General features: G+C 44.8%; 15 protein-coding genes and 1 pseudogene across 27 annotated transcripts in view; 8 read left to right on the forward strand and 8 right to left on the reverse strand.

Moving 5' to 3' along the window:
• The first annotated feature begins 1,278 nt into the window (after nt 1–1,278).
• On the forward strand, nt 1,279–25,868 carry LOC120051397 (gamma-tubulin complex component 3 homolog). The gene is made up of 21 exons (XM_038998239.1): nt 1,279–1,495; nt 2,672–2,779; nt 3,262–3,329; nt 3,460–3,534; nt 5,582–5,802; nt 6,441–6,595; nt 7,361–7,473; nt 9,473–9,667; nt 9,803–9,935; nt 10,039–10,205; nt 13,731–13,841; nt 13,945–14,053; nt 14,709–14,898; nt 15,018–15,153; nt 16,597–16,665; nt 17,136–17,271; nt 17,413–17,501; nt 17,801–17,932; nt 18,406–18,546; nt 22,372–22,488; nt 23,746–25,868. Exons 1-21 carry the CDS (start codon nt 1,420–1,422, stop codon nt 23,905–23,907), a joined length of 2,703 nt encoding a protein of 900 aa, XP_038854167.1. The 5' UTR covers nt 1,279–1,419; the 3' UTR covers nt 23,908–25,868.
• A 28,877-nt stretch (nt 25,869–54,745) lies between these two features.
• Nucleotides 54,746–84,953, forward strand: LOC120050823 (guanine nucleotide exchange factor DBS-like). The gene is made up of 26 exons (XM_038997353.1): nt 54,746–54,827; nt 56,926–57,040; nt 61,930–62,020; nt 69,665–69,784; nt 69,900–70,016; nt 70,209–70,358; nt 70,621–70,745; nt 71,551–71,665; nt 71,837–71,956; nt 72,744–72,935; nt 73,789–73,980; nt 74,243–74,402; nt 75,059–75,203; nt 78,938–79,004; nt 79,164–79,279; nt 79,507–79,669; nt 79,794–80,012; nt 80,160–80,381; nt 80,619–80,790; nt 80,917–80,989; nt 81,089–81,189; nt 81,446–81,538; nt 82,025–82,099; nt 84,209–84,318; nt 84,448–84,673; nt 84,874–84,953. The coding sequence occupies exons 1-26, from the start codon at nt 54,752–54,754 to the stop codon at nt 84,951–84,953; spliced, it is 3,435 nt and encodes a 1,144-aa protein (XP_038853281.1). The 5' UTR covers nt 54,746–54,751.
• A 2,548-nt stretch (nt 84,954–87,501) lies between these two features.
• LOC120051399 (calcium-binding protein 39-like) lies at nt 87,502–110,871 on the forward strand. The gene is made up of 9 exons (XM_038998241.1): nt 87,502–87,712; nt 104,641–104,766; nt 105,922–106,086; nt 106,183–106,301; nt 106,408–106,576; nt 106,831–106,890; nt 107,626–107,691; nt 107,812–107,955; nt 108,122–110,871. The coding sequence occupies exons 2-9, from the start codon at nt 104,665–104,667 to the stop codon at nt 108,299–108,301; spliced, it is 1,005 nt and encodes a 334-aa protein (XP_038854169.1). The 5' UTR covers nt 87,502–87,712; nt 104,641–104,664; the 3' UTR covers nt 108,302–110,871.
• Nucleotides 110,813–119,798, reverse strand: LOC120051398 (cytidine and dCMP deaminase domain-containing protein 1-like). Its single transcript, XM_038998240.1, has 10 exons — nt 119,564–119,798; nt 118,385–118,488; nt 116,488–116,665; nt 114,465–114,827; nt 114,025–114,252; nt 113,481–113,530; nt 113,136–113,305; nt 112,422–112,611; nt 112,114–112,171; nt 110,813–111,566 (listed from the first exon to the last, which is right to left on the reverse strand). The coding sequence occupies exons 1-10, from the start codon at nt 119,685–119,687 to the stop codon at nt 111,466–111,468; spliced, it is 1,566 nt and encodes a 521-aa protein (XP_038854168.1). The 5' UTR covers nt 119,688–119,798; the 3' UTR covers nt 110,813–111,465.
• Nucleotides 119,799–120,375: 577 nt separating this feature from the next.
• Nucleotides 120,376–129,125, reverse strand: LOC120051400 (RCC1 and BTB domain-containing protein 1). Of its 3 annotated transcripts, XM_038998242.1 has the most exons (13): nt 128,543–129,125; nt 128,426–128,455; nt 127,529–127,763; nt 127,195–127,345; nt 126,882–127,048; nt 126,060–126,218; nt 125,811–125,918; nt 125,506–125,648; nt 123,172–123,362; nt 122,845–122,971; nt 122,512–122,663; nt 122,250–122,380; nt 120,376–121,735 (listed from the first exon to the last, which is right to left on the reverse strand). In XM_038998242.1, the coding sequence occupies exons 2-13, from the start codon at nt 128,440–128,442 to the stop codon at nt 121,595–121,597; spliced, it is 1,722 nt and encodes a 573-aa protein (XP_038854170.1). In that variant the 5' UTR covers nt 128,443–128,455; nt 128,543–129,125; the 3' UTR covers nt 120,376–121,594. The 3 variants fall into 3 exon arrangements, with proteins under 3 accessions (XP_038854170.1, XP_038854172.1, XP_038854171.1); XM_038998244.1 differs by lacking the exon at nt 128,426–128,455 and having other exon boundaries at nt 128,543–129,121; XM_038998243.1 differs by lacking the exon at nt 128,426–128,455 and having other exon boundaries at nt 128,511–129,121.
• LOC120051403 lies at nt 128,938–131,282 on the forward strand (annotated as a pseudogene).
• LOC120051402 (emopamil-binding protein-like) lies at nt 131,092–134,791 on the reverse strand. The gene is made up of 4 exons (XM_038998245.1): nt 134,244–134,791; nt 134,082–134,151; nt 133,602–133,740; nt 131,092–131,621 (listed from the first exon to the last, which is right to left on the reverse strand). Exons 1-4 carry the CDS (start codon nt 134,430–134,432, stop codon nt 131,384–131,386), a joined length of 636 nt encoding a protein of 211 aa, XP_038854173.1. The 5' UTR covers nt 134,433–134,791; the 3' UTR covers nt 131,092–131,383.
• Nucleotides 134,792–136,115: 1,324 nt separating this feature from the next.
• On the reverse strand, nt 136,116–150,546 carry LOC120051404 (importin subunit alpha-4-like). 2 transcript variants are annotated; one of them, XM_038998247.1, is made up of 16 exons: nt 150,333–150,546; nt 147,943–147,987; nt 146,099–146,188; nt 145,932–145,961; nt 145,689–145,837; nt 143,775–143,860; nt 143,358–143,444; nt 143,111–143,280; nt 142,324–142,368; nt 142,093–142,224; nt 139,545–139,673; nt 139,213–139,317; nt 139,022–139,093; nt 138,711–138,873; nt 138,489–138,583; nt 136,116–138,179 (listed from the first exon to the last, which is right to left on the reverse strand). In XM_038998247.1, the coding sequence occupies exons 1-16, from the start codon at nt 150,399–150,401 to the stop codon at nt 138,081–138,083; spliced, it is 1,566 nt and encodes a 521-aa protein (XP_038854175.1). In that variant the 5' UTR covers nt 150,402–150,546; the 3' UTR covers nt 136,116–138,080. The 2 variants fall into 2 exon arrangements, with proteins under 2 accessions (XP_038854175.1, XP_038854174.1); XM_038998246.1 differs by having other exon boundaries at nt 143,358–143,450.
• Nucleotides 138,085–153,624, forward strand: LOC120051405 (putative potassium channel regulatory protein). Its single transcript, XM_038998248.1, has 3 exons — nt 138,085–139,723; nt 151,615–152,282; nt 152,806–153,624. The coding sequence occupies exons 2-3, from the start codon at nt 151,705–151,707 to the stop codon at nt 153,059–153,061; spliced, it is 834 nt and encodes a 277-aa protein (XP_038854176.1). The 5' UTR covers nt 138,085–139,723; nt 151,615–151,704; the 3' UTR covers nt 153,062–153,624.
• Nucleotides 153,625–170,001: 16,377 nt separating this feature from the next.
• On the reverse strand, nt 170,002–186,851 carry LOC120050824 (guanylate cyclase soluble subunit beta-2-like). Its single transcript, XM_038997354.1, has 16 exons — nt 186,690–186,851; nt 178,554–178,627; nt 178,372–178,466; nt 177,788–177,948; nt 177,579–177,678; nt 177,307–177,509; nt 176,979–177,087; nt 176,777–176,880; nt 176,457–176,673; nt 176,163–176,359; nt 175,957–176,080; nt 175,638–175,786; nt 175,347–175,493; nt 175,089–175,243; nt 174,803–174,990; nt 170,002–170,027 (listed from the first exon to the last, which is right to left on the reverse strand). The coding sequence occupies exons 1-16, from the start codon at nt 186,849–186,851 to the stop codon at nt 170,002–170,004; spliced, it is 2,211 nt and encodes a 736-aa protein (XP_038853282.1).
• Nucleotides 186,852–187,736: 885 nt separating this feature from the next.
• Nucleotides 187,737–211,976, forward strand: LOC120051406 (probable ubiquitin carboxyl-terminal hydrolase FAF-X). The gene is made up of 42 exons (XM_038998249.1): nt 187,737–187,920; nt 190,997–191,254; nt 191,792–192,047; nt 192,159–192,271; nt 192,365–192,583; nt 192,713–192,828; nt 192,900–193,151; nt 193,538–193,676; nt 193,920–194,072; nt 194,289–194,600; nt 194,795–194,931; nt 195,066–195,290; nt 195,448–195,561; nt 195,756–195,984; nt 196,189–196,496; nt 196,639–196,879; nt 197,059–197,208; nt 197,290–197,410; nt 197,577–197,707; nt 197,817–198,095; nt 198,326–198,451; nt 198,562–198,720; nt 198,854–199,020; nt 199,300–199,408; nt 199,633–199,779; nt 199,919–200,065; nt 200,193–200,400; nt 200,650–200,870; nt 201,130–201,326; nt 201,473–201,646; nt 202,539–202,680; nt 202,786–202,989; nt 203,176–203,622; nt 203,769–204,037; nt 204,181–204,406; nt 207,753–207,882; nt 207,968–208,153; nt 208,386–208,606; nt 208,683–208,928; nt 209,094–209,306; nt 209,423–209,524; nt 209,607–211,976. Exons 2-42 carry the CDS (start codon nt 191,156–191,158, stop codon nt 209,766–209,768), a joined length of 7,797 nt encoding a protein of 2,598 aa, XP_038854177.1. The 5' UTR covers nt 187,737–187,920; nt 190,997–191,155; the 3' UTR covers nt 209,769–211,976.
• Nucleotides 211,977–214,975: 2,999 nt separating this feature from the next.
• Nucleotides 214,976–233,893, forward strand: LOC120051407 (ATP-dependent RNA helicase DDX3X-like). 8 transcript variants are annotated; one of them, XM_038998250.1, is made up of 18 exons: nt 214,976–215,277; nt 220,144–220,195; nt 220,905–220,955; nt 221,512–221,559; nt 222,593–222,917; nt 223,052–223,159; nt 223,339–223,438; nt 223,672–223,807; nt 223,933–224,129; nt 224,465–224,625; nt 227,215–227,359; nt 227,599–227,743; nt 228,737–228,787; nt 229,633–229,814; nt 230,045–230,162; nt 230,272–230,425; nt 230,530–230,702; nt 230,851–233,893. In XM_038998250.1, the coding sequence occupies exons 1-18, from the start codon at nt 215,233–215,235 to the stop codon at nt 230,934–230,936; spliced, it is 2,277 nt and encodes a 758-aa protein (XP_038854178.1). In that variant the 5' UTR covers nt 214,976–215,232; the 3' UTR covers nt 230,937–233,893. The 8 variants fall into 8 exon arrangements, with proteins under 8 accessions (XP_038854178.1, XP_038854180.1, XP_038854179.1 ...); XM_038998252.1 differs by having other exon boundaries at nt 230,530–230,660; XM_038998251.1 differs by having other exon boundaries at nt 221,515–221,559.
• Nucleotides 233,894–233,945: 52 nt separating this feature from the next.
• Nucleotides 233,946–243,914, reverse strand: LOC120051409 (dTDP-D-glucose 4,6-dehydratase-like). Of its 3 annotated transcripts, none has more exons than XM_038998258.1 (12): nt 243,517–243,914; nt 243,286–243,352; nt 242,551–242,619; nt 236,300–236,390; nt 236,028–236,170; nt 235,731–235,829; nt 235,564–235,623; nt 235,317–235,360; nt 235,033–235,198; nt 234,633–234,700; nt 234,384–234,481; nt 233,946–234,274 (listed from the first exon to the last, which is right to left on the reverse strand). In XM_038998258.1, the coding sequence occupies exons 1-12, from the start codon at nt 243,561–243,563 to the stop codon at nt 234,087–234,089; spliced, it is 1,140 nt and encodes a 379-aa protein (XP_038854186.1). In that variant the 5' UTR covers nt 243,564–243,914; the 3' UTR covers nt 233,946–234,086. The 3 variants fall into 3 exon arrangements, with proteins under 3 accessions (XP_038854186.1, XP_038854187.1, XP_038854188.1); XM_038998259.1 differs by having other exon boundaries at nt 234,633–234,688; nt 243,517–243,913; XM_038998260.1 differs by lacking the exon at nt 242,551–242,619.
• Nucleotides 243,915–244,091: 177 nt separating this feature from the next.
• On the forward strand, nt 244,092–249,658 carry LOC120050519 (integral membrane protein GPR180-like). Its single transcript, XM_038997110.1, has 9 exons — nt 244,092–244,315; nt 244,949–245,098; nt 245,382–245,582; nt 245,849–246,029; nt 246,197–246,246; nt 246,353–246,510; nt 246,776–246,967; nt 247,081–247,158; nt 248,844–249,658. The coding sequence occupies exons 1-9, from the start codon at nt 244,177–244,179 to the stop codon at nt 248,994–248,996; spliced, it is 1,302 nt and encodes a 433-aa protein (XP_038853038.1). The 5' UTR covers nt 244,092–244,176; the 3' UTR covers nt 248,997–249,658.
• Nucleotides 249,659–254,752: 5,094 nt separating this feature from the next.
• Nucleotides 254,753–256,855, reverse strand: LOC120050825 (sodium/myo-inositol cotransporter-like). The gene has a single exon (XM_038997355.1). The coding sequence runs from the start codon at nt 256,853–256,855 to the stop codon at nt 254,753–254,755; it is 2,103 nt and encodes a 700-aa protein (XP_038853283.1).
• Nucleotides 256,856–269,355: 12,500 nt separating this feature from the next.
• LOC120051410 (prostaglandin F2 receptor negative regulator-like) overlaps nt 269,356–284,837 on the reverse strand; it is a 64,913-nt gene continuing 49,431 nt past the window's right edge. The window contains exons 10-11 of the mRNA XM_038998261.1: nt 271,970–272,275; nt 269,356–271,869 (exon numbers count right to left, since the gene is read on the reverse strand). Of these exons, the coding sequence (XP_038854189.1) occupies nt 271,706–271,869; nt 271,970–272,275 (470 nt within the window). The 3' untranslated portion in view covers nt 269,356–271,705. The remainder of the gene's footprint in view (nt 271,870–271,969; nt 272,276–284,837) is intronic.

A 284,837-nucleotide genomic window follows, 5' to 3' on the forward strand; every position in this document is an offset into this window, starting at 1 on the left:
GAGTGTCATTTCCCCAAATTTGAAACCCTTTCTCAAGGTTTCAAAGACCGCTCTGATGAGGATAGGCTAACCGTCCTTTTGGGGGAGGACGCAGAGAGGTGTGGGCTGGCAGCGCACTACATTGCTGCCTGTCATATAATGAGGGACAGTGTCATGCCAATAAAGCTAATTGAATTGAATTGAGAGAGAGCGACTTGAATCAGTTATAGAACCTATTGCCCTTTATGGTTGTGAGGTCTGGGGTCCGCTTTCCAACCAATAATTCACTAAATGGGACAAACACCAAATTGAGACTCTACATGCAGAATTCTGCAAAAATATCCTCAGTGTACAACATAAAACACCACATAATGCATGCAGAGCAGAATTAGGCCGATACCCACTAATTATCAAAATCCAGAAAAGAGCCGTTATTTCTACAACCACCTAAAAGGAAGCGATTCCCAAACCTTCCATAACAAAGCCATCACCTACAGAGAGATGACCCTGGAGAAGAGTCCCCTAAGCAAGCTGGTCCTGGGGCTCTGTTCACAAACACAGACCCCACAGAGCCCCAGCACAGTGACACAATTAGACCCAACCAAATCATGAGAAAACAAAAATATAATTACTTAACACATTGGAAAGAATTAACAAAAAAACAGCAAACTAGAATGCTAGTTTGGCCCTAAACAGAGAGTACACAGTGGCAGAATACCTGACCACTGTGACTGACCCAAACATAAGGAAAGCTTTGACTATGCACATACTCAGTGAGCATAGCCTTGCTATTGAGAAAGGCCGCCGTAGGCAGACTTGGCTCTCAAGAGAAGACAGGCTATGTGCACACTGCCCACAAAATGAGGTGGAACCTGAGCTGCACTTCCTAACCTCCTGCCCAATGTATGACCATATTAGAGACACAAAGCCATTGAAAGAGAGAAAGAGAAAGAGAGAGAGAGAGGTCCACTACTTGGGTCATGAAATGCTTGCCTTGTACCCCAAGTCTGGGAACTGTCCACTCTCCTGGTTCTGAAATGCAAATATGAAAAATAACTGTCTTTCGATACGGCTGTACTTCATTGCAATTAATTCCAATAAAATAATTTTAAATCAACATTGAAAATGTATTTCAAAATGAACAGTCAACTAGCTATCTACTTAGCTTAAAATTTGACCACCATAAGCATGTGGCGAAGGCTAGGAACAACTGAGATGGGAACCTTTAGCGCCATTGCCTTGTTTTGGAGGGTAATATTTTCATTTATTTTCCCCATCTCTTCTTGCTAGCAACGCCTCCAGTCAGGACGCTTTCGGCGGGTTCCGTTAAAATGGCTGTTACTGAGAGTGGAAACCCAAAGCAAGAACAATCGTAGTGGGTACAACTGCATCCAGTAGTATCGCTGGTGTCTGATAAGGAAAATAAAAGACTGCAACGCAATGGCTGCCCTAGATCAAAAGTCCCCCAACGTCCTCCTTCAAAGTCTCTGCTGCAGGATCACTGGGAAGAGCGAAGGTAGCTATGATGCTAGCTAGTTAGATTGTCCAGGCGCGGTTATGTGCAGCTAGCCTGGTCTGTTGCTAGCTAGCTAACATTAACAGTGATGCTGATATAACAGTTGGATACCAACGTTCAGCGCGCCATCTAGCTACAGTAGCTAACTACGTTTTTAGTTAAGTCAAGTTTGTGTAACAGCCAATGCTAGTTAGCTTAGGCTAGCTAGTAACTGTACACCTAGCCAGCCAAGTCACAGATGGTAGGCTATGTATGGACCCCAGCTAGCTAGCCATCTAGTTAACTAACGTTAGCTCGACCCTTATTTGTATTTAGGTGATGGCTACATCCAAGGCTTTAGCTAGCTAGCTAACTACCAAAAGTGTGTCATAGCTAGATATAGGTAGCTGCAGATACGGTTGACAACAGTACAACCACGCCTTGTTCAAGTAAGTTAGCCAGGCTGCCAGAAAGTGTGCCTAATAAATCTGACTTTGATACCAATTCTTGATATACAGTCTGAAACAAAGCACTGCACAATCGTGGACATTTTCCTTACAAGCCAGAATGTTGAATACAATTACGTTTGAACTTACTATACCGGTTGTCTGTGCAGTTAGTCTATCAGCTGCTCGAAATATGAGACAAAATATTCACCCGAAAGTATTGTTTACCCGACTTTTTAGAGCGCAGGTACTGAAGTTACATTTTTTTATCACCTGGCACATGCTCAAAACCATGTAAACACCGGTTAGTATGCATGTACTTACCGTCTTGTGCACGTGCCTTTGATCATGAGCAAACACATCTTGATTGCCACACACACAGACCCGCGCTTTGAAGTCATTTAATAATACTTACCTGTGGATATTTTGTCTCAAGTACCAAAACCATAGACAATCGGCAGTAAGTTCAAATATATATATTTGAAACATTGGTGACAGACAAGGGACATTTCGGGTATTTTTCTATGTAAATGTAGTGGTATTGCCTGCACAATTGAAGGCATGTTTCGCCACGTTTTGTGACTAACGGAAAGTGTAAGATTGGGAGCTAGCTACTGATTGAGGGGAAACGTTATGCATCTGTAAGATTTGAACCAGTCTGAAAGATTCATTCACTAGTAGTGCCATATGGTTTAGGAAAAGCCGATATTCCGTGCTCAATACTTCAACTCAACCCTATTTCACATTTCAGCTGAAGTAGCCCACCAGTTCCAGTATGCTGTGAGAGTCGTCGGGAGTAACTATGCTCCCACCATTGAGAGGGATGAGTTCCTAGTGTCAGAGAAGATCAAAAAAGAACGTGAGTGACCTATGACCTATTATTAGAGACAATAATGTGAGTGACCTAAACTGGACAGGTTTGCTGAGTGAATCCTCTTTGAGGGTCCATCTCGACAGTCGAAAGTGGCATCTGCACATCACTGGTTTGCACTTTCTCTGTTACCTTTGCAAACATGCATCCTTTGTTAATGTGGTCTTTTTGTTGTTGTTTTCCCAGTAGAGATTTTCTGTCTCGTGTTAAAGGTACATTTGACAATAAAGAAATTCGGTTGTTAAGAGTCTCCATTAAAGTAAATCTCAATACATTTTGTTTGTAGTCGGAATAAGGCCACTAATGACCATCTTATCGATCGCTAAGCATAGTAAAGTTTTTAAAAAACAGCACTTACCCTTGTTCGGAGTGGAGTTGAGCCCCTTTTAATCAACTTGTGTTTTTGAAATTGGTCTATGTCTGTTTATTTAGGGGTCTGATTCTGTTTGTCTTGTCCTTTGGTTCTCCAGTGCTGAAGCAGAGGAGAGAGAGTGACGCAGCCCTGTTCTCTGAGCTCCACAGAAAGCTGCAGACTCAGGTCAGTCTTCTGTTCCAAATACCCTGGTGCATATGCATACTTGTATTGGCTTTGAAAGGAGAACCAATTGAGAATCTGTGTGTTTTGCTTTCCATTAAGAGAATCTGTGTGTTTTGCTTTCCATTAACAGGGGGTGCTGAAACACAGGTGGTCCGTCTTATACCTGCTGCTCAGTCTCTGTGAGGACCCCAGGAAACCGTCCAGGGTGGGTATACTTGTAATTACACACACACACACACACACACACACACACACACACACACACACACACACACACACACACACACTAACCATAGCTATATATAGAGTACAAGTCAAAAGTTTGGACACAGCTACTTATTCCAGGGTTTTTGTTTATTTTTACTATTTTCTACATTGTAGAATAATAGTGAAGACATCAGAACTATGAAATAACACACATGGCTTCATGTAGTATTCAAAAAAGTGTTAAACAAATCAAAATATATTTTCGATTTTCGATTCTGCAAAATAGCCACCATTTGCTTTGATGACCGCTTTGTACTCTTGGCATTCTCTCAACCAGCTTCACCTGGAATGCTTTTCCAACAGTTTTGTTGGAGTTCCCACATATGCTGAGCACTTGTTGGCTGCTTTTCCTTCAATCTGCGGTCCAACTCATCCAAAACCATCTCAATTGGGTAGAGATTGAGTGATTGTGGAGGCTAGGTCATCTGATGCAGCACTCCATCACTCTCCTTCTTGTTCAAATAGCCCTTACACAGCGTGGTGGTGTGTTGGGTCATTGTCCTGTTGAAAAATAAATGATAGTCCCACTAAGTACAAACCAGATACGATGGCGTATCACTGCATAATGCTGTGGTAGCCATGCTGGTTAAGTGTGCCTAGCCAGAAGAGGACTGGCCACCCCTCATAGCCTGGTTCCTCTCTAGGTTTCTTCCTAGGTTTTGGCCTTTCTAGGGAGTTTTTCCTAGCCACCGTGCTTCTACACCTGCATTGCTTGCTGTTTGGGGTTTTAGGCTGGGTTTCTGTACAGCACTTCGAGATATTAGCTGATGTATGAAGGGCTATATAAAATAAACTTGATTTGATTTGACAGTGTCACCAGCAAAGCACCCCCACACCATCACACCACCTCCTCCATGCTTCACGGTGGGAACCACACATTCGGAGATCGTCCGTTCACCTACTCTCACATAGAAACGGCGGTTGTAACCCAACATCTCCAATTTGGACTCATCAGACCAAAGGACAGATTTCCACCGGGCTAATGTCCATTGCTCGTGTTTCTTGGCCCAAGCAAGTCTCTTCTTCTTTTTGGTCTCCTTTAGTAGTGGCTTCTTTGCAGCAATTTGACCATGAAGGCCTGAATCACGCTAAACAGTTGTTGAGATCTGTCTGTTACTTGAACTCTGTGAAGCATATATTTGGGCTGCAATTTTTGAGGCTGGTAACTCTAATGAGCTTATCATCTGCAGCAGAGGTAACTCAGGGTCTTCCTTTCCTATGGTGGTCCTCATGAGAGCCAGTTTCATCATAGCGCTTGATGGTTTTTGCGACTGCACTTGAAGAAACTTTCAAAGTTCTTGGAATTTTCCGTATTGACTGACCTTCATGTCTTAAAGTAATGACGGACTGTCGTTTCTCTTTGCTTATTTGAGCTGTTCTTGCCATAATATGGACTTGGTCTTTTACCAAATAGGGCTATTTTCTATATACCACCCCTACCTTGTCACAACACAACTGATTGTCTCAAACTCATTAAGAAGGAAAAAAATTCCACAAATGAACTTTTAACAAGGCACAGCTGTTGATTGAAATACATTCCAGGTGACTACCTCATGAAGCTGGTTGAGAGATGCCAAGAGTGTGCAAAGCTGTCATCAAGGCAAAGGGTGGCTACTTTGAAGAATCTCAAATATAAAATATATTTTGATTAATTTAACACTTTTTTTGGTTACTACATGATTCCATATGTGTTTTTTCATAGTTTCGATGTCTTCACTATTTTTCTACAATGTTGGAAATAGTAGAAATAAAGATAAACCTTTGTGTGTCCAAACTTTTGACTGGTACTGTCGATACAGAAAATGAAAGCAGTATAATCCTCCTGACTACATCATCACAAACAGTAATTCCATCGTGGCCATGTTAGTTCTGTAGAACTCCATTAATAGCAGAAATAGCTATTCTATTAAATGTTCCATATTTTTCCACATTTGATTATTTAATTGATACATCATTGATTTATTGATAGCATGTGTCATTCCCAGGTTGGCAGCTATGGGGCGCTGTTTGCCCAGGCCCTCCCCCGGGACGCCCACTCCACCCCGTTCTACTGCACTCGGCCCGGGAGCCTGCCCCTCAGCTACCCCGAGCGCTCGGGGCCCGGGGGCTCCCAGATCTCCACCAGCATGGGCACCAGTGGCATCAGCAGCCTGGGGGTGTACTCCCTCAACGGGCCCACACCCACCCCTCAGCCCCTGCTGGCCGGGTAAGACCAATTGATGGAACCCGGTTTGTCCGGTCAGCACCCAGGACTCCATAGTCAGTCGTACATGACTCTAGACTTTCTTCAGTCTTGTTCCTGTGGACTCACAGGGAGTGCATGCGTTTGTTGTAGCTCAGCACCGCAACTGCATAACCAATGAACCTTCAGAATATGAAGGTGTCTTAAATTAGTAGGACATGTTTAAAAAAATATTTTTCTTTGTAGCCATTTGTTGTAGCAGGATATTTCCATTCTGTTGTGAGCATCAATTATGCATGTCTTTCTCCACAACCCCACCAGCACTTGTGTATAATTAGTCTGGCTATACTCGTCTAGTGCCAGGGTAAGTATCTGATTAGTGGGTGGTTGAGTGGATCATCATCAACACTATAAAAGTCATTTGGAGCTGAGGCATCGCTACGGTGGTGTGACTCTAAAGCCATTCTCTGCTGTTGAAAGGCAAGAGTCCCTCATTAACAGGCTATTAATGGTAATGGTCCTACAAGACAGTTTGCATTAGGAGAACCAACATGTATAGGGGAAGAGTTATGCATGTCGAGGGGGAGATAAAATGTCTATAGTTACACGGATGTAAACATACAAAATGATCCATTAAACATTTCTGTGTGTGCACTCTCCAGACACCCACCCCAGACAGCAGGGCAGCAGCTGGGCTCTCGGCTGGCGTGGGCCCTCCCCAACACCTCCGCCCTGGCACCTACCTCACGGGCCCCGCTCGGCCCCCCACCCCTGTCCACCCGGGCTCCCAGGCCACGCCATGACGGGGACCTCACTGGTGAGTTGGGGGTGGGGACAGACATTGTTGGGATGTATAGGCCTACTTTTTGTGTATGAAACTACATGGCGTTGTTGGGACATGCTTCACGGTTGGAGGAAATTTTGTAACGTAGGCAGAAGTTGGGCAGGGGGCATGTAATGGTAAAAGAGACATTGTTCTCTGCACAGTGGCTCTGCAAACTGAATACTCAATATTAAACAGAAAGAGATTAGTTTGGAGGGAAATTTACCAAGTCTGCAATGAAATGTTCCTGTTCTGCAGTAAGAACCACCTCACATAATTGGCTCATTTCATAAACCGTTTTTGTTGCTCTCCCGGTATTTAATTTGTCTTGGTGTTCCTCTGACAGGGTTGGGGCCTGACTTTAATAGATATACAGAGAGATACAGCACCTACTCATTCCAGGGTTTTTCTTTATTTGTACTATTTTCTACGTTGTAGAATAATAGTGAAGACATCAAAAATATGAATAACACATATGGAATCATGTAGTGAGCAAAAAAGTGTTAAACAAATCAAAATATATGTTATATTTTTTTAACACTTTTTTGCTTACTACATGATTCCATATGTGTTCATTCATAGTTTTGACATATTCACTGTTATTCTACAATATAGAAAATAGTAAAAAATTAAGAAAAACAATTGAATGAGTAGATGTCCAAACTTTTTTAACTGGTACTGTAACATTTCTGGCTTTCGTTAATGTTGTCCTATTTCTTGTTGTTGTTTTTCTGAATCCCTCGTTCTTCTTCTCTCCAGCGGAGGTTGGTGAGGCTGCGCTGGTCCGAGACATCCTGTATGTCTTCCAGGGGATCGACGGCAAGTTCATTAAGATGAGCAACACAGACAACTGCTACAAGATCGACTCCAAGGTGACTTGAACATTCGTTCATACGTGAACAATGTCCATGCCAAGGTGTCTTTGGTATTTCAGTTTGTGCCCCTTGTTCCTGAAATATTTCCCTGACGAATGCAAAAACTGATGACCAACTTCATAAGCTATTTGACCTTTCACTGAGTGTACTAAACATTAGAAACACCTTCCTAATATTGAGTTGCACCCCATTTTTGCCCTCATAACAGCCTCAATTCATCAGGGCATAGACTACAAAGTGTCAAAAGCGTTCCACAGGGATGCTGGCCCATGTTGACTCCAATACTTCCCACAGTTGTCAAGTTGGCTGGATGTCCTTTGGTTGGTGGACCCTTCTTGATACACACGGGAAACTGTTGAGTGTGAAAAACCCAGCAGCGTTGCACTTCTTGACACACTCAAACTGGTGTGCCTGGCACCTACTACCATACCCCCCCACCCCCGTTCAAAGGCACTTAAGTCTTTTGTCTGGCGCATTCACCCTCTGAATGGCACACATACACAATCCATGTCTCAAGGCTTAAAAACCCTTCTTTAACCTGTCTCCTCCCCTTCATCTACACTGATTGAAGTGGATTTAACAAGTGATGGAAAGAGCAGGTATTCCTAATGTTTTGTACACTGCGTATATGTTAGAGTTAGTCAACATGTTGTGTTTAGATGCACCATGGCAGGGAGGCTAGCAGTTAAGAGCGTTGGGCCAGAAACCGAAAGTCTCTGGTTTGAATCCCCAAGCTGACTAGGTGAAAAATCTGTCTGTGTCCTTGAGCAAGGCACTTAACCCTAATTGCTCCTGTAAGTCTCTCTGGATAAGAGCGTCTTGCTAAATGACTAAATATGCTAAATATTTAATGTAGACAGCGTCGTACTTCCATCCATACTAGCTAGACCAGTTATTGACAGATTACCCTGTTTCATCGCTAGCTGACTCCCTGACATCATGGCTGTTGTAGAACCGGCCGACCGACAGCGTTTTTCAGATTCAGCTGTAGTGCTGCTGACATCAAGGCTGATGATCTGTTTCTAAAAGGGATAAAAAGCTCGACAGATCAATAGTTGGCTCTTTGGTTAGGAGCCACATCGATGGCGTCCCTCTATCATCCATCAAGTATTCATTACAACTTTCCTCCCTTCCTCCCTCCCTAATATTCCTACAAATTACAGTCGACCTGTTTCAGCTATACATCTTCTCAGCGTTATATATATATAGCCTGCTGTCAATGCGCTGGCCTAGGAGCACTGTATCGGACGAGAACACTGGAGCCAAATCTAGCCATCAAGGGTGTTTCCTGAGGTCTTTTTGAAGTCATCATTTACGCTATAAGCCCTATTCAATCTAACACGGTTTCCGGAATAATTAGAACAGAATACAGAAATGGAACGTTATTAGAGACCTGTTTTATTATTCTGTCTAAAGTAGAGAAGGTGAGTATCAACACCTCGTCCTCATAAGACGACTCCGTCAGCAGAGAGACACTGCAGACAGTTTGGGCTCCAGGCTTCTTGGTGAATGTCTTCAATCTGTGAAACAAGGGCCACGCTGACTACCATTTAAAAAAAGTGAAATTAATTCTGAACCAACTGGTGTGAAAGGGATGAACCTTGAATTGGAATGGTCCTCCAACTGGCAAAGGGCTCTGTAATAATACGGCTGATGTGTTCCTATTCATGATTCTGGGCTGAAGAGCAGAGCTGCTGTTCCTTTGGTGTTGCTGTAGTCATGGGGGGTTGTGGTGTACATGTGTGTAGTGACTGAATGGTAACCTGGCAGCAGGAGAGGCCCGTTTTCCGATTGTGAGTGTCTCGTGTCTGTGGGGAGCCATACAGGACAGATGGTACACACGGGGATAATTAACTACCAACCTGGCAACCCCTTCACAGATTAAATGGGTTACTTTGACAGATATTCACAGTATTCCCTGTATTTTGTGCCTGTGTGTGCCTGGGTGTGCCTGCGTGTGCATTCTCCTGTCGTAACTTCTCCAGTGTGTCCCTAGGTGGTGCTCTGTAAGTCTCTGAGGGACACCAGTAGCCGATTGGCTGAGCTGGGCTGGCTCCACAACAAGATCAGGAAGTACACTGACTCGCGCAGTCTGGACCGAGCCTTTGGCCTGGTGGGACAGAGCTTTTGTGCCTCCCTGCATCAGGAACTGAAGGAATACTACAGACTTCTGGCAGTTCTGCACTCACAGGTAAGACACACACCTTTCTCTACCTCTCAACACTGTACCGCCTTATTCATTATTCAAGTGAATGAACTTTGTTCTTAGCCCTTCAAGAGGAAAAACCCATGTAGGCTATAGGACATGTAAAGGTGTGTTTGACAGTTGCAGGTGGAGGATGACCAGGGAGTGAACCTGGGAGTGGAGTGCAGTCTGACCCTCAGACGTCTCCTAGTCTGGACCTACGACCCTAAAGTCCGCCTCAAAACCCTGGCTGCCCTCGTTGACTTCTGCCAAGGTAGAGCTGTGTGTGTGTGGCGCCTGCTGATTTGGTACCATCAAAGTATCCATTTAAATAGTGTGTGTGGTTCAAGTGTGTGGTTGAAATGTTGTGTGTGTAGGGAGGAAGGGAGGTGAACTGGCGTCAGCGGTCCATGCCTATGGGAAGACAGGGGACCCTCAGATGAGAGCTCTGGTGCAGCACATCCTCAGCCTGGTGTCACATCCCATCCTCAACTTCCTCTACCGCTGGATCTACGATGGAGAGCTGGAGGACACTTACCATGAGGTGACGCGCACACACACCATATATTTAATATACACACCATATATATTATACACACACCATATATATATACATATATATATATATATATATACATACATTTGAAGTCGAAAGTTTACATGCGCTTAGGTTGGAGGCATTAATACTCGTTTTTCAACCACTCCACAAATTTCTTGTTAACCAACTATAGTTTTGGCACGTCGGTTAGGACATCTACTTTGTTCATGACACAAGTAATACTTCCAACAATTGTTTACAGACAGATTATTTCACTTATAATTCACTGCATCACAATTCCAGTGGGTCAGAAGTTTACATACACTAAGTTGACTGTGCCTTTAAACAGCTTGGAAAACATCAGAAAATGTCATGGCTTTAAAGGCTTCTGATAGGCTAATTGACATCATTTGAGTCAATTGGAGGTGTACATGTGGATGTATTTCAAGGCCTACCTTCAAACTCAGTGCCTCTTTGCTTGACATCATGGGAAAATCAAAAGAAATCAGCCAAGACCTCAGAAAACAAATTGTAGACCTCCACAAGTCTGGTTCATCCTTGGGAGCAATTTCCAAACGCCTGAAGGTACCACATTCATCTGTACAAACAATAGTACGCAACTATAAACACCATGGGACCACACAGCCGTCATACCGCTCAGGAAGGAGACGTGTTCTGTCTCCTAGAGATGAACGCACTTTGGTGCGAAAAGTGCAAATCAATCCCAGAACAACAGCAAACGACCTTGTGAAGATGCTGGAGGAAACAGGTACAAAAGTATCTATATCCACAGTAAAACGAGTCCTATATCAACATAACCTGAAAGGCTGCTCAGCAAGGAAGAAGCCACTGCTCCAAAACCGCCATAAAAAAGCTAGACTATGGTTTGCAACTGCACATGGGGACAAAGATTGTACTTTTTGGAGAAATGTCCTCTGGTCTGGTGAAACAAAAATATAACTGTTATGCCATAATGACCATCATTATGTTTGGAGGAAAAAGGGGGGAGGCTTGCAACACCATCTCAACCGTGAAGCACGGGGGTGGCAGCATCATGTTGTGGGGTTGCTTTGCTGCAGGAGGGACTGGTGTACTTCACAAAATAAATGGCATCATGAGGGAGGAAAATGATGTGGATATATTGAAGCAACATCGCAAGGCATCAGTCAGGAAGTTAAAGCTTGGTCGCAAATGGGTCTTCCAAATGGACAATGACCCCAAGCAAACTTCCAAAGTTGTGGCAAAATGGCCTAAGGAAGTCAAGGTATTGGAGTGGCCATCACAAAGCCCTGACCTCAATCCTATAGAAAATTTGTGGGCAGAACTGAAAAAGCGTGTGCCAGCAAGGAGGCCTACAAACCTGACTCAGTTACACCAGCTCTGTCAGGAGTAATGTGCCAAAATTCACCCAACTTATTGTGGGAAGCTTGTGGAAGGCTACCTGAAACGTTTGACCCAAGTTAAACAATTTAAAGGCAATGCTACCAAATACTGATATTGAGTATATGTAAACTTCTGACTCACTGGGAATGTGATGAAAGAAATAAATTCTGAAATAAATAATTCTCTCTACTATTATTCTGACATTTCACATTCTTAAAATAAAGTGCTGATCCTAACTGACCTAAGACAGGGAATTTTTACTAGGATTAAATGTCAGGAATTGTGAAAAACTCAGTTTAAATGTATTTCGCTAAGGTGTGTGTAAACTTCCGAATTCAACTGTGTGTGTGTGTGTGTATATGTATGTATATATATATATATATCACACACACACACATGCACATTTTTTGTCCATGACAATAACATGAAATTGATCATAAATAGAGTGTAGACATTGTTAATATTGTAAATGATTATTGTAGCTGGAAACGGCTGATTTTTAATGGAATATCTACATAGGCGTACAGAGGCCCATTATCAGCAACCATCACTCCTGTGTTCCAATGGCACGTTGTGTTAGAAAATCCAAGTTTATCATTTTAAAAGCTAATTGATCATTAGAAAACCCTTTTGCAATTATGTTAGCACAGCTGAAAACTGTTGTTCTGATTTAAAGAAGCAATAAAACTGGCCTTCTTTAGACTAGTTGAGTATCTGGAGCATCAGCATTTGTGGGTTCGATTACAGGCTACAAAACACCAGTCTCAACGTCAACAGTGAAGAGCTGACTCCGGGATGCTGGCCTTCTAGGCAGAGTTGCAAAGAAAAAGCCACATCTCAGACTGGCCAATACATTTTTTTTATTAAGATTGGCAAAAGAACACAGACACTGGACAGAGGAACTCTGCCTAGAAGGCCAGCATCCCGGAGTCGCCTCTTCATTGTTGACGTTGAGACTGGTGTTTTGCGGGTACTATTTAATGAAGCTGCCAGTTGAGGACTTGTAAGGCATCTGTTTCTTAAACTAGGGTGGCCTTGATGACAGCTTTTACATTTATTTTTACTGCTCTAATTACGTTGGTAACCAGTTTAAAATAGCAATAAGGCACAGCTAAGGGGCTGTGTCCAGGCATGCTGCAATGCGTTGTGCGTAAGAACAGCCCGTAGCTATGGTATTTTGGTCATATACCACACCCCATTTTGCCTTATTGCTTAAATATAATACACACACACTTCCATTAGTTTGTCAAGGTCAGAGTCCGGATGGTAGTAGCTGAGCTCAGGCTGAAGTGGACTCAGACAGACGTCAGACAGGTTAATCTCTGAGCTGAGATGGAGGGAAAGGGGAGGGGTACGGCGGCCTTCCAAATGAGGATGGATGAGAGGACGGTAATGGGGAACTGAGTGATGGCCCTCTCTTCTCTCTCTCCTCCCATCTCTGTCCTTGCTCTCCATCCATCTCCCTGTCTCCACAACTACAGGACAGTAGAAGGCCGTGAATCTAGTCCTAATGCACCTGCTGCTGAATCGCCCTCTCAGACTCCGTCTACCTGAGACTAAGTGCTGATTGGGCGAGCACAGAGCACAGGAGAGTTGTAGCGGCTTTCAAGACCAACTGCCGAGCTATTCTCAGAAGGGAACGCTTCAAAGGGCACACTGTATTTAAGCCCCCTGTATTGACCCTCTCTGTAGCAAGCATAAGTGATAGTTATGGAGCTGTTCCTTCCCAGCAGAGGGGAATGAGGGGATGGCTCTGAAGCTTACAGGCACCTCTGTCAGCCCAGGGGGCGGCTGGGAGGTGGCGTTAGACTGTAAACACTCATTATGACAAGAAGAGCCGAAATGAAAATAAAACTTGATATATACTTTTTGTTTACTAAAAGGCTTTTCAATCCCCCTTGTTGTACCCCCTAGGAGAGAAGTCTTCACCGTGTAACGCTGATGTCTATTTATCGGCATCCATTTTGGTTTTCAAGTTGAACCACTGGCTCAGTGACGATTAAGATCATGATTGAGAGATGGAACCACCATTCACTTTCTTTCCATTACTGTAATAAGTATCCATTGTTGGAGTAATCTCCTGTGTTCGGATATAGTTGAGTCCTGTCTTTTAAGGTCTGATTGTGATGGGGATTCCTCTCCCTGCAGTTCTTTGTGGCGTCTGACCCCACGGTGAAGACAGACAGACTGTGGCACGACAAGTACTCACTGAGGAAGTCCATGATACCCACCTTCATCACCATGGACCAGGCCCGCAAGGTAGACACACACACGAACACCAATTATCCTCAACGTAAAAAATACAAACTTTGCATTCACATGTCACTTTTGCTCGCTCTCTCTTTCTCTTCTGTCTCTGTAGGTTCTGCTCATTGGAAAGTCCATTAACTTCCTGCATCAGGTGTGCCATGACAGAACCTCACCAGGGAAAATCACCCCGGCCTCCAAGTCTACAGACTCCCCCAAAGATGGTACGCTCTCTGACCTCTCTCCCCCACCCCAACACACTGTGAAAGGGGCTAGCTTAATACCACACTGGCATTTGGTGTTTGGTACACATTTCTACATAATATACCTCCAGAGAGTGTGTATTGAGCAGGCAGTGTCTTTCGACAGAGTAGAGAAGCCTTGGTCTTGCCATAGTAGTGTTTGTAGCTAGTGAGAGCAGAGCTGCATTGATCTGTTTGGCATCAGAACTGGTTGTACTGTTATGGTACTTACGGTCGTATCGACTGGGTTTAGTCTCACTCCTCTCTCCGTCGCTGATCAATGGTTTTACAGTTCCTTCCTTAGCCTCGTCCTTGAGGGGAATGACTGCACACTGACTGGCGTTGGAAGGGGAGGGGTTGTATTTTTACCCTGTCTGTCCCAAATGCCACCCTATTCCCTTTTCTAGTGCACTACTTTTGACCATAACCTTCAGGGTTAAAGGTAGTGCATTATGAAGCCCCCGGTCAAAGGTAGTGCATTATGAAGCGAATAGGGTGCTATTTTGGATGCAGACTCTATCTTGAATTATAGATACAGAGTTCAGCAAGCTGTCTGAGAGATGAGTTTAATATGCATCATGTAGTGCCAACTCCAGTACCCACATAATGACCACAGATAATAACTCTCTCTCTGTAGCTGCAGAGCTGTTATCAGACCTGGAGGGGGCGTTCCAGGGGAAGATAGATGCAGCCTACTTTGAAACCAGCAAGTACCTGCTGAATGTCCTCAACCAGAACTATCTGCTGCTGGAGCACCTGCAGGCCATGAGACGATACCTGCTGCTGGGCCAGGGAGACTTCATACGCCACCTCATGGACCTGCTAAAGTTAGTACACACACACACACACACACAGGTGTACAGACAGAGGGGTACGCACAAATACACACACCCACCCACCCCATCCTGTACGTCATATATATTGACCTTAGTGTTTGTCCCTTCAGACCAGAGCTGGCCCGCCCAGCCACCACTCTGTACCAGCACAACCTGACAGGCATCCTGGAGACAGCCGTGAGGGCCACCAACGCCCAGTATGACAACGCTGAGATCCTCAAGAGACTGGACGTACGCCTGCTGGAGGTAGGCTACAGCTCATACCATTACTACTATCACAGGCTACAGCTCATACCATAACTACTATCACAGGCTACAGCTCATACCATAACTACTATCACAGGTTACAGCGCATTCCATTACTACTATCACAGGCTACAGCTCATACCATAACTACTATCACAGGCTACAGCGCATACCATTACTACTATCATAGGCTACAGCTCATACCATTACTACTATCACAGGCTACAGCTCATACCATAACTACTATCACAGGCTACAGCGCATACCATTACTACTATCATAGGCTACAGCTCATACCATTACTACTATCACAGGCTACAGCTCATACCTTTACTACTATCACAGGCTACAGCGCATACCATTACTACTATCACAGGCTACAGCTCATACCATAACTACTGTCATAGGCTACAGCTCATACCATAACTACTATCATAGGCTACAGCTCATACCATAACTACTATCACAGGCTACAGCTCATACCATTACTACTATCACAGGCTACAGCTCATACCTTTACTACTATCATAGACTACAGCTCATACCATAACTACTATCACAGGCTACAGCTCATACCATTACTACTATCATAGACTACAGCTCATACCATAACTACTATCACAGGCTACAGCTCATACCATAACTACTATCATAGGCTACAGCTCATACCATTACTACTATCATAGACTACAGCTCATACCATAACTACTATCACAGGCTACAGCTCATACCATAACTACTATCATAGGCTACAGCTCATACCATTACTACTATCACAGGCTACAGCTCATACCTTTACTACTATCATAGACTACAGCTCATACCATAACTACTATCACAGGCTACAGCTCATACCATTACTACTATCATAGACTACAGCTCATACCATAACTACTATCACAGGCTACAGCTCATACCATTACTACTATCATAGACTACAGCTCATACCATAACTACTGTCATGGGCTACAGCTCATACCATAACTACTATCATAGGCTACAGCTCATACCATAACTACTGTCATAGGCTACAGCTCATACCATAACTACTGTCATGGGCTACAGCTCATACCATTACTACTGTCATAGGCTACAGCTCATACCATAACTACTATCATAGACTACAGCTCATACCATTACTACTGTCATAGGCTACAGCTCATACCATTACTACCGTCATAAGCTACAGCTCATACCATTACTACTATCACAGGCTTTATCTCAGTGGGCTAACACGGTATTGAGTCACGGTTTTGAAACACAACCTGGTAACCCGTGGCTCAAGACTGTTAGCCCTCTGAGCTGAAGCCTAGATGGTTGATGTCTGGATGCTGGATGTACACGTGTCAGTGTTACCTATTGGATTTCAAACTGTCAACTTTGCACCATGTTATCCCTCTGACCTACAGCCTGGTCATCAACCCATCTGTGCTCCTTCTGTAGGTGTCTCCCGGGGATACGGGCTGGGATGTCTTCAGTTTAGACTACCACGTAGAGGGTCCTATCGCCACGGTAACCACAGCACTTTACATACATACACATACCATCCTATCTGGTGTTGCCTTGTCTCGCTCCACACACACACACACACACACACACACACACACACACCCTCGCAAACAATCCAATAAGCTTCTCCTCTTCTCTCTTCATTCATCCATAAAAGCCCACTGGAGCATCAGAATGTTGTTTCTTTCTGCTCTGTTATACATGTTCATTCACAGGCCACCAGTCAACCATGTTAGATGAAGTCAAGTGCTGGCTGGTTTTGTGTTGTTCTGTGAGGTGGCGAGAGAACGTGTAAATGCTGTGCTACCCTGTGACAGGTGTTCACGCAGTCTCTCTCTTCACTCTGTCTCCTTTGTCTTTCTCTGTCTAATTTGTGTGTGTGTCTCTCTCTCTCTCTCTCATTTCTCTCTCTCTGTCTCCTTTGTCTCTCTCTTCTTGCTTTCTGTTTCTCTCGCTGGTTCTGGCTGTGGCAGGTGTTCACACGGGAGTGCATGAGCCACTACCTGCGGGTGTTCAACTTCCTGTGGCGAGCCAAGCGTATGGAGTACATCCTCACTGACATCTGGAAGGGACAGATGTGCAACGCCAAGCTGCTTAAGAGCATGCCAGGTGAGGACGGACACACACACACACACACACACACACACACACACAACCATGTAGTTCCCTCTCACCTCCAGCAGAGGGAGTCGTGTACCGAAGAGCTGTAGATAAGGCAGCCAGGGTAACATGTTAGATGTTATGTTACAGAGCTGTCTGGCGTGCTGCACCAGTGCCACATCCTGGCCAATGAGATGGTCCACTTCATCCACCAGATGCAGTACTACATCACCTTCGAGGTCAGGGGCCGTACTTTTCATTCATTTATCTAGAGACCACTGGGCTCACCTAGCCTCTCCCTCTCACTCCTCTCACACTCGCCCCCCTCCCTTGTCTGTCTGGGTCTCTGGCTGTCTGGGTCTGTGGCTGTCTGGGTCTCTGGCTGTGTGTGTGTGTGTGTGTGTGTGTGTGTGTGTGTGTGTGTGTGTGTGTGTGTGTGTGTGTGTGTGTGTGTGTGTGTGTGTGTGTGTGTGTGTGTGTGTGTGTGTGTGTGTGTGTGTGTGTGTGTGTGTGTGTGTGTGTGTGTGTGTGTGTACAGGTGCTAGAGTGTTGTTGGGATGAGCTGTGGAACAAGGTAGAGAAGGCCCAGGATCTAGACCACATCATCGCTGCCCACGAAGGATTCTTAGACTCTGTCATCTCCCGCTGCCTACTGGACACCAACAGCAGGGTGAGACACACACACGTATGCTCATTTATCTATTTTCCCCAGAGTCAGATGAACTTGTGGATAAACTTTCATGTCTTTGTGTCCAGTATGAAGGAAGTTGAAGGTAGTTTCGTGACCCAATGCTAACTAGTCTTACCGCAATGACTGCAAGTCTATGGGTATCTACTAGCATGCTAGCAGATACCCATAGACTTAGTCATTGTGCTAACGCTAGTTAGCAATTGCGCTAGCGGTAGTTAGCAACTTCCTTCAAAGTGCACGCAGAGACTTAACAAATGGTATCAGCGAGTTCATCTGACTCTGGGGAAGTAGATAAAGTGCCTCATTGCCAAAATCTCTAAGTATCCCTTTAAGAATTTTCCTGTAACCAGCTATTTCATCTGCGACCCTGTACATGTGACTAATAAACTCTAATCTAATCTAAAATGTTTTTCTCTCCTTCTCCCCCCTCTCTCCCGCTATCCTCACTCCAGTCCTTGTTGAACCAGCTAAGGGCTATCTTTGACCAGATCATAGAGTTCCAGAGTGCCCAGGACTCTCTGTACCGCTCTGCCCTGGAGGAACTCACCCTGCGGCTGCAGTACGAGGAGCGGAAGAAGCAGAGGGATTCTGAGGTAGAAGGATCAGGGCTTGAAGTGGACTGAAATGGGTGCCAGCACTTAAGGCTGTTACGGTGACCGTATTACCGCCACACCGGCGGTCACGAGTCATGAAGGCAGTCAAATTCCACATGACTGTTTAGTCAGGGTAATTAGGCTTCTCCAAGCTCTGATGCTGCTGCTGTTCATTAGTAACCTACCAGACTTGCTAACTGCCTGGTACTTAGCACTCTATTGTCCCTCTAATCACTCTGAAATTAATGCAAATGTATTCAAATCTAATCAAACACTTCATGAGAGCTCATGTTGCGTAACATTTCTATAGGCTATGCAATTGCGTGAGAAACAGAGTGATGGCTTCTATTAAAAAGAGGAGGATCCCATCAGCTTTCTATTGGCTAGGCCTACTATATTTAATTTTTTTTAAACTTTCCTAATATTAAGCACATAGCTTATATTTACAACAGGAGTATAGCCTACCTGGCTGGCATGAAAATAAACGCGTCCTCCATTTTTGCTATTTAATTGCATCATTCGGTTGCATCAGCCTCATTGCGTAAAAAAGTTTTTTTTGATGCGAGTGGTTGTATTAATTTGGGATCTATCGCATCCCACAACTGTCCCAGACTGTTTGGAATATTTATTTCTCACACAAAATATAGAATATGTCAACTTTTGTACTATGGGGGATAGTAGATTGACATAGGCTAGTGCTTTTGCTGTTCCTTAGGCCTACTCATCTTGTTGGCTGATGAAAAGTCAATGTGGACAGTTCTTCCAATATCTTCAATATGCACCTCGTAATTAGATAAGGATGGGCGCAGTTGCGTCCCCGATGTGTCTGTCTTCACTTGTAGCCTGTGAGAAAGACTAGATCACGTGACAGAGAGCCATGTGTATTAGAGGAGCTTTTTTTAGGGGCATTACGGCCACACAAAGGGGATGCCGCCGGGAAATTCGAGTCATTATCAAGTGCTTGTCAAATTGTGAATGAGAGACTGATGAAGTGTGTACAGCCTGCACAAAAAAACAAAGCAGAGCTCATGCCTTTCAAGCAACTTTTCTCAAATCATCATTAGTCACATCATGCAGCCTTAGAATATATAAAAAAATCAAAACATACAGCCCAACATTTGTATCACAACTAAAGGTACATAAATAACTCTAAATTAAGGAGTACCTGTTTCTTTGTTCACTGCTCAACACAGAATAGCAGCATGTGGGCACTCCCTCAAATCGTTTGGAGAAAGTATCATTAACATTTTATTCAGCTTTGTTCAATTGTATTCTTCATACTATAAAATAATGCCACGGAATTCTAAGCAAATCTTGTCTGCTAAACTAGTGTAGCCCACAGCCATTTGGCATAGCCAGATCAGGACCTATCATAAGGACAACTCAGAGTATGCTATTCTGTTCTTCTGAAATAGACTACATTTTCTTCATATCATGTTTCTTTAGACCTGTCTAAAATAAATAATGGATTTATTGTGAAAGTGTGGGCTATATTACATTACATTAGACTTTTTGAAATGTAGACGTTCCAAAGGTCTGCGTCAGTGTGGAAGCCAGGAGATACTAAATGTGTTAATGTTCATTAACGGTCAATTACTGTGATACTGGCAGTTATTTGCTTGACAATCACCGGCTTATGAAGTTTCGTGACCGCCACAGCCCTAGCTGCACTGTTTATATTTAGGTTCCGGTACTCTGCAATATTTTAAAGCCAATATTCTATAAGAGGTGCCGGTACTCAAGCAGTAGAACATTTGAGGTGTTGGTATTCAGTACCGGTGTGTACTGGCCCAATTCAACTACTTATAATAACTTTTAATTATAGAGCGCAATTGGAGGGCCATGTAGAGTCTTCACATAGTCCCATGTCCTGTTTGTTCTAAGTCGTCTGGAACCCAGCCAGGGGCCAACTCAAGTTCCCTCCTTAATGGCCATTGTCCATGCTGGTGTTGTTGTCATTTTATTGATTTAACAGGCCCTGAGCATCAGACTATTAAACTCTAAGTGTTAGAAAAACAAACACAGCCTCTGCGTTTGCCAAGTTTCTCTTTTAATAGCTTGTAAATAAGACTGAGGTCCAAGGTAAGAGGGTTTGGGGTGACAGAAGCTGTTGGTCAGTGATGGGGGATATTGGATTTTATATTAACTTTAAATATTGGCCGTTGAGTGTGTTTACATGAATGAGAAGTATGTGAGTAGAGAAGACATTGAAGGTCATGTCTCTATGGGGGAAATGCTGGGGTCATAGAGCGGGAATCTGTAACAGTTTAGTATGGGTGTTAGTTACTCATTTACTGAAGTGAAGAGATGGCACTGGTTACTCTTTCAAATCAAATTTTATTAGTCACATGCGCCGAATAGAAAAGGTGTAGACCTTACAGTGAAATGCTTACTTACGAGCCCTTAACCAACAATGCAGTTTAAAAAAATACAGATAAGAATAAGAAATAAAAGTAACAAGTAATTTAAAGAGCAGCCGTAAAATAACGAGACTATATACAGGGGGGTACTGGTACAGAGTCAATGTGCGGGGGCACCGGTTAGTTGAGGTAATATGTACATGTAGGTAGAGTTATTAAAGTGACTATGCATAGATGATAGCAACAGGGAGTAGCAGCGGTGTAAAAGAGGGGGGCAATGCAAATAGTCTGGGTAGCCATTTGATTAGATGTTCAGGAGTCTTATGGCTTGGGGGTAGAAGCTGTTTAGAAGCCTCTAAAGGACCTAGACTTTGCGCTCCGGTACCGCTTGCCGTCTGGTAGCAGAGAGAACAGTCTATGACTAGGGTGGCTGGAGAATTTTTAGGGCCTTCCTCTGACACCGCCTGGTATAGAGGTCCTGGATGGCAGGAAGCTTGGCCCCAGTGATGTACTGGGCCGTACGCCCTACCCTCTGTAGTGCCTTGCGGTCGGAGGCCAAGCAGTTGCCATACCAGGCAGTGATGCAACCAGTCAGGATGCTCTCGATGGTGCAGCTGTAGAACCTTTTGAGGATCTGAGGACCCATGCCAAATCTTTTCAGTCTCCTGAGGGGGAATAGGTTTTGTCGTGCCCTCTTCACGACTGTCTTGGTGTGCTTGGACCATGTTAGTTTGTTGGTGATGTGGACACCAAGGAACTTGAAGCTCTCAACCTGCTCCACTACAGCCCCGTCGATGAGAAAGGGGGCGTGCTCGGTCCTCCTTTTCCTGTGGTCCACAATCATCTCCTTTGTCTTGATCACATTGAGGGAGAGGTTGTTGTCCTGGCACCACACGGCCAGGTCTCTGACCTCTTCCCTATAGGCTGTCTCGTCGTTGTCGGTGATCAGGCCTACCCCTGTTGTGTCATCGGCAAACTTAATGATGGTGTTGGAGTCGTGCCTGGCCGTGCAGTCATGAGTGAACAGGGAGTACAGGAGGGGACTGAGCACGCACCCCTGAGGGGCCCCTGTGTTGAGGATCAGCGTGGCGGATGTGTTGTTACCTACCCTTACCACCTGGGGGCAGCCCGTCAGAAAGTCCAGGATCCAGTTGCAGAGGGTGGTGTTTAGTCTCAGGGTCCTTAGCTTATTGATGAGCTTTGATGGCACTATGGTGTTGAACGCTGAGCTGTAGTCAATGAATAGCATTCTCACGTAGGTGTTCCTTTTGTCCAGGTGGGAAAGGGCAGTGTGGAGTGCAATAGAGATTGCATCGTCTGTGGATCTGTTTGGGCGGTATGCAAATTGGAGTGGGTCTAAGGTTTCTGGTACCACACTTTGATACCACACTGATGCTGCAGCAACAAAGTTCCTTCTGAAACTTGACACCTCTAATGTTGCCTGTCTGTGTGTGTGTGTTTTCAGGGTGAGTGGGGCGTGACGGCTGAACAGGAGGCAGAGGAGAACAGGAGGATCCAAGAGTTCCAGGAGACCATACCAAAAATGCGCTCTCAGCTGCGGATACTAACACACTTCTACCAGGTATGGGTCTTACTCTCTTCTCACTGCTACAGTGGCTTAAACTAGGACAGTCTGATTGTCTGTGGTAGTGTTCAGTGGATAGGACCGTCTGGTTGTCTGTGGTAGTGTTCAGTGGATAGGACCGTCTGGTTGTCTGTGGTAGTGTACAGTGGATAGGACCTTCTGGTTGTCTGTGGTAGTGTTCAGTGGATAGGACCGTCTGGTTGTCTGTGGTAGTGTACAGTGCATAGGACCGTCTGGTTGTCTGTGGTAGTGTACAGTTGTTAGGACCGTCTGGTTGTCTGTGGTAGTGTTCAGTGGATAGGACCGTCTGGTTGTCTGTGGTAGTGTACAGTGCATAGGACCGTCTGGTTGTCTGTGGTAGTGTACAGTTGTTAGGACCGTCTGGTTGTCTGTGGTAGTGTTCAGTGGATAGGACCGTCTGGTTGTCTGTGGTAGTGTTCAGTGTATAGGACCGTCTGGTTGTCTGTGGTAGTGTTCAGTGTATAGGACCGTCTGGTTGTCTGTGGTAGTGTTCAGTGGATAGGACCGTCTGCTTGTCTGTGGTAGTGTACAGTGGATAGGACCGTCTGCTTGTCTGTGGTAGTGTACAGTGGATAGGACCGTCTGGTGTCTGTGGTAGTGTACAGTTGTTAGGACCGTCTGGTTGTCTGTGGTAGTGTTCAGTGGATAGGACCGTCTGGTTGTCTGTGGTAGTGTTCAGTGGATAGGACCGTCTGGTTGTCTGTGGTAGTGTACAGTGGATAGGACCGTCTGGTTGTCTGTGGTAGTGTACAGTGGATAGGACCGTCTGGTTGTCTGTGGTAGTGTACAGTTGTTAGGACCGTCTGGTTGTCTGTGGTAGTGTTCAGTGGATAGGACCGTCTGGTTGTCTGTGGTAGTGTTCAGTGGATAGGACCGTCTGGTTGTCTGTGGTAGTGTACAGTGGATAGGACCGTCTGCTTGTCTGTGGTAGTGTACAGTGGATAGGACCGTCTGGTTGTCTGTGGTAGTGTTCAGTGGATAGGACCGCCTGGTTGTCTGTGGTAGTGTTCAGTGGATAGGACCGTCTAGTTGTCTGTGGTAGTGTTCAGTGGATAGGACCGTCTGGTTGTCTGTGGTAGTGTTCAGTGGATAGGACCGTCTGGTTGTCTGTGGTAGTGTTCAGTGGATAGGACAGTCTGGTTGTCTGTGGTAGTGTTCAGATGATAGGACCGTCTGGTTGTCTGTGGTAGTGTTCAGTGTATAATATCTGTGGTTGGTTGTGCTCCTTCTCAGGGCATAGTGCAGCAGTTCCTGGTGCTGATAATGACTAGTCCAGACGAGAGCCTGCGCTTCCTCAGCTTCAGACTGGACTTCAACGAGCACTACCGGGCCAGAGACCCCCGTCTGAGGGCCTCACTGGGGGCCACCAGGGGCCGGCGGCCCTCCAACATCTGACCTTACGCACACCACTATGTCACAACATAGGGACAGAGAGCCACACGGAATCTGCCTTGATAGTATTTATATATGACATGAAGATGACATCAAAGTAGGGCTAGATGGAATCTGTTGTGATGACATCACAAAAGAGCCAGACAGAATCTGTTGCGATGACATCATAATAGAGCCAGGTGGAGATAATGCCGCATTCAAAACAACTATGAACTCTGAAATCTCCGACTTCAGTGCGTTCAAAACAACTGGGAACTCGGTAAAACACAAGCTCCAACTGGGAAAAATTGTTTTGAACGGTCATCCAACTCGGAATTCCAAGTCGGGAACTCGGTCGGGCCTCTTTCCAGAGCTCCGACTTTCCGACCTGAAGATCACTGACGTCATGATTTGACCTAGTTTTTTTCTGAATTTCCAGTTGTCTTGAATGATGTAGTGGTGACTTCACAGATTCCATTTGGCCCTGCATTTTAACACCTCAAGACAAATAGGGCTAACTCGGATTAATTTCACTATGACATAAACAAACAGAACATTTTGAAACCCTGCCTCCTCCCCCAATGTCATTGGCAAATGACTCACACAAACAAACACACACGCTCAATTCACCATACACACACACATCCACGTTTCCCACTCTTTCACAGTCCCCTCTTGGGAGATGTGGTTTTAGAAACCTATCATTTTAGTACTCTGCCTCCAGCATCCAGCTGTGTTCACCCTCACCTCTTTGAGGTGTCTGATAGGCTACCATCACCGTGTGAATTTCATATTGTACATTTGATAATGAACAGAATGTCTTGATTTGATTGGTTTGTTTACATGTTCTGTGAATATTTTGTTTTGTTTTTCTTACTGACGTTTTTCATACCAGTGTCTTAAAGTCTGCGGTGTGTTTTATAACTGTTAATAAACACTGTTATAGCTGTTTAACAACTGTATTATGGAACCAACACAGCAGGCTCCCACCCACCTCTCTAACGAGATTCAAGAATAATGCCCACAGCCCCTAAGGCTAAAAGACGGACAGACGTTAGGATTTTATTCATGTTTTGTATTATTTAACTGGGTTTCTCTTGATTCTCCTTGCAGACTATGGCCGCTGTTCTGCATGTGAATCTGTCATGTTGAACCAGCTCAATTCCTTAATTGTACAAGACAGATTTGTCAAACGTGTTGCACCCAACTTATGCCACTTTTCTCTCCTGACCACTCAGACAAACCTGGGAAAATACTTTTGTCATACTGCGACATTAAACCATGAAGAAGCTACAAGTGGAATGGTGACTGTATGGTGACATAACTAGCCTTTCAAAACCCTCCTATGATGGAGTATACTGTAGTATTCGGGCGCATCTCAATAGTCAGAGGTGGCTTCCTCGCCTCCCTTCCCTTTTCACTGATCTGAAAGCGACATGGAAGATGCTTACCAGGACTTGCTTTCATTCACCTGTCTGCAGAGCAGATGAAGGAAAGGAGGCAATGAAGCTATTGGTTGCGTCCTAAATGGCACCATACATAATAGGGTGCCATTTGAGATGCACCCAGAGTTAGAGATGCACCCTTTAGTGCACAGGTGTCAAACTCATTCCACGGGGGGCGAGTGTCTGCGGGTTTTCGCTCCTCCCTTGTACTTGATTGATGAATTAACATCACTAATTAGTTAGGAACTCCCCACACCTGGTTGTCTAGGGCTTTATTGAAAGGAAAAACCAAAAACCTGCAGACACTAGGCCCTCCGTGGAATGAGTTTGACACCCCTGCTTTAGTGTTTTAACCCCTCCAAGCAGGCTCCCCTGTCTTTCTTTCCAATCACAAGTTATCATCAGGGCGTGCCAAGAGAAGATGCTACCAGAAGACCTCTGTAAATCCTGTTCATTGTATAGCACAGATGTATAGAAATGACATGCCATGGACACAAACATCCTGTCATCTCTTTAATAATAAAGTCAAGTTTTTTAACAGTTTGTACTTCGTTTTTTTGTCAGCATCAGGGGTGCATTCTAAGTAGACTATAAGAGGGCCTTTGTCTAAAAAAAAGTATTTTCTAATTAATTTAATACATCACGCTCCCGGTGAGTTTTTTTTCTTGCTGGACGCATTGAGTTGAGGCCTAATTAGTTTGAAGGATGCATGTGACCTGGCCATTGTGCTGGAGTTCGAGAACGCAGCAGAACGCATGTGAAGTTATACAGTGGAAATCCACGATATAGCAGGTAAGTTTACTTAAATCGTTAACATCTAAGGGATTTGAGTAAACTTGGAAAGTAGTCGACATAAACGGGGCAGAATTCAGATAATGTTTTCTATGTAGGTAGAACTTGACTCAGACTTGTCAATGTCAATTCCCGCTTGTTTGAATCTAGTAAGTAAATCATGTTTAGACAACTGTCATGGTTAGAAAACAAACACTATTACAGATAACTGGAGTATACAGTAGTAGTTGTAGCTACACTTGTACTAGCTAGACACTTCCAACAAGGGCTGTCTTGAGATATTTGAGGTAGAATGAGTTTGAGTATTTAACCACGTGGTGGCAGTGTAGCTCAATACATGCGAGATAATGACGTTTAATACTGATTCATTGATCATGTTGATCTGTGAAACCGTGGATTCACTTTTCTATCCACAATATGATACGTAGTCAGCTCTCATGCATTTTGCTGTGTGTTGGAGTAGAATAGACAGTCACAGAGCAGCTTTATTAAGTAGAATATATTTGGTAGGAGAGGTGTCACAATGTCAGTGGATGTCTCACTACAGCCTGGCTTTATTTGGACAGTCACAAGACCCATGACACTTTCCCCCCCCCCCATTGAGATGAATGGTGTCCTTGTTCTTTACACTACATTTACATTACATTTAAGTCATTTAGCAGACGCTCTTATCCAGAGCGACTTACAAATTGGAACCTTTATTTAACTAGGCAAGTCAGTTAAGAACAAATTCTTATTTTCAATAACTGCCTAGGAACAGTGGGTTAACTGCCTTGTTCAGGGGCAGAACGACAGATTTGTACCTTGTCAGCTCGGGGATTTGAACTTGCAACCTTTCGGTTACTAGTCCAACGCTCTAACCACTAGGCTACATTTACATTTAAGTCATTTAGCAGACGCTCTTATCCAGAGCGACTTACAAGTTGGTGCATTCACCTTATGATATCCAGTGGAACAACCACTTTACAATAGTGCATCTAACTCTTTTAATGGGGGGGGGGGTTAGAAGGATTACTTTATCCTATCCTAGGTATTCCTTAAAGAGGTGGTGTTTCAGGTGTTTCCGGAAGGTGGTGATTGACTCCGCTGACCTGGCGTCGTGGGGGAGTTAGTTCCACCATTGGGGTGCCAGAGCAGCGAACAGTTTTGACTGGGCTGAGCGGGAGCTGTACTTCCTCAGAGGTAGGGAGGCGAGCGGGCCAGAGGTGGATGAACGCAGTGCCCTTGTTTGGGTGTAGGGCCTGATCAGAGCCTGAAGGTACGGAGGTGCCGTTCCCCTCACAGCTCCGTAGGCAAGCACCATGGTCTTGTAGCGGATGCGAGCTTCAACTGGAAGCCAGTGGAGAGAGCGGAGGAGCGGGGTGACGTGAGAGAACTTGGGAAGGTTGAACACCAGACGGGCTGTGGCGTTCTGGATGAGTTGTAGGGGTTTAATGGCACAGGCAGGGAGCCCAGCCAACAGCGAGTTGCAGTAGTCCAGACGGGAGATGACAAGTGCCTGGATTAGGACCTGCGCCGCTTCCTGTGTGAGGCAGGGTCGTACTCTGCGAATGTTGTAGAGCATGAACCTACAGGAACGGGTCTACCCTGCCGCCCCTCACTTTGTTTCATTAGTATCCCTGTTTGTTGTCTGTGTTCTGGTGCCTGTGTGTCTGTTGCTGGTGGTAAACTTAATTAGCTGATCTCGGGATCAGTATATTTAATAAAATGCTTTATAGCTCTGATCCATAGATGCATCGTCTGATCCACTACAGTCACTGGCAGGCAGAGTGGAGGAGGGGGTGAAAGACCATTAATTATGACATGAATCAAACTCTCCTGCTGGTGTAGCCAGCAGCCACATCACACAGCCAGAGAGAATGCAAGTGTGTGTGGTCCCTGAAGCAGCCTTGCATGTCACAAGGGCACTACTTCCCAGCTCAGTAGCCTGTAGGTGCAGGCTATAAATGAAGTGCACAATTACAGTGCATCATGTACTGAAGTACACCGCAGTGCTTCACATTTGATGTGTGAAGTGTAACTGCTAGCGATTAAGACTGTTGGGCCACAAACCGAAAGGTTGCTGGTTCGAATCCCCTAGATGACTAGGTGAACATATCTGCCGATGTGCCATTGAGCAAGGCACTTAACCCTAATTGCTCCTGTAAGTCACTCTGGATAAGAGCGCCTGCTAAATAAAACAGAAATAACTAGGTCATTGTTGCTGTTCTTCAAATGTGATGTTCTGGCCTGCAGCAGCCATCTTGAAGCAGAGAGGTTTGTTTACACTCAGATCAACCTTAGCTTTTACCACACTTTGGTTTTTATCCTCTGTTGATGATATATACTAGCTATACAGGAGACTTTTAGTGGTGTTCTTGTACAGTTTACACCCGACCTGTGAATTCTGGCTGAATATGAGATGTTAGGTGTGTCAAAGTCCCTGAGGGAATGGATCTGTGTCTCTGTATTACTTTCTGGAAGGTCCCTACTGACCCTGTGATGAACCTGCGGGCGTGATCATCTGGCAGATGATAAAGTGTAGGACAATGATGCATAGTGAACTAGGTGAGAGTGACCACATGAAACTCATGGTTAATACATGAGGGGTGCAGCCTCATGCCTTCAGCATCACACACAGCTGCCTAGCGAAACAATGAGGGATTGCATGAATGATTATCAATTAAGTAATAGTCCCTTTTTCATGTACAGTATTAGAGGTGAATCTCCATATTATCTTCTTAAGTTCCCATTTGCAGCTCATAATGACTTGATTCTTAACTGTAAGAGCTGTGTTCTAATAATTCTAATCTCCTTGATTTGTGACTGGTTGCAAATGAATGTTTTCCCACTTTGTCGCGGGGCTGCAGAGAGGGATTCTGTGCATCACAATCAATGACCCATGGCTTCTAATTAGCATAGAGAGTGAAAATGACCTAAAGTCATTGTATTATTTGTCCTTACTGCACGATGTTGACCTAGTTTACAGTAGCAGTGTAATCAGAGGGGCTCCATCGTCTAAAAGAGCCGTTTATGAATTCAGGCTGTAACGCTTTCTGGTATTGTCTGACTAAGTGTTTGGGCAGAGCAAGGATGAAAGTGTTTTCGTAATCCAGCCCGCGAGACATTTAAAAAATATATATATCTTTTTTTACACTTTTTTTTATTCCCAATTTCATGGTATTCAGTTGGTAGTTAGTCTTGTCCCATTGCTGCAACTCCCGTACGGACTCGGGAGAGGCGAAGGTCAAGAGCCGCGCGTCCTCCGAAACACAACCCAGCCAAGCCGCACTGCTTCTTGACACAATGCCCGCTTAACCCGGAAGCCAACCGCACCAATGTGTCGGAGGATACACCGGGCAACCGTGTCAGCGTGCATGTGCCCGGCCCGGCCCGCCACAGGAGTTGCTGTGCAGTGCCTTAAACCGCTGCGCCACTCGGGAGGCCCCCGCAAATTGATTTTAACAAACAATTGGTCCCTCCGTTGAATTTCAAAATCCCGATGTGGCCCTCGAGCCAAAAAGATTGCGATTTGGGCGTGACAGACCCACTTAAAGGGATAGTTCACCCACATTTCCAAACAATAGATCATCTTAAGGGAAATTGAGGCAAGCAAAAAATTCTAATATCTGGGGTATTGACTTACACTGGCGTTTGCTAAAAAATCTAAACAGTTTGGAGACAGTGGCCAGGTACACAATGGATTGGATTGCTGTCTTACCTTGTCCATGGACTAGCTTTGGGAGAACTATCCCTTTCAAATGAGTATTTCACACCAAAATCAAAGCTTGTCAGAAGTTTACATACCTCAAAATTGGTCGAAAAATTCAGCTGAATTTATATTCCAGGCAGATGGAGATACATTGTGCAGACAAGGCACTTTCTAACTTCCTATCATGGGGAAATGACCTCAGTCAGTCATAGACCATACATTTCTATTACAACTCTGAACATTTTCCATAATTAAATAAATGCCTGGTGTACAGTAGCTGCCATTCCCTCTGCCTGAGTCTGTCTGTCTCTAGAGTGTTGGCTCTGTTGTGTGATAATGAAGTGTTTCCCCAGACAGACCGAGAGAGTCGCACATAGAGCCTGCTTGTGAAAGATAGGCATCAGAGATCCATTGACTACCCAGTGACATTGTACTGGGTGATTGGCTCTGTAAATCACAGTTGTGATAAGAGGGGGGTGGAGAATACACATCTTGTGTGGAGGGATACCCAGTTTATTTATGCCTGCAGATCATGCTATCAGATGTGGTAGGCCAAGGCAATAGAGTTGACTGAGGAAAGAGAGAGTCCTGATGTTGAGAAGTCTCTGAATCTGGAACTAATGTGTCCTTTATTGTCACAGCCTTGGTTTGGTGCTGCTGTGGAGGAAGTTGACAATGCATTGTTCAGTGTGCTCACATCGTAAACTGTCTGTGTGTGTGTGTGTGTGCGCGTGCGTGCGTGGTCCCTGAGCATGCACAGATTACACTTGGCTGGCTGTTGGTATAATTAGCGCAGCAGAAGGAGATTGGTGGTCTTAAACAGCAGCCAGCGCTGTGCCCCCTCCATCCCCCATCCCGGGTCCCACCCCTCTCTTCCTCTGCTGTCAACCGGACGTACCACCACTAAGATGTGTTCCCCAGTCACACACACAGTCACAGACAGACTGGCTGAGGAGTGGAGGAATCAGAGGCACTGGTTTGCACAGTGCGGCTTGGTTTGACTCATTTAGACTTGATTTGGAGAGACTGGAATACACACACACACTGAGCGTAGCTTAGTGTGACCTGGCTCGACTTGGGGACTCCGGAACCCTCACCCACGAAGCTGCATACACACACACTCTCTCCCTCACACACTCTGTCATGTCTCTGGCGGAGTTTGTGCGTCAGGGACAGCTGCAGGAGGCTTCATCACATCTGTTGTCCAGACTGGGTCAGGTCCTACACAGACTGTCTGTCATTGTCCTCTCCCACGGAGCTACAGACAACCTCAGCTATAGCTACAGACGCAAGAGCACCTACTGGGACCGCCGGGACACAGGTTAGGAGGCTGTGTATGTGTGTGTGCTTCGAACCCTGGGTGTGCTTCTGTGGGGTGTTCTTTTGCGGACTGTATGTGTGCGTGCATAAGTCTGTGTGTGAAACACTGTTGTCAGCCTGTGTTTACAGAAAGCTACCGTCAGTTTGAAATGGCTCCTACAGGAATCTCCCTGCAGCTACTTGGGTGGTTTAATGACGTGCAGTACTTGCCCTCGAGAGTTCATTGCCTCACTTGACCCTGATATCTAGCTGATGAAGATGGCGCCGACGGAGATGGCAGCATCGCGACTTCCTCTTAAAAAACTTTGCAGTATTTTTTTTTTACATTATTAGCTCAGGAAATGTTTTGTATCATTACATACACCCGGGAAGAACTATTTGGTATTAGAGTGACGATAACTCACCAGAACTACCAGCATTACGACCAGGATTATGGCTTCCCTGGAGCAGATCCTTTGTTCACTCTCCCCAGAGCAATTTAACTTATTCCGGAGGCCGACCCAAAACATCGCCGGCGGAGGAGAGGCATTTGAGGCGGCCTGCTGGTTCAACTTAGGAGGCGCGCACACCACCCACCGCTTCCGAGTATATTACTCACTAATGTTCAGTCTTTGGATAACAAAGTTGATGAGCTTAGAGCAAGGATTCTTTATCAGAGAGACTTCGGGGCCTGTAACATACTTTGTTTCACAGACACATGGCTCTCTCGGGATACTCTGTCGGAGTCAGTAAAGCCAGCAGGATTCTCAGTACATCGCGCAGACAGGAATAAATATCTCTCTGGCAAGTAGAAGGGCGGGGGGGGGGGGGTGTTTCATAATTCACAACTCATGGTGTAATTCTAGGAACATACAGGAACTCAAGTCATTTTGTTCACCCGACCTAGAATACCTCACAATTAAATGCTGACCATTTTATCTCCCAAGAGAATTCTCCTCCGTAATTGCCACGGCCGTTTACATCGCACCTCAAGCCGAAACCTCGACGGCCCTCAAAGATCTTCACTGGACTTTATGCAAACTGAAAACCACATATCCTGAGGCTGCATTTATTGTAGCTGAGGATTTTAACAAAGCAAATCTGAGGACTAGGCTGTCAAAATTCTACCAACATATTGACTGTGTTACTCGCGTTACTAAGACTCTCGACCATTGCTATTCAAATTTCTGGGATGCTTACAAGGCCCTACCCCGCCCTCCTTTTGGCAAATCTGACCACGATTCCATCTTGCTCTTCCCATCCTATAGGCAGAAACTCAAACAGGAAGTGCTCGTGCTTCGTACTATTCAATGCTGGTCTGACCAATTGGAATCCACGCTTCAGGATTGTTTTGATCACGTGGACTGGGATATGTTCCGGGAAGCGTGCGGAAATAATCTAGGCGCATACACGGATACAGTGACTGAGTTCATAAGGAAGTGTATAGGAGATGTAGTACCCACTGTACTATGTACTGTAGCTATTAAAACCTACCCTAACCAGAAACCGTGGATAGATGGTAACATTTGCGCGAAACTGAAAGCGCGAACCACCACATTTAACAATAGCAAGGCGACTGGTAATATGGCAGAATATAAACAGTGTAGTTATTCACTCCGCAGGGCAATCAAAGAAGCTAAACATCAGAATGGAGAAAGTGGAGGTGCAATTCAACGGCTCTGACATGAGACGTATGTGGCAGGAGTACAGACAATCACGGACTACAAAAGGAAAACCAGCCCCGTTGCCGAGACCGACGTCTTGCTTCCAGACAGGCTAAACACATTCTTTGCACGCTTTGAGGATAACGCAGTGCCACCGACTCGGCCAGCTACTAAGTACTATGGGCTCTCCTTCTCCGTGGACGACGTGAGTAAAACATCTAAACGTGTTAACCCTCGCAAGGCTGCCGGTCCAGATGGCATCCCTAGCCGTGTCCTCAGAGCATGCTCAGACCAGCTGGCTGGTGTGTTTACAGGCATATTCAATCTCTCCCTATCCCAGTCTGCTGTCCCCACATGCTTCAAGATGGCCACCATTGTTCCTGTACCCAAGAAGGCAGAGGTAACTGAACGTAATGACTAGCGCCCCGTAGCACTCACCTCTGTCATCATGAAGTGCTTTGAGAGACTAGTCAAGGACCATATCACCTCCACCCTACCTGATACCCTAGACCCACTCCAATTTGCTTACCGCCCCAATAGGTCCACAGATGATGCAATCGCCATTACACTGCACACTGCCCTAACCCATCTGGACAAGAGGAATACCTATGTAAGAATGCTGTTCATTAACTATAGCTCAGCATTCAACACCATAGTACCCTCCAAGCTCATCATTAAGCTTGAGGCCCTGGGTCTGAACCCTGCCCTGTGCAACTGTGTCCTGGACTTCCTGACGGGCCGCCCCCAGGTGGTGAAGGTAGGAAACATCACCTCCACTCCGCTGATCCTCAACACTGGGGCCCCACAAGGGTGCGTTCTCAGCCCCCTCCTGTACTCCCTGTTCACCTATGACTGCGTGGCCAAGCACGCCTCTAACTCAATCATGAAGTTTGCAGAAGACACAACAGTAGTAGGCTTGATTACCAATAACGACGAGACAGCCTATAGGGAGGAGGTGAGGGCACTCGGAGTGTGGTGTCAGGAAAACAACCTCTCAGTCAACGTCAACAAAACAAAGGAGATTATCGTGGACTTCAGGAAACAGCAAAGGGAGCACCCCCCTATCCACATCAACGGGACCTCTTTCTATTCTGGTTAGAGCCAGTTTGCGATGTTCTGTGAAGGGAGTAGTACACAGCGTTGTACGAGATCTCCAGTTTCTTGGCAATTTCTCACATGGAATAGCCTTCATTTTTCAGAACAAGAATAGACTGATGAATTTCAGAAGGAAGTTCTTTGTTTCTGGCCATTTGAGCCTGTAATCGAACCCACAAATGCTGATGCTCCAGATACTCAACTAGTCTAAAGAAGGCCAGTTTATTGCTTCTTTAATCAGAACAACAGTTTTCAGCTGTGCTAACATAATTGCAAAATTATGAACTTGGATTAGCTGACACAACGTGCCATTGGAACACAGGAGAGATGGTTGCTGATAATGGGCCTATTGTAGCCGTTTCCAGCTACAATTGTAATTTACAACATTAACAATGTCTACACTGTATTTCTGATCAATTTTATGTTATTTTAATGGACACAAAATTAGCTTTTCTTTAAAAAACAAAGACATTTCTAAGTGACCCTAAACTTTTGAACGGTAGTGTACATATGGGGCGGCAGGCGGCAGCCCGACAGGATGCCTTCTAGTGGTTAGAGTGTTGGACTAGTAACCGAAAGGTTGCAAGATCGAATCCCCGAGCTGACAAGGTACAAATCTGTCGTTCTGCCCCTGAACAAGGCAGTTAACCCACTGTTCCTAGGCTGTCATTAAAAATAAGAATTTGTTCTTAACTGACTTGCCTAGTTAAATAAAGGAAAAATAAATAAAAAATATAACATATGAGATGAGTAATGCAAGATATATAAGCATTATTAAGTGAATGAGATACCGTAGAATAGTATAGAAAACAGTATATACATATGAGATGAGTAATGCCAGATATGTAAACATTATTCAAGTGACTAGTGTTCCATTACTTAAAGTGGCCAGTGATTCCTAGTCTATGCCTGGTGATGGCTGTTTAACAGTCTGATGGCCTTGAGATAGAAGCTGTTTTTCAGTCTCTCGGTCCCAGCTTTTATGCACCTGTACTGACCTCGCCTTCTGGATGATAGCGGGGTGAACAGGCAGTAGCTCGGGTGGTTGTTGTCCTTGATGATCTTTTTGGCATTCCTGTGACATCGGGTGCTGTAGGTGTCCTGGAGGGTAGTTTAGCCCCCGGTAATGCATTGGGCAGACCTCACCACCCTCTGGAGAGCCTTGCGGTTGTGGGTGGTGCAGTTGCCGTACTAGGCGGTGACACAGCCCGACAGGATGCCTTCAATGCAACAGTTTTCAGCTGTGCAAACATAATTGCAAAAGGGTTTTCTAATAATCAATTAACGTTTTAAAATGATAAACTTGGATTAGCTAATACACAACACAACGTGCCATTGGAACACAGGAGTGATGGTTGCTGATAATGGGCCTCTGTACGCCTATGTAGATATTCCATTAAAAATCTGCCGTTTCCAGCTACAATAGTCATTTACAACATTAACAATGTCTGAATGGTAGTTTATATTCAGTTATTTTTCTATGCTATTCTACTGTATCCGCTCAGTGTCCGTTCCACTCTGACATCGCTCGTCCATATGTATATAGTCTTAATTCATTCCTACTTAGATGTGTGTGTATTGGGAATATGTTGTGTAATTTGTTAGATATTACTTGTTAGATATTACCGAACTGTCGGAGCTAGAAGCACAAGCATTTTGCTACACCCGCAATAACATCTGCTAATCACGTGTATGTGACCAATAAAATGTGATTTGATTTAATGGATAACCTCTCTGGAACCACCGTGTGAAGAGCTGAAACAGTTGTAGAGGGCAACATGCTGAGAGTATTTCCTATAGTGTTGTAGTTACAACTACTGGCCTCCATTCACAAGTTTTGTACACTAGATAGTCTCTGTTGTGTGATTGGGCCAGGATGGCAGCTGGCCATTTCTGCTGCTGGAATAAGAAGAGAAGAGACAGAGCTGCAGGAGCACTCAGGTCAATGGCCCGAGGTCAGTGGTTCTGCTGCTGGTCTGAGACAGCTGTAGGAGCACTCAGATCAGTGGTTCTGCTGCTGGTCTGAGACAGAGCTGTAGGAGCACTCAGATCAGTGGTTCTGCTGCTGGTCTGAGACAGAGCTGTAGGAGCACTCAGGTCAGTGGTTCTGCTGCTGGTCTGAGACAGAGCTGTAGGAGCACTCAGATCAGTGGTTCTGCTGCTGGTCTGAGACAGAGCTGTAGGAGCACTCAGGTCAGTGGTTCTGCTGCTGGTCTGAGACAGAGCTGTAGGAGCACTCAGGTCAGTGGTTCTGCTGCTGGTCTGAGACAGAGCTGTAGGAGCATTCAGGTCAGTGGCCCGAGGTCAGTGGTTCTGTGAGTGGCAGTGGAATATTACCATTTGGTTTGTTTCAGGTTAGTAATGTTCAAGTGTTAACGTCACGTTGGAAGACTCTGATTCGTTGTGTTTGTGTTCTATGATTCAGGTAGCTCTGTTGGTTGGGACAGGGGTTCTTGTAAAAGCGCCAGTGTGGGTTGGTTTCCTGTAGGTGCTGGTACTGTGTTTTGTTTCAGCCTCCCTGTCAGAATACTCTTTATTGTGAGTAGCTGAGTAAGAGATGTCTACAATGTGACTGAAACCTTACAGGAGTCTTGTTGTGTGGTTACGGTGGAGAGGTCTGTTTCTGTTGCACTGTAGCTGAGTAAGGCAGTCAGGTAAATCCAGCTCAATGGCAGAAGTGAAACCGTGTGTGTGTGTGTGTGTGTGTGTGTGTGTGTGTGTGTGTGTGTGTGTGTGTGTGTGTGTGTGTGTGTGTGTGTGTGTGTGTGTGTGTGTGTGTGTGTGTGTGTGTGTGTGTGTGTGTGTGTGTGTGTGTGTGTGTGTGGAGGCATAGCTCTAAGGTTAAAAAAAGCTCAGGACACACAAGGCGAAGTGGAGAGAAAGACCGACAAAGCGTTGAGAGCTACTCATTTTTACTGCAGCTGTTTGGAAGGAGAGAGGGGATGAGGGAGGGAGGGAGGGAGGGGATGAGGGAGGGAGGGAGGGACATCATAATATAGAGGTGTGAAGAGAGGGATGACAGAGCAGCACTGGTTCATATCTCTGTGACAGGTGGTGATGAGGACGGGAGAGAGTGATGAGAATATGAAGGAAAAAGAGAAGATGGGAGAGAGGGATGAGATGGAGGTGCGTTTGCAGTCCAGCGGACACGGAGGAGGAGGAGGATGTGTCCACATCTCTCTGGAGGAAGTAAAGAGCTTCTACCGGTTCTCACAGAGCTGTCAGCGGCTGCATAGTGAGTATGTGTGTGTCATGCGTAGCTAGCTCTTACTCTCACTGCTTTGAGTCAGTGGTGAAAGTGTGTTTGTGTGTTCATCGTGCACCTCTGTGTACTGTACTGTGTGTGTATTACCCAGGGTTGTATGTTTACAGTGTTAAAGGGTCTGTTCAGCCACCCACCAGAGTGTAATAACATACAGTACATAACCTTGTAATGCTTGGTGGTTTCTCATCATGGCACTAATAAGCACTGACTTCAACATCAGCCTATTGGTCAACTCTGAAATATTGCATTACTGGATGAGGCTGATCTGAATGTTTTATGTGCCAGGATGCAGGACCTGTATGGTGTGTTTGAGACGTTCATCTCCTTTTCACTGTAGTCAGTTTTATTGCACAAGGCAAGCTGTGTCAGGAAATCCCTATTGTGTTCACTGGTAATTGTTACATGGTTATATCCTTATTTGCTCAGGGTGTTGCTGAATATGCGTAGGAAAGGATAATGGGAGTCAGTGCTAATGCAAATCCCAGCTGAGCTATACTATTAGAGTGCATATTTGCCTGAATATTTTGACATAAAACATTCACCCTGCCTTGGACTACAAAGTCTGTTAAACTGAAAAAAATACAAGAGTTACTTTTAGCCTCATTGATGTGCACCTCAGGGACTGATTGCTGTGTCATGCTGTCAGGGAATGGACGCTATTTAAAGGTTTAGTTCAGCCCGAAACCAAAAGTTTGTCAGATGTTCTTATATCTCTGAAGCCGTCTGAAGTTGAGCTTCAGAGATTGTTTTCCACACGCCGTCTACTGGGTAGAACTCGCTAAAGAGAGAATTCTGCAGGCGCCCGTCCTAAACAAACAGGAAAGATGGGCACCATGTTATTGGATGGCATTAGACGGTGCCAATATTTCCACATCATTTCAGTCTTTGTATGCCACTCACATTTCTGCATTAATTTCCCATTGACATCAATCAGTGGTGGTCGGAGCCGTTTAAGATGAGGGAGGTCAATTCATTTTTTTATGAGTATGACCTTATTTCCATTACAGCATGTTGGATGACTGTCATTCATATTCCATTCACCCAGTTCAATGTAACATTGATAGGTTTAGGTTACTACATGATACTCTAATGTCCCTATACCCATCATGAGGTTGTTACAACCTAGCCTATGAATGAAAGTTTACAACAGGTGCACAGGTCAAGATGATACGTTTTTGTAATCAAGGTGACAGACAGTAACACATTCATAATCGCCTTGTACACTCTTGCCTGCATCTAGCTGATCTAGGGCATAATCCTTAGTTCAACAGTTGCAAACAAGAGTTTCTATTGGACAAATTCGGGTATGTTTATCCCCATTTCATTCCGTTTCCTTCCGTTTTGGGAAACGTTTTTCAACAGAATCGGCGGAATGAATACACTCCTAATCACACTCAAACACAGTTCACTTTCATAGCAGCCACATACAAACAGCATGATCACTTTGCTTGTTGTAATTACTTCTCGCATCTACGTGCTGTCCTCCTCTCACCTTTAACCTTCGCTTGTGGACTTTAGTGCACAACACATCAGCTGTCTGTGACCAGGCAAAAAAAAACTTTACAAGCCAAAGCTTCATATCATAACCACTACGCACAGCCTACATAGTTGTCACCATTTTATCTAACGTCATAGTCAACATAGCTAATAGAACTATCACATTAGTAAACCCGCTACAATCATGCAGTACAGTGTACAGTCAGCAAGTACTTTCAGTTACACCAGCAGGCCCTGGTGGCAATAAATTAATTAAACCAAGGGCTTACCTTGACTTGGAAGAGTTCCAGTGTTGGATAGCCATAGCCAACTAGCTAACATAGAAGCCTTCTCAATTTGAACCGGGTGTTTGAATAGGCGAATCTAGCTAGCTAGCTAAGTAAGTGAAAGTGAAAAATATATAGCTAGCTCTCTCTCCCTCTCTCTATTGCTTCTCCTTCATTTTTGAAGAAATGTAATTGTTCAAACTGTTCAACTATTGTTGTTCTCTCTATGTCAACTACTCACCATATTTTATGCACTGCAGTGCTAGCTAGCTGTAGCTTATGCTTTCAGTACTATATTCGTTCTCTGATCCTTTGATTGGGTGGACAAAATGTCAGTTCATGCTGCAAGAGCTCTGAGAGGTTGGAGGACATTCTCTGGAAGTCGTCATAATTACTGTATAAGTCTATGGAAGGGGGTGAGAACCATGAGCCTCCTAGGTTATGTATTGAAGTCAATGTATCCAGAGGAGGACAGAAGCTAGCTGTCCTCCGGCTACACCATGGTGCTACCATACAGAGTGCTGTTGAGGCTACTGTAGACCTTCATTGCAAAGCAGTATGTTTTAATCAATTATTTGGTGACACATATTTGGATACATTTAGTATAGTTTTATTTAAAAAGTATAGGTTTTTTAATGTTTCACTTTTTATTTTTATGAAATTCACTGAGGATGGAGGGTCTTCCCCTTTTCTCCTCTGAGGAGCCTCCACTGACATCCATGCATGATTTAGTTAAAAGTCAGAGTTTCAAGTGTGGATCTAATGGTAGGATTCAGCCCTAACAACACACTATGGGCCGGTTTCCCAGACAGATTAAAGCTAGGCCTGGATTAGAAATCATTCTCAATGGAATCTTCAGGACCAGTATTTATCTGTGTCCAGAAAACTGTCCCGATACATTTTCTGCCACTTTTGTTCTGTTACACCTCAATCCCATGACCATGATTCCTAGTCATTCATATTTCAGTTTCCTTTTCATCCCATAGAACACCCTCTCTATCTGTCAGTGTAGATTTCGGTATCCTCGTCCCAGCGGTGACCTTTCCCTAACCTCTGAACCTCACTGTGACCCCTCTGTAGCGCTCTGCAGCGTCAGCATCTCTAGATACTGAACAGGCTACCCCCTTCCTTTCCTATCCTTTATACTTCCAGTGTATACTGTTGTGTGCGTCCTTTAGTATTGTGCTTGTGAAAGACTGTTTTTGACTCAGCTACAGTAATGTGATGATGCTTTCTCTGTCAGACTCGGGTAAGATTTCAGTGTTTGTCTTGCTAAGAAGTGGATAATGGTGTTTTTTTGTATCGATGTTTCTTTATGATTGAGCAGGGCGTGTGCAATAGGTGTTACATTAGGTTGACTGAATTGCTTGTCTGATTGTTTTGGCTGTGCTGTCTCTACCTCTATCCTGTTCTCTTGTTTGTTGTTCCTTCCCTTGTTTTGCCCTTCCATCTTGTCCGCCATCTGTTCTTCCATCCCTCCTTTCCCAAGTTGTCTGTCTTTCAATGCAGTCGTATACTAATCCCCACAGCTGGTAATCCCAGGTGTGTCAGGCTATTGATAGTGTTTTATACATGATGAATGTTGTAAGTATGATTATTTAATCATTATCCCAAATATGTGTTACGACGCCCAGGTTCCGAGTAAGATATCTTGATAAGGACACAAGCCCGCCTGCCCTGGTAGCACCACCCAGGTTGCTGGTGAGGCGGACGTGACTGGGAGTGGGCAGGAACAAGCTAATTGGCCTTAATGACCGTCTGGCATTCTGAACTGATGCACATAGAGTGACGGAGAATGATATGGGGATATAGAGAGGTTGAGAAACAGAGAGACGGAGACGGGGAGTGACCAGCCAGTCCCTTTGGTAAACAAATACACATACAGTGTCAGAGAAAGGAAATATGAAAGATTGGTTGTTCGCTTGTACTATAAATGATCTCAAAAGCAACATTTAGTTTTTAGGTGTTTTCCTGTCCGATGGTTTGACAACTAAACTAGAGACAAGTCTAATCCTTTATTGAATCAATAGATGGTCTATTGTCTTATGAGTCCTACATGTCCCGGTGTTCCTGCTCTAGAAATCCCCCTGAGATCATGTCAGCATCAGGTGGCTGTTATCTTACTCCTACACAGATTCCACAGGCCTTAAGTCACACCTCAATGTTGCTTTTCCTGGTAAGTTTATGGGGGGGAGGGAACAAATGGTGTTTGAATAAAGAGACGGGGAAAGCCCGGCATAAACAGTCAATCAGAGCAGTTAGTCTGGGTCCAGTCTCCACCATGCCCCGCAGACCCACTGTTTCATCACAGGCCACTAAAAGGACCAGTACATGTTTATCAACCACAACAATTACTTCTGAACAGGCCTGCCAACGGTCAGCACTAATCTCATGTTATCAGTCACGTTATAAATTAAAAGTTTATCAACCGCCTAGATCACGTGTCAAACTCATTCCACGGACGGCCGAGTGACTGCAGGTTTTCACTCCTCCCTTGTACTTGATTGATGGAATAAGTAGTAAGGAACTCCCCACACCTGGTTGTCTAGGTCTTAATTGAAAGGGGGAAAACAAAAACCTGCAGACACATGGCCCTCGGTGGAATGAGTTTGACACCTGTGGCCTAAGTACTAAGCTCAGTTGTCCACAAGTTCCACCCAGAATAAAGCTAGTATGTTTGACCCTTGGATTACTTAAGACGGGTCGATTTCTCTCACCCACAGGACCAGCTTCTGTCTCACACATAATGTACACACAAACACACACTTCACAGTTGTCTCAGAGACCGTGGGAACCCCACCCATAACACTAACATCAAGTCATGTTAATAGTACCTGGCTCCAGCTGCTATTAGTCATGTATTTAGTTCCATCAGTCAACAACAAGACAATCAATCCTCTATTATTCAAATGTACAAAAACTATTCGGAAGGAAACTGCATCACACAGGTACAAGTGTTGCACGTAATGCAAACAAATCGAGAGCATCGTACCAATAGATTGGTCTACATTGTAAACATTGACAGAAGCATCTAGTCCAGGGGTGTCAATGTTTACAATTTACAACATAGCAGGCCAGGCATGTGTCACAACTAAGTTGCCTAACGATCTGTTTCTTGGAAATGAAATGCTGACCGGTCTGTTGTGCACCATGCCCTGTGAATAGACGCCTCATGTGTCCCAAAGCAATCCAGCAGCCACAGGAAACTGTCTGTTTATAAACTACCACTTCCTTTCCTAGAGTCAGCGTTCAGTGTCACACAGGTCACACACTGTCCCTGTCTACTTCTGCCCTGGATTTCATATCAGTTATCAGGTCAGTATAGATATATGAGATGAGACGCACCCCTACCATGGGACCATGTGACAGGAAGGCTGTCAGCCATCCCATAATACAGTAGAACAGCTGACAGGCTGAATCTCCATATGCTTCCTGCTTCCTGGGACTGTCTTCTCATAATGGGGACAAATACAGTAACGGCAGTCTATTTTCATCACTACGCCGGTAGAGAGACAATGTAAAAGGATTTGGATCAGACACACTTGGTGTGCTTCCCAAGTGGCACCCTATTCCCTTTATAGTGCACTACTTTTGACCCCCTGTATAGGGACTAGGGAGCTATTTGGGATGCAAGCGTGTTTACTCCTGAGTCTGTCCCTGTTGACTGACGTCAGATGTGTTTGACTAATTACTGTAGGGCCTGGATGGATGTCTTTCGAAAGTAATTGAAGTGATGCATATTGTACACATATTTATGCGTAGCAATAACTCAGATAGCATTACCTATGTTATTGGCATGTTCATTATGACGTTATTATAATGTTGTGTAACAGGAGGTAGATAAGTATTGGGGAAGGGACGGGGAAACGATTGAAAGGGAAGGAAGGAGTGGCCCTGGGGCAGAGAGACAGACGGTAACAGGTAAAATGATCCTTTTATATTATCCCATGAAACCACAGTCTTGTCTGCTGTAGTCTGGGAGCCAGAACCAGCCTGACGAGAGAGGCTAGGTTGCTGGTAATACTCTGTCTCTAGATGTATTGGACTGTGGGAGTCTATAGGACACAGACTGGAGAGAGAGATGGGATGAAACCAATTCATTTTACCGTTCTAACCCCATCGTCCCTCATCTCTAATCTCTCAGTCAATTCAGTTTTTACATTAAATGAAAAACCTAATGACACCCTGTCTGAATACTGCCTGGGATTATACAACATTCTCTATGTAGAGGGGCCTCCTAATCTGTTCTGTAGTCTATGTGGAAACATGTAGCACTGTCAGATACATGACTTCATCACTAGGTGGCCGTCTCATAAAGGACCACAATGACAATATAAATAGAACAGCAGAGGAAGTACATGACTGTCCTCTCCACCATGGCCAGACAGACGGTTGTCTCCTATGTCTGGATGGATGTCTGGATGGCTGTAGCGTGGGGGGGGGGGGGGGGTTGATTACCATGTGCGATGGGTTCTGTGTAGTGAGTTAAGGGGATTTCCCACACAGTGTTTGTCTGTGTGTAACCGTCTCAGCTAGAGTCTCGTATTACTTCCTGAGGAGATTAGCCCACTGCTTCACTATCTCACTAGCTGTGATCCATGAGTCATGTACCAAGTCCCTCTGGACTTTTATGTCAAGGAGAGGCTCAGCAGATAAGACCACCGGCAATTAACACTGACTGTAAACATTCTGCATTTCACATTTTCTAACGGTTTGCCTCATTGGCAGTAAAAGTATCAAAACTCTGTAGATCTATGGCTAAGTACACACACACCACACACACACACACACACACACCACACAGACACACACACTTCACAAGGGGGGTCAGGAGACAACAGCTGCGTGAGACTAGAGGTCAATGTCAGGGGTCCAGATCACCTGGTGTCTTCTGAGTGTCTAGAACAGAGCTGGTAAAAGGGAAGACTGGGAGAGAAATCTACAAGCTCCTCCCTTTCTCTCTCTCGCCCCTCTTCACACCCCCCTCGTCACCCCCTTCTCTCCCTCCCTCCAATGTGCCCTCTGTTTCATCAAGGTTTTGCTGTCCTCCTATTTTCACTACAACATGTTTTCCTCTCTGTAGTGTCTAGGCTAACAGACAGATGGTGTGAGAGGGAAAGTGTGGAACTAAAGATGTGTGTGTTTTTCCTCTGAATACAGAACCTATTGGTTTATTCAGTCCCAGCAGTAATGGCTCTCTTCTGTTTGCCTGCTCTCTGTGTGTGGCACACTGGGTCCCTTGCCCTCCCCCTGCAGTGTGTGTGTGTGTGTGTGTGTGTGTGTGTGTGTGTGTGTGTGTGTGTGTGTGTGTGTGTGTGTGTGTGTGTGTGTGTGTGTGTGTGTGTGTTAAGAACACCTTCCTAATATTAAGTTGTACCCCCTTTTGCCCTCAGAACAGTCTCAATTCGTCGTGGCATGGACTCTACAAGGTGTCAAAAGCGTTCCACAGGGATGCTGGCCCATGGTGACTCCAATGCTTCCCACAGTTGTCAAGTTGGCTGTATGTCCTTTGGGTGGTTAACCGTTCTTGATACACACGGGAAACAGTTGAGCGTGAAAAACCCAGCAGCATTTCAGTTCTTAACCCACTCAAACCGGTGTGCCTGTCACCTACTACCATACCCCGTTCAAAGGCACTTCAGTCTTTTGTCTCGCCCATCCACCCTCTGAATGGCACACATACACAACTCATGTCTCGATTGTCTCCAGGCTTAAAAATCCTTCTTTAAACTGTCTCCTCTCCTTCATCTACACTGATTTGAAGTGGATTTAACATGTGGCGTCAATAAGGGATCATAGCTTTCACCTGGTCAGTCTATGTCATGGAAAGAGCAGGTGTTCCGAATGTATTGTACTCTGTGTCGGTACCATTGACTTGCGTTGGATTTGTGACACACATGCAAAAAAGTTAGCATTTGAAACAGTGACCTTGAAAACAAAAGCAAAGCATGGATTGCTGTCATACCTGGTCCATAGACTGCTTATACAGTAAGAAAACCAATATGTAATTTGGGTGAACCATCCCTTTAACAATGGCTGTGGGGATTCTTTAAATAGCAGGAACAGCACCATCTAGTGGTCAGAACCTGGTAATATCAGGATGTAGGATGGGAAATAAACCCAACAAATACAATTACTAATTTCTCTGAACAAGAGAAAAAAGAAGAAAACAAATCACTGAGAATACATTACATAGGATGAAGAAACAGAACTCCATACTACTTGTCAGACACAGAACTGATACTAAATACTCGTTGTTGATGTGGGATTGGTGTGGGGGGTCCGTGGATGGCTTTTGACCCCTTTGGATTCCTAAACGACCCGTTTTAGGGTTTGGGATTAAGGTTAAGTTAAGGGTTAGGGAATTGTTTTGTCCCCACAAGGATAGTAAAACAAACGTGTGGTGTGTGTGTGACAGATCTAGGATCAGCTTAACACAAAACTGACCCTAGATCAGTGGGGGCAACATCCCTCTCCCTATCTCTGGCTGCATAAAAGGCCAGTAAATGTCATAGGTGGCATTGAGCTGGAAGCGGTCCCATACAGGCAGCTGCTCTGTGACATCATCACCCAAGCCCTGGCTCCTGATTGACTGAGGGATATCAGACAGAGAGGGGTCCTCCAGAGGGCTGTGTGAGGGACGATGGCTTTGGTACCAACCACATTCTGTCTGTCACTCGTCTTTATCTCCCCTTGATCTGATCCCAGACCAGCTTACACACCGATTATAGATGTGTGAGGTGCACATGTATAGGCTTATCTGAGGGAATTACATCTGGCTACTCTCTCTTTCCCCCTCCCTTCCTCCGTCTCTCTCTCTCTCTCTCTCTCCATCTCTCTGTGTCTGTCTATTTCTCTCTGAGTTGTTGTTTGTTTACGCTCTTTCAGTACCTGGGAGAGAGGGATCAGTGGGAGGTGTAATCTGAAACTGAGCCCAGTCTGGCTGAGTGTGTATATGGAGACAGGGGGAGGGATGGGGGTGTGGTGAGTGTGTGTGTGTGCCGCCCAGTGACGGAGCGTTCAGTGTACGGCTGAAGTCTCAGCACTCAGGCTGTGGAGAAATGGACGGCTGTCGCTCACACGACTGCTTATTCTGAGAGTGTGTGTGTTCTCCCGGGGGGAGAGGGGGGACAGGATGGCCCTCAACCGAGTGTCCCTGCTCTGCCATGACATCACCAGGATGTGGCTGCAGCTCAACTTGATAACAGGTAAGATGTGTGGCAGGGGGGCGGTGTTTGTGACTGACAGTGCACGTGACAGAATACGGTGCGTGTGCAGCTGTGTGTGTGACTGAACGGTATTGTCAGAGAGGTGAGGAAGTTGTACTTCAGTTTAATGCACTTTGTTTTTACACTTTATTTTAGCTTTGTTGTCATTCCGTGTGGAACATCTAAATCTGTCCCTCCCTCTTGCAAAACTACTCTATTTGCATAGATGGAAATACTGTCCCAGCAGTTGATTGGTATCTGGTTACTAACAGTCTTCAACTCCCAATGACTGTGTTTGTTGCCCTGCGCCAAGCAATCAGGACTAGATTCTAGTAAATGTTCAACAAGAGATTTCGAATGAAAACATCCCCCCCCCCCCCCCCCCCCCCCCAGCCACAAAGTGGCTGTTTTAATTTGCATGCTGTGCACACCCAGGCCGTTGCACAGTGAGAGTGTCTTGTCTCCGTTTCTCCACTGCCAGAAGGACAGGCTTTGGGATAATGTGGGTTTAAACTCACCCGAGCCCCTCAACACCGAACCTTCGCAGTTGGCACCGCCGGTGTCATACTCACTGCCACGTCACATGGAAGAGGCAGTGAGGGTGACGGAAGAGTCACCCTCACTACGGAAGAGTCTTCGCTCTCTACCAATCTGCCAATCTGGATGGTTTGGTCATAACATGGGCAGCACCAGCAGGAATCTGTGCCACGTTGTCATGCCAACACTTTCACTTCATTGACTGTCCATTCATCTGATAAAACTGTAGCAGTTTGTTTTGTTGTTGTATTTTGCTTTGGTTTGAATTGATTCCAAAAGTATTTCAAATCCTTTCCGGGAGCTTAAGGAAGCGCTTTTTCTCAGTATATTCTGCCTGGCTCATGTCATGAGTTAACATGTTGTCTTAAACACGTGAGCTATAAAACAAAGAAAGTCGCACACTCTATATATATATATATATATATATATATATAAAACCTCCCAGTAATTTATTGGGTAAAAAAACTGTTTTGGCTTAACTGTGCCTTCTTCAGGGCTTCTCCCACCATCAAGAAGGCACAGTGATGCCGAAACGTTGGTGCTTTTTTACCCAATAAATGACTGGGAGGTTAATACATACGGAGTGTGCGACTCTCTTTGTTTGTATAGCTTACAGTTTATTCACCGTTAGTCAGCACCTCTACATCATTTTCTCTGGGTGTGCACCAGCTCATGCTTTTTATTTAACACCTGAGTTGACATTGATCAATACGGTGAACCCACTTCCATCTCCTGAACTATTAAGCTCCAAGAGAGGTTTTACAGTACAAGTAAAAACACATCCCTGGAATCTCTTCTTTGGAATTTATCTCTCCTTTGTCAAACCAAGGGAAAGTTTGACTCGAGGTGTCCTAAAGAGATGTTCTGTTTCCTTGGAATATCTGGTGTGTGTGTGTGTGTGTGGTAGCGTGAGACAGTGGAGAGGGTGATGAACAGTGGTGTGTTGTCTGTCTCTTACTTCCATTCAGTAACAGAGATATGCTTGTCAACACACAGAGACTGGTCCGCTGGCCAAGCGGAAGGACATTGTGCCCATTTCCTCCAGTCTCTCAGGGCTAGCCCACAGACACAGATTTACACTAATGACCAAAAGTGTGTGGACACCTGCTCGTCAAACATCTCATTCCAAAATCATGTGCATAAATATGGAGTTGGTCCCCCCTTTGCTGCTATAACAGCCTCCACTCTTCTGGGAAGGCTTTTCACTAGATGTTGAAACATTGATGTGGGGACATGCATTAGTGAGGTCGGGCAGTGATGTTGGGCGATTAGGCCTGGCTGACTGTAGGTGTTCCAATTCATTCCAAAGGTATTCAATGGGGTTGAGGTCAGGGCTCTGTGCCGTCCAGTCAAGTTCTTCCACACCGATTTCATTTTGTGCACGAGGGCATTGTCATGCTGAAACAGGAAAGGGCCTTCCCCAAACTGTTGCCACAAAGTTGGAACCACAGAATGGTCTAGAATGTCATTGTAGGCTGTCGCGTTAAGAGCTAAGAGCTTCACTAGAACTAAGGGGCCTAGCCCGAGCCATAAAAACAGCCCCAGACCATTATTCCTCCAACAAACTTTACAGTTGGCACTATGCATTGGGTCAGGTAGCGTTCTCCTGGCATCCGCCAAACCCAGATTAGTCCGTCGGACTGCCAGATGGTGAAGCGTGATTCATCACTTCAGAGAACGCGTTTCCACTGCTCCAGAGTCCAAAGGCGGCGAGCTTTACACCACTCCAGCCAACGCTTTGAATTGCGCATTGGGATCTTAGGCATGTGTGCGGCTGCTCGGCCATGGAAATCCATTTCATGAAGCTCCAGACAAACCGTTCTTGTGCTGACGTTGCTTCCAGAGACAGTTTGGAACTCTGTAGTGAGTGTTGCAACCGCGGACGGCTGATTATTACACACTTCAGCACTCGGCGGTCCCGTTCTGTTAACTTGTGTGGCCTACCACTTCACAATAACAGCACTTAGTTGACCGGGGCAGCTCTAGCAGGGCAGAAATTTGACGAACTGACTTGTTGGAAAAATGGCATCCTATGAAGGTGCCAAGGTTGAAAGTCACTGAGTTCTTCAGTAAGGCCATATTACTGCCAATGTTTGTCTATGAAAATTGCATGGCTGTGTGCCAAATGTTATACACCAGTCAGCAATGGGTGTGGCTGAAATAGCCAAATCCACTCATTTGAGGGGGTGTCCACATACTGCTGTGTGTATATAGTGTAGCTTACAGTGCAGCAGACTAGCCACCATGTTGGCACCTGACGCTCCGTGACAAAAAGGATTTGACAAAGACTGAACAGTAGCCACATATTGCAGCTCATCGTGTAGAAATATTACAGATTTAATCTTATCCAGAGATTTATGGGCTGGGCAGAGGGCATCCACACACACAGTGAGCACGCATGGCAACAGGGCAACGGTGGCCGTTTGACCCAGTTGTTATTGTCGTGTGTGTTGTTATCCCCATGGCAGATGGGGACCTCGTAAACCCAGACTGTAATACCATAATAGAACTGGGTTCCCCTCACATACACACACACACACACACACACACACACACACACACACACACACACACAATAGTACACACACACATCTGTGGAATGGCTGTTCATCCCTTACTTGTCCTCTCACTCACTCACACAGCTGCCCTTCTTGCCACACCACCACCAACAGTTGGCTCCATCACCAGCTCATACCCACACAGCATGGCACTCCACACAGCATGGCACTCCACACAGCATGGCGCTCCACACAGCATGGCGCTCCACACAGCATGGCGCTCCACACAGCATGGCACTCCACACAGCATGGTGCTCCACGCCCCACACACACACACACACACACACACACACACACACACACACACACACACACACACTTCCACATCCCCAATACAATCTGTTGCCTTTCAGTCCACATACCAAGACTGCCCTGCCCACCCTGCCCATACACCACATACCACAACAACACATGAAGTTACTGCATGGACCAGCAAACAGAGGGGTTAGCTGTAGGGGTTAAATAAAGGGGAGGGGTTAGGGTCTAGGGGTTAATTTCAGACTGGGTGATTATACTCTATTTTTCAAAGGGTGACATCAAGGACTGTACCACCTGTGATCGTGACTTTGTCCTTCAGACCAGACGTGTAAAGGCAAGGAGGTCTTTCCAGGCTGCTAACATGTGTTTTACCGCCTGCTGCTTGTGGGAACATGATGACCGAACAAAGAGATTCATGGGACAGGAGAGGGAGTAGCACTCTGTCTACTGCACAGAGGCATGGTAACTACCATGTTGGTGCATGTGTGAAACTGGTGGTGAACTTTTGTGTCAGTGGGGTCACACGATCATGTGAACGGAATGTCATTACTCGAGTGAAGATGCATTGTAAACTACTCAACAAAAACTGTTGGTCGGATCTTTTTTTGTTGTAGCTTTGATGGCATTCGATAAAACGCATAGAAGGAACGTGGAGAGAGAGGCCTGTGTAGAATCTCCTTTACTGGAAAGAGCTGTGTAGTTGTCTTCCCAGTCCCCACAGCTCAACCAGAGCCAGGTCTCCACATTAACAATGTAGGCATTAGTAATAGAACCCTGGCCTCCTTTCAATGGAGTATCTCCCTCTTCCTTTTTCCCCTTTTCTCCCCCTCTTTCCCCTTTTCTCCCCCTCTTCCTGTTTCCCCTTTTCTCCCCCTCTTCCTGTTTCCCCTTTTCTCCCCCTCTTCCTGTTTCCCCTTTTCTCCCCCTCTTCCTGTTTCCCCTTTTCTCCCCCTCCTCCTGTTTCCCCTTTTCTCCCCCTCTTCCTGTTTCCCCTTTTCTCCCCCTCTTCTGTGAGCTGTCATCCATCCAGATCTGAGCTGTAATCTGTGAGGTTATACAATAGTTACCAGACAGGAAGGAATATGACAAGATATAAAACCTTACATGATAGAAATGTTTTGCATAGAGTATAAATGATTCTGTCTGTTTTCATGTCAGCTCTATCCTCAACATTGTAAACCTTGACCTTCACTGATTAAGCCCCTGACCTGATTGTGGAGGGGGGGGGGGGGCATTCTTGGCTCCCATCAACCTCAAAACGTGGGGCCTGGTTGGGAGGAAGTTGGGGGTGTTGTGTGGTTTTGTGCCGCTTAAGAGTTTCCTGGCTGGCACAGGCCTGTTTTGGTGGCTTTTCTCCGGGTCTCAGTTGGAGCTCTCAGACCACAGTGACGAGACTGAACACGTCTCTACACATCATATACAATGCACTCAGTGAGGAGGGTAGGGCCCTTAGTTCTCAATGGAACTGAATGGGTTAGAGAGCCGTTCCTTACCTCTAATACCAGGAAGAAAGAGGGGTAAACACAGAGAGAGAAGTACTGTAAGGTCTATTTTTAGAAGACATGTTTGTATAAACTTAATTTAGATTTATTAGAGAATTAGAAATATATACTCACACACACCCTTCGCTCTGTGGCAGCTTCTCTCTAGGTTGTGTGTGTGTGTGAGAGTTTCTGGGTCTGGGTTTGGGCCTTAGTGTTATCCTAACCGTGCTATTAAACTAACTAACTCTGGGTTTATAGGGTAAGAGTCTGAGGGAAGACTGTAGTGGCAGCTTGCTGTAAGACTGAGCTGTTACCTACCGCCCAGGGCTGTAAGACTGAGCTGTTACCTACCGCCCAGGGCTGTAAGACTGAGCTGTTACCTACCGCCCAGGGCTGTAAGACTGAGCTGTTACCTACCGCCCAGGGCTGTAAGACTGAGCTGTTACCTACCGCCCAGGGCTGTAAGACTGAGCTGTTACCTACCGCCCAGGGCTGTAAGACTGAGCTGTTACCTACCGCCCAGGGCTGCCTGTCCACCTGTCCTGATGCATTACACCAACATCAGACTGAATACTGAAAGTGACTGCCAACATGCATGTCTATGATTCTAGAATAGACTGCATTAGTGTTTCTCAACCTTGATCCCTATGGACCCACTCACTGTGTGGATGCTAGTCTTACCGGCTCCAGCTGGTTGGAGCTAGCTAAGCCTGACAGGTTGACGTCACCTTCCCTGAGACCTGAAGTCGGTCCCTCCTGAAACGTGACCACAGGGTTTTCTGGTTTGTACTGATGATGGTTGATTTGGGAGAGCATGGTATAAAACCCAAACGGGTACATAAGCATTAGTTAGAAACAATAGAGCATCACTGCAAATTGTTTTTATTAAAATGAGTTACGAATAAAGAGTAATAAAGTAATTTTTTTAAGCTCACCTTGGCAGTGGTGATTTTAGCATGTAAATCTTGGTAGGGCAAACTCAAAAAATAAATATATGCATGCCAGCAAAGCCACACTACACAACTCTACACAATACATTAATTGCACTATAACGGTGACAAACGGTGCCCACAAACTGTTAGGGCCTACATACAGTAGAGCTGTCCCAGCTGTCCTTACCACTGCTACACCTGGCTATCAGCAGAGCCTTGTCTGGCATCGAAACAGTTCATTCAGCCTCATTTACTGCCCTTTAAAAACACATAGCTGATATGGCTGACTTGCTTAAACAAATGTGGTTTCTGTTGACAATTGTGATGTACAAATGGGACGAGGAGCGGATAAGAGGCAATTTCTATGAAGACATTAATGACCGAGCTAGGACAGACAGTCAATATAACTATTTGTTCAGCACTTTTGAAAGGTACAGCGACATAATTCAGAACATTTATTTTTAACATTGTTTGCAAACTGATATGCGAAAGGTATAAATACCAAAATAACATGCAAAACATAATTTTTTTAGCTAAACAGGTGGGGCTCAAAACTGCAACCACCCCTTGAATGACGGGTCGCCACTGCACCGTGGCTATATCTAGACAGATGAAAAGCCTGGTTTAATGACCCACTGACAGAGTAAACACAGCGCTTTGCTGGCAAGAGAGTTAGTTACTACGCAGCGGAGTGTTTCAACACCTGATGGGTGTTTTATAAGCTCTTTATCCTGGAGATACTACTGTTGTTGGAACAATGGTCTCTCTCTACCGTTTGTGTGAGTTGGTGTTCATGCAACCATCAATGTCTCAATATACCGTGGTGATCCTTTGATGCTCTTTCAGCCTATGTGGGTAGATGGTTGGTTTTGTGGTTCACTCTGCCCTGGTGTGAGAAACATCGGTGGCTTTTACTGGGACAATCAGTGGGATTCGTTTCCCAGGCAGGGCCTAGACACACTAAAAGATAGAGGGAGGGAGGAGGGTAGTGGGAAAGTGTGCATGTTTAATCCCTGGCATAAAGACCCTGAAAATACCAGTGACGTCAGAAGATGTTGGCCAATGTCTTCAGTGACTGTTACAGATCATACGAAAGCTGGAGAAACCCACTGAACTGTGTGATTGTTTAGTACTCTGATCCCATCCCTCAGCACACATGATGCCAACAGCACCATACACTACCCCCTGCAACCACCCTCACCTCTCACCATACACTACCCCCTGCAACCACCCTCACCTCTCACCATATACTACCCCCTGCAACCACCCTCACCTCTCACCATACACTAACCCCTGCAACCACCCTCACCTCTCTCCATACACTACCCCCTGCAACCACCCTCACCTCTCACCATACACTACCCCCTGCAACCACCCTCACCTCTCACCATACACTACCCCCTGCAACCACCCTCACCTCTCACCATACACTACCCCCTGCAACCACCCTCACCTCTCACCATACACTACCCCCTGCAACCACCCTCACCTCTCACCATACACTACCCCCTGCAACCACCCTCACCTCTCACCATACACTACCCCCTGCAACCACCCTCACCTCTCACCATACACTACCCCCTGCAACCACCCTCACCATACACTACCCTACTGCCAGCCAACACACATCATCACACACACACACACACACAGCATTGTCAATTCACAGGACCACTACCATACCCCCAAAACAACCCCCCTCTTTCCACTAGCCTTTCACCCTCTCTCTCTCTCGTTCACTCACTCACTCACTCACACAGACAGGCACATACAGTATTTACAACAATAGATGACAGTTACAGTAACATACAGTATTTACATTAATAGAGCATAGGATTAGTCACACAGACACCTGGAACGACATGACAGAGAGAGGAGCAGAGGACCCACTGACCCTTTTCTCAAGTAGAAGTCCCCCCAAATCCCCCCTTTTTCTCCAACTTTCAGTCCCAGTCTCAGTGAGGAGTAGAGAGGGGAGGAGCAGAGACCCACTGACCCACTTCTCAAGGAGAAGTCCAAAACAGATTATTATAATCCACTGTGCATGGAGAGGGGAGGAAATAATACTGCCCTATCCCCCTCAGCCTCTCTCCTCCTCCCCTCAGCCTCTCTCCTCCTCCCCTCAGCCTCTCTCCTCCTCTCCTCCTCTCCTCCTCCCCTCAGCCTCTCCCCTCTCCCCTCTCCCCTCTCCCCCCTCTCCTCCTCTCCTCCTCTCCTCCTCTCCTCCTCTCCTCCTCCCCTCAGCCTCTCCCCTCTCTCCTCCTCTCCTCCTCCCCTCAGTCTCTCTCCTCCTCCCCTCAGTCTCTCTCCTCCTCCCCTCTTTCCTCCTCCCCTCAGTCTCTCTCCTCCTCCCCTCTCTCCTCAGCCTCTCCCCTCTCTCCTCCTGCCCTCAGCCTCTCCCCTCCTCCCCTCTCTCCTCAGCCTCTCTCCTTCTCCCCTCTCTCCTCAGCCTCTCCCTCAGCCCCTCTCTCCTCTCTCCTCCCATCTCTCCTCCTCCCCTCAGCCTCTCCCCTCTCTCCTCCTCCCCTCAGCCTCACCTCCCCCTCTCGCTTCCTCACTGAGACTGGCACTGAAAGTTGGAGAAAAGGGGGGATTTGGGGGGACTTCTACTTGAGAAAAGGGTCAGTGGGTCCTCTGCTCCTCTCTCTGTCATGTCATTCCAGGTGTCTGTGTGACTAATCCTATGCTCTATTAATGTAAATACTGTATGTTACTGTAACTGTCATCTATTGTTGTAAATACTGTATGTTACTGTAACTGTCATCTATTGTTGTAAATACTGTATGTTACTAACTGTCATCTATTGTTGTAAATACTGTATGTTACTGTAACTGTAGTTGATGTTTTTTTTGTCTCTTTTATCTTCCAGATGACATCATGCAGCAGGAGAGTGATCGTCTGTTTGCTGCAGACATCGATCCTGACCTCAGGAAACGGTTTGCTTTCCTCTCAGGTCAGTCTTTTTCTTTTCCCTCCATCGCTCCCTCCTTCATAGTTACCTCTCATAGTGGTTCAATCCCATACATCCGAGTGAGCCAATCCCAAGACGCTATGCCAAGGCCCTTGAAGATCTCCCTTCACAGATGGAAAACGCTTAAGCAATATGGCAGAAGCTTATAACAGTGAACCATCCCCAAAGCTGACAGCCTCTGATGGAGCAACAATCATATCACGCTGTATGAGTGAAGTAGCTGAGTGAAGTAGCTGAGTGAAGTAGCTGAGTGAAGTAGCTGAGTGAAGTAGCTGGCCTAAACATCAAAACATAATCCGTCAGCATTTTCCTATTTATAAAAGTACAGGAATAGCACTCTGGTGCCAGATAGAGTACAGCAGTGTTTTTCAAACTGATTTCTGTTGTATGACTTAACTAAACTAAGACTTTTCTAACGACCTGACCTTTGGGGGGGAAAACTGAGGGAAACTGTTCTACACCAGACCCATATTTCCAAAGAGTTGGGCCAACTCAGTTTGTTCCGTTACTACGGCGATGCCAACCCAGATAGGGCCCCACGTCGGGTTACCACGGATAATAACGGCACGGAGACGGCCCGTGAATAATTAATCGACACGGCGATCCACTTGGCAACCTGGCCCAGCAACGGTTGGAAGAGCCAAGTGTGTGTGGCACTATTTGCTGCTGTGATTGGCTGCTGAGTGTGTGACTGAATTTAACACTCCACCCGTTGAGAGTGTGAGAGAGTGTGTGTTTGTGTGTGTGTGTCTAACTGAATTTCACGAGCTTCAGTTCCTAACTGTCTATGTTTTATGGTTGCTGTTACATGTCTTGCCCGGAACCTGTTCTTAGGTTGTGTACAGTCTGTGTAGAGTCTATTTGTCTTCACATCTCTCTGTCAGTGTGTTTAATAACTCTGTGGTTGCCAGGGGTGATGTATGTGTGTGTGTTCATGACAGCTGCCCACCCTCTGATGAGGAGTCATATGAGCACACAGCTAAGTCTGATGAAGATGACCCTTGGTCTATTTCTAATTCATACTTCTACGCTACAGCCTAGGTACGCCACTAGATTGACTCCAAGCCCAGCGGGTGAGAGTGTGATGCAGCAATACTGTTTTAGCTGTGCCATTAAAGACTCCTGCTGTGTTACTGTTCCTTCCCTGTTCTCTCTGTATGTCCTCTACCCTGGAGGTTGTATGTGTCTCCAGGCCTTGTTTTGTGTTGTAATCATTAACCTCTGGTCCTCCTCTAGTTGTCTACTCAGGCAGGTGTCTGCCTGACACACATACACACCTGGTACCAGATGGATCAGGGCACAGTGCTATGGTTCTGCTCTAGTGGCACGGCTGGTGCAGAGATTCACACAGACCGTCTGTCTCTTTGTCTCAACTCACACCTGTTAATTTCTCATTCCCTGTACCCTCCTCTAGCACTAAATCAAATCAAATCAAATTTGATTTGTCACAGGCGCCGAATACAACGGGTGTAGGCTTTACCGTGAAACGCTTACTCGCGAGTCCTTTGCCGACAACGCAGAGTTAAAAAGGAAGAATAAAAATAGAAGAGACTTATTGCAGCCAGCAGAGCCGCAGTAACACCAGGCTTTGTGAGAGAAGATGGATCCTATATCTCATCCTTTAATCTTCCCCTCCCCCACTCAGACCGTCACTTAGACCGTCACATGATTCCTCTGGGTCAGTGGTTCTCAAAATCTCTCCTCGGGGACCCCCAGACGTTTCACAATGGGCTTGATGATTAGCTGACAAGTTGAATCCGGTGTGCTAGCTGTGGAATAGTTAAAATACATGGAACAGCTGTGGGTCCCCAAGGAGAGGCTTGAACCGCTGCTCTGTGTGTTCATTCCACTGGGGTGGGTTAGCTATTTCTATCAGAAGAATAATGGACATTATGATATTGATGAACGTTTTAAAACACATTAAATAAAAGGATTCCAAAGCTTGTCACTGTTTATTCTGTGGGGGTCTGAAAGGGGGATATGGGGGTTTGTACGTGCTTTATAATTGAGAGCAAAATTATTTCCTTGTTGAACAAATTTAATCAATTAATCAATCAAACGTCCCAAATTTCTTTCGCAGGGGGCCGAGCTGAGAACGGCAGTCCCATCATCGTGTTCCCAGAATTCCCTGCGTTTGGCGAGCTCCAGGAGGAAGAGTTCCACAACGTGCTGACCTACCTGACCAGTGTGCCCAGGTGACACACACACACACACACACACACACAATGCATTGCACACTCTGATGCTTGAACTTGTCATTACTTTGTATAGTTGAGGAAGTGGTGTGGTAACAGCCTACCAGCAGATGTCAGTGTAGAACTATTTTCACAGTTCCTTTGTTTGAACAGAACAATGAATCTCCCTACAACAAAGTGAACTTGTCTTATGCAGGACTGTATTCTTACCGTTATAGTTGGCATCTATATTACACCTCAACGTTGCTGCAACTGGTACATGTGGTGTATGTCCTGGTAGATGAGGTGTATGTCCTGGTAGATGAGGTGTATGTCCTGGTACATGAGGTGTATGTCCTGGTACATGAGGTGTATGTCCTGGTACATGAGGTGTATGTCCTGGTACATGAGGTGTATGTCCTGGTACATGAGGTGTATGTCCTGGTACATGTGGTGTATGTCCTGGACGTTATGCTAGTCCTGTTTCTATACAGGAACTACCTTCTTGGCCAGATATCCCACGATATTTTCTATCTCAATAGGAATTCCTGATATTAACAAATGTTGAATAACAATAAAAAAGTCATAAAATGGATCATATCCTCTCCTCCCCATTAGCTAATGGTGAAACCTTTAACCCCTGACCCCTGACTCCTGTGGGAGTTGGCCGGAGGGGGGGGGGGGTCTTGGAGAGACGGAGCATGACTGGTGTGGAGAACAGGAGGTGGAGGTGTTAATGAAAGAGACTCCCTGTGTATCTAATGGGGTCTGTTAGTTAAAAGACTCCAGGGCTCAGCTACTATATGGAAGCAGTTTGTCATAGGATGGAGTTCTGTAAAGATGTAATTCCGGACAAATTTGAATTGACAAAACAAGAAAGAAAACATATATTTCTAAGTAATATAGTATCATATACTATCCATTCATTACTGCCAGAGGGAACCCATCTGTATCAAATGCATGAATGAGGTTCTACCTGAGATGTATATATTCAGTTGTGGTGTGTGACTAGGTGATGATATGTGTGATCATGAGCTCACATGTTACTAAGACCAGGGGGGTGTTCATAAAGCAGACAACTCTCCTATGGATACTGCCTCCCTCCAGCCCCATGTACCTCTGATGTGAGAGAGAGATGGATTCTCCAAATACCTTGAATGAACTACAGGACCAAATTAAAACCCTCCAACCCAAAATGGCCTGTGGTGTTGATGGTATCCTCAATGAAATGATCAAATATACAGACAACAAATTCCAATTGGCTATACTAAAACTCTTTAACATCATCCTTAGCTCTGGCATCTTCCTCAATATTTGGAACCAAGGACTGATCACCCCAATCCACAAAAGTGGAGACAAATTTGACCCCAATAACTACTGTGGGATATAAGTCAACAGCAACCTTGGGAATATCCTCTGCATTATCATTAACAGCAGACTCGTACATTTCCTCAGTGAAAACAATGTACTGAGCAAAATGTCAAATTGGCTTTTTACCAAATTATCGTACGACAGACCACGTATTCACCCTGCACACCCTAATTGACAAACAAACAAACCAAGGCAAAGTCTTCTCATGCTTTGTTGATGTCAAAGCCTTCGACTCACTTTGGCATGAGGGTCTGCTATACAAATTGATGGAAAGTGGTGTTTGGGAAAAAACATACAACATTATAAAATCCATATACACAAACAACAAGTGTGCGGTTAAAATAGGCAAAAAACACACACATTTCTTCCCACAGGGCCGTGGGGTGAGACAGGGATGCAGCTTAAGCCCCACCCTCTTCAACATATATCAACGAATTGGCGAGGGCACTAGAACAGTCTGCAGCACCCGGCCTCACACTACTAGAATATGAAGTCAAATGTCTACTGATTACTGATGATCTGGTGCTTCTGTCACCAACCAAGGAGGGCCTACAGCAGCACCTAGATCTTCTGCACAGATTCTGCCAGACCTGGGCCCTGACAGTAAATCTCAGTAAGACCAAAATAATGGTGTTCCAAAAAAGGTCCAGTTGCCAGGACCACAAATACAAATTCCATCTAGACACCGTTGCCCTAGAGCACACAAAAAACTATACATAGCTTGGCCTAAACATAACTTTCACAAAGCTGTGAATGATCTGAGAGACAAGGCAAGAAGGGCATTCTATGCCATCAAAAGGAACATAAAATTCGACATACCAATTAGTATCTGTCTAAAAATACTTGAATCAGTTAGAACACATTGCCCTTTATAGTTGTGAGGTCTGTGGTCCGCTCACCAACCAAGAATTCACTAAATGGGACAAACACCAAATTGAGACTCTGCATGCAGAATTCTGCAAAAATATCCTCAGTGTACAACGTAGAACACCAAATAATGCATGCAGAGCAGAATTAGGCCGATACCCACTAATGATGAAAATCCAGAAAAGAGACGTTAAATTCAACAACCACCTAAAAGGAAGTGATTCCCAAATCTTCCATAACAAATCCATCACCTACAGAGAGAGGAACCTGGAGAAGAGTCCCCTAAGCAAGCTGGTCCTAGGGCTCTGTTCACAAACACAAACACACCCCACAGAGCCCCAGAACAGCAACACAATTAGACCCAACTAAATCATGAGAAAACAGAAAGATAATTACTTGGCACATAGGAAAGAATTAACAAAAAAACTGAGCAAACTAGAATGCTATTTGTCCTTAAACAGAGAGTACACAGTGGCAGAATACCTGACCACTGTGACTTACCCAAACGTAAGGAAAGCTTTGACTATGTACAGACTCAGTGAGCATAGCCTTGCTATTGAGAAAGGCCGCCGTAGGCAGACCTGGCTCTCAAGAGAAGACAGACTATCTGCACACTGCCCACAAAATGAGGTGGAAACTGAGCTGCACTTCCTAACCTCCTGCCCAATGTATGACCATATTAGAGACACATATTTCCCTCAGATTACACAGATCCACAAAGAATTCGAAAACAAACCGATTTTGATAAACTCCCATATCTATTAGGTGATATACCACAGACCACAGTGTGCAATCACAGCAGCAAGATTTGTGAGCTGTTGCCATAAGAAAAGGTCAACCAGTGAAGAACAAACACTACTGTAAATACAACCCATATTTATGCTTATTTATTTTCCATTTTGTGCTTTAACAATTTGTACATTGTTACAACACTGTATATATACATAATATGACATTTGTAATGTCTTTATTCTTTTGGAACTTCTGTGAGTGTAATGTTTACTGTTAATTTTTTATTGTTTATTTCACTTTTGTATATTATCTACCTCACTTGCTTTGGCAATGTTAACATATGTTTCCCATGCCAATAAAGCCCCTTGAATTGAATTGAGAGAGAGAGGAGGGGTGCTTTCCTTCTCTATTGTGCTCTCTAGCTTGCTTTCATTTATTCCCTCGCTTTCCTTCTCTTTCTCTGTGCCTCTCTCTTGCTTACTTACTCACTCTTGCTTTCTCTCTCTCTCTAGCACGCTCGCCAGACCGAAAGCGTGAGTGACTGTAAGGGGGTAGAAAGAGGGAGCTGGAAGAGGAGATATGAAAGAGGGGGTATTGTGGGGGTATAGACTGGGTGTCCTGGGTGTTTAATTACTATGAGTTTATCTCTGAATCAGAGTGTTGTATTTAACACTGTGTCCTATAGAGAAACATCCATCATGCTGCCAGTTCAGCCCTATGGACGGTCCTGATTAGTACCACTGGATAAAATCATATCACCGTCCGTTTTATCTCACAAGATGCATCCTCTCTCCTCTTTCTCTCACTTTCTCCTCTCCTTTTTCTCTGTCCTCTCCCTCTCTCTCTTTGTTCATCTCTCTACCTTTATTTCTATAAATCTCTCTCTATCTCTATGGCTTCCTCCTTGTCCTTTACCTCTGCTCTCCTCACTGCCAACACACATGCTGCTGAGCGGAGAGGGGGAGGGGGAGGGGGAGGGGGAGAGCTCTATAGCTAAAGCGAAAAGAAAGGTGTGTGTGTGTGTGTGTGTGTGCGCACACCACTGTCATGGTGGCAATTGAATTAATGACATTTTGCAGTTCCCCCACCTACCAGATAAAGGGGGGTGGATCCCATCTCATTCTCCATCAGATGTCCCGCCCCCCTCTGCTCATGAGCCATTCAAACACACTCCCGCCACCGCTGTCCATCACCCGTATGCTGCTCTGTGATAGGCTATGGGGGAGCAGCAGGAGATGCAGGGCTGAGTTGATTGGCTGGTGTAGAGAAGCGGGTAGGCAGAGGAGAGTTGTTCTCGGGGGGTTCTTGGCGGTTGGCTCCCGTTCTATCAGAGCTGTAAACAGAACGCTGGTGCTTAACAAACGGGATCTGCAGAGAGGGAAAACCAGAATACCGGAATAACAGAGAAAAGGAATGGGAGAAGGAGATGACATTCTATTGAGGAGGTTTTGGGAATAACATTTGGGAATAACAGACGTATCCTGTCGTGTGACATCAATGGCAGGAGGAAGAGGCTAAATTGAGGAATTGAGGAAGAGGCTAAATTTTGGTAGTGTGTTTTTTACCGTGTGTGTGTGCACGCACAGCAGGGTGATGGATGGATGATGGATTTTCTCCTGGCTGGGTTGATGTACATGGACCACCTCAGCAGCATTGACTCTTTCACATTTCTGTGTGTGTGGTTGTCTCTCTTGTTAAGAGCATCTGCTAATTGACTGAGATGTAAACGTGTGCTGCCAGCGACACTCTCCTGGTATTTTTGTACACACACACACACACACACACACACACACACACAGGGATTGAGCGGGCTCTTCTAATGCCACTGCCTGTGGGTAGCCTGTGATCTTGGAGCAGGTCATTAGGAGGATACACACATACACACACATCCATGTAACACATCCATGTTGCTGTGGTGACCGTGTCTCGCTCTCCTGCAGTGAGACGGCGTCTGGAGTGGGCTTCATCCTGGTCATCGACCGCCGCCAGGACAGATGGACCGCCGTCAAGGGGACCCTGCTACGCATTGCAGTGAGTAACCCACCGTGTGTGTGTGTGTGTGAGATCTATTAGGACATACACTGTAACAGGTGTTAGAGATGTGCTGGGCGACTGGAAACCTTTTGTGAATGTAAAAAGCTTGTTGAACATCCTTCCTCCCAATGAAGTTTCTATGTTAGAATTGCCAGAACAATCTGATAAAATATTTAGTAATAATCACCCTTTACACTTCTGTCTTCTCTTCTACTGTACGCTCTTCCTCTGTCACATGCTCCTCTAATTCTCTTTTGTTCTCTCTCATTTCAATTTAAGGGCTTTATTGGCATGGGAAACATGTTTACATTGCCAAAGCAAATAAATAGATAATAAACAAAAGTGAAACAAACAATAAAAAATGTACAGTAAACATTACACTCACAAAAGTTCCAAAAGAATAAAGACATTTCAAATGTCATTATGTCTATATACATTCTTGTAATGATGTGCAAATAGTTAGTCTGTCTCTCTCCTGTGTCTGTCTGTCCTCTCTCTCTCTGTCTGTCCTCTCTCTCTCTCTCTGTCTGTCCTCTCTCTCTCTCTCTGTCTGTCCTCTCTCTCTCTCTCTGTCTGTCCTCTCTCTCTCTCTCTGTCTGTCCTCTCTCTCTCTCTGTCTGTCCTCTCTCTCTCTCTCTGTCTGTCCTCTCTCTCTCTCTCTGTCTGTCCTCTCTCTCTCTCTCTGTCTGTCCTCTCTCTCTCTCTCTGTCTGTCCTCTCTCTCTCTCTCTCTGTCTGTCCTCTCTCTCTCTCTCTCTCTCCTCTCTCGCTCTCTCTCTCTGTCTGTCCTCTCTCTCTCTCTCTCTCTCTCTCTGTCTGTCCTCTCTCTCTCTCTCTCTCTCTCTCTCTCTGTCTGTCCTCTCTCTCTCTCTCTCTCTCTCTGTCTGTCCTCTCTCTCTCTCTCTCTCTCTCTGTCTGTCCTCTCTCTCTCTCTCTCTGTCTGTCCTTTCTCTCTCTCTCTGTCTGTCCTCTCTCTCTCTCTCTGTCTGTCCTCTCTCTCTCTCTCTGTCTGTCTGTCTTCTCTCACTGCATGTGGTACAGGCTGTGACAGCTCAACAGCTGTGGCAGTAGCTGGAGGGGATAGAGTGATTGAGTAGGGAGGGGATAGAGTGATTGAGTAGGGAGGGGATAGGCTGATTGGACTAGGGAGGGGATAGGCTGATTGGACTAGGGAGGGGATAGGCTGATTGGACTAGGGAGGGGATAGGCTGATTGGACTAGGGAGGGGATAGGCTGATTGGACTAGGGAGGGGATAGGCTGATTGGACTAGGGAGGGGATAGGCTGATTGGACTAGGGAGGGGATAGGCTGATTGGACTAGGGAGGGGATAGGCTGATTGGACTAGGGAGGGGATAGGCTGATTGGACTAGGGAGGGGATAGGCTGATTGAGTAAGGCATCACCATCATAATAACTTGATACAGGCTTCACATCTGTGTTCTTCATAATGTTGGTAATAAATGCAGAGTTATGAAACAGACAAACAAAACAGAAATATTACTTTTCTATAAATATAACATTGACAAATGTTAACCTTTTAGCTCACCCATCTCCCATCAGCAAACCATAATGTCTCCATCATTCTCCTTATATGGGCCTGTCAGCCCCCCAATAATAATAGACTGTTCCAGCCATAACGGCCCGTTCCAGCCCATTGGCTCTGTCCATGTGACAAGGGAGGGGAGGAGGCTGGTGTTGAGCTGTTAACATTGTCGTCCTCTGTAAGTGTGTGTGTATTCATTGATTTCCCTACAGTGATAGTAGTGTGTAAACAGGCTGGGGAAACCTGCTGATTAGTAGAGTACAGTATCAGTGTGGTGGCCCCGAGGGCAAACGCACACATACATACATACATACATACATACTCACACCCTCAAGCATGCAGTGTCTGTGATTTTGATTGTGATTGTGATTACCAGTATGATTTGTGACTGTGCCCCTGTGGGCCTGCAGTGTGAGGAGCAGAGGGTTGGTGTCATTACTCACCCCTAGGCACTGCACTGCATAGTACTGAAGCGGGGGGGGTAGAGGAGCTGGGCTATGGAGAGGAGGACGAGGAGGGAGGCAGGGGGGAAGTAGAGGGGCTGGGCTATGGAGAGGAGGGGGGAAGTAGGGAAGTAGAGGAGCTGGGCTATTCAGAGGAGGCGGCAGGGGGGAAGTAGAGGGGCTGGGCTATGGAGAGGAGGAGGAGGAGGAGGAGGAGGGAGGCAGGGGGGAAGTAGGGCAGTAGAGGGGCTGGGCTATGGAGAGGAGGAGGAGGCTGGGGGGAAGTATAGGGGCTATGGAGAGGAGGAGGAGGAGGGAGGCAGGGGGAAGTAAAGGGGCTGGGCTATGAGGAGAAGGAGGGGGCGTGCAGGGGGAGGGAGAGGGGCTGGGCTGTGGAGAGGAGGAGGAGGAGGGGGTGTGGGAGAGAGATGGAACCCGCTAGGGAAGAGCATGGGGAAGAGATAGTAGTGGTGTCAGGCTACTCAGCTGGGTGTGATGGGGGAGAGATAGTGGTGTCAGGCTACTCAGCTGGGTGTGATGGGGAAGAGATAGTAGTGGTGGCAGGCTACTCAGCTGGGTGTGATGGGGAAGAGATAGTAGTGGTGGCAGGCTACTCAGCTGGGTGTGATGGGGGAGAGATAGTGGTGTCAGGCTACTTAGCTGGGTGTGATGGGGAGAGATAGTGGTGTTAGGCTACTCAGCTGGGTGTGATGGGGGAGAGATAGTGGTGTTAGGCTACTCAGCTGGGTGTGATGGGGAGAGATAGTGGTGGCAGGCTACTCAGCTGGGTGTGATGGGGGAGAGATAGTGGTGTCAGGCTACTCAGCTGGGTGTGATGGGGAAGAGATAGTAGTGGTGGCAGGCTACTCAGCTGGGTGTGATGGGGAAGAGATAGTAGTGGTGGCAGGCTACTCAGCTGGGTGTGATGGGGAAGAGATAGTAGTGGTGGCAGGCTACTCAGCTGGGTGTGATGGGGAAGAGATAGTAGTGGTGGAAGACTACTCAGCTGGGTGTGATGGGGAAGAGATAGTAGTGGTGGCAGGCTACTCAGCTGGGTGTGATGGGGAAGAGATAGTAGTGATGGCAGGCTACTTAGCTGGGTGTGATGGGGAAGAGATAGTAGTGGTGGCAGGCTACTCAGCTGGGTGTGATGGGGAAGAGATAGTAGTGGTGGCAGGCTACTCAGCTGGGTGTGATGGGGAAGAGATAGTAGTGGTGGCAGGCTACTCAGCTGGGTGTGATGGGGAAGAGATAGTAGTGGTGGCAGGCTACTCAGATATATTGGTCTGTGTGTGCTTGTGTATGTATCTGTTTGTAGGGGCTTCCTAGTGAAAGGACGGGGTGTGTGTGTGTGTGTGATGGCATATCTCGTGATTGTGTTTGTTATACTGTAGGCCATGCATCTTCCTCCGTAGCTGACATATGTCAAGGTTATCCTGATCAGTGTTCTGTCTATATGGTACTCCCTACAGAACGACATTGGAGATCGAAAAACATGTTCAGAATAAATGACCAAATCAGCTGTTCCACCGTAACAGCTAGCTGATGTGTGGTTTGAGTGTTCTGTTACAACATGGCCACCACCTATCATCTAAGTGGGTGCTGCTACACGTTAGCGGTGGATGGGGTGAGTTCCCTCCCGACAGACCCCAGTGAAAATCCTTATTCTAATATGTGTTCCATTATTACTTCCTACAGTATATCATATACTGTGTAGCTGGGTGTAACATGAGCTTTCATTGGATATACCAGAGTGGACTACGTGGAATGGTATTGTTATGGAAATCACAGTTTGAAGGTCAAGAAGCAGCCCCTCGTTCCATGTTCTCATTAAATGGTTTTTAACGTCCGCCCGCCCGCTGTTAAAGTGCTTTTAGGATTTTAGTGTCAGCAAACCTCAAGCTCTCCAAAAATATTGATGGGTTACTGTGATAGAAAAGGGCCATATTATATGCAAATAGGGTTCAAATCTACTGAGAGGAGGAGCCTAATAACAGTCAAGCTCCAATCACAGCAGGCTTGCTCCAGTCCCATACATCCATCAGTCCCAAACAGATCAAGTCATTTGTTTGAGTGTCATGTGCAGGATAGACAGTGTGACTGTGCGCTGGATTATTGATTAGGAGATAAATAATGAGAGGTAATGAAGATGAACACGTTTTATCTCTCAGGATCTCTTCATTGATTTTGCGGTGGTAGTTCAGTAATGCACTCAGATTTGAGTGACCTTGCCTGACACCTGAAGACACGTGTTAGCTCCCCGAGCAAATGCCTAGGTCTTTAGCTCAGTGGGCTAAAGCAGTCTTTTGAGATCCAGGTTCGAAACCTGGTCATTGACACATTTTTTTTCAGTGAGAAAGAGCAGTCCTTTATTTACTAGATGCAATTAATTAATAAAAAATAGACTGGCTGTGTGACAGACGTGGAAACCGTCGCTGTGTGGAACCTCATCTCTTTCTCCCAAGGAGTGCAGTTTCCATGGCAACGTGGTCTTGCAGGGTTGGTGAGCAGCTGTGTGTGGATGTAGTGGGCTAGTCTCTGGGAAGCAGTCGTTTGGCAATATGAGATGACATCACACTGCTGAAATAGAGCCTTATGCTGCTAATTGGAATTGTGATTTGCAGAGGTTTTACTGTGGTTACAAACCTTAACTGTATTTATTTGAACAGTTAAGCTAAAACTTTTAATTTGTCTCTATACTCCAGCATTTTGGATTTGAGATCAAATGTTTAATATGAGGCGACAGTACAGAATGTCACCTTTTATTTGAGGGTATTTTCATACATACAGTTCAGAAAGTATTCATACCCCTTGACTTATGCAACATTTTGTTGTTACAGCCTGAATTCAAAACGGATTAAGTCCTGTTTTTTTCTCACCCACCTACACGCAAAACCCCATAATGACAGTGAAAATGTGTTTTTAGAAGATTTTGCACATTTCTTGAAAATGAAATACAGAAATCTCTAATTTACAGAAATATTCACACCCCTGAGTGAATACTTTGTAGAATAACTTTTTGACGGCGATTACGTCTTGTATCTGGATTTGGGGTGAGATAAATTCAGGCTGTAACACAACAAAATGTGGAATAAGTCAAGGGGTATGAATACTTTCTGAAGGCACTGTATCTGTTTTACCGTTTAGAAATGAAAGTCCCCCAATTTGAAGGTGTCATAAGTATTTGGATTTAGTTAAAAAGGTTGTATTTGGTCCCATATTCCTAGCACGCAATGACTACATCAAGCTTGAGGCTCAATAAACTTGGACTTGTTTGTTTTGTCTGTGTTTGAGATTGTTGTGCCCAATAGAAATTAATGGTAAATAACGTATTGTCATTTTTTGGTCACTTTTACTGTAAATAAGAATAGAATATGTTTCTGAACACTTCTACGTTAATGAGATCATGCCCCCAAAACATGCTTACCACTCACCATTACCAATAACAGGGGAGGTTAGCATTTTGGGGGGGGGTGTAATTTTATGCCTATAAACACCACCAAAATAAACTGCAAATGCACTTTTATCTTCACTGTCCAAGTAAATACATAGGGGAGTGTATATAACTGTATGTACAGTATGTATGTGTGTGTGTGTATATGGCTCTGGTTCATCCAATCAGGCAATAGGCTATATTCAGGCTGTCAGTTGCTGTGTGGATTCTGGGTTTTCTGGTGAAATCTCTTCTCAGTATTTTCAACCCAAAGAATTCAATAAAAGTACCTGTTATAAAACAAGAGAGAGATGCACCTGTTTTATAACATGCACTAGATATTTTTTGGCTGCACCTCCAGTGATGTTAGTTGTAGCGCTATCCCCCCCCTCCACTCCTCCAGGGATCAGTGTTATGTCCACTCAGCCTGCTATATATCAAGTTTATTTTTATTTTTTTATCAAGTTTATTTTATATAGCCCTTCGTACATCAGCTGATATCTCGAAGTGCTGTACAGAAACCCAGCCTAAAACCCCAAACAGCAAGCAATGCAGGTGTAGACGCACGGTGGCTAGGAAAAACTCCCTAGAAAGGCCAAAACCTAGGAAGAAACCTAGAGAGGAACCAGGCTATGAGGGGTGGCCAGTCCTCTTCTGGCTGTGCCGGGTGGAGATTATAACAGAACATGGCCAAGATGTTCAAAATGTTCATAAGTGACAAGCATGGTCAAATAATAATCAGGAATAAATGTCAGCTGTAGCCAGCAGCAGCGGAGTGTGGTGATGCTACATCACTGTGGGTATGTTGGTTCTACTGTGGGTAGTGTTGTTTGTGTGCCCTAGGCTGAGGAAGGTTGTCCTACTCTAGCTAGTCTTGCAGTATCGATTGAAGACCCCCCTGTAGAGCAGAGTAATTCACAACTCCTGTTACATCAAGCCACTAACAATCTGGCTTACAGAGCCTTCAGAAAGTAGTCACACTTCTCGACTTTTTCCACATTTTGTTGTGTTACAGCCTGATTTTAAAATTGATTACATTTATATTTTGTGTCACTGGCCTACACACAATACCCCATAATGTCAAAATGGAATTATGTTTTTAGAAATATTTACTAATGAAAAGCTGAAATGTCTTGAATCAGTAAGTATTCAACCCCTTTGCTACGGCATGGCTAAATAAGTTCAGGAGTAAAAATGTGCTTAATAAGTCACATAATAAGTTGCATGGACTCACTCTGTGTGTAATAATAGTGTTTACCATGATTTTTAAATGACTACCTCATCTCTGTACCCCCACACATAACATTTTCTGTAAGGTCCTTCAGTCGAGCAGTGAATTTCCAACACAGATTCAACCACATAGATCATGGAGGTTTTCCAATGCCTCGCAAAGAAGGGCACCTATTGGTAGATGGCTAAAAATGGACAAAGCAGACATTGATTATCCCTTTAAGCATGGTGAAGTTATTAATTACACTTTGGATGGTGTATCAATACACCCAGTCACTAACACAGTTGCCGGAGAGTAAGGAAACTGCTCAGGGATTTCACCATGAGGCCAATGGTGACTTTAAAACAGTTAGTTACAGAGTTTAATGGCTGTGATAGGAGGAAACTGAGGATGGATCAACTGAGGATGGATCAACAACATTGTAGTTACTCCACAATACTAACCTAAACGACAGAGTGAAAAGAAGGAAGCCTGTACAGAATACAAATATTCCAAAACATGCATCCTGTTTGCATTAAGGTACTAAAGTAAAACTGCTAAAAATGTGGCAAAGAAATTAACTTTATGTCCTGAATACAAAGCGTTATGTTTGGGGAAAATCCTACACAACACTGACTACCACTGTTCATATTTTCAACCATGGTGGTGGCTGCATCATGTTATTGGCAAGGACTAGGGGGTTTTGTAGGATAAAAATAAACTGAATAGAGCTAAGCACAGGCAAAATCCTAGAGGGAAAACCTGATTCAGTCTGCGTTCCATCAGACACTTGAGAGACACATTCACCTTTCAGGAGGACAATAACCTAAAACACAAGGCCACTGGATTTGCTCACCAAGATGAATCACTACCCTGATTTACCACTCTTTCCAGTAAGGCATGTGTATGTATGTTCATTTAATTTGTATCAATGAATTCCATAAGACTTCTGAAAGTTTATCCCCCAACAACAACAACAACAACACAAAGTAATGAATGTGTGTGTTCCACAGGGCTCATTCCCAGTCAATTTACAGCTGGTTCTGGTCTTGCGGCCCTCCACCTTATTCCAGCGGACACTCTCCGACATCTTCTTCAAGTTCAACAGGGATGAGTTCAAGATGAAGGTGCCGGTATGTTTTGTTATATGCATGTGCACGTGCTCGTCTGATGTGAGGACGTTAGTGGACGTTTGTATGCGTCTCATATGTAGGTTAATGTGTGTTGACTCTCCTCCCTGTGTCTCAGGTGGTGATGCTGAGCTCTGTGACGGAGCTCCATGCCTACATCGACCGGACGCAGCTGCCCCAGGAGCTGGGAGGAACCCAGGATTACTGCCATGAGACCTGGATCTCACACCGCACCGTGAGTACCCTACTACCACACCCTTCCCACCAGACCCCTGACAGAATACATTGGGCCCAATCCTAACCTGATATCTGCGCACTGAACTGAACTCATTCTAAACTGTCCCATTAGTCTGCCCCATCTCAATAGGATGTGTGTGTGTTTATAACCAGTGATGACACAATTGGGTTGTGTTTGTCCGGTCCTCAGGCTATCGAGGCCTTTGCTCTGATGGTGAAGACCACGGCACAGACCCTGCAGTCGTTTGGGACGGAGCTGGCCGAGACCGAGCTACCCAACAACGCCCAGGCCACGTCCAACCTGCTGGCCACACACACCGAGAAGAAGGGACAGATGAAGGTAAGGGCATGGAGGGACCAAGTCATTAATATACAGACTATTACCAAAAACTCCATGTTTTAAATGATAGTGTTGAGGTCAATTAATTTGAAATTCAAGGCACGATTAAACATTCAGTTCCTGATTTGTTCCTGATGTTTGTGTTTCTCAGGGGAAAGATATACTGAAGAACAGACTTTGGCTGTAGCTGAGACTGTATACTCTGTACTGTCCAATGGTAGATCCCTCTAACGGATGTGTCCATGTCCTGTCTCTCTCCCAGGAGGACCTGTGTGTGGCCCTGGGCCAGGGGGGCCGGCTCCTGGAGAGCATCAATGAGCCCCTGCAGAGAGAACCTGACTATACAATGAACCAGGACGAGCTGGAGAACCTGGCCACCGTGCAGAGGTCAGAGGGGACAGGGGTCAAGGGTCAGGCTTAGAGGTACTCTCATACCTCAGAAGTGGTCTAAAGTTGTGTTGTTTAGATCATACTAAATCTGTATGTATGCCTCAATGAATGGGAAAGTTTGGTGCCATATCAATTTTAGGGTGAACTGTCCCTTTAATGCTAATGAAATAGGTTGAGAAAGGGACAGGGTACAGTAGGAACAACAGAGATAGGAAAGAAGACAGAGATATCCTGAGGTCCAACTGGTTATGGAACAGTCAAGATTCATGTTCTCTAATAACAATGGTGGTGTGTGTCTTGCTAGAAGTTACCTAGAACTCTACTCTCTCATCTCCCACCATGACCCTGAACCTTCTAGGCTGTGTTCTGCCGTGCTGCAGTGAAATCTGCCCCATGTGCCATTCTGGTGTATTTTGGGAGTACGGGGATAGGATGCATAGTGGCAGCACTCACAGCTGCAGAGCAGAATTGGGAGAACAAAGGAAAGAAAACTGCAGTGTTTCATAACCCAAAACATGATGTTGGTTATACTGTAAAGTGCTCTGCTCTTGGAGGAGTAGGTTATGTAAGGGATTTGATTAAACACAGGACTTGGTTTGGTTTCAATGAATAGGTACTTCTGGTTTCACTTAGTGATACTTTGAGATCCAAGCTGAAATACCATTGTTAGCTTTTTTTTCTTTGACTCAGGTTCTCCTCTCCTCCATCCCTTCATTCCCTTTCCATTTTTCTTTCTCTCCCTCCATCCATCTCTCTCTCCATCCCTTCATTCGTCTACCGTTCTTCCTCCATCCGTGTGTAGACTGCTGGGCCAGCTGGATGAGACAGAGACAGCGTTTGATGATTTCTGGGAGAGACACCAGACCAAGCTGGAACAGTGTCTGCAGCTCCGCCATTTTGAATACTACTTCCGTGAGGTGAGGGGAACAGGGACATAAGAGCATCATGGGAGATGTAGTCCCAGTGACTGTTTGTCAATTTGTAGTGTGTGTGTGTGTCTCTGTCTGTGTGTGTGTGTGTGTGTGTGTGTGTGTAGTATGTGAGTGTGTGTGTTCTGACTCTACCTGTCCCTCACTATGTGTGTTCAGGTGCGTGCCCAGCTGGATGTGGTGTCAGAGCGGGTAGAGGCGTTCTCGGAGGTTGGCATCAGTCCCGCCCATGCAGAACACATCCTACGAGAACTCAACAGCCAGGAGGAGAAAGCCTGTGTAAGACACACACACACTTCATCCCAATAGCACACGTCATCCTCCCCATAGCTCATCAACTTGTCTAACAGATCCAAAACACGATGAGTGAAATGAATGTAGAAACTTGAAATGATGAGATTCCACCAGCTGACATGGGTCGTATCCTGTTTCCGCTCTCGTTGTACCCCAGTACATTATAGACCCTGTTCATCTCAATGACAGTATTGACTTTACAGATGACTCACGTGCAGTGGACCATTGGTTGGTTCACACATACATTACTGCTGTAGTCCTTATGTGAATAGAAAACATGGTGTGTGTGTGTATGTCGAAAGAGAGCTTGTTGCCCTCAATGGCCCAGACCATTGCAGGGCTGCAGAGCAGCAGTGTTGAGGGAGGGAAGAGCGTACGGGGGGAGAGGGTTGTGTGGGGGAGGTTCTGCAGCTGGGTTTGGTGGTGGTAGAGTGGATGGTGTTACTGCTAGTTCTGGTTCTGCACCACAGAAACAGCCTGCTCCCTCGTTCTACATTCCCATCACATATATGGACATGAACTGAATCCACAATGCCTGCGATAAGGCCCAGAACATCCACAGTGAAATCTTTACAGACTGTATACGTTGTGTAAAATGATGAGTTGGCTGTTATGTATAGGTCCTTATTTCAGAGGCAACTAGGAAGTAACATGGATTTAATGGCTTTCCATTATGACTGCTTTGTTCATATTTATTTTGTTTTATTGTGTAGTAGTCGTGTGTGTGTGTGTGTGTGTGTGTTCTCACCTGCCTGTGTGTCTCTCTCTCCAGGATGTGTTGGACTGGGCTCTGGCCCTGGCCACTGAGGGGGATGGGCTGATTGAGAGTGCTCACTACGCTGAGGACTCCATCCTGCCTAAGTGCAGTGAGCTGAGGGCCGTGTGTGATGAGGTCACCTCCTTCCTCAAGACCAAGAAGGTCCTCCTCCTGAGGGCCATGGAGCTGCACCACTGTCTGGAGAAGGTGAGGGCTGGAGGGGGGAAGTAGGGCCATGGAGCTGCACCACTGTCTGGAGAAGGTGAGGGCTGGAGGGGGGAAGTAGGGCCATGGAGCTGCACCACTGTCTGGAGAAGGTGAGGGCTGGAGGGGAGAAGTAGGGCCATGGAGCTGCACCACTGTCTGGAGAAGGTGAGGGCTGGAGGGGAGAAGTAGGGCCATGGAGCTGCACCACTTTCTGGAGAAGGTGAGGGCTGGAGGGGAGAAGTAGGGTCATGGAGCTGCACCACTGTCTGGAGAAGGTGAGGGCTGGAGGGGAGAAGTAGGGTCATGGAGCTACACCACTGTCTGGAGAAGGTGAGGGCTGGAGGGGAGAAGTAGGGTCATGGAGCTGCACCACTGTCTGGAGAAGGTGAGGGCTGGATGGGAGAAGTAGGGTCATGGAGCTGCACCACTGTCTGGAGAAGGTGAGGGCTGGAGGGGGGAAGTAGGGTCATGGAGCTGCACCACTGTTTGGAGAAGGTGAGGGCTGGAGGGCAGAAGTAGGGTCATGGAGCTGCACCACTGTCTGGAGAAGGTGAGGGCTGGAGGGGAGAAGTAGGGTCATGGAGCTGCACCACTTTCTGGAGAAGGTGAGGGCTGGAGGGGAGAAGTAGGGTCATGGAAACACTGGCAACCCCTGGTTTAGATGGGGATCAGTAACCGGGTGATTGGTCAATTTAGCCCTCTAGTAGGTGAGAGCTGATGGAATCTTTCTGATGTATGATAAGTGTAGAGGTATAAGAGTTAGGGTTTGAGTTCAGCCAGTCAAGGATTCATTCTCCCTCTGACCTGTGGTATAATGAACCCCTCTCTCTCTCTCCCCTCCCTCCCTCCCTAGGCATCGAGGTGGTGTGAGGAAGGGATCTACCTCCTTGCCTCCCAGCCGGTAGATAGATGTCAGTCTCAGGACGGGGCGGAGGCTGCGCTGCAGGAGGTGGAGAAGTACCTGGACACGGCCGCCCAACACCAGATCACCGACCTCAACGCCATCTGGAGGGACTATGACTCCATCCTCAATCCAGAGCTCAGGGTAGGTGGCGCCCCATGGAGGCACCAGATATACATTACATGAGAAAACATTGTATTTGGTGGGCCAGTTGTTTTGAACACGAGACCTGACCAGGAGGTCCAGATGTTTTTCCTCCCCTCTCAACGTGGTCAAGAAAGACTTCTGGTTTAAGTATAATCAAGCGATTGAATAGAGACGAGGAGAGGAAGACGTTTTTGACTATTGAGCTACACCCTCAAAATGTCAGCATCTAACCCTCCCTCCCCTCTGTGTGTGTTAACAGGAGCAGGTAGAGAAGGTGTTTCAAAAGCAGGTGTCCATGCAGGAGATGTTTGAGAAGAGGAGGGTCAGTCTGAAGAAGCTGGCAGCCAAACAGACACGGCCCGTCCAGCCAGTGGCTCCCAGGCCTGAAGCCATCATCAAGTTCCCCATGTCCCCTCCTTGTGAGTACCACACTCTGCTCCACATGTCACACTGGTCATAACCATCTGACTCTACCTTTCCCTCCCTGTCTCTCTGATTCTGACTCTACCCTTCCCTCCCTGTCTCTCTGGTTCTGACTCTACCCTTCCCTCCCTGTCTCTCTGGTTCTGACTCTACCTTTTCCCTCCCTGTCTCTCTGGTTCTGACTCTACCTTTTCCCTCCCTGTCTCTCTGGTTCTGACTCTACCTTTTCCCTCCCTGTCTCTCTGGTTCTGACTCTACCTTTTCCCTCCCTGTCTCTCTGGTTCTGACTCTACCTTTTCCCTCCCTGTCTCTCTGGTTCTGACTCTACCTTTTCCCTCTCTGTCTCTCTGGTTCTGATGGAAAAGGCTATATGGACACTCCTAATATTTTATTTCAGAATAGGTTCAAATTGGGTTAGGGTAAGGGTTTGGTTGAGGTAAGGGTCAGTTTTACATTTTGATGAGTTGTTTTCCAGGTCAGCAGCAGCCTCTCCTGTTTCTGATCCATTCATTGCCATCTAGTGGCATGTAAGAACTGCGCCTTAAACAATATTTAATTCCCCGACAATATATCATTGATTGATTGAAATGACATTTTTGTTGGTTGTTTGAAGTTCAGATGAGTATTTCTTATTCCGTTTTTCTTCTTGTAGCTCACAGGAGTCAAGAGACGAGGAATGCAGAGGACAACATCTTGAACGTAGAAAACTGCAGAATAGTGGAGGTCCAGGTGCAGAACGGCAGCAGCAGACACGGCTCTCTGTCTGAGGAGGAGGAGAACCTGGCTGTGCTCCGACGGTAGGGTCAGGGGTCAAAGGTCAATGATGTCATACTATAGCCTGAAATGCCTTAAAATAAATCAATGAACGGCCTCCCAAGTGGCGCAGCGGTCTAAGGCACTGCATCGCAGTGCTTGAAGCGTCACTACAGACCCAGGATCGATCCCAGGCTGTGTCACAACCGGGCCGTGACTGGGAGTCCCATAGGGCGGCGCACAATTGGCCCATTGTCGTCCGGGTAAGGTGGGGGTTTGGCCGGGGGGGGCTTTACTTGGCTCATCACGCTCTAGTGACTCCTTGTGACGGGCCTGGCGCCTGCAGGCTGACTTTGGTCGTCAGTTGGACGGTGTTTCCTCCAACACATTGGTTCAGCTGGCTTCCAGGTTAAGCGGGCGGGTGTTAAGAAGCGCGGTTTGGCGGATCATGTTTCGGGAGACGCATGACTCGACCTTCGCCTCTCCCGAGCCCGTTGGGGAGTTGCAGCGATCAGACTAGATCGAAATTGGGGAGAAAAGGGGGGTAAAAAAATAAATATAAAAAAAACTATATCAATTAATACTCTTGTGAAACACAATTGAAAAGAGATGGTTAGAAAGATAGTTAGATATTTCATACTTGGTATAGTTTATCAAAATAATAATTAGAGGTCGACAGATTAATCGGAATGGTCGATTAATTAGGGCCGATTTTTAAGTTTTCATAACAATCGGTAATCGGCATTTTTGGACACCGATTATGGCCGATTACATTGCACTCCACGAGGAGACTGCGTGGCAGGCTGACTACCTGTTATGCGAGTGCAGCAAGGAGCCACGGTAAGGTGCTAGCTAGCATTAAACTTATCTTATAAAAAACAATCAATCTAACATAATCACTAGTTAACTACACATGGTTGATGATATTACAAGTTTATCTAGCTTGTCCTGCTTTGCATATAATCGATGCGGTTTCTGTTAATTTATCATTGGATCATAGCCTACTTTGCCAAACGGGTGATGATTTAACAAGCGCATTCGCGAAAAAAGCACTTTCGTTGCACCAATGTGTACCTAACTATAAACATCAATGCCTTTCTTAAAATCAATACACAAGTATATATTTTTAAACCTGCATATTTAGTTAATATTGCCTGCTAACATGAATTTCTTTTAACTAGGGAAATTGTGTCACTTCTCTTGCGTTCTGTGCAAGCAGAGTCAGGGTATATGCAGCAGTTTGGGCCGCCTGGCTCGTTGCGAACTGTGTGAAGACCATTTCTTCCTATAAAGACCGTAATTAATTTGCCAGAATTGTACATAATTATGACATAACATTGAAGGTTGTACAGTGTAACAGCAATATCTAGACTTAGGGATGCCACCCGTTAGATAAAATACGTAACGGTTCTGTATTTCACTGAAAGAATAAACGTCTTGTTTTCGAAATGATAGTTTCCAGATTTGACCATATTAATGACCTAAGGCTCGTATTTCTGTGTGTTATTATGTTATAATTAAGTCTATGATTTGATAGAGCATTCTGACTGAGCGGTGGTAGGCAGCAGCAGGCTCGTAAGCATTCATTCAAACAGCACTTTCCTGCATTTGCCAGCAACTCTTCTGTGCTTCAAGCATTGCGCTGTTTATGACTTCAAGCCTATCAACTCCTGAGATTAGGCTGGCAATACTATAGTACCTATAAGAACATCCAATAGTCAAAGGTATATGAAATACAAATGGTATAGAGATAAATAGTCCTATAATAACTACAACCTAAAACTTCTTACCTGGGAATATTGAAGACTCATCTTAAAAGGAACCACCAGCTTTCATATGTTCTGAGCAAGGAACTGAGCAAGGAACTTAAACTTAAACTTTTTTACATGGCACATATTGCACTTTTACTCTCTTCAACACTTTGTTTTTGCATTATTTAAACCAAATTGAACATGTTTCATTATTTATTTGAGACCAAATCGATTTTATTGATGTATTATATTAAGTTAAAATAAGTGTTCATTCGGTATTGTTGTAATTGTCAGTATTACAAATATATATATACACTGCTCAAAAAAATAAAGGGAACACTTAAACAACACAATGTAACTCCAAGTCAATCACACTTCTGTGAAATCAAACTGTCCACTTAGGAAGCAACACTGATTGACAATAAATTTCACATGCTGTTGTGCAAATGGAATAGACAAAAGGTGGAAATTATAGGCAATTAGCAAGACACCCCCAATAACGGAATGGTTCTGCAGGTGGTGACCACAGACCACTTCTCAGTTCCTATGCTTCCTGGCTGATGTTTTGGTCACTTTTGAATGCTGGCGGTGCTCTCACTCTAGTGGTAGCATGAGACGGAGTCTACAACCCACACAAGTGGCTCAGGTAGTGCAGTTCATCCAGGATGGCACATCAATGCGAGCTGTGGCAAAAAGGTTTGCTGTGTCTGTCAGCGTAGTGTCCAGAGCATGGAGGCGCTACCAGGAGACAGGCCAGTACATCAGGAGACGTGGAGGAGGCCGTAGGAGGGCAACAACCCAGCAGCAGGACCGCTACCTCCGCCTTTGTGCAAGGAGGTGCACTGCCAGCGCCCTGCAAAATGACCTCCAGCAGGCCACAAATGTGCATGTGTCTGCTCAAACGGTCAGAAACAGACTCCATGAGGGTGGTATGAGGGCCCGACGTCCACAGGTGGGGGTTGTGCTTACAGCCCAACACCGTGCAGGACGTTTGGCATTTGCCAGAGAACACCAAGATTGGCAAATTCGCCACTGGCGCCCTGTGCTCTTCACAGATGAAAGCAGGTTCACACTGAGCACATGAGCACATGTGACAGACGTGACAGAGTCTGGAGACGCCGTGGAGAACGTTCTGCTGCCTGCAACATCCTCCAGCATGACCGGTTTGGCGATGGGTCAGTCATGGTGTGGGGTGGCATTTCTTTGTGGGGCCGCACAGCCCTCCATGTGCTCGCCAGAGGTAGCCTGACTGCCAATAGGTACCGAGATGAGATCCTCAGACCCCTTGTGAGACCATATGCTGACACATGCACATTTGTGGCCTGCTGGAGGTCATTTTGCAGGGCTCTGGCAGTGCACCTCCTTGCACAAAGGCGGAGGTAGCGGTCCTGCTGCTGGGTTGTTGCCCTCCTACGGCCTCCTCCACGTCTCCTGATGTACTGGCCTGTCTCCTGGTAGTGCCTCCATGCTCTGGACACTACGCTGACAGACACAGCAAACCTTTTTGCCACAGATCGCATTGATGTGCCATCCTGGATGAACTGCACTACCTGAGCCACTTGTGTGGGTTGTAGACTCCGTCTCATGCTACCACTAGAGTGAGAGCACCGCCAGCATTCAAAAGTGACCAAAACATCAGCCAGGAAGCATAGGAACTGAGAAGTGGTCTGTGGTCACCACCTGCAGAATCACTCCTTTTTTGGGGGTGTCTTGCTAATTGCCTATAATTTCCACCTTTTGTCTATTCCATTTGCACAACAGCATGTGAAATTTATTGTCAATCAGTGTTGCTTCCTAAGTGGACAGTTTGATTTCACAGAAGTGTGATTGACTTGGAGTTACATTGTGTTGTTTAAGTGTTCCCTTTATTTTTTTGAGCAGTGTATATAAAAATCGTCTGATTAATCGGTATCGGCCTTTTTTGGTCCTCCAATAATCGATATCGGCTTTGAAAAATCCTAATTGGTCGACCTCTAATAATAATACATTATGTTGATGTTAAATAGAATGTTGTTCTGTTCCTACAGACATGTAATGAACGAGCTGTTGGAGACTGAGAGGGCGTATGTAGAGGAGCTACTCTGTGTACTGCAGGTGTGTCACTCCTGACCACTAGAGGTCGACACTACTTCACTTACTGTCCTAAATGTAGTAATATATATATTTATATGTTTTTGTTGAAAATTGACTTATCATATATGTGCATTTTCAGATTGTCCTGTCTTAACATTTTAGTATGTGTTGTTATTCCAGGGTTATGCTGCAGAGATGGACAACCCTGCCATGGCCCACCTCCTCCCCAGTGCGCTGCTCAACAGGAAGGATGTCCTGTTTGGGAACATGCCAGAGATCTACCAGTTCCACAAGAGGTGACTTTTACTCCACTGCAACACCCATGTTACATAATGTTTACTGAGCAATGTCCTGTCATTGTGAACAGCTGTTAGAGAAGAGGCACATTCATTCAACCATATCGATTTATAGGGTCCAATTTTAACAATATTTCATTTGGTTAACATTACCTCAAGCCCCCCACTGCTTCCCAACCTCGGTAGTACTAACCTGTATCCCGCTGTCTGTCTGTGTCTCTCATCAGGACATTCCTCAGGGAGCTGGAGACCTACACAGACGTCCCTGAGCTGGTGGGACGCTGTTTCCTGGAGAGGATGGGTGACCTGCAGATCTATGAGAAGTACTGTCAGAACAAACCTCGCTCCGAGAGCTTGTGGAGACAGTGCTCCGACTGCGCCTTCTTCCAGGTAACCTTTCACCTTTCTTTCAGGGCCCTCAGTGTATCTTGGATAAGATCCTCAAGCTCAGTATACTGTAAGCGTGTAAAAAAAAAAATGTTTTATTGATGTGTGATTGTTTGTTTTTACGAAGGAGTGCCAGAGAAAGTTGGAACACAAACTGGGGTTGGACTCGTACCTCCTCAAGCCAGTCCAGAGGATAACCAAATACCAGCTGATACTGAAGGAGTTACTGAAGTACAGTAAGGGCTGTGAGGGTTCAGAGGACCTGCAGGAGGCGCTGTCCTCCATCCTGGGGATCCTGAAGGCCGTCAACGACTCCATGCACCTCATCGCCATCACAGGATATGAGGTCAGCTAACCACGACACCCCTATTCTCCTCATGCTTTAGGGTGGAGAGGAAAAAGTTACCCAACCGTGTAACATCTTCTGTACCACAGACAACGCTCAGTTATCTTTCCTACTTGTGATTGATTGTGTTAATTTATTGATCCCCAGGGGAGCCTGACGGAGCTGGGCAGGCTGCTGATGCAGGGGTCGTTCAGCGTGTGGACGGAACACAAGAAAGGTCACGCTAAGGTCAAGGACCTGGCCCGCTTCAAGCCCATGCAGAGACACCTGTTCCTGCATGAAAAAGCATTGCTCTTCTGTAAGAGACGGGAGGAGAATGGGGAGGGTTACGAGAAAGCCCCGTCCTACAGCTTCAAACACTCCCTCAACGTGAGTCTGTTAATGTCTGGCTGGCTGGCTCACTGTCTGGGGGAGGGTTTCAAGAAAGCCCCCTCGTACAGCTTCAAACACTTCCTCAATGTCCTGACTGACTTTCTGGCAGTTTGTCTGCCAGTCTGTCTGGCTGGCTGTCTGGCTGGCTCTCCTTGGATTTTTACTTGGATCTTTAGTATGTTATGAGTTCAACAGTGAAATAGAAGTGTAATATTCTTCGGTTCTCTCGAGCAGATGAGTGCGGTGGGCATTACGGAGAGCGCCAAGGGTGACAACAAGAAGTTTGAGATCTGGTGTAATTCCAGAGAGGAGGTGTTTATCGTCCAGGCTGCGACACCTGAGATCAAAACATCTTGGTTGAACGAGATCAGGAAGGTTCTGACTGGCCAGCTGAAGGCCTGCAGGGGTAAGATGGGGGATCTGCGGCATTACAGACACACGCACACACATTCCAGAGTTGATACACATCTGGATGCTAAATTCTCTGTTGTTGTGTCTGTGTTCTGTTAGTAACTGTGATGATTTGTTCCAGAATCTAGTCAAAAGAAGGCGTCAGACACAATGTCTCCCAGTCCAACCAGCAACAGCCCACCGATGTGTCTCAGGTCAGATTTTACAGAGAGACCATGGCTAGAGCCAGTTAGAGAGAAGGAATCAACATGGTTGGTTCTTCTCTTTTTCACCTGTTTGTTTCTCCCTCTTAGTCCATTTAGGAACTGTCAGAAGAGCGTGAAGAAGGGAGAAGAGAAGAAGACAGATGCTGTCTTCTCTGACCCCAACTCCCCCTCCTCCCCAAAACACAAAGGTGAGTTGCCCTATTTTGTTGAGTAAAGAAAATGTTTTTTACTTCTATCAAGTTGCTCATGACAAGAAAGCAAACTTCTGTTGCAGTTTTAGTGACCCCCCTCGTCTGGTTATCAGGCCAAGCCGTCCTTGAATCTTTTCCTACTTCCTTCTTCCTTGTTCCTCCTTTAATCTGAGCTTTCTTTCTCTTCTCTTCCTCTTCAAACCACTTTACTCTGTCTCTCCTTCCTGTCCCTCTTTCTCTACCGTGGTTGTAGAGGAGACAGTCACCAGTCCCACCACTGACAGGGCATCAGTGGCTAAAAAGCGTTTTACCCTTCAAGGCTTCAGCAATCTGAAGAGTCAGAAAGGTAACACTAGTGTCCTGGAGGCAGCCCCCATGTTGTCGTCATCATATATGGCAAAGATATGTTCTCCATTTTGAAGTCAACCCCAAGCTCTCTTAACCTACCCCCCTGATATGACTTTAGACAGGACACATCCTTTCCAGTAGTCGACTGCATCAGGGCTTTTGAAGACTGATATTTTGGCATGCTTTCCTTTGCAGAATTTCTTCACCCCGCTGGTAAAAGTCTAACATTACCAATGGTATTCTCTCAACCAGGTATACTACAGTATAGTTTGCGGTTAATACATCAAATATTAGAATTAGTGTCTGTTTTAGTAGGCCTGTCCCCCAGCCTCATTATTTAGATGTCTCCAATAGTATTAGCAAGTAGCTAATTATTCTAGTCAGTTTCAGGAAGCTCTTCCCTCTCTCACAGCTGTTTTTCTATTGCTCTCTTTATCATTTCTCTCTGTTTCCTTCTCTTCTGTCTCTGTTCTTCGGCCGACAGGATCCCTCCTTAGCCCTGACCATAAAGCCAAACGCCACGAGATTAAGAGTGACCCATCTCCCTTTGGGTGTAAAGGTATTCTATCTAGTCCATGTCATACCTGTGTTTGACTCTGTAGTGTAGTCATCCATCCATCCTGACCCTCCCTCACTGTAGTCATCCATCCTGACCCTGCCTCACTGTAGTCATCCATCCATCCTGACCCTCCCTCACAGTAGTCATCCATCCATCCTGACCCTGCCTCACTGTAGTCATCCATCCATCCTGACCCTGCCTCACAGTAGTCATCCATCCTGACCCTGCCTCACTGTAGTCATCCATCCATCCTGACCCTCCCTCACTGTAGGCATCCATCCTGACCCTCCCTCACTGTAGTCATCCATCCATCCTGACCCTGCCTCACAGTAGTCATCCATCCATCCTGACCCTGCCTCACAGTAGTCATCCATCCATCCTGACCCTCCCTCACAGTAGTCATCCATCCATCCTGACCCTCCCTCACAGTAGTCATCCATCCATCCTGACCCTGCCTCACTGTAGTCATCCATCCATCCTGACCCTGCCTCACTGTAGTCATCCATCCATCCATCCTGACCCTGCCTCACTGTAGTCATCCATCCATCCATCCTGACCCTGCCTCACTGTAGTCATCCATCCATCCATCCTGACCCTGCCTCACTGTAGTCATCCATCCATCCTGACCCTGCCTCACTGTAGTCATCCATCCATCCTGACCCTGCCTCACTGTAGTCATCCAGCCATCCTGACCCTGCCTCACTGTAGTCATCCATCCATCCATCCTGACCCTGCCTCACTGTAGTCATCCATCCATCCATCCTGACCCTGCCTCACTGTAGTCATCTCAGCACCATGTCAACTCCCCATCATCCCAAAATATATCTCTGTGTGACCATCATGCAAGCATTATTTGAGTAAACTGGAGAGGGAATGAATTGTGGTAGATCAATGTAAGACATTCAGCCACCAGGGCCCGCTGAGTGCATTTGTACTGTCTAGCTAAAGACACTGGACTGACGAGGGACTGCAACATGGAGATTAACCAGATAAGAGAATTCAAATTTGACGATCGTTGACACAGAAGATGCATACAACAATGTCTTGATTGAAACAAGTGAAAAATCTATGAAAGCCTTGTTGGTCTGAAAGGCCTTTGTAAGACAGTTTGATGGATGAGTCAACCTACACCTGTGTACTTCAAAGCCACCTGAGTGGCAGACACAGCGTTCACCTGGACGATGTTGCTGACTGCTCTTCTTCTCCTCAGAGCCTGGTCAGACTCCTCACATCACTCTGAGCAGGGCCAAGTGGCTCAGCACCTCTAGTCTCTTACAGGCCAAAAGGAGAGGTAGTGTGACAACATGCCTGGGAGGAACACGCTGCTGCACTGTGTGGTTGGCCTGGACCCTGCTCTGCTTCTTCCACACACAGAATACCCCCACCCCCAACACATAGTCACAAATCACTAGCTTGTTCCACAATCACAGACAAATCTTCTCTCTGAGATTTGCTGTTGAATATCTGTGTGATATTCACAGCCGGAAAATACTGATTTGGGTTGTTTGTTTACTGTAAGGCAAACTGTGTGTCTCTCTCTGTGGCATGTGTTGTCGTGTTGGTTGCTGTGTGTCTATGTTTCTGACGGATCACAATGCATTGATCTAGGTCTCACTGGATGCTAGGACTCCACGTCTGTTCTTCTTGGTTATTCAATCATGTTCTTTGGGTTCTAATCTGGTTCTTGTGGTTCTGTTTGAGGATTTACAGTGTACTCTGTCAATGGATGTGTTTGCATCATGTTCTCACCACACACGTCCCCTATCACTGTACATATCACCTTGTCTTGTGTACGATTGTGTTAGTGTCCACTCTTCCTTTCCTCTTGAGTGTCACTCCCTTTCTCTAGTTTGACAAACTATCCTCCATATTGGGATCAAACATTCCATGACAATAACGTTCTCTAAATTGCAATCTATCTTGGATGTGTCTTGGAATTTTTGGTGCCACTGTTAAATCTTAATCTAGATATCAAATCGAGTTTGCTGAATTCTATTACTCTCCTTCTCTCTTTCCTACTCTCCTTCTCTCTTTCCTACTCTCCTTCTCTCTTTCCTACTCTCCTTCTCTCTTTCCTACTCTCCTTCTCTCTTTCCCTCCTCCCCCTAGGTTGGAACAAGGCCTCTTTCTCCATGGACGTGCCAGAAGTGCATGATGGGTACTCTAGCGCCGAGGACCCCATGAACTCTGACCCTGAGGATGAGGGAGGCAGGAAGCTGGTGAGTCATGGTCGCCAACATGTCTACAACATGTTGTGAAAGTTACTTGTTATTCCCTAGCAACACACATGGTAACATGACACACTGGATGCAAACATATGAACTTTGCCCTTTACCCTGTGACCCCAGGCTGTCGGCGACAGGTTCACAGTGGTGGCGGACTATGAGAAGGAGAAAGGAGGGCCTCAGGACCTGTCAGTGAAGAGTGGAGACATGGTGCAGCTCATTAAAGAGGGAGATGACGGACAGTGGTTTGTTAGAAATATGGGGAGCAACAAAGATGGCTGGGTAGCAGCAGCCAACCTTCTCACCCTCATCACAGAGTCCAAGTCCTCGCAGTCCCTCTGCAGCTCAGGTACACTGGCTCCATCTGTCTGTCTGTCTGCCTCTTTCTCTTCAGTCTCTCGCTCTCGGTTTGTGCAAGAGGGAACTGTATCTTGCAACCCAAATAGCTATTTTGAAAAGTAACAGGAGTGTGTCTGTATTTTAGTTTGTTTTAGAAGTATCTGTGGACTCTAATGGAAACTAACTTGTGTGTGTTTTGTTGTGTTACAGAGGGCAGTGTAACTGGCAACCTCAGCACCTCCTCCAGCTGCAGTGAAACCTACACAAGTTTCTCTGATATCAAGCCCTAAAGTCCCACCCCCTCTAAGCCCTGAGACACAGCTACAGCGCCACCCAGTGGTTGGCTGTTCAAACGACACGTGCACTTTTCCCCTCTACTACTGTTCAAATCAAATTGTATTTATCACATGTGCCGAATACAACTGGTGTAGCCTTTACAGTGAAATGCTTGCACACGTTAGTTTTCATTACAGTCCATAGATACTTCACTCATACTGAAGTGGAGGCTGCCTGGAATGTAGCAGAAAGCAGTCTAATAGCTGCTTATCTGTCAATGTGAAGGGAAGGTAATGAAGGACTGCTTTCCTCTGGACATACTCTACTCTCAGGGATAAGAGGTAGTGTCCTGGCCTTGTTACTGTGATTGAGGGCGAGCACACATTGAGAACAGGAAGTTCAGGCCTCTCCCCTACCTGTTTGACAGAGATGAACAAGGAAGGACACACCCGCTCCATTCACACACACACAGGCAGGCTTTGTTAGCCTAGCGTGGTACCGCTCCTCCCACTCCAACAAGGTGACAGTGATATGGAGCCAGGAGCTCCTCTACTGAACTCAACACTTCAACAGACAAACAAACAGACGCCTCAGTCTCTCTCCTGTGGACTCTGGTAACCAGTTGTGTCATAATGTTTCTCTGTGTCAGGCAGTCAACCTCCTCAGTATGTCCTCAGTCCTCTCCTGAGTGACTTTAAAAATAGATGGATTTATATTTCATATGTTTCTACTGGATCCCCCAAGACAAACTAAACTGTAAAAGTGTCGAGACAATCACATTCTAGCAAGAATGCAAATTAGAATGGAATTGTCATGAAATACTTTTTGAGTTTGGTCAACTGTGTATATCTATGGCTTTGTCCAGAGGCCATCCAGTACATTTCCAGTCCCTCTCCCTCCCTCCCTGTTTCTCCTTCCTCCACCTGTGCTGTCTGAGCTATTAGTGAACTCTTGGCTTTGTTCCCAGTGATCTGAGAGAGCTGGGCTTTAAACTACCAGGTGTTCTTTAGGCAGGGGTGATATTACAGGACGGTCAGATATCATAGATACTTCAACAATAACAGTGCTCAGGATGTTCTTCTGAATCATTTTCTCTTGGCTCAAAGTGAAATCTTATACACTACACAGAAATCCCCTGAAGATTGAGATTCCCATAAAAAGATTCATGTCAGGTCGATTGATGTTGAAATAACTGTGTACTGTACCAGAGAGTATAAACTTAAAATGAATTATTTGTATGCGTTAATCAATGTGTATAAGTTCATTTATTTGAGAAAGATGTGTACAGATATTATTATCCTATACCTCGTATTTTTCATTGAATATGTGTATGTTGTGTATGAGGACCATGGATATGTTTTCGTGGGTCTAAGTATATCAAAGATATTTTATTAATTGGTTGGCGGGGCATGTTTCCATGGTCATTTCTTCAAACTCCTGAGAGGACATATATTAATAGAAATATCCTTTTGCTCATTTGAGAATGCAGTCTGTACACTGAAAACCGAAGATGGAGGTTAACTATACGTCCTGTGCTGAGAGTTCAACTCAGAATGATGGTTGTCTCAAATTTCAGCACGCACAATAAAAGGTTTTAAACTGTTTTGGTTATAACCGTTTTAGTTATAACTGTTTTTATAACTTATTGTTCTACTGTATATATTTTTCGATTTGCACCCAGTGAGATGACAATGTTGTTACTGTGTGTCACATTGTTATGCAGCACCTTGCAGCATTATTTAGTTCTTTATTTTCCTACGGTAACAAGTATTGATACAGATCTTATATAATTAATGATATGCATTCATATCTGTGTATATGTGTAAATATGTATCTCTGAGGTGTATTATTAAAGCTGCTGAATAAAGACAAGCATTCTTTGCTTTAATCCAATGACTTTGTTTTTCTCATTATAAAACCATCAGATATCATTAAATGATGTAGCCAATCATTGCTCACTGTGTGGTCGTTAGTAGCTGCAACGTTAAATAATTTAAAACAAACTGTCTTATTTTAATGTCGATTTTCACACTCACAGCCTAGACATGTTTGAAAATGTATACATTTGAAATTGTTTAATATTTTCAATCTTTTTGTGATTTTGACATAACATAAAAACAGTACAGTATATGAATAGAAAACACCACGCACAACTGAAGTTAGGCTTCTACCAAAAATATTTTATTGAGTGTATATTACTAGAAAAGATTGATTCACCCCTAGTTGCTAAACTCTAGAAGAGTGATTTCCAGCGTTCGCGGAGGTTTGGTGAATACCTGTTTTGTGAGCTGTAACTGATAAACCTACAGTCGGGCCATCTTGTTTCACCGGTTTAAGGGTCAAATGGACTTTTTCCCATTTATAAATAATTTGTACACAAAAAAACACAGCCATAATCAAAAAATCGTTCGAGCATGTTTTTCTAGAGCATAGCTGCTATTATCCATGAAATCTAAAAAAAACAATTGTGATCCGGATATGAAAATCCCTCAAAGTCACAGGGGAAAGGACCAATGGGCTGGTAGATAAATATTCAGTGTGCGCCGCCTATCCCGGGACTGTGGCTCATATCGAATCAGACCAAATGGAATTCTGCACTGCCTTCTTAAAAGATTCCGTACATTTTAATTCGCACATACACATATTCCTCTGACGTTTTGCCCAGCATACAACACACCGCTGGCGTGACCAGAAAAAGCTGCTCGGTTACATTGAGAATCGAGACAGCAGCTAAGACATCCGAGAGAAAAAATACAAAATAGACTCTTGCACCGTAAGTATTCGTAATTTATTAGATCCTTACGAGATAGCTAGCTAGGTAAAGTTAGGCAATTTTATCCCACGATTATTGTTCAAATGTTTCAAATTGATGCTGCCCTTAACATTGTTTCAAACTTGAATCGATTGAATACAATCTTTCTACTTTAATTAAATGCAGCCATTGCCAATCTGTTTAGCTGCTTTTCTGTAAAACCATTAGCTGCTAAAACGGTCCGATTTATGCATGTGACATCCATTCTGATAAAGGGAGTTTAAAACCCCAAACGGGTGTATCCCATAGTTGACATATTCGCACATGTCTTATTTGTTTTATTTCTGCGTGTCTACATTAATCTCCATGTCATGTGAAGCCTTCACCCGGGAACGCTCTTCCCTAAACATGTTTGATGGTCCTTTAACACACAGGACAAGTAGAGTGTGTATGCGTAATGTCACGCATCGAATGTGTCAAGTCTGGCTTTGTTTGTACAGTGTTTGTTTTGCTTTAGCACTAGCAGAGCTTAGCTTTCCGTGCAGTAGGATAGGAACACCAATGAACAGTGAAGACGGAGAGAGACCGTCGCATAGGCTGCTAGTCTGTCTAGCCAGCTGTCATTCTCTATTAGGCATACAGTAACAACCTAATCGAAATGTTCGTCTTACAAATAATTTCTTAATTTAAAGACATTGGACCTTGACCTACCATGTTACATGTTTAGTTTGGCTCCTTGTTTTGTTATTATTCATTTATTTATGTATTTATCCAGCCAGACTAGTTTGGTGTTCTCCAGCTTTAATGCATAATTATTTGTGCCTCCATATTTTTAAATCAGACAGCCCGTGTCATTAGACAGGATGTGTGATGTAAATGTATGTTTTGAAGGTGTCAGATTGGCTACCAACATTCACAATCTTAGACCAGGTGCGAACAACTGTCACCCAGACTGCACCTCACATAGGATAGATTGTGTCTCACCATTTTTTTTAAAGAGTACCCTATGACATGTCTGACAAGCTGCATAGGCTTATGTCATCAGTGATGTAGTCAGTGCAGGGACAATCATGATGCTCAGTGACACTTTAGGTAACTCTAGGCCTTATGGGAGTTTTATTTCAGCAGCAGCACCATGTACTGTGTGTTGGCTCTAACCACAGATCTAGGACCAGATTACCCTACCCCCAATCATAGCCTTCACCATTAGGGGTTGGAAAATATCTGACCCTCTATCTGTGGTTAGAGGTGATTAGAGGCCAGAATGATGATGGTGGTTTGATGATAAAGATAACAGGCAAAATGGCTGCAGAACATTCCCTGAAATAGAACAACCCATTGGAGTGTTCTATCAGTCTTTTTGTTTTGTCTGGGTTCCGTTTGCATTCAGTCTGAGAGTTCTGAGTTGTTCTGTCTCTATTCTTTCTGTGATGAGGTTGTGAGTGTGTTTGTTCATGGAGCTCTGGGACTGGACTCCATCTTGACTGATGGAGATGGAATCATGTCAGGCCCTGTGAAGGGCAGTACCTCTCTCCTCTCCTGCTTCAGTCTCTCTCTCCTACTACCGTAACCATTCTCATAATTTATAAATGACTCCCTATAGCTCCATAAATGACTCCCTATAGCTCCATAAATGACTCCCTATAGCTCCATAAATGACTCCCTATAGCTCCATAAATGACTCCCTATAGCTCCATAAATGACTCCCTATAGCTCCATAAATGACTCCCTATAGCTCCATAAATGACTCCCTATAGCTCCATAAATGACTCCCTATAGCTCCATAAATGACTCCCTATAGCTTGTTTAGCAAAAAAATCTATGCATTCGCAACCATGGAGCAAAACAGGCGGGGTTGGCTTAGAATCAATGGATCGATGGCATGTAAACTTATTTTTATTGTCACATGCTTAGTAAACAACAGGTGTAGACTAACAGTGAAATGCTTACGGGGCCTTCCCAACAATGCAGAATACAATAAAGTAGAACAAATTGTGACGCAAGGAATAAATCCACAATGAGCAATGATGGCTTGGCTATATACATGGGGTACCAGTACCGAGCCGATGTGCAGGGGTACGAGGTAATCGAGGTAGATATGTACTTATAGGTAGGGGTAAAGTGACTTGTTAACAGGATAGATGATATGTGATGAGTGTGTGTGGCGACAGTGTGCCTGTGAGCTTGTGTATGTGTTGGAGTGTCTGTGTGGGTAGAGTCCAGTGTGTATGCATAGAGTCAAAAAGAGTTAGTGCATTGTTTTCGTGACGTTGTCAGCTAACCTGTCTGGCTGTAGATCAACTATTTTCCAGTTTCACATCTAATCAACCAATGCTAGATATTTGGTGAGATGAGGTTCATTTAATAAGCTATGTAATACCAGGGTATCGGTTAGATGAGGTTCATTTAATAAGCTATGTAATACCAGGGTATCGGTTAGATGAGGTTAGTTTAATAAGCTATGTAATACCAGGGTATCGGTTAGATGAGGTTAATTTAATATGCTATGTAATACCAGGGTATCGGTTAGATGAGGTTAGTTTATTTAATAAGCTATGTAATACCAGGGTATCGGTTAGATGAGGTTAGTTTATTTAATAAGCTATGTAATACCAGGGTATCGGTTAGATGAGGTTAATGTAATATGCTGTGTAATACCAGGATGTCAGTTAGATGAGGTTAGTTTATTTAATATGCTATGTAATACCAGGGTGTCGGTTAGATGAGGTTAGTTTATTTAATATGCTATGTAATACCAGGGTATCGGTTAGATGAGGTTAGTTTATTTAATAAGCTATGTAATACCAGGGTATCGGTTAGATGAGGTTAGTTTATTTAATATGCTATGTAATACCAGGGTATCGGTTAGATGAGGTTAATGTAATATGCTGTGTAATACCAGGGTATCGGTTAGATGAGGTTAATTTAATAAGCTACGTAATACCAGGGTGTTGGTTAGATGAGGTTAGTTTATTTAATAAGCTACGTAATACCAGGGTATCGGTTAGATGAGGTTAATGTAATATGCTGTGTAATACCAGGGTATCGGTTAGATGAGGTTAGTTTATTTAATAAGCTACGTAATACCAGGGTATCGGTTAGATGAGGTTAATGTAATATGCTGTGTAATACCAGGGTGTTGGTTAGATGAGGTTAGTTTATTTAATAAGCTATGTAATACCAGGGTATCGGTTAGATGAGGTTAGTTTATTTAATAAGCTATGTAATACCAGGGTATCGGTTAGATGAGGTTAGTTTATTTAATAAGCTATGTAGTACCAGGGTGTTGGTTAGATGAGGTTAGTTTATTTAATATGCTATGTAATACCAGGGTATCGGTTAGATGAGGTTAGTTTATTTAATAAGCTATGTAATACCAGGGTATCGGTTAGATGAGGTTAGTTTATTTAATAAGCTATGTAATACCAGGGTATCGGTTAGATGAGGTTAGTTTATTTAATATGCTATGTAATACCAGGGTATCGGTTAGATGAGGTTAATGTAATATGCTGTGTAATACCAGGATGTCAGTTAGATGAGGTTAGTTTATTTAATATGCTATGTAATACCAGGGTGTCGGTTAGATGAGGTTAATTTAATAAGCTACGTAATACCAGGGTGTCAGTTAGATGAGGTTAATTTAATAAGCTATGTAATACCAGGGTGTCAGTTAGATGAGGTTAATTTAATAAGCTATGTAATACCAGGGTATCGGTTAGATGAGGTTAGTTAATTTAATAAGCTATGTAATACCAGGGTGTCAGTTAGATGAGGTTAATTTAATAAGCTATGTAATACCAGGGTGTTGGTTAGATGAGGTTAGTTTATTTAATAAGCTATGTAATACCAGGGTATCGGTTAGATGAGGTTAGTTTATTTAATAAGCTATGTAATACCAGGGTGTCAGTTAGATGAGGTTAGTTTATTTAATAAGCTATGTAATACCAGGGTGTCAGTTAGATGAGGTTAGTTTATTTAATAAGCTATGTAATACCAGGGTATCGGTTAGATGAGGTTAGTTTATTTAATAAGCTATGTAATACCAGGGTGTCAGTTAGATGAGGTTAGTTTATTTAATAAGCTATGTAATACCAGGGTATCGGTTAGATGAGGTTAGTTTATTTAATAAGCTATGTAATACCAGGGTATCGGTTAGATGAGGTTAGTTTATTTAATAAGCTATGTAATACCAGGGTGTTGGTTAGATGAGGTTAGTTTATTTAATAAGCTATGTAATACCAGGGTGTCGGTTAGATGAGGTTAATTTAATAAGCTACGTAATACCAGGGTGTCAGTTAGATGAGGTTAATTTAATAAGCTATGTAATACCAGGGTGTCAGTTAGATGAGGTTAATTTAATAAGCTATGTAATACCAGGGTATCGGTTAGATGAGGTTAGTTTATTTAATAAGCTATGTAATACCAGGGTGTTGGTTAGATGAGGTTAGTTTATTTAATAAGCTATGTAATACCAGGGTGTCGGTTAGATGAGGTTAGTTTATTTAATAAGCTATGTAATACCAGGGTATCGGTTAGATGAGGTTAGTTTATTTAATAAGCTATGTAATACCAGGGTGTCGGTTAGATGAGGTTAGTTTATTTAATAAGCTATGTAATACCAGGGTGTCGGTTAGATGAGGTTAATTTAATATGCTATGTAATACCAGGGTATCGGTTAGATGAGGTTAATTTAATAAGCTATGTAATACCAGGGTGTCAGTTAGATGAGGTTAATTTAATAAGCTATGTAATACCAGGGTGTCGGTTAGATGAGGTACATTTATTTAATTGTAATAGCAGGGTGTCGGTTAGATGAGGTACGTTTATTTAATTGTAATACCAGGGTGTCGGTTAGATGAGGTACGTTTATTTAATTGTAATACCAGGGTGTCGGTTAGATGAGGTACGTTTATTTAATTGTAATACCAGCGTGTCAGTTAGCGCTGGGCGATATGGCCAAAAATCCATATCAAGCTAAATTCATTGAATTATCACGATAACAATACATTTAACGATACGCTTATAACATTTAATGTGTACCACAGTTATTTTTTTATTTTATTACCCTTAAAACTACTACAACTACTTTGAATGTTGTAGCAATCACTTGTCCCATAAACAATAACCCATATTAGCAAACTTATTTAATTTCATAATTCCCATTTCTCTAGTAGGACCCTATAGGTTATTTATGTAATGACCGATATCAGCAAAATGTTCACGATAAGTGGTCGGTGTCGATCATTTTCAGTTTATCGTCCCAGCTCTAGTGTCAGTATAGGATAACAACCTTGCTGTTCTAGGCCCATGACAAGAAATACAACCACTCCCTTTAGGAAAGGCTAAAAGGATTCCTCCTTATTTTTTAAAATGTATTTATTTAACCTTTATTTAACTAGACAAGTCAGTTAAGAACAAATTCTTATTTACAATGACGGCCTACCAAAAGGCCTCCTGCGGGGACAGGGGCTGGGATTAAAAATAAATAAAATATAAATATAGGATAAAACACACATTACGACAAAAGAGACAACACTACATAAAGAGAGACCTAAGACAACAACATAGCAAGGCAGTAACACGTGATAACACAGTAGCAACACAAAACATGGTACAAACATTATTGGGCACAGACAACAGCACAAAGGGCAAGAAGGTAGAGACAACAATACATCACGCAAAACAGCCACAACTGTCAGTAAGAGTGTCCATGATTGAGTCTTTGAATGAAGAGATTGAGATAAAACTGTTCAGTTTGATTGTTCGTTGCAGCTCGTTCCAGTCGCTAGCTGCAGCGAACTGATAAGAGGAGCGACCCAGGGATGTATGTGCTTTGGGGACCTTTAACAGAATGTGACTGGCAGAACGGGTGTTGTATGTGGATGATGAGGGCTGCAGTAGATATCTCAGATAGGGGGGAGTGAGGCCTAAGAGGGTTTTTATAAATAAGCATCAACCAGTGGGTCTTGCGACGGGTATACAGAGACGACCAGTTTACAGAGGAGTATAGAGTGCAGTGATGTGTTCTTTAAGGAGCATTGGTGGCAAATCTGATGGCCGAATGGTAAAGAACATCTATCCGCTCGAGAGCAGCCTTACCTGCCGATCTATAAATTACGTCTCCGTAATCTAGCATGGGGGAAATCAATATAAATATATGCCATTTAACAGATGCTTTTATCCAAAGCAATTTAGTCATGCGTGCATATATTTTACGTATGGGTGGTCCCGGGAATCGAAACCACTACCCTGGCATCACAAGCACCATGCTCTAAAAAGGATCACATATACTGTAGATTGTATAGATAGGATATTTTTGTTACCTAACTCTGTCCTTCTAGGCTACATTAGACCAGGTTAAGGTTACAGATAATCCAGGGAAAATCAGTTTATTTGTAAAATATTGCATACTGTAGGCCCCTAATGTGTTACTAGAGGTCCGATAATGAACCCAAGTCTGTGAATTGTGTCCAACTAGGCCTAGGCTACATCCAGGCCCCTTAGTTTCATCCAATCGCTCCTCATATCCGTAGGCTTCGTGGTATGTTTATAAAGTAGGCTAGCAGCCTTTTATTTCCTGGTTGAGCATGTTGTGGCGTGTCAGAATCAGGATTATCCCTTCCATTATGAACTCATGCAGTTGCCTGTCCAGAGACATTTAGCCTCATTCCTGTTTCATTCTGATTGATGGGTTGTTATTAAAGTTGCATTAATCAAATCAAATGTTATTTATCACATGCTTCGTAAACAACAGGTGTAGGACTAACAGCGAAATGCTTACTTACAGGTCCTTTTCCAACAATGCAGAGACAAAGATACTACTTATACTGTGTTTACCTCACAGCTTCATGGGAAATGCAGTTTTCTGAGCAGGTCTGGGTGGGGAGAACAGGGTTGAGGTAGAGAGGGGGCTCCTTTCTTGCTTGTAGTCAGTGAGTGGGATAGGAATAGGATTTTCTTGGGTTCACTGTCCTGCGTTTTGCGCTGGGGCTTTTTCAGGGGTGACTGCAAGCATACCAAACATCCAGATAGAAATGGATAGTGTAGAACAGACATTCTCTTGCATGAAGAAAATAGGAATAGGAAATCCCATCTGCTCTACATGATGTGCAAGGCTGTGAGCGATGCAGTCCACTGACTAGTCTCCTGCTCTGGACTGTGATCAAAGTGACAAGCTCCTGGCATCAGTCTGTCTGTTCTGTTCTGGGAGGAATGGAGGTAATACCGTCACGCTCAGCACTAAGGATTAACAGTCACAAGTTATACTCACCCCCACTCTCACTCACCCCCCCTCTCTCTCTCTCTCTCTCTCTCTCGTAGAATGTAAACTGTATTAGAACTCTAGGTGCCAACATGGCGAACCATTGGGATCCTAAATCTCAAACGGAGTTGGCCTAACTTTGCACTGGCCATGAGTAGGCTATTTCAGTATTTCGGACGCACATTGTTGAGACATCCTCTTGAGTGATGAAACGCACACACCTATTATCTGTCGTCTGGCTGCCTTTTGTTTTGTCGTCATGACAACCATGCTGAATGCAGTGAGGTGTGCAGAGTGTAGTCTGACTCAGCGTAAGCGGTATTGCTTATGCCCTTTTATAAATCACTGCTAGATCCCAGGGGGAAGACTGCACTCTTCTTTCTGTGGGTGTATCTCAATACAGTTGCCTTCCTCTCCTTGTCTCCTCTCCTCCATCACTACTAGTGTTCTTCAGTCCTGGTCTGGGACACCCACAGGGGATGCAGGCTTTTGTTTGTTTATTTCACATCAATGTAGATGAACGAGAGGAGATTAGAAGAAGATACTTCAGACTATTGAGATGCACCCCATGGCAAGTAAGGGGAGAAATGCCTGTGGTACACTGATATATGGTATAATTAAGCAATCAGGCTCGAGGGGGTGTGGTATATACCACGGCTAAAAGCTGTTCTTATGCAAAAACGCAATGTAGAGTGCCTGGATTCAACCCTTAGCCGTGGTTTATTGATCATATACCACAAACCCCCGAGGTGCCTTATTGCTATTATAAACTGGCTACCAACGTAATTAGAACAGTAAAAATATGTTTTGTCATACCCGTGATATACCACAGTTGTCAGCATTCAGGGCTCGAACCACCCAGTTTATAATGTGTGATATACACTGAGTGTACAAAACATTAAGAACACCTTCCTAATATTGGCTTGCACCTCAATTCTTCGGGGCATGGACTGTACAAGGTGTCGAAAGCGTTCCACAGGGATGCTGGACCATGTTGACTCCAATGCTTCCCAGAGTTGTGTCAAGTTGGCTAGATGTCCTTTGTGTGGTGGAATATTCTTGAAACACACAGGAAACTGTTGTGTGAAAAACCCAGCAGCGTTGCAGTTCTTGACACAAACCACTGTGCCTGGCACCTACTACCATACCCCGTTCAAAGGCACTTCAATCTGTTGTCTTGCCCATTCACCCTCTGAATGGCAAACATAGACAATCAGTCTCAATTGTCCCAAGGCTTAAAAATCCTTCTTTACCCTGTCTCCTCCCCTTCATCTATATTGATTTGAAGTGGATTTAAGAAGTGACCTCAATAAGGGATCATAGCTTACAGACTCTTGGCATTATCTCAACCAGCTTCATGAGGTAGTCACCTGGAATGCATTTCAATTAACACGTGTGCCTTGTTAAAAGCTAATTTGTGGAATTTCTTTCCTTCTTAATGCATTTGAGCCAATCAGTTGTGTTGTGACAAGGTAGGGGGGTATACAGAAGATAGCCCTATTTGGTAAAAGACCAAGTCCATATTATGGCAAGAACAGCTCAAATAAGCAAAGAGAAACGACAGTCCATCATTACTTTAAGACGTGAAGGTCAGTCAATTCGGAACATTTCAAGAACTTTGAAAGTTTCTTCAAGTGCAGTCGCAAAAACCAAGCACTATGATGAAACTGGCTTTCATGAGGACCGCCACAAGAAAGGAAGACGCAGAGTTACCTCTGCTGCAGAGGACAAGTTCATTAGAGTTAACTGCAACTCAGTTTGCAGCCCAAATAAATGCTTCAGAGTTCAAGTAGCAGACACATCTCAACATCAACTGTTCAGAGGAGACTGTGTGAATCAGGCCTTTATGGTTGAATTTCTGCAAAGAAACCACTACTAAAGGTAAACCAATAAGAGACTTGCTTGGGCCAAGAAACACGAGCAATGGAAATTAGACCAGTGGAAATCAGTCCTTTGGTCGGAGTCCAAATTTGAGATTTTTGGTTCCAACCGCTCTGTCTTTGTGAGATTCGGAGTAGGTGAACGGATGATCTCTGCATGTGTGGTTCCCACCATGAAGCATGGAGGAGGAGGTGTGATGGTGTGGGGATGCTTTTCTGGTGACACTTAACCAGCATGGCTACCACAGCATTCTGCAGCAATATGCCATTCCATCTGGTTTGCACTTAGTGGGACTATCATTTGTTTTTCAACAGGACAATGACCCAGCACACCTCCAGACTGTGTAAGGGATATTTGAACAAGAAGGAGAGTGATGGAGTGCTGCATTACAGGACCTGGCCTCCATAATCACCTGACCTCAACCCAATTGAGATGGTTTGGGATGAGCTGGACCGCAGTGGTATTTTGGGATTTCATTAGCATCCCCATTAGCTGTTGCAAAAGCAGCAGCTACTCTTCCTGGGGGCCACACAACTTGAAACATGACATAATACAGAACATTAATAGACAAGAACAGCAAGGACAGAACTACATTACAAAAATAAAGGCACAAGTAGCCTACATAACAATGCATACACAAACTATCTAGGTCAAATAGGGGCGAGCGGGTTTTCTGTTTATTTGAGCAATACGAGATGGAATGGAGTTCCATGCAATAATGGCTCTATATAATACTGTACGTTTTCTTGAATTTGTTCTGGATTTGGGGAAAGTGAAAAGACCCCTGGTGGCATGTCTGGTGGGGTAAGTGTGTGTCAGAGCTTGTGTAAATTGACTATGCAAACAATTTGGGATTTTCATAAACAAAGAGTAGAGGGCCTAGAGAGCTGCCCTGCGGTACACCACACTTTACATGTTTGACATTAGAGAAGCTTCCATTTAAAGAAAACCCTTGTTTTATATTAGATTGCCATATCGTGGATTTAGAACGGAGGCTGAAGGCTGAGCTGGGGTTCAACAACAGTTTATGGTCAATAATATCAAAGGCAGCACTGAAATCTAACAGTACATCTCCCACAATCTTCATATTATCATTTGTCAGTGCAGTATATGTTGAGTTTCTTTCTCTATAAGCATGCTGAAAGTCTGTTGTTAGTTTGTTTACAGCAAAATAGCAATGTATTTGGTCAAACACTATTTTTTCCAACAGTTTGCAGCAAGCTTATAGGTCTGCTGTTTGAACAAGTAAAGACCGCTTTACCACTCTTGGGTAGCGGAATTATTTTGGCTTCCCTCCAGGCCTGAGAACGAAGACTTTCCTCTAGGCTCAGATTAAAGATATGACAGATAGGAGTGGCTATAGAGTCCCCTACCATCCTCAGTAGCTTTCCATCTAAGTTGTCAATGCCATGAGGTTTGTCATTATTATATAACATTAATTTTTTCCACCTCTCCCACACTAACTTTACAAAATTCAAACTTGCAATGCTTTTCTTTCATTATTTGTTTTTTTTATGCATTAATATGATGGCTCACTGTTCATTGTTGGCATTTCCTGCCTAAGTTTGCCCACTTTGCCAATGAAGTAATGATTCAAAATAATTGGCAAAATTAAATGGTTTTGTGATGAATAAGCCATTTGATTAGATGAAAGATGGAGTTGAATTTGTCTTTCTGCCCATAAATTAATTTAAAGTTATTCCATCATTCTTTATATTTTTGATCTTCACTTCATAATGCAGTTTCTTCTTTTTGTTGAGTTTAGTCACATTTCTCAATTTGCAGTAAGTCAGCCAGTCAGATGTGCAGCCAGACTTATTAGCCACTCCTTTTGCCCCATCTCTTTCAACCATACAGTTTTTCAATTCCTCATCAACCCATGAAGCCTTAACAGTCAGTTTCTTAACAGGTGTGTGTTTATCAATAATTGGAAGAAGCAATTTCATAAATTCATCAAGTGCAGCGTCTGGATGCTACTCATTAATCACATCAGACCCAAAAATATTTTTAACATCATCCACATAAGTCACAGCTAAATCTCTTATACACAATTTTAGGCCAGCTGTTGGAACTTTGGCTTTCCTGGATATAGCCACTATATTGTGATCACTGCATTCAATGGGTACGGATACTTGTTCCTGTAGTGTTTGTAAACATGGAATAGCCTTCGTTTCTCAGAACAAGAATAGACTGATGAGTTTCAGAAGAAAGTTATTTGATTCTAGCCATTTTGAGCCTGTAATCGAACCCACAAATGCTGATGCTCCAGATACTCAACTAGTCTAAAGAAGGCCAGTTTTATTGCTTCTTTTAATCAGCTCAACAGTTTTCAGCTGTGCTAACATAATTGCAAAATGGTTTTCTAATGATCAATTAGCCTATTATTAAAATTATAAGCTTGGATTAGCAAACACAACGTTCCAGAGAAACACCGGAGTGCTGGTTGCTGATAATGGGCCTCTGTACGCCTATGTAGATATTCCATGAAATATCAGCCGTTTCCAGCTACAATAGTCATTTACAACATTAACAATGTCTACACTGTATTTCTGATCAATTTGATGTTATTTTAATGGACAAAAAAATTGATTTTCTTTCAAAACAGGGACATTTCTAAGTGACCCCAAACTTTTGAACGGTAGTGTGTGTATGTATGTATTCTCCCGAAGGATTCTCAGATCAAAACCGTGTCCTATCCTATCTGAGAAAATGAGAAGCATTTTTATTTATTTTATTTAACCTTTATTTAACCAGGTAGGCTAGTTGAGAACAAGTTCTCATTTGCAACTGCGACCTGGCCAAGATAAAGCATAGCAGTGTGAACAGACAACAACACAGAGTTACACATGGAGTAAACAATAAACAAGTCAATAACATAGTAGGAAAAAAAAGAAAAAAAGAGAATCTATATACAATGTGTGCAAAAGGCATGAGGAGGTAGGCAATAAATAGGCCATAGGAGCGAATAATTACAATTTAGCAGATTAACACTGGGGTGATAAATCATCAGATGATCATGTGCAAATAGAGATACTGGTGTGCAAAAGAGCAGAAAAGTAAATAAATGAAAACAGTATGGGGATGAGGTAGGTAAATTGGGTGGGCTATATACCGATGGACTATGTACAGCTGCAGCGATCGGTTAGCTGCTCAGATAGCAGATGTTTAGAGTTGTTGAGGGAGATAAGTCTCCAACTTCAGAGATTTTTGTAATTCGTTCCAGTCGCAGGCAGCAGAGAACTGGAAGGAAAGGCGGCCAAATGAGGTTTTGGCTTTAGGGATGATCAGTGAGATACACCTGCTGGAGCGCGTACTACGGGTGGGTGTTGCCATCGTGACCAGTGAACTGAGATAAGGCGGCGCTTTACCTAGCATAGCCTTGTAGATGACCTGGAGCCAGTGGGTCTGACGACGAACATGCAGCGAGGGCCAGCCGACTAGAGCATACAGGTCGCAGTGGTGGGTGGTATAAGGTGCTTTAGTAACAAAACGGATGGCACTGTGATAAACTGCATCCAGTTTGCCGAGTAGAGTATTGGAAGCTATTTTGTAGATGACATCGCCGAAGTCGAGGATCGGTAGGATAGTCAGTTTTACTAGGGTAAGTTTGGCGGCGTGAGTGAAGGAGGCTTTGTTGCGAAATAGAAAGCCGACTCTCGATTTGATTTTGGATTGGAGATGTTTGATATGAGTCTGGAAGGAGAGTTTGCAGTCTAGCCAGACACCTAGGTACTTATAGATGTCCACATATTCTAGGTCGGAACCATCCAGGGTGGTGATGCTATTCGGGCGTGCGGGTGCAGGCAGCGACCGGTTGAAAAGCATGCATTTGGTTTTACTAGCGTTTAAGAGCAGTTGGAGGCCATGGAAGGAGTGTTGTATGGCATTGAAGCTCGTTTGGAGGTTAGATAGCACAGTGTCCAAGGAAGGGCCAGAAGTATACAGAATGGTGTCGTCTGCGTAGAGGTGGATCAGGGAATCGCCCGCAGCAAGAGCAACATCATTGATATATACAGAGAAAAGAGTCGGCCTGAGAATTGAACCCTGTGGTACCCCCATAGAGACTGCCAGAGGACCGGACAACATGCCCTCCGATTTGACACACTGAACTCTGTCTGCGAAGTAGTTGGTGAACCAGGCAAGGCAGTCATTAGAAAAACCGAGGCTACTGAGTCTGCCGATAAGAATATGGTGATTGACAGAGTCGAAAGCCTTGGCCAGGTCGATGAAGACGGCTGCACAGTACTGTCTTTTATCGATGGCGGTTATGATATCGTTTAGTACCTTGAGCGTGGCTGAGGTGCACCCGTGACCGGCTCGGAAACCGGATTCCACAGCGGAAAAGGTACGGTGGGATTCGAGATGGTCAGTGATCTGTTTGTTGACTTGGCTTTCGAAGACCTTAGATAGGCAGGGCAGGATGGATATAGGTCTGTAACAGTTTGGGTCCAGGGTGTCTCCCCCTTTGAAGAGGGGGATGACCGCGGCAGCTTTCCAATCCTTGGGGATCTCAGATGATACGAAGGAGAGGTTGAACAGGCTGGAAATAGGGGGTGCGACAATGGCGGCGGACAGTTTCAGAAATAGAGGGTCCAGATTGTCAAGCCCAGCTGATTTGTATGGGTCCAGGTTTTGCAGCTCTTTCAGAACATCTGCTATCTGGATTTGGGTAAAGGAGAAGCTGGGGAGGCTTGGGCGAGTAGCAGCGGGGGGGGCGGAGCTGTTGGCCAGGGTTGGAGTAGCCAGGAGGAAGGCATGGCCAGCCGTTGAGAAATGCTTGTTGAAGTCTTCGATTATCACGGATTTATCGGTGGTGACCGTGTTACCTAGCCTCAGTGCAGTGGGCAGCTGGGAGGAGGTGCTCTTGTTCTCCATGGACTTTACAGTGTCCCAGAACTTTTTGGAGTTAGAGCTACAGGATGCAAATTTCTGCTTGAAAAAGCTGGCCTTTGCTTTCCTGACTGACTGCGTGTATTGGTTCCTGACTTCCCTGAACAGTTGCATATCGCGGGGACTATTCGATGCTATTGCAGTTCGCCACAGGATGTTTTTGTGCTGGTCGAGGGCAGTCAGGTCTGGAGTGAACCAAGGGGTATATATCTGTTCTTAGTTCTGCATTTTTTGAACAGAGCATGCTTGTCTAAGATAGTGAGGAAGTTACTTTTAAAGAATGACCAGGCATCCTCAACTGACGGGATGAGGTCAATATCCTTCCAGGATACCCGGGCCAGGTCGATTAGAAAGGCCTGCTCGCAGAAGTGTTTTAGGGAGCGTTTGACAGTGATGAGGGGTGGTCGTTTGACCGCGGACCCGTAGCGGATACAGTCAATGAGGCAGTGATCGCTGAGATCCTGATTGAAGACAGCAGAGGTGTATTTGGAGGGCAAGTTGGTCAGGATAATGTCTATTAGGGTGCCCATGTTTACGGATTTAGGGTTGTACCTGGTGGGTTCCTTGATGATTTGTGTGAGATTGAGGGCATCTAGCTTAGATTGTAGGACTGCCGGGGTGTTAAGCATATCCCAGTTTAGGGCACCTAACAGAACAAACTCTGAAGCTAGATGGGGGGCGATCAATTCACAGATGGTGTCCAGGGCACAGCTGGGAGCTGAGGGGGGTCGGTAGCAGGCGGCAACAGTGAGAGACTTATTTCTGGAGAGATTAATTTTTTAAATTAGAAGTTCGAACTGTTTGGGCATAGACCTGGAAAGTATGACAGAACTTTGCAGGCTATCTCTGCAGTAGATTGCAACTCCTCCCCCTTTGGCAGTTCTATCTTGACGGAAAGTGTTATAGTTGGGTATGGAAATCTCAGAATTTTTGGTGGCCTTCCTAAGCCAGGATTCAGACACGACAAGGACATCAGGGTTGGCAGAGTGTGCTAAAGCAGTGAGTAAAACAATCTTAGGGAGGAGGATTCTGATGTTGACATGCATGAAACCAAGGCTTTTTTGATCACAGAAGTCAACAAATGAGGGTGCCTGGGGACATGCAGGGCCTGGGTTTACCTCCACATCACCCGAGGAACAGAGGAGTAGTAGGATGAGGGTGCGGCTAAAGGCTATCAAAACTGGTCGCCTAGAGCGTTGGGGACAAGGAATAAAAGGAGCAGATTTATGGGCGTGGTAGAATATATTCAGGGCATAATGTGCAGACAGGGGTATGGTGGGGTGCGGGTACAGCGGAGGTAAGCCCAGGCACTGGGTGATGATAAGAGAGGTTGTATCTCTGGACATGCTGGTTATAATGGGTGAGGTCACCGCATGTGTGGGAGGTGGGACAAAGGAGATATCAGAGGTATTAGGAGTGGAACTACGGGCTCCATTGTGAACTGAAACAATGATAACTAACCCGAACAACAGTATACAAGGCATATTGATATTCGAGAGAGACATATAGTAAGGCATAAAGTAATCGCAGGTCTTGATTGGGAGAGCTAGCTAAAACAACAGGTGAGACAACAGCAGCTAGTCAGCTAACACAACAACAGCAGGTAAAATGGCGATGACTAGGCAGAGAGGGTCAGATTAACTACACACAGAGCCTGAGTTTGCGGCTGGGGCCGACAGATAAACACAAATAAACAGAATGGAGTACCGTGATTAATGGACAGTCCAGCAGGCATCAGCTATGTAGCCAAGTGATCATAGTGTCCAGGGGGGAGCAGTGGATGGAGCAGGGAAGCCGTCACCACGCTAGCACGCGGCGTTTAAAGTTAGTAGCCCGGGGGTGGTCTGCTCAGACGGAGGCCGGTTGAGGGCACAGCGGATGGAGTATTCGTCGGCAGACCAGACGTGGTGGTGTGGCGGGGCGCCGTGTTGACAGAGAATCCAAGCCAGATGGCGAAAGAGGTATTGTAGAATTTTGTTTGCTAACTGGTGCTAGCTTCGTGGCAGTGGCGTTAGGGGATAGCTTCGGTACTGGGTGCCACGGAGGGTGCAAGCTAGCTAGCTGCAAGCTGTGAGCTAGCTAGCTGCTAGCTAGCTGCAAGCTAGCTGTGAGGATCAGAAGTAGTGGCTCAGGGATTACGGCAGGAATCCGGCGTTGTTGTGGAGAGACAGTCCGATGCTGGTAGATTGGCGAGTAATATCCAGGCTAAGAACAGGGCTGGTGTCTGTGCAGAAGGTAAAGTGACTAAATAGCTTGTAGCTGGTTAGCTACTGGAGGTTCTTGAATGTGTTCCAAAGTTAAAAATAATAGCGATTCCGTATCACATTGGGTGAGGCAGGTTACCGGAAGGTATAATCGAATTAAAAATCGAAAAGAGATAGAAAAAAAATATATATATATACAAAAAATACGAAAAATACAAAAGTACACGGGAGGACGGACAAAACACGCCTACACTGCTACGCCATCTTGGATCTGTGATGCATCACATCACATCTTCCAATTCATTTTTTCTGAATTGGGACTTTTTAAATAAATGATCTGCCACTGATAGTTGTTTTTTTTAGCATGAAAAAACAGAGTTTCAATCGGACGGACGGTATAAATAAGCAATAAGGCCTGAGGGGGTGTGGTATATGGCCAATATACCTATGCATGACACAACACTGATACAGCCCTTAGCTGTGGTATATTGGCCATATATCACAAACCCCTGAGGTGCCTTATTGCTATTATAAACTTGTTACCAATGTAATTAGAGCAGTAAAAATACATGTTTTGTCGTGCCTGTGGTATACGGTCTGATATACCACGGCTGTCAGCCAATCAGCATTCAGGGCTCGAACCACCCAGTTGTGTAATTTATATGTTATCGATAGATAGGGTATAATGTGTATGTCCTGTGTGTGTTTTTAAGGCTGTCAGGAGAGGCCCAGCCACCATGCCGCTGTTCGGTAAATCCCACAAGAATCCCGCCGACATCGTCCGAACTCTGAAGGAGAACATGGCCATCCTGGTCAAACATGACAAGAAAACAGATAAGGTGTGACGCATCTTCATAACACGAATCCTCACTAAACAAATCCTTACAACACAAGTCCTTATAATAGTCCTCACCACACAAACCAGTACTTCCCTTAGAAAAGGCCCACAAGCAGGTGTTGTGTAACATTGCTGTTGGGGCCTCGGTGTACCTCTTCTATTTGATCCGATCAGTCAGTTGGTGTGGTTATTATTACGGTGTGCCTCTAGCTGACACTGGGCTGTGAAAGTAGCATCGCTGCCTGGCCGTTCCTTCATTGACACCCAGCTGTAAAGGCCCTCGCCACCACGGGACTGTTAGAGAGTTCTGTCCAGACAGAACTCGCAGTAACCTGGCTGTGTGCTGGAACTGCTTCAGCTCTAACCAGGCTGCTTCCACACACAGCCCGGCTATAGTGATCTCAATACAGTCCACTCCTGTCATATGCAATGCTGATATCCAGAGCAAGTCAATAATAATGTGTCTTATGATTGGGCCTGAGGCTGAGACATAAGTGTCTACAGAGATGTACCTCCGTAGGTAGTCAATTAAATGTCTCCCTCTAGTGGTCAACTCAAGTACAATACCATGGCAGTTTTTTTTAATTTTATAAACAGCATAACATTATTAGCAGCAATACTGTTAGAAGTACATATTGTGCCTCCCGGGTGGCGCAGTGGTCTAGGGTACTGCATCGCAGTGCTAGCTGCGCCAACAGAGTCTCTGGGTTCACGCCCAGGCTCTGTCGCGACCGGGAGGTCCGTGGGGCGACGCCCAATTGGACTAGCGTCGTCCGGGTTAGGGAGGGTTTGGCCGGTAGGGATATCCTTGTCTCATCGCGCTCCAGCGACTCCTGTGGCGGGCCGGGCGCAGTGCGCGCTAACCAAGGGGGCCAGGTGCACGGTGTTTCCTCCGACACATTGGTGCGGCTGGCTTCCGGGTTGGAGGCGCGCTGTGTTAAGAAGCAGTGCGGCTTGGTTGGGTTGTGCTTCGGAGGACGCGTGGCTTTCGACCTTCGTCTCTTCCGAGCCCGTACGGGAGTTGTAGCGATGAGACAAGATAGTAATTACTAGCGATTGGATACCACGAAAATTGGGGAGAAAAGGGGATTTTTTTTTTTTTTTTTTTAAGAAGTACATATTGTGCCTGTGTGTCTAACTGGTGTCCCTGTCCCAGGCATCAGAGGAGGTGTCTAAGTGTCTTGTGGCCATGAAGGAGATACTATATGGGACCGGTGACAAGGAGCCTCACACAGAGACGGTGGCCCAGTTGGCCCAGGAGCTCTACAACAGCGGCCTGCTCATCTCCCTGGTGGAAAACCTGCAGGTCATCGACTTTGAGGTGAGACTGAGCCAAAGCCGGACCATCAGGGTCATGTTCATTAGGCACCAATTCATTAGGCACCGTTTTTAAACGTTTTCCATTGCATGCCCCCAGGGGAAGAAGGACGTGTGTCAGATCTTCAACAACATCCTGCGGAGGCAGATCGGCACCCGCAGCCCCACCGTCGAGTACTTCTGCTCTCACCAAGAGGTGCTGTTTGTGCTGCAAAAAGGGTGAGTTTTTCTCTCACACACACACTCTCTCTCTTCATGTACCAAAGCTGACCAGAGCCATTGGTATGATACTCAGTGACGTCTGCGTGTGTCCCTCTTCCTGCAGGTATGAGACTCCTGGGTCGGCGCTGAACTGTGGCATCATGCTGAGGGAGTGTATCAGACACGAGCCACTGGCCAAGCTGGTTCTCCACTCAGAACACTTCCAGGACTTCTTCAATTACGTAGAGATGGAGACCTTCGACATCGCCTCAGACGCTTTCGCCACCTTCAAGGTCAAATTACACAAGATTTGAAAGCATCTTTGGGTCCTGGAAAAACCTTGTATTAAACCCATATTAATAAGACTAGGATGGGCCCGTGATGATATGCTAATCTTTACATTACTGTTGTATCTGTCCATGCCTATTTGTTTGAGAGTTGACAAAATGTATAGATCAGAAATGATTCGATGCAGCAGATGATATGCAATCTACAATGTTTGTTTTTGTGTGAATTAAAGTGAGCACGTTTCCTCCCCCATTCACAGGACCTGCTCACAAGACACAAGGTCCTGGTAGCTGAATATCTAGAACAGAATTATGATGCCGTAAGTGACATGTTCAACATTCTGCTGCCCTGGGAGCATTTACCTTTATCAGATGGACTTCATGGAAAGAAAATGTTTTTTGTTGTTACACCATCCACCCTCTGCCCTCTTGACAGAATTCATGAAGGAATGGGTGAATGCATTTACGACGTCACACACTCGTACTCTCATTGCCATTTACCAGATGAATACACTGAAGTGCGTGCCGATAAACAAAACATGTTGATTGATGACCCATACTCCACAATGAATGAGTGCATTTATAGCACCCTTAACACACTAGCCACACACTCCAGGCATCTGTGGTCACTGGCTTTCCCCGCTTGCATAAGACCACTGTGTCTGTTGGTTGTAGTGTGGGGCTCAGGGAAGACCCCAGGGGAGAGCAGACAGGCCGGCTGGAGGCTGCTCGGGTTACAGGCCAGACACTACCATACACTGGGCCGCACTAGGTTACAGAAGGCTGCTTTCATGCCAAAGGCCGCTGGAGGCCTATCTCTCACACACACACTGGCCCAAACAGCACACCTGATAAGGGCCCTTTCAGACCTGACTGAGAGATGTTAGAAAATATATCAACTTCAATAGACATTCCATCCCATTTAACTATCTGAAACACCAAGTTAATTCTATGAACATTTATTTCAAAAAAACAAATATTGTGAATTTATTTTGAGCCACTTCTGACTGTTGAGATGCAGCCACCCCTCAGCCTGTTCCTTTATATCTTTGCAGATCTTTGACCAGTATGAGAAGTTATTACACTCTGATAACTATGTGACAAAGAGACAGTCATTAAAGGTGTGTTCTATTATTCACATTTTACATGGATTATTTATAGACAAACTTTGCATGCTATTATGGTGTTGATTATCTCACTTCATAGTAAACATTTGCATACTCTGGTCTTTGTTTGTGTAGTTGTTGGGAGAGCTTCTGTTGGACAGGCATAACTTCACAGTGATGACCCGGTACATCAGCAAGCCTGAGAACCTGAAGCTGATGATGAACCTACTGAGGGACAAGAGCCCTAACATACAATTTGAGGCCTTCCACGTCTTCAAGGTACGACACAAAAGCCGTTCCCTGAGCCGTTCATATACAAAGTCTGGCAAACTGGCACCCATGTTGGCCTCAAACATTCCATGGCATTACCATTGGGTTCTTACTAGAATGTAATTGCCGATATCAATGTAATGTACAGTGCTGACAGGCTGACCCCTCCACCCAGGTGTTTGTGGCGAACCCCAACAAGACGCAGCCCATCATAGACATCCTGCTGAAGAACCAGCCCAAACTCATCGACTTCCTTAGCAACTTCCAGAAGGACCGCATGGACGACGAGCAATTCAACGACGAGAAGACCTACCTAATCAAACAGATCCGAGACCTAAAGAAACCCGCCTCTTAAAACCTTACCCCCATTCGTCCCCAAAACCCTTCCCCTTAGTTATGACCTTTACCCTAACCTTTACTTTTTATTGTCGACAAAAATACATTGACAATAATGATTCAATTTCTTAATATCAAAGACATTCTTTTTCTTGGTTCCTTAAACATTGCTGAGAATAGTTCTTAATCACAGATTTTTTTTCATTGTTTTTACTTTTAAATTAACCCTTTTATTATTAGTGTGTAGTGTTCCAAAACGGGAAGGGGATTTCCTCTCTTGGGGGGAACCAATGGTTAGAGACCTCTAGGTGATTGGCTGAGTGAGCTGTGGAGACCACTGGTCATCACTTTAATTGCACAAATATTTTTTGGAAAATGTTCTCTTCTTTTCATTGCCACTTGCAGGCACGAGCCATCTAGATAGTTCTGACTTCTAATACTCTCCTAATCTAACCACAGTACAACTGAAGTATCCAGAATCATAGAAGGAATTACTATTTCTCTATTAGAGGATCTAAATGGTATTCTCAAATGTTTCGTAAAACTCCTCTTCAGACTCCCTGCTAGTCTTACTCCTGTGGTTGTACTTCCACTATTTACACTTAAGTTATGTTTCAACGCTGTAGTAGGTCCTCTGACATGACAACTCTAAATGTGATCTTACAAGGAACATATTAGATGTCTGGTGATCAGCAGGGCCATTCTTTTACTGCTAACCTTCGTATAGAATATGACTTATCAATAGTTTTGATAATTGATTCTCCACAGATGGCTGGTAGCATTTTCTGTATCATTCAACGCTAAAGGATGTATTCCTTTTTGGTTTATTTTAAGCTGATGAAGTAGTTTCCTGTTCAACAGGATTCTATCATGATGATTAAAAAAAAGTTTGTCTTGTGTATAAAAGCTGGTTTTAACCCATAAGTGAGTGCCATTGCGGGTGACAGAAAAATCCTCTGATTTTTTTTTCTGTACGAAAGTGATTTCTTTTAACTTGTTTTCTTATTTGGAGGGGGATGGTTGGTGGAACACAGTAGGGGTACATAGAGGTGCCTTTGTTTTTCCTTTTTTTGTATTTTAAATACTTTTCTAGGCAGAGCTTAATTCTTATTTAGAAAAATATGGTCTGGTTGAACATATTAGTCGTGATTTAAGCAATGAACCTTGAACTCACTATATTTGAGTTGTGCAGTTGAAGGAATATTTTACTTTGAGAACTTGTTGCAGTTCATTGATCGCATCATAAAACTAGGAACGAGGAGGCCAGGACTATGATTGTCCAGGAAAGTTAACATACCAGTAAACTGGATAAGGTAGAAGCATCTTGCTCTTTTTTTATGTAGCTTGTTTTGGGGAAATCTAAATTAAAACTTAAGACAAATTGAGCCAATACATATTTTAATCGTGGTGTTTGAATTTGTAAGTTACGATCACATCTAAATTGAAAATATGAACTAATTAATATGGCTCTTCAATGTAATATTGAATAATAAATGTGATGGGCACCATGCCACGGACAAGTGATTGTTCTTTAAATTGCAATTGGTAGATTGGACTTGACACACACAAGGGATAGTAACCTCAATGCCCTTTTCGTTTTGGTGAAACTCAGTCATTCTAACCCTGTTCTATATCTGGTGCTAACATGCAATATTGATCTTGACCACATTTCTAGACCAGTGTAGACAATTAATTGTGAACAGTTCTTCCTGACCCTCTCGAGGTAGCCGGGGACAAATTGATTGGTTGGATGAAAGTTCAGTGGGCAGAGCTTAGAGTGACATGTCAGTGGGTGGAGTTTACAAGTAAAGACAAGTGTTTCAGGGAGGTGGAGTGCTTGTAGGAGGGTGTTAAACAGGTTGCGACAGATGGTGTTGCCAGTTTGAATCCCAATGCGGCTTTTGTTTTCCAACCTAAAATGTTTTAGTACATATCTGACATACTAAAACGACGAAAGGAATGAACAGCTTTATAAAATGTACAAGAACAATAATGATGCCCTCCCTCCCGCTGGTGCTGTGGACTAGGACCACAAGGTCACAGGTTCAAGTCTTGCCATGCCAATGACCTTTCTCAAAAGTGATATTTTGAACCCTAGTCCCTCCCTGTATTCAAATTATGAGATTCCCAATGTTAAGACATTGATCCCTTGAATCAATGATTTTAGAGGGACTATTTAAAATAGTTTGACAATCCAGATCTGTTTACACTTGTAAGATATCAAGATACAATTAGTCCTCGATGACCTCTGGAGGTAGGAAGAATCATCAATAATTGTAATATTCTACACAGGTCTAGAAATGGTCACAATCAGAATATGGACAATATCAAGACACAGGACCCATGTTAACACCAGGTATAAACGGGGCTTCGAATGGCATAAACTGTGACGTTGTTGGATTAAAATAAGAGACTTAAAAGATTCAGGCTGTATCAGTAGGAACTTACACCCAAGCCAAAACAGATTTACTTAACATACTGTACTAAAGTAATATTGACGCTTTTCAACCATGGGATTTCATTTAAAAAAAAATTTAATCACATTGATACTACTGTACCACAACACCAATAAAAGAAATGCATACATTGTTTTCCTGGTTTGTCATGTTTTTTTGCTGCTAGATGCTTATTGTTATCAGTTAAAAGCAGTTTGGCAAAACAGGATGAAACAATTCAAGGATGTAGGAGCCAACCATGTAACAAAAAAACAAAGCACAGTTGCATGGGTCTAGGAGTTATTATCCTTTGAGGCAAAGTGCAATATAGTGGCGGTAGCCTGCACTGGCTGGGATGTGACTTGGATTCTTCAAGTCTGGAAGAACTATAGTAAACTTAAAGCTACAATCAACAGTAGCCTTCATACAACTTTCATTGTAAACTCCTCAGACAAACAATTAGGAAACACACATTTACAGTTCACTTATACATACAAGCCTTGTAATAACTTTTTTTAAATATCTATACAGTCAGTCCTTTAAAATCACCTTGAGTTTACTCCTTGAAACTGTCCATTACAGGGGAGTATAAAGAGGCCTTTGAATTTCCAACATTGTTCAAATGCATCCTTCCTTACTTGAATCACTGATCAATATGCGATTGGATAAATGAAACGTTTCCAATGCCAACAAGAGCCTGGGGACCGTAGCCTGGTGAAACCAGACTGAAAGCTACAGGTACTATTGTTCAACAAACAGGAGAAAGGTCTGGATTTGTTGCTGACCGTAACCTCTTATTGGATTGAAGGGCCTGTTCAGGCTGTCTCCCATGCTTCCCCACACATCCATCTGTAATCATAACAAGACATGGTCAGAGGTGGGACACATCGCACAGTCAAATCAGAGACGGTTAGAAGTGCTGATCCGTCATCAGTATTGTGGTGATTAGGTGGCGGCATGCACATTACATTTGCGCGAATGGCAATATAAACTCAGCAAAAAAGAAAACGTCCTCCCACTGTCAACTGCGTTTATTTTCAGCAAACTTAACATGTGTAAATATTTGTATGAACATAAGATTCAACAACGGACATAGACTGAACAAGTTCCACAGACATGTGACTAACAAATGGAATAATGTGTCCCTGTTAGTGTCTTAACGACCGTTCCACAGGTGCATGTTCGTTAATTGAACAAGCATGGGAAACAGTCTTTAAACCCTTTACAATGAAGATCTGTGAAGTTATTTGGATTTTTACGAATTATCTTTGAAAGACAGGGTCCTGAAAAAGGGACGTTACTTTTTTTGCTGAGTTTATTAGAGAAGGAGGAGAAGACGTGACATCACTCTCTACAAATGTCATGCTAACTAATGGTACAGAGAAGGACAACTCACTGGCTAGATGAAGACCAGCATGTTCAGAGGCTCTCCTGGCCAGAGAGGACTTCTGCCACTGTGATGAAAACATGTAAACACACTAAGAAAATTGCATCTGTAGAAAGCACTATTATAAGTATACCTCAATAGCCTAACAAGGAAAACACAAGGATAGGTAAAAGCTGAATGGAAAACATCTACGAGGAATCCATCCAGTTTTTTTCCCTCATCAGTACAGATGCAGAAAATATGAGAGGAATAGACTATTGAGATGCTGCTACACCCATAGAAAAACTATTAATCCGTCAATCAATGTAGGTACTCACAATGAACTTCAGGACTCCTTGGAGGCCGTGGAATCTGAGGTAGGAGATGTCTCCCTTGTCTTTACCGCTGTCCAGGTCAGTGGTGTAGATCTGCTTGATCCCAGCTCCTCGGATCAGAGGGACACACTCATCACACGGACACTTAGTCACAAACAGCATGGTGTTCTCCTCCTCGCGTATCTCGTCACTCCTAGAAACGACAGTCAATCACATTTATTTACGTCATAAATCCTCATGCCCAGCTACTAATTCCTGCCCCCTGGTCCGATTTCTCGGATGTACCTCCTTGCTTCCTCTCTGCCATCTCCGCTGACCTGTAAGGACTGGACAGGTCAAGAGCAAATATACCCATGTACACATTCCCTGTATTTCCTTCATTTACAGATGTAGGATCTTAATTTGATCACCCTGTTGCAGAAAAACGTTCCCGCAATGCAAGAAATGTAAAATGTGTAGTGTATTTGAGGTTTAAAAAGGCTTCTGAAGTTTGCCAATTCCACTTTAAAAATGTCAATACCTTACGAAAAATGTATCAAAACCTACAAAAATGTCCATTAATTATAATCCACATAATTCACATTTCCTGTTGCTGCAATTAAGCTCCTACATCTGTTTCCTGTCCTCTCATATCAGTGGAGATGAAGGGTGGATATAAGGGGAGGAAGTCACTTAGGAGTATTGAGATGGAGCCCATGTCTTCCCTCTCCTCCTGACCTGAAGGTGAGTGCGTTTTGCTCAGCGTGGATGATGTAGCGGTACTTTCTCCTCTGGCGGTCCTGCTGTTTGTTGTCCATCTGGGGGTACTCTCCGTACTCTGAGCCCACTGGGTAGGCGTTGTACCCACAACCCACCAGGTACAGCCTCCCCGTGCCATCACAACCACCCTAAAACAGGTGAGCACAGAACACAGTGAATGCCAGTTTGACCTTATTCATTTTTCACATTGAAATCTTTGTTACCAGCCTTTCCACTTTATTTTTGTCATTATATTACAGAGGCAAAATACATAATATTCATGTATAGTTATGAGCTTAGAAAACACAATAATGGTTTACTCACTGATTTCCCTTCTGCCCAAATGACAGCACCAACCCCAACCTTAGGGTCCTCTGGAATATCAACAAACAAGTAACACTCAGACATGTTCATCTGTTTCAACCTTCAGACAGGTTGAACCACCCATCACAGTTTGTCCTGTTAGCCTTAAAACATGAACATATAATTAACCCTTTCAAAAAATAAAATGTTGATTTCTTGAGTGATCGGCTGACCAACCAATCAGAGAACTCCTTTTCATAGTAGCTGTCGCTAACCACTAATGAAACTAGAATGTCTTTTGGGATACTTTCTGTTCACCCGATACCCCCCCAGGGCAACACATCTCTCCAACAAACGTGCAGTCAACCATGGGACGTTATGTCATAACAATAGTCTCGTCATAACAATAGTCTTCTCTCCTGCATTTTTAAAATGTTTATTACTTGGAACTCCTTTATGTGATTCCCCACAAAATGTGGTGACATGTCACCTTTACAAAATGACTTCCTAGTTTGAATAGTAGTCTATATACTAGCCAGATTACTCAAACAGATATTTCCGATACCTGTTCTGTAGGCCAACAGTCTGGCCTGTACGATGCAGTGTCTGGCAATCTCCTGGGACACCCCCTGAGGCTGGGGCTGCTCCGAGGTTGCAGGCTGGGAGTCCTTCCTGTAGAAGCCATGCTGGAGAAGAGGAACACTAGCAGCTACTGAGGCCAGAACCCCAACCAGCTCCCTCATGTTCTGACGCAGGTTGGAGAAGTACGGCTCCATGCAGAAGTTCTCCAGACCTGTAGCAAGACAGTGTCAAATCCTCATCTGTTAAACATACTGTTTATATTAATTTAACAGAATCTACACAACAGATGGCGTGGCACGTGGCCTCTTGAGCAAAGGAGATCCTCAAACCTACCCATCTTGAGTTAGCCAATATAGCCCAAATACAGCTAGCCGGTGAACAAAAGCTAGCTAACAAGTATGGTTGAATGATTGTACTACTGACCTATTTTGGTGAGAATGTCACGGTGGCACTGTTCGTGTGGGATTAGGAACTCTTCTGAGAAAGTGTCCAGGTTCCGTCTCCTCTGCTTCCAGTAGAAGTCCCCAGCGTCCAATTCGGGGTCATCCCCCGACACCCTCTCCATGAAGTCACACCCCCTGGAGGTCTCCTCCACAAACTGCTGCAGGCCAGGGGCCACGGGCTGCACCACTACACTGATGTGGGGCCGGCTGTTAGACTTCAGCTTCTCGGACGCAATGGCGTCCAGCATGGCCTCCTGGGAAATGGAGTCCGTCCCATTAGGCCTGACCGCTAGCAGACTCATCTCAGGGTCACCAGGCCAGAAGGAGATGCGGCTCACCCCAGCTGGAGATGACAGACAAGAGACAAGACTTTACAAGTGATCTCTCTCTGTGTGTGTATATATATATATATATATATACTGCTCAAAAAAATAAAGGGAACACTTAAACAACACAATGTAACTCCAAGTCAATCACACTTCTGTAAAATCAAACTGTCCACTTAGGAAGCAACACTGATTGACAATAAATTTCACATGCTGTTGTGCAAATGGAATAGACAACAGGTGGAAATTATAGGCAGTTAGCAAGACACCCCCAATAAAGGAGTGGTTCTGCAGGTGGTGACCACAGACCACTTCTCAGTTCCTATGCTTCCTGGCTGATGTTTTGGTCACTTTTGAATGCTGGCGGTGCTTTCACTCTAGTGGTAGCATGAGACGGAGTCTACAACCCACACAAGTGGCTCAGGTAGTGCAGCTCATCCAGGATGGCACATCAATGCGAGCTGTGGCAAGAAGGTTTGCTGTGTCTGTCAGCGTAGTGTCCAGAGCATGGAGGCGCTACCAGGAGACAGGCCAGTACATCAGGAGACGTGGAGGAGGCCGTAGGAGGGCAACAACCCAGCAGCAGGACCGCTACCTCCGCCTTTGTGCAAGGAGGATCAGGAGGAGCACTGCCAGAGCCTTGCAAAATGACCTCCAGCAGGCCACAAATGTGCATGTGTCTGCTCAAACGGTCAGAAACAGACTCCATGAGGGTGGTATGAGGGCCCGACGTCCACAGGTGGGGGTTGTGCTTACAGCTCAACACCGTACAGGATGTTTGGCATTTGCCAGAGAACACCAAGATTGGCAAATTCACCACTGGCGCCCTGTGTTCTTCACAGATGAAAGCAGGTTCACACTGAGCACGTGACAGAGTCTGGAGACGCCGTGGAGAACGTTCTGCTGTCTGCAACATCCTCCAGCATGACCGGTTTGGCGGTGGGTCAGTCATGGTGTGGGGTGGCATTTCTTTGGGGGGCCGCACAGCCCTCCATGTGCTCGCCAGAGGTAGCCTGACTGCCATTAGGTACCGAGATGAGATCCTCAGACCCCTTGTGAGACCATATGCTGGTGCGGTGGCCCTAGGTTCCTCCTAATGCAAGACAATGCTAGACCTCATGTGGCTGGAGTGTGTCAGCAGTTCCTGCAAGAGGAAGGCATTGATGCTATGGACTGGCCCGCCCGTTCCCCAGACCTGAATCCAATTGAGCACATCTGGGACATCATGTCTCGCTCCATCCACCAAAGCCACGTTGCACCACAGACTGTCCAGGAGTTGGCGGATGCTTTAGTCAAGGTCTGGGAGGAGATCCCTCAGGAGACCATCCGCCACCTCATCAGGAGCATGCCCAGGCGTTGTAGGGAAGTCATACAGGCACGTGGAGGCCACACACACTACTGAGCCTCATTTTGACTTGTTTTAAGGACATTACATCAAAGTTGGATCAGCCTGTAGTGTGGTTTTCCACTTTAATTTTGAGTGTGACTCCAAATCCAGACCTCCATGGGTTGATAAATTTGATTTCCATTGATAATTTTTGTGTGATTTTGTTGTCAGCACATTCAACTATGTAAAGAAAAAAGTATTTAATAAGAATATTTCATTCATTCAGATCTAGGATGTGTTATTTTAGTGTTCCCTTTATTTTTTTGAGCAGTGTATATATACCTCCTCACCATTGATAAGCATCTTGAGACAGGTAGCGCAGGGTCTCCTAGAGAAGTAGAGGTCTGAGGCAGCCAGCCTGGGCCCGTGTCTGATCACAGCTACCTGCCCCACGTGGAGCTCTGGACCGGAGCAGTGGAGACCCACCACCCTCTGGTCCCGAACCACCACCAGGCCTGTACCCCGCGTCTGACACAGAGAAACAGACAGGAGATAAGGGAGAAAAGTGATGATACATATCATATAATTAATGATGCTCAATATGGTCATTTATTGCATGTTATCTATATAAATATAAAAAAATTGACACATACACCTGATAGGTGCAGTGAAATGTATTGTTTTACAGGGTCAGCCATAGTAGTACAGCACCCCTGGAGCAAATTAGGGTTAAGTGCCTTGCTCAAGGGCACAGCAACAGATTATTCACCTTGTTTGCTCAGGTATTCAAACTAGCGACCTTTCGGTTACTGGCCCAACGTTCTAACAGCAATATGTAATGGCCGCTACACAGTGCATTCGGAAAGTATTAAGACCCCTTGACTTTTTCCACATCACAGCCTTATTCTAAAATAGATTTTTAAATAAATGTTCTTCATCAATCTACCAAATACCCCATGATGACAAAGCAAAAGCAGGTTTTTAGAAATGTTTGCAAATGTATTAAAAATAAACTGAAATAACACATTTACATACGTTTTCAGACCTTTGTAGAAGCACCTTTGACAGCAATTACAGCCTCGGGTCTTCTTGGGTATGACGCTACAAGCTTGGCACACCTGTATTCGGGGAGTTTCTCACATTCTTCTCTGCAGATCCACTGTTCACCGTAGGGATGGTGCCAGGTTTCAACCAGACGTGATGCTTTGCATTCAGGCCAAAGAATTCAGTCTTGGTTTTATCAGACCAGAAAATCTTGTTTCTCATGGTCCGAGAGTCCTTTATTTACCTTTTGGCAAACTCCAAGTGGGCTGTCATGTGCCTTTTACTGAGGAGTGGCTTCCGCCTGGCCACTCTAACATAAAGGCCTGATTGATGAAGTGCTGATGAGATGGTTGTCCTTCTGGAAGGTTCTCCCATCTCCACAGAGGAACTCTGGAGCTCTGTCAGAGTGACCATCGGGTTCTTGGTCACCTCCCTGGCCAAGGCCGAGCGGCCAGCTCTAGGAAGAGTCTTGGTGATTCCAAACTTCTTCCATTTAAGAATGGGGCGGCAGGTTAGAGCGTTGGGACTAGTAACCGAAAGGTCGCAAGATCGAATCCAGCTGACAAGGTAAAAAATGTAATTCTGTCCCTGAAGAAGGCAGTTAACCCACTGTTCCTAGGCCGTCATTGAGAATAAGAATTTGCTCTTAACTGACTTGCCTAGTTAAATAAAGGTCAAAATATATATATATATTTTTTAAAGACTGATGGAGGCCACTGTGTTCTTGGGGACCTTCAATGCTGCAGAAATGTTTTGGTACCCTTCCACAGATCTGTGCCTCGACACAATCCTGTCTCTGAGCTCTATGGACAATTCCTTTGACCTCATGTCTTGGTTTTTGCTCTGACATGCACGGTCAACTGTGGGACCTTATATAGACAGGTGTGCTTTTCCAAATCATGTCCAATCAATTGAATTTACCACAGGTAGATTCCAATCAAGTTGTAGAAACATCTCATGGATGATTGATGGAAACAGGATGCACCTGAGCTCAATTTCAAGTCTCATAGCGAAGGGTCTGAATAGTTATGTAAATAAGGCATTTCTGTTTTTTTATTTTTAATACATTTGCAAAAATTCTTAGCCTGTTTTCACTTTGTTATTATGGGGTATTGTGTGTAGATTGGTGAGGCTGTAACATAACAAAATGTGGAAAAGGGGAAGGGGTCTAAATACATTGAGTGCACTGTAGGTCAAACTTACAAAGTCATTCTGGTTTATGTCTTCTGGTTCCTCCTTGGGGAAAAGTTCCATCCATAAACTCAGCAGGGTGAAGAGGTTAACCTTGGACAGCCTGGGTCCATGACCTAAAAACACACCATAGAAAAACAGGATTACAAACAGGGAAGGAAAGTGAGTTTTTGTCCACTGGATCTTTGCAGCTCCCAAGTGATAACACATTGAGCTCAAATAAATTATTTAGGTTTCTGCAAACATTGGGCAGACATTTGCTTCCTCTTCCCACTGCAACTCTGGAGCACTGACATAGAATGTGAAACTGTTGGCCAGTACATTTCTCTTCAAAACATGTATGTGACTCTGGCATTCCTAGGGGAGAACAACCAAACGGATGCTTGATCCAGCAACCCTACTATTACAGAGCAAGCCCAGCTTACCTGTCCGGTGCCATAACGCTCAAGTCCTCTTTGCAGAACCAGTCACGTTATCCTTGGAACGTCACTACACGAAACCGCTACCATTTAAGTTTCAACTTCAATGGGGTGACAGAATTGTAAAAAAAATAATAATAATAGGACTGGTTGTACTATAATGGTTTTGATATGATTAATTTCAGAAATTCTGACATAGATAAAGATGTAGTATATTTAATTAAACTGCTAATAATACTAGGTAAATTTCATATTCACAAATGGTCTAATTCAAAACCTAACTTTTTTCACTTTATAAATGAGTTAAAACAATATGGCACTACTTTAACTAAAATTAAAAACAAAAAGGCAATTCGAACTTGTATTATTCATGAATATGATTTGTTTGTTTAGGATTCCTGGCAATATAAATAGTTTTTTTGTATGCTTGTTTGCATGTGACTATTCCTCTTTTGTTTGTTGATATTTGTTAATATATATATATTTTTTTATATAATAAAAAAAAAAATCTTCAACGGGGTGACGTCAGACAGTTGGGGCTTCCCAATGATCCCGTTTGAACGTTTCTCGACAGTCACTAGGTAGGCTACAGACGTGTGGGTTTAAACTAATAAAAGCCTAGACGGTGACACAATTACGTCTTTATTTTTAATATGCCTCAAAGCTCATTATTCCGTGTGGAGTAGCAATATTATATCGAACAGTAAAATCATTCGCATCATTCTCTGTCAAGCTGTCAACTCGCCAGTAACTGACAGCGCAGTAGCCTCACCTTGTACTTTGGTGTCGGTTTGTGTGCTGGCTTCCCTTACATCGCGATATCCTTTACAGTTGCATGAAGCGGCACAGGTTGGTTTCAAATATTGGTTCGACTGTACAGTATCCGTCGTTGCCATTCAATCAATTGAATGTAAAATGTAGCGAACGTCTCCAGACAAGGCAAATACGTATGATGATTTGATGTTGTAGGTTTCTGAACAGCTAAGCTAGGCTTCTTCCTATATCTTCTGACGTGGAACAAATAGGCGGAGCTTGTCTTGCACCTAACCCCCAGAAATGTCAAACGCAGTGTTTGTTGTATATGTTCTGCATTCTTGGTTGCAATTAAAAAATAATTGTCAGATTACATCTGCATTCCATTAGTAGTATGTCATTTCATTCATGACGTGATAATCTTAAGCAATAAGGCCCGTGGAGGTACCACAGCTAGGGGCTGTTCTTAGGCACAACGAAATGCCTGGACACAGCCCTTAGCCGTGGTACATTGGCCATACATCACAACCCCCTGAGGTGCCTTATTGCTATTATAAACTGGTTACCAACGTAATTAGAGCAGTAAAAAGAAATGTTTAGTCATACCCGTGGTATAGGGTATGATATACCTCAGCTGTCAGCCAATCAGCATAGGGCTTGACCCACCCAGTTTATAATAAAGAATGATATTCATTAGGCTAGTGTCTCTAGGATTAGAGAATGTATGTGATGGCAGCATAAGGACATGTTTGTAATTATCTGTCATTGCTCATATGAATGTTCAAAACAAGAATATGTGAAGTCATTTCTAATGCATCATCCAGAAATGTATACAATAATGTAGTTTTGTTTATTTCAAAGTGGTTGCATCTCATGACTAGCAAGTCGATAAACATGTTGAGAATTGTGGCACCAATAGCAACTGTTTCCATCCTAAATAATTGTAAATATTTCAAAATAAATGTAATTGCAAAAATAAACATAAGCAACAAATTATTTCTGAAAAAATTATAATCTAAGAATACAATGCGTTGAATTTAAATCTCAGTACAAACACTCGCTTCAAAGTAAATTAGAATGTAGTAATGAACGTTAAACCATTAAAACAATATTCAAAGCAGCAGAATGATTGGAAATGCTTGGGTAATCTCAACCAAAGGAATGCAATAAGTAATAGTAAAAAATGTTGATATCTATTTTTGTAAGAATAAAAAAGTTCAAAGAGTAACAAGTTGTATATGGTCCAAATGTTTTGTTTTCTGTCTGGTAAAAGAACTGAAGAGTTGAAAACCAAGTTCCTGCTCATTGTTGCATTGCATCACCATGTTCATCTCAAGTCTCGAGAATTAACGTGCCTGAATGAATAAATGACAAGCTCTGCTCTACTTTGTCAGTACACAGCATATTAACAATTAATATTGAAACTGTCATTTCCTCAAAACATCCACATAAACCCTGTAAAATATATTTCTGGCCAGCTACATCCAACCCTTCAACAGTAGAGCAAAGTACACAGCTTTGATGCAAAAAAATAAAATAATAATAATCTGCAAATTGGGGGGTTGACTGCCATGACCTGCCACCAGACATTGTCAGGCATGTAACAGTGTCCATCTTAAGCTAGATCTATGGTCCTCCAATTAAACTGACGCTAACTGAGTAGTCTGATGCCATTTAGCAGGTTTGTAAACATGCAGTGACAGACAACGAACTCTGATGTCACTGTTTTGACTGGTAAAGGAACTTCCTCCCCACAGTGCCACCTGTCCGCGTGGAATATTAGGTGCATAGGCAGGGACTGGCTTTGGCTTCTTTGGCTGTGTAACTGGAGGTGAGCCATAGTCACCAGATGACCTCACCAGATGACCACTCCAGACATTGTCTCAATGGATGAATAATATGGCAATTTAGAGATCCGGTTCAAGCTAGCCGTTTCCATGTTCATACCATTTCCTTCTTTGTCCTTTCTACCATGGCCAAGTAGTGTCAAGCCAAACCAGTTCATGCTAGCCCTTTCCTCGTCCTTCCTTCGGGGCTGGTTAGTGGTCAGTCAGTTTTTGAAGGCCCCACAGCGGCTGGCTCTGCAGATGAACTCTTTGAGCATGTTGCCATCGATCTGCCAGAAGGCTGCAGTCTGGGTCACCTCTGTCAGGTGGTTCACACAGAACTTGAAGCAGAACTCCTCCAGGTCCTACAGGGAAGCGATCACATCCAGTCACAGTATGAACACGGGTACAGTATACAGCAGGTCAGCAACAAGCGGCCCGCGGGCCAAAACCGGCCCCCAAGTGATTTTTTGGGGCACCCTTAGTTTTGGGTCAGAAAAGACTGTAAAGTCACCAGGAATTCAGAAAAAAAATTTGTTTAACATAAGGTAATCAAGGTATTTTTATTATTTTCAAATAAAAATCTATTTTGGGGCTTAGTTTTATCCAATTTGTAGAGTACAACTTATTATAATTATGTTCCAGCACCCCGACCATCCGCTACGCATCAAAAATTGGCCCGCAGCTGAATCTAGTTCCCTACCTACTGGTATACAGTACCTAAATATGTATAAGATGGTATACGAGGTCATCTGACTAATATGTCCATAATGACATGGCTAACGTCTCTCGTAGAAGGCAGCCTCAAGAAGCTTGTGGTAACCAGTAAGAATCTGAGCGGTTAACCCTTAGTAGTGACACTGTCACAGTGTGTCTCACCTCAGCATCGTATCGCACGGCGGCAGAGAGCAGAGAGAAGGCGTTCTCCACGGTGATTCCTCTCTTAATGATGTGTTGACACAGACGTTTCAGACGGTTCTCACAGTAGGATGTGGCCAGGTCCAACAGGCCTGAAACAGAGACATAGTTCGTACACACAGCGGCTTTCCTATGGATGGACTTTAACTCAATAAAGTCATTTGTTTTGATTCTGGGGCCCCGTATGGATCCTAAACAGGATTCCTGCTTCAGTCCAACTCACCGATGGCGTCCTCTGGGGGCAGGTCTACGTTGTCAGTGTAGAGGAACTCCAAGAAGGAGCGGTAGACGGGGTAGGAGAACTGGTCGATCTCAATCACCTCTTTCATGTCCTCTGTCCAGTGGGACTGGAACATGGAGCGGAAGTGTTCACACCTGACAGAAACAATGATGGACACTTAAGTTGTCGTGTTATGTCTATAGACAGGTTTTATTGTACCTGGTTGGTCCTATTGGAAAGGCTAAAACTAGAAAAGCTACATTACTTAAAAGAAAATGTGTGCGCTTGCTTCAGCAGTTTAAAAATCTATATTTTTTAAAACAAAAATTCACATACCGGATCTTGAGCACAGCCTTGTGTACGTGGATGTATTTCCCGTCCACGCTGAACTTGAGGTCAGCCGTCTCAGGGCTGTCGAACTCTTTCCTCAGAGACTGGGCCACAGTCAGGAAGTCATCATGCTCTACGACAGAACACAACGCCTTAGCTGGGAATCATGGTGTGTGTGTGTGTGTGTGTGTGTGTGAGAGAGAGGGTTATCCTAGACTCTTGGTTAGGGGAACCTCCTACTTAGAGATCAGAAAAAAAAAAAAACCACATATTATAACCAAGTTACATACTGCACCTTTAAATAACATTTAATAAATGATTAAATTAACTCACCCATGGAGAGTAGCCTCCACATGACAGACGGCGTAGCGAAGCAGGTGAAGACGTCATCAGTGCAGGAGAAGTGTGTGAGGTGTGGCAACACGATGGATTGACCCCTACACTGGCCCCACATGTACACCTGGCCGCTCTGGGTCTTACAGGCAGATGTGTGTGTGGAGTGGCACGCCGCGATCTCCACTATCCTGCAGGGGGGGGGGGGGGGGGGTGTTACACACACACACCAACACTCACTCTACCAAGTAACGGTACTCTCCTGTGTCTTTTGACCGCTATAAGAAGTTCTGTGATTCTTGAGTGCATTGTTTCTCCCTACTCTGTCGCTCTGTGCCACGCCTCTTCCGTGTTTTCCCTTGTCCCTTTGCTGCCTATGGCGAACCTCTCTCCTTTAAGACGAAGACAGGAAACACAAAAAGAGAAGGAAGAATGACAGGACACTGCTGAAGTCGCTGGTGTTCCATGAATTTAACTAGATGGGATATACACTATATGTACTAAAGTATCTGGACACCCATTTCAGTATTTGGCCATTTCAGCCACACCTGTTGCTGACAGGTGTATAAAAATCGAGCACACAGCCACGCAATCTCCATAGACAAACATTGGCAGTAGAATGACCTTACTGAAGAGCTCCGTGACTTTCAACCTTGGCACTGTCATAGGACGCCACCTTTCCAACAAGTCAGTTCGTCAAATTTCTGCACTGCTAGAACTGCTCAAGTCAACTGTAAGTGCTGTTATTATTGTGAAGTGGAAACATCTAGGAGCAACAACGGCTCAGCCGCGAAGTGGTAGGCCACACAAGCTCACAGAACGGGACTGCCGAGTGCTGAAGCGTGTAGTGCGTAAAAATCATCTGTCCTCGGTTGCAACACTCACTACCGAGTTCCAAACTGCCACTGGAAGCAACATCAGCACAATAACTGTTCATCAGGAGCTTCATGAAATGGGTTTCCATGGCCGAACAGCCACACACAAGCCTAAGATCACCGTGCGCAATGCCAAGCGTCAGCTGGAGCGTCATTAGACTCTGGAGCAGCGGAAACGCGTTCTCTGGAGTGATGAATCACGCTTCACCATCTGGCAGTCAGGTGGACGAATCTGGGTTTGGCGGATGCCAGGTGAAAGCTACCTGCCCCAATGGATAGTGTCAACTGTAAAGTTTGGTGGAGGAGGAATAATGGTCTGGAGCTGTTTTTCATGGTTGGGGCTAGGCCCCTTAGTTCCAGTGATGGGAAATCTTAACACTACAGCATACAATGACATTCTAGACCATTCTGTGCTTCCAACTTTGAGGAAGGCCCTTTCCTGTTTCAGCATGACAATACCCCCAGGCACAAAGCGAGTTCCATACAGAAATGGCTTGTCAAGATCGGTGTGGAAGAACTTGACTGGCCTGCACAGAGCCCTGACCTCAACCCCATCGAACACCTTTGGGATGAATTGGAACGCAGACTGCGAGCCAGGCCTATTTGGCCAACATCAGTACCCGACCTCACTAATGCTTGTGGCTGAATGGAAGCAAGTCCCCGCATCAATGTTCCAACATTTAGTGGAAAGCCTTCCCAGAAGAGTGGAGGCTGTTATAGCAACAAAGGAGGGGACCAAGTCCATATTAATGCCCATGATTTTGGAATGAGATGTTTGATGAGGTGTCCACATACTTTTGGTCATGTAGTGTAGCTTATGTCAGAATTGAATTTTCGCAGCAGGTTAGGAAAATTAACGTAGCAGGTTAGTGTTAGCTAAAATATTATACTTTGACGTCAATTTGACAAACTGTATCCTGTCTAGCCATGACCGTATTCCATGGACACAGAAGGTTTCTGGTTTTATTGTGCCCTCTGTCTTGTAGCTTGATCTCAAGGCCAGCCTGAGGCTCATTCAAGAGTGTTATGACATGTTACACAACGTTCAGAGATAGAAATGAACATGACAAATGTCCACGATCTATTCCGAATTAAATCCCAATAACTGGTTTGCATGTTTTCAGTGAAAAGTTCATGCTTGTCAAGTGTCAAAACCATTTGTACCCCAGCCCACAACATAATGGCCCCTCTCTCCCCTCCATTCTAGTTTTGCTTCATTGTGACAGGGACAATGTAAACTCAGAGACAGATTATTCCAGATCTGGTGTGTGAGCCAATGTTTGGACTATGCAGTATTACCGTATGGACCCACACTGGATGGAATACAACAGAGAAGACGAAGAGAAAAGAGAACTAACCATGAGTCTTTGAAAGATGACAGTATCAACTGGGGCTTTTAGTGGGCGGTAGCAGCCACCAGAGTTACATCACAATCCTATGAGTGTGTTCTATCCCTTACCTCTCCTTCTCAGCCATGATGTGTACAGGACTGAGCTGGTTGCTCTTGTTGCCCGTACCCAGCTGTCCGTAAGTGTTAGCCCCCCAGGCATACAGCAGGCCCTCGTCTGTTAGAGCCAGGGAGTGGGCGTAGCCTGAGGCGATCTAGAAGACAAGTCCTGAAGAGTTTTACACAGTGGGAGTGGACAGCAACAAGGCTCTGGGCTCAGTTCTGTTTTGTATTAGTTTGAGTTGAAGTAGACATGAGTAGACGATTCAGACAGAGACATACAGGTGGTAGTAGTGTACACTACTGTCCAGTCTTACCTGTAGTACACAGAGACCCTGGAGGGCTGCCAGGCGACAGGGGGTCAGCTGGTTACCGTTGTTGCCCACTCCCAGCTGGCCATTCCCATTGTAGCCCCAGCCAAACACCTGCAACACACACAGGCCACAGTAGTCAGCAATATCTTCCTTTATGTATATGGTGCTATATAACATTTTGCTTTGACTTTCACTGGACCGGAGGGAACTATCCAATATAAACCCATCCTTCCCATGGGCTTGGTCTCTCACCTCCCCGTTGTCGAGCACGGCCATGGAGGAGGTCTGTCCACAGGCGATGCCCATCACCACTTTACCCTGCAGGCAGTTGGTCACCCTGCGGGGGGTTGGCTGGTTGGCTGTGGCACCTGAACCCACCTGGCCACAGTTGTTGTAACCCCACGCAAACACCTAGCAGATACAATCATATACACACCGACTGTCAACCCTATACACAATCACACCTTGTGACCAGTGATCCTAGGTAACCATGATATTAGGTAATGTTCTAACTATCCCTTTACAGTGCTGAGTAACATATTTCAACACATCCAAGATAGCCCTAAATATCTACTTTTTGAAATCATTAGTAATTTCTACATCAACTCTTCAATCGTGTGTGAGACCAGGCCAGTGGGCATGGGTTAGATACAACCAGCCTGGACACAGTGAACAGATCGTGTGTGAGACCAGGCCAGTGGGCCTGGGTTAGATGCAGCCCGCCTGGACACAGTGAACTGAGATAATACCTTCCTAACCTGCTGCTGGGACAAACATAAACCACTTAAAGAGACAGACAGCCAAGACAAGTGACCACTGATCAGCTCTGGTTAGAAAACTTGAACCTGACATGGTTCCATAGTGCACTCCACACACTGACAGGCTACACACGACCTCCACCAATACTCCACTCATGTTCATCAACAGTGTTTTTATTCTCTTAAACATTATGTACCTAGCAGTAGTACTGTAGCAGTAGCATTAAGACACAGGCTTATTTCAGGATTACAAGTGCATGTAAAAGGACTTTCCCTCTTCCCCTGTAAAAGTATTTCCTCTCTTCTATCCCCTCACCTCTCCATCGTGTGTCAGGGCCAGAGAGTGATGGGACCCACAGGCCACGTGTGTTATTTTCTTGTTCTGCAGGTTGGTTGAAACCAGGATGGGTAACACCCCCTGGTTGGTGGTCCCGTTGCCCAGCTGGCTGTATCCATTGTGCCCCCAGGCAAACAACTCTCCCCCTGAGAGACAAACGCACCAAAGTAACACAGAGCTATTTAAGTAAGCTGCACTATGACAATTATACTGTCTTTTGGTAAAGTTCTAGTAACGTGCCAACGTTGCCATTTGGTGGTGGTAAAAACAGGTAAGGCAATGGGCAGCATACCTTCTGTGGCCAGTAAGACGTGTGGTCCACTGCCATAGCTGAGACTGACCACCTTCTTGCCTCGGAGGAAGTCTAGTTTCTTAGGGACCATGGTGCTCTGACTGTCTCCTGTCCCCAGACAGTTACTGCAGTTCAGCCCAAACACAAACACCTACAGGGAGATCAGCGACAAAGATGAAGAGGAGAAGGCAGGGAGAGGATGCCATTACATGTAATTATATTTATTTAACCAAGAAACTCCACTCAGTAACCATTTCCACTGCTTTCCAGAGAGTTCTGCACTACATAAAAACTATAAAGTTATTCTATACAATCGAGACACCCCCAGTCTCACCTCATCTTCCTGGGTGATGTAGATAGCTTCGTTGGCTGAGGTTCCGAAGACACAGGCCTGCCTGATGCAGGAGACCTCCTGAGCCCCCAGCAGGGTGAAGAGGGGCCACTTCCCCACGTCCACCATGGCTGGGTACCTCACTCTGGCTCTCCGAGGTGGGGGGGTCGGGGTGAGGGCGGGGGGCACAGGGGAGGGAGAAGCAGGGGCTGTGAGGCCACCACTGTCCCCGCTAACACTGTTACAAGACAACCATCAAAGACAGACACGTACAAAACACTGTCTTAGTCTAAACCTCAGTGGTGAGGTACCCTGGTTTCAATGAAGGTATTCATAAATATGTTAATAATTGCTCAAAGCAGTAAATTAGACATGACTTCAGGACTTTATAATGCCATCTCTGGATGCTCACGATGATATCGACATGGTTTTAAATAGTATTGGGCCATACAGACAACATGCAGATGGAGATGGAATGGCTACTTTATTTGGCAAACGTTCCCATCCAGATCTTTTAACTGTCTCATACAGTTGGTTAAATAACTGGATGACCAGCTAGGTAGCTAACTACGTAAGTACTGCAGAGCCAACGCATCTCTGGCCAGGCACTCTGTTGACCATTGGGATTACAATCGTGAATCTCAGCCACAACAGATGCGGCATTTATTAGCCTCCTAGCTGGCTAACAGTAGTTAGCTTACCTTCTGCCAGGTAGCAAACTAGCTTGCGACATGGTAACGTTCACCTAACAGTGACTGGTCAAGCTAGCGATGCGCTACGTTGAAGGCTGCACCCATGGCAGTCTCCCTTTGCTGGCTATCTACAAAGCAAGCTAGCCTAGCACCTAGCTGGCTAGATTTAGCGCTGACTAATAGCTAGCAAATTGTAACGTTACTGTACCTAAAGCATCGCTCCATATCATCAAGAAAACTGAGGAGAAAAACAAGAAATACACATTTAACCTCTCGCCTATTAATAAACCTACCTCAAGTAAATATGATTTGAAAGCACGATTACCAGAATAAAGCTGTCACTTCGTTGTTGTCGTCGCTGATGTAAGGATGCCAAACGTACCAAGCAACAGTTGAGTTTAGCGATAGTTTTGCGCTCGAGCCCCAGTCCAAATCGTTGGTCCAGATGGACACACTGACGTCATGGGCTGAAAGAAGGTGCGCTTGGTTTAGGTCATCGGCGGACTCCGTGGGCAGAGTCCACGGTTGAGAAGATTTTAGGACACATACGCCTAGCCGGGGTGCCAGTCTATTGTTCTCTTGCCAACTCCTAACGCAAGAAATGGGAATTAAGAATAACAGTATAAAGCCCTCTGGTGTTTAAAAAAAAGAATTTAAAAAACATAGGCCCAATTGCGGTAATAATCACCCCACTGCTTTCACCAATCAAACCCTAGACCTGCGCAATGAGGGAGGATGCCTTTTGAGTATAGAGAAACTGAGAAAGCCTGTTGGTACGGCCTCTAAAAGAAGAATGTGAAAAGACTGGTTCTCATGTGACCATGTTTCTATTCTGAAACTCAAACTCAGTTTTATTCACGTTGAGTGAGTCTCTAGTCACTGGAGGGCAGCAGCAAGTGGGCACACCTGACGCTTTCACGCCTACTCCGACAAAAATACAAAAACTATTTAAAAATCGAGAAGAGCCACTGGTTGCACATATCACCGAATCTCCTTTTGTGGATGCAAATCAGTGACTACCGAGGAAGACCCAACATTGTTCAGAAGCAGAGGTGGGACTGCCGTACTTCCTCTTTACCTTCTACCTCAGACCCTGCTTTGCCTAGCCAAGTCTGTCTGTCATGGGGCTGCTTCTATCCAAGAGGGACATCAAGAGGACTCCCACGGTTGTTCTGATGGGCCTGGGCTCATCTGGGAAGTCCACCCTGCTCTTCAGGCTCAAGACAGGGTTGGTGATGGATACTTCCCCCACCGTGGGCTTCAACGTGGTGACCCTGGATCTGAACAAGAAAACGGCCTTGACCGTGTGGGATGTGGGCGGACAGGGGGAGATGAGGGCCAACTGGAGGTGAGTTGTTGGTTCTGTGCTATTCTATTTCTGTTTTAGCCCAGTACTACAAACACATCTCATTCCACTAATCATAATGCCTGTTATTAGACTGAACAAAAAATAAACAATTAACAATTTTACTTAGTCACAGTAAATCAGTCAATTGAATTAAATAGGCCCTAATCTATAGATTTCACATGACTAGGCAGGGCTGTGGGCCTGCGAGGGCATAGGCCCATCCACTGGGGAGCCAGGCCCAGCCAATCAGGGGGGAAAAAATACCTGCACAAAAGGGCTTTATTACAGTTTCAGCTACTGTCGGGGTGGCTGGTCTCAGACGATCCCGCAGGTGAAGCCGGATGTGGAGGTCCTGGGCTGGCAGGGTTATACGTGGTCTGCGGTTGTGAGGCCAGTTGGACGCAATTTCTCTTAAGTGACGTTGGAGGCAGTTTATGGTAGAGAAATGAACATTCAATACTCTGGAAACAGCTCTGGTGGACATTTATGCAGTTAGCATGCCAATTTCATGCTCCCTCAACTTGACATCTGTGGAATTTTGTGACAACTGCACATTTTAGTGGCCTTATTGTCCCCAGCACAAGGTGCACCTGTGTAATGATCATGCTGTTTAATCAGCTTCTTGATATGTCACACCTGTCAGCTGGATGGATTATCTTGGCAAAGAAGAAATGCTCACTAACAGGGATGTAAACAAATTTGTGCACGAGATGAGGCTTTTTGTGCGTATAGAAAATGTATGGGATCTTATATTTCAGCTCATGAAACATGGGACCAACACTACATGTTGAGTTTATATTTTTGTTCAGTGTAGTTTAATCAGGTGTGACAGTTAAAGTCTAGAACAAATGCACATTCTGTTTCCAGTCCCATGATCAGGTTAGTAGAGTACTGGAATAGAATAACCTTTTATCCTCAACTAATGACTTGCTAAAATTGCAATATCATTAGCTAGACACTACCCTAGTTCTATAATTGGCAGGTACTACCTGGAGGGCTGTAAGGCTATGGTGTTCGTGGTGGACAGTAGTGACCAGGCCAGTATAGGGGACGCTCAGAAGGCTCTGAAGAATGTCCTGTCCGACAACAACATGAAGGGAATACCTATGATGGTCTGGCTAACAAGAAGGACCTCCCCAACACCATGAACATCAGAGAGGTGTCCAACCAGCTGGAGCTGCCCAGCTACAAAGACCGAGCCTGGCAGATCCAGGCATGCAGCGGCCTGAAGGGAATGGGGCTCCAGCAAGCCTTCCTCTCTGTGGCCAAACTCATCAAGAAGAGCTGAGAGGAGACACGTCAGTGGAGATATCACTGTGTGAGAGACTCTTGACAAGTCGGAGATACTGACTATATAGTGCACTACCTTAAACTAGAACAATATTAAAGTATCTCAGAAGTAGTGCACTATAAAGGGAATAGGGTGCCATTTGAAATGCAGATTATAACGGAACAATGATTGTGGAAGAGCCAGGAATCTCAATCCAATTATGAACTAAGCGCAGGATCCATATTTGGGCATTTCAATTGTGCGATCAACATGGTTGAGATTTAACGCTTAACATCACAGCAGTTAAATGTGCCTGCTAAGGGAGACTGGAGAGTATTGTTACACTGTGGAGATGTGGGGAAAGATAGCTAGGGAAACTAATTTTTGTTTGCAGATCCATAACTTTATTTATATTAATGATAAACTAATAAAACATGCTAAACCTAATGTAAATGTCTGTCTGTTAAATGGCATTATTATTTGTGTGTAGCCAGGCTTTTCTGTGTAGTGGGTGTGCTAATGCCTATTATGTACATACAAAATAATGTCTATTTCTGCTTCTTCGGGGCTTGGTAGGAGAGGTGAAGTCGTTTGAGTGACAGCCATGATTGCCACAGCAGCAGTCCAGGCACCACCACCCACACCCCATTGAAGAAGACCAGGTAGATCCATAAGTAGAGCCAGTGGTCTGTGTTGAGGTTGGGGCTGCCTGCCAGCCAGTCTGGACAGAAGGTCATCCAGCCTCCGTACAACTCACACACACACAACGTGATCTGGACAAAGTGCCTGAAAACAAACATGGAGAACTATTCACCCGGGGGGCCAGATTGTGCAACAACAAGACAAGCTAAAAACACATGTTGACCGTTGAGATTAAAAACAAACAATGACAAGTTTACTTAGGCTGATAACCAACTTGCGCCCAGGCTATACTTTCCATGTACAGTGCATTAGGAAACTATTCAGACCCTTTGACTTTTTCCACATTTTGTTACGTTAAAGCCACATTCTAAAATTGATTAAATTGGGGGGGGGGTTCTCAGCAATCTACACACAATACCCAATAATGACAAAGCAAAAACAGGTTTGAAATTTTTGCAAATGTATTAACAATAACTGAAATATCACATTTACATAAGTATTCAGACACTATACTCAGTACTTTGAAGCACCTTTGGTATCGATTACAGCTTCGAGTCTTCTTGGATATGCTACAAGCTTGGCACATGTGTTTTTCTCCCATTCTTCTCTGCAGATCCTCTCAAGATCTGTCAGGGTGGATGGGGAGCGTCACTGCACAGCTATTTTCAGGACTCTCCAGAGATGTTCGATCGGGCTCAAGTCTGGGCTCTGGCTGGGCTTCAAGGAAATCCAGAGACTTGTCCCGAAGCCACTCCTGCGTTGTCTTGGCTGTGTGCTTAGGGTGGTTGTCCTGTTGCCCCAGTCTGAGGTCCTGAGCAGGTTTTCATCAAGGATCTCTCTGTACTTGGCTCCGTTCATCTTTCCCTCAATCCTGACTAGTCTCCCAGTCCCCGCCACTGTAAAACATACCCACAGCATGATGCTGCCACCATACCTCACCATAGGAATGGTGCCAGGTTTCCTCCAGACGTGACACTTGGCATTCAGGCCAAAGATGTCAATCTTGATTTCATCAGACCAGAGAATCTTGTTTCTCATGGTCTGATCGTCTTTAGGTGCCTTTTGGCATGTGTAACGGATGTGAAATGGCTAGCTAGTTAGTCGCGCCCGAGGTCGGGGCGAGGGGACGTACTAAAGTTACACATGCTCCAAGCGGGCTGCCATGTGCCATTTACTGAGGAGTGGCTTCCGTCTGGCCACTCTACCATAAAGGCCTGATTTGGAGGATTGCTGAAGAGATTGTTTTTCTTCTGGAAGGTTCTCCCATCTCCACAGAGGAACTCTTGAGCTCTGTCAGTGACAATCGGGTTCTTGGTCACCTCCCCGACCAAGGCCCTTCTCCCCTGAATGCTCAGTTTGGACGGGCGGCCAGCTCTAGGAAGAGTCTTAGTGGTTCCAAACTTCTTCCATTTAAGAATGATGGAGGCCACTGTGTTCTTGGCAACCTTCAACACTGCAGAAAATGTTTGGTACCTTTCCCCAGATCTGTCCCTTGACACAATCCTGTCTCGGAGCTCTTCGGACAATTCCTTTGACCTCATGGCTTGGTTTTTGCTCTGACATGCACTGCCAACTGTGGGACATAGACAGGTGTGTGCCTTTCCAAATCATGTCCAATATATTGAATTTACCACAAGTGGACTCCAATCAAGTTGTAGAAACATCAAGGATGATCAATGGAAATAGGACGCCCCCAGAGCTCAATTTCGAGTCTCATAGCAAAAAATCCTTACGTAAATAAGGTATCTTTTTATATTTAATAAATGTTTAAAAAAATGTTTGCCCCGTTTTCGCTTTGTCATTATGGGTATTGTTTGTAGATTGAGGGGGAAACAGTATTTAATCAATTTTAGAATAAGGCTGTAACAAAAGGGGTCTGAATACTTTCCAAATGCATCTATGTATATGGTAATAGGTCATTCAACACATCACATGCTGAAGACAGACGCTATAAAAATGTAAATTGTGACTTGCTATGGGATGTAAACACTTGTTTGTGTAATGGGACAATTCTGAATATAATAAGTGTTCTCCATAAAGAAATATGGTTCCAATATAGAAATTAATGGCATAAAGCATGAGAAAAGCCAGAGAATGAAGCATATTTAGTACCAGTGTTCCTACCTGTAGTGTTTGTCCTTGACAATGGCATAGACAAGCACCAGCGCCAGGAGGCCGTCCAGGACCACCGTCAGCAGCTCCAAGGAGACGATGGTGGGGTCAGAGTGGAGCCAGCGCTCATCTGCCTTTCCATACTCCTTCCCTACATGGACAGGATATCTGTTAGAGCAGTATCTCAATAGATTCCTGGGGGACCCCAGGGCCAGAGGGTGCACGTTTTTGTTCTACTCCAGCACTAACCGTGATTGATAGTCCATGCCTGTATATTATTCAGTTTAATGTGAGCATTTTAATACTATGTCCACTAGATGTCTCCCCACAACCAGGCTCCAAAGCCCATCTCAAACACACACCATTGTTAATTTAATTTATATTTTGCATGATAAAAAACATGTTCAATACACAGTACTATAAATTATTTTGTTTAATCCATTTTTTTTAAATGTATATATCTTTTTTACATTGCACAGGTAGCCTACTTACAAAGTTCAGCAAAAATATTGTCTGAAGTTGCCACGGTTCCAACAAGTGACATGTAAACAAAGGGTCCTTCCTGTATGAACAAACAGTAGAAGAGAGTCAAATAAGAGCTGCAAATTAACTTTCTATGTTGACAACGCCTTCTCACTCACGTCACACACTCACCAAGGTAATGTGAACAATTGCGTCGTAGAAAAGCCACACGAGCACCCATCTATCAGTGCCAGAGCATTTTCTTCCCCATATCTGCGCGAGGATGTATCCCACGGCGAATTGAGCGGCGCAGGCCAGCAGAGAATAAACCGTCACGGGAGTAAAGCGCGATTGGGCTTCTTTAAACGCCGCTGATACCATTTTCACAGAAAACTCGACTCAAACCATGCAAATTACTCTTTGAACTTGCAACTATTGTCTCGTCCATAAAGCTAGATAGAGGACTCATCTTTGTATCTGTGCCATTATAGCGTCTGCCTGCCCTGCCGATGCTTTCAATCTCAATTTTGAAGTAGTACATTTTTTTCATGATTGGCTGATCCGTCCTGATGACCCGGTTGGACATGACGCTAACAGAGTCCCCAGGCGGAATCATTCAATGAAGTTGTAAGTCCCACCCAGTTGACTTCATTACAATGGTGAAAGTCCTCAATGGCACTTCCCATCCTAATAAATATTTTGGGCCACTTAGAGGCCTCTATCATTCTCTATGGTCTTGTCCCAAATGGATTCCGTAGTCGTCTTCCCCCTGCCCCACAGTGTCACGCTGTGAGAAGTACATGATTGGCTGTCGGATAAATCTACACTTGTGGGCCCTCCTAAGAGAAAATTAAGGGGGAGCTGAAGTTGGTGAACCAGAGGCGAAGCGAATGTCGACTCCGCCCAAAATATGTCCGCGTGAAAATAAGCGTTAAGCAGACCAAGTGAGTTTTTGTATGGGGGAGGGGGGCAGCAATGAGTGTCGAATCTAGTGAAGATACAAGTTAATTGCTCATTTTATAGGTGAGGCTTATTTGATCAAATATAAGTTTCATAATACTTAAGTTAATAAGAGTGTACTTGTGTCCTGCACGTGACATTGCGACGATTGTTTAAAATCAGTTGTGCCAGTTCACACGGGTCTCTGCACTTTCATTGGCTAGAATGTTCTCGCCTGCCGCAAGCCTTTCGCCTTTGCGAAATTGTTAGAGCGGTCAGTCGACCATCTTGCCACGCCGAATGTAGATTAAGCCAGGAGTCAGGAATCAGGACCTCGGACAGCAGATTGGACAGCGATTGACAATAGTATAAATAAAGCATAGTATATTTGAATAGTCAAACTTTTTATATTGTTTGTATATCGTATTTTACAGTGGTGTAAAGTACTTAAGTAGTTTTGGGTATCTGCACTTCACTATTCATATTGACTACTTTTACTTCACTACATTCCAAAAGAAAATAATGTACTTTTTACTCCATACATTTATCCTGACACCCAAAAGTACCCATTACCTTTTGAATGCTTAGCAGGACAGAAAATTGTTAATTTCCCACACTTATCAAGTGAACAACTCTAGTCACCCCTAATGCTTATGATCTGACCGACTCACTAAATAAATGCTTCATTTCTAAATTGTCTGAGTATTGGAGTGTGCCCCTGGCTATCCGTAAATTTAAGAAAAAAAGAAAATGGTGCTGTCTGGTTTACATAATAAGGAATTTGAAATTATTTATACTTTTGATACTTAAGTACATTTAAAACCCATACTTTTAGACTTACTCAAGTATTATTTTACTGGGTGACTTTCACTTCACTTGAGTCATTTTCTATTAAGGTATCTTTACTTTTACTCAAGTGTGACAATTGGGTACTTCTTCCACCACTGGTATTTTACATTTGTGCGACTGTCCTTCTCTATCAGTTTTGTAGACCCCGGGAAGAGTAGCTGCTGCTTCTGCAAAAACGAAATGGGGATCCAAATAAACAGTGTGCATTTGCCATGGTTCTCAGTCTACCTAGTGCAATAAACATAGGTTACCAAAATTAAAAAACAAAAGGCAAAATGGATTTCAACTCATTTTCTTTAATATGCACAAGAGTTGAAAGGAACATTGTGAGCCACCTTAAAGAGATATGGATTCTAAAATGTATAAAAAGTAAGACAGAGGCCAAAATGCTATCTGTTGCTTTTTCGTCTTTAGTACATGTTTCGTTAGCAAGTAAAAATCTTGCCCAAAAGCATAAGCTTGTATCAGTTTCTGATACAAGACAAAAAATTCCATTCTTTAAAGTGGCTCTCATTCTATGTCTCTAGAATCTAGATCAATGACTGTACACCAGCTAGACTTTGTTCATCAGTTGTGAATGGCTAGTCCAAAAAGGCGTGGGCCGCTCCCCTGAAATAATCCCCATTCCTTCTCAGTAGTTAGCAGCCAAAACATAACTACATTAGTCCAAATGTAATTTTTGTTTTTTCCGGTCCTTTCACAAATAAATGCTTGAGGGAAATCAAGACAAAAGTCCAGTTCACAAGAGAATTTTCAATCAAGTCATCGATCACGTTACACGTTTAAAAACAAACTTCCCTGTTAATCTTTTAACAGTAAAAACATTACAGCCTCGCAAAGTGAACCGATCGATGGATGACTGGCAAAATGCAGCTGCTTTGTACAGACCGAACTTCAGACAGTTGGAAATACTCTTAAATTGTATAATTAGATGTAGCATATAGAACAACTGTATGGTCAATGGACCATTGCAATGCAACCATAGCTTTGACTTATTGAAGCAAACATTGCTTTCCACACACAGTAAGCAGAGGGAGGGGTGACTCTGAAGTGTGCATAAGACTGAATAGAAACTGCAGATGTGGAATCTACACAGATGAAATCAGTGTTACATTGTCTTTCTCTGTCCCTCTACCGATATATCTTTCCAAAATATTTTCTCAAATTCTTGAGTCATTAAATTCAATGTCCGACGATATGTCTCCCCTGCAAGAGGAGATGTGTCTTTTGGAAAAGCCCAGTTGAAGCCTGGTTTTTAAGGCTTATTCGTTGTTGAGGGGTTTCTCGTTCAGAGGATAGAACCTGGTAAGAGGGACTAATCCAAAACCCAGTTTAGAGGTTCTGAGGAGAGGTGCGTTTGGTTCCAGCTCAACTCCATTCCCCTTCCCCCTCCTCTCAACCCAAAAACCATTCCACCAGCAAGCCATCCATAGATCAATGCTACAAAGTCTTCCTTGTTATTCATTTCAGAATTTCCCTGTTGCATAATTTTAAATATATATTTTTTGTACTTTAAATCCATTGTTTTTCATGATGATTTCACAACTAAAAGGAAAAAGGGATAATATTATAGTGGTGGGTGGTTGTTGAATTCTGTTCAGTCCACTTGGGTATATGGCAACTGCTCACTTCTCTACCCTCTGAGAAGGGTTTTGAGAGCATTCATTCTCAGTGTTCTGTTCCAAAAAAACTGTAGTTCAATGAGGACTGAATAATTAACAGCCCTTTGATGAGGTCATCAATTAGAATGTTTAACAAAGGACGGCCTAGATGCTGTCCGTACTCCTCAAAAGAGTCAATTAACTCGGAGGTTGAGTGTCTTCAGTCGCTGTGCCCAACGTGCTCTGATCCCAGACCATGAGACCAGACTCCAGAGAAAGAGCACGCCTTTAAATGAGACCATTCCTCTTCTTTGCTGATATGATGATTGGTAGAACAAGATCATTGGTCCATGCACACAGATGACTTCAGTCTCTTCAGGGTGTATGTGTGTGTGAACATGTCTGCGTAAGAGGGGATAATAGCAACTTTTTGGCAACTGCAGGAATGACGGACAGTTTTCTCTTTCTGGAACATTTATAAGCATCGCTGTGAGATGCTTGAAAAGAGATGGATAACAATGATCCTTCCTTCAGTGCTTGAACTGTTGTTGTTAGTGAGTCAGTGATTGATGTTGGGAAGGAGGTGACTGGAGGGTTCAGAGCAGCTAGAGAGTTAGACCTACTAGGTGGACGATTGCCTTTAAAACTTGAACTCCTTTGCTTGCAGGTTGGTGGCGGGGTCAAAGTTGAAGGTTCCGCCCTGAGTGGCTTCGGGGATCAAGCTGGGATCCTCGTCAATCTAAAAAGAGAGAAGGAAAAGAAGAAATGGATCAGGGTGGTGCCATAGATGAACAAACACACAGAGTGGAGACGAGATTCATTGTCACTACAGAAAACATAGGTCAATTTTTCATTCGATTTTATATAGAATTATGTAGCAAGGCCTATAGCCGATTCCTCCATCTTACCCCATTGACAGAGGAAGTGGAGGAAAAAGGCCCTGCGTTTCTGTAGCACACATCCTACACCCAGCACAGCACTGTCAGGACAGCGCTGGGTTCTAACGGTGTGCAAACTGTAGGGCTTCTGTCAGAGCAGAGGTACTCACATCGTCTCCTGAGAAGTACTGGTCGATGATCTCGAAGGCTAGTTTGTAGATGTCCTCGTTTTCATGCTGCTGAAGGTTCTCGATCTTCTCTAGACCTGATGGGCAGAGAGAAATTAGCATGAAAGTCCATCACAGTGAATCAATCTAGAATGTGTGCTTCACAGTAGCAACACTACACTGTCATACAATGGCAACATGGTGAACTGACACACACACACTGACCTCCACACTCCTCTATGATCTCAGCGATGGTGCTGGCCTCGTCCCCGGCCATGATGAGGACGTTCTTGAGGCCGTCTAGGACCACCTGAACCACCTGGGAGTCCTTAACAGACAGCAGGCTGCAGAACGGAGGAACCACATTCTGCTGCACCAGGTACTCCACCTATAGGGTCGGGTAGAACATAGCAGATCAGCCTATCAGGGCCTTGCTTTGCCTACAGACAGGTGAACTTAACCAGCCAATCAGGACCATATAAAACACAACGCTGTATGGATTGGGTATTGATGGAAGCAGCCCTGGTAGAACATACCTGATCTTTTCTTCCACTTATTGTCAAGTTGCTGATGGCCCAGGCTGCCTCCTTCTGTGTGCCAAAGTCTCCCTGCAGACAAACACAGAGAGAGGTTGTCAGTGGTTAGGCTAGTGTTCCTTACAGATCTCCACAAGGACATTTGGGCTACATAATGCTTCGTAGGGCTACATAAGGGCTCAGTGACTCACCTTAGCCAGCTGGTGGATGATCATGGGCAGCAGGCCAGCGTCGATGACGGCCTGCACCTGCTGCTGGTTGCCTGCTGTGATGTTGGACAGGAACCACACCGCCTCCTAGTGGGCGGGAGGGATACACACACACACAGGAAGCCATTCAGCTGAGAGAAACCCACAGACACGCACACCATGGACCACATGAGTACGACTGAGACCGGTACACAGAGGTATAGATACTGTTGGAAATAAACGACACTGGGGTCCATCCCATTGCAACGCTACAGGACTTAGTTACAGCAAAACAAACATATGCCACCATAAGCATCTAAACGTGTGGCTGTTACCTTGTTGATCTTCTCCTTGGGGTGTGTGAGCAGGTTGGGGAAGTGCGAGAGGACGTCACAGTTGAGCACCACCTGCGTCTGCTCGTCTGTCCCCGTCACAATGTTCCCCACTGCCCTCAGAGCTGCAGTCTACAGGATATGACATCATAGGTGGTTAATGACGTCACACATTCCGTACAGTAAGTTCCAGGTATATTACCCTTCCCACAAGCCTAACCTCAACCATTAGAGGGAAAACTGGAAACTGACCTTAGATCAGGGTAGGGGCGACTTCATCCTACTTAGGGCTGAGGCGGGCATGAAATTTTGTCAGCCGGTGATTGTCAAGCAAATAAACTGTCATTCACACGGTAATTGACCTTTACTTAACATAAACACATTTAGCATCTCCTGGCTTCCACGCATAGCCTACAAGACACTGATGCAGACCTTTGGAACATCTAATAAATCCATGTAATATAGCCTACACCTTCACAATAAATCCACTATTTTAGACAGCTCTAAAGAAAATGTAGTCTATTTCAGAAGAACAGAATGGCATACTCCGAGTTGTCCTTATGTTAGGTCCTGACCTGGCTATGCCATATGGCTGTGGGCTACACTAGTTTAGCAGACTAGATTTACTTAGAATTCCATGGCATTATTTTATAGTATGAAGAACACAATTGAACATAACTAAATTAAATAAAGGATATTTTCTCCAAACAATTTAAGTTGTTTGCAAATGCGGCTATTCTGTGTTGAGCAATTTAAAAAAAAAACAGGTACTCCTATAGGTTTAATTTAGTTATGTATGCAACTTTAGTTGATACACCAACATTGGGAGATATGTTTTCATTTTTAATACATTCTAAGGCTGCATGATGCGACTAATGATGATTTGAAAAGTCGCATGAATGGCATGAGCTCTGTTTCTGGTGCAGGCTGCACACCATCAGTCTCTCATTCACAATTTGACAAGCACTTGATAATATTCTCAACAGGCCTCAAATTTCCCAGCGGCATCCCCCTGTGTGGCCGTAATCCCCTAAAAAAAATCTATGCCTTCTGCCGCCAAAGTGGCCGTTGTGCCCTTGGGCTGAATATAACAATTATAAATCCTTTCTCCCGGCTGCCGGGCTCCAAAGCACCTCCCCCCTCACGTGGTTCTCTCATATTTCAAGTCTTATTAATTAGCCAATGCCTGTCACGTGATCAGGTCCTTCTCAGCTAAGCAGAAGGCTACAAGTGAAGACAGACACATCGTGACGCAACTGCGCGCATCGCTCTTATGTTAGAACTGTCCACATTTACTTTTCATCAGCCAACAAGATGAGTAGGCCTAACGAACAGCAAAACCACTATCCTATGTCAATCTACTATCCCCCATAGTACAAAACTTTACCTATTCTGTTGGTCAGCGTGTCCTTCTGTGAAATAAATAATTATTCTCAACATACTCTGGGACCGTGGTGGAATGCGATAAAGCCCAAATTAATAAAACCACTCGCATCAAAAAAAAATTAAAAGCAATGTGGTTGATGCAACAGATCAGAGCATTTATCTTAAAATAAACTATTAGGCTATTTCATCACATAAGTGCAGCAAAGCGCACACGGCAGTAGGCTATAAGCATGAATGTTCCAAAATGCAATCAATTAGCAGGAAAACTGTTCTCAAAGTGAACGTAAATGTGATTCTGCATGTAATGCTTTAATATTAAAAAAGGTGCATTTCTATGGTGAAAATGTAATTCCTCAAACTTGAAACTCAAGCGCCACCTATGTATGCCAGTTAGACTACACCGGTTGTAAAGCAGATTCATGTGCTTCATTTTAAGAAGTTATTTGGCCACTTTAGTTGTGATACAAACCTTATCAAAACATATAGGCCCATGGGCTAGGCTACATGAGGTGATTGCAAAAAGTCGGGCAAAAAAAGCATGTGCTGTTTGTCTTACTGCACACGCTGGGCATCACTCACAATTGATAGGCTAATATTGTCACCCATCAGACTATTCTTGATTTAATGCTGTCTCGGAACAGGTGTAGGGGGAAAAAAATTATGCAATCTATGCACTTGTATAGCGAATGAAGGACGCTTTCCCCGTGGTTTATTTTCATGCCAGGCAGGTAGCCTATACTCCTGTTGTAAAGAGAAGCAATGTGCTTAATATTAGGAAAGTTGAGAAATAAATATAGTAGGCCTAGCCAATAGAAAGCTGATGGGATCCTCTTTTTAATAGAAGCCATCACTGTTTTCTCACGCAATTGCATAGCCTATTAAAATGTTGCGCAACATGAGCTCTCATGAAGTGTTTGATTAGATTTTCAAATACATTTGCACTGATTTCAGAGTTATTCAAGGGACAATAGAGTGCTGAGTACCAGGCAGTTAGCAAGTTTGGTAGGCTACTAATTACCAGCAGCAGCATCAGAGCTTGAGAAGCCTAGTTACCCTGACTAAACGGTCAAGTGGGACATGACTAATGACCATTGATGTGGCGGTAATACGGTCACCGTAACAGCCCTAATCCTACTTCCAATCAGGGGAAAGGAAGCAGACATACCTGAACTTTGACCTCTTGGTGGCTGAGCAGGGGGACGAGGAAGGGGACGACCCCCGAGTCGATGACCATCTGGATCTGTTCATTCCCTCCGTCTGTGAGATAGGACAAGGCCCACACTGTATCCACTAGGATCTGATCACAGAGAGAGAGGACGGCGTTAGAACCAGGGAATTTCCATAGGAAATGGCAAAGCAACTAGCTTTGCTGCTGTGATAGTAGGGTGATACTTACATTTATATCAGTGTGGTATATCAATACACAGAGAGCAGGTAGAATCTGGAAGAGGTAGAGAGGAGAGAGAGTCAGGCATAATGAGTGGAGGCGTAATAATGAGGCGACTCTATTGAGCAGATCAACAGACAGGACCCATGGTGTTTTCTGTTTCAGCAGGCAGACACTGCAGACCTCCAGAACCAGGCCAGACCACTTTCCCTAATCAAACCCCCCATCGTCTGATTGTCCTCAGAGCCAAACACATGGAACACAGCCAGAACTGTTGGGCAAAGGGTTCAGCTAAAATTTACGATACAAATGTCTATGTGAAGATCATAATTCAGTCAGATTGGCCTCCCGAGTGGCGCAGCAGTCTAAGGAACTGCATCGCAGTGCTTGAGATGTCACTACAGACCCGGGTTTGATTCCAGGCTGTGTCACAACCGGCCGTGACCAGGAGTCCCTGCCTTACAATTGGCCCAGTGTCGTCTGGGTTAGGGGAGGGACTGGCCGGGGGGGCTTTACTTGGATCATCGCGCTAAAGCGACTCGTTGCAGGCTGGGCGCCTGCAGGCTGACTTCGGTCGTCAGTTGGACGGTGTTTCCTCCAACACATTGGTGCAGCTGGCTTCCAGGTGAAGCGGGCAGGTGTTAAGAAGCGCGGTTTTGCGGGTCATGTTTCGGAGGACGCTTGACTCGACCTTCGCCTCTCTCGAGCCCGTTGCAGGGATGAGACAAGATGGATATCAAAGAAATTCAGTTAGATTGAATGACTGTGCTGGGTCTCACACCTCTGTCTGTCTTACCTCCTGTACTGTCTCCATGGGGGGTGGTGGGTCCTTGTTGCGGCAGAGGTTGACAATGACCCAGGTGACGTTGCGGAGGAAGGTTATGGGGATGGAGGGGTTAATAAACGACAGCAGGGGCTTGACCACACCCAGGGAGATTACGTAATCCCTGCACTGCGGCCCATCGCCTGCACGGGAAGAACACAGGTGTGTCATTGACTGGCATCGGCAGTGTGTGTATGCATGTGTGTGAGCCATCACTCACCGATGATGTTGCCTAGCGCCCACACGGCCTGTTCGCATACGTTCTGGTGAGGAGATTGTAGCAGCCGCAGGAATAGAGGCACAGCATCTGGACATGTAGAGAGAAAGGCAGACCCATATGTTAGACAACGTTGCAGACAACAGAGAGAGACCGAGACATCAGTTAGACAGAGGTAGAGAGAGACATCAGTTAGATGTAGAGAGAGAGACATAAATTAGAGGTAGAGAGAGATTAGTTAGACAAGAGGTAGAGTGAGGGTCTGGCAGACAAGAGACAGAGAGATGGGGAAGACAGTTGAGAGCAGGCGTTTCTATACCAGGAACCAGATGGATAGGTTGGCTCATATAGACAGGTCCATTATGTATGCCTGATGGGTCAGTTTGAAACTGGGCCACAGAAGAACGAGAAACTACTTACTAGATTTGACAACAGCTTGAGTCTGTTGTGACGTCCCTGATGCTATGTTGGTCAACGCCCAGGCAGCCTCAAACTGGAGAGAGGGACTGGGGAAGAGGAGAGAGTAAATGAGCCTAGCTATATGAAGAGACAAACAGAAGCTGTCCCCAGACAACAAAACACGACCAATAAGCCCATCAACAGCACATGACTACTGATCAACAATCCATATCAACCTGCATCACCACTAACCCCCACCTCTGTCTAATATAAATATATATATATACACACACACAAAAGTTTGGGGTCACTTAGAAATTCCCTTGTTTTTGAAAGAAAAGCTACATTTTTGTCCATTAAAATAACATCAAATTGATCAGAAATGAAGTGTAGACATTATTAATGTTGTAAATGATTATTGTAGCTGGAAACGGCAGATTTTTTATGGAATATCTACATAGGCCCATTATCAGCAACCATCACTCCTGTGTTCCAATGGCACCTTGTGTTAGCGCAAACTGCCTAGAAGGCCAGCATCCACGGAGTTGCCTCTTCACTGTTGACGTTGAAACTGGTGTTTTGCAGGTACTATTTAATGAAGCTGCCAGTTGAGGACTTGAGGCATCCGTTTCTCAAACTAGACACTAATGTACTTGTCCTCTTGCTCAGTTGTGCACTGGGGCCTCCCACTCCTTTCTATTCTGGTTAGAGGCAGTTTGCACTGTTCTGTGAAGTGAGTAGTACACAGTGTTGTACGAGATCTTCAGTTTCTTGGCAATTTCTCGCATGGAATAGCCTTCATTTCTCAGAACAAGAATAGACTGACGAGTTTCAGAAGAAAGTAATTTGTTTCTGGCCATTTTGAGCCTGTAATCAAACCCACAAATGCTGATGCTCCAGATACTCAACTAGTCTGAAGAAGGCCTGTTTTATTGCTTTTTTAATCAGCCCAACAGTTTTCAGCTGTGTTAACAATTACAAAAGGGTTTTTGAATGACCAATTAGCCTTTTAAAATGATAATCCAAGTTTAGCTAACACAACGTGCCATTGGAAGACAGGAGTGATGGTTGCTGATAATGAGTCTCTGTACGCCCATGTAGATATTCCATTAAAAATAAGCCGTTTCCAGCTACAATAGTCATTTACAACACTAACAATGTCTACACTGTATTTCTGATCAATTTGATGTTATTTGAAGGGACAAAAAATTTGCTTTCTTTCAAAACAAGGACATTTCTAAGTGACCCCAAACTTCTGAACGGTAGTGTGTGTATATCTATCTATCTCTCTCTCTGTCTCTCTCTGGCGTTGCCTCACGCTCCTGCCTCTATCACCCAACCTCCCCTACCCTCCCCTGTCTACAAAACACATAAATCCCCCACGTCTCCAGCAGCCCTGCGCCTGTCCAAGCCTGACACCCCACCCTGCACATTAAGCCCATCCATTTCCCCCCTCATCCCACCCCCATCCACCAGTCCCTGTCCAGGGGAGTCCCCCCTAATCGCTCCCCATCACTGAAGAGACAGAGCTGTCAGCTGTGGGGCAGCGCTAGAGCAGTAGAGCGGAACACACACTTTCTCTCCTATCCGTCTGTGTGTCTGCAGCCTGCTACAGTGTTCACATCAGCCCAGCCATGCGGAGGAGAGGGAGGGCACACCAGTAGCCCCAGAGCATGACAGAGAATGCAGAGAGACAATGGAGAGAGAGAATGGAGAGAGAGCAGTCTGACACATACGGGGCTAGTCTACCCACTCATTCACGCTCCGGTTTTCAGCCTTCTCTCCTTTCGCACTTCTCCGACTTTTGAACGGGGGCATCACACAGAATTACCACAGGGGCAATTTACCACCCTCATCTTTCAATTACTCTTCCAGGGCAAAGGTGCCCCATGACCCATACAGTCTCTCCCCCCCCCCCCCATAAAGCAGACTTACTTATCGTCCCTCTCCAGGCATTTGACCAGGATGGGTAGGATGCCGGACTTAATCAAGTCGTCGATGGGGGGGTTTCTGTCACTGGACAGGAGTTTTCTGGCTGCCTGCACGGCACTGAGCTGGATGAGTCCGTTGTCACTGACAGCATTCTGACAGGAAGGAGAGCGAAACACAAGATTAGCTCCAACAGTTCAAGATGTATGTACGGGATGGATCAACAACACTGACAGAATGCAGGCTTACCTGTAAGATGGCTTCCAATGTTACATTTTGCTGCAAAACAAAAAACTAGAGTTGTGAGATTTTCTGTAGCTACGCGTTTACATGTTGCAAGGTTAGAGCTAGGAAACATATTCCTGTCATTCCTGAACTTGAAGTCGTAGTGTGAGAGAGAATGAGGACTGACTCACCCCTTTGAAGTCAGAGTCTATGTCTGAGTCTTCCAGGCTCTCCTCCTGTGGAACGTTCCTCTTCTTCAGAAGGTGCTCATCTCGTTTGTTCTGGGGGAAAATAATATATATATACATTTTAAGTGTTGAATCCTAGAAGGAATATAGGAGTGAATGCTATTGGAAACATTCACCCACACAGTGAAGGAACAGATTCCCTGCTTGACTCCTACAGGTAAAGACTGCTCCCATAACCTCCCAGTGACGTTAGTGGCAGATAGCACGAGGGAGGAATGCATCCATCTCTGCACAGACGGTTCCCTTCTGCAGCACACATGCTGCTATATGAGAGAACTGCTGTGGCACTCATCCTACATTAGTGGTTTGCTCTTCTGTAAGGGTAGGACATGGCTTTTTAGCAGAAAAAAACAGAAGTTCTCTCACACTTCTCGTCAAATCATACAGGCCTGTATATATGTTTCTACAAAACTGCTGGTCAGCTCAGATTTCCTGAAACACTTCTGCAAGTCGCATTCAGAGGACACGTTGGGGCCTTAGAGCAAAAACCAAGGGCTCAGAGTAGAGCTGGGCGATATGGACAAAAATCCATACCGCAATAAATTGTCTGAATTGATGCAATAATGATAAGTTCAGAACATTGATGTGCACCACAGTTTAAAATGATCCTTTAAACTACTAGTATGATGCGTGTACATTCTCAAATCATCCATTTTAGCAAATGTATTTGATTTCAAACTTCTCTTTTCTCTAATATAGGCTTCTTATCGTAATGAACGATATCAGCTAAATGCCTGCAATAAGTGACCGGTATGGTTGGTGTCAATCATTTTTATTGTATCATCTCAGCTCTAGCTCAGAGTCATATTCCAGTGGAATGAAAGTCCCCCCCAGACGCTGATCTAAATTCAGTTTGGCACCATCCCCTCTAATAGTCATGGTTCTACCCAGAGAAGCTGCTATAGAGTCATACATCCAGAGGAATGGTCATGGTTCTACCCAGAGAAGCTGCTATAGAGTCATACATCCAGAGGAATGGTCATGGTTCTACCCAGAGAAGCTGCTATAGAGTCATACATCCAGAGGAATGGTCATGGTTCTACCCAGAAAAGCTGTTATAGAGTCATACGTTCAAGACAAGCCTGTGTGTTTGATGAACCTGCTTAATGGCCCCTGGCCAGAGCTCTGCGCTTCCGCAGGCCAGGAGAGGGAAACCCTCTCCAAGGCTGAGGGGTAAGACCAGTCCGGCCTCTCTGACAGGGTGGGAGAGCAAGAGAGGGATGACCTAAATACAGCCAAGGCATCCTGACTCTTCAACAACAACCTGAGCATAAGAGGGGGGGGTAGTTTCCTCACACATACCTATTTAGAAACAAAACGACCCAGCAGACAGAGCAGCCCATAAGGGGCAGGGGGTGGACCAGGCTGCTCTGTCTCCGCCTATTTGATAAAGAGACTGCAACATTTCCCATCAAAATAAAGATGAATTACTTATATAACCCTGCTTCCACCTAACATCCAAGTCCCAGAGAGACTTAACAGGCTGGAAAAAGGACCTGCATGTATCAATTAAAATGACAGTGCCTGTCTGTTGTGCCACGCATACCAAAATAAGAGGTACATGACAGACACGGCAGCCCTGGAATGGCATCTGTGGAGTGGGCCAGGACACAAACAGAGACCAGAGAGGTGTGGTAGGGTGGGAGAGGTGAAGGGTGAAACTCAAGAGGATAGTGTGGAGATCTAGCCTTTCAAATTTCAGTGTGGGAAGGAGCAGAAATAGGCTAATGGGTTAGTCCATTGGATGCGACTGAACTATAAACAGTCAATTGAGATGCTCGGCTCACCTTTCTCAGCTCCACTGTCACTTCATTGCGATGTCTTCGCATAGTCTGTAAGAGAGAGGAGAACAGTCAGAGAAGAGCCTAACTACTGGAGCATTAAAAAGACAGCCCATACACTCAAACAAACCCCATGCAGTGTTAGTCAATTGGAACTGGCTCCATTTTGTTTACAGACTGGGCTTTAGATTACAAGTGTACTGCTGCATGTTGGCAACAGGCGGTAGAGGATCATGTTAACTTGATTGCCAGTTGGGGCATCCTGGTTCATATTACTAACGCTGTGTAACCTCCCTCATGCAAGCAATGATTCTGTTTATGTTTATCCACCAACTCAAAGGTGTGACCCGCTGCTGCTGGCAAAACCCTGCCCTGACACCCGAACTCAAGGTCGCAGTAAAAATCTGATGTGGTTCCGTATGTGTTTGAAACGCTCCATCTATTGAAGACGGAACACAATGTTTTGTCAACACTGCCTTTTGTGGGAACTGTGTTTAGGGAGGATAGTGAATCAGCCATGAGAGAACGCCTGAGAGTGGCTCAGCTGGCCAGCTGGTAGGAGGTAGTCAGAGACCTCTGAAACTCAACAACGATCGATCAAATCTATGGAATTCCAGGCATTTCTCTGGGACACTCATTCCATGCTGGGACAAGAGGGTGACTTCCTGTGAGAGGGAAGACTGCCTCAGCTCCTGGACAACACACCAGAGGTCTTCAACCTTTCTTTACATTTGAATACTACTAATTCTGCATAGCCAATGTTGATTGTGGAGTATCCTGTTATATGTTGGGATTATTATTGTATTGTAACAACGTCATACACTGCAGTCACTGTGGCCCTCTGTGGTTCTGTAACCTACAGCTTTTAACATTCCTTGAAGTCTAAACACAGCCTAAATCTCATTGAAGATGCTGTGTGTGTGTGTGTCCTCTCTGATGCAGTAGAATTCAGCACCATAGGAGCAGGGTGAGTGTGTGTTGCCCTGGCCTGGGGCACTTCTATAGATCTGATAGGTTACTGTGCTTAAAGGATAGGGGCTGTATCTGGACAAGGCCTTTCGTCTCTGACAACAAGTGATCCATCTCGTATTCTTGGCTTAGCTGCTGCAAGCTCGTCAGCGGGGCTGGTGGGTCGTCAGACATGTGCAAGTCACACTGGCCTCAAAACAACCATGTCGCACTTGTTTCCTCTCCGCTCAATATAGCACATACCAGATGGACAGTAATCCATCATGCCCTCCATCCGAGATTACTGTGTTTCTAATACATAAGAATATGGGATAGTCAACATGTTATGTAGTCCCAAAAGTGGAAAATTTATGTTAAGGATGTGTGATCAATACAGATACAAGGGAAATGGCATGTCCCTTTGAATTAAATGTGTGGCCCTAATCATTGAGTATCGGGTTTTAATTTTACCTTTATTTAAGGAGGCAAGTCAGTTAAGAACAAATTCTTATTTACAAAGACTGCCTACCCAGGCCAAACCCGGACGACGCTGGGCCAATCGTGCACCGCCCTATGGGACTCCAAACACGGCAGGTTGTGATACAGCCTGGATTCGAAGCAGGGTCTGTCGTGACGCCTCTAGCACTGAGGTGCAGTGCCTTAGACCGCTGCATGTTGACAGTAGCATCATTAGCTTTAGTTCCAGATGTGCTATGGTGTTTATGGTGCAACTGCTCTAACTCACTGTTTGTTAAACACCCACCCTGCGGTCACTGGGATATTGAATTGCAAGCTGTTTATTCACATATGAGTTAGTTAGCTGGGTATATTATTATAAACTGATTAATAACGCTTAATCTCAGCTGTTGCAGCCGTGGAAGTTGAGTTGTGCTAGTTGTTTTGTAACAGTTAATGTGCATCATCCGCCCATTTTGACACATACAACTAGCTATAATTAGCTGGTTTGGTTAGCTGGTAAGTGTATCTAGCTCAGTTAAGTTACAGTGACTGACTTGCCAACTCGAAATATCAAATGTCATGCCTATGACCAACATCAAGATAGTTAGTTGTCTGGTGCCTTTTACCAATTATAACTATTACTTTCATTTAGTTTAGTTGATGCCAAAAGAGTTAATTTCCAAAAATATATGTTTCTCACAACCTAGCTAGCTGCTAGCACAGAGTTAGCAACTTTCCTGGCTAGCTAGCAGGCCTTCTTGCGAAAGCCGCGCCCGCTCCGCATGATAAACTTTAGCTAGTTAGTGAATGTGGATGATATATCATAACCAGCGACACATTATAGAAAAAGAAAACGTCAACAAGGACGGACAATGAATACTGCAGCAACCAAACCGAATTGAGAGCAAGGTAACCCCGAGTGTTCGCTAGCACTCGTTGCTAACGGCTAGTTAGCCAGCCAGCTAACGTTAGCCTAGCTAGATTCTCACCTCGACATCGCGCCCCTTGTTTTTGAAGCTCTTAATTCGGTGGTTATCCAAGTCGGCGTTTTCTGCCATTACTGTCTGTGTTCGGGATGTTTAGCTAGTCCTGCGCTTGAAGCTCCGGTGGGAAAAGAGAAAACGTACTGCTGTTTTGCCGAAGGGTGGCTGGCCAGACGTGATACACCGCGATGGGATAATCTCGTCAAGGAGGAGCCACGGAATCCTGTCAATTGGGGGAGGAGGACCTATGGCTAGTATGTGTGCATCCCCTGGTGTAACCGACTTCCTTGCAACATTGTTGCGCAATGTTACTAGTTGATACCCTTAAATTGCTGCAATATATCCAGTTGTTTTTTAGTCTCAAATGAAGATACTGTGTACATTATTACCAAACGACTTGCTAATCAACTATGCTATGGCTGGCTACTTTACACTGATTGCTTGCTGTTGTTGACAGATAGGTTTGATTTGAGCCCAAAGGGAGGACTTCATTATGAAGAATCACTGAAGATCAATGCTTCACACATTAAACAAAAAATGAATTGACTTTACTGTTAATCCACACAAATGTAGCTACACTAATATTTGAACAAAAAACAAAATCACTACTACATTTTGTTGTTTAGCATTGCTTTAATTTACTACCTACAACTAAATAAACATTATCATATTGAACTTGGGGAAACTACAGAAACATATTCTCACATATTACCCCTCCTGTTTTTTTTCAGATGAGTGCAGATTAAGTGCCACTCACTGTCATTTACTTTACTAAACAGACAGGAGGGTACTATGAATAAAAGAGACACAAAGCTAAAACATAAAAAACAATGCAACAAAAAAAGGATACTGCTAATCCCATGTTGAATGAATGTAGATGTAACTTTAGACCAATGTCTACTGTTTGGAGCCAAACCAACCACCTGGGTGGCCAACCTCACTACTCCATTTAGTAACTTTAGTACCACCTGAGGTTTCTGAGGGGAGGACAGCTCATAATTATGGCTGTAACCGAATGAATTGAATGGCATCAAACACATGGTAACCATGTGTTTGATTTATTTGATATTATTCCGCTCCAGCCATTACCAAGAGCCCGTCCTCCCCAATTAAGGTGCCTCCAACCTCCTGTGTTTTATTACTCAATTTTCTCCATTGGGGCTCAATGAGCAATCTCAATTTGTGGCTCATATTAGCCCCTGGTGGTAACATTCTGTACTGTCACCAGCCTCTCCAACTGAAGTTATGTGACTGCCCTCACCTAGCATGAGATTTGTTTTGTTTACAGTTGGTGTTGCCAGGATATGTTCACTGAATACCACTCCTCTCCTTAGACCCATTCTTGTCTGCAATGATTTAAACTGTCAGTCATCTAAACATGAGTGCCCAGGACTTAATATCATTCAATATTGGAGGTCAAAAATTCACCACTACTCTGTCAACTCTCAGAAGACACCAAGACTCAAGAATAGCTAGGATCCTGGATGGCAAAGACACAGATTTTAAAGTTATCAGTGGACAAGTTTTTGTAGATAGAGATTGGACTTTCTTTAAATACATCCTGGATTATATGAGGACAGGTCAAATCACCTTGCCAGCAGAATTCTCTGACTACAATGGCTTGGCTCAAGAAGCACAGTTCTATGGTTTGTATCCATTGGCACTTTGGGTTGAGAGGAACATCCATCGATCCAGAGTTGAGGTTCTAGAATTGCGCTTCTCTGTCCAGGAAACTCACGGATTCTTCCAAATATTCTGCTCCAACAACAAAACTCTGGAGGCTTTGGGGACAAGGATATCCATTTTTGTGACACATCCAAATCTGAATGGGAATTTCTCACACCTACCTCAGAACTCCAGCACACCTCATCCTGTACCGGTCCAGAGACCCTCTCACCACGACATGGTGTTCCAATGTGGGACTGACCAACTAGCCAGGGACGACTTCTCTGCCAGGTGAGGGGAAGTTACACTCACCTGTAGGCTATTATACCCATCTCAGTGTCTCCCATTGGCCAATTCCTCAAGGGCTCCATACTGTATGATGAGTTTATTAGTCACATGCACAGAGTTGCAGTTGTAATTGCAGGGTACAGTGAAATTCTTAAGCTCTGAGCTCCAACAGTGCAGGTCAAAAAGAGAAGTGAATGAAACAATACAAATAATAATTAAAATATACACATATTTACAACTGTAACACTAATACATGTCCATTGGGGGGTGGGGGCAGGGTAAATGTCCATTGGGGCAGGTAGAATGTCCCTGAGGGATTGTACATTGGAGGAGCCACAGAGGGGAAGTGAGAGGTCCGGGGGGCAGGAGGGGGACAGGGGGAGCAGGTAGCTGCCTAGTGTATAGGCACTCGACTGTGTAATGTTAGGGGAAACACTGGATCTGTAATAACTCTTGTATGTTTATTCAAAGCACTATATTATGCACAGTTTTTAAAGACCAAACTTGCATTGTTTTACTCTTACAGGTTTGTAACTATTGAGCCGGATGACAGAAAGCTTCTCAACAGCACCAACGTCCTGGGCCTGCTGGTAGACACCCTTCTGAAGGATGGGTTTCGCCTGATCGACACAAGGACAGTTTCCCAAGAGGAGAAGATTGAATACTACATGTTTGAAAGGAGCAGGGATACTGAGATCGTTGTACTGAGTGAAACCCCCAGGGCAGAACATCTCAGAAGAGAGGACACACAGAGCCTGCTTGGTGAAGGAAAGAAAAAGTGAACTCGGTGTCAGGGTGCATCTCAAAAGTCTAAAGTGGTTCCCTTTCCATGTCCAGTTCTGTAATATCAGTGGACTTCAGACTATTGAGATGGATCCATTCTCTGAGAGTCAGACTGGATTGACCAGCAGATGGCGACAAAGGATAATAATGTTGAGGGCCATAATGTCAATATGCTTCACCTCACCATTAGTCTCAATTTTATACAGTATATTTTATTCGACATCAATTTCCTATTTCCAAAAGTACAATTCTCTAAATTGAAATAGAATTGAGAATGTATTTGATCAAGAACACAAATAAAACATAAAAAATAAACTATTTGTTTAATTCAACCAGGTAGCTCATAGACTGATGTCGAACGGCAATGCTTTGCTTCAACAGCACCGTCAATACTGGAGGCTTCAGCAGTGGTGAACTCCAATATTTACGTGCTGCTACAGCAAGGCAGCCAGTCACAGAATGGCGGTCACAAGCCTCAGATGTCCAGGCTTCGCTCACGTTGTCACAGACATGCACATAACACCACAGCCATCTTTATTGTACCCAGTCTGAACTCTCAAGCCCTTGCCTTAGACACTTATCATAGGTCTGAGAGGATAGTATGGGTGTAAGCACAGGTTGGGCAACTCTGGTCCTGGAGGGCCACGGTGTATGCAGGCTTTTGCTCCAGCACACCTGATTTAATTGATTGTGGTCTTAAACCACAATTAGTTGAATCAGGTGTGTTAGAGCTGGGTTGTAACAAAAGCCTGCATACACCGTGGCACTCCAGGACTTAGCTTAGCAGGTGGAACTATTTGTGTATTGCTTTCACTCTTCCAATCCTTTTTTTCCATGTTTCTCCAGGCGTTACTGTAACAGCACAGTACAGCCTGTATTCCTGGATTACCCACAAACCATTCTGTGCTGCTTCAGCACTGCAAGGCCTGACACATCTACACTAACACATTCACACATACCCATCAGCTGGGTATGAAGGATGACTAGAGTTCTCCTCTATCTGAAACAAGACAAGAAAAGCCAATGAGGTTAGGATAGTATGGTCATGGAACAATAACAGCATGTGGCGTCCTCTGCCATGAAGTATGGGCCTTTATGGCACAAGTGGTAGTATGCACAGGGTCAGTTGTAACAGCTACATAAACCACTTAGAAAGCTGTTATTCAATGTGCTAATAATTGGTTAATGTCTCTACATACCTGAGACGTTTTAGGAGCACCAGTCAATCATTTTTTATTTTATTGACCAAAAAGTGTTTTGAGGCCTAACGTGAATAGTCTTGATGCCTCCATTTTTTATGACCAGTGGAACATTCCCCATGTATCTAATCATATATAATTTATCCGTAAGAATAGATCTTTTGATTAGTTGATGACAATAATTATTGTATTATTTTTTTCAAAAGACTCAGATTAGAATAAAATTAGTAATTGGTGGTCAAATGAAACATTTTATAATTTGGTATTTTATATGGTATTTAGACACATTCACATAATGATATAACATTTCACTTCTTTACATCAAGTTTCCTAGTACAACTAAGATAATACCTTTTTTTTTTAAGTACAGGTCATACTTTTGAATGCTGATAATTAGTTGTTGGACAATATGACATGCCCAAAAAATGTAATCAAAATATTTTTGACAACTTAGTGTATTTCCATCTAAATATCAGTTTCAAATCATAACATTTTTCAATTACCACTTATTTTTACAATTGAAGAGAACGTTACATTGAACCCTGCAGCATGTTACATTTACTTGTAACATTTCACTTCCGCCACTCTCGTTGAACTGTAAACGTCTGTGTGTCCTAGAAACTTAGTTACAGTGTGTAATGGTAGCTGAGACGTGTGTTGTTTGTATAAAAATATTATTAATCTAACTCAATCTTTTCAGAAATAAGTAAAAGGCAAAAAGTGTTAATTTAGCCTCGGTCTACCCTAAGCACCACTATTGATAATACAGAAATGAACAGTTGAGATTGACAAGCCCATGTATTGTTACATTATATAATATAATGTATATATTTTTAAATAATTTATATTTATTTCTATCACTTATTACATATTTTCTTAGGCTCTGGCAGTGATAAAACAGCAGTTGATGTGGAGAACTCCACCGCAACTGAAACGGAAGTCCCGCCTCTTATTGGTTACAGTTGATGATGTAACCCGTTTTTATTTTTTATTTTTTTAACCCGTTTTTAAATTGATCTAGTTGTTGATGCCTCAAAAGTTGTTTTTCTCCTGTGGCTGAGTCTACTGTCTGTTACACGAGGTCATTGTTATTGTAATTAGTCGACCCTCCACATCAAATACAAATAAGGAAGTGTACAGGCTATAGTATAATTGTAATTTATGAAATGTAATAATATTTTAAGGTAGGCTATTTCAAGCAATGTATTTATTGAGGAACACACACGGCGATCATAACAACAACTGCACACACCGACTTGATGAAAAAAAATGTGCAGACCGACTGAGTGAGAATAACGGTCACAACAACTGTCACACACTGACTTGACGAAAAAAATGTTTACAGACCGACTGAGTGAGAATAAATGAGTAGACATCGTACTACTTACCTGCGCGTATGACACCTGGAGACGGTAGCCTATAGCCAATGATCCCGTTCAGACTCTTCCCAATGTGCACAGGAAGCTGCGGATTGAAACAACATAATATTCCAGTGAGTTTAACCAGCCGGACATCACGCTTCAAGGAAGTTCTATTCTTTTGTTACTACTGTAGTAGCCTATTTATAAGCTACCCCATAGCGCTAGTTTTGCGAGGGAGGCGGGGCGAAGGCATTTTAAGAAAAAAGGGAGATCACTTGACCTCAGCCGACACAAGAGATAATACACACAAACCAATACATCAACGCATCCTCCATCGACTTTATATATAGACAGAGCGCAACCACCACCCCCCCATCTCTATAAAACCATAATCGGCGAGCCCTCTTCCAAAGACGTGCGCCTCGGGGAGAGAAGAAGTCACATTTCGAAGTTCGGTTAAGTGATGACTATAGTCTTCAGCAGTGGTTTAAAGTACTTAAGTAAAAACACTTGAAAGTACTACTTAAGTCGTTTTTTTCGGTATCTGTACTTTACTATTTATATTTATGGAACGTTTACTTTTACTTCACTACATTCCTTAAGATAATAATGTACTTTTAACTCCATACATTTTCCCTGACACCCAAAAGTATTCGTTACATTTTGACAAGAATGATCAAATTCACATAATTACCAAGAGAACATCCCTGGTCATCCCCTGCCTCTGATCTGGCGGACTCACTAAACACAAATGCGTTGCTTGTAAATTATGTCTGAGTGTTGGAGTGTGCCCCTGGCTATCCAATAAAAAAGGACGATTGTGCCGTCTGGTTTGCTAAATATAAGGAAGTCGAAATGATTTATACTTGTACTTTTACTTTTGATACTTAAGTACATTTGAGCAATTCCATTTACTTTGATACTTAAGTATATTTAACACCAAATACTTTTAGACTTTTACTCAAGTAATATTTTTCTGGGTGACTTTCACTTTTACTTGAGTCATTTTCTATTAAGGTTCTAATTGAGTACTTTTTCCACCGCTGGTCGACAGGAGCTGTCAGGCTTTTTCTTTAACTCTGTATTATGAACTATTTGGGGTGTAATTTTGCGTGGTTGGATAGGCCGAGGCCCTACAGTGGGGAATTGTATCTCGCGCGTCAACGCCAACGAACGCTGGCTGTACTGCATTGCAACGATGATGAAAATATTCCATTCGTTGATAATGTCGTTTTAAAGTTGCTTAATACAATGAAATAGCAGGTGAAAGTGTTGTTGGTGGAATTGCCTTAATCTTTTCAATTTTTACATTGTTGTCCACATCCTTCTCGTTCCGTGTAGCACACATTTTCAATATCATCACTTTGTTTCTCGTTTTCTGTGATCAAAATTGTAAGAGCAAAACTTAGTATTTTGAAGGTGCATGTGTTTAGTCGTAAATGATATACATTTTCACGCTTAGTTTATTAATTTATTTGAAAGAATTTATTTGAATGTTACATTTTGATGTCACACTACTATGTCACACTACATTTCTAGCTAGTTGTTAAATTAAAACATAATTTGTTTCATTACAGTTCAATTAATGTACACGCTATAGCTATAGGCTGAAAGTCTATTGGATAGGAATATACACGAAATAGAAACAATTCGTTTTCGAAAATATTTGCAGTCAGACACAGTAAGGCTACTCAACAAACGATCATCAACTCTGCTTGGAAGAATGTACACGCTATAGCTATAGGCTGAATGGAAGAGTATTTTCGCGTGCTCACTGAAATAAGTTAGCCCAGTCTGATTATCGAAAAGAAAAATGTGTTGGAAAACAAAACTCTGAATTTGTCGTCTTCATTTAAATAGCAATAAGCTAATATTTGGAATGCATTATATAGGTTATAGTCTATGAACCCTTTTAATCCTTGAAATAATGTATGTAATGTATCGGAGGCCTATGTAATGGAACATTGGTCTTACAAAGGTGTTTTTCATTTATCCAAATCTTCATTATAGGCCTATGGATAAAATACTGTAAAATATCATGCCTATTACTGAATCCCGCATTAATCTATGACACCTGCCGTCCGCGTGCGACCCGAAGACTGTATTCATGTTTAATACTTTATTTATTCTACATGGAACGAATTTGAAACATAAATTCATCCAGTTTTCTTACAATTCAGTCATTGTCTTATACTTTACTTGCAACTACAGCTGAGTAATTGGGCTACATTCTTACCAAAGTACAGTAACAACATGGCATACAGACAAACTGATGCATCACTTTCTCTGATGTGTCTATATCGACAAAAGGCATCAGAGATGACAGACATGTCTACTATTGCAACAGAAGACCCACAGTATCTGCAAAAGGCCAACCTCAGAAACAGTTGATGTCCCATAAGTGAAACAAAACATGACAGTGGATCCTATCAACAAACATAGCCTACATTCAATGGTGTTGAAATTTACCCAGTTTACAGGGACAACTAAAAGCCCATGTTTCAGTGGAAGTGGTAGAGTGGGGGATCCCCTGTATGAATAAAGTATATACTAAACAAAAATATAAACGCAACATGCAACAATTTCAAAGATTTTACTGAGTTACAGTTCATAGAAGGAAATCAGTCAATTTAATTAAATTCATTAGGCCCTAATCTATGGATTTCATGACTGGGCAGGGGCGCAGCCATGGGTGGGCCTGGGAGGGCATAGGCCCACCCACTGGGGAGCCAGGTCCACCCACTGGGGAGCCAGGCCCAGCCAATCAGAATGAGTTTTTCCTCACAAACAGACATAAATACTACTCAGCACCCCCATCCCCCTCCTCAGACAATCCCGCAAGTGAAGAAGCCGGATGTTGAGGTCCTGGGCTGGCGTGGTTACACGTGGTCAACGGTTGTGAGGCCGGTTGGATGTACTGTCAAATTCTCTAAAACAATGTTGGTAGAGAAATTAACATTAAATTCTCTAGCTACAGCTCTGGTGGACATTCTTGCAGTCAGCATGCCAATTGCACACTCCCTCAAATCTTGAGACATCAGTGGCATTGTGTTGTGTGACAAAACCGCACATTTTAGAGTTGCCTTTTATTATCCCCAGCACAAGGTGCACCTGTGTAATGATCATGCTGTTTAATCATCTTATTGATATGCCACACCTGTCAGGTTAATCGATTATCTTTAGTAAAGGAGAAATGCTCACTAATAGGATGTAAAAAAACTTTTTTGTTCTTATTTTTTCTTTTTTTTCTCCGTTTTTCTCCACAAATTCGTGGTATCCAGGGATCTTTAATTTCGGCTCATGAAAAATGGGACCAACACTTTACATGTTTTGTTTATATTTTTGTTCAGTATAGATTAGTTTATGAAAACTAAAGAAGATAATGAAGCTCATTTCTGTATAAGCAACTGATAAGGTAAAAATGGTGGACTAAAGTCCATGGAGACAAGACAACACAGGAGCAAAAGGTGTCCTATGTCCCCTGTGCACCTCTCAACCCCTCTCTCTGTCTATCTTTATCTCTCTCTGTCTATCTTTATCTTTCTTCATGTCCCATCAGGTTAAATGTTTGTCTGCATTTCTGAGCAATCATTCCACGTGTGCTTGCTTCCTGTCTATTTATAAAGGTCTAGTTGCTACCCTCTTCGATTACACTAGTCCCCATCCCTTTCCATACTGAGACCTATCCTCTAGCCATAGGCCCCTTCCCATTTAGTGATTTCAAATATGAAGGGGCTGGATAGGTTTAAGCAATAAAGTAAGGATTTTATTAGTCTTACAAATGGACTTGGGTAACTTCCACCATGTTGCTTACAACTATCCACTTCCCTCAGATCTACAAACACCATAGGGTGGAACTACAGATGTAGGATCTTAATTTGAGCCAGAAAATAATCCTGCAGCATCAGGACATTTGAATTATTATGTGGATTATAATTAATATACATTTTTGTAGGGGTTGATACATTCTTTGGAAGGGAAAATCAAGACCGCAATTTAACCGTGGAAATTACAAACTTCAGAATACATTTTAAACCTCAAATAAACCACAAGTTTTAAATCCCCCCCTGCGTTGCAGGAAAGTTCTCTTGCAACAGGCTGATCAATTTAAGATCCTACATCTGTAGGGAGAAAAGGTTCTAGAGTTTCTTTTAGGACTGGGCCTAACAGTATCCATGCAGTAGCAGTAGCCCAACCCGTCAATGCAACACAAAACAGGACACAGAATCCAGATCCAGGGTTGTGATCACCAGACACCACAGCATAAACAAATATGGCCGACAAACGCGATGTACAGAAATAAAGCCAGAACAAGTTGTCACCAGGTCTTAACTCTTTAAGTTTGGGGAATGTCCAGCAAGTGCAGTGTGGGGCTGTGAGAGGCGATATGGGGAATAACGTGTGTCTGTGTGTTGATACTGAGAACATCGTCAGGTTTTAAAAGTAGTCTCATATCGATGTAGTCCAAACCAAACCTTAATTTTAATTATGGTTATAAACCTGTAGTTAGTCTCTCAGGTATTCTGTTATGAGTACATTTTTATGGACCAATTAGGTTCGTTTTTTTAGTACTAGTTTTCTGTTACTTCATGTGGAAATGTACGTAAATAAAAACTCTATATAAAACACAAAGATCAGTGGCTTGGGGTCAACATCATCCTATTCCCATTCCTCCCTGTGTGGGAGTGGCTGGTTGATGCAGCAAGAGTGTTTCTCCCAAGCCGTTGGTAGGGAAAGACACACACACACACACACACACACACACACACACACACACACACACACACACACACACACACACACACACACACACACACACACACACACACACACACACACACACAGTACAGTGTCTGTAATGACAGCAGCTGCTCCCTGCCTGCATAACCAAGGTGCCGGAGCAAACGACAGCAAATGCCTGAAATTCTGACTTCTGGAATATTCCCTCGTTCAGCCAACGCTCCACCCAGTCGAAGTAATCTGACGCATGGCGCAAGTTTGGGCACGCGTTAATGGCATTAGTCGTGTGTGTGTATGTGTGTGTGTTAGTACATCAAAAACCTATGCAACCATACTGTATGTTGGCAGACATCCAAGAAGGATAACATGCCAGAGAGAGAGAGAGAGAGAGTATGTGAGAGAGAGAGAGAGAAAGAAAGAGAAAGAAAGCAAAAGAAAGACAGGGAGAGAGTGTGGTTGAGAATAATAAGAGAGATAAAAAGCTTTATTGAGAGTGTAAGAGACAGAAAGAGATAGAGGATCAGTCTAACATTCTATTAGCGTGTTCCATTAGCGCCCAGTCCACAGTGCCCCTCTGTCCCCCTATAACCCATGCTCCCTATTAGCATGGTGGTCCTACAGAGGAGAAAGCTGGTTATTCACAGAGCCAGGCCACAGACAACAGCAGCCGTCACACCAGAACAGGGCTCTGTATAAATAGAGGGGGGCCACTGGCCTCTGGAGGGGACCATTGCCCCCATCGCGTGACTCTGAACACAGTCCAGAGAGGCCCAACAGTCACAATCTGCCCTCAGGGGTGAACCCCAACTTGTATGAATTGAGGAGAAGTATGAATAGTGGCTTGCCTGGTTTCCTGAGAGTCTTTTCCGTTTCTGTTTGGGCTAACTCGTTGTTGAATGTAGAAGCAGTCAGGCAGCCTGGCTAGGTAAATGGCTACACCGAATATAGACACTTAAAAAGAAAGAAAGAGAGAGAAAACAAAGAGATAGAAAGAGAGACAGAAAATAGAGACTGATTGACAGAGGTAGTCTGTGTTGTCTTAAGAGAAATGGGCGCAGAGAGAGGAGAAAGAGAGAGATGAAAGCCTACCATCTCTCCTGGCTGCTGTCCAGACAATGATGTCATGTTTAATGACCTCACCATGCAGTGTCATCATCGCCCCCCTTGTGCACCACTTTAGGTGCACCACAGCCCAAAGTGTCTGTCTCTTAACCACCGACATTACTGTACTACCACATGTCTCCATTGCCCAACACCGTGTGTAAAGCCCACTAATCTTAATGGCTTCAATGGCATGGCCTATTAACTTGGTGTTAGCTAACTAGCTTGTTTACCCCAAGGCTAGGGAAAGGCAACCATGTGATCAGGGCAGCTTTGAAGTCATTCTATTACAATATCTCTGAAGAGCTACTAACACCATGGGTGAGTGAATCATTCACTGTACATGGAGGCGTAGGTGGACGCTCTCTCTCCACCTCTCTCTCTCTCTCTCTGACGCTGGCCCGATGTCTTCATCTTCAGGGAAAGCTAGTAACGCGCCGTGACAGTAGCTGTCTGAGAGGAACTACGGGAGGCCTTCCTTTTTATATTCTCCTAAAAAAAACGCATATTTTTTCTCGCTCTCTCTTTATGTCTGCAAGAGAACAAAGGGAGTCTTTATCCTGAGAGTCGGTTAGAGAGGCTGGGAACTCCAAATATAGAAATAGAACCAATAGAAGTGTACACAGTTCTAAAATCCACATGATTGTTAATTTAAGTGTTTAAAGTACTTTTTTAAATAGCAAATAAACCAAATTCATAGCAATATTATTATAGCCATATAGCCTACACCTCAACTAGAAAACAAACCATTTCCACAGTACAGCAGTCTGTTGATCTGTGTACCCAACCAGCCTGCTGCGGCTGGTTTCTAGTGGATGATGGAGTTGTAGTAGAAGTTAATTAAAGGACAGGCGTCATTCCCTCCCTCCTTCCCTCACACCGCTCAGTCCCGTGGGCGCCAGGGAAATAACAGGCCTCTTTCTCTCTCTTCACTGCTCTCAGAGCCCAGGGCCTCGTCTCAATCCCGAAAGTTGCTCCCTTTCCTCCTATGCCCTCTATTCTCCGTCACTTCCCTTCAAGTAAGTTAGCGATAGGTCCACCTAGCTGAGGCTATATTGCAATTCACCTATTTGGTTTAGCCAGATCTGTGACAAGAAGTGAACAAGGGCAGAGAGCAGAGTAGAGGGGGAATCTCTTTGGCATTAAAAGGCATACAGCCCTTGGTCGGCTCCATTGGTCAGTGCCCCAAAAAGTGGCAGACAGGCCACAAACTTCCCTAGACAGCCCCGCTTTCCAACCCTCCCCACCGCCCACCCCGCAACAAAAGAGCCAGCATCACCATATTCCTCTGGGATTGGGCGTGTCCAGAGAATGGAAAAACAACAGTTGAATCTGAGTGCTGTTAAACTCCACATTCACCCTGATTATAATCTCTGGCTTTGCTGTTTGTTTGTTTTCAAACCCACCAAGGTTTACATTAGGAGCTCTGAAGTGTGGAAAATGCCTGCCAAGACCAAGACAGAGCTAAAAGAATAACCCACCAAAACATCCCTGCACGGTTGATGACCTGTCTTCTTGAGATGCATGGTGAATCTATAATACTGCAGTATGCACTGTTTCATGCTTCATTCTGACTAACAGATCAACATGGTTTATTTAAGTGGAAAAGCAACTTTGAATTGATAACCATTCAAATGAATGTCAGGTGGAAAAACACACAGATGTAGTTTACTTTACAAAGTCCTCCTCCGGATTGTAAGCTCCCCTTTGGCAGGAGAAAGTCATGATGTCATCACAGGGTATTCCCTTCTTCACTCGACCAAATATAGGCAGGAAGAATGGCCTACTGTAGTTTTAGGAAAGAATGCAGGGTGATCCAGTGTGTGTCTGTGTGTGTGTGTGTGTGTGTGTGTGTGTGTGTGTGTGTGTGTGTGTGTGTGTGTGTGTGTGTGTGTGTGTGTGTGTGTGTGTGTGTGTGTGTGTGTGTGTGTGTGTGTGTGTGTGTGTATGTATGTGTGTGCATTCATAACGATGGGCCCGTGTCTAATGTCGCCTCAACATTCTGCCAAGGAATGAATGGAAAGCGTGAATGGAATGTCTGGTATTCTCTAAATCATCACAGAGGTATTTTCTCTCTCATACCTAAAGACTGGCTTGTTTTTCTGACCCCCAACCTTTACAGTAAATGTTTCGTAGAACTGGCTGTTGTTAGTAGAACTGGCTGTTGTTTGTGGAACTATTTCCATAATCTTTTATTTTGTTTCATGATGGATCAAAGGTATGTGACCTGTGACTTGTAGTACTGAACAACATCCTTATTTTGAAAGAACAGAACACATTTCCTTTGATATTTCCTTTGGAAAAACAGGCCAGCGTCAATTTGTGACTTACAACCAAAAAACTAAATGAATGCTGACATAAGCCCTCAGCACATTTCCAAAAGGCTTGGTGAGTTACAGTACATGGAGGTTTACATGTTTCCTTAGCTTATACTTATAAAAGTTCATATTCTGTTAACTCATACCCAAATAATGTTGTTGACTTTTCCTATACTCATATGTGGCCAAAGCATATATTGGAGAAAAAACACTTCAAAAACTCCACCTCAAAACTTGTATCTCAAACAGAACATTTAAAAAATGCTTGCTATTCCCTCATAGAACATGATGTCATATTGGCTCATTGGCTGAGCCGGCCAATCAGTGGTTTACTCACGTAAATATTTTTAACGACCGGTATACGCCCACACCATTCTGTTGTTGGGGTACGCCCACACCATTCAAACACATAAAATCTTTAAACATACTTCATTACAATTGTTTGAAAGGAAAACGATTTCACTCATATTGTAGTTCATTTTAGGTCGTATTGCATAGAAATCTGGAAACACTGAACAGTTACTGAGAGAACATCATCAAAGATGGGCCTTGTTAGATGAACTATCTCACGCTACATTTTACAAACTGCCTCGGTAATTATTGTTTTCAACAAACTCTTCCATGTCTCTTCTTACATAAACTGTTCTCAACCGCAATTAAGACTTGCAGCAAACATATCCAAAAAGCCTCTGAGGAGAGCGGCAGGGAGGAAATTAGAAACCTAGAATACGACACTGTTAGCAAACAGCCACATATAAAATAAAATCAGTTAGTCTTCTGGGCCTCTTGGAAGTCATGTTACCGGTTAAGTCTCACGTCACCTAAGAGCAACAGGTCACAATACCCTGTCTGTATATCAGTGGTATGTGTGTTGTGTTGTGTGTGTGTGTGTGTGTGTGTGCGCGCATGTGTGTATGAGTGGTTATTGGGGTCTCAGTGAGTCACACTAACCCGCAATGTCTAATGAGACATGACCCACACATCCTGCCGTTCATTCCGACTGTCAACGTTTGGGTCGCAGTCTGGGGTCTTTAAGCCTGTATTTCTCCATTCATTCCTCAACCTCGGAATTCATTACTGACTGTCTTACGTTCCTGACCGCAAGAACGTAAGACAGTCAAACAGGAATACAATCACCTCAGCATTCTGATGAGGTCATTCCCAACAATTAACTGCTCCTGGTGTGATGGCACAGAGCCACAAAGCATCCCAGGAATGTCATCACCCAAATATACTGAACAAAAATGTAAACACAACATGTAACAATTTCAAAGATTTTACTGAGTTACAGTTCATATGAGGAAATCAGTCAATTGAAAAAACAATGTTTTGACCCTAATCTATGGATTTCACTTGACTGGGAATACAGATAGGCATCTGTTGGTCATAGATACCTTAAATAAATGGTCCTCAGGATCTGGTCACAAGAGGCACCTGTGTAATGATCATGCTGTTTAATCAGCTTCTTGATATGCCACACCTGTCAGGTGGATGGATTCTCTTGGCAAAGTTTGAGAGAAAGAAGCTTTTGTGCACATGGAACATTTCTGGGATCTTTTATTTCAGCTCATGAAACATGGGACCAACAATTTACATGCTGCGTTTATATTTTTGTTCAGTATATATATGGTACAATTAAGCGTGGTTAGTTAGCACTGTTGTCTAAATTAGTTTAACTGACCCCTCCCTGGTGTATATACTGTGAATGTCTGAATGAGCATCCTTTGTGACAAATGCACTGGGAGAGAAATTACATTCAGTCTGTGGCAGACAAAGAGAAGGGAGAATGTTTATCTGCTAATATAAGATAGTAGTGTTGGTATGATGTCCCAAGCTGGGCTTCATACACATTGACTCAGGTTGACCTAAAAACCATGTGTTTGTGTGTGCGTGCGTGTGCGTGCATGTGTGTGTGTGTGCATTTGAAGGTTCTTTTGAGGTCTGAGGTTTTAATGGGAATGCCCCTGTAATTCACCCTGATCCCCAGAGTCTGAAATGATTCATGAGTCTAAAAACAGCTAATGAGATAAATACCGTCTATCAGTCTGCCTCAGTTTATCCTTCCCACTGCACTCTACAGAACAGGGTGACATCATCACGTCTCAGACTGAGAGAACTGACATTGATTATCTCCCTGGATTGTTGCTCTTTTATTCCCCAGTCATACATTTCATTGGTTCCTTTTACAACAGTTCAACATGGTTTTCAAATCAATATGGGTGTTTTGAAGCAATGCTTATCAAAACAGAAGATGAGCCATGAGTGTATATTATAGAACTACTGGGATGAATACTGGACCTATATTGTCATAGCATTTATTACACTCATTCTATAGGATGATATCATCGCTTTGCAGACTGACTGAGTGAAAAGAAAATGTATCATCTCACTGACTTTTGTTAATCTGCTGAATGAGACAATGAGCCCCTCAGGGTGATTGGTATAGACAAGGTTATCAATCACTCTGATTGGAAAATTGGATCGTGTGACAGGCATTGTAGTGCAGAGAGTGAGTTTTCCGACTGGTGGACCGGAGTCTACTGGTGGACCGGGTCTGGTCTCCTGTGTCACAGATGTCTTTGGGGTCAGCATAGAAACCAATTATGTTGTAAGGTCACAAAAAAAATCATGATTGCAACAAAGGTTCATGATTGCAGCGACCTTAAGCAACCGTTGCTGGATTGTTAAACACAGAGATACACATTGAGGCTTCTTGTCACGTATTCATCCGTTGACATGGAAATCTCTTGTAAGCGTATAACGTTGTCATGACAACACAGATACTAGGCTCAGTATCGGTTGGTAAAGATAGTGTTGAGAGAGCTGAGAGGTCAGAAGTGAAGTGACGAGTGACTGTCTCATCATCTCGTCCCCAGTGGTGTGTTTTGTCTGTTGTGCAGTAGTAGACTAAACAAAGACTGAGACCAGTGAGTCCCTAGAGACCTGGGCTGGGAGTTCGTTCAAGACAGGGATCTGTTCTTGCAGTTGCTTTGGGAAAACAAAGTGCTATAAGAGTCATAAAGTTTTGCTTGGCTAGCAATGGTAGTGTACTCGACTAAAAATAAGGAACTACTACTGTTAATACACTACAACAAACGGAAAACCCCCTCAGTGAAACTTGACTCACTGATTCCCTTGTAGTCTATTCTAAATCCTCATCTAAATGAACCGTCTCTAGCTGTTTCATGTCCATTAGATGTTTCCCCTCAACAGGGTCAAAGTCCTAAGCGATATAAGCATAAGCGACATAAGCGGTTGCTTAGGGCCCCCGGGGTCTCCACTTACTATTGAATATACTAAGAATACTAGAATACAGCAGGTGCAATTTTGAAATGTAGTTGTGCATCAGCAGTTTTTCTCTTGCTACTGTATGTCAGTCACTCCATTAGCCATGTCAGCTAACAATGATTTGAATGGTATCTAAACTTGTAGTAAGTCATGGCCGAATACCGACCGGGGACACAGGGCACTTGCCTATGGGCCCTGACCTCCAGGAGGCCCCATTAATTTTGTTAGTCATTCTCACTCAGATATCATGTTAGCATGGCATAAGTCATTAAAGAAATTGTGGAATTGCAGGAAATTTGCTTTAAAACTGCAACCATTTCTTTCCACTCCATGGCAAATGGGTAGAATTGCATGAAATTTGTTATAAAAATGCTAAGTTTTCTCTACATCCCATGGCAAATGGGTAGAATTGCATGAAATTTGTTATAAAAATGCTAAGTTTTCTCTACATCCCATGGCAAATGGGTAGAATTGCATGAAATTTGTCATAAAAATGCAATGTTTTCTCTCCGCCCCATGGCAAATGGGTAGAATTGCATGTAATCTGTTATAAAACTGCAACATTTTCTCTACACCTATGGCAAAATGGGTAGAATTGCAAGAAATTAAATCTAAAACTTACCAAATCTCGCTTAGGGCCCACAAAAGGCTAGAGCCGGCCCTGCCCCTCAATAAGTGAAGGTGAGACTGACAGACTGATGGCGTCAGGGTGTTCTGTATCTGTATGAGGTCATTATGAAGCCTGGAGGTGGTTTGGGTTTTATGGATTTCTGCCCTGTCATGCTCCCTCCACTTCCATCTGACATGATCAAGATCTAATGAGAATGAATGTGATTCCTCCATTTGACATAATCCAGATCTAATGAGAATGAATGTGATTCCTTCCATATGACACGATCAAGACCTAATGAGAAGGAATGTGATTCCTTCCATTTGACATAATCCAGATCTAATGAGAATGAATGTGATTCCTTCCATCTGACATAATCCAGATCTAATGAGAATGAATGTGATTCCTTCCTAAAAGCGTACACTGACTCTGTACTAGCCTTACTACCCTCCAGCTAAAGATAGGGAGAGAGATGAGAGAGAGAGATGGAAAGAGAGAGCTAGATGAGAGAGAGAGATGGAAAGAGAGAGATGGCGAGAGAGAGAGAGAGAGAGAGAGAGAGCAAGAGAGAGAGATGGAAAGAGAGAGATGGCGAGAGAGAGAGAGAGAGAGAGATGGAGAGAGAGCGAGTGAGAGAGATGAGAAGAGAGAGAGATGGAAAGAGATGGAGAGATAGATAGAGGGAGAGAGATGAAGAGATGGAGCCCTTTGAATTGAATTGAGAGACAGCCCAATTCCGATATTTTTTGCACTAATTGGTCTTTTGACCAATCAAGCCAGATATTTTCACATCAGCTCTTTTTCAGAGCTGATCTGATTAGTCAAAAGACCAATTAGTGAGAATTGAATTGGGTACCTTTGTGAACGGCGCCTTAGAGGAGTGATGGAGGAAGGGGAGAGAGGCCTGAGGGGTTGGGGTGTGCGGCTGATCAAATGACCATCTCTGGGTTATAAATCAAATCCTTATTAAGTCTCTCGGGAGGGTACACAAGAAGCAGGCACGTCATTTCTTGGACTGCTTCTGTGGGGTAAAAAGCAGATCCCAATCAGTCACATATTCACACATGCCAAAGTCACCCTGCAAGAATGACATCATGGACGAAAACCCACTAGTCAATTCAGTCCCCCACCTACGCATACATTTATACACACACACACACACACACACACACACACACACACACACACACACACACACACACACACACACACACACACACACACACACACACACACACACACACACACACACAGCGATACGCTCTGTGTGCAGCAACCATGGCAACCAACATCTAAGCCATGACATCACCCTTCCCACCCCAGGAGAGGAGAAGGTGACTCGTGACTTGTCCGTCAGTCGGTGACTCTCTTCCCGGGGATTTCATTCAGCTAGACGTAGAAACTCGATAACGGTACCGAGACTGCCAGGACGTTTCAACAACCCTCTATGTGGTTTACAGGGATAACACTAAACTACCAAAACAGACCATGTTACAGGTCCAATCAGCTGTCAGGGCCTACCTAGACCCATATCAGACCAGGGGGGGAAATTCCCTCTGACCACCACCTACCGCCCACTGTCTAGCACCTCCACAGTCCTATGCTGTTGTGGGACTGATTCTTGAACCGACAGTTTTCCCACAATCGTGAGTCACTGCATGGCTCTCCCGCTATCACACAGGTGCTGTCTGGAACCATTCAAATGGACATAGACACAGTATACACACATCACATCACTCCATACAGGTGCAGGGTTTAGAGAATATCATTTGAAAAGAAAGGATACTTTTTGTAATACTTCCAGAGTTGCAGTAAAGATTGGATCAGAGTTTAGAAGGCTGTCATTACCTATTAGTCAAATACATAGTGTACATAAAGACAACACACGTACACAGAACATTAATGTCATTTAGCGGACGCTCTTAATAACCAGAGCGATTTACAGGAGCAATTAGGGTTAAGTGCCTTGCTCAAGGACACATTGTTCACCCTGTTGATGGCTCGGGGATTCCAACCAGCAATCTGTTGGTTACTGGCCCAACGCTCTTAACCACTAGGCTACCTGCCAGGCTACATTGTCTTCAATTAGCCACAACTGGTGATAAGTGAAATTCAGATTACAGACGATGACTCAATGGATTAATTAATTATTTAATTAATCATCTTGCACTTTATCTAGAACTCCTAGGAAACAATGGAGACATGCTAGAGTGGAACGAGTGGGATGGGGGTCCATACATCCTGGGACAACTTCTAAAGCCAGACTGCAGACTGCTCCAGACACCCACGCACCACATGGTGGGCCCTGACCCGAGCCCTGACTCAGCCGTCTAGGACCGTCTGAGACCCTGAGAACAGGATGTGTCACAAGCTTAGAGTTCTGTATGTGCCCGTGTAATGGAGTCCACCCGTGAACGGCCGACCCGGTATTAGAACTCGCGTTCACAACTATATTTGATAGGGCTGTCGACTAACTTGCTTCAATGCAGTATCTATCTACAGTAGGAGTATGTAGTACTATAAAAAAAAATGTCTAACTATAAAACATTTTACAACTTGTAGCCTTTTAAGAACCACTATTTCTTAAGAGCAGTGCTCTTCAATCCTGGTCCTGGGATCCACAAAGTCTAAACAAGGGCTATAGGGCTTGATATATAGTAAATTAGTTGAATCAGGTGCTTTAGTGCTGGGCTAGCACAAACTACTGAGATAATGGATTTGAACTACTTCCTTGATAAATAGCGCCATCTGGTGACAACAGCTTGGATCCACCCTGTAGTGTGCTGGCATGCCCATGCTTCTCATCCATCCACATAGCCGTTTTAGTCACGCCTTGTATAAAAGGTCAGATCTAAACATATATCCACGAAAATGTGAAGCAACAACTTCATACAACGATTCAATCAATGTTTATTACCCAATGAAACATAATTATACTTTGGAAAGGCCAACCCACCATGGGCAGGTCTACAGTACACAACTGTTGGGAACTGGAATTCCTGGTAGGTTTTTCAAATTGACAGAAACTTCAGGCCTTTAAGGAGGATTTGTATAAAACACTTTGCATAACACACATTTTTGTCCCAGTATCATTTCTTCTGACATTCCTTTTTACAAAGTAGGCCTACATAGTTGCACCTCCAATAATTTGAAATAAAATAAATTATTTAAAAAGTACATTCAAGTGAACAATAGGCTATCAACCCTGAGATTAGGTAAAGTGAGATATTAGCTATTCAGATTTCAGGGAAGCTCAGATATATCTCTTCAAGCGTGCATGATGTCTGAATGGCCACGGGATGGTTCATGTTGATGAGAGAAGACACCAGACTGTCCACCATGGCTTTTAAACAGTCCTGCAGATCTCTAAGGTCCCGGTCCTTCTGACAGTCAGAGTCCCTCATTGCCATGCGCATACAGATGTTCCTCAGCTCTATGCTTTCCTAGGTGGAGAGAGTAGAGCCACAGATAGAACAATGAGCCAGATATTTCACCGGAAGTATATATGTGAAGTATCAGGTTAGCATTTCCACTCACTACCAAATATGGTGATGAGAGGAAACCCAGTGGCCGGCAGTGGGAGAAGATGGAGCGAGATGGATTTTGGCTGATGAAACCAAATCTCCATACAGTTTTAAGGTAAATCAAGAAATCTGTTATAAATTGAATTTTTTTAATGTCTATTTACATCTAGATGTTTGGTGCAGTATTTCTCTAGTGAAATAATGTGCATGAAAACTAGTCGGACTAGACTGATGGGCTCTTGCCACAGATGATTTGTTTACATCGCAGTTTAGGATAACTAATGTGGACTAATCCACATAAATATTTGATAACTAATAAAGTAAGAGAAGCAATGTTTCCTCAAAATGTTTTTGCCACTGAACAAATTTCAACTTCCAGCTCGAGTTTACTGTGAACACTGAGGCTGTACCCGCTTTAAGTTACAGTTTCAGACAGTGGTCAAGTAAGCTACTGTGGCTATTTGATCATAATATAGGCCTACCAGTGTCGCCTACCATCAAAAACAACTGAGAAAATGCATTCCATAACATTTTAACTTGGAAATGGCTGTTCTATCATTCAGCCTACAGTAGCAGCCAATGTGTTGTGTTCAATGTAGGCCTACATTCCATGAGACCTTTGAAAAAATAAATCTGGGTTTGACATTAACCTGTTTATCAACTTGTCCTTTAGACAAGGAGGTGACTGAAAATGTTCTTGTTGTTTGATGCAAGAAACCACTTTACAAAATAAAATGCATTATTATTAACATACCATTATTACAGAATCGGCTCTAGATTTGCTTTCAAATATGTCTAGAAATGTACTTGTTTTGTGCTCTTGTAGGAAGCAATCACTCCATTGCTGACTACAAATGATCTATAACTGGTCTTAGTTTTTGGTTAGGCATAAGGTTAGCAATGTGGTTATGGTTAGGTTCAAAATCCCATTTTAAGAAGAGAAATTGTAGAAATATGAAGCCTTAGGACTTTGTGGCTGTGGTAACTAGTGACGACCGTTAAGAAACTCTGGTAAGAGCCAACAAGGAATGTTGTTTGTATACTCTTTGTTCTTTCTATATTTGACATTTTGAATTGCTTTACAATACAAAAAATAAAGGTTAGGATAATTAACGGTTAAAGTTAGGAAAAGGGTTAGGCTTAGCTACAATGCTGTTGTCCCGACATAAAATAACAGCCACAGACCAACGGCTAGCATCAATTGGTGTAACTTGATATCAAGAAAACGCCCCTAATTGTGGTCTGCAATTATACCCTTCACGAAAAAAAAGACCAAAACGTCACAAGAACGTCGTCATAATATATCCGTGAACTGTTTCGACTGGGAAGCGTATGGTAAGCTTTTACGTCTAGCCAACATGAGTCAGTCATATTAAATTCAGTGTTTCTTTTTAACATATACAAAATATTTTGATATCCATACCATAGAATATTGTTTTCTCATTCATAATCATTTTTATTCTAATCTCTAGCCTATCAACCAAATAGAAAGATATCAAACATTTTTGACAAATTATGCAAACCAGCAGATGCACACCATCACTCACCAAGAAATTAGAATTTCATATAAGGGATAAAACACTCACTTTAGGACGCAGAAATGTCCTCAGATCCTGAAACGAACATTGACTGATTTCTTCCTCGACTGTGAGTATTTGGGTTAGAATATCGATTAGCTGCGTAATGACACTTTCACGCGCCTTTTCTGCTATTGTGTGGGCCGCTGCTGACGAGTCTTGGATGGTTGTCACTTGTTTTTCTAGTCCAAGTTTAGTGGGCCTACTAATCGCTGTTTGGTGGGAGCGCACATTCTGTAGCAACTTCAGTGCTTCTGTTTGGTGCTCCATGGGATTGTACTGCAACGTTGCTGTCTCCATTTGGGCCCCTCTCTGTGTCGCTGCCTGTAGCGCTGTAGCGCTGTAGCACTCCGGAGCACCTAGGTGCGCTTAAGTCACAAGAGTCTCCACCTCTCCCACTCACGCGTCAATTGTTGCGCTATCGCTGGTATTTGTGGTAATTAAATGTTAATGACAGCCACTTTCCCAACATACACACACATACATAGACACACACACACACACACACACCACATGACCCCTTTTCTCAACTGTTATCTGTTTACTTTAGTCAGCGAAAAGGGCCACAGGGAGTTGGAAAATGAGGAACCAGACCTAAACTAAACATGTCTAAGAACATCCCAACTGTACAAGGTTTAGACTGTATAAGATCACACATCAACACCTCCTTATGCAGATTACAGTTACTGTGTACTCATGATTAGCATCTGGAAAGGCTGAGAGGAGAGAAAGGAGACTTTCCTTGCTGTTGTCTAGCAGACTCCAAACTATAAAAAATGTATGTAACCTTTATTTAACTAGGCAAGCCAGTTAAGAACAAATTCTTATTTACAATGACGGCCTACCTCGGCCAAACCCGGACGACGCTGGGCCAAATGTGCGCCGCCCTATGGGATTCCCAATCACGGCCGGATGTGATACAGCTTGGAATTGAACCAGGGACTGTAGTGACCCCACTTGGATTGAGATGCAGTGCCTTAGACCGCTGCGCCACTCGGGAGCCCAAAACTACAGCATCTCTATTCAATAGATCTGTCTCTCTGCTTTCTTTCTGCTATCGAATACAAGCCTGGGGGGCTTGTATTAGCTATGGCAGAGTTCTGGTGTTGACAGCAGCTGCACATGGAGCTTGTCTTTTCTATAATGGCTGCTACCTTTCCTCATCTCTTATTTCATTTACACTCATTTGAAGGCCCAGGAAAGTGCTAATGAGGAAAAGGCAATGATGCACCGACAGGGTGTCCCCACCCCATGGCAACCCCAGGTGTCCCCCAGCAGGCGGCAGTCACGACAACAACACAGAGCTCACCCCGGAGTCTCCCACAGATTGAATCAACCTGTTTATAATATCTAAACATCCTCATGTTAATGACAAAAAATTTGAGATATCGATTTATCACTTTTTGTCTACAGTATTTATAAAACTGGGCACACAATGGTTGAATCAACGTTGTTTCCACGTCATTTCAATGAAATTACGTTGAACCAGCATTAAATAGACATTGAATTGACATCTGTGCCCAGTGGGTTAGCAAGCATGTGTAGAAACATTGTTGATTCTTTGAAAACTGTCAGAACTAGCATGCCTTTGTGTAGTTCAACATTTCATTTCCTAAATGGTCTCAGATTTTCAAATGATGTGCTTCCAAATGGAGTCCAACTCCACATACTTAGAGCAGTCGGCAGAATCGTGAGTTCACGTCGTTGAGATGGCCCTTTTGAAAAGGTGTAGTGTCTCCCAGAAAAGGTGTGTCTTCCTTGGTGAGGTCACTGCAAGAAGAAGCAGATGCCGTGGTTTGGCCAGTCGTTTCTTCCTTTCTCACATTGTCTGGTTCTTCTGTGTCTAAATGGGACAAGAAAGACTCCTTTATCTGGCTGTATCATATGAAACTGAGTCTTTCATATCTTCTGATATGTAATGAAGGCTGTATAACTTGTCCAATAATAAACACATTTTGTTGTTTAATAACCTTTTTTTTCTCCCTACTAGCTAGCAATTCGAACAAACCCAAATTGCCTAACCTCTCTCGCTCTCTCCCGCCCCCTGCTGGTTGTCTCTGTACACGCAGGGCTCTCCTGTCCCTCTGGCCATGATGGTGTCCTCAGACACACACAGGTTCTGCAGCAGGAAGTAGGTAGTCATCAGGCCTTTCCCCTTCACCTGGATCTCTCCTCTTTCCAGGATGTCAAAGCCCTTATCTTCCAGTGCACTGCAGATAGGTATAGTTAGAGAGAATCAGAATCATAAGAACTAAGTTCTTCGGCCAACTTTATTGGCAAATCTGAATGGGAGCCATGTTGGCACTACCTGTATGTGAAGGGGCTGAGGTGTATGTGGTCAGGCACTCCGTGACTCTCCATGCGGGAGGCAGTGTTGACCGTATCTCCAAACAGGCAGTATCGAGGCATCTTGTCCCCTACCACACCAGCCAGCACTGGACCTGTGTGCAGACCCACCCGAATCTGGTACACGCACACCACACACACAGACACACACACACCGTCACTTTAAATCACAATTCCATAGCTTCATTAAAGAACAGCTCATTTTGGACTATAAAGTCACCTGGATGGGTTGCCCAGTGATAGGGTTGGTCACCTCCCGAGCAGCGATACGCATACCCAGGGCAAAGTTGGCCACCCGCTCTGCATGGCTGTCAGCTGGAATGGGAACCCCACCCACCACCATGTAGGCGTCTCCAATAGTCTCCACCTGGAAGAGCCGAGGCGTTCATAGCACTCGTTGAAAGGTTGGCTGCATCTCAATAGTTGAAAGAATTTTCCTTCCCTCATCTCCTCTCCTTCATTCAACCTTTCATTTACCCCTTCATGTACCTCGCTCTTTCTCTCTGTATACCTTGTACACGTCATGGACGCTGGTAAGGCGGTCGAACTTGGAGTACATGGAGTTGAGCATGTTGACGATCTGGATGGGCTCGCAGGCAGCACAGATATTGGTGAAGGTGACCACATCACTGAACAGGATGGTGCACACCTGGAACTCACCTGAAATAGAGGGAGAAAGGTGAAGCAGAGATGTTTGTAATGGCCATACTTTTCATTACACAGGTCTTCTAGCTCATTTGAAGAGTAGAACAAAATAAAAGGCAGCAGATATGCTGGCCCTGTCTGGAGGACCAGGTAGATATGGAATTAGCCAGACATTGCCATCGTACCTGCTTCCACCCTCTTGCCCTCCTTCAGCTGGTTGGCTACGTGGCGAGGCAACATGGCGTAGAGCAGAGTCTCCGTCTTCTTCTTCTCCGTCTCGAGGTGGCGTGAGAGGATCCTCAGCTCCTCCTATGAAATTACAACATGATAGACAAAGAGGATGAGAAAACAGTGAGATGAGAAACGGACAAAGAAGGAGAGATGTATGTGCCTTTTTGCGCTCCAGCTGATTGGACAGCTCCATCTCGGCCAGACGCTGTTGGTTAAGCAGAATGAGGTCCCGGGTGGTGTCGTGCTGGGCGATGTCGGAGATGTGCAGACCCCTCTCCTCCAACTCCTGCAGGCTGCGCAGCTTCGGGGAGCACAGGTACACCATACAGCCCAGAGACTCCATCCACACCATCTGACCTGGGTACAGGGGCGTTATTCAGTCATACCATGGACACAATGCAGAGCCAACCTGCACAATCAGACATCGGATCAGAGAAGGGGAGTTTGACTGAACCTCTGAGTTTGAGCATGGACTGATGCTGAGAGGCCAGTGGCACCATCTCCCGTCTGGTCTTCAGGACAAACTGGCTGTTAATGAACTTCCTGATGCTCTCGATGTTGAAGGTCACCTGCGGATGGACAATGCTGAAGTACTCATCCAGACGGATGTCCATCGTCTGCAGCCCAGGGACAAACTTCTGGATGTTAATCCCAGTCTGCTTCACCTTGAGCTGGGCACACATAGAGAAGAGTACTGGTAACAATGTACCAATAGGACTAATAACTGCTTAATTATCGTTTTGCATAAACTTAGAAAGATACAAGTTGCCTTACCTGTTTATCAAAGACAATGTGGAAAGGGAAGGCATTGCAGAATGCTTGTTCCTCCATCCACAGCTTATCTGGGTAGCAGGGTGTGAATGACTTCAGAAGGTTGTCTGGGGGGGGGGCAGAAGAATCATTCTCATATCAACATGAAAGCGTCCAGCAAACTTTGCTTTTGGAGTGAACACTTCAAGTAAAGAAAGAGCCCAACCTTTACCAAACATGACAATGCTCCTAACCATGTCCCAGCGTGATCTTTTCCCAGCAGGGCAGTGGGGCAGACTGGCACACCTGGCTCTCATCCTCTCCAATGCCTCTGCCTGATGCTGTTACCAGACCAGAGGAATACACCAGAGATCTCACACTGAACCCCTAGAGGCCACAGTGTCTGCTGGGTGTAGACTACTTTGCTCTTATTTTTTAACCCTCTAGACATAATTCTATTTTCATTCCATTATAAAACATGTAATAGTTAAACACTGCTACTTGACTCTTGTTTTGAATCATGACAAATTTAAATAAAAAAATAAACTTCTCACCCTCCTATCAATCTCCTCATCCTCCTTGGTTACCTCCTTCTCTCTTTGGGGCCGGAAATCCCTCTTTGACCCTCTGCTCCTCTGAGAGACCAGGAAGACCACATGCTCTTTCTTCCCTGTGCGCTCGTCTTCCTCTGATTGGTTAAGGATGGTCATGCTCACTTCGCTGTCAAAGAAGTCTTTGGCCACCGCCTCAATGATGCCTGCACAGAGAGAAAAGAGATAACCTCCTTAGATTAAAGGTACATTTTAGGTATGGATGATTACCGTACCTGGCACAATGTGATATAGGCCTTTCCTGTCCGAGTAGTAATGAAGCAACATCCTCCCATCATCGTTCTTCTCCACACGGAACGAGGGAGCGTTCATCTCCTGGAAGAAGGATATTTATTGCATACATCATCTTTTTTAAAATCTGGGCTCTAATGGATTGAAATACGTAGTAGATGATCCATTGTAGAGGCCGTAAAGAGAAGGTCACCTGGTAGGAGAGAGCCAGGTAGCTGTGAAGGGCATCCAGGTTCTCAATGAACTCCACCAGGTTCCCCCCTAGCGTACGCAACATGGTGTCGTACCCCGCCATCTTACAGAAGCTGAAGAAGTACTCCCCGAAAAGCTTCAGCACCACCTCAGAAGACATGTCTGTGGCCACAACACCACCACATCATCATCATTGTCATCACTATATCATCACCAAATGTCAAACTAAATGGTGCCTATCTCTCCCCTTAGTTTGGGACTGTAGACTGTCCCGTAATTCTAACCCTGACACCGTGTCATGTCCACAGGCTCTGAGGTGACCCCTCGGGTACAGGACACCTGGGCCACACTTGGGTCACCTGTGCCACACCTGGAGGGCCTCAGCAGGGACGTTGTTAACACCTGACCTCACCTGGAGGGCCTCAGCAGGGACGTTGTTAACACCTGGCCTTACACACCCCCTCCCCCGAGGAGGTAGACACTCCTAACCACTGATATAAGGGTATCAAAAACACTGACCTGTGTTTCTGGTTCAAGATTAAACACCGTTATAGAATTGTAAAGAACGTAGAGACTGGTACTTACCCAGCATAGTACATGCCTCCTGCACCAGACGCAGAGTTATGACATCATCGTATATCTCATAAGTCATAAACGTGTCCTGGACCTCTGCCAGGGTCCTGAAGAGATAGAGAGAATTGGCATACTCATGTCCTGAATCGTTTCAAATTTACATCAACAGTTACTTAGTACACAAAATACCAGACCTCAGTTTCTCCCATGTTTCTTCACCAAATTTCTCAATTACCAGAGATTTCAGACAGGTGTTTATGAATCCGTACTGCGAACACAAACAGTGAAGAAGAAGAGAGCGATATGAGATATCATAGTTGTCTAAAGCAAAACTAGAATGACTTGATGTTAAAATCAACAAACAGACATCTTGGTACTCACCATCTCTCTGGTATCGCTCTGTCCTCGTCCTCCTGGTTTGTACTCTCTATGTACAGAACCCCTAACTCCTCTCTCTCTCACTCTCTCACACACACACACACACACACACACACACACACACACACACACACACACACACACACACACACACACACACACACACACACACACACACACACACACACACACACACACACACACACACACACACACACACACACACACACACACACACACACACACACACACACACACACACACACACACACACACACACACACACACGCACACGATGGAATTACTCTGCCACCATATGGTGAGAATTAGACATTGCATGGCATCCAGTCCCATCTTCTTGTTGCATGAATCCTGTCTTCAATTCTTCCAATTATTTTATTATTCTCAATGTGTATTCTTTCTCTTGGTAGATGATAAAATCAGTGGAGGCTGCTGAGGGGAGGACGGCTCATAATAATGTCTGGAACGGAGTGAATGGAATGACATCAAACACATGGAAACCACACGTTTGATGTATTTGATACCATTCTGCCTATTCCGCTCCAGCCATTACCACGAGCCTGTCTTCCCCAAGTAAGGTGGCACCAACCTCCTGTGGATACAATATACACTGAGTGTACAAAATATTACATAAAATGATAAAGTGAATCCAGGTGAAAGCCATGTTCTTTTATTGATGTCATCTGTTAAATCCACTTCAATCAGTGTAGATGAAGGGGAGGAGACAAGTTAAAGAAGGGGTTTTAAGCCTGGAGATAATTGAGACATGGATTGTGTATGTGTGTGCCATTTAGAGGGTGAATGGGCAAGACAAAAGATTTAAGTGCCTTTGAACGGGAGATGGTAGTAGATGCCAGGCACACCGGTTTGTGTCAAGAACTGCAATGCTGCTGGGTTTTTCACACTCAACAGTTTACCATCAGTATCAAGAATGGTCCACTACCAGAAGGACATCCAGCCAACTTAACCCAACTGTGGGAAGTATGAAGTCAACATGGGCCAGCATCCATGTAGAACGCTTTCGACACCTTGTAGAGTCCATACCCCGACCAAATTGAGGCTGTTCTAAAGGCAAAAGGGGGTGCAACTCAATAGTAGGAAGGTGTTCCTAATTGTTTTGTAGGTCTGTATATCAGTAGTATAGAACACACAGTTGCCTGAACTTGTATTGGTTGGAAGTCCTTGTCCATGGTCCTGAAATAGTGTCCAGGTCAATGTTGCAGGCTGCATGTGAGATTAAGGGTTAACAGCCTCATAGGAATATGGTGTATTTTAAGTAAATAACGCATTTCAGTCCTTGGATGCAAAAGGAAGCTATTTTATTTTTCTAATATATTATTACTTGACATAGTCTGCAAAAACCATAAACAGTTGTAAAGTTTAGATGTCTGTCTTTTCCGAGTGTTTTCATGACTGAACACATAGATTAGGCCCTGCATTTTGTAGTGGCAATATAAACTACACTGTTGTGTTCTGAATCCCAACGCTTTCAAAGAAACAATTATGATTGCGCTGCCTATGCTTTCCCACGAGCTATAAATGCTGTTGTTCCGGCAATAACATTTTACAAGTGTCACAACACATCACGTGTAACACAAGACAAGACAAGACAAGACACTAAATTGTAAAAACTAATACTTCCTGGTATGCTTTCTATATGGCTCCCTAAAATAAAGTGTAAACTGACGCAAAGTTACTTTGATCATTGCTGTAAAAGGTGGATTTGCTCAGGATCAAAGTAACGTTCATGTTCAGTTTCCAGACCCCTCAAGGAGGGTCAAATATCAAGATGATTTGGAATCAAACAAACATTGATTTGGAGTGAACCAACACGTGAACTACTTTTTTTTAACTAACTTAAAATTGTTCTGACATTACGTCACAGCAATTTTTATTTTACAATGATCATAACAGTTGGCAGTATTTTCTGTTAATCTTTAATTCAATGTACTTTTCCAAAAGAAATCCCCTCCATCAGTAAAGTGCTTATGCGCGGTGTGTATCCAGAGACAGTAGAGAAATCATTCCCAGACCATCTCTGGTGTAACTTCAGGAAGAGAATAATCAATAGCCTACAGCTGAATCAAGTGCAGCATTGCCAAAGGAGAAGCAGGTAAGACCTTGAACGTTTATTTCTTTAAATACTGAGTTTTTACAATCGACAACAAATCCCAGCCATTCTCAACGCTTTTTGTGTTATATGGGTTTTGTAATCAGCGTGAGTCATTTGACATGGAGAGCAATGAAACGACAATGGTGTAACTGATAAGGTAGAGGTACTAAAACACAGCGAAAATACAGTTTAGAGCATGGAGGCTTTTCAGTTGTAATTCGAGTAACACTTCAACTACAGCGGAACATACAGTATAAACTCATACTATATTTACTGTCTTGTTCTACACAGGGATGTTGTGTGAAAGCGCACTCTGGGGCATGGATCACCATGAAGACTTGGCAAGAGAACTCACTCCTCCTCACGCGTCCCTATCAGAGCCAACATCAGACCGGGGTAGTTTCTACCCTCATCTCTCCGAATGCGCCAACATCGAGGTTGATGGCAGTGAAAATATGGAAAACCATACAAGGAAAGAGGCGGTGAAACAGAGATCGGCTCATCAAGAAAAGGGACTGGTCCCAGGAGACCAATTAGTGAGGAATATGGCATCACCCCATTCTACAGAGCGGTTTGGACCAACAGGAAGAGGGAAGTCATCAGGAGCCGGACGGACACTGGTACCCTGTCAGACTTCATCTCCAAGTCTCTCACAGAGTCGCACTAAAAACTATGTAGTGTAAAGCCCGCCTCTTCATTCTCCATGGACATATTTAACAGTGGCTTATGGAACAATGTTATTTATTTTGTATGTCATTTCACTATCCTTCATAACCTGTGCTTTTTCGCTGACACGGTCGCCAGTTGTACGGTGTTTCCTCCGACACAATGGTGTGGCTGGCTTTCGGCGAGCAGTGTGTCAAGTAGCAGTGTGGCTTGTCAGGGTCTTGTTTCGGAGGACGCATGACTTTCGACCTTCGCCTCTCTGGAGTCGGTACGGGAGTTGTAGCGATGCGACAAGACTGTAACTACCAATTGGATATCACGAACATGTGGAGAAAAAGGGGTAAAAAGTACAAACAAAAATTATAATAACCTGTGCTTGATATCCTGTTCAACCCTTCCTGTGAATTAAATAGCCCTATAGGCCTATTGCTTATTGCATGTGTTTGATTGAAGGATGTTCATTTATTGACTAAATGTGCAGTGTTTATACATTGTTCTTTCAACTATTTATTATTGATGGAGACGAAGCCAGCCTTAATATTCACCATCACTGGAACACTGTAACAGGATGGCATGGAATGAATCCTGTACTCTATTCTGTGTTGATGTTATTAACAAATAGGGATAGAATAGGCCTGCACTTGTTTCTTATCATTATTCCTTTCCATTCAATCTAGGTTCATTCCAGATAGTGAAGATATCTATTTAGGTCTATGAAGATATCTATCTAGGTCTATGAAGATATCTATCTAGGTCTATGAAGATATCTATCTAGGTCTATGAAGATATCTATCTAGGTCTATGAAGATATCTATCTAGGTCTATGAAGATATCTATCTAGGTCTATGAAGATATCTATCTAGGTCTATGAAATATCTATCTAGGTCTATGAAATATCTATCTAGGTCTATGAAGATATCTATCTAGGTCTATGACGATATCTATCTAGGTCTATGAAATATCTATCTAGGTCTATGAAGATATCTATCTAGGTCTATGAAATATCTATCTAGGTCTATGAAAATACTGTAGATGTTAGTTACCATAACTGCCCTCAGATCCAGGTTCATAAGGAAGCACTTACGAGAGTAAAATTTAGTTGTACATTTATGTTCAGTAATTTTTCTTAGAAACAGAACACCATATTTTGCTAAAATTCTCCCTGTTTTATTTCATTTGAAAGTAGCTGTTGTCACTCCACCAGAAAACAAGTCTAGACTATTCAATGATTACTACCATTCATATGGGCACAACATACAGTGCCTTCAGAAACTATTCATAGCCCTTGACTTATTTCACATTTTGTTGTATTTGTATTTATTAGGAATCCCCATTAGCTGCTGTACTTTAAAGGGCCAGCCCTGCGGCTCTGTTCTGAGCCAACTGTCATTTTCCCAAGTCCCTCTTTGTGGCACCTGGCCACACTACTGAACAGTAGTCTAGGTGCAACAAAACTAGGGCCTGTGGGACCTGCCTTGTTGATAGTGTTGTTAAGAAGGCTTTATTATGGACAGACTTCTCCCTATTTTAGCTACTGTTGTAAACTGTTTTGATCATGACAGTTTACAATCCAGGGTTACTCCAAGCAGTTTAGTCACCTCAACTTGCTCAATTTCCACATTATTCATTACAAGACGTAGTTGAGGTTTAGGGTTTAGTGAATGATTTGTCCCAAATACAATGCTTTTAGTTTTAGAAATATTTAGGACTAGCTTATTCCTTGCTACCCATTCCGAAACTAACTGCAGCTCTTTGTTAAGTGTTGCAGTCATTTCAGTTTCTGTAGTAGCTGACGTGTATAGTGTTGAGTCATCCGCATACATAGACACACTGGCCTTACTCAAAGCCAGTGGCATGTTGTTAGTAAAGATTGAAAAAAGCAAGGGGCCTAAACAGCTACCCTGGGGAATTCATGATTCTACCTGGATTATGCTTGAGAGGCTTCCATTAAAGAACACCCTCTGTGTTCTGTTAGACAAGTAACTCTTTATCCACATTATAGCAGGGGGTGTAAAGCCATGACACATACGCTTTTCCAGCAGACTCAAAAGCTGCACTGAAGTCTAACAAGGCAGCCTCCACAATCATTTTATCATCAATTTCTCTCAGCCAATCATCAGTCATTTGTGTAAGCGCTGTGCTTGTTGAGTGTCCTTCCCTATAAGTGTGCTGAAAGTCTGTTGTCAAAGTCTGTTGCCTGAATTCAAAATGTATTACATATTTTTTTTAAACCTCACCCTTCTACACACAATACCCCATAATGACAAAGTGAAAACATGTTTTTAGAAATTCTTGCAAATGTGTTGAAATTTAAGTACAGAAATATCTAATTAATTTAAGTATTCACACCCTTGAGTCACCTTTGGCAGTGATTACAGCTGTGAGTCTTTCTGGGTAAGTGTCTAATAGCTTTGCACACCTGGATTGTACAGTATTTGCCCATTTTTTTTTATTTTATTCTTCAAGCTCTGTCAAGTTGGTTGTTGATCATTGTTAGACAGCCATTTTCAAGTCTTGCCATAGATTTTCAAGCCGATTTTAAGTCAAAACTGTAATTAGGCCACTTAGGAACATTCAATGTCATCTTGGTAAGCAACTCCAGCGTATATTTGGCCTTGTGTTTTAGGTTACCCATAAAACCATGCTTGGAAATATGAAGATAATACTAAGTGATGTGTTGTGTTGGATTTGCCCAAACATAACACTTTGTATTCAAGACATAAAGTTAATGTATTTGCCACATTTTTTGCGGTTTTACTTTTTTGCCTTATTGCAAACAGGATGCATGTTTTGGAATATTTTTATTCTGTAATGGCTTCCATCTTTTCATTCTGTCATTTAGGTTAGTAGTGTAGAGTAACTACAATGTTGTTGATCCATTCTCAGATTTCTCCTATCAGAGCCATTAAACTCTGTAACTATTTTAATGTCACCATTAGCCTCATGGTCAGATCCCTGAGAGATTTCTTTCCTCTCTGGCAACTGAGTTAGAAAGGAGGCCTGTATATTTGCAGTGACTGGATGTATTGATACAGCATCCAAAGTGTAATTAATAACTTCACCATGCTCAAAGGGATATTCAATGTCTGCTTTTTAAAAGTTTTACCCATCTACCAATAGGTCAAATCAAATCCAATCAAGCTTTATTTATACAGCACATTTCAGACATGGAATGCAACACTATGTGCTTTACAGGAAAAATAATGACACCCAACTGAACAACCAAAAAGAACCCTAAGGAAAAGCAAAGCTAAAAATATATATTTTTAAATATGTCCACAGTTTTGTCCACCCCCCCCATGTCTGACATGTATTGGGGTGCACAACCGTGGATTGATTTAAAAACCAATGGAAGAATCTTAAAATGTATTCTAAAACTCACAGGCAGCCAGTGCAGAGACCTTAAAACCGGTGTAATGTGTTCTCTCCGTCTGGTCTTTGTCAGTACCCATGCTGTAGCATTCTGTAATGTTTTGCAGTTGATCAATGGCTTTTTTGGGTAGACCAGACAGGAGAGCATTACAGTAGTCAAGCCTGCTTGTAATAAAAGCATGGATGAATCTCTTTGTATCAGCCTAAGAGAGAAATGGACGCACCTTGGCAATGTTCCTCAGATGGTAAAAATGAATTTTGGTCACATTCCAAATGTGTGATTAGAAATTTATTTCAGAATCTAAAATAACACCTAGGTTTTTTACCTGGTGTTTTATCTTTATTGCCCATGAATTAAAATGTACGGCTAGATTCTCTCTTTGTGCTTTGGCTCCAACAATAAGTACCTTGATCTTATGATGATTTAGCTGGAGGAAGTTGTGAGCCATCCAAGTATTTAAATCACTAATACAGTCTAATAATTTATCCTTGGAGCTAAAATCCTTTGGTGACACACAAATGTAAAGTTGTGTATCGTCTGCGTAGCAGTGGAAATGGTTGCCCTTAATTTGCTATTAAAGTTATAAACTAAATAATCACAAGAGGTGGTGGAGAATTGTTCATACACTCAAAAAAATCTGCAGTAATGTAAGATAGCATTTCTTAATAATGCGTTCAGTGCTATGGGCAACAAGGTAGCAAGAAATAGAAAGTGGTGATCAGATAAAGCAACACCAACAATGGAGGATATGTCAATAGAAAGCCCCTTGGTAATAACCAGGTCCAGAGAATGGCCGCGGTTATGGGTGGGCCCAGTAACATGTTGGATAAAGTCCATAGAGCTTAAAAGATTAATACGTTGAATGGCCTTGGAGTCAGTCTCTTTGTCAACATGAATATTAAAATCGCCCAACACAATGATTTTATCATAGTTCTCAAGACCAATAGACAATAGTTCAGATAAATCAATAAAGAAAGTGGGCAGTGCTTTGGTGGCCTATTGAGTCTTATGGCCAGCACTGGTGGCTGACATTTAAACAGTATAGCATGATGCGCAAAAAAACCAAAGTCGCCAAACGAAAAGTCCTTACAGCTGAGAGCATTACTGAAAATAGAGGCTGTCCCCCTCCACTTTTCCCTTTTCTGATAGAGCATGAAAAGCTGTAGTCCGGGGGGAGACTTCAATAAGAGCAGCACTACAGTCTGATGACAGCCATGTTTCAGTGAGTAACATGCAATAAGCTTTGCGCTCAGTAATTAGGTAATTCACAAGAAAGGTTTTACTTGTGATTGCTCTAACATTTAAAAGCGCCATATTCAATGCCATCTGCCTCGAGGTGACCAATGGAATAAAAACCAAATGATTATCATTACAACCACGTTTTATCAGAATGGTAGGAGATAACAGTTTGAATAAACTCACTAGAAGGCGGAGTTAAAGGAACATCAATTAGGTTACTCACAATAACCATAGTGCCTTTTCTGCAGGAGTTGATATGATTTCCAAGTCCTCTGTTGCTTATTCTGACAGGGAGAACTGGAGCACTACCAAAACTGTTTGCGATGTTACTGGGAAAAAAGAGACATTCCTGTCATTGCAAAGTTTCTTCATGTACTCATTCAGGGCAAAGAGTAAACTGAAACGTTCTGAAACCCTTCAGTAGCACGGGAGGGGGCCAGAGAATTAATCTCTTCCCTGTGCTAGCGAGGGTGTTTAAAAATGTTTGTAGTCCTCACTCAGTTCCTCAGATCGCTTAAAACAAAGGTCGTTAAAACCTACGTGAGTGACGATGGTGTCAATATGGGAGTAGTTGGCCAGAACCGTGGGCAGGAGGGAGTTGATGTCATGGACACAGGCTCCTGGGTGACAGTGGACCTTGGTCGGTCCACAGATCTTCACTGATAGATGAAAAGTGGCCAGGTGCCCTTCTTTGCGAGGCATTGGAAAACTTCCCTGGTCTTTGTGGTTGAATCTGTGTTTAGAATTCAATGCTTGACTGAGGGACCTAACAGATAATTGTATGTTTTATTTAACTAGGCAAGTCAGTTAAGAACAAATTCTTATTTACAATGATGGCCTATACCGGCCAAACCCGGACGACGCAGGGCCAATTGTGCACCGCCCTATGGGACTCCCAATCACGGCCGGTTGTGATACAGCTTGGATTCGAACCAGGGTGTATGTAGTGACGCCTCTAGCACTGAGATGCAGTGTCTTAAAAATCATGTTAAACAATATTATTACACACAGAGTAAGTCCATCCAAGTTATTATGTGACTTGTTAAGCACATTTTTACTCCTGAAATTATTTAGGCTTGCCATAACAAATATGTTGAATACTTATTGACTCAAGACATTTCAGCTTTTAAATTGTATTAATTTGTAAAAATGTCTAAAAACATAATTCCACGTGGACATTATTGGGTATTGTGTGTATGCCAGTGACACAAAATCTCAATTTAATACATTTTAAATTCAAGCTGTAACACAACAAAATTTGGGAAAAGTCAAGGAGTGTGGATACTTTCTGAAGGCACCTTTTTGACAAACTAAATGTGAAGTGAACTATCACTTTAATTGTAAAACGTTACCTTAATGGGCTTGTTCGACAGTGGCGCTGACAGTGCAGGCGACGACCGACTGACTGATCTACAAAGAACTTTACATCGTAAATAACTGCTCATTATTATTTGTAGATCAGTCAGTAAGTCACAATTTACCCATGATACATGACGGTTTTGATCCTCTCGAACAAGGCCTCCGTCAGCTGCACTTACCACGGACTGGCTGGGAAAACTGTGCTAGACTACAGTAGAGGGGGGTTGATGGTGACGCAGGAAAAACACCCAAGTGCAGACAAAAAAATAAGCAAGGAAGAGAGATCATATTAGCAGATCTGGATGCATGCATGAAAATATTATGTAACACACTTTGACACTTAGCGAAACCCAGAATAGAAAGATTCATAGACAGGACAAGTCAACTCAAGGAAGTTGCATCAAATTTTGGGGTAAGTAACATTGGGTAGCTAGCAACAATGGTGCTAACTGGCTAGTATAGCTAGATAACGACATATCTGAGTAATCATTAACAATGAAACGTTATAGCTGTCTAGCTACAAGGTGTAACGTTACACATATGCTTTTCATTGGATAAAGAGAGAGTAATAGCAAGCAAGGTGCCTGACATCGACAGAATGAATGCTGAAATGCCGGTTTGTTTCTGTATGTAACGTTGGCTAGTTAAGTTAGCTATTATTTTTGTCTGTGGCAAAATGGCTGACGTTTACCATACCAACCTGTTAATTGTTTGGATTTTGAAATATAACGGTTTCCACATAACTAGTTCAAGGTCAGTCTCAACCAGACAAGATGTTGGCTAACTTCTTGGACTAGTGGTGTTGACAGATATGGGCTGGTGTTTGATCAACAACCTATCAATGCACACAGACTGTTGATTGTTGTGGCCCTGGCGACGGCAGCGCCATTAGCTAACGTTAACTAGCTAGCACGTTAGCGCTACTACCGATGTTGAATAAGGAGAAGGCCCTTGCAATGCTTGTCAGTATCTAGCTAGCTAACGTTACGGGCCTTGTCTAACGTTATGCATTAGTTATCGTCCAGACTCCTGTTGCATTAAGTTATTTTTCACATCAATGAACCGTGTTCCAGGCAGTGTTTGCAGGCTGGTTATTTTCGCATTGTTTGAAATATTTGGCTAATGCTACGCAATCTAGCAAGTGTAGTTAGATAGTTGCTGGCTCGTTAGCGGTCTCTCATATCTAGAATACATCATACAATGTGACAGTGACACTTATTTTGAGATCGAGTTGTTTGCTGTAACTAAATCAAGTTTTCCTTATACTGCTTTCCCCAAATAACTTGATTTAATTAGTTAGCTGCACAATGTTACTCAATGACGTGTCCTCACAGAAAGAGGTTCTGGTGAGGATAGCGGATCGTGACAAGAATGATTAGTAAGCCTAGGACCAAGTACATTTTTATTCACACACATCATGCAAGCAACCTTGTCATTTGTCGTTACATAATGTTTTCCTTTGTGCCAAGCTCCTTGTAAACCAACGGCTGTCACAAGAAATGTCCAAATGTCTTGACATGTCTGTCTGCATCAAACTGTCTCCAAAACGGAAACTGAAGGTGTAGCCAAGGGTAGTCTTGACAACCCGACCCTAGTTGCCTCTGCCTAGTGTCGGTTTTTGAGACTAGCCAAGGTGGGGGCTGGCATTGGATCTATTGACAAAGATTAGATTTGAGTTATTTGCAAGCAAGGCATTGTCAATATAAGTCATTGTTTCCGATTTTTAGGCCTGGTAATATGCTTACTTTGTGCATTTCCGGATACAAATGACTTCATTCCACCTGAAAGGTTTGCGTTTCCTCAGTTTTGACCTAGCTATGCTCACTTCAAGTTTTACTCAAGTCAGCAAAACTAAGCCTTGACCATGATGACCTGAATACTTGTCGCATACTAGCTGTGTATACACACTGCCATGGCAGCTGTGCCAGCTGTAATTACTATATTTTCAGCAAGCTGAAAACCAGTGTTTCTCAACCCCCCCAGAAGTTTTCACATTTTAGTTTTAATCCTAAACTTGCACCACTGATTCAGTTATTCAACTAATCATCAAGCCTTGACTAATTAAATCAGGTGTGCCAGTTTATGGTTAGAACACAAATGTGGAACGTCTGGGGGTGCTGAGGAGAGGGTTGGGGAAACCCTGGGTTTATGGCCCGGTCAGGTGCTTTCTCAAGACTCAAGGTTTCTTTTCATCTGATTGGTTCCTCAACCGTTCTTGCTCCTTGGGTCAGTGATTACTATTGGCTTGTTAACTTCCATTCACACTGTGGCTGTCAGCTGTAGCCGACTCCTGCCGGCTTGCCTGATGATGCTTGAGGTAGAAGTCGGCCCAAACCACAGATCTAGGATCAGATTCCCCTTCCCTAATACTAACCTCTTCCATTAGATGGAAGCGGATACATCTGAAGACGGGAAACTGAAGACGGCCAATAATAAACCTGTAAACTGAGCCCAGAGGATCGTAACTCAGCTGGAGACTGTCTTAATGTGTCTCAAGACTTCCAGTGTCTCACAACTAGACACACAGACCTTTCCTACCCAGAAACCCTAATCTTAATGTTACCTCATAGGCACTTGAGTGGATTGAAGGAGCCTCAGGCCCTAAACCTGTTGTTAGGCTATCTCTTCCATCCTGACTCATACTGATTTAAGATGTTTTGCTATGTCACTCTGCTGTTGTGTAAGGTCAATATTCTACACAGACTCACTTATGTTATAGTTCAGTGTTTCCCAACTCCAGTCCTCCAGTACCCCCTAACATCACACATTTTTCTTATAGGCCTGGACAAAAAACCCTGATTCCACTCATTGAGGGCTTGATGATTAGTTGACAAGTTGAATCAGGTGTGCTTGTCTGGGGCTCCAACAAAAATGTGTGTTGTTGGGGCTAATGGAGGACTGGAGTTGGGAAACACTGTTACAGTACTGGGACACGTTGTTGGACTACCGCAACTTTGTCAGTGGCACTGACAGCCAAGCATAGATGGCCTGATTTCAATCCAATATGATATTATTAATAATTTTGGGCAATTACTATTAATAGGCCAGTGTGGCGTATGGTTGATAGACAGCACAGCTAAACTGGAAATAGGAGAGGTGATGGCATTGGGGGAGGGGGGGGGGGTTCTGTCTGTCGGTATTGGGGCTAGAGTGTGTCTGTAATAATTCCACCCCGTTGTCAAGCATGCGTATTAGCATTTTAATGTCTAGACCCAGATAGTGGCAGAGCGAGAGTCATTTGAATTGGTCTTGCTTAGTTGAAGACTCCTGTCTTGCAAACATACTGTGGAATCATGGCCTTTGGATGCACCTGTGTTGTTTCTAAGCTATTTTTACACCTCAACAGTGGTCTGAAGTTGACCATGTGATGTTCACTAGATTGTACACAGATTAGCTGAATTGCACATGCCTCAGTCCCAAATGCATGGGAAAAATGGGGCAGCAACCATTCCATTCTAAATCTCTCTCCCCCTGTCTCTGTCCCACAGGTTCTGCGATGGTCTCTGCAACCCTCCCTGAGCCTCAGCAGCCGGAGCGTTCCCTCTCAGCCGGCCTCTGGTTCTCCTTCCCTACCCAGGCAGTGATTCCCCCCCAGGCCAGGGCCTCCTAAAGCGGACAAGACTGCCAAGATCTGCCCCGTGTCGATCATGACGGTCACCACCCGTGGCTCCCCCGTGGGGGGCAATGATAGCCAGGGCCAGGCACCCGCTGATTCTCAGAGCCAGCCCCCACCCACACAGGTCCAGGTGAGTGTGGCGGTGACGTGTGTCTATCTGTGGATAGTTTCCCAATTATCAGTGAACAAGGTTACCCGCATATCAACTGTATGTCTGCGTGAAGTTGACTGACTAATATGGAGCGATCTGCCATATGCTTTAGTACTTACTGACTTAGGCCCATCGCCCCATGAGGAGCATAGGACAGTAGTAGGAGTTCATCTTTAGTATGAAACGGCATGAGTCATGTTGAGGCCACAGCTGGCTGCTCTCCAATGAGAGAAGCTCTTTGTCATTTAAAAGTGTTTCTGAGCTGTGGACAGGATCACTGATGTAAGTCTAATTACTGTCACATAATTGAATAAGCTTTATTTATAATCTGATGTTTTTTTAAATGAATTTAGTCCCTCATGCTCTATGAATTGTGTTTGTTTGACTTTGTGCTTCCTGTGAAGTTCCAAGGCTAATTACCTACCTTCCTCACTGTGTGTGTGTTCCCGACTAGCGTTCATCTCTTTTAATCAGCGTCTGTAGTATGCTTGGTATTAATGTGTGTGCGCGTTGCAGACGGTGTCCCCGTTGCAGACTGTGTCCCCCAACCCGTCGTCCACGGAGCCGTCTCCTGTTAGCCCACCGGCGGCGGAGGAGGAGCAGGGCCAAGGAGACTCTGCCCCTGCTCTGGAGGAGGAGGAGCCTGCCTTCCCTCACACTGACCTGGCCAAGCTGGATGACATGATCAACAGGCCCCGATGGGTAGTCCCAGTCCTGCCAAAGGGGGAATTAGAAGTTCTACTTGAAGCTGCTATAGACTTATGTAAAAAAGGTGTGTCCATCATCGTATACAATATACATCCGTATAGGACAACATCTTTTTAATTTGTCTTCTATTGATCTCTCTTTGTTTTCTGCCTTTAATCGTTGCCTCTTTCTGCAGGGCTTGATGTGAAGTGTGAGGCGTGCCAGAGGTTTTTCAGGGACGGCCTGACCATCTCCTTCACTAAGATCCTCACAGACGAGGCTGTCAGCGGGTGGAAGTTTGAGATCCATGTAAGGGCCTCGTGTGTATATGTGTGTGTGTGTGTGCGTGCGCACACTAGCACTTCCTGTTTGAACTACAGCTGATTGTCCTTCCCTCCACAGAGGTGTATCATCACCAACACACACCGGCTGGTGGAGCTGTGTGTGACCAAGCTTCCTCAGGATTGGTTCCCCTTACTGGAGCTACTGGCCACAGCCACCAACCCCCACTGCAAGTTCCACATCTACAACGGCACGCGGCCCTCTGAGACCATCCCCGCCGGGGCCACACTGGCCGATGACGAGCTCTTCGCCCGCCCACCCGACCCTCGCTCACCCAAGGTAGGCCCCAACTCACCCTCGCTCACTCAGGATTCCTCGCTTGATACAGTATATCCAAGTTTTCAACATGAGTAAATCTGTCGTCATTGATTAGCCATTCATTGTTCTCTCTCCATCTCTCCCTCTCAGGGCTGGTTGGTGGACCTGATTAATAAGTTTGGCACACTGAACGGGTTTCAGACTCTTCACGACCGCTTCATGAGCGGACAGGCACTCAACGTACAGATCATCGCTGCCCTCATCAAGTATGTTAAATTCAGATGGACCAATGTAAGGGACGTGTGCGTGTCTTAACCCGTGTATGTCTTCCCTCCAGGCCGTTCGGCCAGTGCTATGAGTTCCTGACCTTGCACACAGTGAAGAAGTACTTCCTGCCAGTGATCGAGATGGTTCCTCAGTTCCTGGAGAACCTGACGGACGAGGAGCTGAAGAAGGAGGCCAAGAACGAGGCCAAGAACGATGCCCTGTCCATGATCATCAAGTCCCTGAAGAACCTGGCCTCCAGGGTGCCCGGTCAGGAGGAGACCGTCAAGAACTTGGAGATATTTAGGTTGAAAATGATCCTTAGGTGAGATTCCTTCAGCTGTTGTCTTTTTAGGTTGTTATTGTATAGAATTAAAACTGTCACATTGGGGTTTGAGCACCTCGTATGACGAGTGTTTTGGCCAGTCAGCTGCTGTTTTATTATTAAGGGAAAACTCCACCCAAAAAACGATGTTTTGATATTTCTTTCATTAGTCCATTGTTGACATAATCCCAAACTTGATTGCTGACATGCAAAACATTTTTCAAGATGTATAACTTTCAAAATACAGCTGGTATTTTTCTGACATGCAAAACATTTTGGGACTGTAAACAATGGACTAATGAAACAAATACCAAAAGATAGCTTTTGGGTGGAATTTTCCTTTTCCATAAGATGGTTATGCTTTTAATTTGTTGATTGGTCCCCAGGTTATTGCAGATTTCCTCATTCAACGGCAAGATGAACGCTCTGAATGAGGTCAACAAGGTCATCTCCAGCGTGTCCTACTACACGCATCGGCATGGCAACCCCGAGGAGGAGGAGTGGCTGACGGCAGAACGCATGGCGGTGAGTCACCACAGTTACTCCTTATGAATGATAATGGACTGGATTTGTATAGAGCTTTTAAATTGCTCATCAGAGTTTAATAGTCAATTCCTGTCAGTGGAATTGGACATGGAATTTCTCCACAGGAATGCTAATTTATTTGTATTTATTTCACCTTTATTTAGCCAGGTAGGCAAGTTGAGGACAAGTTCTCATTTATAACTGCTATGCCTGACGTTTGTCTTTCTCTCCCTCCACTCTCAGGAGTGGATCCAGCAGAACCACATCCTCTCCATCGTGCTGAGGGACAGCCTCCACCAGCCTCAGTACGTAGAGAAACTAGAGAAGATACTCCGCTTCGTCATCAAGGAGAAAGCCCTCACCATGCAGGACCTGGACAACATCTGGGCAGCGCAGGTACTGAGTTAAACGTGTCATGGGAAAATGGGTCTAAGCAATATGGGGATGGCTCCATCTTGAATTTTAATATACTTCCTATTCATTGAACCTATACAGTTTATTCTCATTTGTGAAAAATATATATTTTGCAAGAGAGACCTTTTCCTTTATAAAAAGGAAGGGGTTGTTTTTAGAACCATGCCTAAGTGTCTTCTGTGTCTGTTTCTATGTCAGGCTGGTAAGCACGAAGCCATAGTGAAGAATGTCCATGACCTTCTGGCCAAACTGGCCTGGGACTTCTCTCCAGAGCAGCTCGACCATCTCTTTGATTGCTTCAAGGAGAGTTGGACGAATGCGAGTAAGAAGCAGCGTGAGAAGCTGCTGGAGCTGATCCGTCGTCTGGCGGAGGACGATAAGGATGGAGTGATGGCCCACAAGGTGCTCAACCTGCTGTGGAACCTGGCTCACAGTGACGACGTCCCCGTGGACATCATGGACCAGGCCCTCAGTGCACACATCAAGATACTGGACTACAGCTGCTCTCAGGTAAAACTACTGTTACTGCTACTGGGTTTGTATTCATTAGGCACCAAATGGAAGAAAACAGACTGAAGCTGGGACGTTCTACCTGAACTTGTCAAATGAGAATCTCTTGTTTTTTGTTTTCTGTTGCAAAATGTTTTGCTACGATGGTCCCTAATGACTAGGACCCTGCTCTGTGCTTCTGTGTGTTCCAACAGGACAGAGACACCCAGAAGATCCAGTGGATAGACCGCTTCATCGAGGAGCTGCGCACCAACGACAAGTGGGTCATACCAGCCCTGAAGCAGATCAGAGAGATCTGCAGCCTGTTTGGGGAAGCTCCTCAGAACCTCAGGTAACAAAAGACCCTCTCCACCTCCCTGTCTCTCTCCCTTTCTCTCTCGTCTCATCTCTTTTTCCCATTGAGTCAAAGCTTGTGATGAAATATTACATTTCTCTCCTTCCATTTCCTCTCCCTTCCCCATACAGTCAGACCCAGAGGAGTCCTCATGTGTTCTATCGTCATGACCTGATCAACCAGCTGCAGCACAACCATGCCCTGGTCACTCTGGTGGCTGAGAACTTGTCTGCCTACATGGAGACCATGAGACCGTTCTCCAAAGCTGAACACGCAGACTTTGACCCTCAGACGGTCAGAGTGGGCAGTCGCTACAGTCATGTTCAGGAGGTCCAGGAGAGGCTCAACTTCCTGAGGTAAGGCAGGCAGCTGCCTCCAGGCATCTCAGGATGAAAACAATGACTCTTGACTGCTTTTCTGGGCGGCGAGGCATTTCTCATTCTGTGGGAATGAAAGTGGTCATTCTGAGTCCTCTGTTAGTGTCTAATTGCTTTGAACCATCTTGTTCTCCAGGTTCCTGTTGAAGGACGGACAGTTGTGGCTATGTGCTCCTCAGGCCAAGCAGATCTGGAGGTGTCTGGCTGAGAGCGCCGTCTTTCTGTGTGACCGGGAGGCGTGCTTCAAATGGTACGTACACATTTGTTTAGACCAGTCTTTGATGTATATTAAATATGATTTCCCTTTTGAATTATTCCAGGTTAGTTCAACTCAAATGTTATTGGTAGCACTTCACTTAAAGCCTGCTGGGATCATACTTTATCATTTGTTATAAACAAGTATGAGCCTTTATAATGTCTTTATACTGTCTTTTCCAACTCTAGGTACTCTAAGCTAATGGGAGATGAGCCAGACCTGGACCCGGACATCAACAAGGACTTCTTTGAGAACAATGTTCTGCAACTGGACCCGTCCCTGCTCACGGAGAACGGCATGAAGTGCTTCGAGAGGTTCTTCAAGGCCGTCAACTGCCGCGAGGGCAAATTGGTGGCCAAACGCAGGGCCTACATGATGGATGACCTGGAGCTCATAGGACTGGACTACCTGTGGAGGGTGAGTGTTAAAAAGCTTATCAATGTTATAAAGCTTTCTGAACATACTGTAAAACCTGGAGCTCATAGGACTGGACTACCTTGGGAGGCATTCGAGTTATAACAGCGATAAGAGGAGTTTTAAGCTTTTATAGACAACAATCTGGTTCCTGGATTAACCCCGGAGGGGGAGAGTGCACAAAACAGCTTTGCATTGTTCTACCAGGTGGTGATCCAGGGTACTGATGACATCGCCAGCCGAGCCATCGACCTGCTGAAGGAGATCTACACCAACCTGGGGCCCAAGCTGCAGGTCAACCAGGTGGAGATCCACGAGGACTTCATCCAGTTGTGTTTTGACCGTCTGAAGGCGTCATACGACACGCTGTGTGTCCTGGACGGGGACAAGGACAGCATCAACTGTGCCCGGCAGGAGGCCATCCGCATGGTTCGCGTGCTCACCGTGCTCAAGGAGTACATCAACGAGTGTGACAGCGACTACCACGAGGAGAGGTCCATACTGCCCATGTCCAGGTAGGAGAGAGGCTCACACACACACACGGACTCACACCAACACACACTTGTGAAAGCGAGGTCTAACTTAGTTTGTCAGTCTCAGCGCCAATATTTTGACTGACCAATCCCTCTCTTTCTTTCTCCCCTTTCTCTCGCTCAGGGCGTTCCGGGGGAAGCACATCACGTTGATTGTGCGTTTCCCTAACCAGGGTCGTCAGGTGGATGACATGGACATCTGGTCTCACACCAATGACACCATCGGCTCGGTGCGCCGCGGCATCCTCACACGCATCAAGGCCAACGCCACGCACACCAAGATAGAGCTCTTCATTGGCGGGGAGGTCGTCGACCCGGCGGATGACAGGAAGCTGATTGGACAGCTGAACCTCAAGGACAAAGCAGTGAGCTAGTCATTTCGTAATCAATGGCCCATGCTCTGGTTTTCAATTGGGGCTTAGTTCCGATGTGTTTAAATACAATTTGACTCCGTCCTGGAATCACTAATCCACTAGGATTAGATGATGAAAGCACAGTGTATCTGTTAGCGTTTGGTTCAAATCGGTATATTGTGTGTGTGTAGTTGATCACAGCCAAGCTGACCCAGGTGAGTGCCACCGTGCCCTCCAGTCCTGACAGCTCCTCAGACTCCTCCACTGGCTCGCCCAGTAACCACGGCAACCACTTCAGCGAAGGGCCCAACCCAGAGGTGGAGGGCTGCCTGCCTGGAGTGGTAAGTCACACACACACCTTTCCTCATCTGACAAATGTCAAATGTGTCGTCTTCTCCTGAGTAACGTCTTCCTCTCTGTAGATCATGTCTCTCCACCTGCGCTACATCTCGTTCCTGTGGCAGGTCGCAGACCTGGGCTGTACCCTCAACATGCCTCTGCTGCGAGACGGAGCCAGACTCCTCATGAAGCTTATGCCTCCAGGTACACTGTCTTTCTGGCTCACGCTCTCATTCTTTCTCATTATGGCTTGCTGTCCTTCTGTGGCTCCGAAACAGCATCTCTCATCCTTCCTCTGCGTCTCTCTCTCTTACTGTGGTTTGAAATGATTTGTCCTGACTTACTAATGTTCTGGTTGAGCTGTGTGTAGACAACGGTACCGTGGAGAACCTGCGCGCTATCTGTCTGGATCATGCCAAGCTGGGAGAGAACAGCCTGAGCCCCACACTGGACTCCCGCTTCTTTGCCCCCTCGCCCTCACAAGTCCTCTACCTCACTGAGGTTGGTTACACACACCACTGTGTATGTGGTGGTTTACGTGATCGATTCATTACCCCTTACCCTCTTCACATCCTCCTGCCACGTTTCATTGATTGGATTGATTCCACAGGTGGTGTATGCGTTGCTGATGCCGGCCAGCGGCACCCTCGGCGAGGACGCCAGCGACTTCCAGTACAACTTCCTGAAGAGCGGCGGCCTCCCGCTCGTACTGAGCATGCTCACCAGGAACAACTTCCTGCCGTCGGCCGACATGGAGACGCGACGGGGGGCGTACCTCAATGCCCTGAAGATCGCCAAGCTACTGCTGACCGCCGTGGGGTTCGGACACGTCAAAGCTGTGGCCGAGGCCTGCCAGCCCGTAGTGGAGGGGACCAGCCCCGCGTCACCGGTAAATAACGCTTTCTTATTGCCGTTATATTACCTCTGTAAATACGGGGAAAACCTTGTATTACTACAGCTTAGATGAGTGCAGAACAGTGAGGGTAGCAGGACCCTTGTTACCAGACCCCGAATGGACAGACCATGATCACCCCAAACATACCTTCACTGTGTATTTGAATGAGCTTGAATATGACTGGTGTTCTTAATCCACTGTCTTTTGTTTTTGTTCCTCTCCAGATCAACCAGGCGACCCACGACCAGGCCCTGGTCCTCCAGAGTGCTCTACAGAATATCCCCAACCCCGCCTCTGAGTGCATGCTCCGCAACGTGGCCATACGACTGGCCCAACAGATCTCTGACGAGGTGAGACAGCGTTATCTATTGAGACGAGTGCTTACACATGCGTTCAACCGGGTAACAACGGCTAGTCTAAAAGAGTAAGACCGTAAACGTCTGCTCACTTTTTTTGGCAGTCACTGCCCCCGAACTCCCAGAACTTCTTCCAAGCATCCAAGTACATCCCAGACCTCTGTGTGATCCGGGCGGTGCAGAAGATCGTGTGGGCTTCAGGCTGTGGCACGGTACAGCTGGTCTTCAGCTCTAATGAAGAGATCAGTCAGATCTATGAGAAGGTAAAACCCTTTCTAAACTGAGATGGTGTGTGCTTGGTTCTTAAGGTGTGTATTGCAGACTTCTAGGGGTTTGTATGGAGAGTTTCTGTGTCTTCTATAAACTCACAGCGGTGTGTGTTCATCACCTCTACAGACGAATGCGGGTAAGGAGCCGGACGGGGAGGATGAGATGGTGTGCTGTGAGGCGCTGGAGATCATGACCCTGTGTTTTGCCCTGCTGCCCACCGCTCTGGACACACTCAGTAAGGAGAAGGCCTGGCAGACTTACATCATAGACCTGCTACTGCACTGCCACAGCAAGTATGTCTGCATCTGGCTGTTAATCTATGTCTGTGTTGTGGATCCGTTCATTCAGGGCATTTCCTGGACACAGACTAATCCTGGACTGAAAAGCATTTTCAATGGATTCTCCATTGAGTTTAGTATAGGACTAGGATTAATCTGTGTCGGGAAAACCGCCCCTTGGTGTTCGAACTTAATCTCACAAAAACAAGCCAATATGAAACTGTCATCAGACGATGTTAAAAGCACCTTTTGACAGTGAAATGAACCTGTTGTCATCTTCCTGTCTGTCTCCAGGTCAGTTCGTCAGATGGCTCAGGAGCAGTTCTTCCTCATGGCCACTAGGTGCTGTATGGGACACAGACCCCTCCTCTTCTTCATTACCCTCCTCTTCACCGTCTTAGGGGTGAGTATCCTTCCTTCCATCTCTTCACTCTCCCCTACTGACACAATAGTCATTCTTCGGCCTCTGGGTAGAAGTTGCCCTTAAGGCCAGACCTCGGATCAGCTTACCATCTCTCAATCCCAGCCTTCATCATTAGAGGAGGAAATGTAACACACTGAAACTCTTCACCCCACTCCATTGGGACCCCTTGTTGTTGTAACCCGTGTCCTTCCTCGCTCCTCCAGAGCACGGCGAAGGAGAGGGCGAAGCACGCAGGGGACTACTTTACGCTGCTGAGGCACCTGCTGAACTACGCCTACAACAGCAACATCAACCTGCCCAACGCTGAGGCGCTGCTCAACAACGAGATCGACTGGCTCAAGAAGATCAGGGTATTGGACAAGAAGTCTTTTCATTGTTAGAAAATGAAATGAAGTTTAATATGGTGTAGTTTAGAGAAGACCTAAGATGGGCTTTCATATCTCTCATAAATATTACCTCTAAATGGCAGTTTGGTGTTTTTACCATTAGGATGAAGTGAAGCGGACAGGAGAGACGGGGGTGGAGGAGACCATTCTAGAAGGTCACCTGGGGGTCACCAAGGAGCTGCTGGCCTTCCAGACACCAGAGAAGAAGTACTACATTGGCTGTGAGAAGGGTGGGGCCAACCTCATAAAGGTGGGTCATTGTGTTGTTTATGAAATCCAATATGGTTGCCAAATAGTCCACTCAATATAGTCACAGGACAAGCCACCATAGGATGATGCTTTGTCCATTCTGCTAATTCACCCCATTCTTTCTCCAGGAGTTGATAGATGACTTCATCTTCCCGGCATCTAACGTGTACCTGCAGTACGTGAAGAGTGGGGAGTTCCCTACGGAGCAGGCCATCCCTGTCTGTAGCAGCCCCGCCTCCATCAATGCCGGCTTCGAGTTGCTGGTGGCTCTGCCGGTCGGCTGTGTCCGGAACCTCAAGCAGATCGTTGATACACTCACTGACATGTACTACCTAGGTACACCAACTATACACTCATAGATATGTACTACCTAGGTACACCAACAATACACTCATAGATATGTACTACATAGTCACTTAATCTGAAATTCCTAATTTATTATTTATTTCACATATTCCTCTATCTATACTGGTAAATTGTACCTCTCCCCAATGAATTATAAATGTTTTTCTGATGGTCATTGTTGTGTTGATCATATATGTGGAATGGATAAACGTTGAACAACTCTCTCTCCCTGTCTCTCAGGTTGTGAGGCTCTGACAGAGTGGGAATACCTGCCCCCAGTGGGCCCGCGGCCCACCAAAGGCTTTGTGGGGTTGAAGAACGCGGGGGCCACCTGCTACATGAACTCGGTCATCCAGCAGCTCTACATGATCCCGCCCATCCGTAACGGCGTCCTGGCCGTGGAGGGCACCGGCACCGACGTGGACGATGAACTGTCCGGGGACGAGAAGCAGGAGAGCGAGGTGACCGGACTGACTGGGAATCAATCGAAACTGTATTCACTCTTCAGATTGAATAATTGCAAAATGACTCTCTTAAAGCTACAATCTGAGATGCTTTTTATGGCAGCCCCACCACTTGGTATAGAGCTAAGGGACTAGGGAAATGAAATCCCTCTGAAGTTCATATTACCGAGTGTTTACGGATGTTGTGTAGAAGAACCAAGATGTACAATTTGAACTTAAATAATCCATCCGGTGTATTGTTACTTTCCCTCCTCAGACTAATGCCGACGGAACGGCGCGGGACGAGGTGTTCGCCTACCAACAACAGTTTGACGACAAGCCCTCGCTGAGTAAGTCGGAGGACAGGAAGGAGTACAACATCGGGGTGTTACGCCACCTGCAGGTCATCTTTGGTCACCTGGCCTCCTCCCGACTGCAGTACTACGTACCCCGAGGCTTCTGGAAACAGTTCAGGTGAGCTAACGATAGCAGGCTGAGGTAAAACAATGAAATGTCAAGGAATGTAGTGGTATACAGATTACAAGCTGTTTATTTTGAAACCAATTTCACACAAACGGTCTTGGAAGACAGAGCTATCTCGATCGTTCTCTCTCCTGTAGGTTATGGGGTGAGCCGGTGAATCTGCGAGAGCAGCACGATGCCCTGGAGTTCTTCAACTCTTTAGTGGACAGTCTGGATGAGGCTCTGAAGGCCATGGGCCACGCCTCCATGCTCAGCAAGGTGCTGGGAGGCTCCTTTGCCGACCAGAAAATCTGCCGTGACTGTCCACACAGGTGAGGGATTTTCATCCACTTACTAACACTGGTGGCACCAAATGAACGACTACTCATCCTCCATATTTTTATTATGAGAATATTCTAAAACCTGCATAAAGAAAATATGTGCTTTTTCCCACCTGTGTGGTATTTCCACCAAAGGACTTGTTTTGGAAAAAATCAGTGCGTGATGGCGTAGTGCACACAAAATGTACTTTTTCGCATAACTTCTCGTGTATCGAATAAAAATCTGAAGTGCAATGTGTTTCCATTGGATTTTCCACTAGACCAGTTTTGTCACAAAAACTGTTGTGTTAAGTAGACAATGTGCCTACTCTGGTCTTGATATGTGTGCTCTAGCTAACAGCTCTGAGTCAGTGTGGGTCGGCTAGTCTACATGATGACATTATTATGGAGAAGCGAGAGACATTTTTTTATTTGTAAAATGGCAGTCAAGCATTTATCATCTTGTCACCAGAATAAGACCCATGATATTTATTGGAAAGGAGCGTCAAGCTCATCACCTTTAGTCTGTAGCCTAATAAACTGCATGGTTTCCTGAACCGTAGTGGGAGGACCCCACACCGTGTCATCGCATGACTCCAAGTTTACTTCCATATGATGATTATTATATAAATGTTTCCACCGCCATTTCTCGCATAATACATTTTTAACAAAGATCCCACCATGTTGAACGAACAAATGATCTGTGTCGCCATTTATAAAATAGTACTGGAACTAGCTGTCGTGATCAAAAATGTTTTTTTTAAAGTGTGTGTATATACGGTATGACTACTCTCAGAAATGTGGATGGAAACGTGGTTAGTGACACAAAATGGCACCACAATGTTCTCAGTTATCACAGGCATGAAACATAATAAGTGAAACTGTTCCACCATCTTGTTCCCAGGTATGAGTGTGAGGAGTCATTCACCACGTTGAACGTGGACATCAGGAACCACCAGAACCTGCTGGACTCTATGGAGCAGTACGTCAAAGGAGACCTGCTGGAGGGAGCCAACGCATACCACTGTGAGAAGTGTAACAAGAAGGTACCTCACTCTTCTCCTGTCCTTCATCATTCCTGTTGAGTACTCAGTCCTTTGTTTTCATACTTTAGGATGACATTTCTTATTGTTCTGTTTTATCCACTACAGGTGGACACAGTGAAGCGTCTGCTGATAAAGAAGCTTCCTCCAGTGCTGGCCATCCAGCTAAAGAGGTTTGACTACGACTGGGAGAGGGAGTGTGCCATCAAGTTCAACGACTACTTTGAGTTCCCCAGGGAGCTGGACATGGAGCCCTACACTGTGGCCGGGGTGGCCAAGCTGGAGGGAGACGACGGCAACCCGGAGAGCCAGGTAGATTACTTTTATATCAAATTTGATTTGTGTATTAGAGCTCTATAAATGTTTCACAAAGTTCTAAACAGAAACCATGGCCTGAACCCCGAAAGAGTAAACAGAAGCATCATTGGCAAGGAAACTCATCATTAGTCCAAACATTGTCTCTAGTCAGTCACTCCTCCCTCCTTCTTTCCCTCTCAGATGATCATGCAGAACGAACCATCGGAACCCGACCCACCAGGCTGCAGTTCTAAGTACCGCCTGGTGGGGGTGCTGGTGCATTCGGGCCAGGCCAGCGGCGGCCACTACTACTCCTATATCAGCCAGCGAGACGGCGGCGCCGGCGGTAGCGCCGACAGCGGGCAGAAGGAGCGCTGGTACAAGTTTGACGACGGCGACGTGACGGAGTGCAAGATGGACGACGACGAGGAGATGAAGAGCCAGTGCTTCGGGGGGGAGTACATGGGAGAGGTGTTTGACCACATGATGAAGAAGATGTCCTACAGGAGGCAGAAGAGATGGTGGAACGCCTACATCCTGTTCTATGAGAGGATGGACACGGCAGGGGGAGGGGCCGCAGTGGAGGCAGACGGAGAGCTGGCCAGGTGCATCTCAGAGCTGACTGTGTCTCCCACTACACCACGACAGGTGGGGATCAGGACTGTGTGTGTGTGATAGTGTGTATTTGTTTGTGATAAAGTGCAGAGGCGAGAACCTGTGGGTGTGAATGAGTCTGTTTGTGTGTATAATGACGTAATGCTCATAACCGTACTAATGAATTCCCCCTCTCCCAGGTGACGATGCCGGGGGCCATTGAATGCAGTGTGAGGAAGCAGAATGTCCAGTTCATGCACAGCCGCATGCAGTACAGCTTGGAGTACTTCCAGTTCGTCAAGAAGCTGCTGACCTGCAACAGCGTCTACCTCAACCCTCCCCCGGGTCAGGACCACCTGCTGCCCGAGGCAGAGGAGATAGCCATGATCAGCATCCAGCTAGCAGCTAGGTTCCTCTTCAGCACCGGGTTTCACACTAAGAAAGTAGTCCGGGGGCCCGCCGGTGACTGGTGAGTGGGTTGTCTGTGAGAGGGAGAAAGTGTGCTTTCTTTATATTGCAAGACAGCCTTGTAACTCTCTTTCCCTCGTCTCTCTTTCTTTTCCCTCTTTCTGTCTACTCTCCTCCCTCCCCCACCTTCTCTCCCTCTCTCAGGTATGACGCCCTGTGCATCCTGCTACGCCACAGTAAGAACGTCCGCTGCTGGTTTGCCAACAACGTTCTGTTTGCGTACCCCACGCGATTCTCTGAGTACCTGCTGGAGTGTCCCAGTGCCGAGGTCCGGGGAGCCTTCGCCAAACTCATCGTCTTCATCGCACACTTCTCCCTGGCGGATGGGCCATGCCCCGCCCCTGCCAGCTCCCCTGAGGGGTCCACACAGGTACGGAGGGAGAAAAGGGGGAGGGAGGGAGATAAAGGGGGAGTGAGAGATGGAGGGAAAGAGTAGAGAAGGTGTGTGGGTGTGATGTAATACTAATGACCATACTTGGTATTCACAACTCAAAAAATATTAATGAACTTACCACAATCAATTTCAATAGAAAGTTAGCAAAAATAGATAAGATTCTGCAACCATGTAGAGGTAAATACTTGTCTATTTATGGAAAAATCACATTGATTAACTCTTTGGTCCTATCACAGTTTACTTACTTACTTACTAATGGCACTGCCTACTCCAGACGACTCGTTTTTAAAAATCATATGAGCAAAAAATATTTTATTTTATTTGGAATGCTAAGCCAGACAAAATTAAACATACCTATTTATATCATGAATATCACTTTGGGGGGCTAAAATGATTAAATATTAACGCTTTAAACCGCTCACTAATAGCTTCACTTATGTATAAGTTCTACTTAAACGCAAAATGGTTCTCCAGTAGATTAAGGCTCATCCTTTGTTAAAAAATTGACTTTCGGCGTTTATACAGATGACAAATTCTCGTTTTTGATTAATTGAAAATGAAATTTTGTTTAAAGTATTGCCCTTTGTTAAACAAGCCATACAAAGCTGGTTACAATTTCAGTTTTATCCTCCAGAAAAGATAGAACAAATGTTATGGTTAAACTCAAATATACTGATTATTTTAAAAAAAAACATTCTTTATGGAAAAAATGTTTAAAAATAGTATTATATTTATGAATGATATTATGATTAGAAACGGAAGAGTTATGTCACATATGCAGCTATCGAAAATATATGGCAATATCTGCTCAATCCAAGTTTACAACCAACTGCACTACCACAAAAATGGAGGAGGCAAGTGGAAAAGGGAGAACGTAGGGAACTTGTATGTCTGCATTATATTAAAGATAGAAATTGACTGAAAGGAACTGGCATAAATAGAAAAATATACCAGTTTCATTTGAGGACAAAAATGTTGACAGCTGTGCCATACAGGATGTAAATAAATGGAAAGAGATTTTCGATGTACCGATTCCATGGTACAAAAAACGACACTTGATTCAACACTTATTGTTTTTCAATTTAAATTATATACAATTTTTGCCACCAACAGAATGCTATATATATGGGGCACACAACAATCTCAGCTCTGTAGACTTTGCTTCGAAGAGACAGAATCAGTAGATCATTTATTCTGGTATTGCCACAATGTAGCTTGTTTCTGGTCACAGGTTCAAGGAATGGTTAAAAAATCATAACGTGCAATTAAAATTAACCTTACAAATAGCAGGATTGGGCAATTTGGAAAGCTGTAGTCACTAAATAATACACTGCTCAAAAAAATAAAGGGAACACTAAAATAACACATCCTAGATCCGAATGAATGAAATATTCTTATTAAATACTTTTTTCTTTACATAGTTGAATGTGCTGACAACAAAATCACACACAAATTGTCAATGGAAATCAAATTTGGGGAGGTCTGGATTTGGAGTCACACTCAAAATTAAAGTGGAAAACCCCACCACAGGCTGATCCAACTTTGATGTAATGTCCTTAAAACAAGTCAAAATGAGGCTCAGTCGTGTGTGTGGCCTCCACGTGCCTGTATGACCTCCCTACAACATTTACATTACATTTACATTTAAGTCATTTAGCAGACGCTCTTATCCAGAGCGACTTACAAATTGGACGCCTGGGCATGCTCCTGATGAGGTGGCGGATGGTCTCCTGGGGGATCTCCTCCCAGACCTGGACTAAAGCATCCGCCAACTCCTGGACAGTCTGTGGTGCAACGTGGCATTGGTGGATGGAGCGAGACATGATGTCCCAGATGTGCTCAATTGGATTCAGGTCTGGGGAACGGGCGGGCCAGTCCATAGCATCAATGCCTTCCTCTTGCAGGAACTGCTGACACACTCCAGCCACATGAGGTCTAGCATTGTCTTGCATTAGGAGGAACCTAGGGCCAACCGCACCAGCATATGGTCTCACAAGGGGTCTGAGGATCTCATCTCGGTACCTAATGGCAGTCAGGCTACCTCTGGCGAGCACATGGAGGGCTGTGCGGCCCCACAAAGAAATGCCACCCCACACCATGACTGACCCACCGCCAAACCGGTCATGCTGGAGGATGTTGCAGGCTGCAGAACGTTCTCCACGGCGTCTCCAGACTCTGTCACGTCTGTCACATGTGCTCAGTATGAACCTGCTTTCATCTGTGAAGAGCACAGGGCGCCAGTGGCGAATTTGCCAATCTTGGTGTTCTCTGGCAAATGCCAAACGTCCTGCACGGTGTTGGGCTGTAAGCACAACCACCACCTGTGGACGTCGGGTCCTCATACCACCCTCATGGAGTCTGTTTCTGACCGTTTGAGCAGACACATGCACATTTGTGGCCTGCTGGAGGTCATTTTGCAGGGCTCTGGCAGCGCTCCACCTGCTCCTCCTTGCACAAAGGCGGAGGTAGCGGTCCTGCTGCTGGGTTGTTGCCCTCCTACGGCCTCCTCCACGTCTCCTGATGTACTGGCCTGTCTCTTGGTAGCGCCTCCATGCTCTGGACACTACGCTGACAGACACAGCAAACCTTCTTGCCACAGCTCGCATTGATGTGCCATCCTGGATGAGATGCACTACCTGAGCCACTTGTGTGGGTTGTAGACTCCGTCTCATGCTACCACTAGAGAGAGAGCACTGCCAGCATTCAAAAGTGACCAAAACTCAGTTCCTATGCTTCCTGGCTGATGAAGTGGTCTGTGGTCACCACCTGCAGAACCACTCCTTTATTGGGGGTGTCTTGCTAATTGCCTATAATTTCCACCTGTTGTCTATTCCATTTGCACAACAGCATGTGAAATTTATTGTCAATCAGTGTTGCTTCCTAAGTGGACAGTTTGATTTCACAGAAGTGTGATTGACTTGGAGTTACATTGTGTTGTTTAAGTGTTCCCTTTATTTTTTTGAGCAGTGTATAATACTCGTAGGAAAGGTTTTCATCTTTAGCTCACAACCTGTGGATACTATACGTTTTAGAAAGGTTAGAAAATTATGTTAAACAGCACAATTAAAAAATATATGGCATATGGAAACCAAACGAGGGTGGTCTATGGTGATAGGTGGGATGGGCTGAGAGTGGCTGAGGGGCGGGATTAAAGAGTTTATGGTTGGTAATGTATTATGTGACTGCTTTCTATAAAAGTCCCATGGATGCTAAATGTATGTACATATATGTAGCAGAAATGCTGTATAAAAAAAAAAATGTATATATTTGTTAGACGGGGGGGGTGCAAAAATGACCTGTAATCTTTGACCTCCTGCATCAGGGCTGTGATAACCTGAGTCTGAGTGATCACCTGTTGAGGGCTGTGTTGAACCTGCTCAGGAGAGAGGTGTCAGAGCACGGCCGACACCTGCAGCAGTTCTTCAACCTCTTCGTCATGTACGCCAACCTGGGTAAGACGACGTGCGTGTGCAGGAGAAACGCTATTGGTTTGTTTCTTGCTGGAATAAAACATGGTTTCTCTCCCTCTCTCCCCAGGTCTGGCAGAGAAGACCCAGTTGTTGAAGCTGAGTGTCCCTGCTACCTTCATGCTGGTGGCTCTAGACGAGGGGCCTGGCCCTCCCATAAAGTACCAGTATGCAGAACTGACCAAGCTCTACGCTGTGGTCTCCCAGCTACTGCGCTGCTGTGATGTCTCCACACGCATGCAGTCCTCCATCAATGGTATGTTTCACTCTCTCTGTCACCGCCTTGTGGTTGCTGTCTCTTCTGCTCTCCTTTCTTTCTCTCTCGTTCTCTCTCTCTCTGTGTTTCATTCATTCTCTAATGGTTCCATTCTCTCTCTCTCGGGTTCATTGTCTGTCATTCTCTCTCTCCTGTTTCTTTACTCTTATTTGCGTTCTTAGAATAAAGCGAAGTGTCCAAATAGATATAAATGTATCTCACTGTCCTCTAGGTAACCCGGCCCTGGCCAACCCGTACGGAGACGCCAACCTGACCACCCCCATCATGCCCCTGCAACAGCTGGTGTCAGAGATCCTCTTCGTTAGGACCAGCTACGTGAAGAAGATCATCGAGGACTGCAGCAACTCTGAGGAGACAGTCAAGCTGCTGCGCTTCAGCTGCTGGGAAAACCCCCAGTTCTCCTCTACCGTGCTGTCTGAGCTGCTCTGGCAGGTAAGGGGTTAACACTGATGACTCTCACTCACAGCGTTTTTGTTTCCCTCACCCGTCTACCTGTCTCAACCCCTAGGTGGCGTACTCCTACACGTACGAGCTGAGGCCTTACCTGGACCTGCTGCTGCAGATACTGCTGATAGAGGACTCCTGGCAGACCCACAGGATCCACAACGTGCTGAAGGGTATACCAGACGACAGGGACGGCCTGTTTGACACCATTCAGCGCTCTAAGAACCACTACCAGAAACGGGCCTACCAGTGTATCAAGTGCATGGTGGCCCTGTTCAGCAACTGTACTGTGGCCTACCAGATACTACAGGTAAACATGACAATAGTAGACTAGATATGGTAGTCAACTCTCTCTGCCTACCAGATCAGTCATTTTAGAATGGTGTTTCAAGTATGTACAGTATGTTTGTGTCTGGATATCAGGAATAGAACTGTGTTAACATTAGAACTGTCTCTCTCTCTGTTGTGCTCCCAGAGTAACGGGGACCTGAAGCGTAAGTGGACGTGGGCGGTGGAGTGGCTGGGGGACGAGCTGGAGAGGAGGCCCTACACAGGGAACCCCCAGTACACCTACAACAACTGGTCTCCCCCCGTCCAGAGCAACGAGACCTCCAACGGGTACTTCCTGGAGCGCTCGCATTCCGCACGCATGACCCTGGCCAAGGCCTGCGAACTTTGCCCCGAGGAGGTACGGAAGGTGTGTGCACGTGGGATGGGTGTTTGCATGTTTTGTCAGTATGTGTGTGTGTGGGGTAATGTAACAGAGCTCTCCTTGGCTGATTCCATTGTCTGTATTTCTTTTAGGAGCCAGATGATCAGGAGGCAACAGAAGATCACGACTCCTCCCCTCCCGAGGACACAGCGCTGTACCCCCATAACCCTGCTCCTGCCACGCAGTTTCAGCAGGTAACACACACACACACACTGTATGGCACTGCTCCAGAATTTACAGAATGCTCATATTGAATGCTGACACGTCTTTCTGCAGCAGAACAACCACCCCCACGCCCAGCCCTATACGGGTCCGGCTGCCCAGCACATGAACACGCCCCAGCGGCCCCCACAGAGAGCACAGGAGAGCTGGGAGAGCACCACAGAGGAGGTGGGGCCCGTGGCGCCCCCGCCCGCTGTCCAGACGACAAAAGAGTAACAACATGACACGAGGGCAACCTACCCCCTTAACCTGCAACTCACCTCCCCAAATATCTGTGCACACTAATATCACTCAATACCTTCAAGACACCCAGTTCATTGATCGGTTGATCAAACAGTCGATTTAAGACTAGACCCAGGCCGGAGTGCTCTCTTCTCTCCAGGAGGAACAGCGTCCTCTTTGTCACCCTTGACTCCTGCCCTCTGGATCGGGCAAATTAAGCTCTTCAAGTGTCTCTGTTTCTATCGTAGAATTGGAATTCTATGATTTCTAGAACTTTGAGTGGGAAGAGTCTCGACCTACTCTTTCTCTCTGCCCCATAGAGACACGTCACTGCTGACAGAGAAAAAAAACACCCCTGTCTGCAGGGTTGTGTGTACAGTGTTTTTGAGAAACTTTGAGATGAAAGACAATGATCTGTGTGCAATGTGTGTACAGGAAGTGAAACAAAATGGTGACGGGAAGGTGTACATAGTATGTTAATGTTTTGGAATCGTTAAAACCTTCCTTCCCTCGACCTCCCTCCCAACCTACAGCGATGATGCAGCAAGGCTGTCCTGGATTGGCCCCTAGTATGTGACTTCAAAACTGAAAAGGAAGACCAACGTCAAATCAAATGGGGAAAAGAATAAGCGTTTCTATTGTTTTCTCTGCTTTGTAGTCAATGCATGGAGGTGAGGTTTGGCCTGTCACTGGCTGACCGGGTCTTGGTTGATGCAGTCATCTGTTCCACCACTATACTATAGTAGGTTTCAAACGCCTCTCGCAGTGAGGACATGTTGAATAAAGAATTAAAACCGGTATCACCCCGTGTGCACCAGTTGACAATGGCAGGGTGGGTGAAGGCTTGTTTAATCTCTGCTCACTTGAAGTGAAAAGAACTCTCTGCTTCTTGGTTTTCTTACTTTTTTCCCTTCCACTTTTCATCCTACTTGAACACAGCTACAGTCTTACAAATGTCTGCCCGTTGAGAATAACAGAAGAAGCATTCTAAAGCAGGGTCATGATCTACAGTAACTGCTGGTAAACAAGCTAACTGACTCGCCCAACGTTTCTGATTGTTCTTTTAGGATTCTATCTGCAACGAAAGTAGATGGCTGTGTTTCAGTTGGTAACATGAATGTGTGGTTTGTTGTAATTTCTTTCTTGTTTACTGGGAGAATTGTCTGAAATTAGCAAAATCCCTGCAAAAAAAGAAGCCCTTGATATGAAGAATCGTAGGCTATTTTATTTGAATGTCCTAGATGTTGTTTTTGCTGATTTGAAAGGAAGTAGAAAGTAATTGAAGAGGAACTTTTTGGTCCAATTCTTTTCTTTTTTTTTAATACTTTGTTCATAACGGTTTTGAGTTCCATCTGCCCTGAACTGTTTTTGCTAACAATAGTTTTGGCCATGGTGTGATTTTGAATTCTGGAGCTACAGTTCACACTTCGAAGTTGTTGTTTTTGTCTGTACAGCAGTGTGCCCACTACCAAGAATACATGGAAAATGCAATCTTTACATTGTAGTGGTTTCATATTTCATCTGGTACATTGTAAATACCTAATGCACGCAACAACAAAAAAATCATCAGGACATACGTGACAGTGACGAAACAATATCTCGTTGAGTGGATTTGCCAACAGTAAATGGCATTGCCCCAAGGGACTGGGTTGGAACTGCAATGGATTAGACACAAAATGTCTGCTAAAACTGTGGCCTATACAGACAAGCTGTGGAAGAGCAAAGTGAGGAGGGAACCGGTCCCCCCCGTCCCCCAAACAAAAAGCATACTGGGGAGAAAAAAGGGGCAACCCGGGAACCTCCTGAGAGGACAAGACTGTAGATGGTTCTAACCTAATGAGGGGGTGTGGTTAGAATGCTGTATGGACTGATGTCATCCTTCCAGGCCCTGCCCTAAAGCACTACAGGTCATCTCTCCTCTCACTTCTTCCATCATTTTTTTTTAGACTGCAAGGTCTTACAGATTGTTTTTTGTTGTTGTTTATTTTGGCATTTTCTTAGTGTAAGCTGTTATTTCAGGATCACATCTGCCTTCTTATTTTGTTTGAATAATTCTCGTTTTTTTTTTGTGACACATGCATGGATGGTTATTTACCCCCCCCCCCCCCCCCCCCCCATCTGCCTTGGAGCACTCTACAAACACACCACACTGTAAAACTATACTTTAAGAAAAGGACAAATAAATGGTCTTTTGAATTATTATGCCCTGTATGCAAGGAGGAACCTACATATTTTTTTTAGATTGGCATGGATAAAGGGGAGGAGTCAAGGGAGAGGAAATTACTTTATATTATTTCTTATGCCCCCTCTAACCTTGTACTTGTCAATCTAATGAACCAAACAGACAAGCTTTACAACACAGCTTATAAACCCCACTTTGAGCAGACGCTCTGAAGGGATGAGCTGGTTTGCCACAGTAGGCTTCCGGCCACTGATCCACAGTCAGCCAACTTTACCCCAGCCCTATCCTCCTTCAGTAGGTGAAAACTGATACTAGATCTGCTTTTGAAGCAACAATGTCTGGCATCTATTCTCTCAGGCACTGTTTATTCTAGCTCATTCTCACCCACAGGAGGAATGTCAAGGGGAGAATCTCAATTGCGTACACCTCGCTTCCTTTCTCCTCACCGCCTCCTCAAAAGTAATTGGACGAGAAAGCCAGAGGTCCCTCCCCTCTGACCTTCTCCTCCAATGGGGGTGAGGAGTTGCAATTGAGATTCTCTCAAGGACTGTTAGAAAGGCAAAGGGGATGTGGTGTTGACATAATGAGACTTTACAGCTGTCATCCATTCCTCGATCTCTACGTAATATGACACAGTCAGTCATGACTGTAGAATTATCAGCACCAGTGTTCAGGCCTATCTGACTAAAACCAATGCAGCCAGGAAAACCTCGAGCCAGTGACCTTAATGTTTTCGATGCATCCACCATGCACACTACCTCCTGTGCCATAAAAGTCCAGAACTTCTGGCAGAGACTTCAGGACACCTACATTTTGGGACCCTGCATTCACATAACAAGGAGTGTCAGTACAGTAGCCTTCAGGCAGCCACCTGTTATGTCACAATGTGAAACACCTGGATTAACAGCAGGGGAATACTACAAAAAGAGTAGGTTGGTGATTGATTAAAAGGCTTTCTTAAAAAAAAAAAGGATTAACAAATATGACACACCTCATTTCAGGGTTTTTATTTTCACTATTTTCTACATTTTAGAAAAGTAGTGAAGACATCAAAACTATGATTTAACATATGGAATCATGTAGTAAAAGTGTTAATTCTTCAAATAGCCACCCTTTGCCTTGATGACAGCTTTGCATACTCTCTCTCAACCAGCTTCACGAGGTAGTCACCTGGAATGCATTTCAATTAACTGGTGTGCCTTGTTTAAAAAAACTAGGCAAGTCAGTTATGAACAAATTCTTAGTTACAATGAAGGCCAAACCCGGCCAAACCAATTGTGTGCCGCCCAATGGGACGCCCAATCACGGCCGGATGTGATACAGCCTGAAGATAAACTTTTAACAAAAGTTAATTTGTGGAATTTCTTTCCTTCTTAATGCGTTTGAGCCAATCAGTAGTGTTGTGACAAGGTAGGGGGGTATATAGAAGATAGCCCTATTTGGTAAAAGACCAAGTCCATATAATGGCAAGAACAGCTCAAATTAGCATAGAGAAATGACAGTCCATCATTACTTTAAAACATGGAAGTCAGTAAATATGGAACATTTCAAGAACTTTGAAAGTTTCTTCAAGTGCAGTCTCAAAAAACATCAAGCACTATGGTGAAACAGTCTCATGAGGACCTCCACAGGAAAGGAAGACCCAGAGTACCTCTGCTGCAGAGGATAAGTTCATTAGAGTTACCAGCCTCAGAAATTGCAGCCCAAATAAATGCTTCACAGAGTTCAAGTAACAGACACATCTCAACATTAACTGTTCAGAGGAGACTGTGTGAATCAGGCCTTCATGGTCTAATTGCTGCCAAAAAACTACTACTAAAGGACACCAATAAGAAGAGACTTGCTTGGGCCAAGAAACATGAGCATTGGACATTAGACCGGTGGAAATCTGTCCTTTGGTCCGCATGTGTAGTTCCCACCGTGAAGCATGGAGGAGGAGGTGTGGGGGTCCTTTGCTGGTGACACTGTCAGTGACTTAGAATTCAAGGCACACTTTTAACCAGCATGGCTACCACAGCATTCTGCAGCGATACGCCATCCCATCTGGTTTGCGTTTCGTGGGACTATCATTTGTTTTTCAACAGGACAATGACCCAACACACCTCCAGGCTGTGTAAGAGCTATTTGACCAAGAAGGAGAGTGATGGAATTCTGCATCAGATGACCTGGCCTCCACAATCACCTGACTTCAACCCAATTGAGATGGTTTAGGATGAGTTGGACTGCAGAGTGAAGGAAAAGCGGCCAACAAGTGCTCAGCATATGTGGGAACTCCATCAAGACTATTGGAAAAGCATTCCAGGTGAAGCTGGTTGAGAGAATGCCAAGCGTGTGCAAAGCTGTCATCAAGGCAAAGGTGGCTACTTTGAAAAATCTCACTACTGTCATTGGTTACACTAATTGTAGTGTGTCTACATAACCTGGTTCAATAATTCATGACATTACCCTGAGGAAGGCACAGTGATGCCGAAACGTTGGTAAATACCCATTAAATTGATGGGAGATTATACATGGAGTGTGCGACTTTCTTTATTTTGATAGTTTATAGTTTATTCGCAGTTAGTCAGCACCTCGACACAAACTATTATTTTGGGTGTGCGCCAGCTCATGTTTTTCACTTTGAAAAATCTAAAATAGATTTTGAGTTGTTTAACACTTCTACATGATTCCATTATTTCATAGTTTTGATGTTTTCAGTATTTTTCTCTATGGACAAAATAGGAAAAAATAAAGGACTTGAATGAATGAGTATGTTAGGTATGTCCAAACTTTTGACTGATACTGTATGAGGTATTGACTGTCATATACTACTGAATATCTTTAACTCAACTATGACGCTGTCGATTTTTACAACATCACAATTGAATATGAAATAGTAAAGCAAATTATACAAATGTAGCCAGACTTTTAAAAACTTTTTGGAAAGGGTGATAAAATGTCGCGATATGCGCAATGTCCTCCTCTGCTCTTTGTGGTTGTCTCAACCAATAAAATCTCGCTCTGGGTTCCTGCTTCTAGCTTCCATTACACAACGACACGCACCACCACCAGTTAGTAAGCGTTGTCGGTTTAAAGGCTTTAGACCACCTAACTATAGTGTCATGAAAATAAGCAAAAATAATTTACAGTAATATATATCAACTGTATCTTTAAGGTTCATTCATTCGGAAATTGACAAAAGAAGAAAAGACGAGCGAAACCTAAGGGACGTCGACAAACCGGCAAACAAAGAGATCCCTTCTCGACGACAACATTTTTCCTCAATATTCTTTAGTTATGAGTCATGTGGCCGTCGAAAATTTACACGGTCTAGAACAGCAGGTGAGTTTTCTGTATTTATTTTTGTGTGTTCATATCTATAACACGTAGAAATGAGTAGAACGAGTCTGAAAATGCAGTCGTGGCTACCAAGCTAGCTGGTTAGCTTTGCTCGCTAACTACGTTAGCTGTAACTGCGTGTGTTGTCTAATCTCTGGGTAAAATGGAGGCCGGTGGGTGATAATGGTTGGTGACGATGGCGGTGCTTCACGTTCAACAATGCAGTATTTCTCACAATTGGGTTGATCCTTAACTATACCTCTAAGACATGCAATCTAAACCCTATGTTCAATGTTGGTGACATTCACTTTTTTTTTTTTTATCTGGCATTTATTCACTTGAGCTGATGATTGTTAGCCTGCGTGCTAGTTTGGCCTCTAGTTAGCGTTAGGTACGTACGCTAACATGAAAGCTAGCTGGCTACATTTTCTTCTGCGTCACTGTCACATTGTTTTAATCCGGAATGAACAAAGCGTGTTTATGCTTTGCACAGTTGCTGGCTAGCAACGACTGCATTGTTTGGTTTTGTGTTGTGCTATAGATTTTGTTGCCATGTTAAAGAACCTGTCATTGTTAAATCATCCAGTTGTTTTTGTCACCTGTAACGTTAGTCCAGCCGACAGTATCCAGGCAAACACCCATTAATTTGGTATGGAAGCATTATAAAAATTAGTCTTGCTATAACTGCATTTGCAAATGCAACATTTGTCTATGTTAAATATGGTCAAACATGGAAGATGAAACCTAGCAATTAGTAAGCTGTCATGACATTTTCTGATAGTCAGCAGATGCATATTTGACATGTGCTTGGCAGTGTGAAAGGATGTTGGGTTGGTGGGGGCCAATTTATTTTGACACAGGAAATAAGACCCCCTTTGAGCCATGTTGGTCACGCTCCTTGATAACCTGTATTTGTCTGTTAAAGCAAAGGACGCGAGGGGAAGAATTTCGGTAGCAGTATATACACTGCTCAAAAAAATAAAGGGAACACTAAAATAACACATCCTAGATCTGAATGAATGAAATATTCTTATTAAATACTTTTTTCTTTACATAGTTGAATGTGCTGACAACAAAATCACACAAAAATTATCAATGGAAATCAAATTTGGGGAGGTCTGGATTTGGAGTCACACTCAAAATTAAAGTGGAAAACCACACTACAGGCTGATCCAACTTTGATGTAATGTCCTTAAAACAAGTCAAAATGAGGCTCAGTAGTGTGTGTGGCCTCCACGTGCCTGTATGACCTCCCTACAATGCCTGGGCATGCTCCTGGTGAGGTGGCGGATGGTCTCCTGGGGGATCTCCTCCCAGACCTGGACTAAAGCATCCGCCAACTCCTGGACAGTCTGTGGTGCAACGTGGCGTTGGTGGATGGAGCGAGACATGATGTCCCAGATGTGCTCAATTGGATTCAGGTCTGGGGAACGGGCGGGTCAGTCCATAGCATCAATGCCTTCCTCTTGCAGGAACTGCTGACACACTCCAGCCACATGAGGTCTAGCATTGTCTTGCATTAGGAGGAACCCAGGGCCAACCGCACCAGCATATGGTCTCACAAGGGGTCTGAGGATCTCATCTCGGTACCTAATGGCAGTCAGGCTACCTCTGGGCGAGCACATGGAGGGCTGTGCGGCCCCACAAAGAAATGCCACCCCACACCATGACTGACCCACCGCCTAACCGGTCATGCTGGAGGATGTTGCAGGCAGCAGAACGTTCTCCACGGCGTCTCCAGACTCTGTCACGTCTGTCACATGTGCTCAGTGTGAACCTGCTTTCATCTGTGAAGAGCACAGGGCGCCAGTGGCGAATTTGCCAATCTTGGTGTTCTCTGGCAAATGCCAAACGTCCTGCACGGTGTTGGGCTGTAAGCACAACCCCCACCTGTGGACGTCGGGCCCTCCTACCACCCTCATGGAGTCTGTTTCTGACCGTTTGAGCAGACACATGCACATTTGTGGCCTGCTGGAGGTCATTTTGCAGGGCTCTGGCAGTGCTCCTCCTTGCACAAAGGCGGAGATAGCGGTCCTGCTGCTGGGTTGTTGCCCTCCTACGGCCGCCTCCACGTCTCCTGATGTACTGGCCTGTCTCTTGGTAGCGCCTCCATGCTCTGGACACTACGCTGACAGACACAGCAAACCTTCTTGCCACAGCTCGCATTGATGTGCCATCCTGGATGAGATGCACTACCTGAGCCACTTGTGTGGGTTGTAGACTCCGTCTCATGCTACCACTAGAGAGAGAGCACTGCCAGCATTCAAAAGTGACCAAAACTCAGTTCCTATGCTTCCTGGCTGATGAAGTGGTCTGTGGTCACCACCTGCAGAACCACTCCTTTATTGGGGGTGTCTTGCTAATTGCCTATAATTTCCACCTTTTGTCTATTCCATTTGCACAACAGCATGTGACATTTATTGTCAATCAGTGTTGCTTCCTAAGTGGACAGTTTGATTTCACAGAAGTGTGATTGACTTGGAGTTACATTGTGTTGTTTAAGTGTTCCCTTTATTTTTTTGAGCAGTGTATATATAAGAAAGAAAAAAAGAAACATCTTTGGCAACAACCTCAATGATTGTTACAGATTTCTTGTCTATTTTGACAAGTGTATACTGGCTATGGCGTCTCAAGATGGACAGAAAGTACTATTACATATTTTTTCTAGTTTTTCAAGCGGTCTTTTAAGGGAGTATACGAGCACACTCGTTTGGCTTGCTGACGCATGCGGAAGGCTTAAGACACACACTTCTCAGCATCCCCACACACTTACCCAACACACACACCACATCACACTTCTCACTAAGTCTGAACTGTAACACGGAAAGCTACTAGTCTAATAACGTACACTACATGGCAAAAGTATGTGGACACCTGCTCGTCGAACATCTCATTACAAAATCATAGGCATTAATATGGAGTTGGTCCCCCCCCCTTTGCTGCTACAACAGCCTCCACTCTTCTGGGAAGGCTTTCCACTAGATGTTAGAACATAGCTGCAGGGACTTGCTTCCATTCCGCCACAAGCATTAGTGAGGTCGGGCACTAGTGAGGTCGGGCACTGATGTTGGGTGATTAGGCCTGGATTGCAGTCGGCGTTCGAACAACTTTGGGATGAATTGGATGGCATTGAGGTCAGGGCTCTGTGCAGGCCAGTCAAGTTCTTCCACACCCATCTCCACAAACAATTTATGTATGGACCTCGCTTTGTGCACAGGGGCATTGTCAAGCTGAAACAGGAAACGGCTTTCCCCAAACTGTTGCCACAAAGGTGGAAGCACAGAATCATCTAGAATATCATTGTATGCTGTAGCGTTAAGATCTCCCTTCACTGGAAATAAGGGGCCTAGCCCAAACGGTGAACAACAGCCCCAGACCATTATTCCTCCTCCACCAAATCTTTACAGGTGGCACTATGCTTTCGGACAAGTTGTGTTCTCCTGGTATCTACCAAACCCAGATTTCTCCACCGGACTGCCAGATGGTGAAACATGATTCATCAAACCAAAGCACGCGTTTCCACTGCTCCAGTCCAAAGGAGGCAATCTCTACACCACTCCAGCCGATGCGCTGTGCATGGGGATCTTAGGCTTGTGTGCGGCTGCTCGGCCATGGAAACCCTTTTCATGAAGCTCCCGACTAACAGTTCTTGTGCTGATGCTTCCAGAGGCAGTTTGGAACTCGGTAGTGAGTGTTGCAACCGAGGACAGATTTTTACGTGCTTCAGCAGTCCCGTTCTGTGAGCTTGTGTGGCCTACCACTTGCTCCTAGATGTTTACACTTCACAATAACAGCACTTAAAGTTGACCGGGTGCAACTCTTGCAGGCCAGAAATTTAACCAACTGACTTAATGGAAAGGTGGCATCTTATGACAGTGCCACGTTGAAAGTCATTGATCTCTTCGGTGAGGCCATTCTACTGCCAATGTTTGTGTATGGAGATTGCATGGCTGTGTGCTCAATTTTATACACCTGTCAGCAACGGGTGTGGCTGAAATCCACTAAATTGAAAGGGTGTCCACGTACTTTTGTCCTGTAGGTTCAGTCCAACCCAAATTTAGCATATCTGATTCAGCTAGTTAAGGTGTTGTTGAGCAGCTAAATGGTAGAATCAGGTGGGTTAAATTAGAGTTGGATGGTAGATCTCCAGGAAGAGGGTTGTGCAGCCCTGTTCTAGCCTATTGGCAGTTTTGAGTGTCTGCCTTGTAAGAAAGTATCTTTGGTTGCTTGCAAAGGTACACCCACGGTAGACTGCTCTGCAAAATGTACAATTGAAATTTACTGTATGGATTGTGGTGGTGGGGGGCAACGAAACTAGACAGGAGTTCCCTGCTTCACATATGTTTAATGGGGGAAGCACTGTAGTATAAGGGATATTCATGTCTTTCTGCTTTCTGGAGATCAACAGTTTGTTACACTTTATTTGGATAGTGTGACCATCTGTTGATAAGCAACTGCTGGCGTAGGATAGGGAAAGGGTTAGGATAAGTGTTAGGGTTAGTAGATTGTTAGTTGAAATGTTACTGTAGAGCACAGGTGTCAAACTCATTCCACGGAGGGCCGAGTGTCTGCGGGTTTTCGCTCCTCCCTTGTACTTGATTGATGAATTAACATCACTAATTAGTTAGGAACTCCCCACACCTGGTTGTCTAGGGCTTTATTGAAAGGAAAAACCAAAAACCTGCAGACACTCGGCCCTCCGTGGAATGAGTTTGACACCCCTGCTGTAGAGCATCTATAGATGGAGTGTTACCCAGTTTGTCACCCTTTGTCTTGCAGCTTACTGTCCTATATGCATGTTTAGAATTACATTTATTCATAACCGTGTTTACCGTAGTACTTAACTATACGTGTCATTTTCTATTTCAGCTTGCTGTCCTAGGCTTGAACAATGCTGACGGGCAGGGCGGAGGCACTGGCAGTAAGTGATCTCTACTCTTTGAGCCAAAGAGTAGTTTGTGTTATGGTGATCCTTTTCTTTTATGATCACTTGGTCTGAAGCAGCCCTCACTCTTATCCTTTCCTTCAGGGCCATTGGGTGGTTCAAGGACTGAATATAACCCCCCCAGGTGGCCTTTTTAATGGATAGTTCATACCCCAAAGTCAAAAACTTGTCAGGTGTTTTCAGACCTTAGTAGTGGTCTGAAGTCGGGCTGAGTTAGTGTTCTGCAGGAATCTGCAGATAAATTATTGGTACCGTCCAATCACAGGCCTACGAAACATCCCAGTCCTGACTTCACTGGCCTTTGTGGGAAAGAGACTAGAGTAGGGAGCTTTAAACTATTGGGACTGACTCACATTTTCTATTAGTATTACTAGGTTCATTTAGGTGTAAGATGCCATCAAGTGATTTTAATTTCACTTGTTTATTTTTAGCCAATTCATGCTCTTATCATTTATGAAATAGCATAAATGCCATTTAAGTTTTCAGTTTCCTCATTTGGGGTACAAGACGGTTAACATTTTTTTATTATTTGTTTTATCAAACAGGCCAGATATGGTACTTAATCCCTATTAAATTAAAGGGATTGAGACATCCCTAGAATAAGACTAGGAACCCATTAGACCTGTGACGTGTTTGTCCGTTTGTGTACAGTACTGCCCTTGTGTTCACAAGTCTGTCTCTCTAGGGACCTGTTACATTCCACCTCATTTACGGAACCAAGAGGCTTCCAAAAATGGTAAGTGTCGCCCCCCCCATCAACACTACCACCTCTATGAGGTATGCCAGTTGGACACCGTAAAAATGCCCTGGCCCCATAGTGGTCAAGAATGCCATAATGCATTGTAGTGGACCATAATAAACATTTCACTAAATTGATTGAGCTAGCAACAATGCTGTGAAATTCCCTCAACTAAAAAGCAGACAATTAGCTTTAGTGTAATCTTGACCATTTCTTCTCGCTGGGCTGGGACAAGGTCAGCTAGAGGGTGACCCGGATGTATTGATTTTCTCCACTAGTTTGAAACAGTGGCGTAAAGGTTGCGTTAGAATCCCCATCTTATATAGCCAGCCGCTTGTTTTTATTTAATCCCAAAAGTCACTACAGGAAGACAGACACAAAACCGTGCATATCCAATGTCCATTTTGTGACAGCATCTGGGAACTGCTTTGACAAACCATCAACCACTCCATTTCCATGCTCTTACTGGCCAACATTCGCAGTACAGCGGCAGCATGTTTTCATCATGAAGCCCCCTGCCCCCCATGACGTTTATTTTTTTATTTTTTTGCAGCAGATGTTTTCTCTAGACCGAGCGCTTTGTCAATGGCACCAGGAAGCTGTAAGTCCCTTTACAGTCCGCTCTTTGGCTGAGGGACGCTCTGGCGTTTTATTTTAAATGTTATCTTTATTTTATTCTGCATGTTTGAATTAAATTGCCTACCAGAACAGTGGTCTCACTCAATTCGATTAGAAAACAAGGCCACATGCATTTCGACAAGGGGACTGGAGGCTCTCAAATTACATCTTTTAAACCACATTCCCATGGGTGAAACGAAGACATGACTGGCTTTTTCCTGCATTAAGGGTGTTGGCATCCGCTCACATGCTTACATTTTGTTCAAACAAAAAACAGCCTCCATTAGTTATGTAATTCCAACATACTGCTTAATTGCAAGGTTTCCATTTATTTGTGTGTGGAATTTAAAGTGGTAGGTATTAGCAAATGAATGCTGCTTGCATAACAAAAGTTCCTTAATCGGGACCCTAGTTAATGAGCCAAATTATTGACTTGTGTAGACTGTTTTATTGTATGGATTGCGCATTGTTTACTGGGAAAATAAGCCAGGTTGTTTTTAATTGAAGTATTTCCCTTTTCAGAGGCATCCATGCAGTAACAAGTGGTGGGTGTCTGGGATGTGAAAGTCAAAGGAACCAAGAAGGGCGTGGTTCCATTGTGCCCCTAACCCCTACTAGCTCTAAAGGACCTCAACACATTTCTTACAGCCATTCAGGTCGTTCTAATCTGTGAACATAGAAAGGCTAAGGGGAAGTAGCTAAAGGCTGAAATGGAACTAGGCCTACTTGGTCCAAATCTTTATTCCTATAGGGTCCGTTACTGCCTACTTCCGTTGTGCCCTTGAGCAAGGCACTACCTCTAAGTGCTCTAGGGGTGCTGCTCTGCCGCTGCCCCTGTGTTGCTCCCAGCCTGTGGTGTCTGTCAGATTGGGTACTGTGACAGCAAAAACTAAAGAATATCTGTGCAAATGGACCAATAAACAAAGTATTGTATTGACTGCGTATGATGAGGAAACCCTCTTGTACTATGGGAGTCACCATGTCTCCCCTCTATTTCCTTTCTGTTTTTACACAAGATACGCCTGGTGGTTGGGACGGCGGACGCAACAACGGCTTCGTGCAGAATGGTTACCACGACAACCGCATGAATGGGGGCAACCGGTACAACAGTGGCCCGCCTCGCATGGAGAGGGGCAGGGGTGGTGGAGGTTTCCGCGGCGGCAGGGGCGGGTCCTACAACCCGGTACAGCCTATGCAGAATGCCGGCATGTTTGGCGTCTACGACAACAAAGATGGCGGCGGCTGGAACACAACTAAAGATGCCTACACCAGCTTCGGCGCGCGTCCCGACAGGGGGAAGTCTGCTTTTTTCAACAATGGCGGGAGTGTGCCACGAGGAAGGTGAGAACTAGATAATTCACTCCCAAGCCCTTATCCAACAGTTTTCAGGTTCCTCAGAGTTCAGTGCTGTACCATGAGGCAACTCATTAGCAAGCCAGCTTTCCTGACCCCTGTGGTTATGTTATGCTTGACAGTTACCAGCGTGGAGGTTTTGTAGGCAGTGGAAACAGCCGCTGGGTGGAGGAGTCCAGGGATGACGAGGACTGGTCCAAACCCACTCAGGCCAATGAGCGCCTGGAACAGTGAGTAGTAACCTAACCTACCCCCCTTTCTGCATACTAATGATATTTCAATAATGAGGGGTTACCAATGTCATTTTACAATACATCACTATCCGCTTTATCAATATCCCCTCTCGTTAAAATGGTCACGTAGACCTTTCTCTGTCACTTTCCTGACCTGTGTTTCTGCTTCTCCCCAGGGAGCTGTTCGCTGGTGGCAACACAGGGATTAACTTTGACAATTATGACGACATTCCTGTTGAGGCCACTGGCCAAAACTGCCCCCATCACATTGACAGCGTGAGTCTCCAAGTATTCTTGCCAAATAACCCTGTCTCAGATCCAGTAGCCCTTATGTCCTATTAGTCAGCATTTTGTTAGTATTCTTCAAACCAGAAATGTTTCCCATGGGCTCTACTGAGCAGCTTGTGTGGTGCTGTTGATCACCCTGCACATACCCCCCCCCCCGAAACAGAGTTGCGTGAAAGCTGTTTGGTGTTCATTTGAGGGACTGGTTCGTCTTTGTATTTCAGTTCCAAGACATAGAGATGGGAGAGATCATAATAAGTAACATCGCCCTGACCCGCTACACTCGGCCCACTCCGGTCCAGAAGTACGCCATTCCAATCATCAAGAACAAGAGGGACCTGATGGCCTGTGCCCAGACAGGTTAGAACCAGAACAAACTCCAAATTGGATTGGTCTGGAGAGCTATATGCAGATATGACTTACAACAACTGTATTGTACTGTAGTTGATTTAGGTATATGACAAATATAAACTGTGGTCTCTCAGGTTCCGGTAAGACTGCCGCGTTCCTGTTGCCTGTACTGAGTCAGATCTACAATGAAGGCCCAGGAGAAGCCCTCGCTGCCCAGAAGTCTGGAGGACAGGACAACGGAAAGTATGGTCGCCGTAAGCAGTACCCCCTCGCTCTGGTCCTGGCCCCCACCAGAGAACTGGCCCTGCAGATCTACGAAGAGGCCAGAAAGGTAAGCAACTGCCCCCCCCCTTCTCACCTGGCATGTTATTGCGGGTGTAGCAAAATGCTTGACACATCCACACAATGTGACCACACACACAGAGAGGACAGACATCCCATCAGCATCAATACCAGCTAGGTCGGTAGCGGTCTGCCAGTGGGCCTCTGTCTCTTTGTCTCTGTTTTTGTTTTGATGGCCAACCAGCCAGGGTTGGTATTGGGGAACTGCAGTGTAACACACAATCATTGTTTGTTTTCCTTTCTCTCTCTTGTCCCTTTCCCTGCCTTCTCTCGCTCTCTCTGTACCCTGTATTCACCCTCTTCCACCCCTTTCTCCTGCTGTAGTTTGCATACCGGTCCCGTGTGCGTCCTTGTGTGGTGTACGGAGGGGCTGACATTGGCCAGCAGATCAGAGACCTGGAGCGAGGCTGTCACCTGCTGGTGGCTACACCTGGACGCCTGGTGGACATGATGGAGAGGGGCAAGATCGGCCTCGACTACTGCAAGTGAGTAGACTTCCAACAGTCTGGACTGCTGGCAGACTGAGCTGTCTGAGACATAACTTCTGGTTCTTGACTTCATTGTTTTTGAAAAGGTGCAGACAAGTTACAAAGCCCCACGGCCCAGTCACTAGGCACTTTACCTAGATGAATAACCTAAGCCCCATTCGCATTGGATTAGTTTTACTGGGGGAGATGGGAGTTATGTGAACAAATCACCACATCCGTAATTTAAGTCCTGTCCAAATCTTCCATGTCAGTCATTTTTAAATAGCAGGAGAGTAATAAATCCAGCTGGAAAAACATCATTTTTTGACTATCGCCAAAGTCCTTTGATAATACTAGTACTGTGCGACTCGATATCCCTGTCTTGTGAGAGAAATGTCTTTAGTTTGACAGGCGTTGAAAAATGCGTCGCAAGTCTGATATTTAGCTCGCATCTGTAGACTGGGGGCCTTTTTAGGACATTTTGTACTGCAGACCGCTAAAATACCCTTATGATTGTACTTCCTCAATCCAAAGTTGGCTTGGTGTAGTTTAGAAATTTGGGAGCTAAGCTCTAGTTATCAGTGTAGCCTGTTGTCACCTGGACATGTTGAAATACACTGCTCAAAAAATAAAGGGAACACTTAAACAACACAATGTAACTCCAAGTCAATCACACTTCTGTGAAATCAAACTGTCCACTTAGGAAGCAACACTGATTGACAATAAATTTCACATGCTGTTGTGCAAATGGAATAGACAAAAGGTGGAAATTATAGGCAATTAGCAAGACACCCCCAATAAAGGAGTGGTTCTGCAGGTGGTGACCACAGACCACTTCATCAGCCAGGAAGCATAGGAACTGAGTTTTGGTCACTTTTGAATGCTGGCAGTGCTCTCTCTCTAGTGGTAGCATGAGACGGAGTCTACAACCCACACAAGTGGCTCAGGTAGTGCATCTCATCCAGGATGGCACATCAATGCGAGCTGTGGCAAGAAGGTTTGCTGTGTCTGTCAGCGTAGTGTCCAGAGCATGGAGGCGCTACCAAGAGACAGGCCAGTACATCAGGAGACGTGGAGGAGGCCGTAGGAGGGCAACAACCCAGCAGCAGGACCGCTACCTCCGCCTTTGTGCAAGGAGGAGCAGGTGGAGCGCTGCCAGAGCCCTGCAAAATGACCTCCAGCAGGCCACAAATGTGCATGTGTCTGCTCAAATGGTCAGAAACAGACTCCATGAGGGTGGTATGAGGACCCGACGTCCACAGGTGGGGGTTGTGCTTACAGCCCAACACCGTGCAGGACGTTTGGCATTTGCCAGAGAACACCAAGATTGGCAAATTCGCCACTGGCGCCCTGTGCTCTTCACAGATGAAAGCAGGTTCACACTGAGCACATGTGACAGACGTGACAGAGTCTGGAGACGCCGTGGAGAACGTTCTGCTGCCTGCAACATCCTCCAGCATGACCGGTTTGGCGGTGTTGTGGGGTGACATTTCTTTGTGGGGCCGCACAGCCCTCCATGTGCTCGCCAGAGGTAGCCTGACTGCCATTAGGTACCGAGATGAGATCCTCAGACCCCTTGTGAGACCATATGCTGACACATGCACATTTGTGGCCTGCTGGGGGTCATTTTGCAGGGCGCTGGCAGTGCACCTCCTTGCACAAAGGCGGAGGTAGCGGTCCTGCTGCTGGGTTGTTGCCCTCCTACGGCCTCCTCCACGTCTCCTGATGTACTGGCCTGTCTCCTGGTAGCGCCTCCATGCTCTGGACACTACGCTGACAGACACAGCAAACCTTTTTGCCACAGCTCGCATTGATGTGCCATCCTGGATGAACTGCACTACCTGAGCCACTTGTGTGGGTTGTAGACTCCGTCTCATGCTACCACTAGAGTGAGAGCACCGCCAGCATTCAAAAGTGACCAAAACATGAGCCAGGAAGCATAGGAACTGAGAAGTGGTCTGTGGTCACCACCTGCAGAATCACTCCTTTTTTGGGGGTGTCTTGCTAATTGCTTATAATTTCCACCTTTTGTCTATTCCATTTGCACAACAGCATGTGAAATTTATTGTCAATCAGTGTTGCTTCCTAAGTGGACAGTTTGATTTCACAGAAGTGTGATTGACTTGGAGTTACATTGTGTTGTTTAAGTGTTCCCTTTATTTTTTTGAGCAGTGTATATCTTCACACCTAGAATAAAAACCTCCAGGCTTCCGTCATAACTGTCAATTTATTGAGTAGGAAAATAATTAATTGCGGGACAGTTTGGGGAAATAAACATAACCCATCTGAATCGTCCTTTGGAATAAGACATTCTGGGGTAATAATTACATAACCAGCGTTCTCTAGTAGTACTAGCGCTGTGCAAATAGAGCTCTAGATGAATTGCGTACATGTGGGCAATATGATTCATTCCACCTAGTCCATCAGAGTGCAAGCAAGAGCTGAGACCATATTGCTTAGCCCAGCTCTAACTCCTGATGCAGCTTATCAGACTATTGATTAGTTGAATTGGCCTGCTGGACAGGAAAGGAATCCTACATACCCATGAATCTCTGACTATGATGGGAAAACAGGTCTACAGCCAATCCCTGACCCTGTTTCTCTTAGTTACCTGGTGCTGGATGAGGCTGACCGGATGTTGGACATGGGTTTTGAGCCCCAGATCAGACGCATCGTGGAGCAGGACACCATGCCCCCTAAAGGCATCCGCCAGACCATGATGTTCAGTGCTACCTTCCCCAAGGAGATCCAGGTATACACATGGTGTTCAACTCACTTTCCTAAAGATATCATGGTGCATGGACAATAATTGTTACTCTCCAGTCCCCACAATTGCTTATGTATTTGTCAAAGTATTGTGCTTAATGAGGAAAGAAGGAAGGTGTTATTTGCCATTTGTCCTCTCTATGGTGAATTAACTCACCTTTCCACACATTTAATAAACTGCCCTCCATGTTGGCTCCACAACAATAACACGAACCCCTCGGTCAGATCCTGGCGCGTGACTTCCTGGAGGAGTACATCTTCCTGGCGGTGGGGCGCGTGGGCTCCACCTCCGAGAACATCACCCAGAAGGTGGTGTGGGTGGAGGACGGTGACAAGAGGTCCTTCCTCCTGGACCTGCTCAATGCTACAGGTAACTACCTGGACTATACCTGTCACTGGCTCAACCCCCTCTCCTGTCCCATGTCTGTTAGTGTGTTACTTACTGGAACTTTTACTGGTAGTGCAGGGTTTCTCAAAGCTCATCCTGGGGACTCGCTCACTGTGTTCTGGATTTTATTCCAATTAAGCAACAATTGTATATACATTGATATGTGGTTGGTAAGGACATTCAATTATCTGAAAAAAATTGGTTGAAATTCGGTTGAAAGGAAAACCTGCATTGACAGTGGGTGTTTGAGGACTGGAGTTGAGAAACCCTGTGTTTGATTAGCCCCTCGGTGTCTTATGAATATGTTGACTTGATCAGTTGGGCTAGGTGGAATCTGCAACGGCAGGATTTCCCAACATCAGCTGTCTTTATTCAAATCCAACTAAATCCTGAAGCTAATCATTGATTATGCAGACATGTCTTTGATAGGACAGCTTCCCAGCAGATTCCACCTGCTCCTAACACTAGGCTAGTTCCTGATTTTTAAAGCTTGTCAGATGTAAGCTATAGAACTTAGAAGATGGGTAACCATTCAGCTGTGATGGTCTAGTATTGATTGCATTAGGTATTCTGTTCTTTCAGATGGTCATATGCCTGGGTTGTGTTCAGTGGGCAGTTGTGTGTTGAATGTGACCCAGTGCTGGTAGTGTCATAGGGTCAGATGTGAGGTGAAGACTTGTACTCTAGCTTAGGTATGTTGGCTATCATAAACTTACCCTGTCTAGTATCCCCAAACCCCAGTTACTCCTATGCAGAGCCATGTACACAGAGTTTAGGAAACCATCCTCCATGTTGGCACCAAATGTTCCTGAACAATAACATTCTAATAATGAGATCGTATTGGAACTTGTTGGTACCATTAATGGTGGCCATTGGGTTTTCTGAACTCTGTTGGCTAGCCTCCCCCTTTTTAATGTCACTTATGAACTGTTGAAACTGCAATGAGTTTATCATCGGGTTTGGTTTTATCCAAAGTCATTCCGAGCGAAGTTCAGGACAATGCAGGTGAAAACATAGAGAAACCTGGTAAGTAGGAATTTATTATTACTAAAGTGGATGTAGAAGCTTGTATCTCATTTCATATTTCAGTTTATTTATTTATTGCTTGGCCTGTATTGGTTACCCATATTAGTCATCCATTTGTGTCCAGATGAGAAGGTCCCGTTGGTTCTGATCAGCCATCTAGTGTGGTTGTCATTGTGAGGTCATTCACTGTTTTGAAGGGTGTTGTCGTCTTTGTGTGGGGGGGGTTGATTTGGGAATCCGTGACTGTTGATTTGTTTAGCCCACACCCTGCTTGCTACTGCAACCGTATGCCATTTCCTACACTTATTATTTTGTTATGATGGCCATGGCAGCTTGCAAAACGTTCACTGCAGGTAGAAAAATCAATAACATGATCCACTATTCTACCAGATAGAGATATGTTTGAACATGTTTCTCTATCTGAATGTGCTGTAACATTTTAAACCTTTTGAAGAAGCCCTCTGGTCATCATGCATCACGACTCACTGTAGAGTAGCCCGACACAGCTTTAGATATGCAGCTTTTCTTTGCCAGAGCCTCCATCTCTTAGCAACACTATGGATGTTTCTCCTCTCTCTCTAAACACCCCTGGTGATTCAGCCCCCTCCTTCCTTCTCAGATCCACAACCACAGTGGGTAGATGCTGTTTCCATACCTGTAATGTCTCCCCTGGGGCTCATTTAGGAGGGTACTGAGCAAGCGCTGAACATTGCAGATAGAAATGCCACGAATAGACCTGACGCTAACCCTCCCATGTCAGAAACCAAGGCCATGTCTGTTATACAGAATCAATTTCTCTGAACATTTTTAAGCAGTGACTCACCGGTCTTCCTTCTCCTCCCCAGGTAAGAACTCTCTGACGCTGGTGTTTGTGGAAACCAAGAAGGGAGCGGATGCCCTGGAGGACTTCCTGTACCGTGAGGGTTACGCCTGCACCAGTATCCATGGCGACCGCTCCCAGAGGGATCGAGAGGAGGCTCTGCACCAGTTCCGCTCAGGACGCTGCCCCATCCTGGTCGCCACGGCGGTGAGTCTGCAAGCTGACATTTTGGTTTGAATTCTACAGCTCTGTTACAGGTAAAATATATTGGTTGACAAATGATAAAGTGAAACACACTAGGTGTTTGGCCTCATACTGTTCAAGGCCTGGTGTTTGTTATGCAATATGTTTGCATGTTGGGGTCAAAAAAAAAAGGGAGCTAACATGCTTCTGTTCAAACAAGAAGGCCAGTAGTTGTATTCGGTCTCTTGTACCAGGTGGCTGCCCGTGGCCTGGACATCTCCAATGTCAAGCACGTCATCAACTTTGACCTGCCCAGCGATATAGAGGAGTACGTCCACCGTATTGGCCGTACTGGACGTGTGGGCAACCTGGGTAAGCTTCTACAACATTCAAGAACTCAACTCACCACTCAGTGACATGTAATGCATTTATTTTTTTTTGATAACTATTTGACTGTAACATGGTGAACCCTCTCTCCCAGGTCTGGCCACGTCGTTCTTCAACGATAAGAACGGCAACATCACCAAGGACCTTCTAGACATCCTAGTGGAGGCCAAACAGGAAGTGCCCTCCTGGCTGGAGAGCCTGGCCTATGAACACCAGCACAAGAGCAACACCCGCGGACGCTCCAAGAGGTACGCACACACTCTTACTTACACACACCTACATAAAGGAGCCGAAGTACAAGGGTACAAGAGACATTCACTCTCTTAATCACTGACTCATCCTCTCTGTTTAGGTTCACCTCTGGTGGCTTCGGAGCCAGGGACTACCGTCAGACCAGTGGCGGCGGCAGCACTGGAGGGTTCGGGGGTCGCGGTGGACGCCAGCCCGGTGGACATGGAGGAAACCGTGGATTTGGTGGCGGCGGTAAATATCCATTAAAACCTCACAATGGAGCAACATTTGGGTGTAAATATTACTGTTGGTCTATCCTACAATTCTTAGGACACAAGTCCAAGAGTTAGTGTTTAATTCCAACCATGCTCCAACACAGTCCTTATTCTCCTTTTAACACTGTCCTGACCCCCCCCCCCCCCCCCCCCCCCCCACATCACAGGTGGCTTTGGAGGCAACTTCTACAGCAGTGACGGCTATGGAGGAAACTACTCTCATCAGGGGGGAGTGGACTGGTGGGGTAACTAAACATCCCTCCAACCCTATCCCCCCCCTACACCTCCCTCCTCCCCCCACCATCGCAGTGGGTCGCGCCACGCCAAACTCACTGATAAGGAAACCACATGTGTAACCTAAGCCAGACTATAGAAACCCCCATGTAGCTTCTAAACAGACTGCAGTACATTACCAGCTGTGATTCTCTGACCGCTTTTCCAAAAAATGGAGCTGAGAGACAGGGGACCGAGAGGACAGCTGACCAAGAGGAAAGCTGGAGCCACTGAGCGATTCCTAAAGAAACATGGCACCGCCAGGCTCTGGAATCATCGTGTGGTCGCCCGTAGTGACTATAGCGTATTTAGGATCTTGGGACTTGCAGTTCTTTTTTTTTTTTTCACTACAACTGCTTTTTCTTTCTTTGTAACAAAACAAACTGAGGATCATTTGTTTGTAAATGTACTGTGCCTTTAACAATTAGATTGTTTTATCTGTATTTTCTTTTAAGTGTCATAACTGGCTAAAACCTGGCCAATAAGAACTAAATTATATATTTTTTGTTTTGGGGTTTAAACGTGGTTTTGTTATTTTATTCGGAAGGAAAACAAAATAAGCTTGAACTAAATATCAAACCTTGGCAAACACTGAGATGACATGACTTTTGAGTGAGTCATTTGTCCATTTGAGCTTCAAATTTGTCACAGGGTAATCTGATGGCTCAAACTAGCTCCGACCTCATGTTGCAGCCATCCTATGAGAATTCCACTATAGGTTTTCAAACCCTTGTGACAAAAGTGCACTTCAAGGATAAAGAGTTCAAAATATTTTTCGCTCACTCTATCCTGGAGAGGAATATGGTAGTCTTCACTAAACGAGCCATTCCAGTTGTACAATTTTAAAATTGAATATTTAAATGATATGTCCATACATACAAGCTGTTTGAGCAAGTCGATGCTCAAAAGTTCAGTTCCCCACTTACAAATTGACTTGGCATTGTGGCACCTAGTGAAGCAACTTCTAGCTGCCTGGTGGGTGAATTTAGTTTTTGATTGAGCTTTTTTACGTAAACATTTTGAAGGATGGAAATTGACAAATATCCATCCTTCTGAGAGAATGTTTCTTAAAATTGTCAATTCTAAAACAGCGCTTGCCATATAGAAAGTGAAGTTCGAATGGTTGCCATAGGACCACACAGTAACCTGGGTGGCTTTGCTTTTTGTCAAGGCCATCCTGGGATGAAATACGCATGCAAGTGTTGTTGTTTTTTGGTCAAGGAGTTTAAAGAAAAAATGCAAAAGGAAATTCTGCAGCAGGCTTTTATTTCATTACAAAATGTCGTTCTTTTAATTTAGGTCTCTTTTTCAAGCTGCGTTCGAATCCGAAGGACATTCTCGGGTTAACTGTTTAAAGACACAAGCTCTTCCTCCTCAGAGTGTAGGAAGGTCAGAAGTTAAGGGTCAGCAATGTACAGGCGAGTAAACTGAACTGCACACGTAGCAAAGGGTGATGGGAAGTGCAGTTTATTTACCAGTGCACCATTTTAAGAGGCAATGAGGTTTTCCTGTGTAGTGAATCTAGCCCACGTGACCCGGCCAAAGACGGGGGTGCTTTATCTATCCTTCATTTCTGACAGAACCAATGCAGCTATTCTTCCCTTTGTAGGGTTGGGCTGCCTTGGTGTATTATGTAAAACCACTGGCCAGTTTACTACTATAGCTGGCCAGTTTACTACTATAGCTGGCATCCAGGCTTCCTCCTTATATAGGAGGGAGGCCCAACGTTGGCAAGAAAAATGGCATTTTAAGTGCAATAGGTATATATTCTCAGTGTCTGTTGTGCCTTGACATTTGAATCAATAACAGTGAGGTGGTGGTTATGAAGCAGATGCACTGACGGTATTGTGTTAACTTCAGATTGAATGGTGCTACCTAAGTTAGGTCTAGGCCCCTTTGTGATGTTACTTAACGGCCATCAAGTTTAAACAAACATTTTATTGCACATCTAGAGTTTTATATAAATGTCTTGAGTGTGTGTCCTTAAAGCTTCCGAATTTTGTGTGTGAGGAGATTGTGAAAAACGCAGCTTGTTTACGAAAGGGGAAGGGTTATCACTATTTAAACCAGGATTTATTTGGGACCAGGGGTTAGTTCAGTAGCAGTCTGAGAATTGAGCTATTTGCACACAGATTACTAGATTCTACTTTTGCTGCTAGTTTGTGTAATTTATTAAGCATTTTTGAGAAATATTTATTTTTATAAGCCTAAAGTGATAGTTTAAGAAACTTGACCAAAAGACAGTACAAAAACACTGGCACTTGAATGTTGAATGTCACCGGTATGCGTGGAAATTTATATTTTTCGGGGTAGTGTGAGCTTTTTAATGTCAGTCATATTGGACTCAATCAAAATCCACACCTGTTACTTCTAGTAGTACTGGCCACATGGCCACACCGTCTAATCAACCTTAACGTTTAATTGGCGAACAAAATTCGAAACAAACAACCAATGCCAAGGTTTGGATAAAAGTGATAACATTTTCTAAAAAATATTGTACCAGTGCAAGAAGTGTCCAGATTCTCTCCAATTCAATTTGCTTTTCCTTGTTTTTGAGGTTTTTTCCTCCCCCAGTGACTGTCTGGCACATGGCAATCTTAAGAGAAAAAAAACATGTGGTTCTGCTCTGTTGTATTTGCATATTTGGGCCTCTGTTCTGTGGAGTTGTGTGTGGTGAGTCTTAGCTGGATCATTGGCTGACTGAGTCTGAAAAGTAAAGGTTTGGATGAAACGTATGAATGGAAATGTGAAGCTGCAGAGAGGAGAAGTTGGAGAGCTTTCGGCTGGCCAGACACTCCCCTGAACGCCACTGAGTCGCCCACTAGTTTGTATTTGCTTTATGTACTAGTTTAGAGGCTGTGCACTGCACGAGAAAACACCTGTGCATTTATTGTATGATTTTACCCAAATTAAAAGTTTTGACTTGAGAATACTTAACCAACTTTTGTATTTTCTTTGCATATCCGGAGTTTAATATTCAACATTCAAGCCTGCGCTATAAAGTTATTTATTGACTATGATAAATATATTACATTCCACCTTCATTAGTAAAACATTTACAACAATAAGTGTTCCCTTGCACACCCACAGTGATTGAGATGAAGGTTTGACTAGTGGAGGTCAACAACCCTTAAGACTGATTAATTGAACCAGGGCTGGAACAAAAGCCAGCACACCCTGTAGCTCCAGGAACAGGGTTGGTGACCACGAATACAGGAAGACGATCTATGTGCTTATTGGTATCGGGCTGAAAGGTAATTGGTTGGTCTTCTGGTTTGACATCTGGCCAGAAGTCTGGATTCTGTTGGTACCATTTGACTGTAAAACAAATGAAGGAGAGGACACTTTAGAGATTCACCCCTTGTGCTAAAATATATATGAAAGTCAATCTAAGGAATCCATAGAGTAATGTGTTCATGTACTGTACCTGTCCTTCTGATGCCCTCTGACCATGACACTGCAGGCTTCCAGCCCAGCCTCCACAGCTTCTCACAGTTCACAGGGTACCTCAGGTCAACCACTGGCCTTGGGTGGGTGAGAGGTTCAACAATGTCAGTGTCTTAGGAGCCAATCACACAGCCTGCCTTTCTCACACTGGTTTCCATGGCAAAGACATGCTCAAAGGAAGTAAAGGCTCTGAAAAGTGTTTAGTGTGATCCCCTTATACTTCACTCACCGGTCAGGCACAAACTCCAGCCAGTCGTCCAGTTCTGCATCAGGTACATGCCTGACCTGTAACACACACTATTAGCAGATGTCTTTCAGTGGCTCAGTAAAGAGGACTACAGAGTGACCAGACACACTTCACCTACCATCTTGATAAGTTCTCTGGCTAGCTGAATGATGGATATCCTACCATCTTGATAAGTTCTCTGGCTAGCTGAATGATGGATATCCTACCATCTTGATACGTTCTCTGGCTAGCTGAATGATGGACATCCTACCATCTTGATAAGTTCTCTGGCTAGCTGAATGATGGACATCCTACCATCTTGATAAGTTCTCTGGCTAGCTGAATGATGGATATCCTACCATCTTGATAAGTTCTCTGGCTAGCTGAATGATGGATATCCTACCATCTTGATAAGTTCTCTGGCTAGTTGAATGATGGATATCTCGAAGTCGGTCCCGATGTTGTAGGTTTCTCCCACCATCCCCCTCTCCAGGATGGTGTGGAATGCTTCAATGGCATCATCCACGTACAGGAAGTGGCGAGATTGGGGGCTGGTCCCTTGGATGGTACTGTGGCAAAGAAGAGCATGGGATATGTAGGCTTTATTTGAAACAATAACATATGAAGTAAGACATGTCCACATAGTCTGGGATGATGTCAGTGCTCCCTTAAAGTATAAGTATTTACCATTTTTTGTTCAGCTGAAGGAAGGACACGAATTTTGGAATAACCTGGGGGTAAAAAAAAAACATTTGAGACATCTTAAAAGACCAGACACACAAAATAAATATATAGAACTGTGGTTCACAACCAGGGGTACTAGGACATTAGGGGGTACTTCAGAGGTACTCCAGGCAGAGCAAGATTCAGTTGGTGGTACAGTAACCGAAAAAGGTTGGGAACCACTGATATAGAATATAGATACTATATTGACCTTCTCCAAGTACTGTCTGGGTCCATATACATTATTGCTCCTTGTTATTATAACAGGAAACTGAAAGAAAAAGCCAAATATTAATACAAAATAATACAAAAATGTGTACATGCCTCACAGAAAAACTTGGTTATAATTGTGGTATGTCTATTGACAGTATTTACTACCTTGTGTCTCTCCCTGTAGGACAATACAAGACACTCAGCAGCTGCTTTAGACACAGAATATGGGTTGTTGGGTCTTCTTGGGCTGGTTTCATCTAATTCCTACATGGGGGTAAAAGAGACCGCTTTTAACACCGGGGACTGACAGTACTGCAGACAAAGAACCTTAAAAAGTGGCAAAAGAAGTTGAGAAGTGGCACTCAAAAACTTGGGAGCTCAAATGTAAATGTGGCATACACCTTACAAAAAGTTATGATAATTATGTCAGGATATCAGTGAAAATGATATGAGTGGACTGACCTTATACAGACTCTCTCCATACACCTCATCTGTGCTAATGTAAATAAACTTCTCCACCTTGGCCTCAAAAGCTGCTTTCAGTAGCACCCTTGTCCCCTCCACGTTCACCATGTGGTATCTGGACGGCCAAACGAAGGACGTCTCTGAAAAGGGGGCACAGAAACATATGGATGAATGTCTTGCTCTATGGGTCACTGAGTGTTGTCAACAATGCCTTTGATTGTTTTGGCATGGTAACAACACAATCTAAACAGTAAAACGTAATTTCTTACCAACATGTGTTTGAGCCGCAAAGTGAAAGACGATGTCGATGTTTTCTGTGGCAAACATGTGTTTTAACAAGCATGGATTGCATATATCCCCCTGTTAAAGAAAAGGGACAAAACATGACACATATTCAAGCTAACAGTCTTTATGATTTTTTATTTTTTAACAATAAACAAAAACATACATAGACAAAAACAATAAACAACTTAACATTCATACATTTCCAAACACTGATCACATCATACTTACTCAGACCCAAATATGTTCCCATTTTGTTTCTGTCCAAGACAGATTTTTTTCAATATTTAAATAATAAAGCATTTGATTCTTCCATTCTCTTAAAGTTGGAGTATCATTTGACTGCCAGTATTTAAGTAATAGTAACCCATCCGGTATCTCACAGCACTCCTATATACCATGTCTTGAAATATGCAGAAAGACGGATTAAAAGTAAACTTACATTGTACAACTTCTGACAACTAGCTTTCTAACTTCACCCATAACTTTTGGACCATAGCACTCCCAGAAGGCATGAATTATTGAGCCATTGGTAGTTTTACACTTAAGACATTACTCTGCCGTTGTGCTGTAGAATTTGTGAATTTTGTCTCTTGTATTATACATTGTATACATTAGTTTATACTGGATTAAGCGTATATTGTCAATAATTGTAATTTTGTTCGTTATGTTCCAACACTCCCTCCATCTTGTGCCAATGTCAGTTATTTTTAAGTCTTGGTTCCAATAGTTATATTTTTTCTAAGAGATTGTTAGTTCAATAGGCTTTTTTGTGCAAGGTTTTGTATATATTACCTTTCATATGAGTATCTTTTCTTGACTCAAATAGGATTCCCTCAATATTGCTCTGATGTCCAAAAGCTTTCAGGTCAAAATGTTGAGATATTTTTTTATTTCACCTTTATTTAACCAGGTAGGCAAGTGGAGAACAAGTTCTCATTTACAACTGCGACCTGGCCAAGATAAAGCAAAGCAGTTCGACACATACAACAACACAGAGTTACATATGGAGTTAACAAACATACAGTCAATAATACAGTAGAAAAACAAGTCTATAAACAATGTGTGCAAATGAGGTGAGATAAGGGAGGTAAGGCAATAAATAGGCCATGGTGGCGAAGTAAATACAATATAGCAATTAAACACTGGAATGGTAGATGTGCAGTAGATGAATGTGCAAAGTAGAAATACTGGGGTGCAAAGGAGCAAGATAAATAAATAAATACAGTAGGGGATGAGGTAGTTGTTTGGGCTATTTACAGATGGGCTATGTACAGGTGCAGTGATGTGTAAGCTGCTCTGACAGCTGATGCTTAAAGCTAGTGAGGGAGATAAGTGTCTCCAGTTTCAGTGATTTTTGTAGTTCGTTCCAGTCATTGGCAGCAGAGAACTGGAAGGAAAGGCGGCCAAAGGAGGAATTGGCTTTGGGGGTGACCAGTGAGATATACCTGCTGGAGCACGTGCTACGGGTGGGTGCTGCTATGGTGACCAGCGAACTGAGATAAGGCAGGGCTTTACCTAGCAGGGTCTTGTAGACCTGGAGCCAGTGGGTTTGGCGACAAGTATGAAGCAAGGGCCAGCCAACGAGAGCGTACAGGTCGCAGTGGTGGGTAGTATATGGGGCTTTGGTGACAAAACGGATGGCACTGTGATAGACTGCATCCAATTTGTTGAGTAGAGTGTTGGAGGCTATTTTGTAAATGACATCGCCAAAGTCGAGGATCGGTAGGATGGTCAGTTTTACGAGGGTATGTTTGGCAGCATGAGTGAAGGATGCTTTGTTGCGAAATAGGAAGCCAATTCTAGATTTAATTTTGGATTGGAGATGTTTGATGTGAGTCTGGAAGGAGAGTTTACAGTCTAACCAGACACCTAGGTATTTGTAGTTGTCCACATATTCTAAGTCAGAACCGTCCAGAGTAGTGATGCTGGACGGGCAAGCAGGTGCGGGCAGCGATCGGTTTAAGAGCATGCATTTAGTTTTACTTGTATTTCAGAACAGTTGGAGGCCACGGAAGGAGTTGTATGGCATTGAAGCTCGTCTGGAGGGTAGTTAACACAGTGTCCAAAGAAGGGCCAGAAGTATACAGAATGGTGTCGTCTGTGTAGAGGTGGATCAGAGACTCACCAGCAGCAAGAGCGACATCATTGATGTATACAAGAGAGTCGGCCCAAGAATTGAACCCTGTGGCACCCCCATAGAGACTGCCAGAGGCCCGGACAACAGGCCCTCCGATTTGACACACTGAACTCTATCGGAGAAGTAGTTGGTGAACCAGGCGAGGCAATCATTTGAGAAACCAAGGCTGTTGAGTCTGCCGATAAGGATGTGTGATTGACAGAGTCGAAAGCCTTAGCCAGGTCGATGAAAACGGCTGCACAGTAATGTCTCTTATCGATGCCGGTTATGATATCATTTAGGACCTTGAGCGTGGCTGAGGTGCACCCATGACCAGCTCTGAAACCAGATTGCATAGCAGAGAAGGTACGGTGGGATTCAAAATGGTCGGTAATCTGTTTGTTAACTTGGCTTTCGAAGACCTTAGAAAGGCGGAGTGGGATAGATATAGGTCTGTAGCAGTTTGGGTCAAGAGTGTGTCCCCCTTTGAAGAGGGGGATGACCACAGCTGCTTTCCAATCTTTGGGAATCTCAGACAACACGAAAGAGAGGTTGAACAGGCTAGTAATAGGGGTTGCAACAATTTTGGCAGATAACTTTAGAAAGAAACGGTCCAGATTGTCTAGCCCGGCTGATTTGTAGGGGTCCAGATTTTGCAGCTCTTTCAGAACATCAGCTAACTGGATTTGGGAGGAGAAATGGGGGAGGCTTGGGCGAGTTGCTGTGGGGCGTGCAGGGCTGTTGACCGGGGTTGGGGTAGCCAGGTGGAAAGCATGGCCTCAGTGCAGTGGGCAGCTGGGAGGAGGTGCTCTTATTCTCCATGGACTTTACAGTGTCCCAGAACTTTTTTGAGTTTGTGTTGCAGGAAGCAAATTTCTGCTTGAAAAAGCTAGCCTTAGCTTTCCTAACTGCCTGTTTATATTGGTTCCTAACTTCCCTGAAAAGTTGCATATCACGGGGGCTGTTCGATGCTAATGCTGAATGCCACAGGATCTTTTTGTGCTGGTCAAGGGCAGTCAGGTCTGGAGAGAACCAAGGGCTATATCTGTTCCTGGTTCTACATTTCTTGAATGGGGCATGCTTATTTAAGATGGTGAGGAAGGCATTTTTAAAGAATAACCAGGCATCCTCTACTGACGGGATGAGGTCAATATCCTTCCAGGATACCCGGGTCAGGTCGAATGGAAAGGCCTGCTCGCTGAAGTGTTTCAGGGAGCGTTTGACAGTGATGAGGGGAGGTCGTTTGACCGCAGAACCATTACGGATGCAGGCAATGAGGCAGTGATCGCTGAGATCTTGGTTGAAAACAGCAGAGGTGTATTTAGAGGGCAAGTTGGTTAAGATGATATCTATGAGGGTGCCCGTGTTTACGGCTTTGGGGTTGTACCTGGTAGGTTCATTGATACTTTGTGTGAGATTGAGGGCATCAAGCTTAGATTTTAGGATGGCCGGGGTGTTAAGCATGTCCCAGTTTAGGTCACCTAGCAGCACGAGCTCTGAAGATAGATGGGGGGCAATCAGTTCACATATGGTGTCCAGAGCACAGCTGGGGGCAGAGGGTGGTCTATAGCAAGCGGCAATGGTGAGAGACTTGTTTCTAGAAAGGTGGATTTTTAAAAGTAGAAGTTCAAATATAAAACTTTAAGTTGCATTTATTTAAAATTGTATACATTGGTCAGTCCAAAATGTATTTTTAATTCTGTCATGGAAATACTTGTATTTCCTATTACCATGTAATTTACGGTTTCTATGCCTTTAGTTTTCCATGTGGGCCAATTTATCAGTGAATTCTGAAAAGCTGTCCAAGGATTGTTCCAGAGGGAGTGAAATTGGTTCCTGTAGAATCCGTTTCATGTTCTTCCATGTTGTCACAGTGTTGTTAACTATGAAGTTGTTCATGTTCTTAGCTCCATCCTTTGAAAACAGACACGTAAAAAAAATCTGGGGATGAGCATGCGCATCTTCAATATGTACCCATTGTTCCTCTTTAGTGTATTTAACAACATGTTGCAAGTAAAAGCCTTGGGTGGCGAGTTGATACAATTCCAAATCTGGAAAGTTAAAAAACACCCTCAGACTTAGGAAGATGTTAAACTATCCTTTTTATTCAGTGGTATTTCCCCACATGAAGTCTGTTATGGCCGAGTATACATTTGTAAATAATGTCTTCAGTGGGGTAATTGGTATATAACTGAAAATACACAAAAATATATGTATGTAAAGTGTTGGTCCCATGTTTCATGAGCTGAAATAAAAGATCAGAATTTTTTTTTCATACCCACAAAAAGCTTTTTTCTCTCAAATGTTGTGCACACATTTGTGCACCCTGTTAGAGAGCATTTCTCCTTTGCCAAGATAATCCACCTGACCTGTGACATATAAAGAAGCTGATTAAACAGCATGGTCATTACACAGGTGCACCTTGTGCTGGAGACAATTAAAGGCCACTCTAAATTGTGCAGTTTTGTCACACAACACAATGCCACAGATGTTGAGGGAGCGTGCAATTGTCATACTGACTGCAGGACTGTCCACCAGAGCTGTTGCCAGATAATTGAATGTTCATTTCTCTACCGTAAGTCGCCTCCAATGTTGTTTTAGAGAATTTGTCAGTACGTCCAACTGGCCTCAACTGCAGACCACACGTATGGAGTCGTTTGGGTGAGTGGTTTGCTGATGTCAACGTTGTGAACAGAGTGCCCCATGGGTGGCGGTGGGGTTATGGTATGGGCAGGTATAAACTACAAACAACGAACACAATAGCATTTTATTAATGGCAATTTTAATGCACAGAGATACCATCACAAGATCTTGAGGCCCATTGTCGTGCAATTCATCCGCCGCCATTACCTCATATTTCAGTATGATAATTTTGATTTTATTTGTACCTTTATTTAACTAGGCAAGTCAGTTAGGAACAAATTCTTATTTACAATAACGGCCTACCCCGGCCAAACCCGGACGACGCTGGGCCAATTGTGCGCCGTCCTATGGGACTTCCAATCACGGACAGATGTGATACAGCCTGGATTCGAACCAGGGACTGTAGTAACGCCTCTTGCACTGAGATGCAGTGCCTTAGACCACTGCGCCACTATGGAGTCCAATGCACGGCCCCATGTCGCAAGGATCTGAACAAAATTCCAGGAAGCAAAACATTTCCAAGTTCTTCCATGGCCTGCATACTCACCAGACGTGTCACCCATTGAGCATGTTTGGGTACTCTGGATCGACATGTACGACAGCGTGTTCCAGTTGTCGCCAATATCCAGCAACTTCGCACAGCCATTGAAGAGGAGTGGGACAACATTCCACAGGCCAAAATCAACAGCCTGATCAACTCTTTGTGAAGACGATGTGTCATGCTGCATGAGGCAAATGGTGGTCACACCAAATACTGACTGGTTTTCTGATCCACACCCCTACCTTTTTTTAAGGCATCTGTGACCAACAGATGCATATCTGTACTCCCAGTCATGTGAAATCCATAGAGTCGGGTCTAATGAATTCATTTCAATTGACTGATTTCCTTACATGAACTCTAACTCAGCAAAATCTTTCAAATTGTTGCATGTTGAGTTCATATTTTTGTTCAGTAAAATATAAAACTTTGGGAGCCATGCCATTCTAAAGAGGTTCATCTATGGGGAGATTGTTCCATTTAATTAGATCTGCTTTCATGTTGTTGAGTAATGGAATAAAGTTAACTTTATATATTTGTTGTCACTTATTAAGCATCCTAAGTATTTCATATTTTGTGTGGTCCACAAAGGATTGCTGTAGTTCATGAGTTATTATTTTTCTATTTGCCATTATTTCAGTTTTTTTCAATGTTAATTTCATATCCTGAGATTTTTGAGTATTCCGAAAACATTTTGAACAAGGGGGACATTGAGTTTCAAATATTAGTCAGGTATATCAGAAGATCGTCAGCAAATTAGTTCAAATTCATGTTTATCAATACGGATACCTGTTACATTTGAGTTCTGTCTAATTATTTCTGCAAGCGGTTCAATTGCCAGTGCAAACAGGAGGGGAGAGAGGACATCCCTGTCTCGTAACACTGGCACTCCATATACAGTGATGTTACATAACAGTAGGACTTGGCAGTTCTCTCACCCTGATAAAGGTGTAGTTCTCATTCTCCTCTACAGACTCCAGGTTCCTGAGATTGGAACAGTAGTCCAGCTGTATGGGACCAGGAAAATTTACACAGTCATTCCCAGGAAATGATGACAACTTGGAATTCTGCAGTCACATAGTGTAGTAGTTAGGGTGTACAGGAAATAAGCTCCACTTTGTTTTTTTATTTACATTTTTTATTTTGTTGTCACATACACCGGATATGTGCAGTGAAACGTGTTGTCAAATCAAATCAAATTTTATTGGTCACATACACATATTTAGCAGATGTTATTGCGGGTGTAGCAAAATACTTGTGTTCCTAGCTCTAACAGTGCAGTAATATCTAACAATTCACACAAGTCTGAAAAAGTAAAAGAATGGTATTAAGAAATATAGAAATATTAGGACGAGCAATGTCGGAGTCCGGAGTATAAATATATATGGACAGCTGGACTACTGTAATTATGGACAGTATATGGATACAATATATAGTATATCTGAAGAATACGTAGGATAGAATAGTTTATGTACAGCAATAGTTGAATAGGATAGACCTTGACTATAATACATTATATACATATGAAATGGGTAAAACAGTATGTAAACATTATTAAAGTGACCAGTGTTCCATGTCTATGTTGCACCTTGGCAGCAAAGGGAACGAGAGGCCCCAGCTTGAACAGGGCTTGAATCTGTCGTTACAGGAAAGCACATTTAGCTCCTACTTACATTGTCAAAGTTGATGATACGCCAATCTGGGTGCCTGTTGACTAGGGAGCAGACAAAATGGGACCCACTGTTTTGGGAAAGAGTTACAGATGAAACATGTATTGTATGCAATGAAATCTCATATTTGACATACATTGTAGATTCAACTTGCTTGTTTTCTGTTGTTTAAGTCTTTGTCAGAATAGTACTGATTGTCATTATGATGATGATGATTTGCTAACTGTTACTTACATGAAACCTGCCCCTCCAGTCACCAGGACCGTTTTGACAAAGTCCATCCTCGCACAACCTGTTGATGTCTCCTCACAACTCTTCTCCTGGATCTTCAGTTTTCATTGAAGCCCAAAGGCACTCTCCTAGTGACATAAATTATGCCGACCTTAGCTAGCTAACTAGCTTACCTGTGCTGGAGAGTGTCTTATTGTTGAGTAAACAAGAGATAATCTCATAAACTATATGCGGGAACTGATTTTAAGTGATTGAGGCCATTCTAAAGCGAAGCACATCGACAACACGTTAACGAACAGTTAGATAACATTACTGAGATGTTTGTGTTGTCACTAGTTCATGTCAGAAGCAGCTGATACTGTACAAACCACATCAGCAAAATGTAATGTGCAACTTTTGCGACAGTCTTTTGTCGGTTTATGGCAATGTTGACACGTTTCAGAGGCCTGCGTTGAGTCGGTCCGTTTTGGTGCCCACCCTTTTATCGCTCTCTGATTGGCTTACAGATCTAACGTAGTGCAGAGGTCCTTTTATGATTAGGTAAAACCTAAATCAATCAAACGTTCAGTGCAGATGGAACTCACCCTTTTTGACTAGACCATTCATTGTTGTCGTACAATCATATTCTTTATATCTAATTTGATAAGTCGCTTTTAGGAGACAATGTATCCGTTAATGTTCACACGTACAGCCTTCTTACTATGCATTCCAGCTACATTTGGAAAAACTGTGTCGGGAGTTTTCAAGAGCGATGCAGCCAGAGAGCAGAATGGACAGTACATCACAAAATTCATGTACAACGGTAGGTGTAGCAGTCTGACGCTAGCGACAAATTCTGGAGGGAGGCTTGTGTGGATGGATACACATGCACCAAGATGACGTGATGCGTTTTATTATTGGATGTTTTATATAGACTATAGTTGCAATGCTTATGTACATACATAAATAAGGAAGCAACAGATCATGTGTTCTTAGTCTGGAAAGTGCTAATCTCTTGCATGGTGTTATGCATCATTGTCTCAAAGTATTTTTCTGTGTGCATTGCAATCTTAAACGGGAAATCGTTGGAAGATGTTTGTTGAGTTGGGATCAAATCACATAGGTCTATGCAGTGTCTTAATAATAGGTTGGTTCAGTCTTACATTAGTCCAGACCCATGAGCATCGGCAATGTCATTCTGTTCCCGGGTACAACATGTTGCCAAATGTGATAGCCAGGCAGTACATTAGAATCAATAGAGCTCCTTCCTTTATCACAGACGGTCTGCATATTCTGTAGGTTCGAATGAAACCCAATCCTCTGAAAGGTGGATTTAGTGTCCTGTCAGATCTCTTCCCTCATTCCCTCTTTCTCTCTCTCCTCCCCTCTACTTCCACTACCTCTTCTTCTCTCACACCCTCTCTTGTCTCTCCCTCCCTCTGTCTCTTTTCCCCAGTGGGTAGTGGTCTGGTGGTGTGCAGGCTGGAGAATGCTCCCCTGGCCACGGAGAAGGAGTCCAGACTGCTATTCTTCCCGGAGATGGAGGACGGCTTCGACATCGACAACCTCAGCTGCCACGACCGCCTCTCCAAGGCACAGCTCTCCAGTGAGTGTGTCTCTGAGACTGTCACATGTATTGTTGTTTGCATTCATGTCCCGCTGGCTCGTAGTAAACATGCATTCATAAACAAGAGGCATTTGGGGAAGTGGCATAAATACCATCATTTACAAGACATATTCTGAATGTACTTGCAGTATGTTGCATCAGCATATGTAACCGACTGGTTATCAAACCTTGGTCGTTTGCATGACTTAAGGCCACATTAGCCCTCTGAGCGAAGGCCTAGGGCTTGTCTCCCTCCTAACGTTGTTTCCCTCTCTCTGCTCAGTCCGTCTGAGTGAGGAGGAGCACAACCAGAGCATCCCCCACCTTCACTCCCCCACGGCCTGGATGGCGCTGTATGCAGACCGCTACACCTGCGGGGAGGGGGGCATCATCCCTGCCCACGGGGACCTGACCTTCACCATCCTGCTGTTCAACCCTGACTCGGCAGGCAACCCCCTGGAACACTTCAGCGCTGAGGAATCAGGTCAGTACATGCACATACTTTAATATATGCATTTGGTGCACTGTAAATCGCTTTGGATGAAAGCGTCTGCTAAGCGTCTGCTAAGTGTCTGCTAGTCATAACACATCATTTTATACTTCTGAATTTAAGATATGACTAGGGCTCCAGACAGGACTGCACTGAATGCTTGACTGATTGTGTCCTTCCCACCCCTGGCACCCTGACCCACCCTCCTTTCTACCCCTGTCCCCCTACCCCACCCTCCTACCTACCCCTGCTCCTACCAGGCCTGCATAGTTTCTACTGTCTGCTGATCCTGGCCTACTTTGTGGCATCCTGTATCTACATTCAGCCTCTGTGGATGGCCCTGAGAAAGGGTGGGCCCATGCAAACGGTGCTGAAGGTGCTCTCCACAGCCTTGGCCCTACAGGGGATCTCTGCCCTCTTCAACTACATCCACCTGGCCAGGTGAGGTTGACTCCGTCCCAGTCATTGTTACAGTCACCTTTCAGCAACCCTGCTCAGGTTTACATCAGTTACTGTATAACAGGATTATCCTGTATTGCAGAATATTTGGAGGAGTGAATATCAGTCTTGTTGTGTAAAAACACACACCTGTCTCTCTCGTTCCACAGGTATGCCAGGGATGGAGTGGGCATTCCTGTCATGGGCAGCTTGGCAGAGTGTGAGTGTTGTATTCTCACTCTCTGTCGCTCTTTCTTCGTACTGTCTTTCGTTCTTCCTTTGTGACTGTGCTGACTGTTGCCTGTTGTTGTTCTCCCATGCTGCAGTCTGTGACATGGTATCCCAGGTGTCCATGCTGTACATGCTGCTGAGTCTATGTGTGGGCTGGACCCTGAGCAAGAACAGGAAGCCCCAGAGCAGACCTCTCCAGTGGGACTCCTCCCCCGCCTCCAAAGCCCTCGCTATGGGAGGGGTCGCCACACAGGTCAGAGCCTCATCAGCCTATCCATGACCTTTAATCCCTTACCCCAAAATACTAAGCCCTGACTTCCATCTCACTGGATACAGTAGCCCCTACTACTTGCACTAACCTCTACCTTGCTCGCACCATCCCCTATCCTGACCAATACTGTAACCCCCTATTAACTCTCAATTTCCCCTTTGGGATCAGTCAATAAAAACACATTCAATACCAATGACCTAAATACCTTTCCACTGACTCCCTGTCTGTGTCGCTGCCGGGCCACTAGGGGGCGCTACTGCTGTGGGAGCAGTATGAGGAGACGGAGCACCACAGCTACCATGCCCAGCGCAGCATAGCAGGTCTGTTACTCATTTCTCTACGTATCATCCTGGCCTTGTTGCTGGCCTCTGTGCTCTACACCATCATCAGCACAGAGAGGAGCGCCCTCAAGAGAGACTTCTATCTCAGCTTCGCCAAGGTAGGCGTAGAAATACAACACAGAATAGCTGGTAACCCTTTCCATGCGTTTATAGTGCCATCTACAGTGCATTATAAGATTGGTTATTCCAGTCTCACTAGTTTGTTTCTCAGGGTTGTTTTATCTGGTTCCTGTGCCACCCTGTGCTGGTCCTAGTCTCTGTGGTCTTCAACGAGCATCAGAGAGAAAAGGTGAGAGGACGACACTCTATAGATATATATATATATATATATATATATATACACTGCTCAAAAAAATAAAGGGAACACTTAAACAACACAATGTAACTCCAAGTCAATCACACTTCTGTGAAATCAAACTGTCCACTTAGGAAGCAACACTGATTGACAATAAATTTCACATGCTGTTGTGCAAATGGAATAGACAAAAGGTGGAAATTATAAGCAATTAGCAAGACACCCCCAAAAAAGGAGTGATTCTGCAGGTGGTGACCACAGACCACTTCTCAGTTCCTATGCTTCCTGGCTGATGTTTTGGTCACTTTTGAATGCTGGCGGTGCTCTCACTCTAGTGGTAGCATGAGACGGAGTCTACAACCCACACAAGTGGCTCAGGTAGTGCAGTTCATCCAGGATGGCACATCAATGCGAGCTGTGGCAAAAAGGTTTGCTGTGTCTGTCAGCGTAGTGTCCAGAGCATGGAGGCGCTACCAGGAGACAGGCCAGTACATCAGGAGACGTGGAGGAGGCCGTAGGAGGGCAACAACCCAGCAGCAGGACCGCTACCTCCGCCTTTGTGCAAGGAGGTGCACTGCCAGCGCCCTGCAAAATGACCCCCAGCAGGCCACAAATGTGCATGTGTCAGCATATGGTCTCACAAGGGGTCTGAGGATCTCATCTCGGTACCTAATGGCAGTCAGGCTACCTCTGGCGAGCACATGGAGGGCTGTGCGGCCCCACAAAGAAATGCCACCCCACACCATGACTGACCCATCGCCAAACCGGTCATGCTGGAGGATGTTGCAGGCAGCAGAACGTTCTCCACGGCGTCTCCAGACTCTGTCACGTCTGTCACATGTGCTCATGTGCTCAGTGTGAACCTGCTTTCATCTGTGAAGAGCACAGGGCGCCAGTGGCGAATTTGCCAATCTTGGTGTTCTCTGGCAAATGCCAAACGTCCTGCACGGTGTTGGGCTGTAAGCACAACCCCCATCTGTGGACGTCGGGCCCTCATACCACCCTCATGGAGTCTGTTTCTGACCGTTTGAGCAGACACATGCACATTTGTGGCCTGCTGGAGGTCATTTTGCAGGGCGCTGGCAGTGCACCTCCTTGCACAAAGGTGGAGGTAGCGGTCCTGCTGCTGGGTTGTTGCCCTCCTATGGCCTCCTCCACGTCTCCTGATGTACTGGCCTGTCTCCTGGTAGCGCCTCCATGCTCTGGACACTACGCTGACAGACACAGCAAACCTTTTTGCCACAGCTTGCATTGATGTGCCATCCTGGATGAACTGCACTACCTGAGCCACTTGTGTGGGTTGTAGACTCCGTCTCATGCTACCACTGGAGTGAGAGCACGGCCAGCATTCAAAAGTGACCAAAACATCAGCCAGGAAGCATAGGAACTGAGAAGTGGTCTGTGGTCACCACCTGCAGAATCACTCCTTTTTTGGGGGTGTCTTGCTAATTGCCTATAATTTCCACCTTTTGTCTATTCCATTTGCACAACAGCATGTGAAATTTATTGTCAATCAGTGTTGCTTCCTAAGTGGACAGTTTGATTTCACAGAAGTGTGATTGACTTGGAGTTACATTGTGTTGTTTAAGTGTTCCCTTTATTTTTTTGAGCAGTGTATATTGTACTGACTCATTCGGAAGGTTTTTGGTGTTGATGTTTGTGTGTGTCTGTGTTTCTAGGTTGTGACAATCGGTGTGATTCTATGCCAGGCTATCTCGGTGGTGATCCTCTACCAGCTTTTCCTGTCCCGTAGCTTATACTGGGAAGTATCTTCTCTCTCCTCTGTCTCACTACCCCTCACCATGTCCAGAGGGGGCCGGGGACGCTACTGACCCCGTGTGCAGGGGGAACACTTTCACTTTGACACACGCCGAGGGCGAAGGGATACACTGTGACACCTGCAGTTAAAGGGACAATACTTCCACTCCTCTACACTCACTCACGGTAAAGGTGCCCCCACAGATGGGTGAGGAAAGAGGAGGGTGGGATGAAGAGAAGGAAGTAGGAAGTTCCCGCACAAATATAGAAGAGAAGAGGAATGATGGCCTGCTCATGTAGCTGGATAGCACACCTATTTAATACCCTCCCAAACAGGATGAGAGTGAGACCTGGGTTTAAGCGCACATAAAGTATGTATGTAAATGAGACACATTTTTTAGTATACAACAGATGCGGACACATGTAACTGCCAAAATAATGGAAACACTTGAGTAAAAGAGGGATCCAAAGTATATTAAAAGCAGGTGCTTCCACACAGGTGTGGTTCCTGGGTTAAGCAATTCACATTGCATCATGCTTCGGGTCATATATCAAAATTCTGTCTGCCATGGCTGTGGCCCTACAGGCTGACAATGCCCCCATCCACAGGGCACGGGTGGTCACTGAATGGTTTGATGAGCACGAAAATGATGTGAACCATATGGCCGTCTCAGTCACCAGATCTCAACCGGGGATGGAGTTTTCCACCACCATCAACAAAACATCAAATGATGGAATTTCTCGTGGAAGAATGATGTCGCATCCCTCCAATAGAGTTCCAGAATCTATGCCAAGGTGCATTGAAGCTGCTCTGGCTCGTGGCACAACGCCCTATTAAGACACTTTATGTTGGTGTTTTATTTATTTTGGCAGTTACCTGTATGTTCGTCTTATTTACAATTGTAGTATGTATGTGTGAAATGTGGTTTACTGTTTTATTTTGAATGTCAAACTTGGGCTGGATTTGATGTCTCTTTCTTTTTCAGACAGAGTATAAGACTCCCAAAATGTTTAAAAGGTTTATAATAGATTACAACGAAAGGTTACTGATTGTCGAATTCCCTGTTAAGTCTTATTCATTGCCGATAAAGATATCCAGGCGCGGACTGAAATACATTTGTTTACCGTTGATCCATAGAGATATGGATCCATGTTCAGTGTGGTAAATCTCAAACCAATAATATAGCCTGATCTTAACTGTCAGAAATAGAACGTTTTTTTAACAGAGTTGCTTCACACTGTTTTACTGCTGTTTCATTCTATTGTTGTCAATTGATCGTTCTTTCTGCGAGGTTCTGGTGTGCTGAAGCTATTACAGAAATCACATGGAACTCATGGAATCTTTGTATCATCCCCAGCACTCCAACACTGCAGCTAGTTGCATGTGTGAGAATTGTATTACTATTTTGTTGTGCAATTATTGAATTATACTTGAATAGGGTATTCATATTGTTTTGTCTGACATTGGAGCTAGACATGTGCGATGTTTAAATGCAGCTTTATTTTCTCTCAATCGTCGCAAGTGCCTGAGAAGACAATCACTTTGCTAGCAGAGAAGGTACCTGTGTTTGTCTGTGAAGAAATGGGTTTCACATTGGTTATGTATGTCAGTCTGATAGTTAAGTTATGCGGAGATATTGGGGGGCAAATGGTTAACAGAGCAGTGACTGTGTAATGTTCCTATTAAGCATGTTTATAAGGCTGTTTTAAATTCATTACTGTATACTTTTGTAAAATAAGTCTTTATCAGATGCTGATGCAATACAAGAAAATGTCTGCAGGGGGCAGCAGTTCTCTTGATCTGTTACAGTAGCTAGACCAGCGTTTCTCAACCCTGGTCCTCCAGTACCCCCAACGGTAAACATTTGTATTGTAACCCTGGACAAGCACACCTGATTCAACTTGTCAACTAATCATCAAGCCCTCAATGAGTTGAACGAGGTGTGTTTGTCAAGGGCTACAACGAAACGGTCTATTTTTGAGCAAAGACACTGCTGTAGACTACTCTCAACCAATGCACACTCAAACCATAGAAGTTACCAGTGTCTTTGCTCAAACTGCCTGCATTCTCATTCAACAATTAAACGCATGATAATCCTGGATAATTCAAACATGGAAGGACAAACCACGAAATGTCACGGTTGCTAGGAAATGCCACCACGACGATCCACCTTGAGTACACAAACGGTTTTCCGCTCTCCACTTCCTCAAACGGATCTGAGAGGCTAATATCAAACACTAACATCAGAGCTAAGCCAAGTCAGTCTCACTTTATTTGGGTAGTTAATCATCTTTGGTTGGTCATTGGTTCCGGTCCGTCTGCTATGGATTCCAGTATGTGACGCTAAATAGGCCAATATAACTAGTAGTCTACACAACACAGTCAAAGTTGTGGAAACATGTCGTGGAATGTGGTTAAACTAACCACAGACTTCTAAACAGTAAACAGTCAAAAGGGGAAGAGTCGTGTTACTGACGTTTCTCCACTGCCTGTTTTCTTGTTTGGTGGTTTCAGAGTCACTGTCAGTTAGCTGGTTATAGTCCTTGCTTTCTGGATGCTCTTTCACTCATTTTACCTTCATGTTGCAAAAGATCAAGAGCATACTATGTTGGCTGTGTTTACACAGGCAGCCCAATTCTGTTATTTTTTCCACTAATCTGTCTTTTGACCAATCAGATCAGCTCTGAAAAAGATCTGATGTGATTGTTCAAAAGACCAATTAGTGGGGGGGGGGGAAGATCAGAATTGGGCTGCCTGTGTAAACGCAGCCTATATGGCACTGAACCTTAGATGAATTAAAACTATTTGAGAGTGGTGGGCTATTAGTGACAATGAGGACTAGGCCAGCAGCAAAGTAGTGCTCACTCCCACACCAGTCCCATACTGCTGTTTAACCAGGTGCTCCTGTACTGGTTTACACACATCAGTGGCTCCCTACAGACCAGACCATGGCGTCCATCTTGGGTCTTTTCAGGACACCGGTTACCCACTGGGCTATTTCTGACCTCAGGCACACCAGGACACTGTGGGCTGAGGGGGATGAATACACACAGGACCTATTTTCCTGCAATACCACCATTAACTCCCTTGTATTATGCAAATAGTCTGACAACAGGAACGTGCTTGGGCTAATACTGTAACATTCATTTGCACCTTTTTTGACTCTACCACAGAAAGTAGTACCAATTCAGGCAGTACTATTCCATTACAGGGGGGACTTCTTTTAATAGTGTTCCTTTAGATAAGGGGGTTTCTATGTATTCTATATCTAGGTCAGGTAGAGAGTAGCGTAGCTGGCAGCCTGAAACCACAGGCAAAGATGGACAGTTTCTGTTAGATGTATTTGAAATACTTATTTGAATTCTGCGTATTTTGTAATTTGACTTACACTGGGCTGAACTACAATCCAATGTATTTTGTATTTTCAAAATACTGTAATTTGGATTGACAAAATACGTTTCTATACCATTTTTGATAGCGGTTCACATTTTGTGGCCCCTCTTTCACCCTGCATTGGTATCAGAAGTCTGATAGCACTATAGTGTGATAAAATTGTCTGCTAAATGAATGTGTGTTTGTCATCGGCAAGGACTTGGGAGTTTTATTTGGGATTAAAAGAAAGGGAATAGAGCTAAGCACAGGCATAGTCCTAGAGGAAAACCTGGTTCAGTCTGCTTTCCAACAGACACAGAGACAAATCCACCTTTCATCAGGACAATAGCCTAAAACGCAAGGCCAAATATACACTGGAGTTACTTATCAAGACGATATTGAATGTTTGAGTGGTCTAGTTACAGTTTTGACTTAAAAATTGACTTGAAAATGGCTGTTTAGCAATGATCACCAACCAACTTGACAGAGCTTGAAGAATTTTTCAAAGAATAATGGGCAAATATTATACAATCCAGGTTTGCTAAGCTCTTCGAGACTTACCCAGAAAGCTATAATTGCTTCCAAAGGTGATTCTAACATATATTGACTCAGGGGGTTGAATACTTATCTAATGAAGATATATTAGTGTTGTCGTGTCTTTGGCATGATTAAACTGAAGACTTATTTATCAAATAACTCTCTGTAATTACCATTACGCGATTAAACTGATTAATCTAGTAACTGTAATTAACTAGGAAGTCGGGGCACCAAGGAAAATATTCAGATTACAAAGTTATAATTTTCCTAATATAACTTTCAGATATCTTAATATCTGATCAATTAGTGTTCTGATTAATGAATTATTATTTACCTCACATTAGTCTCATTCCAAACGTCGTAAATTGTTGGTTATCTGCACGAACCCAGTCTTCACTATGAGTCATCCATACATCAATTGTCTTAAAATCATTTATTTACTAACTAAGTAATTCACAGAAATGCATCACACAAACAAACAAAATAGATATGTTTACAAAGAAATGATAGGGGGATGTGCCCTAGTGGGCTAAACCGGTATGGCGGCTTGTTAGACAGAGTGATAATTATAACAATTGAAATGCTAATCCTTTGCACATGAACGCTCACTCATTCGGGAACAATTGCAATCAATATATATATTTACGCTCCGTGTGTCGTCGGGATCTCTGTTGAAAAGTTTGTCCGCCCTCTTTCTCTCTCTGTCGTGGTTAGAATGGATAGTCCAGAGTGACATTCATTCATGTCGTTATAGAATAGATGTTTCGGCGGTTGTCGGTCTTCGCGTTCAATGATACCAAATTCCTAGCTGCAGACTAGTAATTAATATCAAAGACTTGTTCTTATTCTGTCGGTATCGATAGTCTAAGAGTTTAACCACGTGGTATGGTTAAAAGATTCAGCCATCTACTCAAACCTTGGCCCTCTCGTTATCGAGGTAAGTTGGTCTGGTGATAGAAAACCCGGGTGGGTTTTTTTATTCGGAAGAGCAGAAAAGGGCCTGTCACAGGACGCAATACCATAACTGTGCTCATGGGCGGTCCTCTGATTTAGTTAAACTCCAAAGGGAATTGGAGTTTCCTTCATTAAACAGTCCAAAATCACATTACACAATTTCACAAACAGTATCATCCTCACTCATTCATCTTATACAACAATTAGATGTAAGCCTCATATCTGAGGCTATTGTATAAACAGCGTTATGGTAATGTGGCCGTATAGTCTCCCATGAGTTTCACAAAATTGTACCAAACGGACCAGTTCGTAGCTGGATTCTTCACCGATATTTTATACCTTCTCCAGAACATAAATGTTGTTCGGACCTCAAGTTCTGTGAGGTGGAAGAAATTATTTTGTTCTCTCTATCTCTCTCTCGCTCTCTCTCTATACTGTGGCCATGAGGAGATAATCTCCTCCAGGAATTTACGACCTGAGGTCGCAGCAGCCTGAGTGTAGGAGACAGAAAGAGGGGGATGGTGCTCGTTGTACCCAAAGAGGACAACATCATGACAGTGTTTTATTTTCCATTTAATTTGTTGTGAATTTTTTTTCACTTTGACATGAGTATGTAGTGTAAATCGTTGACAAAAAATGACAATTTACATCTATTTTAGTCCCACTTTGTAACAACATTTTGAAAAAGTCAAGCGGTGTGAATACTTTAAGGCACTGTACCATACAAAATGTAACATTACATACTAGATTTACGTTTCCTATGTTACATCTACCCCTGAGTCCATGTTGGAGTACCACCAAGGTTGGACATTTTTGTTCTAGCCCAGCTCAAGCACACCTGATTCACTGGGCTTGAACTTTTGGGGTGGCGTAGGAAACACAAGTTAAGAAACACTTCTTTAGATGTCACATGTAGACATATTACATATAAACTATATTGTGTATGTCACAGGTTGAGATCCCCTCCTACAGAGAGAAGTAGATGAAGAGGAACACCCCCACAGAGCAGACCAGCACCAGGCCCATGTTGAGGATGAGTCTGGTTCTGGGGGTCTCCTGGAGCATCTCCTGCAAAAGCCTCTCTTCCTCCTCGGCTGATCTGGGCCGGGTCTTAGCCTGCTCCTCCTTAAACCCACAGAACCACTCTAGAACCCTCACACACCTCCCCTTCTCCCCTCCACAGCAGACCACCCAAGGCTTTTCTTGGTCTACCGCCATTCCGGTGCTTGAAAAGGTCGGGTGCCCGCCATTTTGGAGATTAGATGGAGACTCCATATAGGATAAAGCCTCCACCCCATTGACACCATTATGGAGGTCTTTGGGCGTCTCGTTGTCCATGCAGCCGTTCCCATTGACATGGGTCTTAGTTTGGGGGTTCAGCTTGCTCATCTCCTCCTCATCTCTCTCTATGTTTAGGGTTGTGTTTCTTTGGCGTAGCCCCCAGAAGGTAGTGGTGCGGACCTGCTCTATGCTCGGTGGAGGGGTGCAGAGGCTAACCACCACAGCCACCAGTACTGTGATCCAGAACAGCCCGGCTGCCACGTACATGAAATGGACGTCCTTGACAAAAGACGGCCGCTCGTCCGGCTCGTCGCAGTGGGGCTCTCTGTAGACGAACGCAAGCATCAGCCTCGTGGCGCCCAACGCGAACCCCACTATGCCACCCCAGAATGCACCAGTCTCGTTGCAGCGCCGCCATAGGACGCCCAGCAGAAATAGGGCAGCGATGGGCGGGGTCAGGTAGTCAGACACTTCCTGGATGTAGTAGAACATCTGGCCTCCCTGCATCTCGATGATGACAGGAACCCAGGCGATGCTGATAACCACCATGAACACCACGAACACACGCCCCACCACCATCAGCTCCCTCGACGACGCCCTCTCCCGCGCCATTTTGTAAATGTCCAAGGTGAAGATGGTGCTGGCGGAGTTGAAGATGGAGTCCAGGTCACTCATGAGCGCTGCGATCATCACCGCCATCATCAGGCCACGCAGACCCACCGGCATGATGGACATCACCAGGCGGGGGTAGGCTACGTTAGAACACCCAGCCCTGGATCCACACACCTCCATGCAGTGTTCTGGGCTGATACACGCCAGCTCATCTGCAAACAGGATGCGGGAGATCATCCCGGGAATGACGATGATGAACATGGGCAGGATCTTGAGGAAGCCGGCCATCAGTGTGGAGCCTTTAGCGTGGGAGATGCTCCGTGCGGCTAGCACCCGCTGGACAATGACCTGGTCGGCACACCAGTACCAGATGGAGGCCGGGGTCTGGCCCAGGAGGAAGCCCGGCCAGGGGAGGTCCTTGTCCAGCGGGCCCCTTAGGATGCGCAGGGAGTCGGGCTTGGGCTCCACGTGGCAGGAGGGGATGTAGGTGAAGTTGGAGGATGCTAATATCGCTGTGATGTTCGGTCTGGCTTCCATGTACTTGGTCCGCACCCCTTCCAGGCCACCCACTTTTACCAGGCTAATGGCGGTTAGGCATAGCGCGCCACCAATCATCAGGAACGCCTGGAGGGTGTCGGTGTAGATGACCGCAACCAGGCCCCCTGTGACGGTCAGCAGCGCGGTCACGGTGATGAGGAGGATGATGGACAGATAGAGGTTCCAGCCCAGTGACTCCTGGATGAAGAGCGCTCCGGAGTACAGGTCCACAGAGAGCTTGGTGAAGATGTAGAGCAGCAGAGACAGAGCAGCGAAGTAGACCTTGAGCCGTCGGCCGCCAAAGCGCTTGGCCAGGTACTCAGGCATTGTGTAGACCCCAGAGTGGATGTAAACAGGGATGAACACCCAGCCCAGGAGCTGGAGGAGCAGGAGGGCATTGAACTCCCATGCGGCGACTCCGAACCCGCTGGCCGCCCCGGACCCTGCAAGGCCAATGAAATGCTCGCTGCCAATGTTGCTGACGAACAGAGAGGCACCAATCATAGCCCAGTTCATTGATCGGCCGGCTAGGAAGTAACCGCTCACAGTGCTCCGATTGGCTTTCATCATGGCGAAGAAGCCAATGGCAAGGACCAGGATGAAGTACAGCACCACTACAACGATGTCCGCCGCCTCCATGGTGGTGGGAGCCATCTTGGATAATACTTCTAAAGACAGTTATTGAGGAGTTACGTGATATGGCTGCTTTAGTGATCAGTACCCTTTCAATTTAAGTACCAGTCTTTCAGTTGATTATGAGAGATTCTAAGACACTGAATGCTTGGATGTTGCAGGCGAGTCAGGTCCAGTTCAGGTCTTGGTGAGGTATTCCCATAGAAATGCACCCTAAGGGTTGACGGGGAATACTGTAAGTTGGAGGTAGCAGCTCATCTGTATCGACACTCCTACAATAGAGCACAAAAACACACAACAGATCAGGGTTGGAAAAACCTTTCTTAAATAAATGGAGGTTGAATATATAAGAAGATATACAGTACATCTAAAACCTTGTTTCCCCAAAGAAATAAAGGGTCAAGATAAACTGGTTTTGAGTTGTGGCAAAAGTATTTTAATTAAGTCGTGGCTGGGTCCTGGCCAGGAACATTGGTTTCGCTGACTTGGTTGGCCACTAAAAAACCTCAAAAGCTATAAAAGGGTCACAGTGAAAAAGGCATTTGGGAACCACTGATCTATAACACATAGCTAACAGTATAGTAGTACTAGTCTTGTATTGAGTTTTGCACAGTTCAATGGGTGCATGCATACTTACCGCTACCAGTCCCACCCTCACTCTTTATTTCTCAGTTTAACTGACGACTACTCCCCTTATAGCTGTGTAAACATTCATCCAATTTTAACATGCAGTAGCTGCATCTTCTTGTTTCAGATGGGTATACATATTTGTGGTCGTCAGGTTTGACTCAGATTTATGTCAAATAGTTCCATAGGGTGTCGTTTGTTCATCTGGGTTATTTTGAAGAGATTCATGGCACAAAGGGATGGATGTGTCTGAGTTATTGTACACCCAAATGTGTGCTCCTTCCACAATCAATAGCTCTGGTGTGTGTGATTCTAATAAAGGGTTTGTGGGACAGTCAAAGCCTTACAGTGCTATGGACATAGGGATGTGTCTGTTACTTACATTCATTCTAAATGTGTCCAGGCAAAGCCTCGCAGGGCTACCACACCACATTAAATTGGAGGATAACCCTAAGCGAAAGACTTGACAGACAGTAAAGATGAATAAGTTAAGGACATTTTTTAACAATCACTAATTCTGATCCAAACTTTACAAAAGTGTCATTAAGGTTAATCTTTCTCTCTGGCTTTATCTGGTGATTCCAGAATTATGATAGACAGAAGATATGATTGATTAGCAGTGTTGAGGAGTAGTGAACTACACGTAGTTCTACTAGTAATTTAACTACATTTTGCAGGAGGGTAGTGGTAGTTGAATTTAATTCAAATGTTGGTAGGGTTTTCAGTAGTTAATTACTTTTGTGCCATGTAACGGTGTAGCTAACTACTGAAACTACACTACTTTTTAATGGGTGAAGTAGGCAAGAATTTCCTTTCTTTTTCTGCATCAGACCTGCCTAATTCTCACTTGAAACATAGTTTAAGTGTTTAATAGTGATGGATTCTGGCTCCTAAACTTGGAATAGTGTTAATTATCAGGTATCCTATTGAGTGCTATAGTCTGGTTTCTACACCAGAAGTTACTGGTTATCTGTAGAAGAAATGTATATGGTGGAGGCAATTAAGCTTGGAATATACTGAGTGAGGGAAGGGTAATCACATGTGGCAGGCACTGATAAGGGTGGTGAGATGTGGATTAGTGAGGAAGGGGGCCGAGGTCAGTTCAGATCACATTAATTAAGGGAGAAGGAACAGTTTATTGCCCACATCACTTAATTTCCTGCCTAGCAATAAAGATGTAATGTTTAGAGAGCAGGAGGACGTCACCCAAATTGGGGTATATATATACTACCACTGGTGGAACCATGTCTTTGTCTTATGCAGCTGTATGACCCAATGGGTGAATAAACTTGGTTTAAGCTTTACTAATCGTCCGTAAGTTTTACTAGGTTAATTTAGAACCTAACAATAGGCTAAATTACACATTCTGTAAACGTCGGACTCCAGAAAAAATACATTGCTTTCAAAAAAATAAGCAAACACATTTGGTGTTTGCCAAAAGGCCTGTGAGAGACTCCGCAAACATATGGAAGAAGGTACTCTGGTCAGATGAGACTAAAATGTAGCTTTTTGGCCATCAAGGAAAACACTATGTCTTGTGCAAACCCAACACCTCTCAACACCCTGAGAACACCATCCCCACAGTGAAGCATGGTGGTGGCAGCATCATGCTGTGGGGATGTTTTTCATAGGCAGGGACTGGGAAACTGGTCAGAATTGAAGGAATGATGAATGGCACTAAATACAAGGAAATTCTTGAGGGGAAACCTGTTTCAGTCTTCCAGAGATTTGAGACTGGGACGGAGGATCACCTTCCAGCAGGACAATGACCCTAAGCATACTGCTAAAGCAACACTCGAGTGGTTTAAGGGGAAACATGTCAATGTCTTGGAATGGCCTAGTCAAAGCCCAGACCTCAATCCAATTGAGAATCTGTGGTATGACTTAAAGATTGCTGACCACCAGCGGAACCCATCCAACTTGATGGAGCTGGAGCAGTTTTTCCTTGAAGAATGGGCAAAAATTATAGAGACATACCCCAAGAGACTTGCAGCTGTAATTGCTGCAAAGGTGGCTCTACAAAGTATTGACTTTGGGGGAGTGTATAGCTATGCATGCTCAAGTTCTCAGTTTTTTTGTCTTATTTCTTGTTTGTTTCACCACAAAAAATATTTTTGCATCTTCAAAGTGGTATGCATGTTATGTAAATCAAATGATACAAACCCTAAAAAATGATCAATTTTAATTCCAGGTTGTAAGGCAACAAAATAGGAACAATGTCAAGGGGGGTGAATACTTTCACAAGCCACTGTATCATGGATAAATTGGGACTGACTGATCTACAAATAATATGAAGTAGTTATTTATGAGTGGTTCTTTTTATTGATCAGTCAGTCGTCAGTCACCTGCAATGTTTAACAAGCCCTGTGTGCAGCCGCCCACAGGAAGTGATCCATTCCAGAGGCATGTTGGATCACTGTTTGCTGAAAGCCTATTATGGCAGGCTGATACGATTGGAGAGAGCACATGGTATACAGAGTTTGTGCTATAATTGACTAAGGGCGCGTTCCTCTGCCCAGGCGTTGCTGACGCATGCCAGATCTTATAATGCTTGGATCGATTTTTTAAAGTATCAGCTAACCACATGGTTGTGTTCCCCCGCTCAGACGTTGCATCCACCAACCAATGGTTGCGTGTCACGTGATCAACTGACAGATTGCTATAACATATGTGGTTAGCTGATACAACGCCTGGACAGGTATTTTATGTAAGATCTGGTATGCGTCAGCAACGCCTGGACAGAGGAACGCACCCTTACTCAATTACAGCACAAACTTGACCTATGTCTTAGCGCTGAAGATGGACACCTGTCTGCTGGGCTGCGTCACTTCCTGTGCCCCTTTTTGTTTGGCTTGGATGTGTCTGATTTTAAGTAGCATGGTTTTTAAAGAAAAGTTAACAAGAAAGAATGTTCATTTCCATATACAATTTAACTGAACAGAGTACCACAGTATGAGTCATAATACCCATAAAACCTAGCGGTCAAACAAGGAAATGGTTCCAATCGTTTTTCCACCATTCATTTTTCCAACGAAACACATTTTAAGTGTTCCTAAAAATGTCCTAATGAGAAAAATGAATGGTGGAAAAACAATTGGAACCATTTTCCTGTTTGATCGCTAGGTTTTATGGGTATTATGACACCTCCACTGTGGGGTTCTATAGTGAAACCAAATTGAGAATGTGCCGGAACTGAGAATTTGCTGAAACTGACTGAAAACCTTGCCTTACCATGTTTAATTGCAGGATAACCATAAGTGACAGACAGTAAAGATTAATAAGGTATGGAAATGTTTGAACAATCAATTCTGATCCAAACTTTGCACAAGTGTCAATAAGGCTCATCTTTCTCTCTTGCTTTATCTGGTGACTCCAACATTATGATACAGTATTCATAATGTTTCTCTAAAAACTGGAGAGTAACCTAATGTATGATTGAAGTGCACCAAGGTCCCTAGACACTGGAACACTCCATTGGAACGGTGGAAATTCCGTGCGTAAAGTGAGGTGCACTAGCGCGCAATCCAGAAGTGGTCACTAGACTAACAGGTTTAAGGTGAACTAACAGGTTTCAACTCATTTTTCAGGTGAATGTGTCACTTTCCACCTTGTGACACTTGGTGTAGCATCAGCTGGCTCTGGGCCACTGAGTGGGCAGTTGTAGAGCAGAGACCATTTTAGTTTCATGGTCTGGTGTTTGTGCCCTCCTAGGTTTTGCCATCTCAACCATGGGTGGTTCTGGGCGCAGGTGAGGAAGCCAGTCTCTCCCTGCTGGTCCGAGAGACACTAACTGGCCTGGGGCATGTTAAGGTGCCTTGTGGGTGAAGGCTAAATGGCTCTAAGGAACTGGTTGGAGGTGTGTGGCCTGGTGAGCTGAGGGCAATGTGCCAGCAATAGGGCAGGTCAACAACGCTATGGGAGCCCTGGCTGCCTCAGAACACCATGTGGTAGAGTTGCTAGCAGGTATTGGAGGTCTATTTTTCCATGGGGACTTTGTTGTATAGTTAGAGTTTCAGGCAGTTTATCTTTGAGTGCAATTTGTGTGTGAAATATTTGCCTTTTCTAACCAGTGTGTAAAACCTATTATTGCACATGTACTTTTGCAGAGTTTCACTATCAAGTGCAAGGAAACGCTAATTTTACGTGGGTGAAAATGTCACCTGTGACTTATTGGCATGTTTAACCTGAGTAGCATTTTCTATTGGTTAATTGCCTGGTCATGAGCTAAATGATAGTATTGTAACTTTCAAAGAGCTCGTCCTCGCGCTAGTTTGCGACTCTACGTCTTACAGGAACGCGCTCACCGGCCAAGCACACGCACTGTCGTGGATGCAAGGTCCGATCACTTCTGAGACCAGTGTAATGAAACAGCAGGGAGCATGTCTCGAACCCTTGACCTTCTAGCCCGAGGTCCGGCGCGCTATCGAATGTGCCGCAAAAGCATGCTCGTGTGGCAAAGTCGATTTCCGCGCTTATAAACCCAGGGTCGTTACACTATTTCAAACTCTTTTTTCTACTCAGCTGCCCACAGGAAGTGATGCTGACCCGAGGCATGGTGAATCATTGTTCGCTGAAAGCTTATTATGACAGGCTGATATGTTTGGCGAGAGTACAAATTGAGACTGTGCTGCGAGGTTTGCAACACTGACTAAATCTAGATGATGGACACCAGCCTGATGGGCTTGCTGTGCCCCTTTGTTTGCGTCTGATTTTAAAGTAACGGTAACGACATCGAAATGAACATAACTGAATTGTGAAACCAAACTGAGAATGCGCCGGTACTGAGAATGTGCTGAAACTGATAGAAAAGCATGCCTTACAAAATAATTGTTAGTCACTTTTGTCTGCCTCTTACTTCACGCTGCCTGCTCAACTAAGACCTAGAACCTGTCATTTTCCACGTGACAAACGCACCACTGTTTAGGATTTTTATAAGTCTGACTCCATACATTTAATTATGACATTGTTTTGTAACGCTTGTACTTACCATTTCCAGCAGCCCTTCTCTGACTAACCTCTCCAACCCCGGACTCGACGCATCAATCACGCTCCTTCCTAGGCAGGTAGATTAGGTGCAACTTTTTTCACAGGTTGCATTCCTATTTTGGTTTGACAGCATAGTGCCATTTCTATGGACACCCCCCCTTTGCCTATGGCGTAGATGCACACTCTAGCCTCAAATTTTCGCATAATTTGTGACGGGATTATTAGTCGGTTTCCATCCAATTGGCATTTCCCCATCAGATGTTTCCATCAAATGTACTTGTTTCTGTAAAGTCTGTGCGTGACGTGCACGCAAATAACTTTCGCAGTTAAATTCCTATTTCCGGAAAAAAAGAAAGAAAGTTAAATAGTTTTCCATTGCATTTTCAACTCTACTGATGGTTTTGAACCTAAACATGTTGCATTATGTAGCGAATGTGCGCGCTAGCCAACAACTCATTCCGACATTTCTTGATTCCTTTTACGTGTGTGTGTGTGTACTCGTTAGATAATTTACTGCAAGGTCAGGAGCTAACATAAGCATTTCGCTGCACCCGCTATAACATATTCTAAACCGTCTATTTGATTTAACGTTGATTTGATGAAAAGTTCTGCAAGCACTTCCTTATACGTCTATATGACTTGGAAGTGTGTTTGTGCTCTGGAGGTCATGTGCACACTCCAGGGGTGCAACACCTTTGGCAATCGATAGTTCCAAAGATGCATGAAATTAAAACACTTTCAGGGGTAGGCTCATCATTCTTCAGTTAGTCCTGCACATTACATCCTACTTGATGTTTCATAATAGCCCTACCTGCAGCCAGCGATGACAAACCAGCCCATGTTGTTGCTCTATTAGTTAAAAGTTCTTGTGGAATTCCCTCAAAGGGCTTAATCACTAAACCAAACATCCTTTTAATAACGTTTTAGTCATTTAGCCGACGCTCTTATCCAGAACGACTTATAGGAGCAATTAGGGTTAAGTGCCATGCTCAAGGGCACATCAACAGATTGTTCAGCTAGTTGGCTCAGGATTGTCTGAATAACACACTGAGGACTGGATACTGTCCAAATGGCGTGGACACATAACACACACGTGGACTGTCACCTATGAAACCCCCAGAAGCACTCACTCCCTGAGTGACAGGCATGTAAATATATTATTAGGCTGCCCATTACCCTGATGTGGACCAGGGATATGGCAGTTGTTTTCTGCAAAGACACCATGAATGTGCATTTTTCATCCCTTAAATTACTGCTAGTGGTATTAAGGCTACTTAATTAAAAAATACTTTGAAGTATAGCTTTCACTCAAGTTTGACAATCAACTACTTTTTCCACCACTGTACTTAAGTAGGCTACATTTATTTTACGTTATAGCAGAAGTTCTTATTCAGAGCAATTACTGTTCAAGGGCACATCAACAGATTTTTCACCTACTCATCTCAGGGATTTGAACCAGTAACCTTTCAGTTACTGGTCTAACACTCTTAACCCCTAGGCTACCCCTACTTGCCAGATACTTATAACCATATACTGGGTGACGTTCACTTTCACTTGAGTCATTTTCTATTAAGGTATCTTTACTTTTACTCAAGTATGACAATTTTGTACTTTTCCTCCCTGTTATCTGGCATCCTTGAGACGTCCGTAGGCTAAACCTTAACCCCTACCGTAACCCTTAACTTAACCATTTAAAATGTAAACTTCAATGGGGTAGGGCCGTTCCATGGATCCCGATAGCACAGACCCTGATCATTGCTGGCTTTGACCAAGACAGCCATTTTCCCTGGAGCTGTGTGTGTACATCGCAGAGATCCATGCAATAAACTGAATTTGATCAAACTGTCATTCATGTGTGTGAGATTACCTCATCAAAATAATGCACCTTTGCTTTGGTATTAATAGCAGCTACAAAGTACGAGCCAATTTAGTTGTGTATCCTCTGTCAAGTGGTCTGGACCTTTATTGCACTGGAGGCAGAGTCCTGTTGGCTACCTGCAGGGTCTCTGGTTTAATCAAATCCCACTCTGGCTCTTCGCTCTCAATTGCTACAGTTGTAATGTGTAAAGACAGGCTGTACATTGCACCCAAGGGCATTATAATCTGCAAATGCATTGACAAATAAAACCCTGATGATCTCTTTGGAAATCTTCTTTCTTTGAGCTTTCTGTCTGTCAAACATTGTATTTGCTTTATCTTACAGTTTTCTCATCAGTCTTGGTGATTTTTGCCATAAGGAGATTTTGCAACATTCTATTCTAAATTGCAGATAGCAACCCTAACCATGGTTATGAGTTAATCTATGTAATGAAGGTCTGATGTAGTGTCTAGGTAGACACTAGGTGGCAATGTTGCATTTCTAACAGTATAAAATACTGATGTCAAACCTTGAATGTCACTGTAAGCACAAACCACAAACAGGAAGATACTATTTTTAACTTAACACGGTTATTCGGTTAAGGAAGCTAAATGTCTGTGGGATCGATAGAGATCTGTCTCTAAGGTGAAGAATAGGAGCCAGGTGTTAAAGGTGCTCCAGTCCATAGAATTAGAATACTAGAATGTACATCAACCTTCTTATGATGGTCCAAAGGTCAGCCATGTTGGTCAGGGAGTTGGTCAACCATGGTTTGCCAGTGCTGTGATAAGATATTGTGTAAAATAATGAATTAGAATAATTTATCTGCACTGTATGTTTATTAGCTAGCTAGCCAGCCAATTTTAGATGAATGATTCCATAAATACTTAAAATGAACTGCCAATATGCCTACATTCCATTCAAACAATGCAGTCAATCCACAGCTATACACTGTCTATAATCAGTTGATGATTGGACTTAGAAAAGTTGTAAATGCAACAAGTACTGATATTGCATCATATAATAGAACTCACAGCTTTCCAAAAAAACACACCTGTTTAGATATATTTTAGAGACTATTTATACATAAAATGTGTATAAAACCCCTATAAAATTAATTTCTAATTATATAACAATATTTTAGGTTGACAATTCTATTACACAATTTCTGATATCACATGCCTTACTTTTATTTTCCTTCATAAGTCAAATCAGGATTATGCCTCTACTGCCATTCATTCCAATTAGACTGGTTTGTTTTTCTCCCTGACAAATATGGCTGCAATTTTAACCCCATTCTGAAACTTTTATGACATAGCCCCTCTAGTAATTTAATAGGATCTCTATGCTGCAGTCACTCTCCAGCGCTAACTGATTCCAGATCAGAGCTGTTCATTTCAAGGCTATTGTCAAGGTAACAGGTCACGTCTCCACTGCAGACAATAGAAATAGAATACCTATGATCTTCTAGAATGGTAGACGATTATGGCTAGAATAGAGTGATTCTAATTGCTACATATGTTTTCCAAACTCTGACAGGCAAAGAAAAAGATCAACCAAAAGGTCACAGAGCTCTAAAGTGCCTAATTGTAACCATGGAGATAAGAACATTTACATTCTACCCCGACCTTTGCCCTCAATGACAGGAAGAGGAACGAGGAGGCCTATGGGAAAAGTGAAGGAAGAGAAGAAGGAAAGAAAACAGAAAAGTTGATTCAACATGGACTATATTGATTCTCAGTCTGGGAGAGGAAGAGACAAAGGCTTTTGACCTGAATGAAGCCAGTCCAGAAGTCATTTCCTACACCGTTAGGAATCTTTAGCCTCGTTTGTGTCACAGACTAGTTGATTCTGATAACGGATTGATTTTTAAAAGACACACAGCCTACAGCGCATACAGTACAGTACTCTTAAGGACAACGTTCTAAAATGTACAATTAGCTGGGCATTTTAGCCATTCATTTGACTTGTGTTATCCAGAGGGACTTAACATACGTTTATTTAAATAAGGAGCCTGAAACCCCTACTCAATACTAACATCCTAAATCCCTCTTCACGATGGCAGCGCTAGACTATAAGATTCTCCAGGATAAGCATTCCTAATGCATGCATGTGGTGAAACAGGAGACTGATGAGGTTGGAAAGATCTTTGTCCTCCCTCACTCTGTTCCTTAAGCCAGGCAGAGTAGTTCTAAAAATGGTGGGGGGATTGAGTCAGGCAGAGTAGCTGTGTGTGTAACAGAGGCGGGACTGAGGGCGTCTTATTGTCTGGAGACATCTGATCTGTTCACTGACCTAAGGAACAGAAAGCTTAGACTCAGCTGTTTTAACAGAGAGAAAGAGACTGCCGTAACCAGAGAGAGATCGAGGGATAGAGAGAGAGAAAGAGATTACATGAGTTATATATATATCCCGATGGAAGTTCTTTACCCTTTAGGTCAACAAACAAAAACAGTCATTAGATTACAGCACTGAATTATTGAAAGCAAATTCCTGGTAGGCATCCATCCACCATATTGCTTTCAATCACCCTGTGTTTTCAGACCAGAACACGAGGGAGAGCAGAGGAGACGAGAGGAAGCCACTTTAGGCTATTGAGATGCAGCCTTTAGGCTCTCATCTGTCACACCGTCAGATCAGTGGTTGTTGAGGAAAGGAGAAATGCCAAGGTATCTATGACAATGGAATGGAATACGACCACAGAGGCCCTGCTGTGTGTGTAGGATGTATGGGTATGGGGTTAATTCAATATTCAGACTTTCTTCACTGAGACATCCTGAGCATCTAGGAGATGCAACACCACAATGCCAGCAGCTGTATGGCAATGCGAGGGGACCTGACCTAAATAGCCCCATGGGGCTAGCATGCATAACAATGGACTAGATCAGGGTTACCCAAACTCGGTTCTGGGGCCCCCCCTGGGTGCACGTTTAGTTTTTTTGACGTAGCACTACACAGCTGATTCAAATAACCAACTCATCAAGCTGGGAGGCCCCAGGACCGAGTTTTGGAATTCCTAGATTAGATGACCGCAGGCATGGCCTTAATTCTAGGCTGATTGAAGGCTAATAAAGTCTGCTCCGCGTTGGCAGAAGTCTCTGTGGCTCCGTCCTGTGTTTATTATAGTGTCTGTATGGCTGTGCTAAATCAACATGAGCAAAACTAATAGGCATTACAATGTCAGTCACTCAGAAAGATGGCCGTGCCAGCATGGATGGACAAATATGGTGATGCAGTCAGAGCTGATGGGATATGTGTTCTTTATTAAGGGTTAGAGGTCAGGGGTCAGGGCTACTTAGTGATTAGAAGCATATTGGTGGTTAGAAAGGGTCAGGTTTCAGTCCCCTCTAGAATGATACAACAACAGACAGAATAACTAAAAGGGCTTCAATGTAGCTTCCCGCAGGCTGTGAGCATTCATAGAGCATACATAACAGGTTATGACAGCCGTAGAAGCACACCAGCAGCCGTAGTGGCAGAGGTTAAATAACTGCAAGATAACATTGATCAGTGAAGATGTATATGGATTATGGGAGGGATATATTGAACCAAATGGCCATGTGACTGAAATTCAATCAAATTTCACATCTATGGGTGGTGTTTGTTTTATTGATTTCATTTCTAGTGACAGTGCTGTGACAGTGATGGGTGAGGACACAAAGGAAGTTGGCACAGGGGGACGGTCGCCCTGGAGAACACACACAGCCTTACAAGGACAAGGCATGCTCCAACCAACTCCCAGAGTATGACACTACTGGAGGCGTGTGTGCGCAAGTATTATGTGTGTATAGTATTGACAGAATATAAACTGTAGGATAGGGGTAAACTAAACATAGATGATGTAGGTTATGTGTGTGTGTGTGTGTGTGTGTGTGAGAAAGAGCGTTTGGAGGTGGTGGAGGCTGATCAGATATCACACCCCCAACTTGTTCTTTCCTCTCTCTCCTCCATCTCCCCCCGAACCACACACCCTCCGTCTGTAGACAGTTGCCATGGCGAGGCGTTGACGAGTCATCGCCACATTCCGGGGCATGGCTCTCCCCCCTGGACACTCTCCTCTTCTCAAGTTTAACATTTACTCTATGCGGTGTACTGTTGTGTGTACTCATGCAGTCCCCTACCTACAGTAACCTCCTGCTGCTGCGGAGCTAGAACAACCAACATACCGCATTCATCTGCCTGTATGTCACGGGTGTCAAACTCATTCCATGGAGGGCCTAGTGTCTGCAGGTTTAGTTCCTTTTAATTAAGCCAGACAAGGTGAGGAGAGTTCCTTACTAATTAGTGACCTTATTTTCATCAATCAAGTACATTGGAGGAGAAAAAACCCGCAGACACTCAGTCCCGCCGTGGAATGAGTTTGACAAGGGATGTACATGGTTTAAGAAGCAGGATTTGATTAGGCTTAAGCATATCACACAATTGGCCATATTGCTTCATTCTAGACGATGCATTCAGACCTACAGGAGTGTTTACTGAGTTAGCCGAGGGGCTAGGAGTCCATTTGGAGGACAGATGTGAAACAAAAGGCCACCCAGGTCTAGAGTTGTTGTAAACTGTTGTTCTGAGCCATCAGGCCCAACCAACAGATCCCAGAGATGATATGTCTAATACAGGAACCACCATTGAGGATCAAACAAGGCCTTAAACGATCGGTGTCCAGATGAAACACACACACACTCATCACCAGAGGGGGAATGGAGGATACAGCACCAAAATCTGGGTCAATTTTTTGAAAGCGAGAGGAAGATGGAGGGAGAGAAAGAGGGGAGAAGAGAGCGAGAGAAAGAGACATTTAGGGACTAAAGGAGAGCCAGGGATGAAGAAAAACAGGTGTGAAAAAGATAGAGAGGAAGAAGAGAGAGAATGTGATAGTGAAGGTGAGAAAAATAACTCACTGGAGGCTGACAGTTCTAAACATAACACTCATCTGCATTTGTAATTGAGAGAGAGCGAGAGAGGACACAAGCTATTCCCTGAAGAACGACAAGAGATGGAGGGAAGGAGGGATACAACAAACCAGCTTCAGTCGTGGTACTGTTATAAAACATTTATTCTGGCAGAAATATTTGAAGTTTTTCAGAGGCCTGGAAGCAGAGGCGAATCATAAAAAACCCTGATTGATCGTCACCCAGAGAAACATCGGCACAGAATAAGATATTCATGTCAGATAAAAATCCATATTGGGCTTTACAATCATTTACAAAAAGACTTAGAAATCTATTTCAAATTACAAAAAATAAAATGACAGTAAGGATCTTTAAAAAGAACGTGCAGTGTTTTGTGTTGGCGGTTGTCCTATCTGTCTGTGGTTCTAGACTTTAGGGAGGTTCTTCGAATAGATCTCGGATCAGCTTCCCCAAGTCCAAACCTGAACTAAATAATTACGAGGTTGCACACAGAACAGACCTTGGGTCAGTGCTTAGGGACACCTTTCACCCACACAGTGGGACAGCTCGAGACATGATACCAATACTATAAAATGCAACTCTTTCCTTCAAGTACATGTCTGATCTCATACAGATGTATGGCAGCTGTAAACCAGGGTTCCACTACACATCTTTCACCAATCCAGTCATGTTAGATTAGGAAGGATGCAATTTCTAAGTATTTTAACAGGGCCCTGGTTTATTGATTGGCACACAGCAGCTCTTCTCCCGTCGGTGGCGCTAGTGAGTTAAACCTAGTCAGATCCCAGAGCCAAAGCCCCAGTTGGTACCTGGCCAGAACCTAGATACAGCTGGTGCCTCACAAGATGTGCATTCACACAGGGTTACATTGGCAGTGTGTATACAGGACAGTGTGTGTGTAGGGTTGTTTGTGTGTGTGCACGAGGAGTATGATTTTATTTTTAGATGTTGGGGTACATGGCATTGGGGAAGAAGAGTGCTCGATCAAGCAGTGTGTGTTTAACTGTTGGTGTGCATGTCAGTATGTTGAGTGTTGGCAGTATATGGAGTGTGTGTATAGACAGGGTAGCATTTCAGGGGTGGTAGTTGACATCGGGTACAGGACCATTCTAAAAAGACCTTTTGGGTCTAGGTTGGGGTAATTAGTAGAGGGTAGGGCTGGTCTTTGTCGCTGGGAAGATTACTGCTGGGCCAACCACTAACCCCAGGAACACAACAGCCCTGAGAGCCCCAGCCCCATACAAACACAGCATAGTCCTTTCTATGGACACTCAGCTATTGTACTGTACCAGAGACAGGGGAAGAAGACTCCCTAAGGACTGGGCCCTACTAAACTGGGAGGTGACATGGAGGTTCCTTTCAGGAATGGGTTTGTTAACAGTTCTCTCTCTAATCCTTCTCCATTGCATTCCACGGGTGTATCTCCATGCTCTGGCTTCCTCGTCCCGTCTTCTTCACTTCATCTGCACTGATGTGAATGAAACGGGTAGGCTTCAACCATTATATTGCTTAGATCCGTCCAGTGTTTATTAAACAGTGCAGATGAAGGAGAGGAGACGAGGAAGCCACTTTGGGACTCCTTCAGCTAGAGCCAGGCATTGGCTGGGATAGTGTGTGGAGGACAGCAGGTTCCAGCTGGTTCCACGCATTAATCCAGTATGCTACCTATATAAACGATCTCTCCCTCTGACTGTCAGTCCATATCATATCATATCACCTCTCAGTCACAACCATTAGTCCATTCTCCCTTAATGGCCACCTTGCTCTTCAACCTGCCCCATATAAACCCTAGGCCCAACATAACATCAATGTCATTCACAGTGGGGGTAGCACCAGTGTCAGTGTAGGGGGTTACAGCAGGTGAGGTCTGGGTCCTTAGTGTCATTCACTCTCTCTAGAGGAGAGCCTCTGAGGTCATCAACATGCGCCAGGGAACCTGGCTAGTTGCTGTTGAGTCACTGAAATGACATCACACCAGGATGACATTACACCAGGAACAGGGCAGGACAAAACGGGTAAAGCGGCTCTCTTTCCCAGCCTCAGGTGTGGCAAATCACACAAATATAGTATACACTCACACACATCTCCATTTAAAAGCTTTAAAAACAGTCTAATTTCAAAAACTAGTGTTGAGGACAAACGTAGACAAAGTCCACTAAGGTAGGAATACTCCAGGGCTGTTTTGTGCAATACCTAACATCAATACGTTCACATAGGCAGACTAGATATCCTGCACTCTTCTTTAGCAGTTTGTTCAGTTCAGTGTTTTTCCCCCTCTACAGCTCCACAGTAAATGTCCTATTGTCTCTCCTCCTCTCCCGTTGGTGCGCTTAAAAGCTCCACGGAGCGCACCCGAAGGGCTGTGATTGGTCAATTGTCTGCCGTTGCCGTGGTAATGTGCCGGCGCGGTAACGTGCGCGTGCTCGTAGTTCATCAGCTGGAGAAGCGGTGGTCGCTCCAGCGGGCCTGTGCTAGTCAATCCATCTCCAGGTCCATGAGTTTGTTGCATGAGCGGGGGGTGTGTGTGGTGTTGCGGCAGCAGCAGTGGGCACAGATGAAACCCAGGAGGAGAGAGAAGAGCCCCACGGACACAGAGGCTACAGAACCGTACAGCAGAGGCAGCTTCAGAGAGTCCCACACTGGAGGGAGACAGAGAGACAGACAGACCGAGAGAGAGAGAAAGTGTTAGTTACTGTACACACACACACACACACACAGTACCCCCCCATCCTTACTCACTGGGGAATCGTACAGTGAGGAACACCCTGGTAGAGGTGAGTTCTGCCCCGTGTGTCCAGGCCCCTGTGGAGGCAGACAGGTACCAGGGCGTGGCCTGGCAGTGGTACTCCCCGCTGTCGCTGTCCTGGGTGGCGTGGATGTTCAGGGCGTAGGCGTGTGTGTCTGTGCGCTCCAGGGACACGTCACTGCTGGCGTTGCGCGCCTCCTTCTTGACCAGACCGAAGCGGTCCACGCTGGCCAGTAGGGTGCCTTTGTTCCCCCCTCTCAGCCGCGTGAGGTACCAACGTACCTCGTAGGACAGGTCATCTGAGCAGAGGGAGGAAGAGGAGAGAATTCTATTAAAACCACTTCATTGGGTTTATGTAATAGAGCTAACATCAGCAGATTGAAACTGTGGATGTAGGGACAGGGAGAAGGGAGACTGGATAGAGCGACAGGGAGAGACATGGAGGGGAGACTGGATAGAGCAACAGGAAGAGACATGGAGGGGAGACTGGATAGAGCGACAGGGAGAGACATGGAGGGGAGACTGGATAGAGAGAGAAGAGAGGGGGAAGGGAATGGGATGGAGAGACAGAAGAGAGGGGGAGGGGACTGGATAGAGCGACAGGGAGAGACATGGAGGGGAGACTGGATAGAGAGAGAAGAGAGGGGGAGGGGACTGGGACGGAGAGACAAGAGAGGGGGAGGGGACTGGATAGAGACACAGAAGTGGATGGGGGAGGAGAAAATGTAAAGTCTCTGTATTTTATAGAAATTCTCTTCATGTGGTTGGGGCCAAAGGTTTCATCAGTCTATCGCTGAACCTACAGTTAGTGTCTGGTGTTGCCACCGTCTCAATGTTAATCTGTGATGGGAATTCATGGATCTGAAGAAAGCATGTCTATTCACATGTAGAGTTATCACTGAGAGAACATAGAACACAGTATACATCTTCCATATGGATACATCTATTTCTCTATCCATGTATTCATATATCTGTGTTTCTGTGCTAGGGGCTCTTAGCAGAGAGAGGAGCAGCTTTAACCGGTCATTAATGTGTCTAAATGGACTATCATTACTGTCCCACCCACACACAGATTACACATCAATACTATGTGTGTGTGTCTACAGCCACCTTTAGAGAACATCTCACAGAAAGAGACAGAGGGGAGGAACAAGAGGAAAATAAAGAACAAGATGTTCTAAAGAAGATGAAGAAAAAAGAGAACAAGAAAAGGAGAGAGCGAGCAACGAGAGAGAGAGAGGGAGAGAGAGCGAGCAACGAGAGAGAGAGGGAGAGAGAGCGAGCAACGAGAGAGAGAGAGGGAGAGAGAGCGAGCAACGAGAGAGAGAGAGGGAGAGAGAGCGAGCAACGAGAGAGAGAGGGAGAGAGAGCGAGCAACGAGAGAGAGAGAGGGAGAGAGAGCGAGCAACGAGAGAGAGAGAGGGAGAGAGAGCGAGCAACGAGAGAGAGAGAGGGAGAGAGCGAGCAACGAGAGAGAGAGGGAGAGAGAGCGAGCAACGAGAGAGAGAGGGAGAGAGAGCGAGCAACGAGAGAGAGAGAGAGAGAGAGCGAGCAACGAGAGAGAGAGAGCGAGCAACGAGAGAGAGAGAGCGAGCAACGAGAGAGAGAGAGCGAGCAACGAGAGAGAGAGGGAGAGAGAGCGAGCAACGAGAGAGAGAGGGAGAGAGAGCGAGCAACGAGAGAGAGAGGGAGAGAGAGCGAGCAACGAGAGAGAGAGGGAGAGAGAGCGAGCAACGAGAGAGAGAGGGAGAGAGAGCGAGCAACGAGAGAGAGAGGGAGAGAGAGCGAGCAACGAGAGAGAGAGGGAGAGAGAGCGAGCAACGAGAGAGAGAGGGAGAGAGAGCGAGCAACGAGAGAGAGAGGGAGAGAGAGCGAGCAGAGAGCGAGAGGGAGAGAGAGCGAGCAACGAGAGAGAGGGAGAGAGAGCGAGCAACGAGAGAGAGAGGGAGAGAGCGAGCAACGAGAGAGAGAGGGAGAGAGCGAGCAACGAGAGAGAGAGGGAGAGAGCGAGCAACGAGAGCAACGAGAGAGAGCAACGAGAGAGCGAGCGGGAGCAACGAGAGAGGGAGCAACGAGAGAGAGAGGGAGCAGCGAGAGAGAGAGGGAGCAGCGAGAGAGAGCAATGAGAGAGAGGGAGAGAGCGGGAGCAACAAGAGAGCGAGGGAGAGAGAGAGGGAGCAGCGAGGGAGAGAGAGGGAGCAGCGAGGGAGAGAGAGAGGGAGCAGCGAGCGAGAGAGAGAGGGAGCAGCGAGAGAGAGAGCAACGAGAGAGAGAGCAGCGAGAGAGAGAGCAGCGAGAGAGAGAGCAGCGAGAGAGAGAGCAGCGAGAGAGAGAGCAGCGAGAGAGAGAGCAGCGAGAGACAGCAACGAGAGAGAGCAGCGAGAGAGAGAGAGGGAGCAGCGAGCGAGAGAGCAGCGAGCGAGAGAGCAGCGAGCAGCGAGCGAGAGAGCAGCGAGCAGCGAGCGAGAGAGCAGCGAGCAGCGAGCGAGAGAGCAGCGAGCAGCGAGCGAGAGAGCAGCGAGCGAGAGCAGCGAGCGAGAGAGAGAGAGCAGCGAGCGAGAGAGAGAGAGCAGCGAGCGAGAGAGCAGCGAGCAAGCGAGCAGCGAGCGAGAGAGCAGCGAGAGAGAGCAGCGAGAGAGAGAGCAGCGAGAGACAGAGCAACGAGAGAGAGCAGCGAGAGAGAGAGAGGGAGCAGCGAGCGAGAGCAGCGAGCGAGAGAGAGAGCAGCGAGCAGCGAGCGAGAGAGCAGCGAGCGAGAGAGCAGCGAGCGAGAGAGCAGCGAGAGAGAGAGCAGCGAGCGAGAGAGCAGCGAGCGAGCAGCGAGCGAGAGAGCAGCGAGCGAGAGAGCAGCGAGCGAGAGAGCAGCGAGCGAGCGAGAGAAGCGAGCGAGCGAGAGAGAGCAGCGAGCGAGAGAGCAGCGAGCGAGAGAGCAGCGAGCGAGAGAGAGAGGGAGCAGCGAGAGAGAGAGAGCAGCGAGAGAGAGAGAGCAGCGAGCGAGAGAGAGAGAGCAGCGAGCGAGAGAGAGAGAGCAGCGAGCGAGAGAGAGAGAGCAGCGAGCGAGAGAGAGAGAGCAGCGAGCGAGCAGCGAGAGAGAGGGAGCAGCGAGAGAGAGGGAGCAGCGAGAGAGAGAGAGCAGCGAGAGAGAGAGAGAGGCGAGCGAGAGAGAGCAGCGAGCGAGAGAGAGCAGCGAGCGAGCGAGAGAGAGAGCAGCGAGCGAGAGAGAGAGCAGCGAGCGAGAGAGAGAGCAGCGAGCGAGAGAGAGAGCAGCGAGCGAGAGAGAGAGCAGCGAGCGAGAGAGAGCAGCGAGCGAGAGAGAGAGGGAGCAGCGAGCGAGAGAGAGAGGGAGCAGCGAGCGAGAGAGAGAGGGAGCAGCGAGCGAGAGAGAGAGGGAGCAGCGAGCGAGAGAGAGAGGGAGCAGCGAGCGAGAGAGAGGGAGCAGCGAGAGAGAGAGAGAGGGAGCAGCGAGAGAGAGAGAGAGGGAGCAGCGAGAGAGAGAGAGGGAGCAGCGAGAGAGAGAGAGAGGGAGCAGCGAGAGAGAGAGAGGGAGCAGCGAGAGAGAGAGAGGGAGCAGCGAGAGAGAGAGAGGGAGCAGCGAGCGAGAGAGGGAGCAGCGAGCGAGAGAGGGAGCAGCGAGCGAGAGAGGGAGCAGCGAGCGAGAGGGAGCAGCGAGCGAGAGGGAGCAGCGAGCGAGAGAGCAGCGAGCGAGAGAGCAGCGAGCGAGAGAGCAGCGAGCGAGAGAGCAGCGAGCGAGAGAGAGAAGCGAGCGAGAGAGCAGCGAGCGAGAGAAGCGAGAGAGAGCAGCGAGCGAGAGAGAGAGCAGCGAGCGAGAGAGAGAGAGAGCAGCGAGCGAGAGAGAGAGAGCAGCGAGCGAGAGAGAGAGAGAGCAGCGAGCGAGCGAGAGAGCAGCGAGCGAGAGAGCAGCGAGCGAGAGAGCAGCGAGCGAGAGAGCAGCGAGCGAGAGAGCAGCGAGCGAGAGAGAGAGGGAGCAGCGAGAGAGAGAGAGCAGCGAGAGAGAGAGAGCAGCGAGAGAGAGAGAGCAGCGAGCGAGAGAGAGAGAGCAGCGAGCGAGAGAGCAGCGAGCAGCGAGCGAGAGAGAGAGAGCAGCGAGCGAGCAGCGAGAGAGAGAGAGCAGCGAGAGAGAGAGAGCAGCGAGAGAGAGAGAGCAGCGAGCGAGAGAGAGAGAGCAGCGAGCGAGAGAGCAGCGAGCGAGAGAGCAGCGAGCGAGAGAGCAGCGAGCGAGAGAGAGAGGGAGCAGCGAGCGAGAGAGCAGCGAGCGAGAGAGCAGCGAGCGAGAGAGCAGCGAGCGAGAGAGAGAGGGAGCAGCGAGAGAGAGAGAGCAGCGAGAGAGAGAGAGCAGCGAGCGAGAGAGAGAGAGCAGCGAGCGAGAGAGAGAGAGCAGCGAGCGAGAGAGAGAGAGCAGCGAGCGAGAGAGAGAGAGCAGCGAGCGAGAGAGAGAGAGCAGCGAGCGAGAGAGAGAGAGCAGCGAGCGAGCAGCGAGAGAGAGGGAGCAGCGAGAGAGAGGGAGCAGCGAGAGAGAGAGAGCAGCGAGAGAGAGAGAGCAGCGAGAGAGAGAGAGCAGCGAGCGAGAGAGAGAGGCGAGCGAGAGAGAGCAGCGAGCGAGAGAGAGAGCAGCGAGCGAGCGAGAGAGAGAGCAGCGAGCGAGCGAGAGAGAGAGCAGCGAGCGAGAGAGAGAGCAGCGAGCGAGAGAGAGAGCAGCGAGCGAGAGAGAGCAGCGAGCGAGAGAGAGCAGCGAGCGAGAGAGAGCAGCGAGCGAGAGAGAGCAGCGAGCGAGAGAGAGCAGCGAGCGAGAGAGAGCAGCGAGCGAGAGAGAGAGGGAGCAGCGAGCGAGAGAGAGAGGGAGCAGCGAGCGAGAGAGAGGGAGCAGCGAGAGAGAGAGAGAGGGAGCAGCGAGAGAGAGAGAGGGAGCAGCGAGAGAGAGAGAGAGGGAGCAGCGAGAGAGAGAGAGAGGGAGCAGCGAGAGAGAGAGAGGGAGCAGCGAGAGAGAGAGGGAGCAGCGAGCGAGAGAGGGAGCAGCGAGCGAGAGAGGGAGCAGCGAGCGAGAGAGGGAGCAGCGAGCGAGAGAGGGAGCAGCGAGCGAGAGAGGGAGCAGCGAGCGAGAGGGAGCAGCGAGCGAGAGAGCAGCGAGCGAGAGAGAGAAGCGAGCGAGAGAGCAGCGAGCGAGAGAAGCGAGAGAGAGCAGCGAGCGAGAGAGAGAGCAGCGAGCGAGAGAGAGAGAGAGCAGCGAGCGAGAGAGAGAGAGCAGCGAGCGAGAGAGAGAGAGCAGCGAGCGAGAGAGAGAGAGAGCAGCGAGCGAGCGAGAGAGCAGCGAGCGAGCGAGCAGCGAGCGAGAGAGCAGCGAGCGAGAGAGCAGCGAGCGAGAGAGCAGCGAGCGAGAGAGAGCAGCGAGCGAGAGAGAGCAGCGAGCGAGAGAGAGCAGCGAGCGAGAGAGAGAAGCGAGCGAGAGAGAAGCGAGCGAGAGAGCAGCGAGCGAGAGAAGCGAGAGAGCAGCGAGCGAGCGAGAGAGAGAGAGCAGCGAGCGAGCGAGAGAGCGAGAGCAGCAAGCGAGAGAGCGAGAGCAGCGAGCGAGAGAAGCGAGAGAGAGCAGCGAGCGAGCGAGAGAGAGAGAGCAGCGAGCGAGCGAGAGAGCGAGAGCAGCGAGCGAGAGAGAGAGAGCAGCGAGAGAGAGAGCAGCGAGCGAGAGAGAGCAGCGAGCGAGAGAGAGCAGCGAGCGAGAGAGAGCAGCGAGCGAGAGAGAGCAGCGAGCGAGAGAGAGCAGCGAGCGAGAGAGAGCAGCGAGCGAGAGAGAGAGAAGCGAGAGAGAGAGAAGCGAGCGAGCGAGCGAGAAGCGAGCAGAGAGCAGCGAGCGAGAGAGAGAGCAGCGAGCAGAGAGCAGCGAGAGAGCAGCGAGAGAGCAGCGAGCGAGAGAGAAGCGAGCGAGAGCAGCGAGCGAGAGAGCAGCGAGCGAGAGAGAGAGAGCAGCGAGCGAGAGAGAGAGAGCAGCGAGCGAGAGAGCAGCGAGCGAGAGAGCAGCGAGCGAGAGAGAGCAGCGAGCGAGAGAGAGCAGCGAGCGAGAGAGAGCAGCGAGCGAGAGAGAGCAGCGAGCGAGAGAGCAGCGAGCGAGAGAGAGCAGCGAGCGAGAGAGAGCAGCGAGCGAGAGAGAGAGAAGCGAGCGAGAGAGAGCAGCGAGCGAGAGAGAGAGAAGCGAGCGAGCGAGCGAGAAGCGAGCAGAGAGCAGCGAGCGAGAGAGAGCAGCGAGCGAGAGAGAGCAGCGAGCGAGAGAGAGCAGCGAGCGAGAGAGAGCAGCGAGCGAGAGAGAGCAGCGAGCGAGAGAGAGAGCAGCGAGCGAGAGAGAGAGCAGCGAGCGAGAGAGAGAGAGCAGCGAGCGAGAGAGAGAGAGCAGCGAGCGAGAGAGAGAGAGCAGCGAGCAGAGAGCAGCGAGCAGCACGCATAGAGCAGCGAGCAGCGCGCATAGAGCAGAGAGCAGCGAGAGAGAGAGCAGCGAGCGAGAGAGAGAGCAGCGAGCAGAGAGCAGCGAGCAGCGCGCATAGAGCAGCGAGCGAGAGAGCAGCGAGCGAGAGAGCCGCGAGCGAGAGAGCAGCGCGCAGAGAGCCGCGAGCGAGAGAGCAGCGCGCAGAGAGCAGCGAGCAGCGCGCAGAGAGCAGCGAGCAGCGAGCAGCGCGCATAGAGCAGAGAGCAGCGCGCATAGAGCAGCGAGCGAGAGAGCAGCGAGCGAGAGAGCAGCGAGCGAGAGAGCAGCGAGCGAGAGAGCCGCGAGCGAGAGAGCCGCGAGCGAGAGAGCCGCGAGCGAGAGAGCCGCGAGCGAGAGAGCCGCGAGCGAGAGAGCCGCGAGCGAGAGAGCCGCGAGCGAGAGAGCCGCGAGCGAGAGAGCCGCGAGCGAGAGAGCCGCGAGCATTGAGCGAGCATTGAGCGAGCATTGAGCGAGCATTGAGCGAGCATTGAGCGAGCATTGAGCGAGCATTGAGCGAGCATTGAGCGAGCAAGAAACGAGAGAGAGAGGGCAGTGCCAGTGACCCAGAATGTGGTATGACTTCTTCAGTCAGATTTGATATCCTGTCCAGCCGCCTCTAATTACTGAACATCTTAACCACCAATACAGAGTTCTCTCCACTGGAGAGTTGGAAGTAAAAATAAATAAATAGGTACTATGGGGTGAATCCTAACTTTAAGTAACATTTTCACTTCGTATCCCATTGACCTCAATGTGTGACTAACTGAAGATTTGTCCATTAAGAATGCTAATACAAGGCCTACTTTGTGAAAAATATGAAGATGATGGTGAATAAGATGGGGAAAGGCAGGAAGGGACACATCTATATTTATAGAGATAGAACGGAGGGCACAGCGACCACTCGTTTCCACAACCTCGGTGTCCGGATTCAAGAGGTGACTGGATGTGACACGAGCCTAAACGTAGAGGACCGCTGGACTAACGGACCAATCAGGCCGATTCCTCCAGACCTAATTGAGGACTGGTCAGTGGACGTTAGTCTTAAAGGGATAGTTTGGTAGCTGGGCTGTTGTCAGTCTTAACTCTTTTCACTCCTAGAATTTGAACTGTATGGATAGGGCCAAATCGAAATGTTTTTAACAGAAGAAATATATGAAAAATAATATGCATAACCAATGATAAAGCAACAGTTTGGAGATTAAGGGGAAATTATCTGACCAAAGGTGAGAACACAACAGTTCACCAGACAAGACGGAATCCAAACATTATACACTTCATTTTACATTTACAGTACTTTTTGCAGCATTTCTCAATAACACAAATCTAAAAATACTCTGGATACATTCAGTAACATAGAAAATGGTTGCTTAAATGGGAAGAGGTCCATTATAAGGCGTTGCACTGCCTTCTTGACATCACAGTCGAGGGAAACTGTCAGTAACGTGCAAGTCAGTCTCTCCTGGCTCAACGTTGAGGAAAGATTGACTGCATCACTATTGGTCTTTGTAAGAGATATTGATGTGTTGAAGGTACCAAACTGTCTGTTCAACCAGTTTGGACACTAACCGGTACAACACTAGACATGCAAACAGAGGTCTGTTCACAGTCCCCAGGTCCAGAACAGAGGCTGGGAAATACACTGTATTAAATAGAGCCATGACTACATGGAACTCTGCCACCCCAGGTAACTCAAGCTAGAAATAAAACCAGTTAAAAAAAACAGATAGCACACCTTACTGCACAAAGGGGACTGTGAAGAGAGACAGCCATTTTATATAGCTTGTATTGTAACTTGCATTGTACTATGTATTAGACCTAGATATTGTATGTACTGATATGTACGCTGTGTGTGACATTTTGTATTTATGCATTTCAGTCCTTGACTAATAATGTCCTGTACTATGTATTATGTCATGTTCATGTGGACCCCAGGAATAGAAGCTGCTTCTTTTGCAGCGGCTAATAGGATCCTAATAAATACCAAATATTCTTGAACATTGTGTTAGGTTCAACCTAGCAAAAAAAATGATAACAAGCGTTTGAGTGAGAGGTCTACCTAGTGTGTCCAAGTGGCCACACCTCTCCAAACTATGCACAGATCCATTAGTCATTTCAATGCACTTTTATGACTCAAGGAAAAAGTCTTCAAATATAAAAGGTGCTATTATATATTATTTTATTTACCCTTTATTTAACTAGGCAAGTCAGTTAAGAACAAATTCTTGTTTTACAATGACGGCCTACCCTGGCCAAACATCAACCTGGACGACGCTGGGCCAATTGTGCGCCGCCCTATGGGACTCCCAATCACGGCTGGTAGTGATACAGCCTGGAATCAAACCAGGGTCTGTAGTGACGCCTCTAGCACTGAGACGTAGTGCCTTAGACCGCTGCGCCACTCGGGAGCCACTCGGAAGCAAGCACACTTGAAGTTTGTTTGGAACAAGCTAAAAACAATCCAAAAACGGCCCATTATAAAGCTCAACGTGGTTCAGGTGTACATCGTTTGAAAGCCTGTTCTATTGCCAACATTACTAGTTATAAAATACGATCTTACCGTCTTAGGTTTTCACAAGGCACTTCAGTGCGTGTTCTACGGCAAATTTTCTTCACAATACGAGAAATATAGGCTCATTCTGTTCAGAACAATCCAGGGTATAACATGTAATCTTGTAATTTTACACCAAAAATAGCTAATATAAACGTTGATACTGTAAATAAATGAATTTTTAAATATGGAAATGTGAAGTACACATTATGACATCAAACCAGTATTATAATCCTCAATGTCTCATCTTTCAGAACACATGGACTCCTCTAGATTTACAGCATTCCCCTCAGATTACAAACGAAATTATTAAAGCAGCCAAAATCATCCACGACGAGTTATAGGTGCTGAGACTAGTAGTTGTAAAAGTAGTAGTGGTAGTGCGTTGCTAGGTAACAATGTAAACAATGCCACTTTATATGAACGGGACCATGTGTATGTTGTCTCATATCATGGGCAGGAGAGGCTCTAACAATGGGATCTCTAAACCACCCGTTGTATAAACACGTTTAGAACGTCTGCCAGTTGAAACTCATACAACGCTGTAAAGCAGACAGCTTGAGCTCTGACGTCATATACAACATGTTACTGTACAGCCCCTGCATTCCAATTGAGGTGCTCATTAATGACCAAATCTGCCATTTTCAACCAGTATATGGGATGACAGGGGCTGTGAGTGTAAAGGGTTAATAGTTTGGTAGCTGGGCCTTTTATGTTGAATAGAAAGTAGAGAGTGTTTCTATGAAGCCACTCAGGAGATCCTTTCAGATAGGAACTAAGTTATAAAGCTTCATAAAGCCACCGTTTGCCTCCTTTGACATAGAATACAATTATAACACAAAGGACAGGAAGAGAGAACATGAAGATATTGAAACAACACATCCCTGGAGTTATATGAAGATCCATTACACTATCCAAATAGAAGATATCTAAAGAGGAATTAAGGTGAACCACCACACCTTAGAGAAACAAAAAGAAGAGGTTCCTGCCAAGACCCCCTGTACCAGGCACTGCAGATAACATTCTCTCACGCACATGCACACATGCCTGCGAACACACACACATCGTCACATTGGTCGCAGCTGTTTCAGTGGACTGTAATTCCTTGAATATACTGCTCTTTGAACCACACGCGTAGCAACAATAACCAAGACGGCAAAACAAATACATTATCATCACCAGTGTTCCCATTAACAAGGTTGATCCCAGTGTTCCCATTAACAAGGTTGATCCCCACCACAACACAACAATATGCTGTAAGATTCCTCCCACTGGCCCTTTTATCTTCCCCTCCACCTCCTCTATCCTCCCCCTCCTCTATTCTCCCCTCCACCATCCTCTCCCCACTTCCTCTATCCTCCATCTCATCAACACCAGGAACCACTAAGGAGAAATAAAACTAGATTGTCTTCACATCGAAATGAAGTGAATAAAATACATTTGATTGGTTCATTCCATGTATTGATCCCCAGAGGGGGAGTTAGTTTTGCCAACAGCAGCAGAAGGTAAAGACCAATAGTGTGAGACACTACAGGCATCCAGAACACAGAACTCAACAGGGATACTGCCACTGATGTCTGATAGAACAAAGTCTATTACATGTGGGCCATAAAGCGCTGCTACAACACAGCACACAGGAATACTAAACACTGCATGGACCTCGTAGAATCACAATGAGCAGAACGGCCATTCCAATTACGAGCAACGGGCCATGACCGACGGGCGGCGGCCATTTTGGGTGTCTCATTTGGAATTGACACTAACAAGTCACGACGTCGCGTAAATTCTATTGTGTCGCCAATATTTGGGTGGAACGTGAAAAATTTAGTATTTCTTAGAGTTATGGGCTGATCTAAAGAGACATATCGTGCAGTAAGGTGCGATTTGACACATAACTCATGTCTGTTCAGTTGTGTTACCCCTTCTATTTCTATGCTCAAGCAGTCCTCCCCTTTATTACCAGAAGGACTTAATGGCCTGAGTGAGAGTCTTTCTCTTTCCCCACACCAGTGAGTTAGACCGTTCCCTCCTCACCACTCCTTTAGGAGATCTCTCCCGTCTCCTCTTCTCCCTGTGAGGGGGTAATGGACCATGGAATAGAACTATAAATTACTGGGTGTAGAGGAGAGGAGAAGAGAACAGGGTTAGCAGGCTAGTTTGATTCTGTGGGGCAGGCTAGGAGAGAACAGGGTTAGCAGGCTAGTTTGATTCTGTGGGGCAGGCTAGGAGAGAACAGGGTTAGCAGGCTAGTTTGATTATGTGAGGCAGGCTAGGAGAGGACAGGGTTAGCAGGCTAGTTTGATTCTGTGGGGCAGGCTAGGAGAGAACAGGGTTAGCAGGCTAGTTTGATTCTGTGGGGCAGGCTAGGAGAGAACAGGGTTAGCAGGCTAGTTTGATTCTGTGGGGCAGGCTAGGAGAGAACAGGGTTAGCAGGCTAGTTTGATTCTGTGAGGCAGGCTAGGAGAGAACAGGGTTAGCAGGCTAGTTTGATTCTGTGGGGCAGGCTAGGAGAGAACAGGGTTAGCAGGCTAGTTTGATTATGTGAGGCAGGCTAGGAGAGAACAGGGTTAGCAGGCTAGTTTGATTCTGTGGGGCAGGCTAGGAGAGAACAGGGTTAGCAGGCTAGTTTGATTCTGTGGGGCAGGCTAGGAGAGAACAGGGTTAGCAGGCTAGTTTGATTCTGTGAGGCAGGCTAGGAGAGAACAGGGTTAGCAGGCTAGTTTGATTCTGTGGGGCAGGCTAGGAGAGAACAGGGTTAGCAGGCTAGTTTGATTATGTGAGGCAGGCTAGGAGAGAACAGGGTTAGCAGGCTAGTTTGATTCTGTGGGGCAGGCTAGGAGAGAACAGGGTTAGCAGGCTAGTTTGATTCTGTGGGGCAGGCTAGGAGAGAACAGGGTTAGCAGGCTAGTTTGATTCTGTGGGGCAGGCAGGGGGGGACAGGGTTAGCAGGCTAGTTTGATTCTGTGGGGCAGGCTAGGAGAGAACAGGGTTAGCAGGCTAGTTTGATTCTGTGGGGCAGGCTAGGAGAGAACAGGGTTAGCAGGCTAGTTTGATTCTGTGGGGCAGGCAGGGGGGGACAGGGTTAGCAGGCTAGTTTGATTCTGTGGGGCAGGCTAGGAGAGAACAGGGTTAGCAGGCTAGTTTGATTCTGTGGGGCAGGCTAGGAGAGAACAGGGTTAGCAGGCTAGTTTGATTCTGTGGGGCAGGCTAGGAGAGAACAGGGTTAGCAGGCTAGTTTGATTCTGTGGGGCAGGCTAGGAGAGAACAGTGTTAGCAGGCTAGTTTGATTATGTGGGGCAGGCTAGGAGAGAACAGGGTTAGCAGGCTAGTTTGATTCTGTGGGGCAGGCTAGGAGAGAACAGTGTTAGCAGGCTAGTTTGATTATTTGGGGCAGGCTAGGAGAGAACAGTGTTAGCAGGCTAGTTTGATTCTGTGGGGCAGGCTAGGGGGGGACAGGGTTAGCAGGCTAGTTTGATTCTGTGGGGCAGGCTAGGAGAGAACAGTGTTAGCAGGCTAGTTTGATTATGTGGGGCAGGCTAGGAGAGAACAGGGTTAGCAGGCTAGTTTGATTCTGTGGGGCAGGCTAGGAGAGAACAGTGTTAGCAGGCTAGTTTGATTCTGTGGGGCAGGCTAGGAGAGAACAGGGTTAGCAGGCTAGTTTGATTCTGTGGGGCAGGCTAGGAGAGAACAGGGTTAGCAGGCTAGTTTGATTCTGTGGGGCAGGCTAGGAGAGAACAGGGTTAGCAGGCTAGTTTGATTCTGTGGGGCAGGCTAGGAGAGAACAGTGTTAGCAGGCTAGTTTGATTCTGTGGGGCAGGCTAGGAGAGAACAGGGTTAGCAGGCT

The sequence above is a fragment of the Salvelinus namaycush genome, chromosome 7 (assembly GCF_016432855.1).
Source record: "Salvelinus namaycush isolate Seneca chromosome 7, SaNama_1.0, whole genome shotgun sequence".
Lineage (NCBI taxonomy): Eukaryota > Metazoa > Chordata > Actinopteri > Salmoniformes > Salmonidae > Salvelinus > Salvelinus namaycush.

What these genes read in the sequence shown, in the direction of transcription:
- LOC120050825 (XM_038997355.1), bottom strand. Translation starts at nt 256,855, where the DNA reads ATGGAGGCGGCGGACATCGTTGTAGTGGTGCTGTACTTCATCCTGGTC.
- LOC120051402 (XM_038998245.1), bottom strand. Translation starts at nt 134,432, where the DNA reads ATGGTATCAGCGGCGTTTAAAGAAGCCCAATCGCGCTTTACTCCCGTG. An exon ending in CAATTGTTCACATTACCTTG is followed by an intron (nt 134,152 to 134,243) that starts GTGAGTGTGTGA and finishes TTGTTCATACAG; the next exon opens with GAAGGACCCTTTGTTTACAT. An exon ending in CAATATTTTTGCTGAACTTT is followed by an intron (nt 133,741 to 134,081) that starts GTAAGTAGGCTA and finishes CTGTCCATGTAG; the next exon opens with GGAAGGAGTATGGAAAGGCA.
- LOC120051399 (XM_038998241.1), top strand. Translation starts at nt 104,665, where the DNA reads ATGCCGCTGTTCGGTAAATCCCACAAGAATCCCGCCGACATCGTCCGA. An exon ending in CTGTTTGTGCTGCAAAAAGG is followed by an intron (nt 106,302 to 106,407) that starts GTGAGTTTTTCT and finishes CTCTTCCTGCAG; the next exon opens with GTATGAGACTCCTGGGTCGG. An exon ending in ACGCTTTCGCCACCTTCAAG is followed by an intron (nt 106,577 to 106,830) that starts GTCAAATTACAC and finishes CCCCATTCACAG; the next exon opens with GACCTGCTCACAAGACACAA.
- LOC120051404 (XM_038998246.1), bottom strand. Translation starts at nt 150,401, where the DNA reads ATGGCAGAAAACGCCGACTTGGATAACCACCGAATTAAGAGCTTCAAA. An exon ending in ACAAGGGGCGCGATGTCGAG is followed by an intron (nt 147,988 to 150,332) that starts GTGAGAATCTAG and finishes TCTCTCTTACAG; the next exon opens with ACTATGCGAAGACATCGCAA. An exon ending in AGTACTTCTCAGGAGACGAT is followed by an intron (nt 138,180 to 138,488) that starts GTGAGTACCTCT and finishes CTCTCTTTTTAG; the next exon opens with ATTGACGAGGATCCCAGCTT.
- LOC120051405 (XM_038998248.1), top strand. Translation starts at nt 151,705, where the DNA reads ATGAGTGCCCAGGACTTAATATCATTCAATATTGGAGGTCAAAAATTC. An exon ending in AGGGACGACTTCTCTGCCAG is followed by an intron (nt 152,283 to 152,805) that starts GTGAGGGGAAGT and finishes TTACTCTTACAG; the next exon opens with GTTTGTAACTATTGAGCCGG.
- LOC120050823 (XM_038997353.1), top strand. Translation starts at nt 54,752, where the DNA reads ATGCAGCAGGAGAGTGATCGTCTGTTTGCTGCAGACATCGATCCTGAC. An exon ending in TACCTGACCAGTGTGCCCAG is followed by an intron (nt 57,041 to 61,929) that starts GTGACACACACA and finishes GCTCTCCTGCAG; the next exon opens with TGAGACGGCGTCTGGAGTGG. An exon ending in GTTCCCCATGTCCCCTCCTT is followed by an intron (nt 74,403 to 75,058) that starts GTGAGTACCACA and finishes TTCTTCTTGTAG; the next exon opens with CTCACAGGAGTCAAGAGACG.
- LOC120051407 (XM_038998250.1), top strand. Translation starts at nt 215,233, where the DNA reads ATGAGTCATGTGGCCGTCGAAAATTTACACGGTCTAGAACAGCAG. An exon ending in TCTACGAAGAGGCCAGAAAG is followed by an intron (nt 224,130 to 224,464) that starts GTAAGCAACTGC and finishes CTCCTGCTGTAG; the next exon opens with TTTGCATACCGGTCCCGTGT. An exon ending in CCATCCTGGTCGCCACGGCG is followed by an intron (nt 229,815 to 230,044) that starts GTGAGTCTGCAA and finishes CTCTTGTACCAG; the next exon opens with GTGGCTGCCCGTGGCCTGGA.
- LOC120051398 (XM_038998240.1), bottom strand. Translation starts at nt 119,687, where the DNA reads ATGGCAACGACGGATACTGTACAGTCGAACCAATATTTGAAACCAACC. An exon ending in AACCGACACCAAAGTACAAG is followed by an intron (nt 118,489 to 119,563) that starts GTGAGGCTACTG and finishes GTGTGTTTTTAG; the next exon opens with GTCATGGACCCAGGCTGTCC. An exon ending in TGCTGGTCTTCATCTAGCCA is followed by an intron (nt 111,567 to 112,113) that starts GTGAGTTGTCCT and finishes TTATGATTACAG; the next exon opens with ATGGATGTGTGGGGAAGCAT.
- LOC120051397 (XM_038998239.1), top strand. Translation starts at nt 1,420, where the DNA reads ATGGCTGCCCTAGATCAAAAGTCCCCCAACGTCCTCCTTCAAAGTCTC. An exon ending in ACCCCAGGAAACCGTCCAGG is followed by an intron (nt 3,535 to 5,581) that starts GTGGGTATACTT and finishes TGTCATTCCCAG; the next exon opens with GTTGGCAGCTATGGGGCGCT. An exon ending in CCATGACGGGGACCTCACTG is followed by an intron (nt 6,596 to 7,360) that starts GTGAGTTGGGGG and finishes TCTTCTCTCCAG; the next exon opens with CGGAGGTTGGTGAGGCTGCG.
- LOC120050519 (XM_038997110.1), top strand. Translation starts at nt 244,177, where the DNA reads ATGTATCCGTTAATGTTCACACGTACAGCCTTCTTACTATGCATTCCA. An exon ending in CTCCAAGGCACAGCTCTCCA is followed by an intron (nt 245,099 to 245,381) that starts GTGAGTGTGTCT and finishes CTCTCTGCTCAG; the next exon opens with TCCGTCTGAGTGAGGAGGAG. An exon ending in TGGGAGGGGTCGCCACACAG is followed by an intron (nt 246,511 to 246,775) that starts GTCAGAGCCTCA and finishes CCGGGCCACTAG; the next exon opens with GGGGCGCTACTGCTGTGGGA.
- LOC120051409 (XM_038998258.1), bottom strand. Translation starts at nt 243,563, where the DNA reads ATGGACTTTGTCAAAACGGTCCTGGTGACTGGAGGGGCAGGTTTCAT. An exon ending in ACTGGAGGGGCAGGTTTCAT is followed by an intron (nt 243,353 to 243,516) that starts GTAAGTAACAGT and finishes TTCCCAAAACAG; the next exon opens with TGGGTCCCATTTTGTCTGCT. An exon ending in AGAACTACACCTTTATCAGG is followed by an intron (nt 236,391 to 242,550) that starts GTGAGAGAACTG and finishes TTTCTTTAACAG; the next exon opens with GGGGATATATGCAATCCATG.
- LOC120051400 (XM_038998242.1), bottom strand. An exon ending in AGGGTCTCTGTGTACTACAG is followed by an intron (nt 125,649 to 125,810) that starts GTAAGACTGGAC and finishes CTTGTCTTCTAG; the next exon opens with ATCGCCTCAGGCTACGCCCA. An exon ending in AAGGCTGTGCTCAAGATCCG is followed by an intron (nt 122,664 to 122,844) that starts GTATGTGAATTT and finishes TGTTTCTGTCAG; the next exon opens with GTGTGAACACTTCCGCTCCA.
- LOC120050824 (XM_038997354.1), bottom strand. Translation starts at nt 186,851, where the DNA reads ATGCCTCGCAAAGAAGGGCACCTGGCCACTTTTCATCTATCAGTGAAG. An exon ending in ATGAGGAGATTGATAGGAGG is followed by an intron (nt 177,088 to 177,306) that starts GTGAGAAGTTTA and finishes TAACAGCATCAG; the next exon opens with GCAGAGGCATTGGAGAGGAT. An exon ending in ATCAGCTGGAGCGCAAAAAG is followed by an intron (nt 176,081 to 176,162) that starts GCACATACATCT and finishes GTAATTTCATAG; the next exon opens with GAGGAGCTGAGGATCCTCTC.
- LOC120051406 (XM_038998249.1), top strand. Translation starts at nt 191,156, where the DNA reads ATGACGGTCACCACCCGTGGCTCCCCCGTGGGGGGCAATGATAGCCAG. An exon ending in CGTCATGTACGCCAACCTGG is followed by an intron (nt 207,883 to 207,967) that starts GTAAGACGACGT and finishes CTCTCTCCCCAG; the next exon opens with GTCTGGCAGAGAAGACCCAG. An exon ending in CTGCCACGCAGTTTCAGCAG is followed by an intron (nt 209,525 to 209,606) that starts GTAACACACACA and finishes GTCTTTCTGCAG; the next exon opens with CAGAACAACCACCCCCACGC.